The sequence below is a fragment of the Nomascus leucogenys genome, chromosome 5 (genome assembly GCF_006542625.1).
Source record: "Nomascus leucogenys isolate Asia chromosome 5, Asia_NLE_v1, whole genome shotgun sequence".
NCBI lineage: Eukaryota > Metazoa > Chordata > Mammalia > Primates > Hylobatidae > Nomascus > Nomascus leucogenys.
In genome coordinates this window covers 67066487-67354844 of record NC_044385.1, presented here as the reverse complement: position 1 = coordinate 67354844, position 288358 = coordinate 67066487, and the positions used below count along the sequence as shown (strand labels likewise).

Genomic DNA, 288358 nt, shown 5'->3' with positions numbered 1-288358 from the left:
TTGTAATTTAGAAATATATAAATTCTTGGAGTAAAAAGTTATAATATACTTTTAAATTTTAGCCATGATTAGGATTTTTTTATTTTGTTTTATTTATTTATTTATTTTGAGACGGACTCTTGCCTGTCACCCAGGCTGGAGTGCAGTGGCACGATCTCTGCTCACTGCAACCTCCGCCTCCAAGGTTCAAGCGATTCTCCTGCTTCAGGCTCCCAAGTAGCTGGAATTATAGGCACTCGCCACTACGCCCACCTAATTTTTTGTATTTTTTTTTTTTTTTTAGTAGAGAGGGGGTTTCACCATGTTGGCCAGGCTGGTCTTGAACCCCTGACCTCATGATTCACCCACCTCAGCCTCCCAAAGTGCTGGGATTACAGGCATGAGCCACTGCCCCCTGCCAATTAGGATTATTTTCATGTATAGTAGGAAAATACTCAAAGATAATAAAGCTTTATCTATCAAAGCAAAATGTTCTTTCATATAAACAAATATCTAGTAAACAAACATTTATACTATAGAATCTTATGCTGCCATTAAAAAGAATGAGATGGATCTGTGTGTATTTATATAAAAAGATGTTCCCACAAAATTTGTTGTTATATGGACCATGTGGCATCTGAAATCCCTCTGTATGCTTGGACAACCTTATATTGGGCATGTCTCCTTGTGACCAGGGATTATCTGCAGAAGGAAAAGCAGGCACTCCTGGCAGGGAGGCTGTGGAAATGAGTTGTGAACACGTGTGGTCTTTTCTAGGATTTTGAATCTCAACAAGTGATACAAAGAAGCAAGGTATTTAAAATTCATTCTGGTGGTGGCAGCAGTAGCAACATCCATGTTCTGGAGCTGCATTAGAAGTGTATTAACAAATTAACAATAATTTTTTTTTTTTTTTTTGGAGACAGTCTCACTCTGTTGCCCAGGCTAGAGTGCAGTGGCGCAATCTCAGCTCACTACAACCTACGCCTCCCAGGTTCAAGCGATTCTCCTGCCTCAGCGCCCCCAGTAGCTGAGATTACAGGCATGCGCCACCACACCCAGCTAGATTTTTTATTTTTAGTACAGATGGGGTTTCACCATGTTGGCCAGGCTGGTCTCAAACCCCTGACCTCAAGTGATCATCCGCTCACCTTGGCCTCCCAAAGTGCTGGGATTATAGGCGTGAACCACCATGCCCAGCCAATTAACAAGTATCTTTAATGTGACTTTTTACTGACATTTTGAATTGGTATTACATATAGTTGGTTCAAAATCCAAAGCATATAAAGAATATACAGTAAAAGGTTTCTCCTGTCCATCTTATCCCTGTTTTTCCTTTTTTTTTTTTTTTAGATGGAGTCTCACTCTGTTGCCCAGGCTGGAGTACAGTGGTGTGATCTCGGCTCACTGCAACCTCTGCCTCCCTGGTTCAAGCAACTTTTCTGCCTCAGCCTCCTGAGTAGCTGGGACTACAGGCACACACCATCACACCCAGCTAATTTTCTATTTTTAGTAGAGATGGGGTTTCTGGCCAGGCTGGTCTCGAACTCCCGACCTCATGATCCACCTGTCTCAGCCTCCCAAAGTGCTGGGATTACAGGTGTGAGCCACTGTGCCTGGCCCCCCGTTTCTTAAACACCTTGTGATGGTTAATATTAGGCATCAGCTTAATTGAATTAAGGAATACCTAGAGTACTGGTAAAGCATTATTTCTGGGTGTTTCCAGAGGAGATTGGCAGGTAAATCTGATTGAATTGGAAGATCTCCCCTCAATGTGGGCAGGCACAGTCCAATTAGCCAGAAGGAAAAAAAAGGCAGAAGAAGGGTAATTTCCGCTCTCTGCTAAAGCTGGGATGCTCTGCTCCGGTCCTTGGACATCAGAACTCCAGGCTCTTGGGCTCCGGGACTGATGCACGCAGCCCCCTGCCTTCTCAGGCTGAGAGTTGAGTTACACCATCAGCTCCCCTGGTTTGAGACATTCAGACTTGGACTGAGCCACATATCCAGGATCCTGGACTTTCCAGCTGCAGTGGGACTTCACAGCCTCCATAATCTCAGGAGCCAGTTCCCCTAGTTCCACTTTATCTATCATCTATCTATCTATCTATCTATCATCTATCTATCTATCTATCTATCTATCTATCTATCTATCTATCATCATCTATCTATCATCTATCATCTTTGTGTCTATCTATCCATCTATCCAGCCATCCTATTGGTTCTGTCTCTCTGGAAGTCCTTGATGAATATACTCCTAGTTTTCTTTTCCAGTGTTATCAATTTTGTGTGTATCCTTTCAGGCTTATTTTATGCATATACATGACGGTATGCATATCTTTTCCCCCCATGTTTTGTTTTACTAAAATTGCAGCATACTATATGTCAACAGAAAAAACCACTGGGTGCAGTGGCTCACACATGTAATCCCAGCAATTTGGGAGGCTGAGGTGGGCGAATTGCTTGAGCTCATGAGTTCAAGACCAGCCTGGGCAACATGCAGAAACCCCATCTCTATAAAAAAATACTAAAATTAGCCTGGCATGGTGGCACGTGCCTGTAGTCCCAGCTACTTGGGAGGCTGAGGTGGAAGGATGGCCTGCGCCTAGGAGGCAGAGGTTGCAGTGAGCCAAGATGGCACCACTGCACTCCAGCCTGGGGTATAGAGCAAGACCTAAAATCAAACAAACTGTAAAATATTGTATTTTATTTTTGAGAGTCAGAATCTCACTCTGTCACCCAGGCTGGAGTGCAGTGGCATGAAGCTGGAGTGCAGTGGCATGATTATGGCTCACTGCAGCCTCAGACTCTCAGACTCCTGGGCTCACATGACCCTCCCACCTCAGCCTCCTGTAGCTGGGACTACTGACACACCAGCATACCAGCCTAATTTTTAATTTTAATTTTTTTTTTTTTAGACAGAGTCTCACTCTGTCACCCAGGCTGGAGTACAGTGGTGTGATCTTGGCTCACTGCAACCTCCGCCTCCTGGGTTCAAGTGATTCTTCTGCCTCGGCCTCCCAAGTAGCTGGGACTACAGGCGTGTGCCACCACACCCAGCTAATTTTTGTATTTTTAGTAGAGACGGGGTTTCACCATATTGGCCAGGCTGGTCTTGAACTCTGACCTTGTGATCTGCCCACTTCAGTCTCCCAAAGTGCTGGGATTACAGGCATGAGCCACCATGCCTGGCTTGTGTGTGTGTGTGTGTGTGTGTGTGTATATATATGTGTATATATATATATATATATATGTGTATATATATATATATGTGTGTATATATATATATATATATATATATTTTTTTTTTTTTTTTAAGAGATGGAGTCTCACTATGTTGCCTAGGCTGGTCTCAAATTCCTGGGCTCAAGCAGTTCTCCCACCTTGGCCTCCCAAAGTGCTGGGATTATAGGCTTGAGCCACCATGCCTGGCCCTGTGAAATATTTTAGAGGTTTATTCTGAGCCAGTATGAGTGATGGAGGCCCAGGGAAAACACAAACCCAAGAATCCTTGAGTAAGTGGTTGTGAGGCAGTCAGAATGTAACTTTGTCTATGGCTGTGAGTGGTGGCTCAAGCCTATACTCCCAGCACTATGGGAGGCCTAAGGAGGCGGATCACTTGAGATCAGCAGTTCGAGAATGTAACTTTGTTTTATACATTTTAGGGAAGCAGAAGTTACAGCCAAAACCATAAATCAATACATGGAGGTTATACACTAGTTTAGCCCCAAAACATGGGATATCTTGAAGCAGGGGCCTACAGGTCATAGTGGGTTCAGAGATTTTTTAAATTTGCAATGGGTTAAAGGACAAAGCTTTGTCTAAAAACTTGGAGTTAGCAGAAAGGAATGTTGAAATTAGGATAAGGATGCTGTGTCAGAGTCCGGTTGTGAGAGCAAGCTTCAATATACTGGGTCAAAATGACCTACTTATCAAGACAGATGGCCTGCAGGTGTGACATAACTCTTGCCTTGCATGGCTTTAGGTCCTGTTTATAATTTGGTATTTTATTGCCACAGAGTTTGTTCTGTCAGTCTTTTGATCTCTATTGTAACATTATTGCTAGTCAGTTGTGTCTAAATTCCAAAAGGGAGGGGATGTCATGAGGCCTGTCTGACCTCCTTTCCTGTCATGGCCAGGAACTCATTTTTAAGGTTTCTCTGGTGTCTTCTTGGCTAAGAGGGGGTCCATTTAGTCATTTGAGGGCTTATAATTTTATTTTTCATTTACATGTATGTATTTTTGTATATATATAAAATACATATATATTTTACATATATAAACTGCTTCTAATGCTATGTAGCATGTCCCATATCAGTACATCAAGGACCTGCTCACTCTTTTTTTTTTATCTCCAGAGTAGACATTGTAAAAATGTATCATAATCCACTAAGTTTCCATTGGTGGACATTTAAGTGACTTACAATCTTTTGCCATTACAAACAGTGCTGTTGTGAATACTCTTCTACTTATATTATTTCACATCTATGCCAAAATATTTTTAGAAGCAATTTCTCAAAAGGTGTGTACATTTGGCATTTGGAATTTTGGCAAGGTATTACAAAAGTGCCTTCTGGAGAAGTTATGCCCATTTATGCTACCACCAGCAATATATAATGGTGCCATTTCACCCAGCCCTCCTAGAAATGTGTTATCAGACATTGATATTTGCACTGACTTGAGTTTTGCTTTAGTTCTGGCTGCCAGAGAAATATTTGCTCTTTCACATTTTCTGAGCTGGTTGTTTGCCCTTCCAATCAATTTTGCATGTGGCGTCTTTTCAACAAATTCTTTTTTTTTTTTTTTTTAGAAATAGGGTCTCTCACAGACAAACACACATACGAACTAATGTGTAAATGTTTTTGTTCCTCCTCATTGATGACAAAATGATGGAATAATGCTTAAAGATCATGAGTTCTACAGTCAGGCAACCTGAGCTGGAGGCTCATCTTCACTTCTTGCTGTGTAACCCTGGGCCAGTGACTTAACTTCTCTATGCCATTTTCTTATCTGCAAAAGGAGGATAATACTAGTATCTGTCTCATAGGGTTGTAGTAAATTGCTTATTAATTGCTATATGAATATTCATGGAAAACTTATAAATAGTTCATATTTCTTTTAGCAGACAGTTTTTGACATGGACATATGTTTTTGACATGGACATATGTTCTCATGATTCTCATATTGTGTACATATAATGTAGTCTTGTGAATTAAGTAGATGTTTCTCAAGGGACACCATAACACTTAGAGGCTCTGTTATTTGAATAAATTTGAGCCCACCAATGTAAAACATGCAGAAAATGTTGAGTCATATGTTCAGTCTCTGTTCTGTATCTTGCCAGCTTTTTGACCTCATGCAAGTTGCCTACTATTTCAATCTCAAATTTTTAATCTGTAAAATGAGTTACTTATATTTATGTAACTTCCAGAATTTTTCAGTGCTCAAATAAAATATTACAAAATATGAAGCCAAAAAAAGACAGAAAGAAACAGGGTCTAATTCTGTCTCTGAGGCTGAAGTGCAGTGGCACGATCATAGCTCACTGCAGTCTCCTACACCTAGGGTCAAGCAATCCTCCTGCCTCAGCCTTCCGGTAGCCAGGACCACAAGCACACACTGCCACATCTAGCTAATTTTTTTTTGTAGTGACAAGCTATCAATATTTTGCCCAGGGTGGCCTCAAACTCCTGGCCTCAAGCAGTCCTCCTATTAGGGAAGCAGGAGCCTAGGAGAGCCAGTGACAACATTTAAAAATCAACCCCATCTTAAAACTAGCAAGGCACATTCCTTGCTAGTGATGACCCATGGTCCTGAGATGTTTACAATTAAGAAAGCAGCTTGATAATGCCTGTAAGGACAAACTCCTACAACAACAGAAAGTCCAGATGTCCTGATCCCCATAACAATATATCCTTTTACATAATGATAGTTATGCTTTAATGTACTTACACACTAAAAGGTCAAGCATAGTTTTCATTAAATCAGTAAAATAATAAATTTTGTCATGCTGTCTGCCCGTCTGCACATAGATACAACTGAGCTTAGTCTTTACATTGACAAGAACCTTCTATATAAGGAAAACGTGGCTGGATGGCCAGGCGCGGTGGCTCATGATTGTAATCCCAGCACTTTGGGAGGCCAACGCGGGTGGATCACTAGAGGTCAGGGGTTCCAGGCCACCCTGGCCAACATGGTGAAACCTCTTCTCTACTAAAAATATACAAAAACGGCCACGCACGGTGGCTCACGCCTGTAATCCCAGCACTTTGGGAGGCTGAGGCGGGCAGATCACGAGGTCAGGAGATCGAGACCATCCTGGCTAACACGATGAAACCCCACCTCTACTAAAAATACAAAAAAAAAAAAAATTAGCCGGGTGTAGTGGCGGGTGCCTGTAGTACTACCCAGCTACTCTGGAGGCTGAGACAGGAGAATGGCGTGAACCCGGGAAGCAGAGCTGGTAGTGAGCCGAGATTGCACCACTGCACTCCAGCCTGGGCGACAGAGTGAGACTCCGTCTCAAAAAAAAAAACAACAACTATATATATATATTTGTGTATATATATATGTATATATACACACAAAAAAATTAGCTGGGCGTTGTGGTGCACTCCTATAGTCCCAGCTCCTCATGAGGCAGAGGCAAGAGAATTGCTTGAGCTTGGGAGGCGGAGTTTGCAGTGAGCCAAGATCGTGCCACTGCACTCCAGCCTGGGCGTCAGGGCAAGACTCTGTGTAAAAAAAAACAAAAACAAAACAAACAAACAAAAAAACTTGTGACTCTGTGTAAAAAAAAAAACAAAAAAAACAAAAACAAAAACTTGTGATTCCAGCACTTTGGTAGGCCCCCACCCACCTAATAATTGTTTGGGACACCCAATAGTTCTGGATTAACTTCATTTATCCAAATTGCACTAATTCCATTAGCATGTTATGGCAATAGCATTCCTGGATACATCAAAATTGGCCACCCAAAAGACTAGAATGCAACCTCACTGGAAAAATTGAAGCTGCACTAGGTATATTGGGGCAAGGTGAGTTTATAGCTAATGTAATGTAGGAATGTAGAGAGGCATTCCTTCGAGAAAAATTCCATGTAAAAAATAGGCCACATAAAAGGAATGCTATTCCAAGACAAGGGAAAAGGATAGGAAGCTGCCTTAAAAGATAATCTAGTACTCATCAAATGGATAGAAGAAACCAGACCAAACATGAAAACTTACTCCCAAATGCGAAGGTGGGAACAATCATGTACTCTAACCCAAAAGGGCTCATGTCTATGTTTTTACAAGTGGAATCTTAGGTAGCTATGAAGCAGTGACCTGCAATCCTCAGTGCTAAGGCACAATCCAAACACCTATAGAGAGTATGTGGTCCCTCAAATGTATGGAAATTTTTGGATGGTAAATGTGACCTCAAATACTGCATTCTCAGAGTACAGGCACCAAAGTTGAATGAGGCTCAAGAGTATTGTGTTGTCTAAGTGGCAGGCATTGGGACTGTTGTAAATAATGCAAGAATACTCCTCATGGGAAAGAGGTGGACTATTTTAGCTAATGACAGTGTTACTGGTTGAGTTATCAGCAGTAAATCCCTATGCGGCTACAGCAACCTCAATTTTGCCTCCTCAGAAGAAAGCATTCAACTGAGGGGCATAAGGTAGAAAAAGAGACTGAGGCAAGTTTCAGAGCAGGAGTGGAAGTTTATTTTAAAAGGCTTTAGAAGGTGAAAGCATTCCCTTTGAAAACCAGCACAAGACAAGGATGCCCTCTCTTACCACTCCTATTCAACATAGTATTAGAAGTCATGGCCAGGGTAATCACGCAAGAGGAACAAATAAAGGGTATTCAAATAGGAAGAGAGGAAGCCAAATTATCTTTGTTTGCAGATGACATGATCTTATATCTAGAAAGCCCCATAGTCTCAGCCCAAAAGCTTCTTAAGCGGATAAACAACTTCAACAAAGTCTCAGGATATAAAATTAATGTACAAAAATCACTAGCATTCCTATACGCCAACAACAGGCAAGCAGAGAGCCAAATCATGAAAGAACTCCCATTCGCAATTGCTACAAAAAGAATAAAATACCTAGGAATACAGCTAACAAGGAAGTGAAGAACCTCTTCGAGGAGAACTACAAACCACTGCTCAGATAAATCAGAGGGGATAAAAACAAATGGAGAAAAATTCCATGCTTATGGATAGGAAGAATCAATATGCAAATGGCCATATGCTCAAAGTAATTTATAGATTCAGTGCTATTCCCATTGAACTACCATTGACATTCTTCACAGAATTAGAAAAAACTATTTTAAAATTCATATGGAACCAAAAAAAAAAAAAAAAAGCCTGAATAACCAAGCCAATCCTAAGCAAAAAGAACAAAGCTGGAGCATTATGCTACCTGATTTCAAACTATACTACAAGGCTACAGTAACCAAAGCAGCATGGTACTGGTACAAGAACAGACAGGTCAATGGAACAGAATAGAGAACCCAGAAATAAGACCGCACACCTACAACAATCTGATCTTCAACAAACCTGACCAAAACAAGCAATGGGAAAGGATTCCCTGTTTAATAAATGGTGCTGGGAGAACTGGCTAGTCATATGCAGAAAATTGTAACTGGAACCCTTCCTTACACTGTATACAAAAATTAACTCAAGATGGATTAAAGACTTAAATGTAAAACCCGAAACTATAAAAACCCTAGAAAAAAATCTAGGTAACATCATTCAGGATATAGGCATGGGCAAAGATTTCATTACAAAAACACCAAAAATTATTGTAACAAAAGGAAAAAATGACAAATGAGATCTAGTTAAACTAAAGAGCTTCTGCATAGCAAAAGAAAGGATCACCAGAGTGAACAGACAACCTACAGAATGAGAGAAAATTTTTTGCAATCTATCCATCTAATAAAGGTCTAATATCCAGAGTCTACAAGGGACTTAAACAAATTTACAAGAAAAAAAAATCCCATTAAAAAGTGGACAAAGGGCCAGGTGCGGTGGCTCATGCCCGTAATCCCAACACTTTGGGAGGCCGAGGTGGGTAGATCACCTGAGGTCAGTAGTTTGAGACCACCCTGGCCAACATGACGAAACCCCATCCCTATTAAAAATGCAAAAATTAGCTGGGCATGGTGGCGCATGCCTGTAATACCAGCTACTTGGGAGGCTGAGGCAGGAGAATTGCTTGAATCCAGGAGGTAGAGGTTGCAGTGAGCCAAGATCACACCACTGCACTCCAGCCTGGTAACAGATTGAGACTCCATCTCAAGAAAAAGAAAGGGAAGGAAGGAAGGAAGGAAGGAAGGAAGGAAGGAAAAGAAAGAGAAAGAAAGAAAGAAAGAAAGAAAAAAAAGGACGGCTGGATGTGGTGGCTCACGCCTGTGATCCCAGCACTTTGGGAGGCTGAGGCAGGCGGATCACGAGGGCAGAAGATGGAGACCATCCTGGCTAACACGGTGAAACCCCGTCTCTGCTAAAAATACAAAAAATTAGCTGGGTGTGGTGGCGGGTGCCTGTAGTCCCAGCTACTCGGGAGGCTGAGGCAGGAGAATGGTGTGAACCCAGAAGGCAGAGCTTGCAGTGAGCCGAGATCATGCCACTGCATTCCAGGCTGGGCAACAGAGCAAGACTCAGTCTAAAAAAAAAAAAAAGTGGGGGGGGGCAAAGGACATGAAATGACACCTCTTAAAAGAAGATATCCATGCAGCCAACAAACCTGAAGAAAAGCTCACCGTCACTGATCATTAGAGAAATGCAAATCAAAACCACAATGAGATACCATCTCACACCAGTCAGAATGGTTATTATTAAAAAGTCAAGAAACAACACATGCTGGCAAGGCTGTAGAGAAGTAGGAACACTTTTACACTGGTGGTGGGAATATAAATTAAGTCAACTATTGTGGAAGACAGTGTGGCGATTCCTCAAAGACCTAGAGGCAGAAATACCATTTGACCCAGCAACCCTATTACTGGGTATATACCCAAAGGAATATATATCATTCTATTACAAAGATACATGCACACTTATGTTCATTGCAGCACTATTTACAATAGCAAAGTCATGGAATCGACCCAAATGCCCATCAATGATAGACTGGCTAAAGAAAATGTGGTACATATACACCATGGAATACTATGCAGCCATAAAAAGGAATGAGATCATGTTCTTTGCAGGGACATGGATGGAGTTGGAAGCCATTATTCTCAGCAAACTAACACAGGAACAGAAAACCAAACACCACATATTCTCACTTGTAAGTGGGAGCTGATTGATGAGAACACACAGACACATGGGGGAAACAACACACACTGGGCACCTGTTGGGGAGGATTGTGGGGAGGGAGATCATCAGGAAGAACAGCTAATGGATGTTGGGCTTAATACCTGGGTTACGGTGGCCGGGTGCAGTGGCTCACGCCTGGAATCCCAGCACTTTAGGAGGCCAAGGCGGGCAGATCATGAGGTCAGGACATCAAGACCATTCTGGCCAATATGGTGAAACTCCATCTCTACTAAAAATACAAAAATTAGCTGGGCATGGTAGCGCATGCCTGTAATCCCAGCTACTCGGGAGGCTGAGGCAGGAGAATCGCTTGAACCAGGGACTCGGAGGTTGCAGTGAGCCGAGATTGTGCCACTGCACTCCGGCCTGGCAACAGAGCGAGACTCCATCTCAAAAACAAAAACAAAAACAAAAAACCCTGGGTTATGGGATGATATGTGCGGTAAATCACCATGGCACATGTTTACCTAAGTAACCTTCACATCCTGCACATGTACTCCTGAAGTTAAAATAAAAGTTGAAAGAAAAAAAAAGAGAGAGAAAAGAGAAAGGCTTTAGAACAGGAAAGAAAGTACACATAGAAGAGACCCAAGCAGGCAACTTGAAGGACAAGTGTGGCGTTTAACCGTGATCCTAGGACTTTATAGCGTGGCCCACTTCCCATGATTCTTCCCTTAGGATGGGCTGCACACATGCGCAGTGCCCTCTTTACCCTTGGGAAGTGAGCACATGTAGTGTATTTAGGAAGTTGTATGTATGCCCATCTGAGGCTTTCTTCCGTTTTCCGGTGGAGGGTCCCTAAAGGTCATACTCCGCTATTTTGCCTCCTAATGTGCATGACTGGGAAGCTGCCTCTCCCTGGCACCTGCATTCAATTAACACTTTACCGTGGCAGCTGTGGAACATCAGAAGATTGTCTCTTCCTGGTGCCAGCTGCCAAATTATCATTTTAGAGAGGGAATGTGATAATTTTCAAGCCATCACTGATGATCGCCTGACATTCCTGCTGAGTGGAGGAGATCCCTTTCCTGCCCCACTCATGCCTGTCTCTAACTACCTGTAACAGTAACACATGGCATCACAGCTCCCTCTCAGATCGTGAGAACAGAAAAAAAGAGTGCCTTCAAACCACTTGAAACCTTGATTTTTCACAAACTTCACCACTAATATCCATCTCCATGGGACATAACATTTGGTATATGGAAAGAGCCATTTTTGTCGAGAGGAACAACAAAATGACACCATAGAATTATATGACTTCTCCTGTAACAAAACCTCCTTTTGTCTCCCAAATACCAATGGGGCAATACAAAAGTGGTGGGAGAAACCGATTTGTCTATTAACAAGTCTTATGACAATTTAGACATTAAGGACCAGATGTTTCTCAAATTTGATTTATACTCTCCTCAGGATGTTATACCTATGGAGACTGTATTAGTCCACTCTCACACTGCTATAAAGAAATACCTGGCTGGGCATGGTGGCTCACACCTGTAGTCCCAGAACTTTGGGAGGCCAAGGCAGGTGGATCATTTGAGCTCAGGAGTTCGAGGCCAGCCTGGCCAATAAGGTGAAACCCCATCTCTACTAAAAATACAAAAATTAGCTGGGCATGGTGGTGGGTGCCTGTAATCCCAGCTACTCGGGAGGCTGAGGCAGGCGAATCGCTTGAACCCAGGAGGCAGAGATTTCAGTGAGCCAAGATCGTGCCATTGCATTCCAGCCTGGGCAACAAAGCAAGACTCTGTCTCAAAAAATAAATAAATACATACCTGAGACTGGGTAATTTATAAAAAAAAAAAAAAAAAAAAAAAGAGGTTTAGGCCAGGCGCAGTGGCTCACACCTGTAATCCCAGCACTTTGGGAGGCTGAGGTGGGTGGATCACCAGAGGTCAGGAATTCGATACCAGCCTGGCCAACATAGTGAAACCCCATCTCTACTAAAAATACAAAAATTAGCCAAGCATGGTGGAGTGCACCTGAAATCTCAACTACTCAGGAGGCTGAGGCAGGAGAATCGCTTGAACCCAGGAGACAGAGGTTGCAGTGAGCCGAGATCGTGCCACTGCACTTCAGCCTGGGCAACAAGAGCGAAACTCTGTCTCTAAATAAATAAATAAATACAATTAAAAAAATAAAGAAAGGAGGTTTAATTGGCTCACTGTTCCACAGGCTGTACAGGAAGCATGGCTGGGGAAGCCTCAGGAAATTTACAATCATTGTGGAAGGCAAAAGGGAAGCAGGCACATCTTACATGGCTAGAGCAGGAGGAAGAGATAGAAGAGGAGGTGCTACATACTTTTAAACAAGCAGATCTTATGGCAACTCACTCACTAGCACAAGAACAACAATAAAGGGGAAATCCACCCCCATTACCCAATCAACTTTCAGCATGCCCCAACTCCCACACTGGGGATCACAATTTGACATGAGATTTGGGTGGAGACACATACCTAAACTATATCAGAGACCAGTTGGCTAGAAGAGAAATTAAATCTATTGGGTTACGATTTGATGTTGGTCCTATGACCCTCAAATAAGATTTATCATAAAGTTTAAGTGGCCCATGATAAGAAGGGTAAAGACATTGTCAGTCTGATCAAAAAGCATGATGATGCATGCAGGAGACTTTTTGGCTGGTTAGGTTGTTTACAGCCCTATGATTCTACCTATAACTCTCTTGGATGACTAATCTTCACCATTTTTATGATGCTTGTTGCTATATTATCTTTTTTTTTTTTTTGAGACGGAGTCTTGCTCTGTCGTCCAGGCTGGAGTGCAGTGGTGCGATCTCGGCTCACTGCCAGCTCCGCCTCCCGGGTTCACGCCATTCTCCTGCCTCAGCCTCTCTGAGTAGCTGGGACTACAGGTGCCTGCCACCACGCCCGGCTAATTTTTTTTTTTTTTTTTTTTTTGTATTTTTAGTAGAGATGGGGTTTCACCGTGTTAGCCAGGATGGTCTCTATTTCCTGACCTCATGATCCGCCCGCCTCAGCCTCCCAAAGTGCTGGGATTACAGGCGTGAACGAGAGCCTCCGGCCATCTTCACGATTCTTAACCCTGACAGTCCCTTCTATTGGTTCTAGGTCTTTAGGCAATAACTTAACTCTTTCAACCGATTGCTAATCAGAACATTCTTAAATCCACATATGACCTGGAAGCTCCACGTATGACCTGGGAGGCGGAGGCTGCAGTGAGCAGAGATTGTGCCACTGCACTCCAGCAGGGATGGAGCAGGACTCTGTCTCAAAAAAAAAAAAAGTTAAGTATCTCCACAGATAGTTATTCTATGTTCACCTTATCTCATGTAGAGTGCCGATTTACTGAGCGTGTGATGAATAATACATAATTGACTATTCCCCTACCTGCTCCTTTTCTCTTGCAACATGTGGATTCAGTAATGTGATCACACTCTCCCTCTTTCCCCTCCAGCCTGCTTTTCCCCTTTAAATATTGAAGTCCTCAATATCATCTTTGCAGAAAGGCACAGACCACAGACTGTTTCTGTGGTTCCATGTTTGTTTCTTCCGGGCACATTCTTAAACTTGGCAAAATAAACTTCTAAACTAATTGAGACCTGTCTCAGATACTTTTTGGTTTACAGTGTCTTGCAGAATTATCCTTCAAAAGTGAAGGAGAGGCCAGGCATGGTGGCTTATTCCTGTAATCCCAGCATTTTGGGAGGCCAAGGTGGGGGGATCACTTGAACCCTGGAGTTCGAGACCTTGTCTCTACTGAAAATAAAAAAAAATTAGCTGGGCATTGTGGCATGGACCTGTAGTGCCAACTACTTGGGAAGCTGAGGTGGGAGGATCGCTTGAGCCCTGGAGGTCCAGGCTGCAGTGAGCCATGATGGCACCACTGCACTCCAGCCTTGGTGACAGAGTGACCTTGTCTCTAAAATAAATAAAATGAAGTATTTTCTTAGACAAACACTGAGGGAATTTCTCACAGCAGACCTGCCTTACAAGAAATGTTTAAAAGAAGTTCTTCAGAGAGAGGAAAAATGGCCGGGCGCAGTGGCTCACGCCTGTAATCCCAGCACTTTGGGAGGCCGAGGCGGGCGGATCACGAGGTCAGGAGATCGAGACCATCCTGGCTAACACGGTGAAACCCCGTCTCTACTAAAAATACAAATACAAAAATTAGCCGGGTGTGGTGGCGGGCGCCTGTAGTCCCAGCTACTCGGGAGGCTGAGGCAGGAGAATGGCGTGAACCTGGGAGGTGGAGATTGCAGTGAGCCGAGATTGTGCCACTGCACTCCAGCCTGGGTGACGAGCAAGACTCTATCTCAAAAAAAAAAAAAAAAAGAAATTTAAAAATGAGGCATAATTGATATGCTAAGAGAGGAGAGCAAATGGACTCACATAAAATGCACTTCAATACCCTCTAATCAGTAATTGACAGATCCAACAGGCAAAAAATCATAAGAACATAAACTGAATAGCACCATCAGTTAACTGGACCTAATTGATACTTTAAAGTACTTCATCTAACAACAGCAGAATACACATTCTTCTCAGATTTACAAAATTGGACATTTATCAAAATATGCTACATTCTGGGCTATGAAACACACCTTAACAAATTTAAAAGAATAGAAATCATATAAAGCATGCTTTCAGATCACAATGGAATTACATTAGAAATCCTAACAGAAAGCTGAAAATTCCCAAATATTTGGGAACTTCTAAATAACACATGGGTAAAAAAAGAAGTCTCAAGAAATTTTAAAATGTTCTGGATCAAACAAAAATGAAAATACAACTTAAGACTCGTGGGATGCAGTGAAAGCAGTCCTTAAAGGGAAATTTAAAGCGTTGAATGAATGTGCTAGAAAAAAAGGAAAGACCTAAAATCAATCATTTAACTTCTAACTTAGGAACTAGAGCAACAATAGAAACCTAAAACAAGCAGAATAGAAAAAAATTAGAGCAGAAATCAACGAAATTAAAAATAGGAAATCAAGAGCATGTCTACAAAACCAAAGCTTGTTCTTTGTAAAGTTCAATCAAATTGATAAACCTCATGCAAGCTAACCATAAAAAAGAAACAAATTACTAATATTAGCAATAAAAGAGAGGTCGTCAGTACTACCTACGGACGTTAAAAGGACAATAAAGGAGTATTATAAACAACTCTATGCACACAAACTTGATAACTTAGATGAAATGGACCAATTCTTTGAGGCACCAATTACCAAAACTTATACGTGAAATAGATCCTCTGAATAGGCCTATGTCTATTAATGAAATTGAATCAATAATTAGTAATCTTCCAAGAAAAAAAGCACCAGACCATATGCTCCCTTGATGAATTTTACCAGTTAATGGGGATATATGATTCCCATTTATGTCATCCTTCTTTTAAAAACATATTTTCGTCATCCTTCTTTTAAAAAAATATTTTCTAAAGTTTGCTATAATTAGAATGTAACGTTTTCAGAGGTCAGGAGTTTGAGAACAGCCTGGCCAACATCGTGAAACCCTGTCTCTAATAAAAATACAAAAATTAGCCAAGCATGATGGTGCGTGCCTGTAGTCCCAGCTACTTGGGAGGCTGGGGCAGCAGAATTGCGCGAACCCGGGAGGCTGAGGTTGCAGTGAGTTGAGATCATGCCACTGCACTCCAGCCTGGGGAACAGAGTGAGACTTTCTCTCAAAAAACAAACAAACAAAAAAGAATGTAATGTTTTCAACGTAGAAATAACCAATTAAAAGACAGATAAGTAGCCTGTTTTGAGAAATGAGATGGAAGTCTTAAATGCTAATAGATTTGATATATTGAGATTAGTGGAGAAGGGAAATTTGCAGAAGTTTACCATGGAAGATTATTCTGTTGGTTCTGTGAAGGATGAGCTAGAATAGCAAAAATTGGGAGTGCAGTAGTATTCGAGGCTTGAAGTGAAGATGGCTTAAACTAGGCTAGTCAGTTTACCATTAAAAAAAAAACAAGTACCAGGCTGGGAGCAGTGGCTCATGCATATAATCCCAGCATTTTTGGAGGCTGAGGCAGGAGGATCGCTTTAGCTCAGAAGTTCGAGACCAGCCTGGGCAACATAATGAGACACTCGTCTCTACAGAAAAAAAAAAAAAAAAAAAAAAGAACCAGCCAGGTGTGGCATGCCTGTTTGCTTGTAGTCCCAGTTACTTGGGAGGTGGAGGTAGGAAAATCACTTGAGCCCAGCAGGTCGAGTTGCAGGGAGCTCTGATCACGCCACTATACTCTGGCCTGGCGCTATACTCTGGCCTGGGTGAGAGTAAGATCCTGTCTCAAAAACAAAAAATATTGAATAAATACAGGAGGTTGGCAGAAATAAGTTTCTACAAACTCTTTTACGATTTAGTAAGGCAGAGATGATGTTTGCGATACAATGTGCAAATTGAATGCTGGTTTTTTTTTGGTGGTAAAATATACATCAAATTAACTACTTTATATATATATGCATACACATACATGCATATAAATATATATGTATGTGTATATAAAATATATAAATATATTTAATATTAATATATCAACTATCAATTTAATAGTATTAATTTTAACATTTTTAAATTATTAATTTTAATATTATCAATTTGAGATATATTTATATATTTACATAAAATATAAAAATATAAATTATATATAATATATATTCATATATTTATGTATTAAAACTATATATATATGTATTTTTTTTGATAGAGACAGGGTCTTGCTATGTTGCTGAGGCTGGTCGTGAACTCCCAAGCTAAAGTGATCCTCCCACCTCAGCCTTCCCAAATGCTGGGATTACAGGCATGAGCCACTGTGCCTGGCCTTAACAATTTTTAAGTGTATTGTCGAGTGACATTAAGTACATTCACACTGTTGTATAACCATCACATCATCCATCTCCAATGAATTAATTTTATGCTATTTTAGCCTGAGAATCAAAAATCAAGAGCTTTGTTTGATTTACAAAAGAGACCACACAGAATATATCAAGCTATTTAGAGAATATCTAAATTGCAATAATTGGCCTTTGGAGTTGTAAGATGAGAGTATTGGGAAGAGAAAAAGGAATGAGTCATGGTGCTAATGGCTAGAAAGTAGATGCTGTTTGGTGTTTTTATTTTACATTTTGTCTATTTTTTTTTGTACATAAATGATACCAAGATTGAGTTGTTGCTATGTTACAATGCCTGTTACATAGCAACAACTCAAAATCTTAGCTAGTATCATTATAAACCAGTGCTTTAAATACACATTAAGTCATTCACTCCTTAAAACAAAGCTGGGAGGTAGGTACACTTACTGTTTTACAAATAAGAAAAGGAAGACATACAGAGATGGAATAACTTGCCTAATCTTACAGGCTATTAGGTAGCAAAAGAGGGAATGGCAATGATTGGTAGGTACTAGAACTTCTGTTTTAACCAATGCACAATTTTTCCTTTTCTGGATTTTGCTTCTTTGACCTAACAATGTATCCTGCAGATCAATCCATGTAAGTACATATAAAGTTCCTTTAACAGCTGTACACCATCGCACTGACTAGATGTAGCATAATTAATTTAACCAATTTTGCACTGATAGCCCTTAAGGTTGTTTCCAATTTGATTTAGAAATAATGTCACATTTTAGTCTTACATATCCTCTCTTACATGTGTGAGAGTATCTATAGGAAATATTTCTCCAAGTGGTATTGCAAGGTCAACAGATCTATTGAAAAATTGCTCTCTAAAGAGGTTATATCAATTTATACTGCTCTAAGAATGTAAATGTTGGATATGGTATGGTAAAAAGTCAGTTCAGCCACTGAAGGAGATGATGTTGAGGCTTGGAAAGAAGTTTATTATACTCACAGGTCCTAAAGAAGGGGTCGTCATGTGCCATGCAAGGCCTCAGAGGAAGCACCAGGTTTAGAGGGGAAAAGTCTAGCCCAGAGCCTTCATCGTGGTTTCCATGGGAAAGTCAAAGCAGGGCAAAGTAAACTGTTTAGGATTGGCTAATATAATTCTGGCAGGCTTTGGTCTGGCTATAGGAGTGGTTTCTAGTTGCCTGGTATCTGGCCCTGGGATGATTTAGGGCAGAAGAAATACTGGCCTGTAGTGTGAATTAGACCAGGTGGGTGTGGCTACAGATTAGGGATTAGTTGGTTTGCATAAGAAAGAGTGCTCTAGGGAGCTCTCAGTTATCTCTAAGAAGGGGCTAGCCCCGGGAGAGGCATCCACTTCCTGGCCAACAAGCTTTTTAAGATGTGAAAACATCAAAGTACAGGAAATTAAGTGAACAAAACAAAGCTCTTGCCCTCAGGGAGCTTTTTTTTTTTTTTTTTTTTTTTTTTTTAAGATGGAGTCTGGCTCCGTCACCCAGGTCAGTCAGTGGCATGATCTCGGCTCACTGCAACTTCCGCCTCCTGGGTTCAAGTGATTTTCCTGCTTCAGCCTCCTAAGTAGTTGGGACTACAGGCATGCGCCACCCTGCCTGGCTAATTTTTGTATTTTTAGTAGAGATCGGGTTTCACCATATTGGCCAGGCTGGTCTCGAACTCCTGACTTCGTGATCCACCACCTCAGCCTCCCAAAGTGTTGGGATTACAGGCGTGAGCCACTGCGCCTGGCCCTGGGAGCTTACATTTCAAGTAATGTGCAGGGCCCATGTGGAGAAAACTACGTAACTTCAGAAAGACATGAAAGAACTGACTAAATGAAAAGACACACATGCTGATAGATAAGAAGAATGAATATCAGAAAGATGGCAATTATTATCAACTCAGTAAGTGTAGCACAAAATCACAAGGAGTTCTTTTGAGGGGAGTAGGGAAGACAACTTGACAAAAAGTTATTTGATATAACGAGTGGCTATTTCTATGAATATCTTGGAAAAGTAGTTCAAAGTATGAAGTAACATAAGGATATGTGCTGTACCAGAAGTTAAAACAGACTATAAAAACACAGTAATTAAATCAGTGTGGTACTGGCACAATAAAAGAAATCCAGAAACAAACTCATTTATATATAATGTACGTAAATGTGGCAAGTATTTTAAGACAAGAGTCTCCCTCTTGCTGCCCAGGCTGGAATGCAGTGGCATGTTCATGACTTACTGTAGCCTTGACTTCCTGGGACCAGGTGATTCTTCCTCAGTCTCCTGAGTAGCTGGGACCACAAGTGCATGCCACCATGTCCAGCTAACTTTTTCTATTTTTCATAGTAGAGATGGGGTTTTGCTCTATTGCCCAGGCTTGTCTCCAACCCCTGGACTCAAGCAATCTGCCTGCCTTGGTCTTCCAAAGTTCTGGGATTACAGGCACGAGCCACCATTCCCGCCCTTTACTGTATCTTATAGATTTTTAATACATAAATATCTGGTAGGGTTGATTCCCCTAGTACAGTTCTTGGAATGTATTAAAAACTGCATTAAAAAACCAAAAACTACTTTTGGTTGTTTGGATCATGTTTCTTTGAATATGGTTTCATTTAGATAGTGGACCTCATAGGTCCAGATGTCATAAGGGTTACCCATATATACCCAGTGTTAACATGTTGAGAAAAATGGAAAACCCCATAGTGGTCATGGAGAGGGGATGAGAGATTACTGAGACTTTCTAAAAACTTATTTCTCTATTATTTGGATTTTTATATTTATTAAAAAATTTATCTATCTATCTATCTATCTATCTATCTATCATCTATCGAAAGGTAATAGTGGAAATGATATCAGATACTTATGAAAATATCCAAGTAAGTTAAAAGCTGTTATGTTCTCTATTTCTCCAAAGCAGATGGAATATTACTATTTTTCATGACTTGATTTACTAAAATATTGGTGTTTGTTAATTATCAAGTCTTTTCTGAGCAATCCTTAAAACCATACTGTTTACGGAGATTTACCTTGCTTTCAGTTTTTGAGAATACTACTTTCAAAAGTAAAGGAGACTGTTTTAAAAGTCATCAAAGAGAAACTTTACACGAGGTCTAATCTTAAAAATGCCTTCAATTTTGTATTTCTTAAGAGCTAAATATGGGTAAAGTATAGGACCACTGCATTTACAGTCCATTATTTTTTCCACCTGAGAAGAGTGAAGCCCCAGAATGCACTGCTCAGCTAGATGACGAATGGGCTATCAAGAATTATAAAGTATCTCTTCCTAATGAAAGGGAAAGTTTAGGCTTTCACATTCATAAAATACCCAAAAAGTAGACTGAAAAAATGCAAAGACAAATCTCCAAATACTATCTCACCAATGCTAAGGTGATTCTGACTGGAGTCAGAATAATAACAATATTTAACTTATTCTTTGATAAAGTTTTTAATAAGCTATTTTTTTACATGTACACTAGTAATCTTAAAAAGACAAATATTAACTATTAAAAGTTAAATACTATACAATTTATGAGAACTATAATTTTGTGAATTTGAAAAGTAAAAGGGAGGTAACTACTAAATGGATTAAAGAAGAAAATTCTACTTTTTAAGACATTTTAACCAGACAGAAAGTGAGAAATTACTAATTTAAGTAAACACTAAAAACTTTTACTGAAGCTGGAGACCTTATACTATTTCAGATCAAGCCTTCATCTACACAGCTTTAAATAAACTTAAAAAAATCTTTTCTAGTACATATAAGGCTGCTAAAAAGAGTGCATGACTGGGGGGAAAAAAGGCATATGCTAGAATGTGAACTCCTGAAGAACAGAAATACATTTCATTCATCTTTATCCCTGGATTCCTAACACAATGCCTGGTTCAAACTAAAATGCTTAAACAACGTTTGCTGCTTTGAAGTGAACTGGGGCAAATACACCTTTCCACCTCTGGTCCAGTTTTCACTCCGTATTAAGCACATCTGAAGTACCTGAGCTGCTCCTGGCTGTTGGCTTTTGACTTTAAATTGAGTAAGGTAAGCCAATATGCATACATTTTTTTACATCAGCCTTCTCACATCAGCCTCAGAACCAAATCATCACTGGGCTGTGAATATTCTCATGTACTCCAATACTTATTTGTTGGACAACAGTGAACATCAATGTGCAAAAGTAATGCATTTTCGATGCAGGATAAATATGTTCATATGAATACGAATGGAATAAAGGCCCTGTTTCTCCATGTTTTAAATAACAGATACATAGCATCTTAAATTATAACTTAATTAGCAGTTTTTAGACACTGAACATAATACACTGTATTACAATGCAATGTGGTAGGCTTCCATTTTAGGAACCAAAATAAATTTCACATGAAAAATATTTATTTTAATTCACATCAAATACATTTAGAATAAATCTAAATTTTTAGCATCAAAATACTTACAAACACAGATAAACTTTGGACGTATAAGTCTCCATTCTGTCCTAAAAGCATATACAAAAAGCTCTCCTGCAACTATTGATCATCACCTCGTTGCCTTAAATTTCTAGATTTTCCATTTTCAGTTCTTCTCTTTTTGAAGACTGGGGCCACTCCATCTGCCATAACTCCAAGAGAAGTGACTGTTTTTTCTTTAAATACCACTTTGGGTTCTCCACCACCGTCAGCTTCTGAAGTTGATACATCCTCATTTTCAGTGCTTGGAAGTTCCAAATCTACCTCCTTACTGGAAATAGAGTTAAAATAAAACTCTATTTGACAGGGTAAGACAAATGTTTTCATATAACCAATGCCCCAAGATCAGCTTTCTAATGACAATACATTAGAAGTTGCTTATTTTGGAGTAGGAACTACTTTAAAATACTGACTTTACAACATTATTTAAGATACTGAGCACTTATTCAGGTGGATAAATGCTGGGAGAAGTTCTATGTATTAATTTATTCCTGTTGCACAAAGGATGCATTATCTAAGAAAACGCTTGGGCTTATATATAAGCAGTACAAGTAAAGGGATAAGGGGGTTGGGTGCGGTGGCTCAAGCTTGTAATCCCAGCACTTTGAGAGGCCGAGGCAGGAGGATCACTTGAGCTCAGGAGTTTCGAGATGCGCCTGGGTAACATGGCGAAACCCCATTGCTACAAAAAATACAAAAATTATCTGGGCATGGTGTCATGTGCCTACAGTCCCAGCTACTCGAGAGGTTGATGTGAGAGGATCACTTCAGCCTGGGAGGCAGAGGTTGCAGCGAGTCGAGATCTCATTTTCCTTGTGTAGAAGACTGAATGGAGCTGTATGCCTAGCACTCCTTTTCTAAGAACTAGCCCTTCAACCATCCACATGATTAATTATAAATAATCAGTTGAGTGGTCCTGATATCAGTACCTGATTAAAAACAGCCTATCACAGTACCGTACTCCCTAGATAGTCAACTGGTCTGTGAAAGAGCAAATTAGTCACATCACACCCATCAGTCCCATCTATGAGATTCTGGAACATGGACCAGAAAGATCGTTATGTTTAACTCTAAGTAGCTGAGAGCATAAAACCTGTTGAAAAACACACATCATCCTATTTGGAGAATGGAGCTGTGCAGAAGGCAGTCTATTCTGAGGATTTTTTCTTTTTAGGACAGAGTCTTGCTCTGTCTCCCAGGCTGGAGTGAAGTGGTGCCATCATAGCTCACAGCGGCCTCCAACTCCTGGGCTCAAGTGAACCTCCTGCCTTAGCCTCCCAAGGTACTGGGATTATAGGCGTGGGCCACTGCACCTGCCTGGCCAGCAAGGACCTTCTTTGCTATCAGTTTATCATAGGCTGCTTTAAGTTATAAAACTAAATAGCAACACTGAATCCTAAAGAAATGTACTTTGTTGAGTAATACTTGAGTTGCTGCAATATTTGCTTATCTATTTAGTTTTTACATTTTTTTTTTTTTTTTTTTTTTTTTTTGAGACAAGGTCCTACTCTGTTGCCCAGGCTGGAGTGTAGTGGTGTGAACATGGCTCACTGCAGTCTCAACCTCCTGGGCTCAAGTGATCCCCCCACCTCAACCTCTCAAGTAGCTGGCAACATGATGTGTGCCACTATTTCCTGCTAAGTTTTGCCATGTTGGCCAGGCTGGTCTCGAACTCCTGACCTCAGCTGATCTGCCTGCCTTGGCCTCCTGAAGTGCTGGGATTACAGGTGTGAGCCACCTCACCCGGCCAAGCTATACTTTTTTTTTTTTCTTTTTTGAGATGGAGTCTTGCTCTGCTGCCAGGCTGGAGTCCAGTGGCGCAATCTCAGCTCACTGCAACCTCCACCTCCTGGGTTCAAGCGATTCTCCTGCCCCCACCTCCTGAGTAGCTGGGATCACAGCTACGTGCCACCACACCCAGCTAATTTTTGTATTTTTAGTAGAGATGGGGTTTCACCATGTTGGCCAGGATGGTCTCATTTCTTCACCTCATGATCCACCCACCTCAGCCTCCCAAAGTGCTGGGATTACAGGGGTGAGCCACTGCACCTGGCCTCAAGCTATATTTTTAATAAGCACAGCATCCTTGAAATTACTTACTGCAATTTAGGAAGTAATGGGATGTAAAATCACTTGTAGTAACAGTGGGATTAAAGCTCCAGGTACTTACTGAGACTCAACCTCTTGTTTAATTTCTTGCCATTCTCCATATGGGTTTGATTTCTTAAGAGTTTTCGATTTTTCTTCATTTGAACCTAATGAATTCTGTTTCTGAATACTTTTTTCTTTCTGTGTTTCTGGGTCATTTCCTCCATCATTATTTTTAATTTTTTCCTGAAATGTAAAAGCCAAGAAATAATACCGTTCAAGCAAAACTACCAAGACAAAAATAAAATTTCTTTAAGGCTTTTAAAGGTATTGTTATAGATTTATAAACAATTCACTAACTCAAATTTGCACGTAACACAATAAATATACATAGAAGAACTTTACTGCTTGATTAGGTTTTCCATGTCTGAAATGTTGATATACCATGACAAAGGCTTCCTAAATCATCACCTTAATGTCTTAAGTTCTACAATTAAGGACATATAAACAGGGCTCTCTTAACTTCTCTTTTCTGCTTTCTTGCTTTACTTGCATATCCAACAGTGACTCCCTTTATAATTGTGACTGTTGAATTTTTCTGGGAGGTGGCAAGATTATAGGGAGTTTGTCCTTGTTTACCTGTATTTTGTAATTTTTTTCCTTTTCCTATAATTTATCTTTTAAAAAATAACTTAGAGGGCACAAATGCATATTTCTTACATGTATATATTATGTCACGGTGAAGTCTGGGCTTTTAGTGTACCTATCACCTGAACAGTGAACAAACCCAACAGATACATTTTCAACTTACCTCCCTCCCACCCTCCCACCTTTTATGGTCTCCACTCTCTATTAGTCCATTCTGTATGTCCATGTGTGCCCATTGTTTAGCTCCTACTTATAAGTGAGAACATGTAGTATGTGACTTTGAGTTATTTCACTTAGGTTAATGGCCTCCAGTTCCATTCACATAGCTGCAAAAGCTATCATTTCATTTTTTATGGCTGAGTAGTATTCCATGGGGTGTGTGTGTGTGTGTGTGTATACCGCATTTTTTTATCCAATCCTGATGGACACTTAGGTTGATTTACTTTTTGCTATTGTGAACAATGCTGCTACAAACATATGAGTGCAAGTATCTTTTTTGTTTAATGATTTCTTTTCCTTTGGGTAGATACTCACAAGTGGGACTGCTGGATTGAATAACAGTTCTGCTTTTAGTTCTCTGAGAAATGTTTTCTATAAAGGTTATACTAACATACATTCTCAGTAACAGTGTGTAAGTGTTTCCCTTTCTCTGCATCCTTGCTAGTATCTGTTTTTTTTTTTTTTTTTTTTGAGACAGAGTCTTGCTCTGTCACCCAGGCTGGAGGGCAGTGGCATGATCTTGGCTTACTGCAACCTCCACCTCCCAGGTTCAAGCAATTCTCCTGGCATGCGCCACCATGCCCAGCTAATTTCTTTTGCATTTTTAGTAGAGATGGGGTTTCACCATGTTGGTTAGGCTGGTCTTGAACTCCTGACCTCAAATGATCTGCCAGCCTCAGTTTCCCAAAGTGTTGGGATTACAGGTGTGAGCCACTGCATCCAGCCATTTTCTGACTTTTTAATTACAGCCTTCTGACTGGTATAAGATGGTATCTCCTTGTGAATTTCATTTGCATTTCTCTGACGATCAGTGATGTTGAGCATTATTCATGTGTTTTGGCCACCTGTGTGTCTTTTGAAAAATGCCTGTTCATGTCCTTTTCCCCCTTTGCAATGGAGTTGTTTTTTTCTTGTTGAATCCCTTGCAGATTCTGGATATTAGTCCTGTGTTGAATGCATAGTTTGCAAATAGTTTTTCCCAATATGTGGGCTGTTTATTTACTCTGTTAATTGTTTCTTTTGCTGTGCATAAGCTTTTTAATTAAGTCCCTCCCATTTGTCTATTTTTGTTTTTGTGTTTACTTTTGAAGACTATGTCGTAAATTCTTTGCTTAGGTCAATGACCAGGTGAGTTTTTCCTATTTCCTTCTAGGATTTTTTTTTTCTTTTTTTTTTTTTCTGAGACAGAGTTTCACTCTTGTTGCCCAGGCTGGAATGCAACAGCATGATCTTAGCTCACTGCAACCTCTGCCTCCTGGGTTCAAGTGATTCTCCTGCCTCAGCCTCCTCAGTAGCTGGGATTACAGACATGCGCCAGGACGCCCAGCTAATTTTCTATTTTTAGTAGAGATGGGGTTTCTCCATGTTGGTCAGGCTGGTCTTTAACTCTCGACCTCAGGTGATCCGCCCACCTCGGCCTCCCAAAGTGCTGGGATTACAGGTGTGAGCCACCATGCCTGGCCTCCTTCTAGGGTTTTTATAGTTTCAGATCTTTAAACATTTAAGTCTTTAATCCATCTTAACTTTTGTACGTGGTTAGAGGTAGGGGTCCAGTTTCATTCTTCTGCATATAGCTGGCCAGTTTTCCCAGGATCATTTACTGAATGGGGTATCCCTTCCCCAGTGTATATTTTTGTTGATTTTGTTGAAGATCAGTTGGTTGTAGGTATGTGGCTTTATTTCTGGGTTCTCTATTCTGTTCCATCAATCTATGTGTCTATCTTTATACCAGTACTGCGCTGTTTTGGTTACAACAGTCTTGGAGTATATAGTCTGAGGCCAAGTAATGGGATGCCTCCACCTTTGTTCTTTTTGCTTAGGACTGCTATGGTTATTGAGGCTCTTTTTTGGTTCCACATAAATTTTAGAATTGGCTTTTCTAATTCTGTAAAAAATGAAGTTGGTAATTTGATAGGGATTGTGTTGAATCTGTAGATTGGTTTGGCCAGTATGTCATTTTAGTGATATTGATTCTTCCAATCCATAAGCATGTTTTTTCATTTGTGTGTATCATCTATGATTTCTTTAATCAGTGTTTTGTAGTTCACTTTGTAGGGATCTTTCACTTCCTTGGTTAAATGTATTCCTAGATTCCTAGATTTTTTTTTTTGTAGTTATCACAAATGGGATTGAGTTTTTTATTTGGTTCTCAGTTTTATCATTATTATATAGATATAGGTATACAGAAATGCTGATTTTTGTACAGTGATTTTGTATCCTGAAACATGACTGAAGTCACTTATCAAATCCAGGTGTTTTGGAGGGGTCTTTAGGGTTTTCTAGATAGTAAGATCATTTAATCAGCAAACAGGGATAGCTTGACTTCCTCTTTTCCAATTTGGATGCCTTTTATTTCTTTCTCTTGCCTGACTGCTCAGGCTAGGACTTCCAATATTATGTTGAAAAGGAGTGGTTAAAGTGAGCATCCTTACCTTGTTTGATTTCTTAGGGAGAATACTTTCAATGCTTCCCCATTCGGTATAACATTGGCTGTGTGTTTATCATATATGGCTCTTTTTTTTTTTTTTTTGAGACAGAGTCTCGGTCTGTCACCCAGCATGGAGTGCAGTGGCACTATCTCAGCTCACTGCAAACTCTGCCTCCCAGGTTCAATCGATTCTCCTGCCTCAGCCTCTCAAAGTGCTGAGATTACAGGCATGAGGCACTGCACTCGGCCTCATATATGGCTTTTATTATTTTATTATTATGAGGTATGTTCCTTCTGTGCCTAGTTTGCTGAAGGTTTTTATCATGAAAGGATGCTGAATTTTAACAAATGCTTTTTATCTATTGAGCTGATTATATGGTTGTTTTTAATTCTGTTTATGTGGTGAATCACATTTATTGATTTGTACACTTTGAACCATCCTTTCATCCCTGGAATAAAGCATCCCTTTATCATGGTGTATTAATCTTTCTGATGTACTGCTGGATTCAGTTTGCCAGTATTTTCTTGAAGGTTTTTGCATCTATGTTCAGCAGGGTTATTGGCCTGTATTTTTTTGTTGTTGTTGTTGGAACACATTCCTTTTGATGGAAGAAATTAATCATTTCTATCCTAAGTTGGATACTGGATTACCTAAATCTGGCTGGCTATAATCATTGTGATGGCAACTACAACGAAGGCTTTGCTGCTGCTCCTCTGTAAACTGGACATAACCCTCACTCTAAGTTCCATCAGAGAAACTGCAGGCAATAACAAGATCCTAGCTGTAGCCTTAGGTGGGAATTGAACAATGAGAACACACGGACACAGGAAGGGGAACATCACACTCCAGGGACTGTTGTGGGGTAGGGGGAGGAGGGAGGGACAGCATTAGGAGATATACCTAATGCTAAATGACGAGTTAATGGGTGCAGCACACCAATGTGGCACATGTACACATATGTAACAAACCTGCACATTGTGCACATGCACCCTAAAACTTAAAGTATAATAATAAAATAAAAAAAAGTTTCTTCCTATTGCTCCAAAAAAAAAAAAAGATCCTAGCTGTAGCCTAGGTATGTAGGAACTCTGATTTTCCTACATTTCTCAGGCCAACAATCGCAACCATTGCTCAATGCTAATAATGTGTCTTCTCTGCTTTGACTCATGGGCTCCTGAGTGTTCCCGGTTTTATTTATCCAGTTGCCAAAATATGTCTTAATTTCTACGTTCTATCAGAAGACTTAAGGTCTGTAGAGCTTTTCAAAAATTGATGTCAGCTGGGCGTGGTGGCTCACATCTGTAATCCTAGCACTTTGGGAGGCCGAGGCAAGTAGATCATGAGGTCAGATCAAGACCATCTGGTTATTAACATGGTGAAACCCTGTCTCTACTAACAATGCAAAGAATTAGCCGGGTGTGGTGGCACACGCCTGTAGTCCCAGCTACTCGGGAGGCTGAGGCAGGAGAATCGCTTGAACCTGGGAGGTGGAGGTTGCAGTGAGACAGTGCCACTGTACTCTAGCCTGAGCAACAGAGCAAGACTCCATCTCAAAAAAAAAAAAAAAAAAAAAAAAAAAATTGATGTGAAGAGTAAAATTTAAAAACCTACCTTAAACTTTATTTTTGGCTTTTTTGTCTCTGTAGAGACCTCTCCTTCTTCTGCTTCCTGTTCCCCATCAGAATCACTATGAGAATCTGATGATTTGGATTCATCTAGGGTGCCAAGTGAATTTTCATTGACCTTACTAGAAGGCAGATCATTAGTGTGTGGAATGAAATCATCAGGTTTCTCCCATCTGGATTCTGCTCAACACATTTTAAAGTCATGTTATTTAGTTATTAATTCTATTCAGATGTAATTTCAACATAACATTTATCACTTACAATTATTAAATGACAATACTGTATGTATTTCATACTATCTCTTGATCAAGAAGATAAAGAGTTCCCAAACCTCTTGCTCTTGTATCTTTCAGAAGTTGCTTTCAAACAGCCTGGATTTACTAGATGTATAAACTATAACTCCAATGGAATGAGAGACCTAAGAACTGGGTGATATTTCTAATGGTTCACAATTTATCTGACACCAATTTCAGGAAACATATTGATAATGAGCAAACAAGAGATTTCCTGAAACTTACTTATCACAGAGATTTCCTTTCCTGGCCCCAGTGTGGTGGCTTATGCTTGTAATTCCAACACTTTGAAAAGGCGAGGTAGGAGGATTGCTTTAACTCAGGAGTTTGAGACCAGCCTGGGCAACATAGTGAGACCCTGTCTCTACAAAAAATTAAAAAGTTAGCAGGCATCATGCCATGTTCCTGCAGTCCCCACTAGTCAGGAGGCTGAGGTGGGAAGACTGCTTGAGTCCAGGAAATAGAGGCTGCAGTGAGTCATGATTGTGCCACTGCACTCCAGACTGGGCGACAGAGCAAGACCTTGTCTCAACTTAAAAAAAGAAAAAATTCCTAAGATTTTCATGGAGTGAAATTACACTGTGAAGCACTAAGTGAATATTAAATTCTCATTTTTATATGGTGTTTTGGTGGGGGGGGCAGCAGTGGGAATCTCAACTGACTGAACTCTACTGCCATCCAGTGGTTCATTGGGCTTTTAGTAAAACAATAATATTTCTAATTACCTTGTAATTAATTCCCTATTTTCAACTGGGAGAGTTTTAAGAGTGAAAGGGGCTGCCGTTAATAATTATTCTGGTCCAGGAATAAACCAAAATCATTCAAGGCAAATCAATATATACAGCACCTTAATTAATTCAGAGTTCTTGGCAGGATTAATGAAAAACATTACTTATCCACATTTCACACAACAATAGAACTTTCAAGAATTTATTTTATTTTTATTTTTATTTATTTATTTTTTTTTTTTGAGACGGAGTCTCGCTGTCGCCCAGGCTGGAGTGCAGTGGTGCGATCTCCACTCACTGCAAGCTCCGCCTCCCGGGTTCACGCCATTCTCCTGCCTCAGCCTGTCCGAGTAGCTGGGACTACAGGCGCCCGCCACCGCGCCCAGCTAATTTTTTGTATTTTTAGTAGAGACGGGGTTTCACCGTGGTCTCGATCTCCTGACCTCATGATCCACCCGCCTCGGCCTCCCAAAGTGCTGAGATTACAGGCGTGAGCCACCGCGTCCGGCCTTTATTTTTATTTATTTGGCGTGATTTCAGCTCACTGTAACCTCCACCTCCCCAGTTCAAGCGATTCTCCTGCTTCAGCCTCCCAAGTAGCTGGGACCACAGGCAAGCGCCACCACGCCCAGCTAATTTTTGTATTTTTAGTAGAGACGGGATTTCACCATGTTGCCCAGGCTGGTCATGAGCTCCTGACCTCAAGTGATCCGCCTGCCTCAACTTCCCAAAGTTCTGGGAATACAGGTGTGAGCCACCATGCCAGTTCAGGAAGTAATTTATTTAGCACCTACTACATGCCAAGCACTGTTATTGTAACTTCATGACATATGACATTCACGACCTTACAGAGCAAGTATGTTTATTCTATTTCACCGAAGAGTGACTATAGGCTCAGTAACTTGCCCACAGTCACATCACTGGTAAGTAAAGAAGCTGTGCATTGAACTCAGATCTGTCTAACTCTAAAGCTGTATTATATCACTGTACTATTTTATATGTATAAAAATCCCAACCTTCAATTGTACTGGAATATCAACATTGCTATGACTGGGCAGGCTAAATGTCTACTTGGAGGTTAAAAGGGCCTTTTCATCATCAAAGATTTAATGCTATGCAATGAGCTAATGATCACAGCAATTAAAAAAAAAAAAAAAAAGCCTCTCCTGAAGTTACATTAATGTTATAGCTGTTCTGATAAATTCAACTGCAGTTTATGATGTTAAATTAGATGAAACATTAATTTGAAAGTTTTAGATAACAATTAGTATTTATGCATGCTTCATAAGTATGCAACTGAAACATTGTTAAATTTTCACTTTTACTAATTCGTTAGACACTACTAAATAGCTTCAGTTTTATTTTTTATTTTAATTTGAGACAGTCTTGCTCTGTCACCCAGACTGGAGTGCAGTGGTGTGATCTTGGCTCACTGCAACCTCTGTCTCCTGGGTTCAAGCGACTCTGCCTCAGCCTCCTGAGTAGCTGGGACTACAGGTGCCCACCACCAAGCCCGGGTAATTTTTTAGTAGAGAAGGGGTTTCACCATATTGATCAGGCTGGTCTCGAACTCCTGACCTCAGATGATCCGCCCGCCTTGGCCTTCCAAAGTGCTGGGATTACAGGCGTGAGCCACTGCGCCTGGCCTATTTTTTTTTTTTTTTTTTGAGACAGAGTTTTGCTCTTGTTGCCCAGGCTGGAGTGCAATGGCATGATCTCCGGTCACTGCAACCTCCGCCTCCCAGGTACAAGATTCTCCTGTCTCAGCCTCTCAAGTAGCTTGGATTATAGGCATGCACCACCACACCCGGCTAATTTGTTTGTATTTAACAGAGACAGGGTTTCACCACGTTAGTCAGGCTGGTCGCTTAACTCCTGACCTCAGGTGATCCACCTGTCTTGGCCTCCCAAAGTGCTGGGATTACAGGCGTGTGCCACTGTGCCCGGCCACAGTTTTATTTTTAAAAAGGAAAAGGCAAGTTGAGCTAGATGATCTCTAAGCTACCTTCCAAGGTAATGACTATATTTCTAAAATAATTCTAAAAATAGTAATGTCAGAGAAAGCTAAAATGATTCTATTTTTAAGTTTGTGAATGCAATATCAACTGGGAATAACACTGGTGAACAGCACAATATAATACGAATAGAAATCTTTTTGCTTTTCCACTGTATTGTTTTTAAATTACAAAAAATAATTCATGCTTACTACACAAATATGTTTATTGTATACTAAAATTTCCAAGTTCAGATGATTAATCAGCAGGCCAATAAGCAGTTCCAGGTACAATTTTAAACAGTTAAGATAATCAAAGGTAATACTTACCTCCTGTTTCTGTATTATAATAATAGGTAAAACCATCTTCACTTAAACCTTCTACCCAAACAGTCTTCACTGCTGTCTAATAAGAGGAAAAAAACCCAGCATAAACTGAGGATAACCATGATTTTCTATTGAATAACTCAGAGTCAGCCACCCTTGCCTCTCCTCCTGACACCTGGTGATATCATCTCGATCTGCATCCCCACCCAAATCTCATGTAGAATTGTAATCCTCCAAGTTGGAGATGGGGCCTAGTGGGAGGTGACTGTATCACAGGGGTGGTTTCTCATGGTTTCAACACCATCCACCTTTGGTGCTGTTGTCGAAATAGTGAGCAAGCTACCCTGAGATCTGGTCATTGAAAAGTGTGGCACCTCCCCGCTAACCCCCTGCTCCTGGTCTGGCCATGTAAGATGTGACTGTTTTCCCTTGGCCTTCTGCTATGATTGTCCTGAAGCCTCTCCAGAAGAGCTTATGCCACCATGCTTCCTGTATAGCCTGCGTTAACTGTGAGTCAATTAAACCTCTTTTCTTGATAAATTACCTAGTTTCAGAAGTATTTCTTTATAGCAATGCAAGAACTGACTAATACACCTGGGTATTAGGGGTGGTAGTACTAATCATGGCCAGGAAGCTTGGTTTTTGCTAATAAAGAACCAACTTTCAAAGAGTGAATGTCTCACCTTTGAAAGCCAGGAACAATTCTTTCCAAATGGACAGGAACATGTGAATGGCAACTGACTGCAAACCAACTAATATTTGCCCTGAATGTATTTTTTGGATAGATATCAGTACTTTTTTTTTTTTTTTTGAGATGGAGTCTTACTTTGTTATCCAGGCTGGAGTGCAGTGCGATCTCGGCTCACTGTAACCTCTGTCGCCCCAGGTCCCAGTGATTCCCCTGACTCAGCCTCCTGAGTAGCTGGGATTACAGGCACCTGCCACTGCGCCTGGCTAATTTTTTTGCAGTTTTTAGTAGAGATGAGGTTTCACCATCTTGGCCAGGCTGGTCTTTAACTCCTGACCTCGTGATCCACCTGCCTCAGCCTCCCAAAGTGCTGGGATTATAGGCATGAGACACTGCGCCCGGCCAGATATCACTATTTCATCTCCATCCAGCCTCCTAACAAAAGCATTATGGGAAAAAAAAGGACACAGTTTGGGGATGGAGGGAGTGGAGTATTTGTAAGTAAAGTTGCTTAACGAAACTCTACAAAAACCCAAGAAACGAATCACTTCAAAGAATAAAACAAGAACACTATTAATATGCTTCAGTTACCTTTTTTAAGTTTCCTTGAAATCCTTCAGGTTTCTCCCACTGAGATGCTTAAAGCAAAATATATTGCATTTATAAAATCTTTTTGCTTTAAAAAAATACTTTCCAAAAAATTTGGACAAAATTTACAGTCATTATGTACAAAACACTACAGGTCTACAGTTTAAAACATATTTGAAAAATAAAACAGAACATACATTCCAGTACTGTGCAGAGAATATATCTGAATGCTATGTAACCAAGAAGAAAGAACAGAACGAGGGATTAGAAGTTACTGGAACTTCCACAGGAATTTTAGAGCCAGGCAGGGCTTCTCGTAAAGGTTTCACAGAATTCAGGTTTGATAAGTTTCAAAGGCCTTTTGATATCTTGGGGCAAGGGAGAGTGAGAGATAAACTGAATAAGGACTCAGAAGAGGAACAACTAGTATGCAGAAATTAAAAACATGTAACATGGAGAGGAAGAGTATATAAAGTAGGATGCTGAAAAAAAGAAGCAAGCAATAAGCATTGGAAGGGAGAAAAGAAATAATAGTTTGTAAGTAAATTTGAGAAAGACTTCTAATTGCTAGTACATAATCATTTATGGTATCTTCATTGCTAAACTACAATATGCATGTCACTTAAAGCTCAGTGCAAACTCTAATAGATTAATATTTCTACATAGTCCAAAGGTAATTATGATCCTAACGATAATAGTCATTACAGTAAGATTGTTAGCCTGAGGATTTCTTCATGATTAACTCTCTGATCTTATTTCCCACCTTCCTAGCATTCTTAACCTTCTTTTGCTGGCTTTTCTTCTAACCATTCCTTTAATATATGTAACACTCACCTTCTTAACTTCTTGCTCTGTTCTCTCTGCTTGTGATCTCATATACATTATCTACATCCCCAGACTCAATTTTGCTCAACTCTACACTGTAACCATCAATTAGCTACCAAAAGTTGTCATAGGAATATTCTTTAGGTACCTCAAATTCAACATATCTAATTCATTATTGTCCCCATTAAACTTATTTTCAGTTCCTTATCTCATATCTAAGTAAATGGCACCATCATTCTCTCAGCCCTCCATAAGACGGCCCCAATCTACCTTCCAGTCTAACTCTACTAAGATGTCTTCAAAGAACTGCATGTTTTACCTCGACCACTATTTCCCAATACTTTCAAACCTTTTTTGGGGTTCATATTGTTCTGTCTGGATTCTGTACCTCTTAATAATCCACGGAAGTCTTCTTTAATCAAAACACTTACAGACTGTCTGCACTGTGCTAGGCACTATGTTGGGCGCTAGGGATACAATGGTGAGTAAGGCATCATTCCTGATGTCCGTATCTTAATTTAGAGATCAGCTCAAAAGTAATTCCTATGATAATCTCTCAAAGCTACATAATCACAATGAATTCAACATTATTATGAGTTCCCATATAATCTTAATTACACTTCCATTACAGCACTTTAAAATTCCTCCTTTTATCAAGCTTATTTATTTGGTGCTAAATTTTTTGACTCTGGAGAGTAAAATGCTACATCAATGTAGAATAAGTGTATTAATTTATTCCAAAATGTATACAGAGTAAAAACCCCAAATACGTTTAGTTTTTAGGAAAAACAAAAAGATGTTTTTGATATTGTTACTGTAAAACGACACTGTGTATTTATTTTTCTTTTTTTTTTTTTGAGATAGACTTTTGCTCTTGTTGCCCAGGCAGGAGTGAAATGGCACGATCTCAGCTCACTGCAAACTCCATCTCCCGGGTTCAATCGATTCTCCTGCCTCAGCCTCCCAGGTAGCTGGGATTACAGGCATGAGCCACCTCGCTTGGCTATTTTTTTTTTTTTTTTTTTTTTTTGAGGCAGAGTTTCACTCTGTCGCCCAAGCTGGAGTACAGTGGCCCAATCAACACTCACCGCGAGCTCCGCCTCCTGGGTTCAGTGGCCCAATCTTGGCTCACTGCAAGCTCCGCCTCCCGGGTTCACGCCATTCTCCTGCCTCAGCCTCCCACGTAGCTGGGACTACAGGTGCCCACCACCACGCCCAGCTAATTTTTTGTTTTTTTTTTTAGTAGAGATGGGGTTTCACAATGTTAGCCAGGATGGTTTTGATCTCCTGACTTCGTGATCCACCCATCTCAGCCTTCCAAAGTGCTGGGATTACAGGTGTGGGCCACTGTGCCCGGCCTAATTTTGTACTTTTAGTAGAGATGGGGTTTCACCATGTTGGTCAGGCTGGTCTTGAACTCCTGACCTCAAGTGATCTACCCACCTAGGCCCCTCAAAGTGCTGGGATTACAGGCATGAGCCACCGCATCTGGCCATGGCACTGTGTATTTTTCTGTTGGGTATCAGTTTACAGTAAAATACACAATGCCATTTTTCAGTAACGATATCAAATCAATCAAGGCAGCTACAGAAAAAAGAAATCAGTTACCAGCTCCCAGAAGAAAATCTCTCCTGTAAAATATTTTATTTCAAGTACCCTTACAATTTGTGAAGTGGATTTGAAATTCCTTATTTCTATGCAAAATTCTTTATTTCCATGTAGTTTATATTTACAGAAGTTTCTACTGAGAAAATATAAAGCTATAGTTTATTTGTAAGAAAGTCATTATTAAAGGCTTTGACTAAGTATGACACTTAGTCACTATGAGAAGGGTACCTTTTTAAAGGGCACATAGTTTTCTTACCTTTGCGGCAAAAATGAAAAACTGGTCTTTCATTATTTAAAATGCTCCAATATTACATAAAAATCCTAACATAAAATAAATTGTTCTATTCTACTAGTGACACTGTTCTTTACCAGTTTTATGCCTAAATGACTTACCTCCTGAGATAAGATCATAATAGTAATGGTAACCCTCAGAGGTTATGCCTTCTACCCATCTGCCCTTTGAAGGATCTTTTTTTTTCTTCTTTTCTTTCTTTTCTTTCTGTTGATTTGACGTCGAGGTAGGTGGGATAGTGCTGGTTACTGGTGTTATGCTTGGCTCCAAAATTTCTAAAGAGATGAGAGAAGGGTAAAGCAGCTATAGTAACTACTATTTTTTATTGTTGCTGGCATAAAACATTAATGTTATTCCAATCAAAAACCTGATAAGATTCTTTTGAGAACTTAACACATTATTATAAAGTTCATTTGGAAAAATAAACATGTAAGGGCAGGAAAACCGTAATAAAAAGAAAAAGGAGAATTTAGTTCTAACAGGTATTAAAACTTATTCTAAAACTGTGGGTTAAAAAAACAGCCAGCAGTGTGGAACGGACATAGAAATAGGCAAGCATATAATTGAAACAAAATAGTCCAGATACAGAGCCAACTTCAGGTTGGCTGGTATTTCATATCAGAGGATAAAAGATCATTAAAAAAAGAGGTTTTCAAATTACCTATTGGGTACAATGTTCACTATTCGGGCAATGGTTATACTAAAAGTCCAGATTCCATCACTATGCAATATATGCATATGAGAAATCTACATTTGTACCCCCTAAATCTATAAAAATAAAAAATAAAAATAAAAATGGAAATAAAGAAAGCATGCTTAAAAAGAAAGTTTTTAGATTAACTGGTTAATTATTTAGGAAAAAAGTAAAGCTGTTCCCCACACCCTGCTCCCTTCCCCCTTTTTTATTAAATACTAGGTCAAAGATAGTTACAAAAAGAACACAAAGTAAAATAATGTTAAATTTGACTACATAAAAATTAAGATATTCTGTATGACAAAAATAAAAAGAAAAAACATATATAAGACAAATGAAAAAATATTTACAATAAATATGGCAAAGGGTTAATATTCCTAACAAAGATCCTTTACAAATCAAACACTCTAATAGAAAAATGGACAACAATTACAAAGACAATTCAGATAATTAACATTTACTTTTTTTTTCTTATGTCGTCCAGGCTAGAGTGCAGTGGCGCAATCATAGCCCACAGTAGTAGCCTTGAACTCCTCAGCTCAAGCAATCCTCCCACTTTAGCATCCCAAGTAGCTGGGACTACAGGTGCGCACCACCAAGCCCAGTTAATTTTTTATTTTTATATTGTAGTAGAGGTGGGGTCTCACCATCTTGCTAGGTTGGTCTTGAACTCCTGGGCTCAAGCAATCCTCCCACTCCGGCCTCCTAAACTGCTGGGATTACAGGCATGCACCACGGCACCTGGCCAATTAACATTAACTTTTGCTAATATTCAAAGAAATGTTTTGTTGTTGTTTTGCAGAAGATCAATAAGTAGTGAAAAGAATGACCAAATCCAGTATTAGTTTGATAGATCAGGTGTTTACATTGATTTGAAAAAATGGGTAGTTTTGGTGGGGGACAGTGGCTCACGCTTGTAATCCCAGCACTTTGGGAAGTCCAGGCAGGTGGATTGCTTGAGGCCAGGAGTTCCAGATCAGCCTAGGCAACATGGCAAGACCCCACCTCTACCAAAAAATAGCTGGCACTGGTGGTGAGCTGAGGTGGGAGGACCACTGGAGCCCGGGAGGTCGAGGCTACAGTGAGCCATGATTTTGCCACTGCACTCCAACCAGGTGACAGAGCGAGACCTGTCTTCAAAAAAAAGAGAGAAAAATAGTTTTTATGGCTTTACTTTCCAATGGATTGGCTAGTTACTCCTAAAATGGGTTAATAAACTTATTTTTGTTCTAATGAAAATGTAAATCAGTCCATTTCTGGAGACAATGTGGTATTAGCTATCAATATAAAATATATTCATACTTTGATACTGTAATGAACTTCCAGAAACTGAACCTTCAGAGAAAAATAAGCGTGAAAAGATACATGCATAAAGATGCTTAATACCATTCAATTAGGAAAAGAGGAAGTCAAATTGTCCCTGTTTGCAGATGACATGATTGTATATCTAGAAAACCCCATCGTCTCAGCCCAAAATCTCCTTAAGCTGATAAGCAACTTCAGCAAAGTCTCAGGATACAAAATCAATGTACAAAAATCACAAGCATTCTTATACACCAATAACAGACAAACGGAGAGCCAAATCATGAGTGAACTACCATTCACAATTGCTTCAAAGAGAATAAAATACCTAGGAATCCAACTTACAAGGGACGTGAAACACCTCTTCAAGGAGAACTACAAACCACTGCTCAATGAAATAAAAGAAGATACAAACAAATGGAAGAACATTCCATGCTCATGGGTTGGAAGAATCAATATCGTAAAAATGGCCATACTGCCCAAGGTAATTTATAGATTCAATGCCATCCCCATTAAGCTACCAATGACTTTCTTCACAGAATTTGAAAAAACCACTTTAAAGTTCATATGGAACCAAAAAAGAGCCCGCATCACCAAGTCAATCCTAACCCAAAAGAAGAAAGTTGGAGGCATCACACTACCTGACTTCAAACTATACTACAAGGCTACAGTAACCAAAACAGCATGGCACTGCTACCAAAATAGAGATATAGATCAATGGAACAGAACAGAGCCCTCAGAAATAACGCCGCATATCTACAACTATCTGATCTTTGACAAACCTGACAGAAACAAGCAACGGGGAAAGGATTCCCTATTTAATAAATGGTGCTGGGAAAACTGGCTAGCCATATGTAGAAAGCTGAAACTGGATCCCTTCCTTACGCCTTATAGAAAAATTAATTCAAGATGGATTAAAGACTTACATGTTAAACCTAAAACCATAAAAACTCTAGAAAAAAACCTAGGCATTACCATTCAGGACATAGGCTTGGGCAAGGACTTCATGTCTAAAACACCAAAAGCAATGGCAACAAAAGCCAAAATTGACAAATGGGATCTAATTAAACTAAAGAACTTCTGCACAGCAAAAGAAACTACCATCAGAGTGAACAGGCAACCTACAAAATGGGAGAAAATTTTCGCAACCTACTCATCTGACAAAGGGCTAATATCCAGAATCTACAATGAACTCCAACAAATTTACAAGAAAAAAACAAACAACCCCATCAAAAAGTGGGCAAAGGACATGAACAGACACTTCTCAAAAGAAGACATTTATGCAGCCAAAAAACGTATGCAAAAATGCTCATCATCACTGGCCATCAGAGAAATGCAAATCAAAACCACAATGAGATACCACCTCACACCAGTTAGAATGGCCATCATTAAAAAGTCAGGAAACAACAGGTGCTGGAGAGAATGTGGAGAAACAGGAACACTTTTACACTGTTGGAGGGACTGTAAACTAGTTCAACCATTGTGGAAGTCAGTGTGGCGATTCCTCAGGGATCTACAACTAGAAATACCATTTGACCCAGCCATCCCATTACTGGGTATATACCCAAAGGACTATAAATCATGCTGCTATAAAGAAACATGCACACGTTATTGCAGCACTATTCACAATAGCAAAGACTTGGAACCAACCCAAATGTCCAACAATGATAGACTGGATTAAGAAAATGTGGCACATACACACCATGGAATACTATGCAGCCATAAAAAAAGATGAGTTCATGTCCTTTGTAGGGACATGGATGAAGCTGGAAATCATCATTCTCAGCAAACTATCGCAAGGACAAAAAACCAAACACCGCATGTTCTCACTCATAGGTGGGAATTGAACAATGAGAACACATGGACACAGGAAGGGGAACATCACACTCCGGGGACTGTTGTGGGGTAGGGGGAGGGGGGAGGGATAGCATCAGGAGATACACCTAATGCTAAATGACGAGTTAATGGGTGCAGCACACCAGCATGGCACATGGATACATATTTAACAAACCTGCACATTGTCCACATGTACCCTAAAACTTAAAGTACGATAATAAAAACAAACAAACAAACAAACAAAAAGATGCTTAATGCCGCACTCTTTATGACAGAGAAAAACGCTAAGCAACCTAAACGTTAACCAGGAAAAGATTAAATAAATTATAGTACAGAGACAAAACAACAGTGGCTACCATTTATTCACCATTTGTTACGTGTGGTCACATAATAAGCAATTTATACCATAATGTTACTTAGTTTTAATAAAAATCTAAAATCATAACTAGCAAGAGGAAATTCTGTTTGACTCCAAAGTCTGCTTCTACCATATAAAAATGATATATTTCCCTAATTATTTAAAAGAAAAGATACATTTGATATATCACTGAGGGAAAAAATAAAATAACCGGCAAATAGACCACAGCACAAAATATGTAATTTAAAAAAAGATCTAAAGAAGAGGTCTGCAAAAAATCTTAACAGTGGGTTTTTAAAAACTCTTTTCTTTGTATTGCACTGTTGTATGTTTAAAGGAATATATATATCCTATTTGGAAAAACAAGGCTATGGTAATATTTAATAGGAAAAATCCATTTAAATATAAAATGGTAAAATTTATTTGCTCAAAGGGCAGCATAATGGAATGTCTCAATGCATATAATTGATAATAGTTGGACTCTCATCTACTCCTAATTCTCCAGGAATGCCTAAATCCTTTTTCCTTTCAAAATGAACATATGGCTTTATCCTCAAGGAACCAAACAACTTTCCCACCTTTTAATTACCAATGTCCAGGATAACAAAGTCTGGCTACAACTGTTCTTATTTAATGAACACAATGCCAATGAACTTCACTGGTACTTCTGCTTAAAACTTTAATTGAAAGCTGTTTTTATTAGAGGAATACCATCACATGTTGATGACTGCAACCACTACGTAAAATCAACAACTGAGATCTGCTATATGCCTGGCTTAAGGAAAATGGATTTGATATGGGAGAATTATTCACAAAACCTTCCCAGTTTAAAGCCTAAATTCAATGACAAGATAGATGCAGTCTAGTTAAATAAGGTCTTTCATCTGGAACTTCCTTCTAGTAGTAAATATCTGCCTTCTAATAGTAAAATCTGCTAATTGTCCACAAAAGGCTAATTCACTACATATTCACCCATATAAATATACAAAACTCATAATTTTAACCATATGGACACAGTGAATTGCAATTATAATGCAAGGCCTATTTTCAAATGCATAGTGTCTTTTAGCTAAATAACTACAATACCTAAAAAACTCAAAGTGTCTCTGAAATGAACCACTTACCTAGGATAGAGCTAGGATTAGGTGACCACAAAAGTAGTATGGCTGCTATGAATGAAGGTGTTAAAAGATAAAACATTAAAAGTCCAACAAAAGGGCATGAGCAAACTTCCATAGTCAAAACAGGGCTATGATGGATGCATAATAAAAGCACTGAGTATACTGAGTTTATAACCTCTTTATGGAAACAATCAAAGCTTACTTAGCATGACCTCTGATGTTACTTTTAAAACATGCTGGCTGCTTTTTTTTTTTTTTTTTACCTGACTCTAAGCCAAGCCTTTTCAAATCCTCTTGGTATGCTTTCAGGGCAGCTGCCTCCATTGCAGCAAACTCCTTTGATGCCTTTTCTTCTTCCTTTGCCTTATCCAGGCTTTTCTGTTTTATCTATGTAAGACATACATAACAGTGAAAGTGAGATAAAGGACTGACATTTGCATAGAAAAATTAGCAAATAAACAATCTAAGTTACCTCACTGATCCTTTTTGCCACATTTTCCTTATGATTCTTTCCTCTTTCATGAAATTCAACACTCTTGAAAATGAAAAGAGAAAATACAAAAGAAAACTACATAAACATCATAAAATTCATAGTAAACAAACAATTTTCTCATAAACATGAGAAAATTAAAATTAAAATGAATGGCAGAAAAGATGAAAACATTAATTTAATGCAAATTGGCCCTTTTAATCAAATGATGCTAGGGAACTACATTGTTTATTATGTCCTCTGACTAGGTTTCCTTTGGTTCTTAAAATAAATCATGATGACCTTATTAATGGAGAAAAATACAAGGTACCCTTGATGACTAATCTACTGACTATGATTGTAATGAGGACTCAAACATGACATGAAGCCACAAGACTGGGGAAAAAAATCTTAAACAACTTTCAACATCAAAAGCCTTTAGAATTTTATTGCTCTATTTGTCACAAGGAGGGACATAGAGAACAATGATTTTATTGCTTTATTCCTCAAAATTAGGAGAAAAGTATATATTTTAAGATTCTTTGTAAATTATAAGCAAACACTTTTATAAAATGTGGTAATGGTTCAAAATGTACAACTTCTATGGAGGATAATTTGGCAATATCTATCAAGACTACAAATACATTTACCTTTTGACACAGCAATTTCATTTCTGGTAATTTATTCTATAGATATACCTGCACATGTACAAAATCATGATATATACAAGCTTACTGGCTGCAGCACTGTTTGCAATAACAATACGGTATCCATCTCTAAGGGACTGACTGGTTAAACTATGGTACATTCTCACAGGCTACTGTAACAGAGAAAAAGAAGCTCTTTATGTATGGATACAAAGGGAGCTCCAGTTACATACTGTTCAGTTTTTTAAAACTATAGTGCAGAATAATATATACATGGAATAAGAACTTGTATCTACATGCATGTAGAAACAATGGAAGGATAGGCAAGAAAATGAAAAAAAAAATGATAGCCTATGGGGAGTGATGGCAACTGGATGACTGGGGACAGGGGCGGGTGAGTGAGGGCAATTATCTATTTAAACAATCAGAAATGCTCCCTAAATTACAAGTTTCTAGTTAAATGCAGTAAGAAATTCCTGGCAAGCTCTGCAAAATAAGTTCTGTCAATCAAATCTTATATGATGCATTAACTGAGCTATTCTAAAATACTACCATGAATTCATCTTTAAAGTGTGACTTTGTAAAGCAGATAATCCTCCTGTTTTTCATATATTGCGTTTCCTAAAGTTGATTACACTACACAAAGAATACAATATTAAAGGATCACTCAAAATTAAATTAATTTTGTTTCTAATTAAAGGTTAAGTCAATGTGTTATTACCAATTCAAGAAGACGAAGACAGACTACACTGGAAGGGATTACTTACTCTAGATAACTCACAAAATTCATTTTACAGCCTAGGTACCTCCAAGGAAGAGACTTTAAGTGATCTGTGTGGTTTTAAAAATTCATGGTATTTATTTATAAGGATAGCCTAGGTAAAATAGTGAAGAACTTTAGCAACTATCCAAAAAGACCAAAACATCAAAAAAAAAATCCAAATTCTAAATACTTTGCAGGTAACAAGAAATAAATGTCTACAGAAGAAATCCACAGCATTGTTAAAATACAAGACTACTATTCTTTGTGCATCCAACTTTGCCAAGTAAAAAGGATATCAACATAAAATATATTTAACAGATACCCTAGTGTTTATGTGGTATGTACATAGTATTTCGACATGCAAGAGGGGAGAAAAATCAGTGGTGTGCTTTTTGCTTTACATCTTCAACACTGGATCTCAACTATGAGATAGACTAACAACATACCTAACAGAGTTGTTACTTTGTTTCATGAGAAAGGAAATAATGGTGTTCTTTCAAATTTAAGAATCTAAAGATACACAGCTCTGCATTAAATACACTTGATTATTTCTAGAGCAGAAAATATACAAGAAAGACTAAAAATATTGCTTTTATTTTTTAAGGGCTTTCCACAATTCTTTGTGTATGACAGTATTATGAACACCACCATTATAATATAGGTGCTTCATAACATGAATGAGATGACCTACTCATTGCCCATTTCCCACAAGGCCACAGAGAAATAATTTCACTTAATATTATAATCAAAGTTAGGCTGATGAAGGCTCACAGCTTTCATAGGGGACTGAGAAGACAGAAATCTTCTGATGTTTTGAAAATGCAAGAGCAATGTACATAAAAGTGCTTTGTAAACTGAGTTTACATCAAAAAGGAGCACTTCATTCAACACAATTATTATTAGAATCTCTAATAGCGGAATTATCATACAGGCCTATTGTCTGCTATCCAGCACTTGCAGTAATCACAGAATTTCTTTGGCTGTGACTTCCAGTAGTCCGCCCTGAGAAAGAGAGAAAACAAGGCTAAGCTCATGTAAAACTTAAAAAAGGTTAAATTCTGCATGCTTTACATTTTTTAAAGTTTGAAATATATGCCCCTGCTACTGAATCTTGTCTTGTTATATACAGTCGTTTTATTATTTATCTGGTTGGAGCAGTCAATTGAAATTCTGTTGCCAGCAGAGTAGGAAAAGTCTGTATCTGATTCATTACAAAACTCCCTTCAATAAAATGGCTTTCAAAAATTCCTCACTCGTTATCGTCATCGTTATGAAAAACTAAGGAACATCTTAGAGAACATTTATCCTTTCTGGCTTTGGGGGAGGTTGGTGTAATGGAGACCTGAGGAAACTCATAAAGTTTGCCTTAAATCAAGTTATTCCCACCAAAAGAACAACGTACAAGACTACTGCGGGGGAAAACTGTAGTTCCTCCGAGACTATCAGTTAAAACAAACTGTTCTTGAGCCTCAAGGCAAGAGAGAACTGGAAAAGCCGAAGGACTTCACAGACGGCCGATCAAAAAAAAAACCATTACGCTATCCAGGGCTGGCCGCTTCCAGTGGGCGGGGGAGGCCGCAGCCCAGCCCTAGTTTCACAATACCCTAGGGTTCAGGGGCTTCGGAGCCCAAAGGGGCGCGTGCGACCCCCGACAGCGTCGTGGAGAGAGCACTGCGTCGCTTCACCCGCGGTCGTCCAACCCGCCCCCTGAACCGGACGCCGGCCTCCCGCTAGACCCCGTGCCCCATAGCCCAGGGCGTTCGGCGAGGTAACATTTCTACCCCGCCTTGAGAACCGGCCCTGCAGGTCTGGGGCCGGTCCCGAGTGAGTTAAGAACGCGTCCGTCACGCCCCCGGCCGAAGGGCGGGAGGAGAGGAGGGGAAGACCTGGGCGAGAAAGGGCCGCCCAGAGAAACAACACCTTGTTGTTCAGCGCCTGAGACCCAACTCACATGACTGCGCCAGCCGCTCTGCAAGTCGTCCAGGGTTCCACTCAGACTCGTGCTTTCCCAGCGGGACGAGTCGGGCTCTTCCTGCCGCCCAAGGCCCACCCGAACCTCCCTCCGACCCGGACGCCTTACTCAGTCCCGGAGAGCAGCGTTCCGCTGTTCCCAACTACGGGTGCCCAGACGACCCAATCCGCGTTCGAAATCGCCTCCTTTCCCCTCCCCCTACAGGGGCGGTACTCCTGGCTCCAAAGAGGTGGGGTCGGTATAAAGGGGTTGAGGTCACCGGGAAAGGGTAAAAGCGCGACGGGACCTGAGCCGAAGGACGAGATCTCAAGCTTCAAGTCCCTGCGCCATCCCGCCGTCTCTGTGTCCTCCCCTGGGGCCCAGAACCTCCATCCTCCTTCTAGGCTCGCTGGCTCGAGGCCAAGGAGCTCGCGCGCCGCCTCCGCCCCGAACGCAAACAGCTGTTCCCAGAGACGTCGCCGCTCTCAACTTTGCCAACTAGTCCGCCCGCACTTTGACCAGCGGAGCAACCAGGACCTGTGGGTCGGGGTCCTCTGGCGGAGTTAAAAAAAAAAAAAAAGAGGTGAAACTGCGGAACCGGGGCAGCGAGTCGCTAGGCTTGGCCTCAAACTTTGCTGTTGCAGCAGAGCGGCCCCGCCCCGCCCCTCCTCTCCCCTACGACATCCGCGCGCTCGGAGGCGGCTTGTTCCCTAGCTCGGGAGCGCGTGGGCAGCAGCGGTGGCGGTGGCAGCTCCAGTAGCACAGAGGCGGCAGTGGTGAGAGGCGCGGCAAAGGAAGCAGAGGCGCTTATGCTTGTCAGGTGGGTCACGGCAGTTTTTTGTAGCAGCACTTCCCATATGGTCTAGCGGTTAGGATTCCTGGTTTTCACCCAGGCGGCCCGGGTTCGACTCCCGGTATGGGAACGCTGCCTTCGTTTTCTTTTTCCAACTATCGGTTTGGAGGGCTGACTTTTCAAATCTTGTGTTCTGGCTCCTTTCTTGTCCCCCTGTCTGGGTGAGTTTGTAGAAAATGAGCATTACTGTAGTTAGTGGCGCCAGGAGCTGCGCTGCGGCTTTTGGAGCCTCGAGTGCCGCGCCTTGCCTGCTGGAGAAGCGAATGCGCTCCGGATCCTTCTCCCTCCCGCCTTCGGCTCGCGGGGCTGGTGGGCCCCGAGGGAGTTTCACTTTCCCCCGGGCTGTTCCCCCGCCCCTCCGGCCCGTAGTTTTCCAGACGCCCAGGAGGTGATGATTAACTCTGGCCTTGCGTTATCTCCTCCCAGCGCCCTGCTCCGGCCCACACCCTCTTCGGCCGCTCTTGAGAGTCTTCCGATGCTGGACGGGCTGACCCCCTGCCCTGGGCGCCCCGGAGCCCGCGCCCGGGCCGGTAGTGGTTCTCTGGCCACAGGGTATTTACGAGGCTCCACGGAACACAGTGTGCCTTCCGCGCCCTGCCGGGGGGGGGGGGGGCGCGCTTTCGCGGCCGCGCAACCGCCCGGCGCCCTTTTCCGCCGCGTGTGCGCTCGCGTCTCCACCCGCGGCGCCTGAGCAAGCGCGAGGCCGGCCCGCGAGGTCTTCCCAACTTGACATTAGGGGCGCTGGTCGCAGTCACGGAAAGTACCCACGAAAAAAGGCCTTTGGGAACGAGAATCTTTTTTCTTTCCCTTTAAAAACACACACCACGAGCTATGGAGAAGAAAAATACCATTCTGATGAGATGGCTTTAAATAAGTAAATCGACTTTCCAAAGGGTCTAACATTTTGAGCGCCGTTGATTTAAAAAAATTGATTAAAACAACAACAAAACATTCTGGGGTGGAGGTGGGGCTTGGGAAAGAGAAAATTGGCTGGAGACTGGGGAGGGGACGTTAAAACAAAGTTTCACTGTATTTTTAAATATAGAAGCCCTGTGTTTATTACAAAGAAGGGGCAGCTGTGTCAGCAGCATGTGAGCTGTAAATGAAACAAAAGCGTTATCTTAAATGCAAGCTGAAATTAGAAAATAGGGTCGGCTATAATGTTTATTAGGCCTCTGGGAACAAACGAAGAAGGAAAAAGTGACTCTTGTAGATGGGTTTCTGGTCAGTGCCGTTACTGAGAGCAGATGTTTTGGTTGTTAGTATGTGTGTTTCCAGACTATTTTGTAGCTTTAACTGCACAGTAAATTTGTTAATGTGATCTGCGTGATTAAGGATTAATTAGGCTTACCTTGTTAAACGAGAAAAAGCCTAAGTATTTTAAATCATCTTCATTAATTCAAATATTTGTGTGTTTGCTACACACGAAGCACCACCAGGATGCTTTTGAAGTTACTGATGTTTGTATTCTTTATGTTAGCTAGTGGATAGAATACTGAATGGGATAATATTTTGGTCTCTGATTAGCTGTGTGATGAGACTTTTAACCTTCTCTGTTCTCTGGCTTTAGAGCCATACATTTTTGATAACACGTATCACTCACAAATTTTAAATAGAGTTACAAAAATTGTTGAGCAATTCTTGAATAGATAATGAAAGTGGAAGTTTCATTTAAATAAGTAATAGTGTGTCATTATTAAGAAGCAGTTACTAAAGAATTGCAGTAGTTGAAAATTTGGAAAGAAGGAAAGATAACTCGCATAACTCTGCGTTAATTGTCCCCAGAGAGGGCTTAACTTTTGACTTTTGTTGTTGTTGTTGTTGTTGTTGTTGTTGTTGTTGTTGAGACGGAGTCTCGCTCTGAAACCCAGGCTGGAGTGCATTGGCGCGATCTCAGCTCACAGCAACCTCCGCCTCCCGGATTCAAGCTATTCTCGTGCCTCAGCCTCCCAAGTAGCTGGGACTATAGGCACCCGCCACCACGCGTGGCCAATTTTTGTATTTTGAGTAGAGACAGTGTTTCACCATGTTGGCCAGGCTGGTCTTGAACCCCTGACCTCAGGTGATCCACCCACCTCGGCCTCCTAAAGTGCTAGGATTATAGGCGTGAGCCACCATGCCAGGCCTTGTATTTTGTAATGAGTTTACAACATTGTACCAAATGGTGCTAAAATGGATGTTATTTTCAACTGTGCACTGAGTAATTTCAAATAGTTGTATTATATACCTGGGGGTGAACACGAAGTAGTTGCATCATCTCTGTATAAAACATAGATTTATCTTTCGTGTAGTTGTGTATTACGTAGAATATGGTAAGGCAACATCTTGAGTTGTAGAAGTGCTACTGGAGTAACAGAGATGAGGAATTGGTTCTGCTCAAAGGAGAGGACTGGAGAAGAGACCTAGAGGGGAGAGTGGACCTTCAAGAACTGATTGGATTTGTCCTGGTGGGGAATGTGAATCATAAAGCTGAGGTAGGGGGAACAAGTATGAGGCTGGCAAGTAGTCGGTTTGGCAGGAGCACAGAGTGCCTGCAGGGAGGGCCATGGGAGATCAAGCTGGGAATGTAGAAAGGAATTTTAACTTGATAAATTTTGACTAGGTAACAGGTTCTTTTATCAAAGAGTGACATTTTATGTCACAAAAATTTTTAAACCATTTCTGTCTCTTGGAAAACCCAAAGATAGCAGTGGCATGTGAAAAATTCTTGTTTTAAAAGATTCAAACAATAAAGAAACATGTAGAATGTTTTGTGTCCGTAGATTTTATGTTTAGGAGTTGAATATTAATTTGTAATTAATAGAATGGAGAAAAGCAATCAGTTAATTAGAATTCACTTTATAGGAATGAAATCTAGGCTTAAAGTGTGAGAATGATCTGTCTTGCTTTGTTGAAAGTGACCTTGGTATTCGAAGACAGAGCTGCTCATTACTGTCTGTAAGACATATATCTTAAATTGATTAAGGCTAGGTAATCAATTGGTGAGGATTCATTCTTACACTTGTGCCATTGGCAGGCATATTTTAGGTGCTCTCTCTTGGGCCATAAATTAGTGACACTGAGTGCTGTGGATTTACCCAAATAACCTCTTTAATATTTGCTACTGTTAGGTGTAATTAGAAGATACGTGAAAGAGACAGGGTGTGGTGGCTCATGCCTATAATCCTAGCACTTTGGGAGGCTGAGGCAGGTGGATCAACATGGCAAAATCCCATCTCTACCAAAAATACAAAAAATTAGCCAGGCGTGGTGGCACCCGCTGCACCTGTATCAGCTATTCAGGAGGCCAAGGTGGGAGGATCGCGTGAGCCCTGGAGGCAGAGATTGCAGTAAGCCAGGATCTCAGGATCGTGTCACTGCACTCCAGCCTTGGAGACAGGGGGAGACTCCACCTCAGGGGGAAAAAAAAAAAAAAAAAAGAAAGTGAGAGAGCCTGGACAACATAACAAGAGCCTGTCTCTACAAAAATAAAATTTAAAAAAAATTAGCCAGGTGTGATGCCACATGCCTGTAGTCCTAGCTACTTGCAAGCCTAAGGTGGGAGGATCCATTGAGCCCAGGAGTTCAAGGCTGCAGTGAGCTGTGATGGCACCACTACACTGCATGTGACAGAGCAAGACCCTAAGACCTTGTCTCTTAAAAAAAAAAAAAAAAAGATGTGAAAGTTCAGTAAATGTTTGCAGAGATGAACGCTGGTATTTAAAAAAGTAGAAGGGATTTTAAAGCAATTACTGCATTTCAGCTAAAATCCAAAGACCTTATCATGGTCTTGTAGGTCCAACATTATCTAGACCTTACCCTCCTAACCTCAGGTCCTACCTTATCTACCACTTCATTGTATCTTGGCTACGTAGGCTTCCTTTTTGCCATGCCAAACTTATCCTTGTCTCGGAGTTTTGTTACTTGCCTTTTTCCTTTGCCTGGAATATTCCCTCTGCACATCTCAGGTCAACATTACCTTCTCAGAGAGATCTTTTCTGACCACTTTAGCTTGAGACTTCCTCTTCCTTGGTTACTTTCTGGTTACTTTATGACATTTTTTTTCATTTTCTTAGTATCTGAAATTAACCTGTTTATTTGTTTCTGTTTATTTCTTGTCTTATTCTGTCAATATAAGTTCTCTGAAGGCAAGGATATAATGAGATCGTTCTTGTTCTGTATGTAGTAAAGATTCAAACAATAGTAAACAAGTTGGAACCCTCATACAGTGCTGCTGGAAATGTATAATGGTGCAGTTGCTTTGGAAAACAGTTTGGCAGTTCCTCTAAATGTTAAAACAGTTACCATATGATCCAGTATTTCCACTCCTAGGTATGTACCCAGTAGAAATGAAAACATGCCCACCCCAAACCTTGTACACAAATGTTTATAGCAGCATTATTCATAAGCAAAAAGTAGAAACAACCTGAATGTCCCTCAACTGATGAGTGAATAGGTAAAATGTAGTGTATCCACACAGTGGAATATTTGGGAATAAAAAGGGATGAGGTACTCAATCACAAGAACATTACACTAAGGAGCCAGGCATGAAAGACCACATTTTTATTCCATTTATATGAAATATCCAAAATAGGCAAATCTATAGAGAAAGAGGGTAGATTAGTGGTTGCCTTGGATCAGAGGGGATAGGGAGGTTTGGGGTGAGGTGACTGCTAATGTGGATAGTAAATTTAGGGTGATTGAAAATCCTAAAATAGATTACAGTGATAGTTCTATAACTCTATAAATGCACTAAATAATGTCGAATTGTACACTTTAAGTAGATAAACTTCATGATATGTAAGTTTTATCTCGATCAAACTCTTAAAAAGGATTGAAGCAATAAAAAGCATATAGAATATTTTATCTCTTGATTTTACATTTATCATTTGGATATTATCTGTTTAAAAATAATAGCAGCCTGGGCAACATGGTGAAACTTCATCTCTACCAAAGGCAAAAAAAACACAAAAATTAGCTGGTGTGGTGGTGCATGCCTGTAGTCCCAGCTTCTCAGGAGGCTGAGGTGGTAGGATTGCTTGAACCTGGGGGGTTGAGGCTGCAGTGAGCTGTGATCGCACCACTGAACTCCAGCCTGGGCAACAGGGTGAGACCCTCTCTCTAGAAAATAAAAATTAAAATAATAATGGAATAATTTAATGGGGAAAGTTCAGCTCCTAGTTAGTTCCACAAATGTGGCAAGTGCTCATTAAATAACTGATGGAGGAGGTTAGGTAAGTATACAGATAATTATGATACAATACATAGTTTGATAAATGCTCAGAGGGGACTAAGCCAGGGGTCATAAGTGTTTGATAGTGTTCAAAATCCATATCTGAGTTTGTGTGAGGGGAATGAGGAAAGGCCTCTTGTAGGAGGCAGCATTCGAGATAAGCTTTGAAGGCTGGTTAGGCTTTTGCTGGTAAAGACAGGGACGGGGACAAGGCATTGAAAGGAAGCAAGCAGGAGCAGAGGCACGCCAACAGTTACTAGCACATTTTAATGGAGCTGAGGGTGCAGGTAGGATAGGAATGGGAAATAAGGCTGCGAAAATAGATTAGGGTCTGTAGTGGACAATGTGTTTTTACTATCCTCCTGATGCCTAGTGTTACTCCAATGGCTCATACTTAGGAAGAACGATACCTCTTACCTGCAGAGAGCTGGAAGTGTCTGGGGACGTATCCTCCTCTCGCTCACAGAATGTACTGTCAGGAGTGTAACTTTGAAGTCGGGGCTTTGACTTGTTTCCCTCTGTATCATCAGACTTGAAGCAGGGCTTGGCACCTGGTAAACATTCAGAAAACATTTGAATGAATGAATGAAAATCAAGAAGTGGCAAGGTCTATTTAAAGCAAAGCAAAGTTTATTTTACGAAGCCCCTTGACGAGATTTTTTGGAAGCCTTTTGGATTTGGAGCTAAGGAGTTTAGTTAGGAAAAGAGATTTCTGGTAATACGAGGAATGTTTTAATGAAACGAATTTGGTAGTAACGTGCAAGTTGAACTGGAGGATAGAAGGATTATGTCTGTGCTCTCCATCTCCATTGTCCCTTTCCTGTTCCCACTCCATTAGGTCTTGACAAGGGTCAAGGACTTCCCGCAGTCCATTAATAATCTCCTAACATCTCTCCTTGCTTCTACTCTCTCCCCGAATAGGTTGGTGGCAGCAGAATAGAAAGGATCAGATACAAGAGATAACACTGAAGGAAAAATCTACGACTTCAGAAAGTAAATATTTCTAAAAGAAATAGAGAAGTTATGAAGCACAGATTTTATTGCAGGGGACTGGCAGTTTTTACTCTTAGGGTTGGCCAGCTAGTAAATTTATTGCATACCTGCATATGTCTGTGGCTTTCGAACTGTGAAATTGTGCGTTGACTCCATGAACAAGTTAATACTGTGAGACTGCCACCCTGTGGACAAAATATCAGGACTAAAACCATCAAGAATTAAAGTTTCATTCATTTGTGATTTACTGTTTTAGAACTGGCTTTGGTTCTTCCACGTTGGTGCATGCAGTGATGCTCATTAAATAGAAGGCTTGAAATTAATTTTTCTCTGAACATTTTCTGAGGCTTTTAAATAAAGGGAATCAAAAATGGAACCAGTAGTTTTAAAAAGCTGCAATGATTCAAGAATGCTTTTTAGATGGTACTTCTTTGCTCCAGAAATTTCATATGAAAGGGTTGGTTTTTTAAAATATTGTGGCATGTAGGCCTGTTGTGAAATGGTCTTTTATCCCTTTTGTTGTACTGATTTTTTTCATCCCATTTTATAAGACATATGGTATTATCCTGAGAGTTATATTTTTTGAGAAATATATCAAACATCCCCCCACACCCTTTTTTGGCTAAGTGAAAGTGGCCTTCTTGCCTCGTTTTTTTGTGGCTTTGGTTTCAGTTGTTAAAAGTTCTCTGTGTTTTGGATGGATTGCCTTAATTGTATTTATACAAATGAGTTTGGTTTATATTATGCTACTTATTTAGAAGGACACTCTGCTCACAAATTATACTAGTTTTGTAGTTTCATAAACTAACTTGAATCAAAATAAAATGGTGATTGTGAAATACTTATTTGCTCACTGCAACTCAGGAAATGTTTCAGTTTTGGACTCGTGACCAAATAAAACTTTCCCAAGAGATGAGCTGTTTACAGCCAATAATGTTATAAATGTCTTACACACTTGAATTCCCAGAGGTGTCAGAAGGGGTGGGGTAGCCATTTAGGGCTTGAAATTTGTGTCACCAGTAAAGCAGAAGTGGGCTGAAGCAGCCATCTGAGGTCAGCAATTGTGCCTTAAGAAGGTGATATCCACGCTGAGGAGAATGGATGAATCATTGACCCCCTTGCCACTGATACTTCACCATAGGGACCTGGTACTTTACTGTAAGGACCTTATGTTTTGGTAATGTACTAATGGTCAACTATAATGTTAATGATCTTAATTATTATTATTTTTTTTTTTTGAGATGGAGTCTTAGTCTGTCATCCAGGCTGGAGTACAGTAGCATGATCTCGGCTCACTGCAAGCTCTGCCTCCCGGGTTCAAGCAATTCTCATGCCTCAGCCTCATAAGTAGCTGGGATTCCAGGCGTGCACCACCATGCCTGGCTGATTTTTGTATTTTTAGCAGAGATGGAATTTCACTGTGTTGGCCAGGCTGGTCTGGAACTCTTGACCTCAAGTGATCCTCCTGCCTCAGCCTCCCAAAGTGCTGAGATTACAGGCGTGAGCCACCTTGCCTGGTGATTTTAATTATTTAAATATTTCTCTGAGTCAGTTCTGAAAATGTAGTGTGACAAACGCAATAAACTTTAAGTGTTTGGTTTTATTTAACTTTTTCAAAGTAAATATATGGAGTTGTGGGTAACTTTTCAAAATTATTTTTTGCTAACACATATATCTTATATTCTACAAACAGTACTGTGTAATTGTAAGTGAAGTAGACTATGATGAAAGTGCACGTTTATGTAGGTCTACAAGGTAAATTGCCATATAACGTAGATTATTTAGATTAGGTTAGTATTATTTAGATACAGTTTAAGAAAAGTAACTTTCTTAAATTTATTTTTAAGTATTTACTCATTTATTTATTTATTGAGACAGGGAGTCTGTCTGTCTCCCAGGCTGGCTGGAGTGCTGTGTCATGATCATGGCTCACTGCAACCTCTAAATGCTGAGTTCAGGTGATCCTCCCGCCTTGGTCTTCTAAAGTGCTGGGATTACAGGCGTGAGCGACTGTGCCCGGCCAAGGAAAGTAACTTTCAAAATACTTGGTGATCTATTTACTCTTCACCTAGGTATTGAATGAAGAGTCAGTAAACTTAAAGACATATTTGTTTTCTAGCCTTCTTTAATGGTTTTGCTATGATACCCTTTTTAAAATTGTAAATGACAATGAACTTACATAAATAAATTTTTAGTTTAACATTTAACCAACACTTAAGAACCTTTATCACACAATATCTTTCTACATTTTTACGCTATAATGGTTACTATTTCAGGATTAATGGAAGTGTTCACTCCTGAGTTCATTTCACAAATGTAAATACTAAAACATTTTGTTCTTTGAAAAGTAATTCTGGCCAGGTGCGGTGTCTCACGCCTATAATCCCAGCACTTGGGGAGGCTGAGGTGGGCAGATCACTTGAGGTCAGGAGTTCGAGACCAGCCTGGCCAACATGATGAAACCTCGTCTCTACTAAAAATACAAAAATTAACTGGCCATGGTGGTGCACACCTGTAATCTCAGCTACTTGGAGGGTGTATCAGGAGAATCACTTGAACCTGGGAAGTGGAGGTTGCAGTGAGTTGATATCATGCCATTGCACTCTAGCCTGGGCGACAGACTGAGACTCTCTCCCAAAAAAAAAAAAAAAAAAAAAAAAAAAAAAAAAAAAAGAAAGAAAAGTAATTCTGATACAGATGACTTGAACTTTGAAAAAGCAATAACTGTTCTATAAATTTTGTGTGTATGCAAACTTTAAAACATCTTTTAATTTTGAATGCACGCTAATCACTATTGAATACATACCTTTGATTTAAAACATTTTTGTGCTTTATTTTAAATTTGTGGGAAGGTGCCTAGCCTAGTGACTTTTTGATCCAGAGAGTCATTCTAGATTGTTGTAAATCTTTATTTGCAGTTTAATCTTAAAGTTTTTTGAATTTAGAGTCCAGAGACCAAGATACATTTCTGATTTAGAATGTGTTGATACATTGCTCTATATGAAGCTTTTTTATCCGTTTTCAGGGTGTGTGTGTGTGTTTTTTTCATTTTCAGTTTTAATCAAACATTTAATTCAACTTTTCAAGGTTGTAATGGGATTCATTTTACCTCAGCTGTTCAAACATCTGTGTTAATCATCTATACCCTCTAATGCCAAGGTGCACAGAGCTGAAATAGAAAGGAATGGTACAGCCACAGGCAAAGAGAATGGGGTAAGGTGTCCCAGCGCATGAATCGGGGGCAGTAGTGAAGGAGGAGTATCCTGAAGGGAGACAAAACATAAGCTTAAGGAATTCGGAGCTCCAAGCAGGCAGGTGGCATCAGAGAATTTCAGATATGAGTGGGAATGCCTTTCATTTGTTTTTTTTTTTTTTCCTTCGTTTTTATGCCATTTCACGTGAACTACAATATTACTGTTCCTTAAAATGCTACTTTTAAAAACTTTTTTCTTTTGCGTTGCCATTACCTTCTAGAAGGTTGTTTATGGAACATATTTTTAGATGGCTTTTTGCCACAAATTTGTAGGAAATGAAGGCACATAAAGTTTATATGAAAGCAGTCACAACCTGATACTCATTAGGATGGGTCCTATTAAAACAAAACAGAATGTAACAGGTATTGGCAAGGATGTGAAGAAATTGAAACTCTTGTACCAAGAATTCCTGCGTTGGTGGGGATGTAAAATGGTCTGGCCACAATGGAAAACAGGATGGCACTTTCTAAAAAATCTGAGAGGCCGGGCATGGTGGCTCATGCCTGTAATCCCAGCACTTTGGGAGGCTTAGGTAAGTGGATCATGAGGTCAGGAGTTCGAGACCAGCCTGGCCAATATGGTGAAATCCTGTCTCTAAAAATTCAACAATTAGCTGGGCGTGGTGGCAGGTGCCTGTAGTCCCAGCTACTCGGGAGGCTGAAGCAGAAGAATTGCTTGAACCTGGGAGATTGCAGTGAGCAGAGACTGTGCCACTGCACTCCAGACTGGGCGACAGAGCGAGACAAAATCTCAAAAAAAAATTTTTTTTGAAAGAGAATTATCATAATCCAGCAATTCTGCTTCTTGATATATACTCAAAATAATTGAGAGAAAGGTCTCAGAGATACTTGTACGCCCTTATTCTTAGAAACGTTACAATAATAAATATTTATTATGTTACCAAAAGGTGGAAGCAACCCAAAGATCAATCAGTGGATGAATGGTTAAATAAAGTGTGGCGTGTACATACAGTGAAATGTCATTCAGCCTTAAAAAGGAAGGAAATTCTGACACATGCTACATAACCTTGAGGACATTATGCTAAGTGAAATAAGCCAGTCACAAAGAAGATATACTGCATGATTCACCTTATATGAGGTACCTAGAATAGTCTCATAGAGACTTAAGTAGAATGGTGGTTGCCAGGAACTGGGGGTAAGGGAGAATGGGGGGTTATTGTTTAATGGATATAGACTTTCAGCTTTGAAAGATGAAAAGAGTTTTGTTGCACCACAGTGTGAATGTACTAAAGGTATTGTACTGTATACTTAAAAAGGATTAAGATGATACATTTTGTTCTACTTTACCCCAATTAAATAATTTTAAAAAGCAAATTTCAGTTTGTATTTGGATACTGTATGCACATTATTTATGAATGTAAAAAGCATCTGTAATGATGAAGTTTCTTATTTCACCAATATGTGAGTGTTAGATGCTGGGATAAAACAATGATAAAAGCTGACAAGATCTTCATGAAGCATACAGTTTAGTGGGAGAGACAGACATCGAACAAGTAAAAAGTGTGCTTAGGTGTACATGCATGGCAGGGAGACCCCTAACATAGTGTGGGGAAGGGCTGGATTGAGAAGGCTTCCTTAAGGAGAAGATGTTTCTGTAGAGACCCAAAGGATGACTAAGCCTTATGTAAGAGAAAGGGAGAAAAGGGAAGAGAGAGTAGATTGAGGGAGTAGCATTTTGCAAATGGTCTGCAAGGAAGAAAGGGTGTACTTTGGGAAATGAAAGGCCTGGCGGGCTGTAATGTAGAAAGTGAGATGTGATGGGAGATGAGGCTGCAAGGTATTAAATCATATAAGACATTCTAGGCCATGTTAAATATTTTGAATTTTATTTTCAGCAGAATGGGCAGATATTGATGGGTTTTAAATGAGGGATTATGGAGGTGGAATGGCATAGGAGCAAGAAAAATGATGTGCTTTTTTGTACACTTGGTCTTTAACTGTAAACTACCTGTTTAGTATGGTGCTTGAATGTTGGAGGGGATTGTATATTGGCCACCATTGTGGGCTGTTCATATGGTAAAGTGTACTTAAAGGGCGAACTTAAGAGAATTGTCAAGGGTAATTTGAGGATAAGTGATTTTCACCTTGATACTGTGACTTGGTAGTTTGAAGCCCTAGAAATTGATGTTTGCCTTGGGAGAGTCTGGAGTAAGAAGAAGACCTTGAGCTTTTAGGACCTCTAGTGGTAAGTGGTGAGGAGGTGGGGCAGGGAAAACTGAGAAAGAGTAGTCGAGAACTGGGGCAAAATCAGGAGAGTGTTATCAGAGAAGCCAAAGAAGTCTTAAAAGTGATAGGCCTAACACAACAAATTCTGAAAGTGTTCATTGGATTTAGCCCGGGGAGGTCATTGACTTTAGTTAGATTTAGTGGCATAATAGAGGCAGAATTAAGTTAGATTAGGCTGGGTTGAAGAATGAGTGGGAGATGAAGAAATGAGTAGGTGAGGACAGTATATACACATCTTTTGAGGAAGTTTGGCTGTGAAAAGCAGGGAGTGAGAATGAATAGTAGTTGTAGTTGGGGTTGCAGTGTGTGACAGGCTGCCAATTCGGGTTCTTTTTCTTTTTCTTTTTTTTTTTTTTTTGAAGGAAAAACTTGAATTAAAATACCTTCAGCTAGGCGTGATAGCTCACGCCTGTAATCCCAGCACTTTAGCAGGCTGAGGTGGGCGGATTGCTTGAGCCCAGAATTTTAGACTAGCTGGGGTAACAAACATACTGGTATCCTGTCACTACAAAATATTAAGAAATTAGCTGAGTGTGGTGGTGTGCCCATAATCCCAGCTACTTGGGAGGCTGAGGTGAGATCACTTGAGCCTTGGAGGTCAAGGCTGCAGTAAGCTGTATTTGCACCACTGCCCTCCAGCCTGGGTGACAGATGGAGACCTTGTCTCAAAGAAAAGGCTATAGGCAGTTCCAAGATGGCCGAATAGGAACAGCTCCAGTCTGCAGCTCCCAGCGTGAGCGACGCAGAAGACGGGTGATTTCTGCATTTCCAACTGAGGTACCGGGTTCATCTCACTGGGGCTTGTCGGACAGTGGGTGCAGGCCACCGAGCGTGAGCCGAAGCAGGGCGAGGCATCGCCTCACCCGGAAGCAGAAGGGGTCAGGGAATTCCCTTTCCTAGCCAAGGGAAGCTGTGACAGACGGCACCTAGAAAATGGGGTCACTCCCACCCTAATACTGTGCTTTTCCCACGGTCTTAGCAAATGGCACAGCAGGAGATTATATCCCACGCCTGGCTTGGAGGCCTCACGCCCACGGAGCCTCGCTCATTGCTAACACAGCAGTCTGAGATCAAACTGCAAGGTGGCAGCGAGGCTGGGGGAGGGGCGCCTGCCATTGCTGAGGCTTGAGTAGGTAAACAAAGCTGCTGGGAAGCTTGAACTGGTTGGAGCCCACCGCAGCTCAAGGAGGCCTGCCTGCCTGCCTCTGTAGACTCCACCTTTGGGGGCAGGGCATAGCCAAACAAAAGGCAGCAGAAACCTCTTCAGACTTAAATGTCCCTGTCTGACAGCTTTGAAGAGAGTAGTGATTTTCCCAGCACGGAGTTTGAGATCTGAGAATGGTCAGACTGCCTCCTCAAGTGGGTCCCTGACCCCCGAGTAGCCTAACTGGGAGGCATCCCCCAGTAGGGGGCAGACTGACACCTCACAGGGCCAGGTACCCCTCTGAGATGAAGCTTCCAGGGGAATGATCAGGCAGCAACATTTGCTGTTCAGCAATATTCGCTGTTCTGCAGCATCTGCTACTGATACCCAGGCACACATGGTCTGGAGTGGACCTCCAGCAAACTCCAACAGACCTGCAGCTGAGGGTCCTGACTCTTAGAAGGAAAACTAACAAACAGAAAGGACATCCACAGCAAAACCCCATCTGTACGTTACCATTATCAAAGACCAAAGGTAGATGAAACTACAAAGATAGGGAAAAAACAGAGCAGAAAAACTGAAAATTCTAAAAATCAGAGCACTTCTCCCCTTCCAAAGGAACACAGCTCCTCGCCAGCAACGGAACAAAGCTGGATGGAGAATGACTTTGACGAATTGAGAGAAGAAGGCTTCAGATGACCAAACTTCTCTGACCTAAGGGAGGAAGTTCGAACCCATGGCAAAGAAGCTAAAAACCTTGAAAAAAGATGAGACGAATGGCTACCTAGAATAACCAGTGTAGAGAAGTCCTTAAATGACCTGATGGAGCTGTAAACCATGGCACGAGAACTATGTGACGAATGCACAAGCTTCAGTAGCCGATTTCATCAACTGGAAGAAAGGGTATCAGTGATTGAAGATCAAATGAATGAAATGAAGCGAGAGAAGTTTAGAGAAAAAAGAGTAAAAAGAAATGAACAAAGCCTCCAAGAAATATGGGACTATGTGAAAAGACCAAATCTACATCTGATTGGTGTACCTGAAAGTGATGGGGAGAATGGAACCAAGCTGGAAAACACTCTTCAGGATATAATACAGGAGAACTTCCCCAACCTAGCAAGGCAGGCCAACATTCAAATTCAGGAAATACAGAGAATGCTGCAAAGATACTCCTTGAGAAGAGCAACTCCAAGACACATAATTGTCAGATTCACCAAAGTTGAAATGAAGGAAAAACTGTTAAGGGCAGCCAGAGAAAAAGGCTGGGTTACCCACAAAGGGAAGCCCATCAGACTGACAGCGGATCTCTTGGCAGAAACTTTACAAGCCAGAAGAGAGTGGGGGCCGATATTCAACATTCTTAAAGAAAAGAATTTTCAACCCAGAATTTCATATCCAGCCAAACTAAGCTTCACAAGTGAAGGAGAAATAAAATCCTTCACAGATCACAGACAAGCAAATGCTGAGAGATTTTGTCACCACCAGGCCTGCCCTACAAGAGCTCCTGAAGGAAGCACTAAAAATGGAAAGGAACAACAGGTACCAGCCACTGCAAAAACATGCCAAATTGTAAAGATCATCGAGGCTAGGAAGAAACTGCATCAACTAACGAGCAAAATAACCAGCTAACATCATAATGACAGGATCAAATTCACACATAACAATATTAACCTTAAATGTAAATGGGCTAAATGCTCCAACTAAAAGACACAGATTGGCAAATTGGATAAAGAGTCAAGACCCATCAGTGTGCTATATTCAGGAGACCCATCTCACATGCAGAGACACACATAGGCTCAAAATAAAGGGATAGAGGAAGACCTACCAAGCAAATGGAAAACAAAAAAAGGCAGGGGTTGCAATCCTAGTCTCTGATAAAACAGACTTTAAACCAACAAAGATCAAAAGAGATAAGGCTATTACATAATGGTAAAGGGATCAATTCAACAAGAAGAGCTAACTATTCTAAATATATATGCATCCAATACAGGAGCACCCAGATTCATAAAGCAAGTCCTTAGAGACCTACAAAGAGACTTAGACTCCCACACAATAATAATGGGAGACTTTAACACCCCACTGTCAACATTAGATAGATCAACGAGACAGAAAGTTAATAAGGAAGGATATCCAGGACTTGAACTCAGCTCTGCACCAAGCGGACCTAATAGACATCTACAGGACTCTCCACCCCAAATCAACAGAATGTACATTCTTCTCAGCACCATATCGCACTTATTCCAAAATTGACCACATAGTTGGAAGTCAAGCACTCCTCAGCAAATGTAAAAGAACAGAAATTAAAACAAACTGTCTCTCAGACTACAGTGCAATCAAACTAGAACTCGGGTTTAAGAAACTCACTCAAAACTACATGGAAACTGAACAACCAGCTTCTGAATGACTACTGGGTACATAATAAAATGAAGGCAAAAATAAAGATGTTCTTTGAAACCAATGAGAACAAAGACACCACATACTAGAATCTCTGGGACACATTTAAAGCAGTGTGTAGAGGGAAATTTATAGCACTAAATGCCCACAAGAGAAAGCAGGAAAGATCTAAAATTGACACCCTAACATCACAATTAAAAGAACTAAAGAAGCAAGAGCAAACACATTCAAAAGCTAGCAGAAGGCAAGAAATAACTAAGATCAGAGCAGAACTGAAGGAGATAGAAACACAAAAACCCTTCAAAAAATCAGTGAATCCAGGAGCTGGTTTTTTTTAAAAGATAAAATTGATAGACCACTAGCAAGACTAATAAAGAATAAAAGAAGAATCAAATAGATGCAATAAAAAATGATAAAGGGGATATCACAGCCGATCCCACAGAAATACAAACTACCATCAGAGAATACTATAAACAACTCTATGCAAATAAACTAGAAAATCTAGAAGAAATGGATAAATTGCTGGACACATACACCCTCCCAAGACTAAACCAGGAAGAAGTTGAATCCCTGAATAGACCAATAACAGGCTCTGAAATTGAGGAAATAATTAATAGCCTACCAACGAAAAAAAGTCCAGGACCAGATGGATTCACAGCCAAATTCTACCAGAGGTACAAGGAGGAGCTGGTACCGTTCCTTCTGAAACTATTCCAATCAATAGAAAAAGAGGGAATCCTCCCTAACTCATTTTATGAGGCCAGCATCATCCTGATACCAAAGCCTGGCAGAGACACAACAAAAAAAGAGAATTTTAGGCCAATATCCCTGATGAACATCAATGCAAAAATCCTCAATAAAATACTGGCAAACTGAATCCAGCAGTATATCAAAAAGCTTATCCACCATGATCAAGTGGGCTTCGTCCTGGGAATGCAAGGCTGGTTCAACATATGCAAATCAATAAACATAATCCATCATATAAAGAGAACCAATGACAAAAAACACGTGATTATCTCAATAGATGCAGAAAAGGCCTTTGACAAAATTCAACAGCCCTTCATGCTAAAAACTCAATAAATTCTGTATTGATGGGACGTATCTCAAAATAATAAGAGCTATTTATGACAAACCCACAGCCAATATCATACTAAATGGGCAAAAACTGAAAGCGTTCCCTTTGAAAACTGGCATAAGACAGGGATGCCCTCTCTCATCACTCCTATTCAACATAGTGTTGGAAGTTCTGGCCAGGGCAATCAGGCAGGAGAAAGAAATAAAGGGTATTCAATTAGGAAAAGAGGAAATCAAATTGGCCCCCTTTGCAGATGACATGATTGTATATCTAGAAAACCCCATCATCTCAGCCCCAAATCTCCTTAAGCTGATAAGCACCTTTAGCAAAGTCTCAGGATACAAAATCAATGTGCAAAAATCACAAGCATTCTTATACACCAATAACAGACAGAGAACCAAATCATGAGTGAACTCCCATTCACAATTGCTTCAAAGAGAATAAAATACCTAGGAATCCAACTTAAGGCATGTGAAGGACTTCTTCAAGGAGAATTACAAACCACTGCTCAATGAAATAAAAGAGGATACAAACAAATGGAAGAACATTCCATGCTCATAGATAGGCAGAATCAGTATCGTGAAAATGGCCATACTGCCCAAGGTAATTTATAGATTCAGTGCCATCCCCATCAAGCTACCAATGACTTTCTTCACAGAATTGGAAAAAACTACTTTAAAGTTCATATGGAACCAAAAAAGAGCCCGCATCGCCAAGTCAATCCTAAGCCAAAAGAACAAAGCTGGAGGCATCATGCTATCTGACTTCAAACTATACTACAAGGCTATAGTAACCAAAACAGCATGGTACTGATACCAAAACAGAGATATAGACCAATGGAACAGAATAGAGCCCTCAGAGATAACACCACACATCTACCACCATCTGATCTTTGACAAACCTGACAAAAACAAGAAATGGGGAAAGGATTCCCTATTTAATAAATGGTGCTGGGAAAACTGGCTAGCCATATGTAGAAAGCTGAAACTGGATCCCTTCCTTACACCTTATACAAAAATTAATTCAAGATGGATTAAAGACTTAAATGTTAGACCTAAAACCATAAAACCCTAGAAGAAAACCTAGGCATTACCATTCAGGACATAGGCATGGGCAAGGACTTCATGTCTAAAACACCAAAAGCAATGGCAACAAAAGCCAAAATTGACAAGTGGGATTTAATTAAACTAAAGAGCTTCTGCACAGCAAAAGAAACTACCATCAGAGTGAACAGGCAACCTATAGAATGGGAGAATATTTTTGCAATCTACTCACCTGACAAAGGGCTAATATCCAGAATCTACAAAGAGCTCAAACAAATTTACAAGAAAAAAACAAACAACCCCATCAAAAATTGGGCAAAGGATATGAACCTGGGCGACAGAGCCAGACTCCGTCTCAAAAAAAAAAAAAAAAAAAAAGGATATGAAGGCCGGGCGCGGTGGCTCACGCTTGTAATCCCAGCACTTTGGGAGGCCGAGGCGGGTGGATCACAAGGTCAGGAGATCGAGACCACGGTGAAACCCCGTCTCTACTAAAAATACAAAAAAAAAAAAAGCCGGGCGTGGTGGCGGGCGCCTGTAGTCCCAGCTACTCGGAGAGGCTGAGGCAGGAGAATGGCGTGAACCCGGGAGGCGGAGCTTGCAGTGAGCCGAGATTGCGCCACTGCACTCCAGCCTGGGCGACAGAGCGAGACTCCGTCTCAAAAAAAAAAAAAACAAAAAACAAACAAACAAACAAAAAGGATATGAACAGACACTTCTCAAAAGAAGACATTTATGCAGCCAAGAGACACATGAAAAAATGCTCATCATTACTGGCCATCAGAGAAATGCAAATCAAAACCACAATGAGATACCATCTCACACCAGTTAGAATGGCGATCATTAAAAAGTCAGGAAACAACAGGCTGGAGAGGATGTGGAGAAATAGGAACACTTTTACACTGTTGGTGGGACTGTAAACTAGTTCAACCATCGTGGAAGACAGTGTGGCGATTCCTCAATGATCTAGAACTAGAAATGCCATTTGACCCAGCCATCCCATTACTGGGTATATACCCAAAGGATTATAAATCATGCTGCTATGAAGACACATGCACACGTATGTTTATTGCGGCACTATTCACAATAGCAAAGACTTGGAACCAACCCACATGTCCAACAATGATAGACTGGATTAAGAAAATATGGCACATATACACCATGGAATACTATGCAGCCATAAAAAAGGATGAGTTCATGTCCTTTGTAGGGACATGGATGAAACTGGAAACCATCATTCTCAGCAAACTGTCGCAAAGACAAAAAACCAAACAGTGCATGTTCTCACTCATAGGTAGGAATTGAACAATGAGAACACTTGGACACAGGAAGGGCAACATCACACACCAGGGCCTGTTGTGGGGTGGGGTGAGTGGGGAGGGATAGCATTAGGACATATACCGAATGTAAATGACGAGTTAATGGGTGCAGCACACCAACATGGCACATGTATACATATGTGACAAATCTGCACGTTGTGCACATGTACCCTAGAACTTAAAGTATAAGAATAATAAAAAAAAAAAAGAAAAAGAAAAGAAAAAGCTGTAACCCCAGCACTTTGGAGGCCCAGGCAGGCGAATTACTTGAGGTCAGGAGTTAAAACTGGGCAAAGTGAAACTTGTCTTTACTAAAAATACAAAAATTAGCTGGGTGTGGTGGCATGCAGCTGTAATCCCAGGTACTCAGGAGGCTGAGGTAGGAGGATCCCTTGAACCTGGGTAGGCAGAGGTTGCAGTGAGCCTAGATTGTGCCACTGCACTGCAGCCTGTGTGACAGAACAAGACTCTGTCTGAAAAAATATAGATAAATAAATAAATAATATCTCCTATAGAGTCTAGGAAATATTTGAAAAATATACACTTTGCTTAAACAGGACCTACTGAATACAAATGTGACCTTCCCACTGACTTAGTCTAAATATGGTATTCCGGGATTGTGTACACACAGGTATTGAGATGTGAAGGTCTGTATGTTACTATACTAACTTCTGATCATCTGGAAAGTAAAAAATAGAGAATCTTAGGTCCACCTAAGACCTACAGTTGAATCTTTAGGTGTAGGACTCAGGAGTGTGTGCATCTTTAGATGATTCTGGTGCATCTGATCTATGGCCTGGCTTTTTGAAGTCTTCTGGATGCCCTTTTTTTTCCCCCTGGAGACAGGGTCTCACTCTGTTGTTGCTCAGGCTGGAGTGCAGTGGCGCAACAATGGCTCACTGCACCCTCTGCCTCCTTAGCTCAAGTGATTCTCCCTTCTTAACCTCCCAAGTAGATGGGACTACGGGTAGGCGTCACCACACCCAGCTAATCTTTTTGTATCGTTTGTAGAGACAAGGTTTCTCCATGTTGCCCAGGCTGGTCTCCTGAGCTCCAGTGATTTTCCTGCCTCAGCCTCCCATAGTGCTGGGGTTATAGTCATGAACCACTGCACCCGGCCCTGGGTGCTTTTTAATAGTTCTGTCTTGAGGATTAAATGAGATGTGTATGTCAAGGACTTAGCAAAGAAAGACTTTGAAAATGTCTGCTTATACAATTAGGAGGATAGTGTAATAGGTTTTTTTTTTGGATGAAACCAGCTTGATCCTTTTTTTTTTTCGTACTGTAAAAGTGCTGCATGCTCTGTATAGGTTCTTCTCTAGCTGCTTTTCGTACTTCTTCCCTTTCCTCTTTGCATTCTAGCCATGGTGCTTCCTCCTACCCCACTGCCTTTGTTTGTGCCTATAATTTTCTCTCCTGATATGGTATGCTTCCTCAGCCTCTTTGCATGACTGGCTGCTTAACATTCAGGTTTCATATCCACGGTCACCTTTTCAGAAAGGCTATCCCTAATCACTCTATCTAAAATAGGTTTTCCTGGTCATTCTTTGTCACTTTGTTGATTTCCTTCAAATGGGGACAGGGACCGTGTTTGAATTGTTTACCTTAGTCTGCAGAACAGTGCTTGGCTCATAGTAACTACTTAAATACCAAGTAACAAATACGAGTCATAGAAATCTTACTAGCCAGCGTAAGTACTGTTAACTTTTTGTGCAGGGATCCCCAGCCCCCTCAGGCCTGCAGACCTGTACCCATCTGTGGCCTGTTAGGAACCAGGCGGCACAGCAAGAGATGAGCAGCAGATGAGTGAGCATTACTGTCTGAGCTCCACCTCCTGTCAGATCAGCAGCAGCATTAGATTTTCATAGGAGTATGAACCCTATTGTGAACTGTGCATGTGAGGGATCTAGGTTGCCTGCTTCTTAAGAGAATCTAATGCCTGATGATCTGAGGAGGAACAGTTTCGTCCCAAAACCATCCTCCCCAACCCCTGCCCCCCATCCGTGAAAAAATTGTCTTCCACAAAACTGGTCCCTGGTACCCGAAATTGTTGGGGACTGCTGTTTTAGTTGACCATCATTGCATATACTGAAATGTAGATCATGCATATATAAGTATTATGTGATCACATACTGTTTTGTAACTTTTATATTTCACTTAAATATATCCTGGAGATTTTTCCATATCTGTACCATTTTATTTAGACAATAGCAGTATGGTACATTCCATATAATGGGATATAGTTTCTGTGACATTTCCTGATTTACATAATAGTTTGTTTCTAGTTTCTTACTACTTTGAACAATATTGTGCTGAATATATATCTACATCTTTGCATATGTATTTATTTTATTAGAATAAATCCCAAGGACTGAAACTGCTAGATAAAAAGATAGAGGCATTAAAGTCTTTTGGTTGTGAAGTTGCCTTCTGGAATGATACTCTTTGAACTTTCATAAATAAAATATGAAAACATTTTTTTCCATGTACCCTCTCTAATCATTTGAATCTTTGCTAATTTAATTTAGTAGGTGAAAAACGGCATTGTTTTTCTGCTCTGAGGTTGTGAGAATGAACATCTTTTCCTGTATTTGACTACATTTCTTTTGTGAAGTGCCTATTCATGCCTTATGCCTGTTTTTCTATTAGGATATTTGTTTCAATTAACAATAGCTTTTTCCCTCCATATTTTATTATGAAAGTTTTAAAACACACGGCACAGTTGAAATTTTCTAATGAGTACTCATATGCCCACTACCTAGATTTTTATTAAATTGCAGATATCAGTACATTTTCACTTAAATATTTTAGCATGCATGTCATTGAACAGTGTTTCAGTATTTTAGTTTTTTTCTTTGGAGGTAAAAAAACTTACTTAGAACTAAATACATGTATCTCTTTACCTTAAACACTTTATTTTAACTTAAAACATAGAATTGGGTGTTAATTGATCAATCTTTTGATGAAGGGTCCAAGACCATTTTCTTTGAGAATGAGCCCACTGTCACAGTTCTGTATTGTATCATCTTTCCTGCACATCCACAATATATTGCCTAAGATTTCTAGTTTTCATTTTTTAAGTGAAGCAAGAGATTTATTTTGGAAAGCATTTGCTGAGTTTTGACAAATGTATTTGCCTGTGTAAGCTAAACTTAAGAATAGGTTTTTTTTTTTTTTAAAGGACTTTTTGTCATATTTTTCCCTAGTTTGTTCTTAGCCTTAGCTTTGGTTATGGTAATTTTAAAAATTATTTATTTACTTACTTACTTATTTTTTAAGATGGGGTATTGCTGTGTTACCCAGGCTGGTCTCAACCTCTTGGGCTCAAGCGATCCACCCACCTTGGCCTTCCAAAGTGCTGGGATTACAGACGTGAGCCACCGTACCTGGCCTAGGTTATAGTGCATTTACATTTTTATGTAGTAAAATGTCATCCTTTTCCTTTACTTTTTTTTCTGCCTTTTTGTCATACATAGAAAGTCTTTTTTTTTGGCAGTCTCTGTCACCCAGACTGGAGTGCAGTGGTGCAATCTGGGCTCACTGCAACCTCCGCCTCCTAGGTTCAGGCGATTCTCCTGCCTCAGCCTCCCAAGTAGCTGGGATTACAGGTGTCTACCACCATGTCTAGCTTATTTTTGTATTTTTAGTAGAGACAGGGTTTCACCATGTTGGCCAGGCTGGTTTTGAACTCCTGACCACAAGTGATCCACCGCCTCGGCCTCCCAAATTGCTGGGATTACAGGTGTGAGCCACTGCGCCCGGCCAGAAAGTCATTCTTTATCAATTAGTGTATAAATGTTTATCCATATTTTATTCCATACTTCTTTTACATTTAAATGTCTAATTGGAATAGTGTGATATAGGGACTTAAAAATTTTTGGCAGTGCTTTTAAATTGTTAGCTAATGCCATTTGATGAACGAACTTCCTTTCTGTGAATTTTTTCAGACAAGATAGAATCTAATGTTTTTATAGATACCTTTTCTTTGAGACAGGGTCTCACTGTCACCCAGGCTGGAGAGCAGTGGTGCCATCTCAGCTCACTGCAACCTCGATCTCCTGGGCTCAAGCACTCTTCCTGCCTCAGCCTCCCCAGTAGCTGGGACCATAGGCATCAGCCACCATGCATGGCTAATTTTTGTATTTTTTGTAGAGATGGGGTTTCAACATGTTGCCAGGTTGGTCTCTAACTCCTGGGCTCATGTTGCCTGTCCACCTTGGTGGCCTGATACCATTTTTATTATCATCACTGCCCAAAGTGCTGGGATTACAGGCATGAGCCACCTCACCTGGCCTGATTCCATTTTTATTATCTAAGTTTGTATATAATATCAGATCTTTTTATTTTACATCCTGTCCTATTTATTCCTATACTTTGCTGCTTGAGGTAATTTGTGGCATATTCCTCCTCACTATTCCTTTTTTTTTTTTTTTTAAGGTTTCTTCACTTTGCTAACATAGTCTTTCTTTGGGTGAACTTTAGCAGAGCCTTGAGGGATGGGGAGAAAAAATATAGTGGGGAGACAGTAGCAAGAGCGAAAGCAGGAGGTTGGTAAACTCTGGAGATTTACCTCAATAACTTGTAATTGAATTCTTAGTCTGTGTAGCACATTATACATGCATATTTTTGTATCCTTAAATTTGGGAAATGTCTGTTGAGGATGTTCAAACTAATTTGTTTTTTCTTTTTTTTTTTTTTTGAGACGGAGTCTCGCTTAGTCGCCCAGGCTGGAGTGCAGTGGTGTGATCTCGGCTCACTGCAACCTCCACCTCCCAGGTTCCAGCAATTCTCCTGCCTCAGCCTCCCGAGTAGCTGGGACTACAGGCGTGCGCCACCATGCCCGGCTAATTTTTGTGTTTTTTAGTAGAGATGGGGTTTCACCATATTGGCCAGGCTGGTCTCAAACTCCTGCCCTCGTGATCCATCCGCCTCCGTCTCCCAAAGTGCTGAGATTACAGGCATGAGCCACTGTGCCCAGCCTCAAACTAATTTCTAAAGTTCAAAATATTTTTGAGATTCGAGGTTTGGGATGTTATAGAAAGGACATAGGATTCTGGAGTGAAAATGGATTTAAATGTTGGCTTTAAGTTTACTAACCATGTGGCCATGGGCAAGTCATAATTTTTGACCAAATGTATGTATCACAGATATTATTTCTCATTATTCTGTTACTTGACTGGGTGATTCTTGAGATCTAGGCTGACCCATCTTGGCCTAAAGGCTTAATCGCCTTCAGGAAAGAGACTTGGAGATAGAAACTCGAGAACATTAAAAATGCTTAGCACACTGTATATGATACTTAGCACATTGTATGTGCCCAAGAAACATTTCCTAAAATGAATGTAAGTCTAAAATACTTTAAAGTTTTTTTAATACATATATTTTTATTATACTTTAAGTTCTAGGGTACATGTGCACAACGTTCAGGTTTGTTACATATGTATACATGTGCCATGTTGGTGTGCTGCACCCATTAACTCGTCATTTACATTCGGTATATGTCCTAATGCTATCCCTCCCCACTCACCCCACCCCACAACAGGCCCCAGTGTGTGATGTTGCCCTTCCTGTGTCCAGGTGTTCTCGTTATTCAATTCCTACCTATGAATGAGAACATGTGGCGTTTGGTTTCTTGTCCTTGCGATAGTTTGATGAGATTGGTGGTTTCCAGCTTCATCCATGTCCCTACAAAGGACATGAACTCATCCTTTTTTATGGCTGCATAGTATTCCATGGTGTATATGTGCCATATTTTCTTAATTCAGCCTATCACTGTTGGACTTTTGGGTTGGTTCCAAGTCTTCGCTATTGTGAATAGTGCTGCAGTAAACATACGTGTGCATGTGTCTTTATAGCAGCATGATTTATAATCCTTTGGGTATATACCCAGTAATGGGATGGCTAGGTCAAATGGTATTTCTAGTTCTAGATCCCTGAGGAATTGCCACACTGTCTTCCACGATGGTTGAACCAGTTTACAGTCCCACCAACAGTGTAAAAGTGTTCCTATTTCTCTACTTTTAAGTTTTAAAGTGTCATTTGTGTCAGTGATTTGACTTCAAGTATGGAGGGAGAGAAGCAGAGCAGTTTAGCTATAGCTAAAATGTTTTATTTGTCATGATAGTAAAACATGAGTTCAAAGAAAGTATTAATTGTTCATCTATATGGCATTAAGAAATATGAATAAATAAAGCCAGAGTCTAAAATCTTATTTGAACATTCCTTTTTACTGAAACTTAGCTGCTTGCTTCTAATTAGAAAAAAAATTTTTTTTTTGGCCGGCCGTGGTGGCTCACGCCTGTAATCCCAGCAGTTTGGGAGGCCGAGACGGGTGGATCACGGGGTCAGGAGTTCAAAACCATCCTGGCTAACATGGTGAAACCCTGTCTCTACTAAAAATACCAAAAAAAAAAAAAAATTAGCTGGGCGTGGTGGCGGGCACCTGTGGTTCCAGCTACTTGGGAGGCTGAGGCAGGAGAATGGTGTGAACCTGGAAAGTGGAGCTTGCAGTGAGCCGAGATTGCACCGCTGCACTTCAGCCTGGGCGACAGAGCAAGACTCTGTCTCAAAAAAAAAAAAGAAAACGAAAAAGAAAAGTTTTTTTGTTGTCGTCAATTTTTGTTGTTGTTGTTTTTAAACAAGAAGTTGTGTAAGTAAAGGCCTGAAAGGGACAGAAGTCAAAAAGTCAAAGGGAAGGGCCACTTTACCCTAATCTTTTGGGAGTTTTCCTTTTTTTTTTTCTTTTTGTTCTTTTCCTCATCTCTGTATCTCTTTGTCTCTAAAGTATTATGTTTTCACCTATTAATGTATGAGGGTGTTGAGGTATAGACCCTGGGTCAAATCCAGAAGCTATTCTCTCTTTACAGATGCAGAGCTTTACTGCTGTAGACTTGATTCCCAAACAGGGCTACCAGACCCATCCTAACCCAGCTGTTCATAGAATTTGGATTAAGTCAGGAAAGTGAGAAAGTGGCCTTGGCTTTTCGTGTACTTTAGACCTATACAGTAGTCTAAATGACCAATGGCTCAACTGGGTAGGAAAGGAAAAAAAAAAAAGGTTTATCATTGAGCCAATAATTAGTTCAATTTCTGAATGTTTCATTTAGCAGATATTTATTAAATAACTACTGTGGGACAGGCATGATATCATGCTGAAATAAATGACCAATGAGGCATGTAAACAAGTGATACAGAATATAATGTTCTTTACCAGGTATTCCAGCAGAGTAGGAAGAGTATTCCAGTAGGAAGAGTTCTGAAGGAAATCTATTCATCCTTGAGTGCTCAAAATGCAGAGAGTGCTTTGCGCATAGCAGTAACCATAAGTGTGTGTACTAATGAATAAACATGATTCAAACAATGTGATTAGATCATTTACAAAATACTGTGAGAGCACAAAGGAGGAAGTGACCAGTTCTTCCTTTTAATGACACAGTGAGGAGAAAAAGGCTCTTGGGAGATTCAGTAGGTGGAGAAGGCCTGAAAAGGTAGAGTGAAAAAGCTTTGAACTAACAAGTTCAGATGTAGAGTATATGCGGGGGTGGGGGGGCGGTGGTGGAATGCCCAGAAGTAAGGCATAATAAGGTAGAGTGAAGTCAAGATGGATAAATGTTTTGTATTGGAATTTATTCTGTGGGTGCTGATAGGCCAGTGAAGGTTGTTTTTTTTTTTTTTAATAGGAATGTTAAGGGGTAGAATTTGAGACATTCCTTTAAAAATAAATTATTCTCGAATTGGGAAGTCAAATGATAGAATTGTAAAAGTTATAAGCATATATGTTGGCAATGAGTATGGCTAAGAAGTTGTATAATATATGGTGGAATCTGTTTTATCCCTTTCAGATAACATATAATCTTAGTGTAGGTAAAACCATTTTAATCAAAATATGCATGATGGCATCAGTTTGTTTTTGAAAGAAATGTATTTTTGCTTTATGAAATTATTACAGACTTTATTCTTTCTTAAAGATTCTGGCATTTTTTAAAAACTTATTTTGAAATGATTTTAAGTTTAGAAAAGAGTTTCTTAAATAGCACAAAGAGGTCCTGTATATTTTTTATCCAGTGTCCACTGATGTTAACGTCTTATGCAGTCATAGTATAGTGATGAAAACTAAGAAACTAACATTGGTACAGTGCTATTAACTGTAGACTTTATTAGGATTTTCCCAGCTTTTCCACTAATGTCCTTTTTCTGTTCCAGGATCTAGTCCAAGATATACCACACTGCACTTAATTGTTATCTCTCTTATCCCCCCAAATCTCTTTTGACTTTGACCCTTTGGAAGAGTACCAGTCAGGTATTTTGTAGAATGTCCCTCAATTTGATTGTGTCTCTTGTTTTCTTGTGATTATGGCCTGAAGTAATGAGTTTTGGGGCTATTGGAGGTTTTTTAAAATTTCATTTTATTTTTCAAATTATCATAAAGTTGACTTTTTTGTGTACAGCTCTGTGAATTTTGACACATGTCTAGGTTTGTGTAACCATCACCATAATCAGGATACAGAACAATTCATCACTTCCCAAAATCCTCATGCTCTGTCAGTAGTCACACCCTCCCCAAAATCTATATCCCTGGCAACCACTGATCTGTTCTCCATCAGTGTTGTTTTGTCTCTTCAAGAAATGTTATATAAATGGAATCATACAGTATTCAGTGGTCCCTAACCTTTTTGGCACCAGTGACCAGTTTCATGGAAGACAATTTTTCCACAGAAGTTGGTGGGATGGTTTCAGGATGAAACTGTTCCATCCCAAATCACTGGGCATTAGAGTCTCATAAGGAGCACATAAACCTTGATCGTTTGCATGCACAGTTCACAATAGGGTTTCCTCTCCTATGAGAATCTAATTCTCTGGCTGCTCTGACAGGAGGCGGAGCTCAGGTGGTGATGCTCACCTGCCTTGGGGTTGAGGACCCGTGCAGTATGTAACCCTTTGACACTGGCTTCTTTCACTCAGGATAATGCTTTTGATTGTCATCTAAGTTGTATTTACAATAGTTAGCTCCATTTTATTGCTAAGTATGGATGTTCTGCAGCTTGTTTATCTGCCTCTTTTTGTTATGTATTTGAGCACATACTATGTGTCCCGGTACTATAACAAGTAATTTAAGTGAATTATTTTGTGAAATAAGGATTATAACTGTCCCTTTCACAGATGTGAAAGCAGAGGCTTAGGGAGTTTAAGTAGCTCTAAGTTATACAACTAGTCAATAGTAGAATTAGGACTCAGCCTGGGTCACCCACTCCAAACCCCATGTTCTTAATCATGAGGCTACACGGCTAGTTGCTAATGTTAGTTTCCTCATTTCTCTGTTTTGACCAGAAGTGTAACTAAGAGAAGTTAAAGTTCACATTTCTTTAACGTGTCCTAAAATAACCTTTCTTTTCTCTTTATATTTGTTTTCTCTTTTACCAAAGAGCAAAAATAATAATAGCAGGGGTAATTTTTTTTAAAAATCATTTTGGGGGCTAAGGGTTCTGTGATTCAGGCCTAAAGCAAAAGGTTAAGCCAAGTCAGTCATCAGTCCGTAGGACATTATGACTTAACATTTAACACTGAGTGCTTCTGTTCATGAGCATTGTAACCATAGTACTAAGTTTTTCTTTTCTTTGTTTTTTTTTTTTTTAGAAACAAGGTCTTGCTCTGTCACCCAGGGTGGGTGCAGTGGTACAACTGTAGCTCACTGTGGCCTCAAACTCCTGGGCTCAGGAGAATCTTCTGCCTTGGTCTCCTAAGTAGCTGGGACTACAGGCTTGCACCACCATACCAAGCTAATTGTTTTATTTTTTGTAGAGACAAGGTCTCACTGTGTTGCCCAGGCTGGTCTTGAACTCCTGGCCTCAAGTGATCCTCTCACCTCAGTGCTGGGATTATAGGCATGAGACACTGTGCCTGGCCCTGTTTTTTCTTAATCTCTTTATAAATAGAATCTTTGTTTTACAGATAATTAATAAATATCGCTGGGTGTGGTGGCTCACGCCTGTGATCCCAGCACTTTGGGAGGCTGAGGCAGGCGGATCACCTGAGCTCAGGAGTTCAAGACCAGCCTGGCCAACGTGCTAAAACCCTGTCTCTACTAAAAATACAAAAATTAGGTGGGCCTGGTGGTGCATGCCTGTAATCCCAGCTACTCGGGAGGCTGAGGCAGGAGAATCACTTGAACCCGGGAGGCAGAGGTTGCAGTGAGCCGAGATCGCGCCATTGCACTCCAGCCTGGGCAATGAGAGCAAAACTCTGTCTCAAAAAAAAAAAAAAAAAAAGTAAATAAATAAATATTAAATAAAAATAGAGAGACACTCTAAATCAGCCTAGTTTAAAATAAGAGGGTTGCCTTCTATGATATTGCTTTAAATTTTACTAATGGCACAGGTAGTTGTCTTTTTTTTTTTAAGAACTGAAATTTTGGTGTATTTAAGATGACCCTTTTTGAACTTGTGTGCTAACAGCCCATTTGCTGAAATATTCTATTGCTGTAAGATAAAAAGAATGTTTCTAGAATGTTAGTGTAGTATATCTACATTTTATTAGTGAAGTAATATGTATAATTACATTTTCGTGGATTTTATAAAACTTCTATGTTATTGTGGGTATCTGGTAACTTTATGTGTTTCCTTAGCAAATTATATAACAATTCGATGAGGAGACTTTTTTTTTTTTTTTTTTTTTGAGACGGAGCCTTGCTCTGTTGCCCAGGCTGGAGTGCAGTGGCATGATCTCGGCTCACTGCAACCTCTGCCTCCTGGGTTTCATGCAGTTCTCTGCCTCAGCCTCCCTAGTAGCTGAGATTACAGGCGCCCACCACCACCCCTGGCTAATTTTTTTGTATTTTTAGTAGAGACAGGTTTCACGATCTTGGCCGGGCTGGTTTTGAGCTCCCGACCTTGTGATCCACCCACCTCAGCCTCCCAAAGTGCTGGGATTACAGGCGTGAGCCACTGCGCCTGGCCGAGGAGACTTGTTTCAAGTGTAACCTCAGTTTGATTTTTTGTTCTCAGTTCTGTAGATACTATTCTGAGAACTTGGAGAGGCTATAAAATCAAATATCAGAACTGGAATGGATCTTCAAAATTATCAACTCTCTAGATTGTCCCAGTATTTTACAAAAAAGGAAACTGAAATCCCATAGTAGTGTGAAATAACTTGTCCACACTTACAGTTAGTTGTAGAAGCTGCATGATACAGTTCCTGCTCTCAGGTACATTACTGGTTTATCAGTGTAGAAACAGACTTGTACAAAATTGACAGTAATACAAAATGGAATGTTCTAGATAGTAAAGGTACTGCTTTTCTTCTTTTTTTTTTTTTTTTTAATTTAAATAGGGTCTCACTCTTTCACCCAGGCTGTAGAGCAGTGATGCCATTATAGCTTACTGCAGCCTCAACGTCTTGGCTTCAAGTGATCCTCCCACCTTAGCCACTTCAGTAGCTGGGACCCCAGGCACGCACCATGCCTGGCTCATTTCTTTTATTTATTTGTTTTTTTTGTAGAATGGGGTTTCATCATGTTGCCGAGGCTACTGTTGAACTCCTAGGCTCAAGTGATTGACCTGCCCTCAGCTCCCCAAAGTGCTAGGATTATAGGCATAAGCCACCATGCCTGGCCAGATACTTTTCTTAAACAGTCTCGTCACCTCCCCACTGCCGCCCCCCCCAAAATAAAAAACAACCCAAATCAAAAAAGCTTTCTCTTGACCCTTTCACAACAAAATTACTTTCTTTTTATGTGCGTCAGACAGAGTCTCACTCCTACCCAGGCTGGAGTGAAGAGGCATGATCACGGTTCAGTGCAGCCTCAATCTCCTGGGCTCAAGCAATCTTCCCACCTCAGCCTCCCCAGTAGCTGGGACCACAGGCACACACCACCAAGTCTGGCTAATTTTTATTTATTTTTATTTTTTGTAGAGACAGGTTCTCACTGTGTTGCCCAGGTTGGTCTTAAACTTCTGGGCTCAAGTGATCCTCTTACCTTAGTCTCCCAAAATGTTGGGTTTACAGATGTGAGCCACCACACCTGACTTTCTATTTTCAGTTTTTCATCTCTTATTCTCTCTTAAACTTTACCTAATCAGGTTTTTTTTTGTTTGTTTTTACCTTTGCTGTACCATGAAAGCTTTCCTTTCAAAACCAACAGTGACCTCCATGTTGCCAAATTCAACCATCATTTTTTTCTCAGACCTTATCTAACTTGATCTGCCATCAGCATTTGGCAAAGTTGCTCATTCCTTATTCTTGGAAACACACATGCTGCGTTGTTTTCTTCCTACATTTCTGAGTACTCCTTTTAGCCTTCTTTGTTGTTATGCCTCATCTTTTCTACTTCTAAATGATGGAGTGTCCCAAGAGTCTGTCATTGTTACTTTTCTAACCTATAGCTTTAATATTATATACATGTTAATGTAATATAAATATATATATGGTAATTATTCCCAAGTTTATGATCTCTAGCCCATACCTCTAACCTGGGCTTTAGGACTGTATATTCAACTCCAGGACTGCATATCTAATTTTTTGTCTCTAGTCTGATAACTAATGAGCATCTGAAGCTTAATGTGTTCAGAACTGAACTCTGATATTCCTCTACCTCAAACCGTTGCCATTTGTCCTCTTTCCTGTCTCAGTTTTGGTAACTGCAGTCTTTCCAGTTGCTGGAGAAGGAGGGTGCCCCAGCTCCAAGAAAGAGAGAATTCGCCTTTCTATCCAGGTCCTTAGCCAATTGATGGTGCCCACCCACATTGGATGAGGGCAGATCTTCCTTACGGAGTCCACTTGATTGAAATGCTAATCTCCCTGGGCACTTTGGCTCATGCCTGTAATCCTTGCACTTTGGGAGGCTGAGATGGGTGGATCACTTGAGCCCAGGAGTTCAAGACCAGCCTGGGCAACATGGTAAAACCTCGTCTCTCCAGAAAATATAAAAATTAGCCGGGCATGGTGGCACGTGCCTGTAGTCCCAGCTACTCGGGAGGCTGAGGTGAGAGGATCACCTGAACCTGGGAGGTTGAGGCTGTGATCAGGCCACTGCAGTCAGGCCTGGGCAACAGAACAGGACTGTTTCAAAAAAATAAAAAAGAAATGCCAATCTCTCTGGAAACACCCTCATCCTCACAGATATACCCCAAAATAATACTATACCAGTTGTCTGGGTATCTCTTAATTCAGTTAAGTTGACACCTGAAATTAACCATCACAGTTCCACCCCTTGTCAATTTGGCACCCATGTGGCACCCATGTGCACCTACTTAACATATTTAATCTCCAAATAGAGACAATTGCGAAATCGTAGTTCTGCCTAAAATGATACAACTACCCTGCATACAACTGAAAATGCACTGATTTCTCCTCAGAAGAGGAGGTAAAGCTCTTGAATGTTGTTCTCTTATATCCCACAATTTAATTATATGATGTAAAATTAACAATACTTGGCGGGGCATGGTGGCTCACACCTGTAATCCCAGCACTTTGGGAGGCCGAGGCAGGCAGATCACGAGGTCAGGAATTTGAGACCAGCCCAGCCCAGCCAATATGGTGAAACCCCGTCTCTAAAAATACAATAATAAAAATAGAAAAATAAGCTGGGTGTGGTGGTGCGCACTTGTAGTCCCAGCTACTTGGGAGGCTGAGGCATAAGAATCACTTGAACCTGGGAGCCAGAGGTTGCAGTGAACCAAGATCACACCACTTCACTCCAGCCTGGCAACAGACTGAGACTCCGTCTCAAAAAGATAAAAAATAAATTAACAATACTTAAATACTGATGTAAATACATCTTATGTTACATAGTAAAGGAATAAGAGGAAAGAACACAAAGATACTTGCTTTGTTATATCTGTGTATATATACACAGAAATGTATTCTGAACAAAATAGGGAGAACATAGTCATGACAGTTAAAATCCTCATTTCCCTAACTGGTCAGGTGGTTATAGCTGGCATTGATAACTACCTTCTTGTACTACACATTCTGTATTCTGTTTGCCTTCAGCAAACGCCTTAGCTGGTCATGGTTCTTTATTTGGTGGGGTGACCCAAAGCTTCATTCTTAAAGGGTCTGGGCTATTAGTAGACCTTCCTGGATTGGGTTGTTGTAGTTTCCCGTTGAGTTATTTAAAGGGCATGATGATACTAAGAGGTGCCCCAAGGGATCTCCTGTATTCCAGACATACTCTTCTTTACCTGCACTGTGAGTTAGTAGTCCAGCTTCCCATTCCTAGTTTAGATTAATCACCCCCAGCTATGTTGACTCAGAGGCATGAGGAGCCCAAAGTGGCTGGATGGTAGTTTTGACTCCAGTTCCATGGAATCATTGTTGTGTTTCCTGGTGGAATTATTCCTCTCTCTCTGTAACTAAGACTTCTAGGCCAAAAGAGCATAAAGTTACGGGAACAGGAAGCAAAAATTTTGCTAGTGGGTAATGGTGAGTAGTGTCATTCCTATTTGTATTCCTTGGTTCAGGAAACAAGGAATATTGAATCCTGGCTGTAGGAAAAACAGTACCATATAGTGGATGCTAACTCAGAATGTATACAGCCTTCTGGAGAACCTAGTGCTAGACCCGCAAGGTATTATCACCTAGCTGGCACTGTAACAATCTTCTAAGGGCCATTTCACCGTCCTGTCAAGCTAGCTGCTTCAGGATGGCAGGGAACATGGTAAAACCAATGAATTCCATGAGCTTGAGCCCATTACCCCACTTTTGTGACTGAGATAAGTTCCATGGTCAGAAGCAATGCTGTGTAGAATGCCATGATAGTAGATAAGGCGTTCTGTGAGTCCATGGATGGTAGTTTTGGGAGAGGCATTGCATGCAGGAAAGGCAAATTTGTATCTAGAGTGTCTATTGCATTAAAAACAAACTGCTGCCCCTTCTGTGATGGAAGCAGCCACCAGGTAGCTGATGGATCACCCCAGGGAATGGTGCCATACTGGGGCCTCATTGCTGGTCTCTGCTGCTAGCAGATTGGGTACTCGGCAGTGGCCATACCCAGGTGAGCTGTAGTGAGTGGAAATCCATGTTGCTGAGCCCGTGAATAACCTCCATCCCTGCCACCACGTCCAGGATGAGCCCCCTGGGCAATGACAGGTGGCTGGGGAAAATGGCTGACTGGTATCCATAAAACAGGTCATGCTATCCACTTGATTATTAAAGCCCTCCTCTGCTGAGGTCACCCTTTTGTGAGCATTCACATGAGACAAATATCTTCACATCCTTTGCCCAGTTAGGAGAGATCTGTTCTGCCCCAAATTTCTGTCACCAATTTTCTAGTTATGTTCCTTCGAAGTCCCTGAGCATCCCGCAAAACCATTGTCTATTGCCCATGCATTGATGTATAATCAACATCTGGCCATTTCTCCTTCACAGCAAAGTGCGTAACTGGGTATGCTGCCCTAAGTTCTGCCTACTGGGAAGATTTCATGACTGGATGTTCCAGAAAAAGGGCTGTAGCACTGCAGCTGTCTGCTTTTGGGTGGTGCTCGCATGTCGTGCAGAACCATCTGTAAACAAGGCTCTGTCAGCTGATTGTAGAATATTCCTCAAGAGGCCAGAGGTACAATCTGGGTGAGAAAAGACAGTGTAGCACCAGGAATCATGGGCATTTGGGCCATTTCATGTAACTTGTGCCTTTAGGACCTATGCAGGCCCATTCACATGTATGTTACCTCCATTTGATGATTTTAATGGTGCTATGCACGCCCAGCCTTGTGGCTTGGAGTGGGTCAGGTAACACCCACTTCATGATAGGCAAGTAGATTGCATGATAACTTGGTGGCCCGTGGTGAATGTTCAGTTTCTACTAAGGTCCAGTAGCAGGTCAAGAGCTGTCTCTCAAAAGGGAAGTATTATCTGCAGTTGATGGCAATGTCTTGCTCCAAAATCCTACAGGCCTGTGCTGTGATTCACCTATAGAGAGAAGCCTGCCAACTGCTGATACCTCAAGTACCATTGGATCTGCTGGGTCATATGGCCTAAGTGGCAGAGCAGCTTGCAGAGCAGATATGTTACAGATTTGTTACAGAGCCTTCTATTCTGGGCCCCCCTCAAAACTAGCAGCTTTTCTGGTCACTTGGTAATTGGGCCGGAGTAACACTCAAATGAGGAATGTGTTGCCTCCAAAATCTAAATAAAGGAGTTAAGTGTTGTGCCTTTTTTTGGTAGTAGGAGGGGCCAGATGCAACAATTTATCCTTTACCCTAGAAGAGATATCATGACATGCCTCACACCAATAGATCCCTAGACATTACACTGAAGTAGAAGGCCCTTGAATTTTAGTCGGATTTATTTCCCAACCTCTGACATGCTATGTGTTATCATTAAGCCTAGAATAGTTGCTACTCGTTGCTCATTAGGTCCAACGAACATAATGTCATTGATATAATAGACTAATATGTTACCTCGAGGGGAAAGGTGATCAAGATCCCTGTGAACATAGGTCTAGGGGATTGATATATCCCTGAGTTAGGACAGTGGAGGTATTTTTGGCCTTGCCATTTGGAAGGAAACTGCTTCTGGTAGGCCTCATGGACAGGTATGGGGGAAAAAGGCATTTGCCAGATTGATAGCTGTATATAACAGATACCAGGAGATCTGTTGAGGCTAAAGAATGAGCTCACATCTGGTACAGCAGCTGCAATCGGAGTTACCACTTGGTTAAGCTTATGATAATCCACTGTGATTCTCCTAGATTCATCTGTCTTCTGCACAGGCCGAATAGTGTTTACTTATCAGCAGTATGTCTCTTTTGTTTGCTGTATAGCAAGGGGCTAGAACAGTACCTGGCACATAGTAAGTGCTGAGTAAATATTTGTTAAATGAATGACAAAGAGTCCCTCAAATCAGTCACTAACTTGACATTGGGAAGTCACTTTGTACAGACCTCTTATCTCTATTTTTAAAATGAGATTGGATTGGATTCGTGTTTTAAGCTGTCCTACAGTGAAGACTTAAATGTATGGAGGGTCAAGGTTCCTTGAAGCCTTTGTAAGAATCCAGCTGCTTAAGTAAAAAGTTTAGAAACTGCTGGACTGGATAAAGTATCTCTAAGGTCTCTTTCAATTCTGCGATAATCAGTTCTCACAGTAATTGTAAGTGGGGCTGTTGAGGAAATCCTTCTGCAGAGGAGGCATTGAAATTGAGACTTGATGGATGGATGTTCATTAGGCAGAGGTCGGGCATAGGATGGGAAATAAGGTAAGTGCTTTTCAGGCCGCCCAGGGAACAGTGATAAGGAAGTGAGACAAATAGGAATGGAGCAATTCAGGAAATTTCCGTACAGCTGTCAGGGGCTGGGGAGTGAGGGGGAGTCAGGAAGATAGGGCTGGAAAAGTTAGGGAAATTAAAGTCAGATTGTGAAAGCCTTGAACGCCATAATAGTCTGGCTTTTAATTTTGCCTCTAAGAAATCAGTTATTTTATTTCTTTTTGTTTTTCGGGCCATAAGTGATAATCATTTCACTCTCAGAGTTGTTCTTTAGGAAGACTTCTCTAATAGCAGAGTGATAGGTGAATTTAAAGTAGGCAGTTGGTGGTAGAGAAAGATTCTGTCAGTTAGGAGGAGACTGATATTACTTTTCCTGTGATATGATGAGTACTCTTTTACCTGAAGTGTAGCAAAGGAGGAGCTTAAGTTTCACTCTAAACTCAATATAAAAATTAGATTCCCTCTCTGCAACATTTAGAGATTATTGAATAGTAGGTTAACAAATATCTTTGAGTGGCTGCTCTGTGAAGAGCAGTTAACGACAGTAGATGCTAGGGCTACATAGAAACAGAGGAGTGGTGGCTGTGTGTGGTTGTTCACACCTGTAATCCCAGCATATTGGGAGGCCGAGGCGGGCGGATCGCTTGAGCTCAGGAGTTTGAGACCAGCCTTGGCAACATGGCAAAACCCTGCCTCTACAAAAAAATACAAAAATTAGCCAGACATTGTGGTGCATGCCTGTAGTCCCAGCTACTCAGGAGACTGAGGTGGGAGGATCGCCTGGGAGGCAGAAATTGCCATAAGCTGAGGTGCCAAGGTCCTGCCACTGCACTCCAGCCTGGGTGACACAGCAAAACTCTGTCTCAAAAAACAAAAACAGCTGCACCCCCAAAAAACAAACAAACAAACCCAGCAGTGGTTCTCATAAGCCTGACCTCCACCTGCACTACTGAATCCATTTCCAAGAGTTGGCATGTGTCTTCATAAAGCTCCTTCAGGGGTGCATTCCTGGTTATAGGCTACTGAAGTAAAAGATAGATTATTTTTAATAATGAATTTAAAATTTAATTATGGGAGATAAAATATGTCTATATAAACAATGTGAGATTGCAGTCAGCATATTACTTGGGAGCTTTATAAAGAATATAATCATACCATCAATTCTTGGTTATTTTTAATATCAGAGGAAACAGTAACACCCAAAATAGTACCTGCAATAGAACCTTGAATTTATCTATATCAAGTCACAGGGGCCAAGTCATGTCTTTAAAGATATTTCAGTGTTTACTAAAATCCTGATAATGCTACATTTTTCCCCTCAGTGAGCAGTTTTAGGAAAGTCACTCATTCATGTCTCTGAGTTTCTGCTGAGTTTTGGGCCCTGTCCTAGGTGATGAGAATATAGTGCAGACAAAAGCCATGGCCCCTTTTGCCTTTGATAAGCCCCTGAAAATACATAGACTGTTGCCTAAGAGGCCTGCTTTTTGTGGGTGGTAAAAAGTACCACCTAGTTACCTGTCTGTGCAGAAGTGGGAAAGAGGATTTGGTTTAACAAAGCTCTAGTGATAGAGCATATAAAATTAACTATGTTTTACGTTTAAGCTCACATGTAGAAATTCTACACAATTCTTGGAACCTGCGATTATATTTTTGAGAGGCATTAACATCAACAAAATAAATTATGCATGATTCATAACACTCAATCTCAGTCTTTTGAATTTTATTTTTCTATTTAATTAGTGGGGAACATTGATTTTGGTCATTTGCCATTTTAATGGTGTGATCTTTTCTTTTTCCATCTCTGATAGTCATAGCGTGTTAGCTCCCGACCTATAGGGTGGATTCAAACAAAGTTTTTTTTAGCCCAAGTTTCCTAGATATGGAAATTAGAGTATTCTATATTTTTGTACTAGAAGTTTTCAGATTTGAGTTCAAAGAGAAGAGGTAACAATAAAAAGGAAAAATGAGCCCTAGCACAATAAATTCTTTTTATAAATTCTGTTTCGGTGGAGGAAATAAGTAGTATCTGAAATTTAGTTGGCATTTAAATTCATTCAGTTGACTCAATCTCTCTCAGCTAATAGTTCAAATATACATGTTGACAATTCCATGAGCAGCCATGAAAGCTTTATATAAGGTATATACTGACTTGATACATATCTAATTTTATAAATAAACATACCCACAGTATGTATATTTCATATACCTAAACTAGATTTATTTCTTCCTTCCTCCCTTCCTCTCTTTCTTTCTTTCTTTCTTTCTTTCTTTCTTTCTTTCTTTCTTTCTGTTCTGGGGTACATGTGCAGAACTTGATATTTGTTACAAAATGTGGAGGTCTGACACAGAGTCTTGCTTGGTCACCCAGGCTGGAGTGCAGTGGTGCAATCTTGGCTCACTGCAACCTCCACCTCCCAGGTTCAAGCGATTCTCCTGCCTCAGCCTCCCGAGTAGCTGAGATTACAGGTGTCTGCCACCACACCTGGCTAATATCCGTATTTTTGGTAGAGATGGTTTCACCATGTTGGCCAGCCTGGTCTCGAACTCCTGAACTTCAGTAATCCGCCTGCCTTGGCCTCGCAAAGTGCTGGGATTACAGGCGTGAGCCAACGTGCCTGGCCTAGATTTCTTTTTTTAAAGTCAGTTTTATTGAGGTATGGTTTATATGCAGTACAGTTTGCCCTATTTAGTTTTATAGCTCTATGAATTTTGACAATGTACATAAGTCATATACCGGTACCACAATCAAGATACAGAATATTTCCGTCACCCTAAACAGTTCCTTGTCTTCCTTTGTAGTCAACCCCCTCCTCTTATTTCCAGCCCCTAGCACTGATAGGATTTCTGTGCCTTCTGTTTTGCCTTTTCCATTATGTCACATATAAATGGAATCATATAGAGTCATAGAGTCAGTCTTATTTTGTTTAGCCTAATGCTTTTAGGTTCATCCATGTTGTCACATATATCAGAAATTCAGATCTTTTTTGTTGCCGAGTAGCATTACATTATATGAATATACTATACCATTCCATTACATGGATTTATCCATTCATCTATTGATGGACATTATTTGGGTTTTCAATATTTGGTGAATGATAAAACTGCTATATATATTTGCATAGAAGTTTTAAAATAGACATGTATCTTCATTTCTCTTGGGTAAATGCCTAGGAATGGGATTACTGGATCATGTGATAAGTGTATGTTTATAGAAACTGCTAAACTATCTTCCAAAGTGGCTAAACTTTTGCATTCCCACCAGCAATATATGAGAGTTGTAGTTGCTCCATGTTCTCATCAACACTTGGTATTATCGGTGGTTTTTGTTTTGTTTTGTTGTGGTATTGTCACATTAATTTGCATTTCCCTATTGAGTATTGATGTTGAGATATTTTCATGTACTTTTTTGCCATCTGTATCACTTCTTTGGTGAAGTGTCTATTCAGATTTGACCATTTAAAAAACTGGATTGTTTTCCTATTTTTGAGTTGCAAAAGCGCTTTATATAGTCTGGATAGCAGTATGTGGACTTATTTTAATCCTCATAATCTGTGTGGTAGATACCATAGGCTAAATGATAGATAAATAAGTTGTGATGCAGGATTGTTAAGTAATTGCCCAAGATTACATAGCTAATAGGTAGCAGAGCTGGGATTCAAACCCAAGTAGATTGACTAGAACCTGTGTCAAACTGTTTGCGTTTTTTTTTTCTTTGATCCTCTCATATGCAGAGATTGACTTATTGGGGCTGTAAATAGAACAAGGATCCAGTTCCTGTAGGTGATAGAATAATGCTAATGGGGACACCGCTGGGCAGAGGGATAATATATTGTAATGGCAGCTCTGGAGTCATCTCCTTAGGAACAGCTAAGATAATTGTTTCTGTTGAAGAGGTGTAATTATTTTCCGTTTAATTCTCTTCACATTACTGGTGGCCAGAGTAATTCCTTTAAATTATGTTTGGAATATTTGCCATTATTAAGTAATGAGGTGCTTTATATAAATGGATTTTCTCAATAGCAGAAGCTTATCCTTTTAGATATCTGTTATTCATAAAACATCTCACACACTTGATGTTACACACTTTGGCTTTCGAAGGCCTGTCTTAAACTAATGCTGACTTGGAGACACTTAGTGTATGGTAATTAGGGAATATTACAGCTTACTGACCTTATATAATGGCTTCATATCTGAATACTTTTAAAGTTATATTTATTTTTAGTTTTATAAGGTGGGGGTTTTTTTATGTCATTATCAGCTCTTTCACTTTTTCTGACATCCTTTTATAATACTGTTGCCCTCTTTTACCTGTTACATTTTTTATTTCTAATTAGCCAAAAGAAGCTAATCAGATTGTTAGGTTTACATTCATATTATCTAAAATAAATTTCAGATATGGAAAATTACTTGGGGGGAACTTTCCAGGGAACAAGTGAATCTCCTGTGACTGCTCAGTGGACCTTGTTTCTTGGTGCATGGGCTCTGAATAGTCATTTTGTGTAAGTGAACTAAAGTAAGCTAAATATGACATTTGACAGGAGAAAACATGGTCTATATTTTTTTTAACAAATTTTTAATTAACAGTTTGTAAAACCATGGAGATTATTTTTCAGTAAAAGGATAAACCAAGCAATCTTCAGTGTAAGGAATAAATAGACAATAGGCAGAAAGTTGGTTCACAATCATTGCTGTTTTGCAGCATTTTGTAAAGTTCCTAAGTCAGTGACAGCTTGTGCTCTCATCTATGCCTCTGGTAAGCCAGAATAAACTCCCAACTAATTAACTAAAGGGAGAAAACCTTGCTAAATCCTATTTACTTTTTGTAAGATACCAGGACGAAGGCTATCTATTGAGTTGCATTTATCATGTCAAGTGCTTTGGAAGTACTTAGTGCTTTCAAGCCATTTTGATTAATTTAAACTCTTAGAATAAATTAATAAGTATTCACCCAGAGGCCAGGATAAGTAGGTGTAGTAATATTTCAGTGGCTTGGGCACTTTGTCAGATGTATTCTGACTTGGAAGGCAGAGCTTCACTGGCCACAGTTGTGCCCTTAGGCTGGCCTTGCCACAATTGCAGTGGAGCTGTAGCAGGGTGCCTGGCACAAGAGGCTTGAAATACATGTAGAAAATTTTGCTTGAAAGGTAAATCAAACTGTGGCTATCATTTGGAAGTAGTAGAGTTGTGAACTATGATCGTACCAATACTTTTTTAAAAGAGTTTTATCAAGCTTGCAGTTTAGTTAAAATCATTTTGCTTTGTTGGACTTTAAATTCCTAACATTGGGGTGTGGGTTTTTTAAAATTCTGTAAACCAGTTTAATTCACACTTATTTTTCCACTGAACTTTGAATTTTCTAGTGGATTTTATTTGTTTAGTGAACTTACAGATCTGCATCTGGCTTTGTAGTTTGCTAGCCTTTCCAGACTACATAGCAATATATCTCTTTCACATGAGGGTTAATGAGTAGCCAGATTACACTCACCAGTCCATTGTTACATTAAGAGCCACAGAGTTTGCTATCTCCCTTCCATCCCCTTTCATACTTTTTTCCTTTCACAGTTTTACTTGATATAGTAAACTAACTTTTAAAAATTGAGATTTTTATATTTTAAAACAATATATAGTTTTTAATTTTGCTCCCTTGTAGATTCTTACTCTATTGTTAATTTTAAATTATGGCAATTAATATGAGCTTAGTAATGGTCTAATCAAGGTAGATCTTGCTCCTTGCCTCTTCTTCCCCACTTTCCTATACCATTTTTACCTGTAGATTTGCATGTTTGACCTAGCAGAATAATTGGGTCCACAGCAACATGGGCGTGCCTCCCTTAGAAACACTTGGTTTCATGTATGACTCATAAGCTGAAGCACAGACACCACTTCCCCAATCTACAGGAGCCATTTTAACAGCTAAAACTTGTCGGATTGCTTTTTATTTTCAAGCTCAAAAGACGATAGAGAAAGAATACTTGAAGGTAACTTGTTACGATTTTGTATGTTTGCTTCTGGCTTTTTCTTGAGCTGATAAACAGAGGGTGGTTCTTACCTGTCGAAGAACATGGCTGAATGTGTTCTTTAACCCTCTGATAAAATGTGTGTGGTCAGTCACATGCCTGATTGAACTTAATTGCTAGGGGGAAACAAAGCACTGAAATTCTGGAAAGTTTTAGATGTTCTTGTTAAAGCATTTTGTATGTCTTTGTGATTTTTTTTCTATGTAATTTAAGAATAAAATAGGTTTTTTGTTTGTTTATTTGTTTTTAAGCACCACAAAGCAAACTAAGGTCAAATTTTAATTTAAAAAATCTAATTGTATTTTTTGGGGTAGTTGAAGTTACAGTTAAGTAAACCGTATTATTCCTGTGTGATATGGATGTTAAAAATCCAGGGGCAGTGGCTTTGTTTTGGCATTTTAGCTAAGGGTGAAGTTTTGGGATAACTCAGTCATAGGTGTTGCTCATTGACTGTTATTTATATATTTTTTCTCCCTCTCTGTTTTTTAAAGTTAATGAAATTATATTAAATGTTTCATTTTGGAAACCCAATAGAAATTTAAGTGAATTGTTATTAAGATAATAAGTAAAAATGAATATTAGATTATTTAGATAACAAGTAAAAGTGAATATTAAATAAAGAGGAAGAAAGACTAGAATGATTCATTTACTATTAGAAAAAAATGAAGTTTTATAATTCACACTGAAAACTTGTTCTGAGTAACAACCTTAGAAGTAAAGCTGTCTTCTAAGGAAATGTAGTTATTTCAATTTTATGTAAAAAGAAAAAGTGATGAGTATTGGCCTTCCTTTTGTATTACTGTTCTTAAAATTTGCCTGCCTTGAATTAAAAACCTTCTATAAATGAAAAGATAGCTCAGTCTTGTCCTGAAGTACTTGTCATTGTAGTTATGAGATTTTGGCTGGCGAGTATACATCCTGCTGTGCCTTAAAGTTCTAGGTGCTCTGTAAAGAGGAGTGCAATCGTATTTTATTTCTGAAACATATTTATGAAAATAAAATTGGAATATGCAGTGATTCCAAAAAATAAAGTTTTTGGATATAAAACTTGCCAAATCATTTCTTATTGACCAAAATGATATTTAGCTAGTTCTTTGAGAATTTGCTATGCACTTTCTAAGTGCTTAAAAGGCCTGTCAGATTAAAGGGAAGAAAGAAAGGCAATCAGTTATTATTTCTAACTCTTTTGTAAGGTTTGTTGATATTAACAGATCTCAATTTTGCGGTCTTACAAGAAAGACACAGCGGACATTTTACCAATTCAGCTGAGCCATTTGCTATCATCTTTGCATATTGCTGGTTTAGTCGGCCTTTGAGTAAGCAAAAGCTGTATTTACTTCTAGTCTGGTCTGTGTGAAAAATCTAATGAAGACTTTTCTATTTTTTTTTTTTTTAACTTTTTTAAGGTGGTGATCCATAAGAGAAAAATCAAGAGGCACACAAATAAGCGGCATAATTAAGATCTTATTTATTAAAGAGAAGTAGAGGAATTTGGTTTCTTAAATTTAAGAAGCTGGTACAGTTTAAGTAAAATAGATATTGTTTATATATTTTCTTACGTGATAAAGACTGAAGTGGAGCTTCAAGGAGAAGGGAGAAGGGGGGGAAAAAGAAGAGAACAAAGAAAAGACCAGAACAATTTATCAAGTAGTTCCCTCTCCACGTTTTTCCTTCCATAAGACTGAATGTAAGTTTGAACTGACCTATCAGAATTAAATTTAGAATTACTGATTTATAGAAGTTTAGTGCTGAAAGTGACTGAAGATTGTCCAACTGCCTCACTTTTATAGATGAAGAAACAGTGGCCCACAGAGGTCCCGTGATTTGCTTGAGGTCATGCAGTACCTAATGGCAGGGCTTCGCAGTCTGGAACTGCTCGTGCCAGTCACTACAAGTGATGCTTTGAAATGCTCTATATTTCCTTAAGATTAAATAAAACCTTAATTAAGATGTTTGGGGATAATCTTGGTGGTAAGTTGCAACCAAATGGATCAACCAATGATTTTGAAAATGTAGTTTTCTTTTTCATCAGAAAGATGATGCATTCATTTTATTTCTACAACTTTTTATTTTTCACTGTTAGAATTTTTTTGTTCATGACATTGCTTCTTTCAAGATGGCTTTAGATGGAAATATAAAGAGGTGGGAATTTAATTTGAGCTTCTAGATACAAAGACAGTTTTATTTCTGCTTTAGTTTTACCTCATATTCTTTTTTTTTTTTTTTTTTTTGAGAAGGAGTTTCACTCTTGTTGCCCAGGCTGGAGTGCAATGGCGCAATCTCAGCTCACCGCAACTTCCACCTCCCAGGTTCGAGCGATTCTCCTGCCTCAGCCTCCTAAGTAGCTGGGATTACGGGCATGCACCACCACGCCCAGCTAATTTTGTATTTTTAGTAGAGACAGGGTTTCTCCATGTTGGTTAGGCTGGTCCTGAACTCCCGACCTTGGGTGATCCACTCGCCTCAGCCTCCCAAAGTCCTGCAGACACAAGCCACTGTGCCCGTCCTTACCTCATATTCTTTTAGGAGGGCAAATATTGTTTAATGTGATACCTTGTTATACTAAAGTATGTGTACGTGTAAAACTTTGCATGTGAATTTACAAAATCCAGAGGTGTCTAAGCTTTAACATTACACTTATCTTAAATTTGACCTTATTATAAGATAGTAATCTCATTTTATTTATCTTTGTCACATCTTCTCCTCCTTCTTTGAAATAAGAGAATTGTTTGGTATATATAAAATCTTTTGTCTCTTAATTTTTTGGTGTGTTTTATTGGGGTGGTTGGAAATTCTGTAGGTCTGAAATTTAGATTTTTAATAGTTTATGCATAACTGCTGAATCTCCTAAATTTCTGAGTGCCCTAACTCAATTCAGTGTGAAATCATCCACAGTGTGGCCATCATTGTCCTAAACCCCAAAAAGCACAAAAGGCTAGGAACATGGGCTTTATCTTCATAAACTTAAATTCTTGTTGGGAAAACAGGGCTTGTTAACAAGTGAAGTAAAGAATAGAACCAACCACTGACTACATAAATTCAGGTTCAGATTGCCTAGAGATAAACGATGACTGAAAGAATGCTCAGGAGAGTTTATCTTGAAGGAATGATGAATGTTGAAGGTTGAATAGCATTTACCTATGTTAAGAAGAGTGTCTTCGTCAATAATAAGAATGAGAATATATGCTGTTTGAGAGGAAAAAGGTTTTATTCTGTTTTTCTGTCTTTTTCAACCTTTGACGAAGTACCAAGCACATATGAGTAGACAGGTATTATTTGTTGTGTTAAACCTTTGGCTACTCTTTTTTGCCATCTTATGTGACAAATTCAGTTGGCCATCTTGCTGAAGTTAAAGATGGCACATCTTTAAAAAGCATGTGGCCCTCAGCTTAATCTCTGACTAGTGTCTGCATGTTGTAGGTAATACTGTCTGATAGTATTACCTTTAAAGCTGTAATTATCAACCTTTGGTGTAACAAAGAATCACCCAGTTTTAACTCAGAAATTCTGATTCATTAGGCCTAGGATTTGTTTAAACAATCAGCGTTTTTTACTGTGTACCCTAAATGATTATGATGTAGGTGCTTATATGCCACATTTTCAGAAAGAGAGTTTACAGGTTTAAGGCTATGAAGAGGAATTAGCTGTTTTGCATTTAAATATTTGAAGTTTTAGGCAGCAATGCTATTTTGAAGCCCATAGCCTTTAGTAAGGAAGGAAAGCAACTAGGGTATTTTATTATCAGTATTAGAACCCGTTTAGGCTCCATTCCCATCCCAGTTATCCCTTTCTCCAGTCCATTTTTTTTTGCTGTGCTATATGTTGTTCAACTATGTGGCTATCCCTCTTTCCTTTTCTTTGATCCACCCCCGAAACCTACTGCCATATTGGCCATAATAAATAATCTTTGTTTTTTAATGTAATTAACCTATTTTTTATTTCTCAGTGAACTCTTCCAGTGTTAGTTGTTTTGGTTCCAGTTGTTGCTTCTTGGTTTCCCTCTCCATACTCTTACTCCTGGGGCTTCAGGAAAAACACCCCCTTACTGATTTAGGGTGGCATTTACAGCCTTTTGAAAGCTCTTCTCTCTTGAGAAATACACTATTATTATTTGTAATATTTTTGTTTTCTTTCTTTTTTTGTGGAGGGGGCAGGGGCGACTTAAAGACTAGTGCAATAGTATGTACTTGTTTGTGTCTGGGAGGAAGTAACTTTTTTTTAACCCTGTAATGCTTGGATATGAGTTTTGAAGCTTCTTCAGATATTTAACTGCATATTTGATTGCATATTTGTAGATTTTGCCTAATATTACATCTCATCTAATGGGACATTGGTAGGTATTCACTGACTTGGATAAATGAGAAGAAAATTCCCCTCATTTGAATTGTTTGAAGATAATCATTGCTTCCATAAATTAGCCAGAATATTTTGCTCCTTTGCTTAGGAGCTCCTTCATATAAATGGTTGAAATTAAGTTAATAACGTTATTGAGTCAACTCCAATGATTAGGGCAGTTTCCAACTATCTGAACAATCTTTCTTCCATTAGTATGGAGAACCTACAAGAGTTTTTTGTGTCTTGTCAAATGAGCTGTATACTATAATAAAAGTGGCTGTTGAGCAGTACTACAAATGTCTTTTCTGGTCATGGTTCTAAGCACCTTAAGTCATTATATGAGAAAAATAACTCATTGTGTGCTCTTTGCTTTGTTGACAGAGAGGGAGAAATTATGCAGCTGAGCTTTGGATATACAAATTTCTATGTAGAAACGTTTTGATTCCTTTTCTTCCAGGTATTAGCATCATCCTCATCGTCAGAGCCCTCTTGCCTTCTATAGTTTGTATGAAGATTGGTTTAACAATTTTTATATTAAAAGCTATCAAAGTGATATATATGCACACCATTCAAAATTTAATTCATAGATCTATAATGAAAAGGAGCCTCCCTCCTCTGCCCCTTCTCACTCTGAGTCCTGCTGTCCAAAGGTAACCACTTAGAGAAGTTGTTTTATTTTTTAAGTTTGTATTTTCATGTGATTTGTCCTCGTCCTGTGTTCTAGTCTATATATTAGAAGCTCTTCAAAGTAGCAGGCATCAGTATGACTTTACATGCTGCAGTATCTACATGATAGATGCCCAGTCATATAGTGATCATTATGTCTGTGCTGTTACATGGTGCAATTTTAAAAATCTAAATACAATTAAAGAAAATTAGTTTCTGGGTTTAGGAAACAATCCTATAAATAGTAAAACTATAAAATATTATAATAAAACTATTAAAATGAAGTGTAACAATTTATATATATGTTATTTTTTATATCAAAATACTAAATGGAAGTTTAGTATTGTAATGGGGCAATTCATTATTTTTTCTTCTTTAAAAATGAAATGTGCATGTAGGAGAATATATATAAAACATAGAGTTTAAATAAAATTATAAAGTGTTACAACATGGGTAAACATTTTGTAATTTTATTTAAGCAGTTTTGCCCCATATTTATAAGCATCTTGAGAAGCAACCCATGTTAAGAAATATAGAGTATGTCTATTACCCTAGAAGGCCCCCACTCCTATTCATGTTTGTTTCCTTTAAAAAATAACTACTATGCTGACTTTTGCAATAATCTTTTCTTTATAGTTTTACCTCTTTGAACTTTATACACATGAATCACACCATATATTCTGTAGTGACTTTGCTTCTTTCATTCAGCTTTGTGACTTAAGTTACTTTTCATTACAGTATAGTATTCCATTGTTTGTCTGTACCACAGTGTATTTATTCTCTCTTGTTGATGGCCTTAGATTATTTGCAGCTTGGGAACACTTGTACATGGTTCCCTGGAACATAAATGTAGAAGTTCTCTAGAGCAGTATCTTCACATTGAGGGATGTGAAGGCTTTGCAGAGTATAGATAGTTTAATGTAATTTATAGTTCTTCAATATCTTTCCTAGGATCAGATACCTGCCAATGGTGACTTCTAACCTATTCAGAATCTTTCCATGGTGTATTGCCCTGGGGTGTAAAATCCTCCAGGACCCTAAACAGTTGGGCAGTTGATGCATTTCAGAAGAAGCTGTAGACAACAATATATTTGACCCCAAAACGATTCAATATGCTTGTCATTTGTTAACTAGAGTTATTTCAAAAATAATTTTGAATAAAAAATAAATTTTAATAAATACATGTTCCCAATTATGCATATAAAAGCAATCCTACTATACTGATATATATGTAGTAAAGTTATAAAAATATATAACAGGGAAGATATCAATTTTAGAATAGTTGACGAGTGGGCACTGTAGCTTATGCCTATAATTTGAGCACTTTGGAAAGCCTAAGTGGGAGGATCACTTGAGGCCAGGAATTTGAGACCAGCCTGGGCAACATAGCAAGACCCTGTCTCTACAAGTAGAAAAAAAATTTCGTTTTTTTAATTAGCCAGGCGTGGTGTCACACTCCTATAGCTCCAGCTACTTGAGAAGCTGAGGCAGGAGGATTGCTTGAGCCCAGGAGTTAATGCTGCAGTGAAATATGATTGCACCACTGCACTTCAGCCTGGGTGACAAAACAAGAATCTGTCTCTAAAAAAAAAAAAGAGAGAAAAGAAAAAAACATAAAACTTAAAATAGTCGAAGGAGGGATAAAATGAGACTGGAGAGGGATATTAGAGGAGGCTTTAACTGTGATGACCTTTTTTTTCTTAAAAACAAAACAAAAACAAAAGCAGAAAGAAGCTATGGTAAAACATAAAGCTAGGTGGTAGATAGATGAATCCTCTTTGGTTTAACTGTTTCATAATAGTCTTTTTTTTTTTTTTTTTTTTGAGACGGAGTCTTGCTCTGTCGCCCAGGTTGGAGTGCAGTGGCACAATCTCGACTCTCTGCAGCCTCCGGCTCCTGGGTTCAAGTGATTCTCCTGCCTCAGCCTCCCAAGTAGCTGAGATTACAGGTGCCCACCATGGCGCCCAGCTAATTTATCTTTGAATTTTTTTAGTAGAGATGAGGTTTTGCTATGTTGGCCAGGCTGGTCTTGAATTCCTGACCTCAAGTGATCCGCCTACCTTAGCCTCCCAAAGTGCTGGGATTACAGGTGGGAGCTACCACACCTGGCCTCATAATACATTTTTATCTGTAAGCTATAGTTTATTTTTGCCCTACATTTATAAGTATCTTGAGGAATAATGTTTAATTTGACTGGTAGTAAAAGTTGACTTAAAAAAAAGTGGCAATAAACTTTGCATCAGAGCCAGGGGCACTGAGATGCACCTGTAGTTCCAGCTACTTGGGAACTTGAGGTTGAAGAAATGCATGACCCCAGGAGTTTGAGACCTGGGCAACATAGTGAGACCCTCCTATTTCAAAAAAATGAAAACTCTGCATCAGTTAAAAATGGGATCAGGCACGGTGGCTCAAGCCTGTAATCCCAGCACTTTGGGAGGCCAAGGCAGGTGGATCACTTGGGCCCAGGAGTTTGAGACCAGCCTGCAAAATATGATGAAACCCCATCTCTACTAAAAATACAAAAATAAGCCAGGCATGGTGGTGAGTGACTGTAGTCCCAGCTACTTGGGGAGCTGAGGTGGGAGGATCACTTGAGCCCAGGAGGTCAAGGCTTCAGTGAGGCATGTTCGTGCCACTATACTCCAACCTGGGCAACAAAGTAAGACCTTGTCTCAAAAAAAAAGTTAGCTGCCGATTTCAGTGAAAGGGATTGGGTAGATTCAGATGTAAGTGTTATAAGACTGTGTGTCTGTCTCAAATAACTAAGAAGATCTAAGCATACTTCTGGATGGATAAATAGTAATTTCCAGTTGAGATCCATTAACAAATTGGAACTTTAGTTACCTAGCAGTAATTTAGTTAGGTTTCATCTTCAGAATTATCCCATATTGAAGTATTTCTCAAAAACACATTTCAAAACAAAAACATTCATAAAATAATTAGTATAGTATTAACATCCGTGAACTTTTAAGTAGCTAATAGATTGTTGCATCTAACCAGATTTACTGGCATATTCACTGTTTCATCTTGCTTCCTGATCAGTGTTTCATGTAGCTACCTTAGAATTCTTACTGTAATGGTAGCAATTTCTGAATCTTCAGTGATTTTTGTTGTTGTAGTTATAAACTAGATATACACTCTTCAGGTAAAGCTTTCAAAATTTAACAATGTAAATGTGGGAACTGCTATAGAAAGTGAAAACATAGATCTTGACCCAGGTTTTTACTTTCATCATCCCTTGGCTCTCTTTCCTGTAATACTTCGCACAGTGTATGTATAAGCAGTGGCATGGACAAAGAACAAATGGAAATAGAAGTCATAAGATTTCATTGTCTGAGGGTTCCTATAAAGTCATATAGTTCAGAGGTCTCTTAAATTTTCATTATATACCTTTTGATCTATATTATTATTGATTCATTCAACAATTACTGCCTGTTACATATTATTCTTGATGTTGGGATATAGCAATGAACAAAATATAAAAACTATTCATAAATTATATGCATATATTGTACTAATTAACCTCCATTTAAAATGTATTATAATGTATATAAAGATTAGAGAAAATTATAGATAAACTAGATTAGTTTTCGATGTGCTACATGTGATCTAAGGGAAGGAAAGTGTGCACACACACCACACACACACACCTCATACCTATATGTATGTTTTTGGGGGGTGAGGGGGAGATAGTGGTGTAGCCCTCTCGCCTAGGCTGGAGTACAGTGGTACAATCATAGCTTGCTACAGCCTCAAACTCCTGGGCTCAAGCAATCCTCCACCTAGCCTCCCATGTAGAACTACAAGTGCATACCACTATGCCATGCAAATTTCTTTCTGTTTTTTTTTCTTTCTTTTTTTTTTTTTTTTTTATTGGTAGATACGTGGTCTGGCTATGTTGTCCGGGCTGGTCTCAAACTCCTGGGCTCAATCGATCCTCTTATCTTGGCCTCCCAAAATATTGGGATTACAGGCATGAGCCACCATGCTTGGCCCAAAGCATGTATATTTAACAGCATTATTTTTAATCAAGGAAAAAAATTACCCCAGAGAGATTTTTTTTTCAATATGCTGTTCTGAGAAAAGACTCCTTTAAAGGGCATATAATAAATAATAATATCCTATAAGTAAAAAACATATATTGATAAATATGACCTAGGAAAACAAAAGCTCTTTGTGGTCCTCAATAAATTTTAAGAATATAAAGGGATCTTGACACCAAAAAGTTTGAGAACTGCTGCACTATTGCAACTAGTAATTTAAATATCATTCTTAGAGTTTTACATTATTAAATTGAAGTTAAAAAAAAACACAAGCTTTCTAAACCAGAACAACTAGAGTAAAAACATTAATTTGAAGTTTTTTTCCCAATGAGAAAAATCATAGACTGTCACCTTTACCATTTATTTACTTGTGTCTCCTAGCCTTTCCACAAAGAATAACCAATTCTTTAAAATTGGGAAGTATATTAAATTATTACATTTAAAATTAAAATACATTAAACTTTCTAGCAAAGGAATGCAAATTAAAGTCAAATAACCCCCCTGTGTTTTTATCCATCATAATGACAATAGTTCAAGTATTGTGGGTTGTTGCAAATGACGTTGAATGTCCATGCAGGTATTCTGTTGCTAACAGTATAAACTGAAAAAATCTTCTGCAGGGCAGTTGGCATTATGATATCAAATGCTTTGAAAGTCTATGTGCCTTTTGATAGAATTCAATTCTTGGTAGGTATCCTAAAGAAAATTTAAGGATGGGACCAAAGATTTAGTTGTAAGGATATTTGAATCGGCTCACTGCAAGCTCTGCCTCCCGGGTTCACGCCATTCTCCTGCCTCAGCCTCTGGAACTGTAGCTGGAACTACAGGCGCCCGCCACCACGCCCGGCTAATTTTTTGTATTTTTTTAGTAGAGACAGGGTTTCACCGTGGTCTCGATCTCCTGACCTTGTGATCTGCCCGCCTCGGCCTCCCAAAGTGCTGGGATTACAAGCGTGAGCCACCGCGCCTGGCCAGGACCCTGTTTTTTTTTAAAAAACACACTGCAAAAAAAAAGACAAATATGTTTTCCAAAACAAAAGCTGTACCGAGAAGTGTGTAAATCTTTTATCTTTGACTTCACAGAAGACAGCTATATTCTCATATCTGCTTTTGCATGAAATCTGTTGGGATATGTTGCTTTTGTTGAAGAATATGAAGAAAATTCAGCCTCACACAGATGTCTAGTCACAAAAAGTAGATGTATTTTAATGACCACTTCAGATAATTGTGGATATTCTTTGATACTACACCAAAGCTCATCAACAAATGCTAGTTTTTTAAAGGTTAGAACAATGAGATTCTGAAAACCTATGAATGAACTTTTTGTCCCCTGTAACATTAAAATCCATCGGTCTGTCTTGTACTTTGAATGGATTGATTTTTTTTTTAACCTAAGCAAGATTTTGTAACATCATGCGTGAGTCATTTGGGTATTGCAAATGTTGACATAATATCAAAATCACACCAGTCTCATCAGAAAAGCTTTTTAAGTGTATTGAGAAGCCAACAGAGTCGAAGTGGTAGATACATACAAGTTTTCCAAAATTCTGATTTTCAGTTGAAAGCTTGCATTTTATAATTGGTGACAATTGCTGTTGTTTTCCTTGAAGTGATAGACATGCTTTATTCATTTTAGGAAAAACTTCTGCCAGATATCCAATTCTGAATAATAATTAGTTCTTTTAAGTAAAAATTACATTTCACGAAAGCAGCAGCTAGTTTGGCTCACAGATTGAAGAATAATAGCATAAATGGTTTTTCTCAAGACAACAATGCTATTTCTGTTTATGCCAGAAGTAGTGCTTTATTTGTACCTCCCATTTTATCACTCAGAATATTAAAAACATATGTATTTAATGGTTGAGATTCAAGAAAATAGTTTTTACTCTTCTTCAAAGACATTCTTAAGTGAAGTCGCCTTTTTAAAATGTGAGTGCCCAGTGGTAAGGAGTAGACTCGTGGCTTGAGGGTGCAGCCTTGGTCAGGGCAGAGGCACTCGCAGTTTCATCCTGCTTTGCTTTTGCATCATCAGGGCAAGTATCAACACAGTGGAAAAGCCAAATAATACCTTGCCATTATTATGAAGAGTTGTGATCTCAGGAGCCCCCTGAAAGGGTCTCTGGATCCTTTGTGGGTCTGAGGATTGCATTTTGTGAATCACTGTGAATAGTGCAACATTAGAAATAATACAAATGTCTAAAAATTAGGGGTTGATTAAATAAATGTTATATGGAAGAAATATAATTTTATTAAAGTTTATGTTAAATATAAGCTTATAACACAGTATTTTTCTGTTTTTGGCACCTCTCTAATGAGGAAATCGACATTCGTCAAAGAAAGTGAAGTCGTTGGTTCTGAGCCTCAGTGCTTCCATTTGTGATTAAGAAAAGGGAAGTTGAAAGGCAGAGAAGGCGGCAGTTACTAGCTTCTCCAGTAGGCTAAGGGATGTTTGTACAGCAACTTTATTTTTACAGTGAAAGGAATTGGCAGTGGTATCAATCATTTTTAGATACTTAATAATAATATGTGGAATGTGCCTTCAAAAGAAGTTCCTCCAGTAGACTCAATTTATCTTTAGGCATTTTCTGATTTACATTTTCCCGTTGTGTTCTTCTTAATTGAAAGAGCTTTCAGTTGCTGCATATTATTTAACTTCAGACTGAATTAAAGAAATGAGTTATAAGCAGGTTAAAGGATACAGTTGAGTTGAGCCCCTTGGGCTTCCTGCTAAGACCTCCACACAGGGCGTTCCTGAGGTGTATTATCTGTACTCTGCAGCAGGGAGGAACACTTTTTGTGAGCGGCATCATTGAAGATAGGCTGCTTTGTGCATCTGAGATATTTCTCTTTGTTATAATGGAAGCCTAATAATAATCATGACTTGTCTTGAGTAAGGTTTAATATTTTCCTAAGCACCAAGTTCTAAGGAGGGTTTGATGTTTAAAATTCCTTTCCAAATAGCCATTGTGTTTATTCAAAATTTTATGTCTTAGATAAACTTGGTAAAGTATGCTGGAAGAATATATACAGCATGCTATGTACATAAAGTTTTAAAATATACTATACAAAATGTACATATATACTAAATTATAAGGAAAAATAACATTAAGATTTTAGACTTAAGTTTGAATAGTTAATTCGAATTAATGTTACATGTGTTTTAGTTTGAAGGGCAACCTAAAAAGTTTGTATTTAGACATAAGGTATATTGAGTAAATTATTTTATCCAAAATGTTTTCATGGTATGAACGTTGCAAACTAGACATCGTGCCTGATCCTTTGATCTGTAGATCAGAGAAAAACTTGCATATTGTTATAGGATAATTTACAACCTGTTAGTCTTAAGAATAAACTGAAAGGAAGATGTAATACTTATCTGCCCTTGGTAGAACAGAACAGTTACACATCGTCAACTGTGTTTGATTGTTGGGTAGGTGGTGGACACTAGGTTCTCTGCAGCTGCTCTGAGACTCCCCCACTCAATCCCCGTCCTGCCCCCAAGTTAGGGTTATTTCACTAAGCATCAGAGCCAGAGGATAGGGGAGGGAAGCTAATGTGTAAGGAAATGGGTGATGTTCTTCTTCCTTAATGGTTCGGGGAACACTTACTCCTTATTCCCTAGATATTGGGGACAATTTAGCTAATACATTTACAAGTGAGAGCAGAGATATACTAAAGATATGCTAGGAAGGCACTAATAATTCTTAGACTCCTATAAAGAATGAGCAAGATCCTTCTGGTTGAAAAATACTGGGTAAAAATGAAATCGTTTTTCAAAGCCACTCATTTAAGAAATGTTACTTCAGGAGCCTACTACCATGCTTACAGCTGATTATTAGGTATATGTTAAGTTCTGTTTAGGAAAGAGAGGTCACAGGAAGCTGAAGATGGACTTCTGTGCAGTAAAATACGAAGAGTGGTTTTGGACACTGACCTAGAATGGAATAGCACTAAACCCTGGGGGAATTGTAATTGTGGCAACTTATGCTTATTATAGCATAGGTAAATACTGACCAATGTGAATGGATAAGCTAGCTGCATTTTGCCCAAGTTTATGATACAGAATATGAATCATTTGAGTAATGAATTGAATTCATTCTTAAGGATTATTAGTTTGGGAGGCAGCTTGGCATGATGAAAAGTGAGCACCCCTTAGTTATAATTAACTGGAAGTTTGGTTAACATCACTTGAAGCAGGCAGGATTCACCTGTGGAGAACAGAGTTCTATCTGGTTGCATATAGTTGAATATATATGAGTAAATAACATGAGCAAAGTTTGGGATATACAGGAAGTGAGAAGGGAGTAGAGATAGTTTGATTGGGGGATATAAATTGTAGTACAAGAGAGTTCTGATAAGAAGCCATGGTAAAAATGACCAAAGATCAAAGATGCAAGTTATCAGTCCTGCTTTGTTGATAGTCAGTTGCTTAAAGGTTTTTTTTTTGTTTTTTTTTTTTGTGGTTGTTTTTTTTTTTTTTTTTTTTTTTGATAGGTATAGCAGAGGTTTGGGGGAGTCATATATCAAGGTGGTCAAGTGTTACTTATGTAAACAGTTGGGTAAAATAGTTTGAGGGCCTGTTCTGTTGTTTAGACACTTGGTTTTTTACTCAGTCATTGTGGTTTTCAAATCTTAATTTGTGTGGTGTTTGCTCCTAAGAATACTTCTTCAAAAGACTATAAATGAGTCTTTGCGTGCATATTGAATCTTAGATCCCAAGACCAAAATACTTTTTTATTGGCTCTGTTTGCGTAAACACTCTTCACCATTTATATGTTTGTGCTACTGTACTTTCATATATTTTCACACAAACTATTGGACTATTTATAAAACAAGACATAAAGATGTAACAGAGAAGGCAGGAAATACTTGACATTTGTGTGCCATATCTTACTCTGTGCTTCCTGTCAGTTAAACCACGATGAGAGGAACAGAGACACAGATGTACAATTGCTGCTTTAATTTGCCACTGGGGAGACCAGTTATGCATAAAGCTAGTTTTATTAAACTTTTGTCGCTTGTTGATGCGAGGGACTTTGTAGGCTTGTTTGGTATTATATGGATTGTATGCATCATGTGGTGGCAATTAGATGTTTGCTACAGCACCTAATAGGAACATATATCTTATACATATTTAAAAGGTATTTACTTTTGTGACATTTTTTAGGCCATAAAAAATTGGCACTTGAATTCGTATATTTGATATAAATTCACTGTGAAATATTAGGTTAATATTTTGATCTTGAAATTTTAGTATCTAATTATTAACTTTTATGTATTAGTATATCAGGATTCTGTAAAACTTTCAAAGCATTTTGTAGTTTACAGAGTAAATTCTTACTTGGTACAACTTCAAGATGAAAGATGAAATGGAAAGTTAGAGAGGTTGACTTATCTAAGAAAATACAGTTAGTAAATGATGTTCAACTACAACTTGAATGCAGGTGTTCTGATGGTAGATCCTGTATCCCTAATGTTAGGGAAAAGGTTTGTTTTTATTAAATTCCTATTCTACCTATTTCTCAGTGATTTTAACTTTTAGGGTCACCTTTGCTTATTCTTCCTAGAATATCCCCCACCCCCTTTCCTCTCATGTTCTCTCTCTTTGGAAAAAAATGGATGTGGGCTATTTCTTTAGAAATAAGTAACATGTTACTTCCTTATGAAGTTTTTTCAGGTTCTCACAGGTATTTACCCCTCTCTATTCTGTCATCTTTTGGTTGACTTGTTTATTTACATTGTTTTGTAATTATCTGTTTACATTTTTTCTTTTTAGATGTTGAACCACTTTGGGAGAAGGATCATATCTTATTTATCGTTATTTTTGTATACCCAGTAAATAGCATATAGTAGATTTCATGAATACTTGTTGGGGGAATAAATACATGCCTGATATTTATTTTCTTTTTTCTAGAATCATAAACTGGTTAAAGAACTATAATGTGAATCTTTTCTACAAGTTGCCTTTATGGTTTATTTCTAAGAAATAATTTTATTGTAGAAGTTATTTCCTACTTCAGCTCCACCCACCCCTGGTTCATTTTTGCTGTTTATGGAAATGAGATATCTTAGTGAAATTATTAGTGTTTTCATCCTAGTTAAAAGTGGAGATAACATATTGGTCCATTAAAAAATGTAGCTGAAGAGCTTAATTATTTTAGCTTGCTAAGCATCAAAAATCTCTTACTTTTGGCTTTAATCTGGAAAAAATGTCTGGCCCTTCATTGTGGTCCACTGAATAAATGGAAATAATAATCCTCTTTATTACTTTTTGCTTCTCCCTGTATTGTTTTCTGTTGTCACCAAGTTTTTTGTGCCTCAGTGATTGGAGGGTTATAAATTGCAGTCATCTTGTCAACAGAGCAATAATTTTCACAAATAGGACTTTAGCTTAGATCTGGCCATTCTAGGAATGTCTTATAAAGTTTACATATTAACAGTTTTTCCAGCCCAAAATTGATAGAAGTTACTATGTCTTTTTAAACAATAAATGTAAATGATCGAAGTCAAATTTAAGGATTTAATTTTTAAGATTGAAGGAAAAATTATGAAGCTATATGAGTTTAATTTTTAAGGAGTTTTAGAAGAATCAAATAGTTATTTTGTTTATTAAAACTTAGGTAGACATGTGGAAAATAGTTTATAGGGTTTTTGAGTGTCCTTTTACATGTCAGACCTCCCTTTTTTGTGCTCTTTGTTGGGAGGTGTTGATGTATTTCTGAGTTTGGATCAGAAAAATACATGTATGTATGTCACTTTGACAATAGTCAGTGAAGCTTAGCTTACCACCAGTTGGTTCTGGGAAGCAAGTACATGCATCATGTGAAATTCTATAGAATGCTAAAACAAACATATGAAAACACTAATCTTTTACTGTCTTAATGAAGAATTTTAATAAGTAAATATTAAGAAAATAAAATGTCCTTTGATCTTGACCTAGTTTGACTTTTTAACATACACTTAATATTCTTTTAAACTGTGTTTATTAATAACATATAGAAAAATTTATTATATGTCTTTTGTTTTCAAGCAGCTTATAATCTTAAGAGATAGGACATAGTAAATAATTACTGAATTACATGGGAGAATGAACTTTGCTCACTTCTGCTATAGCATACATATTACTATGATTTGCATTTGCCTTAGTTGATAGATTGTAATCGCCTATAGGGAAAGTCTTCTTAGCTACTTGTTGCTTTCCTACCCTTCTCCCTTACCCACAAGTGTCTGGCAGATAGGTCCCTAAAGAGTGCTTGTCCAAAAGAATATAGACGACACTGATTGATTTTTTTGAGATGGGACTTGCCTTTTTTTTTTTTTTTTAAGATAAGGTCTTGCTCTGTGGAGTGCAGTGGCGGCATCATGGCTCTCACCTCAGCCTCCGAAGTAGCTGGGACCACCAGCTCATGCCACCATGCCCATCTAATTTTTAATTTGTGTTGAGATGGGTTCTCGCCATGTTGCTCAGGCTGATCTCGAATTCTTGGCCTCAAATGATCCACCCACCTTGGCCTCCCAAAGTGCTGGGATTACAGGCATGAGCCACTGCACCTCGCCCTGATAGGATTTCTGCAGGCCTATATATTATACTATTAATATATAGGAAAAGACAATATAGAAAGAATTATTTCTTCTTCTCCAAGGTATTTCTATTTATAAAGGGGATGTTTTTAAAAATCCCAGTACACAGTGTCACATTTCAGTTGGCTCAAAGTCAAATTAAATCAAAATGAAGGCTTTGAGGTTACCCCTAAGTAAATCAGCTTTACCTGGAACAGTCTCCTTTTGGATTTATCCGTACCTATTTCCCCCCCCCAGATTTTCCCTTCCCCTCACCTTATATACTCGCAGATCATCTCTGAAAGGTAAAAAAACTTCTCCCCACAACTCTTATTCCCCCACTTAGTGTAGGAGACATCACATTTTCTGTGTCCAGTTGTCAGGGGTTGGATTGTAACTAGGAGTTAGCTATTGAACGAGAGAGACAGAAGTTTCTTTCATGGGTTTTAAGATAACAGCCTGTATTGCCTGACAATCCCCCCCTTTTTTTCTCTTTGAAACAAGGTCTTGCTGTTTTTCCCTGCCTGGAGTAAGTGGGTGTCTATAGGTGTGATCACAGTGCACGGCAACCTTGAACTGTCGGGCTGGAGTGATCTTCCTGCTTCAGCCCCCTGCTATGGGAGCGTGCCACTGCATCTGGCTTTACATTTTTAAAGCAGGATATTTTGAGAGGGAACAGAATGTTGTGATTAAGATCACTAGATTCTAAGCCCTATAAGGGCACAAATTTTGGTCGGTTTGTTCACTGCTGTATTCCCAGCACTTAGAACAGGGTCTTGCACATTGTATGTCTATTCTTATGCCAACCACGCCATTTTGGTTATTATAGCTTTATATTCTATTTTGAAGACTTGTAATGTGGTGCTTCCAGCTTTGTTATTTGCTATTTGAGATCTGTTGTGGTTCCACAAAAGATGAATGTGGTTCTCTTTTTAAAAAAAAGATAGACGGGGTCTTGCTATGTTGCCTGGGTTGGTCTCAAACTCCTGGGCTCAAGTGATCTTCCCGTCTTGGCATCTCAAGGTGCTGGGATTATAGGCATGAGCCACCATGCCCAGCCTCCATATAAATAATAATTAAAAAAAAATGTCGGCCAGGCACAGTGGCTCACGCCTGTAATCCCAGCACTTCAGGAGGCCGAGGCAGGTGGATCATGAGGTATGAGTTGAAGACCAGCCTGGCCAACGTGGTGAAACCCCATCTCTACTAAAAATACAAGAATTAGCCAGGCGTGGTGGTGGGCACCTGTAATCCCAGCTACTTGGGAGGCTGAGGCAGGAGAATCGCTTGAACCTGGGAGGTGAGGTTGCAGTGAGCCGAGACTACGCCATTGCACTCCAGCCTAGGTGACAGAGTGAGACTCTTGTCAGAAAAAAAAAGTGTTTTTCCTAATTCTGTGAAGAATGTAATTGGTATGTTGATACAGATTGCATTGAATCTGTAGATTTCTTTGAGTTGTATCTAATTATTTTATGATTTATTTTTATCATCTCTTTCCTAATCTCCTTGAGGATGTGTCAGATTTTTGTATCTATGCAGAGATATCAGTAGTTATTAGAGATGTTTAAGGATTAAATAAAAAGCAGTATACTGTATATGTTTTACTTTGTAAACCGTAAAGAACTTATTAGACATTAGGTATTGCTAGCAAATAATCACATAAATAAACCTTATTGTGATATTGTACAATTCCTGGATGTGTCTTTATAGTAAAGTATTTTTTTAAATCCAGTAAGTGCCCATTACATCTACTGAGACAACTTTGAATTCTTGAACTTTCCAAGAGTACAACAAAGCGGTAAAGCAGAAAACACCTCTGATAAAGACCCAGGTTCGGCCCAGCATGGTGGCTCACGCCTGTAATCCCAGCACTTTGGGAGGACGAGGCAAGCAGATCATTTAAGGTCAGGAGTTCAAGACCAGCCTGACCAATGTGGCGAAACCCTGTCTCTGTTAAAAATACAAAAATCAGCCAGGTGTGGTGGCGTGCCTGTAGTTCCAGCTACTCCAGAGGCTTAGGCAGCAGGAGAATTGCTGGAGATAATGACACTGTGCTTTAGCCTGGCAAACAGAGTGAGACTCTGTCTTAAAAAAAAAAAATAAAAAAAGCCAGGTTCAATGCAGCCTCATTTGTCAACTAATTATTTTTACAAAAGCATCTTCTGAATGTCACCTTGTAAGAAAATGAAGATTTTGTGAATGCTGGTGATAGCCTGTATTTCAGTGACGAAGAAAGGTGGATCTGTTATTTATATCACATGTTTCTTCATTGGGTAACTAAGTCAGCATCATCTATTCAAAATATTTAATACTGACAAGATATAGTCATCCGAAGATGCAACAGTTCATATATTTCAAAATTACACTGGTGTTCAAGTGAATGATGGGTAGTTTTGATGTTCAGTTGAATAATAAGAAGGATTATGTGGTAATTAGTCATACGTTTTTGAAAATCTTATTTTCCCATTTCTCCCCTCTTCCAATTCTTAGGTGAAGAACAAAAACATGGAGTAAATTAAGTGATTTAAAGAGTTTTGCCACACCCTGAGCAGAATAAAAAGCACTGTTGAGAATCTCTATTTTAAGTAATTAATGAAGAATTTAAGGAGGGCAGTATACACACTGGTGATGGGAAGTTTTCAATGTAGCAGTCAAGCTGTGGAATGTCTGTTTAAACTGTCCTCATCGTTTTTGGATGGTGGTTGCCACATCCCACTTACGTGACTTGCATTGGGCTTTGTAGTCATCGACCACCCTCTATTGTTGCAACCCAGTTTGATAACCTCCAGCAACTTTTTTACTTCTTCTCAAATCATGCCTAAATTCTACTGCCTGACTTTCTATTTCCCATTGTGAACTCTTAGCTCTTATCAGGCTGTTAACTATCTCTAAACTTTGGTCATTTTTGAGTCTCTGCGTTCTTTTGTGTCGGCATTCACGTACGCATGCACGCACACACACAATATATTTTACTATCTTTTCCTTTCCCCTTTAGTCTCTCCAACTCCTACCTTCCTTCTGAGGTTCAGTTTAGTTACACATTATCTGTGAAGTGTTTTCTTTACCTGTTTGACCATCTCCTCTTCTAAAATACTGCATTTATGCATTTAGTTGCTTCTCTCGGTCTTGTTGCAAAAAACAAGTTTCATGGGAACAAGGGCCATGCATTATCTTTATATTTTACACAGTGCTGAGCCTAAGGGAAATTCAATAAATACTTAACAACATTTTACCACGAACTCCATCAATAATAGCACAGGTGCCTCTAAAATTAGATACTTGGGATCTTTTGATTAGTTCTGGATGCATCAAATAAGCATAACTAAACTATTCCTTTTTTTGTTTGTTTTTGAGACGGAGTCTTGCTCTGTCGCCTGGGCTGAAGTGCCTCAGCTTTCTGAGTACCTGGGACTACATGTGTGCATCACCATGCCCGGCTAATTTTTGTATTTTTTAGTAGAGATGGGATTTCACCATGTTGGCCAGGCTGGTCTTGAACTCCTGGCCTCAAGTGATCTGCCTGCCTTGGCCTCCATAAAACAGTTTCCTATTAGAGAAAACCTAATGCCAGGATATTTGATGCACTTTAGTTAACAGTAACTGAAATGGATTCAACTGATTTAAAAATTGATTGAGAAATTATATTTTGAAAGATGAAGGTCTAAATCTTTATTCTGTATATGCTTTACTTATTAATGGTATTTAAAGTTTGCTTCTATCTAAGATTTGTACAATAGTAAAATGCAAAGTTAATGTATAATTTATAAATACCAAATACAGGCATACATCAGTTAATGACTGGGATACATTCTGAGAAATGGATCATTAGGTGATTTCATCCTTTTGCAAAAAATCACAGAATGTACCTACACAAACCTAGATGGTATAGCCTACTACACACCTAGGCTATATGATATAGCCTGTTGTTCCTAGGCCACAAACCTGTACAGCATGTTACTATACTGAATAATATAGGTAATTTTAACACAGTGGCAAGTATTTGTGTATTTAAACAAACATAGAAAAGGTGCAGTAAAAACACAGGGACTACTGTTGTATATCTGCTCCATTGTTCACCAGAATGTTATGTGGCAAATGACTGTATATATCTTACAGTACTAAGCCCATAGCCTTCCATATTTTCATTTCTCATCTTGTGGTTTTGCTGCTTCTTCTTTTGTTTTGTTTTTTTGAGACAAGGTCTCTCTCTCTTCCAGGCTGGAGTACAGTGATGCTGTCTCAGCTCACTGCAACCTCCACCTCCTGGGCTGAAGTGATCCTCCCACCTGAACCTCACTAGTAAGCTGAGACTGCAGGCTCACACCACCACACCCAGCTAATTTTTTTATTTTTGTAGAGATGAGGTTTCACCTTTTTGCCCAGGCTGGTCTCAAACTCCTGGCTTCAAGTGATCTGACCACCTCGGCCTCCCAAAGTCCTGGGATTATGTGCATGAGCCACTGTGCCTGGCCTGCTTCTTGTTTTTTGGGTTCATTTGAGTTTAGAAGCTTAGGTGATTGCCAGACAGTTACAAAGATGATTGTAGGAAGAATCTCATTTTAAAGATCCTGACATGAAACATCAGAACTCTTTGATGATATCCAAGCTGACTTAAAATCGTTCTATGTAATTTAAAGAAGAAAAAAGGATATTGAGCGTGGTGGCTCACACTTGTAATCCCAGCACTTTGGGAGGCCAAGGTGGGAGGAACGCTTGAGCCTGGGAGTTTGAGACCAGCCTGGGTAACCTATCAAGACTCCATCTCTTAAAAAAAAAGAAAAGAAAAAAGATAGCCGGGCGCAGTGGCTCACACCTGTAATTCTAGCACTTTGGGAGGCCGAGGTGGGTGGATCACAAGGTCAGGAGTTTGAGACCAGCCTGGCCAATATTGTGAAACCCTGTCTCTACTAAAAATACAAAAATTAGCCTGGCGTGGTGGCGGGTGCCTGTAGTCCCAGCTACTCGGGAGGCAGAGGCAGAAGAATCGTTTGAACCTGGGAGGCGGAGGTTGCAGTGAGCCAAGATCGCGCCACTGCACTCCAGCCTGGGCAACAAGAGTGAGACTCCGTCTCAAAAGAAAAAGAAAAGATTAAAATAATAAATGAAGAAGAAAAGAGGTAGACTGTGAAAACAGATAATTCAGGGTTTTTTTCACACACACTGGGAGCGGGAAGTTTTGTGCACAGGGAATCTTAAAGTCTTTCAAATGTGTTAGTAACTTGGGAAAAGATGGAAATGTTTATTTCCCTGGAGATCATGTCCTTAAACCTGGTTGCACTGTGACTTGAAAGAGGATCCTAAAATGTCACAGGAACAAAAGGTTGTGATTGTCAGAGAGTACTTGGAAAGGTCTGGATTCGGTGGCAGACAGAAAGCCTGGAAAGAGGTAGTATATATTGGGTTCTTGGTGGGATTAAGGCAGGGCTGACTTCGGCTGCTTTAATAGTGGGATGGGGAAGTTGGGGAACTATAAAATGCAGAAATGCTGGAATGTTGTTTTTGAGATGATTTAGTGAAGAGTATTAAGGTTGTGTTGGAGCTATACTTTTAAAAAAAAGACTATTTTTTTGAGCCGTTTTAGATTCACACTAAAATTGAGAGGAAAGTACAGATTTCCCATATACCTCCTGCCCCTGCACATGCATAGCCTCCCCATTATCAGCCTCTCACTAATCAGCACCTGCACCAGAGCAGTGCACTTGTTACAGTTGATGAACCTACACTGACACTTTGTCACTTGAAGTTCATAGTTTACATTAGGGTTCACTTATGATGGTGTACATTTTATGGGTTTGGGCAAATGTCACTTAGTAATAAGCATTTAAGTTTCCACATGTCTTTTTGTGGCTTGATAGCTTATTTCTCTTTAGTGCTGAATAATATTTCATTATGTGGATGCACTACAGTTTATTAATTCACCTACTGAAGGACATCTTGGTTGCTTACAAGTTTTGGCAGTTGTGAATAAAACTGCTATAAACATCCATGTGCAGGTTTTGTGTGGACATAAGTTTTTACTTCCTTTGGGTAAATACCAAGGAGCACAGCTCTATGGTGTAAGAGTATGTTTAGTTTTGTAAGAAACTGCCAAACTGTCTTCCAAAGTGTACCATTTTGCATTCCTACCAGCAGTGAATGAGAACTCCTATTGTTCCACATCCTTGCTAGCTTTTGGTGTTGTCAGTGTTCTGGATTTTGGCCATTCTAATAGGTTTGTAGTGGCACCTCATTGTCATTTTAGTTTGCATTTCCCCAGTGACATATGGCTTGGGGATTCTTTTCATATGCCAATCTGTATATCTTCTTTGCTGAGGTGTCTGTTAAGGTCTTTGGCCCATTTTAAAATCATGCTATTTTCTCTGAGTTTTGAGAGATCCATGCATATTTTAGATAACAGTCCTTTAATCTGTGGTTTATCTTTTCATTCTCTTGACATTGTCTTTCACAGAGCAAAAATTTTTAATTTTAATGAAGTCCAGCTTATCAATTCTTTCTTTGATAAATCCTGCATTTGGTATCTATTAAAAGTCATCACCAAACCCACATTCATCTGGATTTTTCTCCTATGCTATGTTCTAGGAGTTTTATTGTTTCCCATTTTCCATTTAGGTTTGCGATCCATTTTGAGTTAATATTTGGGAAGGGTATAAGGTCTGTGTCTAGATTCTTTTTTTTTTTTTATATGTGGTTTTTCTACCACTGTTGGTTGAAAAAACTCTTTTCTTTATTGCATTGCCTTTGTCCTTTGACAAAGATGGTTGACTATATTTATGTGGTGCCATTAACCGTGCTCTGTATTCTGTTCCATCGATCTATTTTGTTTTTTCACCAGTACCTCACTGTCTTGATTACTATAGGTTATAGGTGTACTTTTAAGCTCAATCCATAGAATATTTCCGTTCACTTCTCCAGTCCAGGTATTCAGACATCCTGTCTTACAAATCTGACTACCATTTCCTCACACCTTCCATATCATGAGGAGCTATTTTAGCCTTGTTAATACATTTGGAGTTTTGCCTGTAGGTGATGGAAGCCATTAATTGTCAGAGAAGTAAGTTGATCCTATTTTCACTTTTGGTAAATGACTCCTACTCCAGGCTGAAGAGCCACTGGAGTGGGGCTAGAATAGAGGTAGTAAGGGCTGATCAAATAAATATATGAAAGAGCATTTCACCTAATAATGAGCATGAAGTGATTTAGATGACCTTTAAATCTTGCTTTCAGTTGTTGGTGTGCCTCCCTCTAAGAGTGAAACTTCTTATAACAGAATACAGTTTCTACCAGAAGAGAGTTATGCTGTGTGGGAATTGGAGGTGGGGGAGGCGTGTCATGTAGCAAAATCTCCTGGGGAACTTTGAAACAACATATCCCTGGCTTTTCACCCCCATTCAGTGCCAGCATGAAACAGTTACTAATGGGAATCTGCTGTATTCTCAGATGGGGGAACCATTGCGCTAGGGCATGTCTTTTCTAAGAAAATGGAAATACTAACTGGGAGAATAAAGGGTCACAGAAATGAAACGGTTTACTTGCAAGTTAAATCTTGTTTGTTGGAGAGATAAATTTTTTTAACTGCCTGAACAGGTTTTGCTGATAAAGATGTTTTAGCATGTTTATGTTTTCTTTTTAATGAACAGAATTAAAACAGTATCTCATAACTGTTAGATATTTCTCTTGTTTATTTATTTCTTTTTGAGACTGAGTCTTGCTCTATTGCCCAGGCTGGAGGGCAGTGGTGCGATCTCAGCTCACTGCAATCTCCACCTCCTGGGTTCAAGTGATTCTCGTGCCTCAGCCTCCAAGTACCTGAGATTACAGGCACCCCCCAACCACGCCTGGGTAATTTTTGTATTTTTAGTAGAGACGAGGTTTCACCATGTAGGCCAGGCTGGTCTTGAACTCCTGACCTCAAATGATCTGCCTTCCTGGGCTTCCCAAAGTCCTGGGATTATAGGCATGAGCCACTGCACCTGGCTGATATTTCTCTTTTGATTTTGAATTCTCTTTGTTTTCAGAACATGCTCAAAAAAAGAGTTAAACTTGAGACCACAGGTATGGACAGGTCTAGGTATTCAGTCTGTTTGGCTGTTTTGCAGGGTGCTATAAATGCTGCCCTGGTATCAGTGTATTCTGATACCAGGTTAGCCCAAGTGGCCAATGATGGGAAGTGAAGAACTATGTGAAAGAACTGGAATTTCAGGTTTGGGTAGTGAGTAATTGTGGCCCTGCCTTCAGAGTCCTGGAACTTTTCACCTGGTTGTCAGCAAAAAGGCAAACACATAGAGAAGTCAGTCTGTTTAGTTTGATCATGCTGATTTTTTTTTTTTTTATTATTAGCATGGTTGAAGCTAAGGTGACCTTGATCAAGTTGCCAAAGCCTGTTTCAGGTTTGCTTAAGTCACCAGAAGTTTGATTGAGACATCCTATACAAAAAAAAAACATTGATTTGTGCTTTATTTACATAAAAATAAAACTATACTTTTGATAACGTCCTGGACACTTCCCTCTGCTTACTCCCCCTCAATTAAAAAAATGCCTAATTTAAATTAAAGAACCCGGCCAGGTGCAGTGTTTCGTGCCTATAATCCCAGCACTTTAGGAGGCCTAGACGGGAGGATTGCTTGAGCTCAGAAGTTTGAGATCAGCCTTGACAAGATGGTGAGACCCCTTCTCTACAAAAGAAATTATAAAAAATTAGCCAGGTGTGGTAGTACACACACCCATAGCCCCAGCTACTCAGGAGGCTGAAGCGGGAGGATCACTTGAGGCCAGGAGTTTGAGGCCATAGTGAGCAAGGATCATGCCACTGCACTCCAGCCTGGGCAACAACGAGACCGTCTCTAAAAAATAAATAAAAATTAGTTCTTCGTCCGCTGGGTGCTTAAATTGGGCTGATAGTAGCAAACCGGCTCCGCTAGAGGACAGAGCCGCCCAGCCCCGCTCCCCTCGGACCCATCAGTGCGCTGCCCACACCTCCAGGCACCTGGCCAGTTGGGTCCTGAAGTAGCTGAAATGTGAAAAAGGCAGCAGTCCCAAAGTGAAGGAACACCTGCTGCGTCTCAAGCGCCTGGAAACCAGAGGCCCAACAACATCTGTTGCTTTTGTTGGTGCTGTTGTTGCAGCTGCTCCTGCCTCACTGTTAGAAATGAAGAAAGAGGGGAAAATGCAGGAAGAACCACACACAGTACAAAAATGGAGAATATCCAGGTCCTAGAGGAATGCCAAAACTCCACTGCAGAGGAAGTATTGCCCTGGTCTCAAAATTTTGACAAGATGATAAAGGCGGCCCCAGCAGGAAGAAACCTTTTCAGAGAGTTCCTCTGAACAGAATACAACGAAGAGAACCTACTTTTCTGGCTTGCCTGTGAAGACTTAAAGAAAGAACAGAACAAAAAGTAATCAAAGAAAAGAGAAAAGGCTAGAATGATATATAAGATTACATTTCTATACTATCACCAAAAGAGGTCAGTCTTGATTCTCGAGCTAGAGAATTCTTGAGTTAGAGAGGTGATCAATAGAAATTTGTTGGATCCTAATCCTCACATGTATAGTTCTCTCCAGCCCCAAGTAACATCTTTTCAGATGAATTCAAGGGGATGTTCAAGACTGACTGTAATGAAAACACTACAAAAGGCAAAATGTTGCCCTAACTGATAGAAGGTCCCAGTTTGGGAATTGATTTTATTCCTATGACGAAAGCTCTAAGATGAGTAGGGAAAAGGAACACTATCAAGCATTGATGACAATAACCAAATGTAATATTTTTAAATATGTCATGTGCAACGTGAAATTCATTCTTCCTTCATTATTTCTCATATTAAATCTCATTTAAGAAATTTTAGAATTTTAAAACTGTTGACTTATACCTAACTGCTATCACTGCATAACAGCTTTTAAACAGTTAGAAACAAACATTTTAGAATAAAAAACAGATTGTGTTTCTGTCCTAAGCTTGGATACGTTTCCTTTCTAAAGATCTAGCTCTTATTGCTGTATTAAAAGAATGCCACCACAATGCTTACTAATGGAAATGTGTGTCCACAGATGCACGTAGGGAGCATAGTGTAAAAACATCAGGAACTTAAAATTACAAATTTGATTTCAAGTTACATTTCTGTCTCATGTGACTTTGGGCAAATCGTTTATCTTCTCTGAGTTCATTTTCTCATCTGCAAGTGACAAATAAAATACTTAATTATCAAGATGGCTATGAGCATTAAATAAAACAAACATGGAAAGAATAAAATGTGACATTTTATCAGAGTTCTTCAACTCAATAATTGTTATTTTGTGCTTGTATTAAATGTCATTTTAATGCGCTTTCCCCTATTTTTTTTCCAAAACATACATTAAACATCTGATTTAGCTATTCATCAAAACATATAATCATATTTTAAGATGGAACACTTTATCAGTGTTAATTGCTTTGCTCAATAATGTGATCCCAAATCACTACTTTCAGTTCACCACCACCTCAAATCTATAGAAATGTTTCTTTCAATGACATAGTTACATAGATAGATAGATATACAATTGTAGGTTAAAATTGAAGTTTAAACAAGAGAAGTCATTTGAAAATTTTATTTCCAAAGGAAATAACGTCCCAAGGACAGAAATAATATCAAGTTATTTGCTAAATATATAAATTAGTTATAGGCCTAAGACTAAGATATAAGAGATTGACAATTAGAAAACACTTTTTAATATTAAGGTAGTATGATTTCCTTTAACAATTTTACAATAAAAATAAAAACTTACTAAAAGGTGGTAACAGGCCGGGCATGGTGGCTCACGCCTATAACCCCAGCACTTTGGGAGGCTAAGGCGAGAGGATCACTTGAGCCCAGGAGTTCCAGATCTGTCTGTGCAACAAAGTGAGACCCTGACTCTAAGAAAAAATAAAAATGTTTACAATAAAAATAAAATTTAAAATAGTAATGTGTCCATGAAACCTTCAATTTTAGAGTAGTTTTATATTTACAGAAAAACTAAATAGAAAGTTCCCCTTACAGACCTATGGGACATCTGTCAAAATTAATAAACCAGTATTGGTCATTAAGTTCATACTTTATTCAGATTTCCTTAGTTTTAACCTGAGGTCCCTTTTCTGTCCCAGGATCCCATTCAGGATACCACATTACATTTAGTTGTCATGTTTCCTTAGGCTTCTCTTACTTGTGGCAGTTCTGAAACCTTCCTTGTTTTTGATGACAGTTTTGAGAAATAAACTGGTATTTCGTGGAATGTCCCTCTGTGGAGATTTGTCTGATGTTTTTCTCATGACTAGACATGGGTTTTTGGTTTTTGGAAGAACACAAAGGTAAAGTGCCATGCTTATCACATGATATCAAAGGTACATGCCATCATCAGGACTCCTCTTAGCTGTGACAGTCTCTCAAACTTTAGGCTACTCTTAGCTGTTGATGTTAACCTTGATCACTTAGCTGAGTTAGCATCTATTATGTTTTTCCACTGTAAAGTAACACTTTTTTTTTTTTTGAGACAGAGTCTCGCTCTATCACCAGGCTGGAGTGCAGTGGCGTGATCTCAGCTCACTGCAACCTCTGTCTCCCGGGTTCAAGCGATTCTCCTGCCCCAGCCTCCCGAGTAGCTGGGACTACAGGCACATGCCACCAAGCCCGGCTAATTTTTGTATTTTTAGTAGAGACGGGATTTCACTGTGTTGCCCAGGCTGGTCTCGAACTCCTGAGCTCAGGCATTCCACCTACCTCAGCCTCCAAAGTGCTGGGATTACAGGTGTGAGCCACTGCACCTGGCCAAAATAATACATTTTTAAAGAGATTATATTGAAGGTAAAATTTCTGGACATTTACACTGAGCTAAACAAATTCTGAGCAGATTCTTCAACCCTGATACTAGTTTCCATTAAGTGATTACTAATACATGCTATAAAGAAAATACAGTAAAGTAGAAAAATAAAAGTCCAAAAGTCTTAGCCTGAATATTCACCTCATAGAGGTGAAAGTGAATTTTTCCCTTGAACTATCTGTGTAAATAATTACAATAATCCTCCATATACTTTCAATATTAAATATCTTAGTCTTACTAATTGTCATAAGAGGTAACGTAACTTTAAACTGGCAGTTTTGCTTAGTGCATTTCTCTATTGCCCTCCACTAGTCAGTGAACACTGAATATTGAAATAATGTGAAAGACCTAATGTATTTCCCGCCAGCTTTAACCTATTTGTCATAAATATGTTTCTTGTATATGATTTTTAAATGTTTGCTAAATAATGTGTTTGGTTTTGTAAAATTATATGTCAAATGTGTATAAATTTTTACTACCATGTTCATCATACTTAATCTATAACCATATATTGTATTCCACCAATATTTATTAGTGGACAATAAAGAAGTTTTAAATGCATGAATACAACTTAAGAGACACCACACTTGGTTATTTTGCAATGCCAGAATAACAGTGGGTACTCAATAAATTGAATAGTTAATCCAGATTGTGTTTCCTCCAATTTAAGCTTTTCTGGTTTTTTTAATTCCTCCTTCCTAGAATCAATTTTATCATTTTACCTATGTACAATAATATACTTCTGGCAAATGCTAGAATTTTCACCATGTAGTAGAATTTGAGCATGACAATAATGTAAAAAAATTCAGAAGTCTCAAACTAGGTAGCTTTCTTTGAGTTTTCAAAGTAAATCAAAATAGAGCTGTTTTCATTTTACTATATTGTGGAAATCTATGGATGTTAGTGTAAAATGCGTGTGTGCATTACACTGACTTAAAATGTTTTGAATAAAGAATTCAACAATGAAAAAATTAGTTAAAAAAAAAGAATGCTTAATTTTAAGTAGCTATCTTGCATACCTACCTAAAATATATTCATAGTAAATACATGATACCTGTTTAGATTGCAAAAACATAGTTTTAAACTTTCTCTCAACTTTCTTAAATTCACTGAATATTTGAAAAAATTTAAATGAAAAGTTGGGGTATAGAAACATTTTCAATTATGAGAACACTGAGTGCAGTGAAATGATTTGTTTGCCTTGTGACATTAACTTGTGTTTTTTCCCTTCAATTTTGTGTGTAGAGTACCTGGTTTAGAGAAAGCAGGAACTGAGAAAGTATGACTATTCTTTTTTGGGAAAGTTCAACTCTGGTTTCTTAACTATACCTACATTTTGGGGTGTTTCTTTATTGTTTTTTCCATATTTGCATATTTTAATGTAAATTCTAGCAATAATACTGTATTTAAAATAGCTAGAAAGGCTAGGTGTAGTGGCTTATGACTGTAATCCCAGCACTTTGGGAGGCTGAGGTGGGCAGATCATTTGAGCTCAGGAGTTCAAGACCACCTTGGGCAACATAGTGAGACACTGCCTCTACTGAAATTACAAAAATTAGCCAGACGTGGTGGTGCACACCTGTAGTCCCAGCTACGTGGGAGGCTGAGGCATGAGAATCACTTGAACCCGGGCGGAGGTTGCAGTGAGCCGAGATCGTGCCACTGCACTCCAGCCTAAGCGATAGAGCAACACTCTGTCTCAAAAAGAAAAAAAAGAACTAGAGAGAAAAATATCAGTACAAATCTATTTTGAAGTATTTTAATGAGTTACTAAATTGTGGTAGCCTTCTAAAAAGGCTTATACATGTTTCCTTTTTACTTTTTAGGCTGAGTGAAAATGTAAGGCAAGATGATATGACATAGTAAACTTGGGAGATAATAGTAAAACTCTAAGATTTAAAGTAGTAAATAGGGAAATCTACAAACTCTGAGCCAGTTGTTTCAGTTAAAAATATGATTGAAAATGATTTATCCCAAATATCAAGAGATAGCATAATATATAAAAGCATTTTAATTGACAGTTGTACTGGGGTATGGTAAGGTACTTTTGCTAGGTATTTGTCTAGGGGATTTCTTATTTTTCCAGATATTCTGCTAAGGGAAAAATATTAATGAAGTTCTATTAATATACATACAAAGGTACCAGTAGGAAATCTGAGCTTTTCTTGCTTTCTTTGCCACTAACTGGCTGTGTGTCCTTGGACACATCAGAATGCTCTAGGCCTAAATTCTTTATCTTTTTGGTGAATATGTTGTCCTAGGTAATCCTTAGATCTTTTTCAGCTCTAATATCCTGTGATTTCACACTTTTTAGATTGAGAATTGGCAACCTTTGGAAGACTGTGTGCAATTTATCTTCATACCACTGACTTCATTTCTGCTGGGAGCTAATATAGAGCCTTCTACCATATTATAATAGAAAACAGATTTTTTAAAAGGCCAAACTATGGTCCATCACACAGGAATTCAGTCATTACAGATTATGGGTTTATTGCTTGCTTCTCATTTCTACTTTGTATAACTTCACTTCTTTTCTCTCACTTTCTTACTCTGTTTTCTTTCATTTCTGTTAATATTTTTTCAATGGTTTTTCCAAGTATTGCATTTCTTATCATGACTATATATATGACTGTATATATTGAAAAGAGCCCTTTATTAGGTTACCACATCTTGTGAAAGTTCTTTCTGTTCAGTTACTTGGTGTCTAGAGTTACTATAGCATTCCAGTTTTTTAGTTACTGCCAACCTACAAATATGCCATATGTACATAAACAGACACAGTCTGAATTACATACTTTATTAGAGAAGTCATTCAACCATGTCATTGCTTTAAGCTGGTATATTTCACCTTCTTTATCCCAGAATTGTCTGATCTAAAACCTTTTTGCTTGTTTGATTCTCTTTATATATTAATTTTCTTTCTGTTTTTTTTTTTGAGACGGAGTCTTGCTCTGTTGCCCAGGCTAGAGTACGGTGGTGCGCCTCGGCTCACCACAGCTTCCACCTCCTGGATTCAAGCAATTCTCCTGCCTCAGTCTCCCAAGTAGTTGGGATTACAGGCGCTCACCACTATGCCTGGCTAATTTTTTTGTATTTTTGGTAGGGATGGGGTTTCACCATGTTGTTCAGGCTGGTCTCGAACTCCTGACCTCAGGTAATTACCCGCCTCGGCCTCCCAAAGTGCTGGGATACAGGCGTGAGTCACGGCACCGAACTATTTATTAATTTTCACCATAAACGGTACCATAGTAACTTAAAAGGAGAGCAGTGATTTTCGGCTGGGTGCTGTGGCTCACGCCTGTAATCCCTCCTTTGGGAGGCCGAGGCGGGTGGATCACGAGGTCAGGAGATCGAGACCATCCTGGCTAACACAGTGAAACCCCGTCTCTACTAAAAAATACAAAAAATTAGCCGGGCGTGGTGGCGGGCGCCTGTAGTCCCAGCTACTCAGGAGGCTGAGGCAGAAGAATGGCGTGAACCCAGGAGGCGGAGCTTGCAGTGAGCCGAGATGGCGCCACTGCACTCCAGCCTGGGCAACAGAGCAAGACTCCGTCTCAAAAAAAAAAAAAAAAAAAAGGAGAGCAATGATTTTCTAAAAATATATTTATGAATTCATGGGTTTAATATCCTTGTGTCTAAAAACCTTTCTGAAGGAATCTTAAATTTACATTCAATCAGTGATCAGTTTTGACTATCATGTTTTTTTAGTACCTGAAATCTTCTATAATAAATTAAACAAGTAACCATTTGAATTGTTTATAGTAGCTAGTAGTGTGGCTGAGGGTTTTGTGTTTACCATCAGTGAAGTCATTTTGTTTGGAATGAGGCATAATGGGACTGTGTTAGGGAAGCTTGCCAGACAGAGTGAAGTCCTAGCCTTGAAGCAACAGGATTTGTTAAAAAGACGCCAAACTTTTAAGCACTGGAATAGAATTACAGTTTTGTTGATAATGGGCTATAATGTTCTTTTTCTGGAGTCTAGCAAATAGCTATGGTAATGGAGACTTCCAGGGAGTACAGAAATGAGACTTAAGGAATTATTAGTTACCTAGCATGCACCTGTTACATATTTCTTGCATATACTTAACAGCGCTAAAGAAGCTAATGTTAATTCAGTGCATGTTATGTGCCAAGTATTCTGCACATGCATTTTTGCATCTACATAACAACTCTAGGTTTTGGTATTACTTACTTTACCCGTTTTACAGAAGGAGGAAACTTGAGACTGATACCTGTTTTATGGAAAGAGGAGACAGAGACACCAAGCAAGTAACTTGTCCAAGGTCACACTGCGGAAGATTGGCACCCAGTCGGTCTGACTCCAGAGCCTGTTCTCTGAACTTTGTGTTACTATTTTACTTTAACTCCAAAGCTTATTTTGGGGATGAGAGGTTAGGAACCTTGTTGCTGAGTATTCCTGTGGCATGTCTCCTTGGACAATAAGAATATGGTCCTCACCCAATTAAGAGACATCTGAGCCAGCCTAAGATTTTTTATTATCTGGTAGATGTCTGCCTGAATGCCCTCTGAAAACTGCAAATAAGTTGACTGCTTATGTCTGTGTGATGAAGAAATAGTTTCACTTATGTTTTTTCTTGTTACTTTATAAAGACTGACACTTTGAAAAAAACATGTTTGAGAACTATTAATACAGCAGAGTGCTTCCTGACTATAATAGATAATTAAGGATGGGTAAATTTAAACAAGTTTTAAATTTACTGAGGACCTTTCAATTTGTTAGGTTAGAACAGAAGCCTTTTTTCTAATCTGAGTGCCCATATTTTTTTTCCATCTAAGAGCGTATTTGAAGAATTAGATGATGCATTTAGTTTTGGACATGTTTTTTACACACTGACTTCAAGGGGCACTGATGTAGACTTGTCTGATAGTTTAGTGACTGGATTTGGAGCTCAGAAGCTGAACCTAGAGATGGAGATTTAAAAAAATTTTGACATATGCATTTACTTAATCTGTGTTATAAACTGTTATAGCAGAAAGGACTTCGGTGGATTTTAGAGGCCTAGCTGTATATTACAGTTTTAGAGAGAGTCCTTATTCAGGAAACAAGAATTCTAGTTTTAGTTCTGTTTTGCTTGTGGACTGTAAGAATTTGACCACCCCAATTTACTAATTAAGAATGGAATCATTGATTTAGATCTTCAGTCTTGTCTATTACTGAAAAAATTGTAAGATACCTGGGCTTTGTAATCAAAGCTTATAAGAATCTTTGATATCTACAGGTGCTCCCTCTGGATCAGGTATCAGAAAATGTATTCTCAAGAATCACCTTGATGCGGAAGGGTATATAAGTACACAGGGGAGAGGAAGAGGAGCAGGAAAGATTCTTGACAGAGAATCAAAGGCATGATTAAGCCAGTAAAATGCTTTTCTTTACTTACACATTTTCAGTTTATGGACTTCTTATAGAAATAAGCAAAAGCTACATGCCAGAGCAAAAGTGTCTTTTTCTGCCGCAATAAGTGGCTTAGTGATTGTGGGGAGCCATTTCAGTTTTGATTTATTACTATTAGTTGTTAGTATGTACATAAGGTGTGGGTATGTTGATTGCTTATCCTGATTTTTTAGATTTCTGAAAGACAACTGTTAAAGCACAGTAGCAGTGTGGAAGTGCTGGTACGAAAAGGTACATGATAGCAGTGGAAAAGAAAGTGAAACTTAAATTTACCTAGACGTATTCACACTGGCCATTGGCACAATGTCATTTTGCATTTATGAACAAATGGGTTTTGAAATAGCCTTCTGGAACCTAATCTTTCACAGAGAAACTTCTGTATCAGCAAACATCCTTGATTCTGGTTATATTTTCTTACTCTGGTTTTTCAAACTTATGATAATAGTTTCCTCTTTATCAGGAGTACGTCAGTTATTCTTTTTTAAATAAAGGATATTTGTAGAAATAGCTTAAATATCTAATGATATTTATTTATTGAACACAGAGTCTCATTCTGTAATGCAAGCTGGAGTACAGTGGCAGTCATGGCTCACTATGGCCTTGAACTCCTGGGCTCAAGTGATCCTCCTGCCTCAGCCTCCTGAGTAGCTAGGATCACAAATGCACACACACCAACACAGCCAGCTAATTTTTTATTTTTTGTAAAGACGAGGTCTTGCTATGTTGCCCCAGCTGGTCTTGAACTTGCAGTCTCAAGTGACTCCTTCCCCACTAGCCTCCTAAAATGCTGGTGTTACAGGTGTAAGCCACCGTGCCTGGCCTGATAAGATATTTAAAACAGTTATTTGTCATCAGTATAATCCTTTTTGTCATCACTGTGGGCACACAGGTTTGGGAGGTACAGAAGAAATTTTAGACAATGGTTATTTCCCCAGAAGAGGTTTTGCTTCAGTTGTCTTGGTGCCTGGCACATTGCCTTGCAAATAATTGGTACTCAAACATGTATTCAGTTGAATTAAGGGGACACAGTTTTCAAATGTAAGACAATGTACTACAATTCATGGTAAATTGGTTCTACAGGCAGTAATTGCTGTGTTTTTGAAGGGAGCAGTCCTTGTAGTTTGAGGCATAGATGTTGGGAGGCTTTGTGAAATAAATGGGGCTTGAGCATTGAATGGAAAAGATGGGATTGAATGCTGGCAAGTAGAAGATGGGTGTGTTGCAGGCATGGGAAATAACAGAAGTTGAGAAAAGAGGCAAGATTGAATAGTTTGTGTGGAGGAACATAAGGCAGGTCTACTATAGAGGAATTGGGTTGGATAATAATTTAAGGAAAAAGGTATTATAAATAATAATAAGTACAAGGCCAAATGTATCTATCTGTGATCAATTTATATCAAAACACTTTTTTTTCCCTCTTCTAGGTATGGTACATTGCTCAAAAACCACCTGAATGTGCTAAAAATACTTTCCCAGTGTTAGAGTTAAACTTCCTGTTAAAAGGGAGTGGATGAGAATGGGAAATTTGCTGGGTTGGAATTTAGTGTAGTGAGTAGAAATATTGTCTGAATTGGATTCTTAATTCTTATTTTATTTTGAGTTCTTGCTAGGAAAATCACAGTCATCCATGATGACCCCTAACGCCCAGAACACATAGGGGCTTGGCTTTACAGAAATTAGGAAACCGATTAAGTGATTTGGCTGGCACATACTAGCTGGATTTACGTTTTCAGGGAAACTGATTCACTAGGTCAGCTTCATCCCCAGACTTGTCTCTTTAAAATTATTAGGAAATTACTGGCCATCCTTTCCTTGGAGTCAACTTCTTTTTTAAAGTGTTTGTATTAAAACTGTAAATGCTAATTCAAAGAACTAGACGTTATTTAATGTGATTATTTTTGTATCTTTCTTTTCAGGCCACATTTATGATCATAATCATTTGATGAAAATGTAGTAAGATTGTGATAAACACCTAAAGAATTTTTTCCTTTTGTTAGTATTGATAACTTTTTTTTTAAATAGGCAAACATCTTTGGCAGACATTTTAAAAGCCTTTGTCCCTACCCTGTGAAATTGTTTTCACTACTAAGTTGCGTTTCTGTTTTTCTACTATTGTAAAGTGCAGTTCTTTGCATGTTCTAATTTGCCATGACGTGGTCAAGCGCTGTTTCCTTCCTGTTGCTTGCAAGCCTATGCTAGAGATAAGGATACATTTCAGTGCATTAAAAAAGAAGCCACTGAAGACAGGCTTAAGCATGGTAATTTTTAAAACATTTTACTTATCAGAAGACTTTTTAAAGAACAGAAAGAGCGGGCTTTAATTTCTGCTTATTTTTAAAAGATTTAAAAATAGTTCTTACTAAACTTTAAATGTATTTGATTTTAAATCCTTATATAAATCCTCTTAAAGGTGAAAATATATACGTTATGAAATTACTCATTGGGTAGCAGTTTCTATGTATGTGCTTTGCTGAGTTGGTGAAAAGAAGGAAATTGTTTATATATCCTTTACTGCGATTACAACCCTCATTATTGCTGGGATTTTTTGACCTTTTTTTTTTTAATATTGAGTACTTAAACAGTAGTTTAACTGGAGAGTGGGGGAGAGAGGCATAATTTTCAGTAGTGACAGATGATCTTAGCAGGAGCAAACTCTTCAAAGAAAATATGTAACTTTTTAAAAAGAGCGTATGTTCATTAGTCGTGTCGATTTTATTTAAAAACATTAATAATAAAAAAATGCTTTGGCGATACTGCCCTCTGTATCAGTTATTATATCCTAAGTGAGTGATTGCTTTTTCATAACTAATCTAAGCTTTTGTTTTTTAGGCCAAGAAGCTTGAGAGAAGAAAAATTTCAGAAAAAATTGTCTCAATTTGACTAGAATATCAATGAACCAGGAAAACTGAAGCACCCTCCCTAAAGAAAACTTGGGTATATAATTACTCCACAGACAGAGCTGAGGGTTTTTTACCCAAATCAGTCACTGGATTTTGCTGCCTGATACATGAATCTGTTTGGAGTTTTTCTCATGTGGATCTAAGGGGAATGCTTTATTATGGCTGCTGTTGTCCAACAGAACGACCTAGTATTTGAATTTGCTAGTAACGTCATGGAGGATGAACGACAGGTATGAGATCCAGAGAAAATTTCATTTTAATGACTTTATTATGGTTTTTCTATTCATATCAGAAAATTATTTCCTTTAAAAGACAATGAGAGAAACTTTATTAAAAGTAAAAATTTATAATGAAATATTTGGAGGAATCATGATACTATGTTTTAAGCACCAGTTAAGAATAAGTCTTATGCTTAGCTTTGATATGGTAACAAGGAAGTAATACCTTTGGGATTCACCTTGTTTTTTGGTAAAATGAGACAACACTAAATGCCTTAAGTAATTATTTTTAAGTACTTTGAAAAGTTCTAGAGAATATACTGCCTTTTAATGTATGTGGTTAATTAATGTTTGTAATTGTGGGCTACTTCTTCAAGTAGATGAGACAACGTTAGCAGTCCCATAATCATACATCATTTCAGTCCAAAGCATGTGACTCTGAGGAAGTTACTTAACTTCTCTAGATCTAGATTTCATCATCTGCAGAATGAGGGGATTGAACTGAAGAATTTCTAAATCGGCTTTCAGTGAATTTATATAAGATGTGCAAATTACTGTTTTCAGTATATAAAAAAGATCTAGGAGATACTGAGTAAAGGATCTAAGATTAATTTTAGTCTCCTTCCCCCCTCCCCACAACACACACACACACAAAAGAACTGGAACGAGGCTAGAGTTTCTTGGGACTTTACAATTAACTTCATTTTAAACAAGTTACATAGGGAATGTAAGACATGATATGGGAGAAATAGTGTACGTGTTGGAGAGACTCAGACAGGGTACTAAGAAAAATATTTTGAGAACCAACCTAAAGTTGATTTATTACTGAAATAAGCCTAATGCTAAACACCTAATTTTAATAGGCCAATTATAATATGTAATGCCTTTATTCTGGAAACATAGTTACTACAAATAATAAAATTCTTACTTTTGGTAGAGTGAATTTAATGATTTTTATAAAATTAAAATTTTTTTAGCTGTGTTGTCCATTGAAGTGGCAGAACAAGAAGTTTATAAATAAACCTACAAAAGGTGAGGATTTGGATTAAGTTGCCTTAATATCAGGATGAGCTTTGACTAGGGAGGATAAAAGGTTCAGAGGGAATTGCTTGGTCTTGATTAAAAATATATTAATAGTGATATGGATTTAATCTAGAGACAATAGAAAAGATATTTTAGGAAGAAAGGTGTTTTGAATTTGGTTTAAGACAGGATGTTTGTGTGTATATTAAGGTTTGAAACAGTGTGTTTACTATGCAGCGCTTTTAAATGAAAGATGCTGTTACAGATGCTAGGCTTGATGTGGTGAGGTTTGATCTTGGGATGTAGCAGCAGAGGACAAAGCCCTAAGCCACTGACTAATATGCTCTAGTTATAGTGGATTTGACACTCTTTGGAACATGAGAGAAGTGAATTTTACATTTTATGGTACCATATTCATACATGTGTCTACATAGCCTAAAAAAAGGTTTTGCAAAACAACAATTATACACTTACTATGTATGATATACTTAGTTTGTTTTGCAGAGGTTATTTATGTTTTTGGAAAGGGAGATGGTACTGTTAGCTTAACATCAGCATGTACATATATGTATTTTCTTAAGTTATTTATTTTTGTCTAACAAAATGAATCTATATTTTGTACAGGTATTATAAGGATTTTATAAGTATTAACCATGTAAGGTAAATACTAATACCCATTTTATAATGAGGAAATTGAGATATCAAGAGGTTAAGTCACTTTCCTGGAATCACACAGCCAGTAAATAGTAGAGCCACAATTTGAACTCAGCCGGTTTGATTCTCATTAATGATGTTTTATATATTCTTGCAATAATGTGTGCCAGTCTTACTGTGTTACAATCAGCATCAAAATGTTTACAACTCTTGGTGAGTTTTGGTGTCTTCAGTCTGTGGCCATCAGCTTAGCAAATGTAACTGCTTTGCAGGAGGGTAGATCCAGTGCTGTTGGTGATATTAGCATCTTACCTAACCTGGGGCTCTACCTCCCTGTTTGCTTATTAGGTTAATTTGTTTTTAATGGAAAAGCAATAACGTGCCATTTGTATTAATAAAAGAAGTCACCTAATACAAAGATACATAAAATAACTAGTGAAAAATCTCTCTTCACCCTTACTCCTAATCTTATTTTCCTTCCAAGAAGAAACTAGTATTAAGTATTAATATTTTGTGTGTAATTTTTTAGAAAAATGTCTGAACAAATGAACATATATATATACAAAACTGCATACAGAGGTTGCTTTTAAGACACAAATGAAGTTATGCTAAATCTTTTTTGTGTCTCATTTGTTTTCACTTAATGTATTATAAATACTTGTGTGTATGTTGATTCTACATCATTTACTATTTTACATCATGAGCAGCCCATTATTTATTTTACAGTTCCTGATCATGGCTGTTATCAGCGTTTTGCTATGATGTACAATATTGCAGTGAACATCATTGTTTGGAAGGCAGTAGATCTACCTAGTAGTGGTGGTGGTTAAGAGCTCAGGTACTCAAGTTGAAATGCCTGGGTTGAATCTTGGCTCTGCTGCTTATTATCTCTGTGACTTTGGGCAAGTTACTCAATCTTTCTGTGCCTTGGTTTCCTCATCTGCAAAATAGGGATGAAAATAATAGAACCTAAATTATAGGATTCCTGTGAGAATTAAATGAGTTGATGTTTCTAAAGCTTTTAGAACTATGTCTGGCTCATAGGTAATATTTACTGAGCACTATAATTTTGTCATTACGTGTGTGTGTGTGTGTGTGTGTAGTGTATCTTTGTACACTTATGTGATTATATCTGTAGGGTTATTAAAAACAGAATTACTGAGCTTACTAAAAATATAAATACAAATAATTCTTTTAAAAGGCTGTGTTACGTGGACGTAAAGATGGAAATAGACACTGGGGACTACTAGATGGGGGAAGGAAGGAAGCAGGCAAGGGTTGAAAAACTATTGGGTGCTGTGCTCACTGCCTGGGTGATAGGATCAATCATACCTCAAATCTCAGCCTCACCCATGTAACAAGCAATATACTCATGTAACAAACCTGCACATATACCCCCTGAATCTAAAATGAAAGTTGCGGGGGTGAAGAGGAGCTGTGTTAATTTCTACTACTACTAATAGTGTATTTCCCAAACCATTATCAATAGAAGTCCTTTTTTTTTTTTTTTTGGCCAGTCTTTAGGGTGGAAGTGACATTTTACTATTTTAATTTGCGTTTCCTTGACTACTAGTGGTGAAGTGGTTTACTTGTAAATTTTATTTATTGTCAGAGTTTTCTTTGATTTACTTAATATATCCTTTTGCCCAGTGGGAATTCTTTAAATATTATAGTCATTACATTAGAATCATTGGTATTTTCTCCCAGTCTAGTATTGTCTTTTAACAATGTGATATCTTGTGAGCTAAAGAAATTTTAAATGTTTTTAATAAAATACATCAGTATTACAAATTAATAATATTAGTTTTGGGGCTTTTCTTGCCTTCTGCTTAGGAAAGCTTTCTTCACTCCTGTCACTCCTAAAATTAGTATATACTCTCTTTACATTTTCTTTTCTTTCTTTCTTTTTTTTTTTTTTTTGAGACTGAGTCTCGCCTCTTCACCCAGGCTGGAGTGCCGTGGCATGATCTCGACTCACTGCAACCTCCGCCTCCCAGGTTCAAGCAATTCTCCTGCCTCAGCTTCCCAAGTAGCTGGGACTACAGACACGCGCCACCACACCCAGCTAATTTTTGTATTTTTAGTAAAGACAGGCTTTCACCATGTTGCCCAGGATGGTCTCCATCTCTTGACCTCGGGATCTGCCTGCCTCGGCCTCCCAAAGTGCTGGGATTTCAGGCATGAGCCACTGCCCCTGGCCTATATTTTCTTCTAGTATCTTTCACAGGTTTGGCTCCTCAGTCCATCTGCAGTTTATTTTTGTATGATGTGAGGTATTCATGATTTGAAGATTCTTCCCCCACTCCCACAAATAGTGGTGTTAGTAGCCCTTCACGGAACATTGATTGAATGTTTTATGTTTTTCACACTTAAACTGCCACCTTTGTTAATACTAAATTACCATATGTACAGGCTTCAGTTTTGAACTTCCTAGTGTATTCTACTTCATTGAACTGTGTTTATATTGTGCCAGTATCACATTGTTTTCATTAGAATCATTTTATAGATTTGATATCCGATAGGATATCCTCCTCCCCCCAAATTGGAATAGGATTTTGAATGAATTTTAGAGTTAGCTTGTTAAGCTACATTAAAACACCATTGGGATTTTAACTTTTTAAAGTTAAAAAGTATTTATGACTTTTAAAATAATGTATTCCGTTTTGGCTGTTTATAAAATCACTGAAGACACCAGATTAGAATATATTTTTTGTTTTCCGTTATGGTCTAGGTTATAAATATATATTAGTCTAAAGAAACTGACACTATTAATAGAGTTGCCAGCATTTTGATTATCTTCCCTTATTCAGTTCATATTTTACAGAATTGCTTGGCACTCTTGAGTGGAGATGGCAGGGGTCATGGCGGGGGTGTTGGAAAGGAAATATTAATGCTGTTGATGCTGACAATTTAAAACTCTGTTCTTGCTGTCTGTTCTAAACTGGGAATATTTGTAGCTGAGAATGAAGCACTTCTGTGGGAGAGCAACCCCATCAGTATTGAGTGCAATATCCCTTTATGCAATCGTGCTTTGGTTTGATCTTAACAAGCGTGTTAGCATGGTGAATGTTATGAGAAGAAGAAGCAAGCAGAAGTCTATGGATACAAGTTTCTAAAGAGAAGGAAACCTATTTACTTGATGTTCCAGGAGTTAATTTAATGAAGAACAGCCAGTATAGTTTAATGCTTTATAATTTTGACATATTATATGAAAAAAACACTGTATTTTTTTTTCAGTCATTGGTTTTAAAAGTAGAATTTCTGGCAAATCATATTTATGTTTAATAGACTTAAGTCACTAGAGAGAAGTTTGGTGACATGGAAAAAATGAACATGTGGAACAACAAATTTTTATAGAATCTCATTGCAATATAAGAAGGTAGTCTTAGCACTTTCCTCTCTAGGGTGTAAATTGGCTTCCTCCGACTGCTAATTCTTGGAGGTTAAAGAGTAACAGTGCTGGGCGCGGTGGCTCATGCCTGTAATCCCAGCACTTTGGGAGGCCAAGGCTGGTGGTGTATCACATGAGAGTGGGAGTTCGAGACCAGCCTGACCAACATGGAGAAACCCCGTCTCTACTAAAAATACGAAATTAGCAGGCGTGGTAGCACATGCCTGTAATCCTAGCTATTCAGGAGGCTGAGGCAGGAGAATTGCTTGAACCCAGGAGGCGGAGGTTGCAGTGAGCTGAGATCACACCATTGCACTCCAGCCTGGGCAACAAGAGTACAAGAGTGAAACTCCGTCTAAAAAAAAAAAAAAAAGAATAACAGTGCCTTGCTGTCTTTTATGCAAGCTGCCCAGTGATTTTTTTCATGTAGTGTTTGGGAAACACTATTCAATGTAACACAGATAAATGCAAAGTGCTGTGGATACTGAGAATGGAGCCATTGACTGCACTGCAACTTTGGGAATGCTTCACCATGGAAGTTGAACTGGATCTCAAAGGAGGATCTAGTTTATCTGACAGATGAAGAAGAGGAGGTGTTCTAGAGCAGCAGAGTGTACCAAAACTTTTAACGGATTCTCTTGACTTCATTATCAGTCCAAACATCTTAACTTACGGTTAGAAGCTTTTCACAGTGTGCCTGACTGTTTCACACTATATAATTTTCCAAAATGCTTTCCTACTTCCCCACTGTTTGCTCAGAAATGATCTCCAACATTCATACCTGTTGCATATTTAAGTCTAATAATCTTTCAAGATTTTAGAATAAAGCATACTTTTTCCAGGAACTCATCCTAAAATAATTCCTTCAATAATTAACAACTTTATTCTGTTATTTCTGTGTTGCTTATTATCAGTCTCACATTTGCCATATTAAATTTTCATATACACATTACTAATTTTTTCAAATAAGTGTTAAATTATTAGAAGTGAGACATTCTCTTTTTTCCTCTTAATCTTACCAAAGCCTTTAATATCATTGAGTCCTCTTAAAGATTTTTTTTCTTTTTAAAATCTGTTGAATAAGTGATCTCTTCTATAAAATAGGTAAAACTTACCTGTTGCTAGATGATCTGGGATATATATATATATATGTTCGGTTATGGTTCTTATCATATCAGAGGATCTCTGAATGATGAGAGGGTGATACCTTGCCCACAGCTTTCTTGATCACAGAATACATTTTCCCGGGACCTATTGTCCACATTCTCATTTGGTGCAGGGACAATGTAGCCATGTCACTACAGTTCTAAGACCAGAAACAGATGCTCATGGAATCTTTTTTCTGAAGTAGTTGGAACTGTTCTGTTATACATTTAGTGGAAAACACTTCAAATAACTTTTAAAGATTGTCACCGAAATTGTAAATAAATAAAATGTGTTAAATGACGGTTGTTCACATTTATTAAATCTGGTTGTGGGCATGTGGATGCTTTTGTTTTTCCCTCTACTCTGTTGTATATTAAAATTGTTTTTCAAAAAAAAAAAATCAGAGAAACTAACATTCATATAGAGCTTTCTTGTTTCCTTATATACTATTTCCTATATGTAAGAGGATAAGTCACACCAACCTGCCATTTTTCAACTGGAATGGCAAGATTCTGTTAGGTCAGAGATAAGGTGTACCTCATAAAGTAAGGTAGAAGGAATGAGTTGATAGTGTTTAATGTGTAACTTACTCAGCACCAGTGATGTGAAGGGCAGGAAGCTGGAGTGTTGCTACGGATCTGTACGTGGACTTAGTGGATCCTCTGTTATTTACCTAAAATTCCAGGTTCTATCTGCTTTGGTTGCCTTCTTTTTAAATCTTGTCATATCAATCTTAAGAAATCCATTAAAAGCTTGGCCATTCGTGAAACTAATATACAGAGGTTGCTTGTTTCTTTTCGGCACACTTGGAAAAGTCTTTATCAAAGGAGTTATGTCTTAGAGCCCCCAGGTACAAGCCTGATTGCCTTCTGGGGGAGATTTGACTTTGCATAAGGGCTGAGGCCCTCTTCAGGTTAAGTGAAGGAACAACCCTGCCTGTGGTCTAACATTTGGCTTATCTCTTTGCCCATTCTTGGCAGCAAGGAAGCTGATAGTTGTTATGAAAGAGGAGTCAGTGTGGAGAGTAGGAACTTATTACTCTTTTTTTGCAAAATCTTCCTTTAACTGCCCCCTAGCCATCCCACAGAGGCCCAGGGATAACGCCCTGAAATGAGTAAGATGAGATCATTGTATAGGGTAGAACATGGACTAGATGGACTCCAGAAACTTTCAGTGGTGAATTTTAGTAGCTAGTGTTTAGTGAGCATCTTGCCCCATGCACTGTGCTTTATAGGGATTATCCTATTTAATTCTTACAACAATCCTAAGAAATAGGTGCTCCTAATTCTCACTACAAAAGAGTCAAGTGAGGCTCAGCGAAGGGAAGCAACTTGCCTGTAATTTCATGGTTACTAAGTGATAAAGCTAAGAACTGTAACCCAGCCTTTAACCACTAATTGAATAATGCTAGCCACTGCAACGTGTAAGTGGTGAAAAGTAGTTTAAAATATGGAAGAATTGTTATATTCTGCATTTATGGTTTTAGCAAAAAAGTGTTACTAATTCTAGCCAATTAGTTAGTATAATTACAGGTAGATGGTTCTTATGCCTGGCATACCTGTATATGTACCTTTAAAAAAAAAAACACCTTTATTGCGATGTAATTCACATACCATATAATCCATCTACTTAAAGTGTACAAATGAATGGTTTTAAGTTTATACAGAATTGTATGTCTATCTCCATAATCAATTTTAGGACGTGTTTCTCACCCCAAAGGGAAATCTGTACCTGTTAGCAGTCATGACCTATTCTTCCCCACTCTTCCTAGCTCCTGGGAACTACTAATCTACTTTCTGTCTCTGTATGTTTGCCTATTCTGGACAATTCAGTTATAGTAATTGGAGTCATAGAATATGTGCTGTCTTGCGACCAGCTTCTTTTACTTTGGCATCCTGTCATCAAGGTTCATCTATGTTGTGCCATGTATCATTACTCCATTCTTTTTATTACTGAATAATATTATATCATATGGATATACCACATTTTATTTATCCATTCTGTACATGTTTTCAAAGAACACTTTTTCAAATGAGGTTTGTGTTGGTCAGTTTCTTGTCAGAAATAGAGTTGGCAACTTCTTCTCCCAGAAAATACTCAATCACCTAGAATAGCCTTCCTGGGTAAAAAAAAGGGAAATTAGCACCTCTGTTGCTTCTAAAAATAACTTAAAAAAAATTTCCCTAACATTTGACACCTTTGATGTGTCTTAGTTTTGCTATGTGATCTTGAAAATTTTTGTCTCCTTTCCATTTCAGTGAACACATAGCACATAAAAGATAGGCAGTTATATAAACAGATAGTGTAACTGGCCTTTTTTAAAAAAGAGGGTCATTTTCAACATATTTAGAGAGTACTGATGAAAATAATTGTGTGTGTATGTTTTAGAAATAGTAACCAAAATTCTCAATATTAGAGCAATTCTTCTTTTGGAAAATTGCTAAGGAATTGTTGTTAGAAATGCTACATTATAATATTTTGACTGGTAAAACATTTGTAAGCTGACCCGTTTAACCTGTTCCCACTAAATGTGATGTTGAAAGTACTGAAGATACGAGACCAGGAAACTTATCAGCAGGATGATGCGAAGATTAAAGTTAGGAAAGAAGCTTCCCTCCTAAAAGGTGATCTTCTAGGTGACAGTTTAATGATTTATTATATTTTATGGTTTTACATGATTTCTGCATTTGCCCCATTCTACTTTATTTTGTGGCATATGCAAAATAAAAACAAGAACATTTAGAACAAACTTCCATTGTTATGTTGGAAAGGAGCTACTGGGAAGCCCAGCTATCTGTAATCTCCTCCCTCCCCTTTCCTACCTCAATGCACACATTCGGAAATAATGTATTATTTAAAGACTTAGGTGGGAGATGATTTTTTAAACAGTGATTGATTAGTGTGTGTTCAGTCCACTGCCTACAACTTTGACATAACATTTAATCATGAAAACTGATGTTTGTCAATCAAGAGTCTGTGTGATATGGCATTAAAAAAACATCAATTTGGGAGCCTGGCTCTAGCTGTGTAACTTCAGACAAGTTTTTACATATCATTGAGCTTTATTTCTTTCACAAAAAATAACAGAATTACCTCCCAAGGTTATGAGCATTAAATGTTTATGCAATGCATTTACCTATAGCATGGCACATGGAAGCTGTCAATAAATGTAGCAATTGCTGTTGGTCCCACAGTCCTCATATTAATGACCTGAGATAAATCAAGAAAAAGCTTTAATAGCTCTTGTCTTACACTGGATAATCTCTGTTATCCAACTGGGTAAGTGAGGTGATGAAAGTGATTTTTGTGACTTGCATACCAGTTACACAAATTCATTCAGGTTGTTTTGTTTTGTTCTGTTGTCACATTTTTCCTTTGATAATCCAGAATGGCTGGCTTGATTCTAGAATAAGCCAATAAACTTGTGACTCGGGATTTTAAAAATCTGGTAGACTTACGCTGTAAGGGAGCATTTTCCTTTAACATTTGTTTCGACATAGTTTGCCCTGGCGTTGTTCAGTTTTTTTGGAGTACCACTAATTTCTCCCATACCTATGAGCAGGTAGCATGAATTTTCCATTCTGGGAGAGGCTCTATTGTAGCTAAACTGCCTATATTCAAGGATGCCTTACCTCATTTTATTCTTTGCTGTGTACATATTGTATAAGATTCTTGTCAAAGTCCATCTTTTCGTAGCAGAAATTGCCCCTTTATGATTTTTTTAAAATTCTTTTGAGTTATATGGAATCTGTATGTTTAAAACACTTACCAGTCTGGTAGTGACTACTCTGATGTTTATTAATCTACTTAGTTTGTAAGTAAAGTAAACATTTAAATCTGGTTAAAATTTACTATGTCCCCCCCCCAAAAAAAAATCTACCTGTTTGTTTACCTCATAACTGATTCTGTTTACATATACCCACACATACACAACCCACCAACACTACTAAGCTTTTAATATGGGCATTCCAATAAGAAAACAGATCATTCTCATTGACTCTTACTTTTTGAGATGTATGGCCAAATTGTAATTTATCCTGGCTACAAAAAGAAAAATCTAGGAAAAGACTAAAGAAAGCCAATTGTCATGACACAGTTACACTAGGATTAGACTTTGTTAAAAAACAACTCCACAAGGATTTGCAATGGAATTTCAAACGTTATCTTGGGGAATTCTGGAGAAAAGACCATTTTACGTAGACCTTTATGTTTTTGATGGTGCTGTGCAAGAGAGAAGCCAGGATTTTTTCAGAAACCCTCAAATACTGGCCAGACGCAGTGGCTCATCCTGTAATCACAACACTCTGGGAAGCCAAGGCGGAAAGATCGCTTGAGCCTAGGAGTTTGAGACTAGCCTGGGCAACATAGGGAGACCCCATTTCTGTTAAAAGAAAAAAAATAGCTGGGTGTTGTGGCGCCTGCCTGTGGTCCTATCTACTCAGGAGGCTGAGGTGGGAAGATCACTTGAGCCTAGGAGGTGGGGGCTGCAGTGAGTTGTGATCTTGCCCCTGCACTGTAGCCTGGGTGACAGAGTGAGACCCTGTCTCAAAAAAAAGAAAAATAAAACAAACTTGTTTCAGCTGTAGGTCTAATACAGTGATCATTTAGAAGATAACTATCAATCTATATATAATATACATTTTTTCTCCAAGCATTAATTGAGATGAGACTTTCATTATGACTTAGTAATAAATTCTAAGTAGTTTATCTATAGGATCCTGTACTGGTAGTGGTTAAACTTGTGGACTCTAGAGTCAGATTGCCTGGGTTCAGATTTCAGCTTTTCCTGGCTGGTTGACTAAGTGTCAATAATGTATAGCCTGGTGTTGTTGTGGGGATTAAGTGGATAAAGCCATATGACGTCCTTAACATAGTAGCTGCTTCCATCATCACTACGTTAGGGGTACCACTGTATTCTATTTTATAGTTTATTATATTGAAAGACTCCCAAAGACAGAGGCTGGAGAACACTTTTTACACAGCGCTGTAGTGAGTTTTTTTAGTTGAAAGTAAAATGACCAGACACCTGAATTCTTTTTTCCCCTTAATCAAACCACATGTTTATCTATGTGACATTTATAGCAGGTACATAATCGATAAAAATAAGGATATTAGAGAACAAACGCCATTGGGAAGTGTGAGGAGGCTAATAGAGACAAGTATGTTTTCTTGGCACGGAGGTTAACATCCAAACATACTTGGCACGAAGATTAACATCCAAAGCAGCATCTTTGGATGTTAACCTCCGTGCCAAGAAAACATTACTTGCCTTAGTCTTGAATACAATGTAAAGATAACACTGCCTAACATCTTGTACAGCTCTTTGTAGTTTACAGTCTTTTCTGTTTACACTTGGATTCTTACAAGTCACTGTATGATAGAGATCGTATTCTTCCCATTTTCTATAGTATAATGTTATCTTGAATTTATTACTAAGTAACTAGGAGACCTGTATTAGAATCTTTCACCTATGATAGATTTGTAGGGTAGGGTTACAAAGGCATTCAGGGTAATTACTGTTCAAAGTAACCTAGCTGAATTACTAAATAAGTAGCCAGTTCTGATTTACTAACACTCTTTCAGAGTATCAACTAGAGGATAATTTGTCTTTTAGCTGTTCGTTAATTTCCTCATTAATCTTGACGATACTTGATTTGCTTGTTTATATTTTAAGGGATGATGGGATAATGCAGAACAGTATAAGGATTTGATATATCATTTGAGCTAATGCATTGAAATATTTTAAGTTTTTGGAATGGTAATAATGTAGATGTTTTTTTCTTTGAAAATGTGCCAGTAACAATGAAAGAAACTGAGGAAATTGCCAGGGAACAATCCCCACATGCACAAAACCAATAGGCCCAGATAGTTTCGTGAGTGAGTTATTTTCAACTTTACCAGCCCGGGCAACATAATAAGACTCTATCTCTACAAAAAAATTTAAAAATTAGCATGATGTGGCAGCCTGTACCTCTGATCTCAGCTGCTTGGGAAGCGGAAGTGGGAGGATCTCAAGCCTAGGAGGTAGAGGCTACAGTGAGCCATGATTGTGCACTCTAGCCGGGAGTCTCACTGACAGAGACCCTGTCTTGAAAATTTAATGAACTAATTTAAACAGTTTCAGTTCAGAGAGAGTTTCCTAATTCATTTTTACAAAACTGATGTAACACTGATACCAAATCCTGGCAGAATGTGCATACACACATATAAAACACTAGGCTAATCTAAAAATTGATGTGTTTAATAATTAATGAACATTTATTGTCTCTTACCCTTGCCAGGCCCTGCATGTGATATGCATTTTATGTTGCATCTTTAAAAGGCTGTATGGTGTGACAACCCTTGTTATCCCCATTTTACAAGTAAGGAAAACATGTATAATGAGGAATCTCAAAGAAGTTGAAGGAATGCATGTTACCCAGAAACACACAACTGTAAAGTGCCACTTGTATTGAAATTGACTGACCCGAGAGAGCCCAAACTCTTAACCATTATGCTAGGGTATAAGAGAGAAAAAGAACCATAACGGAAAAAGAGAATATGGAAGACTATTAAGTAAATTGTGTTTTATACTGATTATATCTAGGATTAGTGTGATTTTTAACTTTTTCCCAAATACATTTATGTATTACATTTTTAAGAACTAGACTCATGTACTATACCTGTAGTCAGTAAAACTATGATGTTCTTATAATTTAGACCAATGTGTTGAGCAGTGGATACTACAACTACATAAACTTTTCTGCCTGGTTGCTAAAACTACTTTTTATTTTACAATAAAGAATAGGACCCTGGGCGCAGTGGCTCATGTTTGTAATCCCAGCACTTTGGGAGGCTGAGGCGGATGGATTGCTTAAGCCCAGGAGTTTGAGACCAGCTTGGGCAACATGACGAAACCCCATCTCTACAAAAAACACAAAAATTAGCTGGGTGTGGTGGCACATGCCTGTTCTCCCAGCTATTCATGTCACTGAGGTGGAAAGATTGCTTGAGCCCCGGAGGTCAAGGCTGCAATGAGCTGTGATTGTGCCACTGTACTCCAGCCTGGGCAACAGAGCAAGACCCTGTCTGAAAAAAAAAAGAATATAGAAAGTGTTTACAGGGAGCTTGAGTTAATCAACAGAAATATTTGGAGCTGTTTTAGTGACATATTTTTTTAAAGTATGTGGAGAATTTGGCTATGAAGAATTCTTCACAGAAAACTTTGTACTGGGCTTTGGAGATCTATTGCACAATCCTAGCTTGCTTTGTGTAATACATCAGTTCCTGAAATCTTTTAAAATATACTTTGGAATTTAGAAATAGTGGAAGCCATTGAGGAGGGGCACTATATGGAAAGGAAGCAATGATGTTTCATACTCTCGGAATATAAATATGTTCTGTATTATTTATTCCCAAAGATAATTATTAAAAATGTGCCATGGGGATTTGTTGAAAGGATTTCAACTTTTCACTTTGTTCACCAGTCACCCCAATTTTTTGTGTGTGTTTATCCATGTAGATGTACTGTGTGTAGAGATTTCCTTTAATTTTATCATGGTTTATATGAGGTAATGAAGGAATACCATCATAGTATTTTGAAGATGTTTTGAAGTTTTGTTTCTCCCATCAGATGGACCTCTGCTTTTTAAACTTCTTATTGAAGTGTAGCATTAATACAAAAATGTACATCAGTAATAAGCATGCAGTTTATGAATTTTCACAAAGTGAACACACGTATGTATCAACATTTGCTTTTAGTTGAAGCTAAATGTTGATAAGTGTGGATGGTTAAGGTTTGTTCACCTATGTTTTGAAAAGACTATTCTCATTAAAAATAAAACAAAATCAAATCCCAACAAAGCTTAAAGGTTAAAGAAAGCAAAAGAAATAATAAATAAAGCAAAAAATAATTAATAAACGAAAAGGACAAGGCATGGTGGCTCACACCTATAATCCCAGCACTTTGGGAGGCCGAGGCAGAAGAGGATTGCTTGAGCCTAGGAGTTTGTGACCAGCCTGGGCAACATAGAGAGACCTCATCTACAAAAAAAAAAATTAGCCAGACATGGTGGCACACACCTATAGTCCCAGCTACTTGGGAGGCTGAGGCAGGAGGATTACATGAGCCCAGGAGTTCACAGATGCAGTGAGCTCTGATCACGCCACTGCACTCCAGCGAGGCGACAGAGCAAGACCCTGTCTCAAAAAAATAAAAACAAAGCCATGCCTGTCCATGTGAGATTGTAGTAAGTCAGTTTTTGAGAGAGTTTATTTCTGTCCATATCAAATGTTGAAGGGTTTTAATCATCAAAACATTTTATTTATTGCTTACTGTGTGCCATGCATTATCACAAATGATTTATTTACACATTATTCTTACAACAATTCTAGAAGATACTATTATTCTTATTTTGGATAGACGTAGAAACTAAAGCTTAGAGAGGCTGGATAACTTGCATGAGTTCAAATACCCAGGCCATGGTGGAGTCCTACCTAAATAAGAACCTGAGTTTTTACTGTTACACCCTGTTCACCATGTGTGTATGTAGTGCATTTGCTGCATGGTAAAGTATTGTCAGATCGTGTTGTAATAGAGTGAGGTGCTGGGTTTTTGTTTTTTAAATCAAATGTAAAAGGAAGTGATTTCAAGAATAATTCAGAAGTCCTCAAAGCAGTGTCTTCATAGGATAAGGCTTTGGGGCCTCAGTCTGATTTGAAGGCTGGGCACAGGGATTTGTCTCAAAGATGTGTTTTCATAGCAAGTGCAGTGTTTAATTTGTGTGCTTATTGGAGAGGCTTTGGAGTCAGGGGGGCTATTGAAGACTGTGGGAGGGGTAAGGCACCAGACCCCTCTAGGTGTTTTCTTGCCTTGATGCAAAGACATTGTGTGTACTACTCGAAGGTGTGTTCGTTTTGCACCTGTCTTTAAAAAGTAGTGTCTGCTTTGGAAAAATGCTAAAGACTAAATTTAACTTGCTTTTCGTTTTGGGAAAATATTTCGTAGGTATTTCATTTTAAGCTATTTTAGAGAGGATTTTGACGGGATGTTTCATAATCACCATATACCAGATTGAGTTCTGCTATTAGAGAAACTTGGTAAACAAGTTATATGAAAGTTCTTGTGCATTTTGATACCCAAAAACCTGATGAACAAAATTATTAATAAAGTTGGAATAATGATTCATGGTTTCTGAAATATCCACATAGGACCTTGGATTGTGGTATGTGGAACAAGCAAGCCTAGTTAGGGGAGTCACATATTGTCCTGCTTACATTGGTCACTTTCCTTCTCTTTTTAACTTGATGGTATTGCCACATACGTGATCAACCACAAGTGGAAACTATATTGTGGACAATGTTGAAATTTGGGGAACTGTGACTCTCTTCTGCTAAAACTTGGTTTGAATTTTATTATTGCTGCAAAAATGTTTGCTGAAAATTTGCCTTCAACATATATCCTAAATTTATCTATAATTAATAGAAAGGGGAAATCTCTTTGGAGCTGTTAAGACCTTCAAGAAAGTTATGAAACAATTGAAAATTACTTTATCACTGCAGTAATTTGCTTCTAGATATTGAAGCTTTGGAAACTCTAATTCCAGGAGATCTTCCCTTTCTTGTCCCCCTGGTTTGTGGTTTATTTTGGTTCTGTTGAAAAACCAAAGGGGAAAATAATCTGCAAGTGATAAATAGCAAAAGATCTAATAATATAAAAATGTAATTGTTTGAATTACTAATATCCCAGATCTTGGCAAGAATAATTAGAGCTGACTCAACTTAGGGAATGCAGTTTTGAATGTTGTCATTCTTCAGAGCAGTGGTCCTGAAGCCTGGATGCAAATTGGACCCACCTGGGGAGCTTTAATATTAGGCTCTGGTCACACCCCCAGATAGTCTGATTTATTTTATCCCATGCGGGGTCAAATATTGATATTCTTAAATGTTTCCCACTGTACAGCGAAAATTGATAAGCACCAGTAGAATTTAATTAGATTTCATGATGCAAATAAAAGATAGAAAAGATGCTTAATCTAATTATTTAAATGATGAGAGTTTTTAGAAGTGTTTGGAAGGTTTGGAAGGTCATTTTTTAAAGTAGCAGCCAGTCAAGTGGAATGTAATATTTTTGTTAAGGCATCAAAGAAGCATTGAAACCTTCATTTCTTTTTTTTTTTCTTTGAGATGAAGTCTTGTTCTATCACCCAGGCTGGAGTGCAGTGGCATAATCTCGCCTCATTGCAGCCTCTGCCTACCAGGTTCAAGCTTCTCATGCCTCAGGCTCCTGAGTAGCTAGGGTTACAGGTGCACACCACCACACCCAGCTAATTTTTTTTATTTTTTAGTAGAGATGGGGTTTCTTCATGTTGGCCAGGCTGGTCTCGAACTCCTGACCTCAGGTGATCCACCCGCTTCGGCCTCCCAAAGTGCTGGGATTACAGGCATGAGCCACTGCGCCCGGCCAACACCTTCATTTCTTAAAAGTAGGTAACATCTTATTGCTTACTATTAGGAGTGTGGCTATTTTATGAATATCTGCTATCTTCCTGAAGCCCATCTTTTAAATAAATCTTGGGAAAGGGTCTGTTTGAAATGGTATGGAAAAAACTGAGGTGGGTAAGATTTGTTGATCTTTAGCAAAGAAACCTGAAGAGTAATATCCAATCTCAACTTAGAAACAATGAAAAGACTAGTTTATACAAGTTATTTCGGGCAGAGGGAACAAATTGTTAAATGATAGACTTAAAACTAAATTAAATTAAGTCCTATTATTGGTTGAATTGTGCCTGTTTGCACACCCACACACCAATTCATATATCGAAGTTCCAACCTCTAGTACCTCAGAGTGTAACCTTATTTGGTTGTTGGAAATAGGGTCATGGCAGATGTAATTAGTAAACAAGTTACACTACAGTAGAGAGGAGCCCTTACTCCACTACCTGGTGTGTGGAAGAGGAAATTTGGGCTGGGTGCAGTGGCTCACACCTGTCATCCCAACACTTTGGGAGGCCGAGTTGGGAGGATCCCTTGAGCTCAGGACAAGACCAGCCTGGGGAACGTGGAGAAACCCCATCTGTGCAAAAGATCCAAAAATGAGCTAGGCGTGATGGTGCATGCCTGTAGTCGCAGCTACTTGGGAGGCTGAGGTGAGAGGATCGCTTGAGCCCGGGAGGCAGAGGTTATGGTGAGCTGAGATTGCACCACTGCATTCCAGCCTAGGCGACAGAGGGAGAGCTGAGATCACGCCACTGCACTCCATCCTGTCCCAATTAAAAAAAAGTCGGGGGGGAGGGGGGGTTGAGTGGAGTTGGATTTGGACACAGAGCCCATGTAAACATGAAGACCAGCCATCTATAAGTCAAAGAGAGAGGCCTGGAACAGATCCTTCCCCCACAGTCTGCAAAAGGAACCAGCCCTGCCAACACCTTGATTTCAGACTTTTAGCCTCCAGAACTGTGAGAGAATAAATTTCTGCTAAGGGACCCAGTTTGTAGTACTTTGTTGCAGCAGCCGTAGCAAACTAATATAAGTCCCAATATTTTATTTGTTTTGAAAATCTAAACCTAGGAAAATTCAGCGTTTGAAATTTTACTATTTCTTTAAAAGGTAGGGAACCAGTTCTCTAGAAGGAATTGTAGAATGTGTGGTTCTAGAGTTCTTAGGTTCTTGATGACTCATACTTTAGCCAGTTACTAGTCAATCCAGTTTACAAAGCAGTTTATCATGAGTCCAGATCAGCAGCTGGAGTTTCAGGAGCATTTTTTTTCTATTTATGGTAGTAGAGTGGGAAGAGTCTTTCTAGTCACCTGAGAGGTGTTTCCTAAATGTATTTTGTATATACATATTCAAGCCTCTTACCTGACTATTCATATTCTTTCTTTTTTTTTTCTTTTTGAGATGGAGTCTCGCTCTGTCACCCAAACTGGAATGCAGTGGTGGGATCTTGGCTCACTGCAACCTCCGCCTCCTGGGTTAAGTGATTCTCCTGCCTCATCCTCCTGAGTAGCTGGGACTATAGGCTCATGCCACCACGCCCAGCTAATTTTTGTATTTTTAGTAGAGGCAGGGTTTTACCATGTTGGCCAGGATGGTCTCGATCTCTTGACCTTGTGATCCGCCCGCCTTGGCCTCCCAAAGTGCTGGGATTACAGGCGTGAGCCACTGTGCCCGGCACCTAACTATTCATATTCTTATGAAAATCTGAAGTTGGTCTCTTTCTTATATATGGATTAATAGCATCCCGGGGAAACTAGAGATGAACAACTTTGAATATACATCCCATGTCAGTGGACTAGAAAAGAATGGACCATGCCTTTCATGATAAAAGCAAGTACCTCAGAAGGAGAAGGCTGTAGGACTAAATTAGGAGTGATCCTGGGAAGTGCCCTGCTGAACAAGAGGAACTGGCTATTCCCATGAGAAATTTTGTTAGAGACTGTGATTGGTGAAGCCTTGGAAATAATATCGAAACTCATACCTCCACCTCAAAACACAGCGCCTTAATTATTCTGGTTTTCTAAACAGAGCTAAGTAAGTATGCCAGCAGAACAAATCTACCATGTGTAAAGCTGACTACAATAGTGTATAAGTAAAGGACATGGACCTTGGAGTCAGTTCAAGTTAGGTTTATGACTTGGAGTAGATTATTTCCCTTGCCTCTGTTTTCTCATGTGTAAAATGGATAGTCCAGTGTGTCTCCATCATAGCATTTTGTGATGATTAAATAGAGTGATAATTCGCATAAAGCAACGTGCAAAATGTCTCGTGCATATTAAGTACTAAAAAATGTTGGTTAATAGCAATGGCAGCAGCTATGTGGCCACAGTGCATGCTATTCCTCTCCCATTTTAATGTGTAAGAGCGAATAATCTCTTCTCGTGAAATGTTATAAGCTCAGACCGTAGAATCCATGAATTCAAAATATTAACAAAGCAAAACCTGGAAGGGCCTGTAGGATCAACTGGTGCTCTTCATTCATTTAAAGGTTCAGAAAATAAGGTCATGAAATCAGGGTTGGAGAAGGTCCTAGGTCTCCTGGTTCCCAGTTTTTCTTTTCTGCTACATGTTGCTGCCTTCTAAATCACAGAACCGTGGGTCTCTTTTCATTCTTCTTTTTTTTTTTGAGACAGAGTCTTCTTCACCCAGGCCAGAGTGCAGTGGTGCGACCTTGGTTCACTGCAACCTCCACCTCCAGGTTCAAGCCATTCCCCTGCCTCACCCTTCTAAGTAGCTGGGATTGCAGGTGCCCGTCACCATGACTGGCTCATTTTTTGTATTTTTTCCCCCGTGTTGGCCAGGCTGGTCTGAAACTCCTGACCTCAAGTGATCCACTCGCCTCGCCCTCCCAAAGTGCTGGGATTGCAGACATGAGCCACCACGCCTGGCCACTCTCTTTTTTTAATCCCAAAGACTTCAAAACTACTTTTCATTCTTAATAAACCTTTTGCTTCAAAGGAAACATTTTTTTCTCTTGACGTTTGTATAGTGTTTGAAATTTTTCTTATTAGTTTAAAAATTGTTAAATTTAAACTGAATTTAATTATGATTATTTAAAGCAATTTAGAGTATGCCTGACTGTACATTTACTGTCTGTTATGGAACAAAGAAATTGGTAGCAGTGATTGCCTCTGGGAAGGGCACTGTGGTAGAAGTGACATTGATTATAATGGAGAATTCTGGAGAATAGAGTAACTACTGGTTAGTAGAACAGGGCAAGGAATAAAGTAGTAACAAGTATCTGTGGTTAACCAAAACTCAAGAACTGTGTAGATTCAAAAATTTGGAAGTATCCATTGTTATGTACACATTAGCACACTCTACCCAAGCTACAGGAGCCAAATAGATTTGGATAGGGAGGAATACTTTGGTTTCATTTGGGTGAGAACTGCTTCTGTGAATTGCATTTTACATGCCTGTCACTGACTTATCAGTGGATGAAGTGAAGAGCTCTGTTTCTACCTTGTACATGGGGTTTTTGCAGCATAAAAGTGCTTAACTCTGGACTAAGCCTTGTTAGAAGACCAGGAGCTTAATTGAGCTTTTAGAAGAGAAGAAAAGGAAAAGTGTTTTAACAAGTCCATGTTCATGCTAGGTGGGATTGCATGTCTACAATTTACCTGTCAAAAAAGGAAAAGGGAAGGCTAGCTACACTTTGCTTTGGACATTTTTTATATTTTCTTTAAGGTGTGTGAAGTGTATTTGTGTGAGTTACAGTATAATTTTTTTTCTTTCTTTTTTTTTTTTTTTTTTCAGTGACAGGGTTTTGCTATGTTGCCCAGGCTAAAGTACAGTAGGTATTCACAGATGGGATTGTAGCACAGTACAGCCTTGAATTCCTGGGCTCAAGCCATCCTCCTGTTTCAGCCTTCCAGGTAGCTGGGACTACAGGCACATGCCACCATGCCTGGCTTCTATAGTATAATTTTTGAGCCTCCTAGTTTCTGTTTTAAAATTTGTTTTACTATTTGAAGAGCTGGTTACCTTTCTAGCTACCTTCCTCTTTTCTGAAACAGGAAGAAACATTTTGAAATAAAACGATCCAAATGTGTTTTAGGATTATTAACCATAAATTTCAGAGAACATAGCATTCTTGAAGGCAAGGATATTATCTGTTTAGCACCTATGATACATATTTAATTAGGTAATTAAATTATTATGACAGAATTAATGTCTAACCTCAGTGTGTAGTTCTGTAAACATTAATTTTAAAAGATTGAGGCTGCTTAGTTGTAATGAAACCATAAATCATATTTTGAATATAGCAGACTTAACTTAAGGAAAATAGCAAGGTGCCTGGCATTATTATCTATGAGCAGGAACTTTTTCTTACATTTAAGAAGATAGCTTGAACCTGGGAGGCAGAGGTTGCAGTGAGCCAAGATCGCCCCACGGCACTCTAGCTTGGGCGGCAAAGCGAGACTCCATCTCAAAAAAAAAAAAAAAAGAGAAGGTTCTTTATAGAGAAGTGTTTAGTTAAGAAACATAAAATTTACATAGTTTTGAGTTATCTTCCCACAAGATACTTATTGGTAACTTGATAATAGAGAAACCTGGTAGATACTACCTTAACTAAGTAATCAAAATTAATCCAGGCATGGAGGCATGCACTTGTAGTCCCAGCTATTTGGGAGGCAGAGGTGGGAGGATCACTTGAACCCAGGAGTTTGAGTCCAGCCTGGGCAACAGAGCAAGACCCTGTCTCAATAATATGAACATAAATATATATTGAAAATTAGTATCCCCAGCAATGGGGGGAGAAATAGGTATTTTGGACCCCCTGACATGATATATTTGAAAGAACATAACATTATTTCTTTGGTATTCCTACCAAAAATGCAAACTGAATCTAATCATAAGGAAATATACAAATCCAAATTGGTAGACATTCTATAAAACAGATGACCTGTACTCTTCAAAAGTGTCAAGATTGTGAAAGACAAAGATCAAAGAACTTCTGAGATTAAAGGAAAAGAAATTGTTCCAGGTTAAAGGAATTATTAAGAAACATGATATTTACTAAAGGAAACCTATAGCCAAAACAGATTTTTTTTTAACTTTTTAAAAGGACATTAGTGAGACAATTAGAAATTTGGATAATGTCTAAAGATTAGATAATAGTACTGTATTAATGTTATTTTCCTAGTTTTGATAATTATGCTGTCTTTATATTAGATAGTATTTTTATATTTAGGAAATTAACACAAAGTAGAGTTAAGAAGCAGTATGTCTAACACTTTCAAACACATCAGAAAGCAATATAGGTAGAGAATGATAAATAGATGTGGTTAAATGTTAGAACTGAGGGAATATGGGTGAAGGTTGTATGGGAATTATTTGTGCTGTTTTTGCAACTTTTATAAGTCTGTGGTTATCTCAAAATGATAAAGGAAGTAGTAGCTTAATGAGCTTTGCCACTAATTAACTGAGTTTTTAGTAGGTTGTTAAAAACCCTCTCTGGGTCAGTTTCCTCATCTATAAAATGAGGTAGCTGACTTACATTAAATTGTATGGGTCCTTTCCATTCTAAAATTCTGTGATATTATAACTAGACATTAGGAGTAATAATTTATACTCTTAATATAGCCATACTTGAACAGAACAATAATAGAAAATGAGGGTTAATTTTCCCACTTAAGTCAAAAGCTGTTGTTAAAACATGGCCTTTGTGCCAAGCCACAGTGTAATATTAAGCTCACAGATTTTTTTGTTTTGCCAAAAAAACTTTTGAGATTTTATTTAATTAACATTTTATTTGTATGTCACTTCTTGGTTCATGCTTATGCATTAATGATCTCTTATTATTTATTTATTTTTTTTTTTTTTTGAGATGGAGCCTCACTCTGTCACCCAGGCTGGAGTGCAGTGGTGCAATCTCGGCTCACTGCAACCTCCACCTCCCAGGTTCAAGTGATTCTCCTGCCTCAGCCTCCCTAGTAGCTGGGACTACAGGTGCGTGCCACCGTGCCCAGCTAATTTTTGTATTTTTAGTAGAGATGGGGTTTCACCGTGTTAGCCAGGATGGTCTTGATCTCCTGACCCTCGTGATCTGCCCGCCTCGGCCTCCCAGAGTGCTGAGATTACAGGCGTGAGTCACTGCACCCGGCCTTCATTTTTAAATTTTAATGCCATTATTCAGTTTTAATAGATACAAATTCCCTAATGCCTAGAAAGATTATAGAGACACAGCCTGATGATCTAAAAATTAAATTGATGGCTAGTATAAAATAGTTTTGAGCAGTATTTAACAAAAGTAAAACTGTGTTAATCCTTTGTTTTCATTTTCCTCTCCCTAACCCTTCCCAGCTTGGTGATCCAGCTATTTTTCCTGCCGTAATTGTGGAACATGTTCCTGGTGCTGATATTCTCAATAGTTATGCCGGTCTAGCCTGTGTGGAAGAGCCCAATGACATGATTACTGAGAGTTCACTGGATGTTGCTGAAGAAGAAATCATAGACGATGATGATGATGACATCACCCTTACAGGTGCGTGTGTCTCCATCCCACAGGACCTTACTGCAGCACAGCTTTAGGCAGTGTCCTAATCCTGAGGATATAGGGCATAAAACGCCCCTAACTTGGTTTTAAACTGTATTACCTTCAGAAGCTAGAGCCCTACATGGAGAAGAAAATTATATTTTCTGTTTCATCTGCTGGATTTAGTACTGTTTTGTCATCTCCCATTTCTCCTTTCCTAAATATATTGAGATGAATGTGACAAAATAAGAGGCATGTAAAAAGAACCAAACCTACTCAATTCATCAAGTCTTCACTGAGCAGTTTTTTTTTAAAAGAGTTGGGGTCTTACTGTATTGCCCAGCCTAGACTTGGACTCCTGGGCTCAAGTGATCCTCCTGCCTTGGCCTCCTGAGTAACTGGGACAACAGTCATGCACCACCCCACCCAGCTCACTGAGTACTTTCTTATATGCCTTTCTCCATACTCCTGTGAACAAAATGAGTTGTTTTGTAGGGAAAGAGAGAGGAATGTTGTTTTCTTACCACTGCCACAGGAAGCAAAATGACCCAAATGTACGATAAGGTCCTGGGATTTATAGATTTCTTTTCTGGTTCAGTCAGAACTAGTAAGGTATTTTAAACTTGAAGATTAGGCTACATAAATGTGAGATTGTAGTAATAATACTTTCATCACTTAGAAATTGGTATATGCTTTCTCTTTTTGTTCATTTACATTCATATATCTTGGCCAGGGATGTTGTGGATATTTGAGAAAACTGTTTGGAAGCAAATATTTGCATCTTTATTCATAAAAGAAAGTTTATCAGAAATAGGCATGATGAGGTATATCTGTAGATTTCATAGTGGCAAGTACTGGGGCTGTCTTGTTCTCAGCTTTACCTTAGCATGTAGCACAATGCCTTAGAACTGAATAGTAAGTCTAAAGGCGGGTTCTGATTATTTAGGAAGTTAACATATGATACAATAACGTTTTAAATCAGGGGAAAGGTAGAATGACTGTATCCATCTGGTAGGGGAGAGACCCCACTGTTAACATTGGTTGTCAGTACCTCATCTTTGTGTTGTCCTCTGTTTTATTCACTTCTCACATTGCTATAAAGAACTACCTGAGACTGGGTAATACTTACAAAGAAAAGAAGTTTAATTGGCTCATGGTTCTGCAGGCTGTACAGGAAGCATGGCTGGGGAGACCTCAGGAAACTTACAATCATGGTGGAAGACGAAGGGGAAGCAGGCACATCCTACGTGGCTGGAGCAGGAGGAACAGAAGGCAGGGTGGTAGGGGGTGCTGCACACTTTCAAACCACCAGATCTCATGAGAACTCATTCACTGTCACATGAACAGCAAGGGGAAAATCCATCTCCACGATCCAGTCACCTCCCACCAGGCCCCTTCTCCAACGTTGGGGTTTACAATTCAACATGAGATTTGGGCGGGGACAAATCATATCACTCCCTTTTTTTTCACAAAGCATTTTTTGCATGTATTCACATTTTTTTGTTCAGAACAAACCAATAAAAGTTTTTTGTTGAATCTAGAGTTACTTTTCCCTTACCAGTAAGGGAATTGGACTAATCACGTTAGAAGTTTCTATTCATTGCTGTCTGATCTGTTTGTGTAACAGAATAAACACCACTATGCATGTATCTGGGCTTGTAGTTAGTGGGGGTTTAGCAGTGTATTCTGATGTAACTTTTAAAGCCTTAGGGTAAGGCTACAGTCTTTTTAAGTTGAGGACCAATGTCTTTCCAGAAGGAGTGTTTCTTCCTAGTTCTAGTCATCAGGGAAGGCATTAGTCCTCAGAGAGGAAATTGAATCTAGGAAAGCAGGTATTGGATCGTTAGGAGAAGGAACTGCTTCTTTCCTTCAGTGCGTCACTCCCTTGCATTTAGACCTGAAGACAGCAGATGACAAGATGTAGACAGGCTGTTTCCTAGAAAATAGAACTGATGTGGAATGGGTCTAGAAGGCAAGCCAGATCTTGAAAACCAGATTCTCTGTTTGTGTTTTTTCTTCCCTTTCCCTTACCTCCCAACTTACCAAAGCTTTGTTTAACTCGTCCATCCTTTTCTGAGCAATGTCATGAAAAAGGGAAGAACCTTGTAATCTTCGTTATTCCACAGTGGGGATGACAGGGAGCCTTTGAGAAGCTCTGGGGAAGAAAGAGATAAGGATAGGACATTTTTGTTCTTACAAGTGTTAGGTAGCACTTCAGATGATGTGTTAGTTTGCTAAGACTGCCATAAGAAAGTACCACAGGCTGGGTGGCTCAAATGAGAAATTTATTTTCTCACAGTTCTGGAAACTAGAAGTCTGAGATCAAGGTATTGGTAGGGTTAATTCCTTCAGAGGCTTCTTTCTGGACTTGTAGGTGACTGTCTTCCAGTGTCTTCACATGGTCTTCCGTTTTGTACCTGCCTGTATTCATAGTTCATCTTAGAGGGACACTAACCATATTGGATTAGGGCCTACACTAATAACCTCATTTTAACTCAGTTATCTCTTTAAAGACATTCTGAGGTACTGGGGGTTAGCATGTCAACATAGAACTTTGGGGGATACCATTCAGCCTATAATAGATGATATTAAAGAATTACTGTGGGCCGGGTGCGGTGGCTGACACCTGTAATCCCAGCACTTTGGGAGGCTGAGGCGGGCAGATCACCTGAGGTCGGGAGTTCAAGACCAGCCTGACCAACATGGAGAAATCCCGTCTCTACTGAAAATACAGAATTAGTTGGGCATGGTGGCACATGTCTGTAATCCCAGCTACTCGAGAGGCTGAGGCAGGAGAATCGCTTGAATCTGGGAGGCAGAGGTTGCGGTGAGCCAAGATCACACCATTGCACTCCAGCCTGGCAATAAGATTGAAACTTTGTCTCAAAAAAAAACAAGAATTATTGTTAGTATATTTAAGATATGATAGTAGTATTGTGTTAGACATCTTTCAGATATACATGCTAAAGTATTTAGAGATAAAATATGGTATCTTAGATTCCTTCAAAATAATCCTGTACAGAGAGGGTAAAGACTTGAGGGCAGTGAGTGGGGTATGGATGAAAGAAGATTGGCCATTTGGTGATAATAGTTGAAGCTGGGAATGGGCACATGGGGATTCATTATATATACTATACTCCACAATTTTTATTTTGTTTAAAATTTTCATAATGAAAATATTTGAACAGATGCAGCGGCTCACACCTGTAATCCCAGAACTTTGGGAGGCCAAGGAGGGAGGATCACTTGAGCCCAGGAATTCAAGGCCAGTGAGCAACATAGCGGGACCCTGTCTCTACAAAAAATTTTAAAAATTAGCTGGGCATGGTGGCCTGAGCCTGTAGTAGTCCTGTCTACTCGGGAGGCTGAGGTGGTAGGATTGCTTGAGCCTAAGAGTTTATGGTTGCAGTGAGCTATAATTGAGCCACTGCACTCTAGCCTGGGAGACAGGGTAAGACCTTGTCTCAAAAAAAAATAAATAAATAAAAGCAAAACCAAAAAGATTTAATGATTTTATGAAATTTGAGGCTTAGATTAGATTAGATTTTGAGCTGTCATCAAAATACATAAGTTTTTTTTAGTTTTGCCAAAAAAAATTAAAGTTGAATTTCATCAAGCCTCCAGATATGACTACTCAGAGGGGGCATAGAAAAACATGTTAAGCTACACAATAGGAATATAGTTGGCAAAATCCAAACTATGGGAAATTCTACATGAATAAACAGCCTGATATCTTCGACAAATAAATTGCAAAGTAAAAAAAGCTAGACAGATGAATGGCAACTCAGAAATGTTAAGAAAGTTAAGAAATGTATCAGTCAATTGCAATATGCAGACTTAATTTGATTTAAGCAAAAAACTGTCTTGTCTTTCCTTGCACCGCCACCATTTATGATTTTTTAACACAATTGAACATTTGAATGCTGGTTGGCTATTTAATATTAAGGAAATATTGATTTTTTTAATGTAATAGTTTTTGGTTTTTTTTCAAGATGGAGTCTCACTCTGTCACCCAGGCTGGAGTGCAGTGGTTTAGTCTCAGCTCACTGAAACCTCCACCTTCTAGGTTCAAGCAATTCTCCTGTCTCACTCTCCTGAGTAGCTGGGACTATAGGTGCGTGCCACCACGCCCAGCTAATTTTTTGTATTTTTAGTAGAAACGGGGTTTCTCCGTGTTGGCCAGTCTCAGACTCCTGACCTCAAGCAATCTGCTTGCCTCGGCCTCCCAAAGTGCGGGATTACAGGAATAAGCCACTGCGCCGGCCAGGTTTGGTATGATTTTATGTGTTTATAGTTTATATGTATATAAACTAAAATATTAAATGATGTATTCTGGTTCTAGAAATAAGTGGTGTATGACTTTCAGAGTAACAGATGTCTTATAGCTAATTTAATTTTCTCTTTAAATGTGTTGCAGTTGAAGCTTCTTGTCATGACGGGGATGAAACAATTGAAACTATTGAGGCTGCTGAGGCACTCCTCAATATGGATTCTCCTGGCTCTATGCTGGATGAAAAACGAATAAGTGAGTGGTTATGATTGTTTATGTAACTTTGTTGAATTACTCTTGCCATCTTTCTTTATTAGTAAAATCAAGAGATTAGAAATGATGTTATATATTTTTTGTTACAATCACATTTTAAGGTATAGTAGGAACTGAGGCTCCTTTGCAAAAATGTAGAGTTAAAGGTGACATTTTAATTTGAGAATGAAGCCTTTGGGAACAAAAAAATGTAATTTATTACTCACCAAATAGAAGATCATGCAGAATTTCTTCTCTTAACATATTGATGAGAGTATTAGGGTATCAAGGGCCCAAATGATTATAATTTAGTCATCTCTGTAGTTATTTATCAGCAAATAGGCAACAATCTATTGAAAATTTTACTGACACATCATGGCATAAAATTCACTGCCACATTATTGATCTGCTTTAAAATTCATGTTCTCCTTTGGGATTTTCTGACAAGCAATCAAATTCATAAAGTAAATTATTACTAAATCAGTCCAAAATATTTATTGAATATTTGCTATATTCACAGCAGCAATAATTAGGCAATAACATGAGATACAAATGAGCAGATATTGTTCCTTTCCTCAAGCTTACAGTTTAATTTTGAAGACAGTTACTTATGTAAATAACTACAAAGCCAAGAATAAAGACCACAAGAGTGATAGCAAATTGCTCTAGTAGCAGTGGGTATTCTAGCTGAGAATATCAGAGACTGGCTTCATTGAAGGAGTATTCTGACCTGGGCTGTAAATGACAAGCTTTTAATAGGTAGAAGAGACATGAAAGGTCATTCAAGCTGGAGGGAATGGAGTTACAGATACAAGACACAGATCTGTTAAAAAAAAAAAAAAAAATGAATGAAATCTTTGAGATCAAGATGTTTTGGTGTGGTTGAAGTGTAAGCTTCATGGTGGGTGGGAAATGAGATTGGAAAGGTAGGTTTGGAACTAGATTACAGAAGCTTTGTAAGGCATGCTATAGAGATGGGTTGTGATTTTTTTTTTTTGTTTTCCTATGAACTACGGAAAGATAGGTCAGTTTTGTTTTTTATTCCCCTAATTTTATGGTCAGGTCAGACTTAGGTTTCAGAAAATAACTCTCACAGCAATGTGAATAATCAAGAGGAGAGATGAGACAGACTGATGATAGAAGTCAAGTAAGAAAGACATTGAAATAGCTCGCCGTGCCTGGACTGGTTTAGGGGTATTTGATTTTGGGAAGGGGAAATTAAAAGCAGGAATAGATTTCAAGATTTTATTTCTACTTTAATCTTCTAGTCATAATAGAAACAAGAAATCTTATCTATCTTTTTTTTAACTTATAATACACAGTGGACTATAATTAGTTGATTTTATTTTCATTAGATAATAATATATTTAGTTCACCTGAAGATGACATGGTTGTTGCCCCAGTCACCCATGTGTCCGTCACATTAGATGGGATTCCTGAAGTGATGGAAACACAGCAGGTGCAAGAAAAATACACAGACTCACCGGGAGCCTCATCACCAGAACAGCCTAAGAGGAAAAAAGGTAGGTGGGTTACTTTGTTTAGGGCACATAGTCAAGTCTTGATGTGAAATCTAGATATCATTTTTATTCTACATAGTTCTTTCCTACTGCAGTTAAAACTTATGTAAGAAAAACATTGAAGGCACAAAATAGAAATTGCGAGGTATTTCTTGGCCAGGCACGGAGATTCATGCCTGTAATCCCAGCACTTTAGGAGGCCGAAGCAGGAAGATTGCTTGAGGCCAGGAGTTTGAGACCAGCCTGGGCAACAAAGCAAGACCTCATCTCTACAAAAAATTTTAAAGAATTAGCTGGGCACAGTAGGCACCTGTAGTCCTAGATACTTGGGAGGCCAAGGTGGAGGATCCCTTGAGCTCAGGAGTTACAGGTGTCAGCAAGCTAAGATCATGCCACTGCACTCCAGCCTGGGCAACACAGTGAGACCCTATCTCTAAGAAATAAAATAAAATAAAAATAAACAAATAAGAAAAAGAGGTATTTCTTCATAGTAGAATCATTTCTTTTAAAAAATTAAAGTATTGGGCCAGGTGCGGTGGCTCATGCCTTTAATCCCAGCACTTCGGGAGGTGGAGGTGGGTGGATAACCTGAGGTCAGGAGTTTGAGACCAGCCTGGCCAATAAGGTGAAGCCCCATCTCTACTAAAAATATGAAAATTAGCCAGGCATGATGACAGGTGCCTGTAATCCCAGCTACTTGGGAAGCTGAGGCAGGAGAATCACTTGAACCCAGGAGGTGGAGGTTGCAGTGAGCTGAGACCACAACATTGCACTCTAGCCTGGGCAACAAGAGTGAAACTCCATCTCAAAAAAATAATGATAATAATTAAATTATTTTATACTTTTAAAATGTTTGGTCTATCTTGCAGAAAAGGGATTTTCCAACTTTTTAAAGCCTCAAATTTTTATCTAAAGCCTTTTATCCTTGGGTAAGGGCTAGTCAGCTTCCTTCCCAGGGGTTATTGTTTTAAAGCCTCCAGTCTGTACCGGTGATTCCAGTATAAGACTCCAGTTGGAAAAATACAGTGGGTTGGAAATCAGCAGGTAAGTAACTGAAGAGAAGTATGTTAGGATGTGTTGAATGGGAATTTTTAACTTTTTGCCAATTAGGACCACACTTGCTTCTAAAATCAGACACCTTTTCCATTTTATTGCCTTCTGATTCTATTCATGCTTGCTTAGTATTTTAGTATAATGTCTTGATTAATAGCATCACCACCCACCCAGTAACCTAAGTTCATGTGAAAGTCAGGGAAATTCCAAGAGCCAAAAATGAAGAGGAAAATAAAAATAGTAAACATGAGCTGACACTGCAGCAGCTCAGAAGGCTGAGAAGGATATGCCAAGGGGCTCTGGTTTTATTGCCCATGTTGAGGCGGAAGCTTAGGTCTTGGGCTACGCAAGATGGGGTATCGGACAGAGACCTCAGCATGTAACTGGGACCCTTGAAGGGATATACCTTCTTGGGGGAAAGAAATCCACCCACTAGCACAGACGGATGTCAAGGAAGCTTGGGTCCCATTCAGCCAGGCCTCTGAGTGGAGAAATTCTGGTTTAATATCTTTTGGGTAAATACTTTGTAGTGGAATGGCTGGATCACATGTTAAGTGTACATTAAATATTTTTCAGAAACACAAACTGCTTTCCAAAAAATTTTTTCTCCACGTGTTAAGGTGGGGCAATCATAGGCCTTGCTTCATTTATTTCCTGTCTCTCAGGTATCACTGGCTTTTGTTGACCGATGTCCAATTTCTTCAGTACCATTGTTTCATACCTTTTTTTCTGTGCTTTTAATTGTTTCAGGTGGGAAGATAAATCCATGTTCTGTTATTCCATCTTGACTAGAAGAGGAAGTTCCCACCTAGTCTTTTTTAATAGCCTTATTCTTTGACCATGTTTTTTGTTCTTTTGCTTTAAAAACTCTAATCATACTATGTAAAGTTTCTATTTAATAATTCTGTTATGTGTGATTCTTAGAGAACTAATCCTAGGGTTTCCTAGTCTGCTGCTTCTCACTCAGAAAGTGTCTTCCTCATGTATTCTGTGATACCAAAATGTGAGTTCACCTTCAACAGGGCTTTATCTGAGGAAATCTCGTATGGCCTAGGTTGAATGTATAACCCACCTGAGCAATTCTATAAGAGCTTCTGCCTGGTGCCACATAGTTATTACAGTCCTGGGGCTACATCTGTGTTAATTACTTGGCTGGCAATTCCTAATGTTAGTGGTAGTTTAAAATCTAGTTGTAAACCCAGGTTATTACAGGCCCGGGATTAACTATGTTTATAGAAAAATTTGTACATAAATGGCTGATCTCAACTCACTGCATCCTCCACCTCTTGGGTTCAGGTGATTCTCCTGCCTCTGCCTGCCAGGTAGCTGGGATTAAAGGCATGTGCCACCACACCTGGCTAATTTTTGTATTTTTAGTAGAGACGAGGTTTCACCATGTTGGCCAGGCTGGTCTTGAACTCCTGACCTCAAGTGATCCACCACCTCGACCTCCCAAGTGCTGGGATTACATGGATGAGCCACCCCGCCTGGCCATTTATGTACAAATTTTTCTTAAATATGTAGTATTTGTTTACCCAGTCAGCGGTTAATGGGATTTGGGTTGTTTCCAGTTTGGGGCAACTGCAAATAATGCTGCTAAGAACATTTGTGTATCTTTTTTTTTTTTAAAAAAAAAAAAAACATAGACTAGTCACTGCTTAAGAAAGAATTAGTAAACTCCAGTAGATTTAGTGTGGATTAAAAAATATGAAAGAGTTACAGACATGGAGAATTAAATGAAAAGGTCTACATGTTTAATCAAAGTTCCAGAAACAGAGAATATAAAAAGTGAGGAAGAGACAATATTCAAGAGATAGTGACTAAGAATTTTCCAGAATCACATTAATCCTCAGCATTGTGAATCCTAAGTAGTTCAGCTACAATAAATCTAGGCCTAAATGCATTGTTGGTAAAAATGCAGAACACCAAAGACCTCTCTTCAAGCTCTCTCCCCTCCAAAAAAAAAAAAGAAGCCAACCGGGAAGAAACTACATTACTTCAAGAGGATTGATTTTTTTTTAGATTGGCAGTTTAGAAGCTCTCAGGAGAGGCTGGAAGAATTAGACATTTTCAAAGGGCTGAGAAGAAATCACTGTCAAACAAAAATTCTATATCTAACCAAGCTGTAATTCACCTGAAGCTTTGTACATTGCCACCTTGAATGATTAGGAAGATGCTGGAGAGGATGGATACTGGGTTGGGAATTTTTCCTGGCAGCATCTGTTGTGACTAAAGCTAGTGGAGGAAAGTAGTGGAAATAAAGACGATATCTATTTTTTTAAGCTGGTATATATTAATAGCATAAAATAAGGTGGAGGTTACTGAAGTCTTGGCTTCTAATACTTGTTGTCATGAACATAGCCAGAAAAATCTGTCTCATGAAGGGTTCTCTGCAGATGTCTGCAGTGATGAAAGTCGAGATACCTGGCTGACTAGCACACATTGGCAGTCTTAGAGACTGAAGAGTGGGCTTTTTGACACTTTTCTCCCTTCCTCTCATTCACCCAAATGACTTCAGAAACGGTTTCCTATTCCATTTCTGGGGATAAATTGTCACTGACCTTGTGATTTTTTTTTTTTTTTAGCTGTAAAAGTCTGCTTTTCTAAGTTATTGCCCTGCCCTATGTTATATTTACTTAGAATTCACCACAGTAATCTAAACCAGAGTGGCAGCCTCAAGAATGTTGGGGCAGGAGGTAGTAACTCATCATTGTTTCTCACATATAGAATGGTAGTATGTTCAGACAGCATGATCATGATCTCAACCTAAATACAAGGCAGTGGTGCTACTAGGCCATGGTTCTAGGTACTTGGCAAAAGAAGATCACAAATACGGCTTTAGAATAGTTTATCGACCCCACTCTGAGGCTATTGGGATGGACTTATTTAGACATTGATGGTGGGTAAGGTAACTATGAAGTTTGTTATGAATTGAAAGGTACAGAAAAACGAGATGTTTTTAGAAATACACAGGAGGATAGCATTTAACTATGTGGTTCACCAAAATTTTGCCTCACATATTTTCTATATTTTCTAGAGTTTGGGAAGTTGCTTATACTTGAGAACTAACTGCATACAGAAATTATTTAATAGAGAAAAAAGCTAAAAATCCACTTCTACCTTAAAAAAGCTTGTATAATCAATAGACAGACAAACCTGTATGGCTTATTTTTGGAGCCCACATTCTACCAATGTCAAGAGCATTCTCCAAAAGTTTAAGAAAGCACTACCAGTATGGGTACTTCAAAGGCAAGCTGTAGTATTTTAAATTAACTTCATTTTTACAGATATAAACTGAGGTGTCAGAGGTATCATTTCTTACATAAGTGTGTTTATGGTTTAACCTGCATTAATGTCCAAGTTTTATTAAAGCTGTTTTCCTTTTAGTAAACGGCATTTTAAGAGACCATATGTGACCCATGTATAAAAACATTTGGCACTTGAAATTTAGGATAAATGACAAAATAGCTGAATTGTCCATTTTCTCTCACTTTTGAAGGCAAATATTTATGCAGAGCTGTTTTTATTTCAGGAAGAAAAACTAAACCACCACGACCAGATTCCCCAGCCACTACGCCAAATATATCTGTGAAGAAGAAAAACAAAGATGGAAAGGGTACTACTGTAATTTCCGTGTAATACTTATAGGTCAAATAACACTCAGATTGCTTTATAGTGCCTACCTATTATAACTAGAAACTACCAGCTTTCCTGATATACTGCAATGGATCTTATTGCTGCCACATGCTTATTAGATACATTTGCCAAATTCTTAAAACTGATAGTAAGGTAGACCAAGAAACTCGTTTGAGTGATTTTCACTTACCTGTCAAAATAATCTATTCTTTTTATTTAATAATGAGACTCTTGGAAGAATTTAACCAGGTTAGATTTTCAGTTCATAGACCCTTTAATATGTTGTCTTGAAATTCAAGCATTTGTATAACTGTTGCCCAAATTTGAAGAAAACTGTTATGGCTGACCTGCTGGCTCTAATCTAAAGAGAACTACTGCTGAGAGAGTTCACAAAGAGACAGAAAAAAATTATCTCAAAGTACTTTCTCCTGAATCATCACAAATCTTATGACAAGATTGCTTTGTTCACATATTTTATATGAGACTAATTAGAAGATCTTTATTATGACCATGACTAAAAATTATGACCATTGTATCACCCATACTAACTAAATTATGTCACCAATACTAACTAAATTATGTAATATTTTTGTATAAATATAAATGGCACTTCTAAGACTTTTAGTTGTCTTTTATGAGGTTCTTTTAAATGAAATTTTGGTCATTTAGAAAGAAATTGTTTTTGTTTCAGGAAACACAATTTATCTTTGGGAGTTTTTACTGGCACTGCTCCAGGACAAGGCTACTTGTCCTAAATACATCAAGTGGACCCAGCGAGAGAAAGGCATTTTTAAATTGGTGGATTCTAAAGCAGTGTCCAGGTTGTGGGGGAAGCACAAAAACAAACCTGATATGAATTATGAGACCATGGGAAGAGCACTCAGGTATGCAAAGTTTTGGTATTTTATTGTGTTAAGAATATCATTTTCTAAATCCTAAAAAAAAATTTAAGCTTAAGTTCAGCAAAGCACCAACAGTGGTAATGCAAATACATAATAAGAGAGTACATTTTCAGTCAGGTGTGGTGGCTCATGCCTGTAATCCCAGCACTTTGGGAGGCTGAGGCCGGTGGATTGCTTGAGTCCAGGAGTTTAAGACCAGCCTGGGCAACATGGCAAAACCCTGTCTCTACTAAAAATACAAAAAATTAGCCAGGCGTGGTGGTGTGCACCTGTGGTCCCAGCTACTCTGCAGGCTGAGGTGGGAGAGTCACCTGAGCCTGGGAGGTTGAGGCTGCAGTGATCCAGATTGCACCACTGAACTCCAGCTTGGGCAACCGGAGTGAGGCCCTGTCTCAAAAAAAAAAAGAGGGCACATTCTCAAACATGAATTGCAAGTATGATATGTTAGTTATTATGGTAGAATAAATTAGTGCTTCAGGAGTACTACTAGACGTCATGAGAATTTTGAACAAGAGTAACATTCTTAAGCTCACTTTTAGTTTGTTTTTCGGTGACTCTGTCATTTATTCTTCAAGATATGCATGTATTTGAGAAAGATGTATTGGAAATAAGAACGATCTGAATGACTTTTAGGGGATAGACAGATATAGATATAAAATTTAGCAATCTTAAACTAAAACTCTTTAATTACATTTTTTGGGTTTTTTTAACATACATTTTTTAAGTTCTTGATTTTGTTAAAATAGATGACAAAAGTTGGATCACTTCTATTGCATATCATTAAATTTTATATACAAAAGTCAATTAAATTTACTGAATCAAATTTAAACTGATACATTTGCCAATTTAAATTTATTGAATCAAATTTAAACTGATACAATTTGCCTAGTAGTAACATTTCTAGAAAGCTATGGAGGAGAAACAATTTCTTGAGGCTTTTCGTAGTTTTGATTATCCTGGCAAGTTGGCAGAAAGGGGCTGAGTGTGGTGGCTCGCTTCTATAATCCCAGCATTTTGGGAGCCTGAGAAGGAAGGATCGTTTCAGCCTGAGAGTTCCAGATCAGCCTGGGCAACATGGCAAAACCCAGTCTCTGCCAAAAAATGCAAAAATTAGCCGCGTGTGGTAGCATGCGCCTATGGTCCCAGCTACTTGGGAGGCTGACGTGGAAAGATTGCTTAAGGCCAGGAGTTCAAGGCTGCAGTGAGCTATGATCATGCCACTGCACTCCAGCCTGGGCAACAGAGCAAGACTCTCTTTAAATAAATAAGTAAATAAGTTAGCAGAAAGATAGAGGAAGAAAAGTGAAAGACCAGAAGATTCTACATGCTTTATCAACAGTCCCCCAATCAGCATTAGTTTTAGATTTAGCTGGTAATAAGAACTTATCTCTATCTGTGCATAAATGTATGTTTATCTTATATAAAATAACAGCCCTTTATTTAGAAATTCTTTTCTCATTAGTTTGATTCCAACTTTAAAGTTTTGTTTATGATTAGGGAAATTTGATTTTGTTGAATATTTTAATTGATGTTTGATTGATTGATGAAATTGTCTGCTTTGAATAGGTACTATTACCAAAGGGGTATTCTGGCAAAAGTGGAAGGTCAGCGCTTGGTGTATCAGTTTAAAGAAATGCCAAAAGATCTTATATATATAAATGATGAGGATCCAAGTTCCAGCATAGAGTCTTCAGATCCATCACTATCTTCATCAGCCACTTCAAATAGGAATCAAACCAGCCGGTCGAGAGTATCTTCAAGTCCAGGGGTAAAAGGAGGAGCCACTACAGTTCTAAAACCAGGGAATTCTAAAGCTGCAAAACCCAAAGATCCTGTGGAAGTTGCACAACCATCAGAAGTTTTGAGGACAGTGCAGCCCACGCAGTCTCCATATCCTACCCAGCTCTTCCGGACTGTTCATGTAGTACAGCCAGTACAGGCTGTCCCAGAAGGAGAAGCAGCTAGAACCAGTGCCGTGCAGGATGAAACATTAAATTCTTCTGTTCAGAGTATTAGGTGAGAAAACCAAACTACTGATGCTTATCACTTCAATATGTTTCTGACCAGAGACATTATTTGTTAAGTGGATCAAGATTCAGAAATGAAAATAAAAGTATATAGGTTTCAAGCTAGAACTCTTGGTTACCAGATTTTTCAGGAGCAGTATATATTACATCAGTCTTCTGATTATGCCACTGGTCCCTTTATTTACATTTTGACATTATTGGCATTATTCTGTCAATTTAAGTATAGTTCACTATATCTTTGTATAACTGGATTGATCCATATAAGAAGTTATCTAGATGTGAGAAAATCCAGGGTTTCAAATCTTTTTTCAGGCCAAGTCAGAAGCTTCAAAAATTCAACATAAATTGACATATTAGGACATTGAGAGTGCATAGAGTTCCAAGCAATAAATGTTCTTCTTTGGAAGATCCTATCTTCGAACAATTCTAAAGTTCAAATAGGAGGGGAGGCCAAGAATCTAAGGTCCTCTTTTAGAGTGGCAGAAGTTGAAAAAGTAGGTGTTTTTTGTTTTGTTTTGTTTTGTTTTTTGTTTTTCAGTTAAATCAGATTTGCCTCAGAGCCCCAGGAAAAGATGCTAAACAACAAATTGGCTGAGAAGAACCTGTCTGCCTTAGACTGATCTTCTGCAGAAATTTGGGACTAGTCTCAGCTGATTTAGAATGGGAGTATGGGAGGAAGGCAGAAAATTATATGGATATTTGTAGCATTTTCTGTTTATACTGTCATGAATTCCTAGAACATGAATTATAATAAAATCTAGCAGCCCTTTCAAAGCCAATAAAAATTATTATTTGATTACTTTTATTAGCAAACTTCAGTCTTACATTTTTATATTCCAGAATATAAATGTGGAGGTTTTGCTCAATTGATCTTGAAGTAAGGTAACATTACCTAGAATCAAGGCAGACTTAGATGATTCAGTCTTCTTTGTATAGACAATTTAAAATGTTTGACCTTGTGAAAATATTCTCTTAAATCTTTAGTTGATTTGCAAGGAGTACAAAGATGACCTTTACATTTTTAATTGGACGCTAGCTACATCTTTAACTGTTATTAAAGGAGTATATCTTGAGTAGCCCTTATCTGAAATGCCTGGGACCAGGAATATTTTGGATTTAGAATTGTTTCAGGTTTTAAATCGTTGCATTATACTTACCCGGTACAGCATCCCAAATCCAAAAATCTGAGATCCAAAATGCTCTCATGAGCATTTCCTTTGAGCATCATATTGGCGCTCAAAAAGTTTCATATTTTGGATTTCAGAATTTCGGATTTGGGATGCCCAGTGGGTGCTTATTTAACTCTTACTGTCTGTATTCTCCCCTTAATGTTTTATATTTCCCTAGGCCCTGTGGGTTACAGGCGATGACTGGGTGGTTGGGAGTGTGTGGTTCCTCCCATTGGTTTCTAGGCTGTTTGTTGTTTGTATTTGTGTTGGTAGGAGACCTACAGTGGCCACAGCTGATTCCATGGAATTTTTTTAGCATCTGTATTCAAAATATTCTTTTTAGACCGTGAGAATAAAACCAAAACAAAAAACTCTAGCTTTGAAAGATACTGAATTGTAGATATTGTAGAGTAGGTTTTTGTTTTGTTTTTTGTTTTTCGAGACAAAAGTCTAGCTAACTTTGTTGCCCAGGCTGGAGTATAATGACACCATCATAGCTCACTGCATCCTACTTCCAGGACTCAAGCAATCCTCCCACCTCAGCCTTCCTCATAGCTGGGACTACAGGCATGTCCAGCTAATTTTTTAATTTTTTGTAGAAATGGGGTTTTACTTTGTTGTCCAGGTTGGTCTCGAACCAAGACCAACCAAGCGATCCTACCACCTCGGCCTCCTGAAGTGCTGGGATTATAAGTGTGAGCCACTGCACCTGGCCTAGAATGGTTTTTTATTAGGACAAGTTCTGGTTTTGTTATTTCTTATATTTTTTGTTTGCATTTTTGTAATTACCCAACCTTTTACTATGAAAAATTTCAAAGTATGGAAAAATTCAGCTGGTACTATGAACACTTACTTACTATCCACCTAAATTCACAAATTGATAGTATTTTGCATTATTTGTTTTCTCTATTTATACCCTTTTTTCTCTTTGACTATATCTTTCTTGATTTTTGATGACTTATTAATAAAATCAGAGGCTTTTAACTTTTTTCCCTGTGGTTGAGAGAAGATGGAATGTATTTGATTATATATATAATTAGATAAATTATTAATATAACAACAAGAGCTGACACTTATAGAGCACTCTTTGTATTTCATACATTTTACACATAGTGAGGCATAGAATCCTCATAGCTCAATGAAGAATGGATAACATCCCCGTTTCATAGATGTGGAAACTGAAGCAAGGAAAGACCAGGGAACTTGGTCACATGTAGCAGATGGTGGAGATAGTATTTTAATGCCAGCTGTTTAGCTGCAAGCAGTGAAGTTAATGACTTGCTACCCTGCCTGCTGATTTACATAAATCACAGGAATTGTCAGTTATTTACAGTAAAGCAGCAACATCTTAATTTTGTCCACTCATTTTTTTTAATTTCATGTGATTGCATGTATCTATGTTGATTCAGTTAAGCTTTTCTTAATTGGTGTACAGTATATATGCTCAGTTTTTACAAATTTACAAAAAGAAGCCAGTTTGATTCTGGCTTCATGGTAGTCAAAGAAACAACAGAAATAAACCGCTGGTAAACTATTTTCTGAGAACTGCCCCTTGGTAAACATGGGAGACCATTTTACCTAGCATAACTTTTATTTATCCAAGCATTAATAATTTTTCTTACGATCTTTTAAATAAATTATCCTGGCCAGGTGCAGTGCCTCACACCTCTAATCCCAATACTTTGGGAGGCCGAGGCGGGTGGATCACCTGAGGTCAGGAGTTTGAGACCAGCCTGGCCAATATGGCAAAACCCCGTCTCTACTAAAAATACAAAAATTAGCTGGGCATGGTGGCAGGCACCCGTAATCCTAGCTACTCAGGAGGCTGAGGCAGGGGAATAACTTGAACCCAGGAAGCAGAGGTTGCAGTAAGCCAAGATTGCATCACTGCACTCCAGCCTGGGCAATAGAGTGAGACCCTGTCTCAAATAAGTAAATAAATAAATACGTAAATAAACCTGTGAAAATGTATAATGTGTAGGTTATCTTAAAAGCATATAGAAGCTGGGCACGGTGGCTTATGCCTGTAATCCCGGCACTTTGGGAGGTCGAGGCGGGCAAATCACGAGGTCAGGAGTTCGAGACCAGCCTGGCCAATGTGGTGAAAACCCGTCTCTACTAAAAATACAAAAAATTAGATAGGCATAATGGTGGGCACCTGTAATCCCAGCTACTCAGGAGGCTGAGGCAGAAGAATCGCTTGAACCTGGGAGGCAGAGGTTGCAGTGAGCTGAAATCGCGCCACTGCACTCCAGCCCAAGTGACAGGGTGAGACTCATCTCAAAAGAAAAAAAAAGTCTTTTCAGCTCTTCGGCCTTACCAATTATTAGATGTGAAATTGAATCGCGTTAATTATTTTGAGTCTGTTTCCTTATCTGTAAAGCACAGATGATAATATTTAACCTTCCACGTGGCTGTGAGAATTAAGCGACACTTGACAGCTGAGTAGATCCTCAACAAAAGCTAAATGTTATATGGTCTGTGTTAGTTTCAGAAATTTTGATAAATTGTAAATTGCCAATATTTTTCCAGTTGTTTACAGGCAGCTTAGGAGATTTTTAAAAAGTAGTCAGCTGTAATAGAATCTGTATTACATAATACAACCAGACACAACTGACAGTTTAATCATTAACTAAGAAAAAAGTAATTTTAAAATTCTGTGGTTGACAGAGACTTCATAATATTTAATCTCTGAATTTGTATTATTGAAAATTGTTTTAGAATTTGTTCCAATAAGCCAATATATTTGCATTGTAGATGGTATAGATAAGTATACGTATTTTCTGACAGATGGCAGTCAGATGTCTCAAGAAAAGGACTTTTTTTTTTTTGAGACTGAGTCTCACTCTGTAGCCCAGGCTGGAGTGCAGTGGCACGATCTCGCTCACTGCTACCTTCGCCTCCCAGCTCCCGGTTCAAGCAATTTTCCTGCCTCAGCCTCCCGAGTAGCTGGGATTGTAGACACGCACCACCATGCCGAGCTAATTTTTGTATTTTTAATAGAGATGGGGTTTCACCATGTTGGCCAGGCTGGTCTTGAACTCCGGACCTCGTGATCCACCCACCTTGGACTCCCAAAGTGCTGCGATTACAGGCATGAGCCACTGCGCCCGGCCAAGAAAAGGACATCTTTTTCTAATTTAAACAGAAGCATCGAAGTCCTAGTGGTAGCCCTGATTTTAGCAATATGGAAAATTTCCAAGTACATTATTGCTTGTGTCATACCTTACAGAAGGAAAGAAGAATGAGAGGGGCATATATTGAAGAGTTGTAACTGCCTATTGTTTAAGGATATAATAGTAAATACTCATCTTTAGTATTTACTAAAGATGAAGTTGCTCAGGACTTAAGTGGTGGCAGTCTGCTGTAATGGTTAGGCGGCACATCGGCTCTGCAGTCAGATGGCCTCTCTTCTTCTCTAACTGGTCACGTTATGCAAGCTGTTACAACCTGTTTGTGCATCAATGTTTTCACGTGTAAGATGGGGATAATATTTGTAGGGTGGCAAGGTTATACATATTATAAGGTTATGCATATTGATGTAATCTGTGTGCTAACTATATGCCAAGTACTATTTTGTCTATGTGTATGTTATATAAACTCTTGTCATGGGAAGCCCTCGGGCCTTTTTTATTTAAAAATGGTATCTGGGCTGGGCACAGTGGCTCACGTGATGCCCATGATGTCAGGAGTTCAAGACCAGCCTGGCCAATGTGAGGAAACCCTGTTCCTACTAAAAATACAAAAAAATTAGCCGGGCATGGTGGCGGGTGCCTGTAATCCCAGCTACTCGGGAGGCTGAGGCAGAGAATTGCTTGAACCTGGGAGGTGGAGGTTTCAGTGAGCTAAGATCACACCACTGCACTCCAGCCTGGGCAACAGAGCGAGACTCCATCTCAAAAAAAAAAAAAAAATGGTATCTGTCTCTAGCGTCAGGTACTATACCCAGGCTCCCATCTCACCCCAGATTTCCCTGAATCAAATGGGCACGAGAGCTTGGGTGGCCATCTAAGTTTGGTAATCTGTATCCTGCATGAATGGGCAGGCTCTAGTCATCCTGTGTCTTTATTCCCACTTCTTTTGAACCTGTCCTGAATTGCTCTGTCTCTTTGTTTCATCTTTCCACCAAGCCAATTTGTTTTTCTCCTCCACTATTTTATTTCTCATATGTGAGAAACAGACTGCATAACTAACTTTCAAAATGTAGCTTTAATAATCTAGTAGTAATATTTAATTTAACGCTTGGTTTATGGAGGCTAATCTAGCTGTCAGCTGTTTGAAATAGCAAGTATCTTTCATTAAATAACTTTACAGAATTCAGAGGAAACAGTTGACATCCAGATGCTGAGATTTTTCAATGGCATTTGTTTTATACTATATTAACAATAGCCATAACTATAAATTTCAGAGCTGTGAACTTTTTAAATTAGATTGACTCATATCATTTATGTAACTTTCTCGTCAATGAGTGGGATTAACAACCTACATAAATTAGATTTTGCATTAAAGGATTTTATGTTAAACTGTAGCTTTATGACCAAAATTTGTGAAAATTATTTGAACCTGGAAAACTGCTAAAACATGCTTCTATGTATTTTTCCAAAGCTTAGCCATATTTTCTCTGCCAGTCCAAGAGCCCTGACAGGTTAATTATAATCATGGCTTGTTTCATCTAAATATGACATGAAATGTGAGCTATTAAAATTCTGAGAATTCTGTCATATGGTTAAGACTGAGGTAGGTTTTTTGTTTAGGTTAAGCACTTCTCCCTTTATATGTAAAAACAGGTTGAATACAATTATATGAATTTTGGTAATTATTGTGGATGAGCACGTTGATAACATTCTCTCTCAAATATTAAAATAGCAGGCCGGGCACAGTGGCTCATGCCTATAATCCCAGCACTTTGGGAGGCCGAGGTGGGTGGATCACCTGAGGTCAGGACTTTGAGACCAGCCTGACCAACATAGAAAACCCCGTCTCAATTAAAAATACAAAAATTAGCCGGGTGTGGTGGCGCATGACTATAATCCCAGCTACTCAGGAGGCTGACAGGAGAATGGCTTGAACCCAGGAGGCAGAGGTTACAGTGAGCCAAGATCATGCCACTGTACTCCAGCCTGGGCAACAAAAAAAAAAGAAAAAAGCAGGAATGAATCAAACAGATTTGCTTTTAAATTCCTAATTTTAAGAAGCTCATGCAAACTTCTTGCTAAGCATTTTAACATCCTCCTCCTTCCCCAACAAAATTAGCTCCTCATTTGTGTTAATGTGGCCCTATGTACAGACCTTTCTTCCATAGCACTCAGCAGATGGTATCATAGTTAATGGCCTGAGAGTTTTGTTTTAGGCATCTCTGTATGTAGTGTTTAATACAAAGTCTGGTATGATATTGGTCATGCTGTGTTGAAAATTTGGGAAGCAGCATTTTGAAACATATAACTGGTATTTTGTAAAATGACTTGTCAAGTGTTAAAGTTTTAAATGATGTAGAATATGCTAATTGTCTCACTTTAATTTCATCATCTCAATAGGACTATACAGGCTCCAACCCAAGTTCCAGTGGTTGTGTCTCCTAGGAATCAGCAGTTGCATACAGTAACACTCCAAACAGTGCCACTCACAACAGTTATAGCCAGCACAGATCCATCAGCAGGTACTGGATCTCAGAAGTTTATTTTACAAGCCATTCCATCATCACAGCCCATGACAGTACTGAAAGAAAATGTCATGCTGCAGTCACAAAAGGCGGGCTCTCCTCCTTCAATTGTCTTGGGTCCTGCCCAGGTTCAGCAGGTCCTTACTAGCAATGTTCAGACCATTTGCAATGGAACCGTCAGTGTGGCTTCCTCTCCATCCTTCAGTGCTACTGCACCTATGGTGACCTTTTCTCCTCGCAGTTCACAGCTGGTTGCTCACCCACCTGGCACTGTAATCACTTCAGTTATCAAAACTCAAGAAACAAAAACTCTTACACAGGAAGTAGAGAAAAAGGAATCTGAAGATCATTTGAAAGAGAACACTGAGAAAACGGAGCAGCAGCCACAGCCTTATGTGATGGTAGTGTCCAGTTCCAATGGATTTACTTCTCAGGTAGCTATGAAACAAAACGAACTGCTGGAACCCAACTCTTTTTAGTTAATATACCAAAGCTTATGAATAATTGTTTGTTAATTGAACATTTTCAATTATATGCAAACTGATTGATTCTAAGGTAAATTCTAAGGAGGTTTCTAATTTTGTAATTGTTAAAAATAGAGTTAATTTTGACTTTGTTAGATGAGGGAGGAAAACTCAACTCTTTCTCTTTGTTATCTAAATGTTTCAGAATTCAATCGTGAAGGAACAGGCATTTTACACTATGAAGACATTCTTTTGAGATTTTTTTTTTTCAGTTGCTATATCATAAGCATTTTTAAAGTTTCTTTTCTAATTTTACATTGTATTAGATTTTCTGATTCTTTTGTAAATACAGAACTTAAATAGAAGGCAACAGGAAATTTATATAGGAACGATTTTCATTCCACTTGTATAAGTTAAGTCTTGACTCTTTCAAATGCAAAAAACCTATTTTATGCTTTGTTAAAATTATGGTGTCACTTAGATTGACTTTAGTTGGCTGCACTATATAATACAGAACTATGAATATGTAGAATAACATGAAAAATTTGAGGTGCTGGTGGTATGGCTGACCCTGTTTCAGAAGCAGGATAGTATAAAAGCATCGGCCTAAGAATGGCACTCCCACTAACTAGCTATGTAATCTTGACCTCTTTGGGCTTTAGTTCTTATAAAAGGAAGAGATGTATTGGACTAGACTAGATGATCACCACTTTCTTTTCTAGTTCTAATTTTTTAAATTCTAATATGTATATTTTCAAGTTATGTTAATCAAATCATTATCAGGTTATTTCCTAATGTAAGAATAGCTAAAATGTTGCAGAGAAATAAGTGACCCAGCAAAATTTATTCATCTATTATGGGCCATAAATTCTTCCTAAATAATTTGTTTACTAACTCTTTAGGCCACTGTGCTTTGCGGTCCGTTAGTAAACTTGTGTTGCTAAGTGCTAAACAGAATACTGCTATTTTGAGAGTCAAGACTCTTTCTTAAGGGCCAAGAAAGCAACTTGAGCCTTGGGCTAATCTGGCTGAGTAGTCAGTTATAAAAGCATAATTGCTTTATATTTTGGATCTTTTTTATTGGGGGTGGACTTGGGAGGGTTGCATACAAAGATAACATATATATCCAAGTTTCTGAAATGAAATGTTTTTAGATTACTTTTTCAACTGTAAATAATGTACATTTAATGTCACAAGAAAAAATGTCTTCTGCAAATTTTCTAGTATAACAGAAATTTTTGTAGATGAAAAAAATCATTATGTTTAGAGGTCTAATGTTATGTTTTCATATTACAGAGTGAATTTGTATTTAAACAAAAATTTAAATTTTGGAATCCTCTAAACATTTTTGTATCTTTAATTGGTTTATTATTAAATAAATCATATAAAAATTCTGTGTTTCTGTTTTCAGGCAAAAGTTTCTTAAAGAATAAATGTACAGAGAATATTACTAGAACATTAGCATTACTTAATGTTTATAAATAAACTCCATTAGTCAGAATTGCAGAATATCATCCTTTCACTTTTCCTTTCTAGCAGGCCAAATGGCAATTTCTAAACATCACACGATGGATTACCAAGTTGTAAAAATTAGACAACAGTAAAATATTCCTAGCAATAATGTTAAACACACTTTTGTTTTGTTTTCTTTTGTTTTGTTTTTGAGACAGAGTCTCAGCTCTGTCACCCAGGCTGGAGTATAGTGGCGTGACCTCGGCTCACTGCAACCTCCGTCTCCCAGGTTCAAGCTATTCTCCTGCCTCAGCCTCTCAAGTGGCTGGGATTACAGGTGCCCACCACCACACCCAGCTAATTTTTTGTATTTTTAGTAGAGATGGGGTTTCACCATGTTGGCCAGGCTGGTCTCGAACTCCTGATCTCAGGTGATCCACTCACCTTGGACTCCCAGAGTGCTGGGATTACAGGCGTAAGCCACCGTGCCCCACCTAAGCACACTTTTGAAAACAAGTTTTCTAGTTAGAAACTAGGTCAGTTAATAAACTTAGAAAACATAGAAAAATTTTCTTAGGAAAATTAAAATCTCTGTAATCCAATACCACATATCCAGAAGTAACTTTCACTTACTCATTTTCTCGTGTTTGTGAATATTCTTTCAAAATGTGATTTTAAAGGCCGTGTAATATTATTATATTAGTATACCAAAATCCAGTTAAATAAAACCTTTTTAACTAGATAAGTTAGTTTTATGGTTTTTCACCACATAGATAGTGAATATCAGTGTCTTAGTTCATTTTTGTCGTTGCTGCTATAACAGAATACCTAAGACTGGGTAATTTATAATGAACAGAAATTTACTTGTCCACAGTTCTGGAGTCTGGGAAGTCCAATATCAGTGCACCAGCAGGTTTGGTGGTTCTCATTCCAACCAGTGCCTGAACACTGTGTCCTCTGGAGGGAAAGAAGGCTTCATCTTCAAATGGCAAAGACAGAAAAGCAAAGAGAGTCCACTTCCACTTCCAAAAGACATTTATCTATTTATTTATTTATTTATTTATTTATTTGGAGACAGTTTTGCTCTTGATGCCCAGGCTGGAGTGCAATGGCGTGATCTCGGCTCACCTCAGCTTCCATCTCCTGGGTTCAAGTGATTCTCCTACTTCAGCCTCCCAAGTAGCTGGGATTACACGCATGCACCACCATGCCTGGCTAATTTTCTATTTTTAGTAGAGGAGGGGTTTCTCCATGTTGGTCAGGCTGGTCTCGAACTCCCAACCTCAGGTGATCTGTACGCCTCAGCCTCCCAAAGTGCTGGGATTACAGGCGTGAGCCACTGTGCCCAGCCAAGCCTTTTTATGAAGGCATTAAACTCATCCATGAAGGTGGAGCCCTCCTGGTCTAATCACTGCTTAAAGGCCCTACCTCCCGATACCTTTCCTTTGGCAGTTAAATTTCAACGTGAGTTTTGGAGGGAACAAACATTCAAGCCATAGCATGTAGTACATAATGGTTTTTTTAAAAATTAAGGATCTTGCATTATTTTTGAGTCAGTTATCCTTATAGGAGATACCAGATAAACTCTATTTATAATAGTAACACCATTTAAATTGTGTATAGTTTTTCTTTACTTTAAAAGATATAGTGTAAGAATTTTTAGAGACACTATTATTTAAAGTTATTGGAATAGTATACAATTACCATGAACACTGAAATTTTAAAGATGGGAAAAGAAGTCCAGGTGCAGTGTCTGTCGCCTGTCATCTCAGCACTTTGGGAGGCCAAGCTGGGAGGATCACTTGAGCCCAGGAGTTTAAGACCAGCCTGGACAACATAGTGAGATGTTATCTTTACAAAAATTCAAAAAATTAGCCAGGTGTAGTGATGTACTCCTGTGGTGCCAGCTACTTGGGAGGCCAAGGCAGGAGGATCACTTGAGGCAGGGAGATGGAGGCTGCAGTGAGCCATGATCCTGCCACCACACTCCAGCCTAGGTGACAGAGGGAGACCCTGTGTTCCAAAAAAAAAAAAAGAAAGTCATGTAGTAAGAACCTTAAAACTTCAAAAGCTTAGTCTTTCGGTTTCAACTAAGTACCGGCTACTAAGGAACCTGTTTTTCCCCCATTAGAATGGCTTAGGTATCCATATATTCCTTTTTTATATCTTATAGCTACCATCCTAGTTGTAGTCTTTTCTATGTTATTCTTGCCACAGTTTATTCACTTAATATATGAGTGTGTATTTTGTGGCAGGCAGTATTCTCTATGCTGGAGATAGGTCAGTGAACAAAACAGACAGTAGCCTCCCAAGTGACTTCCTGCTTGTGAACTCTTAGTTTATCAATCTGAACTGTTTTTACTCACACTTCTGACACCAAAAGCTTGGGATTTTTTTCACACCCACACCCAGTTCTGACACCAACTGGGTGTCTGTCCTACAGTTCAGTTCAATTCTGAACCTAACCACTTGGAGTTAGCACAGACCCCACAGGTTAAGGGGCTTAGTCTCTCAAAACTGCCCCTCCTTCAGATGCCCATTCCAAGTCCCAGGTTTCCACTTGTACTTCTGATCAGTTGGCTATATAAATCAGGCATTCCCATGACCCCCACCCAGTTAGGTTGGATAATTTGCTAAAAGAGCACACAAAACTCAGGGAACCAATTTACTGGTTTACATTTATGTCAGTTTATTATAAAGAATACAACTCATGAACAGCCAAATGAAAGAGATGCATAAAGCAATGAATGGGAGGAAGTGAACAGAGCTGCTCTCCCATCTCACGATGTGCCACCCACCTACCACCTCACAGTGTTTACTAACCTAGATGTTCTCCAGACACCATCATTTTAAGAGTTTTTAAATGAAGCTTTTATTACATAGGCATGCCTGATTAAATCATTGGCCATTGGTGATTGAACTCAATCTCTACACCCTCTCCCCTCCCTGGGGATGGGACTGAAAGTTCCAACTCTAATTACATGGCCAGCTCCTCTGGAAATCATTTCCCATCCTGAAACTATCTGGGGACCCATGAAGTGTCCACCTTATTAGCATAAACTCAGGTATAGTTGAAAGGAGCTTGTTATGAATAACAAAAGATGCTCTTATCCCTTCTAAATGCCAAAGGTTTCAGAAGCTAGGGTGTCAGGAACCTAGGGCTAAAAGCCAAATAAAATGTTTTTATTGTATCACAATTGTGCACCTACTTACAGAATAGTCTTTCTAAAATATCCCTTGGCAGTTTGGGCAACATAGTGAGACCCCATCTCCAGAAAAAGTAAAAATATTCACAGTGCATGGTGGAAAGAGCCTGTAGTCCCAGCTATTCAGGAGGCTGAAGTGGGAGATCTCTTGAGCCTGGGAGGTTGAGGCTGCAGTGAGCTGTGATTGCAGCACTGCACTCCAGCCTGGGTGACAGAATGAGACCCTGTCTCAAAAAAATCAAATAAAAATATTCCTTGGGAATACATAATGTTCATATATGGAAACCCTCAATACCTTTCTACTTGTAGGATAAAGTCCAAAATCCTTAGCTTAACATTCAAATTCCATCAAACTGGGTTCCTAGGCCAACTATTTCAGTGTTATCCTTTTTTTTTTTCTTTGAGACAGTGTCTCGCTCTGTTACTAAGTCTGGAGTGCAGTGGCACAATCTTGGCTTACTGCAACCACCACCTCCTGGGGATCAAGCATTCCTCAGCCTCCTGAGTAGCTGGGACCACAGGTGTGTACCATGCCTGGCTAATCTTTTTTGTATTTTTGTAGAAAGGGATTTTTGCCATGTTGCCTAGGCTGGTCTCCAACTCCTGGGCTCAAGGGATCCACCCCCCACTTAGTCTCCCAAAGTGCTGAGATTACAGGAGTGAGCCCTTGTACCCTGCCGATGTTTTTCTTAAAATGCAAATTTTTTGGTTCCACCCCATACTTACTGAATGTGCATCTCATGGGAAAGCTGTACAATTTGCTTTTTTTTTTTTTTTTTTTCTCCTGAGACAGAGTCTCATTCTGTCGCCCAGGCTGGAGTGTAGTGGCATGATCTCGGCTCACTGCAACCTCCGCCTCCCAGGTTCAAGCAATTTTCCTGTCTCCACCTCCCAAGTAGCTAGGATTACAGGCGCCCGCCACCACACCCGGCTAATTTTGGTATTTTTAGTAGAGACGGGGTTTTGCCATGTTGCCTAGGCTGGTCTTGAACTCCTGACCTCAGGTGATGCGCCCACGTCGGCCTCTCAAAATGCTGGGATTACAGGCATCAGCCATCGTGCCTGGCCTCTATTTGAATTTTACAATCAGTTTGTCAACTTCTAAAAGGGAAAAGCCTCTGAGATTTTTAGTTTTATTTTATTTCAGAGACGGGGTCTTGTTATATTGCCTAGGCTGGTCTTGGACTCCTGGCCTCCTATCTCAGCCCCCAGTAGCTGAGATTACAGGCATGACCCCCCACTTGAGATTTTGATTGGGATCATGTTGAGTCTATAGGTCAGTCTGGAAAGATCTCAACAATATTGAGTCTTTGCCTCATCAATTTGGAAGAGCTCTCCATTTTTCAGTCTTCTTTAATTTTTTTTTTTTTTTTTTTTTTTTGAGATGGAGTCTCGCTCTCTCGCCCAGGCTGGAGTGCAGTGGTGCAATCTTGGCTCACTGCAAGCTCCGCCTCCCGGGTTCGCCCATTCTCCTGCCTCAGCCTCCCTATTAGCTGGGACTACAGGCGCCCGCCACCACGCCTGGCTAATTTTTTTGTATTTTTTTTAGTAGAGACTGGGTTTCACCGTGTTAGCCAGGATGGTCTTGATCTCCTGACCTCATGATCTGCCCACCTTGGCCTCCCAAAGTGCTGGGATTACAGGCATGAACCACCGTGCCCGACCAATTTCATTTCTTTTCTTTTTTCTTTTTCTTTTTTTTTTTTTTTGAGACGGAGTTTCACTCTTGTTGCCCAGGCTGGAGTGCAATGGCGCAATCTTGGCTCACCACAACCTCTGCCTACCGGGTTCAAGCGATTCTCCTGCCTCAGCCTCCCACGGAGCTGGGATTACAGGCATGTGCCACCACGACCGACTAATTTTGTATTTTTAGTAGAGACAGGGTTTCTCCATGTTATTCAGGCTGGTCTTGGACTTCCGACCTCAGGTTCATTTCTTTCAGCAATGTTTTATAGTTTCCAGTGCACATGTCTTGCATATCTCTTGTCAGATTTACTTTTTAGTATTTAATATTTTTATGTTACTGTAAATGTCATGGCTCTTTACATTTTAAATTTTGATTATTAGTGATTTTGCTTTAAATCTTTTTTCTATTTTATTAAAGTATAACTTTGTAAAGTGCACAAATCCATATATAAAACTTTGTAAAGTGCACAAATCCATAAACCTCTTTTTGGGAAAGCTTTATTGTGAAAAAGATACAAATAAGATAGTCTTGTTAGATTCAGTTGGAAAGGAAATTATCAAGTGTAATACACTTACTTAAGGACGGCCTCAACATTAGATTGGGAAGATTTTCTCTTTCAAATGAATGAACATGATCCCTTTCATAGGAAGATGTTAGGTAACACAGTATAAGTGACTAAATATTTTCACTCTTCGAGTTGAAGACCAATTATCCTTCAAGAAATGTCCCCTAATCCAGCATGGTTATTCTTTGCCTTGTTTAAATTATCCAAGTGAAGTACATTGGCATATTTAGTTGTGTCATTTGCATATGAAAACATATTTTATCAATGACTTCTTAAGTATTTGTCTCTTCCTCCCAAGGTTTCAATAAACGATGCCAAGAATTTATGGAGAAAATTATAAAAGTTTACTAAAAGATATGAGAAACTGAATGAATGAAGCAAGCAATTGTGTTCATGGACAGGAAAAGGCAATACAAGGGAAAGATACTATTTCTCCCCAAACTAGTCTGCAAAATAAATAAAGTGAACAATTTTTGTTGTTGTTGTTGCTGTTGTTTTTTTTTAAGAGAAAGAGGCTCACACTGTTGCCCAGGCTGGAGTGCAGTGGCACGATCATAGCCTCAACCTCCTGGGCTCAAGCGATCCTCCTGCCTCAGCCTCCCAAATAGCTGAGGCACATGCCACTATGCTTGGCTAGTGCTTTCTATTTATTTATTTTTTGTACAGACAAGTTCTCCCCATCTTGCCCAGGCTAGTCTTGAACTCCTGGGCTCAAGCAATTTTTCTGCCTTGGCCTCCCAAAGTGCTGAGATTACAGGCATGAGCTACTGCACCCAGGCTGCACAAATCTTGTGTATAACTTGATACAATTTTATGTCTCAATACACTTCTGTGATTACCAGCCAGATCAAGATATGTAACATTTCCTGCATCCAAGAAGGTTTCTTCATGCCCCTGCTCCCCACCCTCCCTGAAAACCAGGAGATTCCCTTATGATACCTCTCACTATAGTTTTTAATCTTCATATAAATGAATCAATCATGATGTACTCTGGCTTCTTCACCTCAACTTATGTATATAAGATTCATCCATATTGTTTGGTATAGTAGTAGTACATTCTTATTCATTGCTATGTAATTTTTTTATCCAATTTGAGGACATTCAGATTATTTCCAGTTTTTGCTACTGTGGATAATGCTGCGATGATTATTCTTGTATATGATCATAAATAGTCGGGTATATACCCAGTGGTAGAATTATTGGATAGTATGGTATGTGTATACCTAGCTTTAGTAGATAGTGTCTGATATAGTTTGGGTATGTGTCCTCACCTAAACCTCATGTCAAATTATAATCCCGTGTTGAAGGTTAGGCCTGATGGGAGGTAACTGGATCATGGCAGTGGGTTTCTTATGAATGATTAAGTACCATCCCCCTTGGTACTGTCCTCACAACAGTGAGTGAGTTCTTGGGAAAGCTGGTTGTTTAAAAGCGTGTGGCACCTCCCCCCACCCTAGTTGCTCTTGCTCCTGCCATGTAAGATGCCGGCTCTACCTTTGCCTTCTGCTATGATTGGAAGCTTCCTGAGGGCTCCCCAAAAGCAGAAGCTGCTCTCCTTCTTGTGCAGTCTGCAGAACCATGAGCCAATGAAACATTTTTTCTTTATAAATTACCCAGTCTCAGGTATTTCTTTATAGCAATGCAAGAACAGACTAAAACAGTGTCACACAGTTTTCCAAAACGATTAACCAATTTAAACTCTCATCAACAATATATGAAACATATAGTTGCTCCATATTCTTGTCAATGCTTGGTATTGGAAGTCCTTTTAATTTAAGCCATTCTGGTGGTAGTTTTGGAACCTCATTATAATTTCAATGTCCACGATATAGCTATTTTTTTTTTTTGAGACAGAGTCTGACTCTATTGCCCAGGCTGAAGTGCAGTGGTGCCGTCTTGCTCACTGCAACCTCTGCCTCCCAGGTTCGAGCAATTTTGTGCCTCAGCCTCCCTAGTAGCTGGGATTACAGGTGCTCACCACCACGCCCAGTTAATTTTTGTATTTTTAGTAGAGATGGGGTTTTGTCATGTTGCCCAGGCTGGTCTCCAACTCCTGGCCTCAAGGGATCCACCCACCTCAACCTCCCAAAATGTTGGAATTACAGGCATGAGCCACTGCACCTGGCCATGACATAGCTATTAATATAGAACTTTTCATGTTGGACCTATAGGTCAATCTTGGAATTCGCCCTTTTAGAGGCTATTCATATTTATATGCATATTGGTGCATGGCAGGGGCTGGTGTACACACCTTGGTGTATGGCTGAGCCAAAGCGAGAGCATACCTGAGAATAACACTATTCTAAGTGTGTTTGGAGTCCTAGGCTAAGGAATCCAGGAGTAGCCAACACTAAGATTCACTCCTTATCTATGAAGGATATCCACACCCCTGCCCCATCTCTCGGAACACAGGCTGTACAGTGGAGCAAGGCCCTTTGTTTTGGGTTAAATGGAGATTGCTAGAAGGAGAGTGCTAAGTGAAAATGCTATATAGACTACATGCTTTTTTTAATGAACAGTAGCGGTTCTCCAGGCCAGCCCACCACCACTGGACCACCCCTGTATGTAAGTCCTGAATAAACCTTGTATCTCCTTAGCTGGCTCTGCCTCTCCTATAGTACCATCCCAATCGGAATCAATGGGGATCCGGAAGGACAATTGGCCATTTAGATAACATGTGAAAATTAACCATTGTAATTGGTTACATTGTAACATTATTATTAAAAATATTTTTTAAATTATTACTATATAACTAATATATTATTATTAAAAAATACATATGAACATTTCGATAAAGGCAGAAAAGGCACTTGACATTGAATGCTTTCCTCTTGATGTTACAACCAAGACAAGGAAGTCCATTATCACTATTTCTATTCAATAGTGGACATACTAGCCAGCAACAAAACTAAAAGGTATAAAGATTACAGAGAAGTTAAACCACCTTTATTCACAGATTGCAAGATTGCGATCACATAAATTCCAAAACACTCTACACAGTATTACAAATAACAAGGGAACTTAGCAAGATGCTTGAATGTAACATCAATATGTAAAAATCAATAGCGTTTCTATGGTCTTACAACAAACGAGAATATTTTAAAAATGCTATTTAACGTCGCATTCAAAACACTATTCAAGAAGAAATCTAATGAAAGATATGTTTGATTTCTATACTGCAATCTATCCAAGCACAGCTGCATTAAAGTATAAATATGTGTACAATCTACAAAACATTGCCAGGAGAAATTAGAGGCCACTTAAACGGCCACTTAAATGGATTGAAGGACATAATGTTGTTAATATACTAGTTATCCCCAAACAGATCTATAGATCCAACGCAAGCCCAGTACAAATTCCAGCAGTTTTGTTTTTTTTAAAACTGACAAGCTAATTCCAAAATCACCTAGAAATACAATGGCCTTAGAATAAGCCAAAGCAATCTTGGGAGAATAAAGGACTTCAAGACTTATTATAAAGCTATGTTAATTAACACAGTTTGGTAGTGGTATAAAGTTAGATAAAGACCACTTTCTCCAGCTCCCCAATCTGACCCCACCCCTGGAACGCGCTGGCAGCTTTCGCCATCCGATGTGCATGGGTCAAAGGGCGCTGAGGGAGGGCCTGACCGACTGGGTTGGGAAACAAAGCGGCCCTGAGATCACTTCAGGCCACCTTCCGCCCCTCAGTGCTTTCGGATAGAAAAGGTTTTCCTTCTTGATCTGGGAAGCCCACTAAGAAGAAAGCCTGGGCTGTGGAGTTATGAGGAAGGGAATGAATAGTACGCGGGCGCCGGGCGCGTCTCCCTGGGAACCAGAAGGCTTTTAGCCGCTACTGGGTCAGAACGACTTCCAGCGAGTCCCAGCCCTTTTCCATTCCCAGCGCAATGATCGCGGGAATCCAGGCGCCAACCAGGCCCCTCTGTTCACTGAAAAGACCACGCAGCCGCCAGTGACATCACGGACACGAAAGCCATGATAAAACGCAGGGAAAACGGAGCTCGAAGTAGCTTGTTTTATATATATATATATATATGTATAATTTTTTTTTTTTTTTTTTTTTTGAGACGGAGTCTTGCTCTGTCGCCCAGGCTGGAGTACAGTGGTGCGATCTCGGCTCACTGCAACTTCTGCCGCTCGGGTTCAAGGGACTCTCCTGCCTCATCCTCCCGAGTAGTTGGGATTACAGGCGCATGCCACCACGCCCGGCTAGTTTTTATATTTTTAGTAGACGGGGTTTCAGCATCTTGGCCAGGCTGGTCTTGAATTCCTGACCTCGTGATCCACCCGTCTCGGCCTCCCAAAGTGCTGGGATTACAGGCGTGAGCTACCACGCTCGGCGTGTAGCTCGTGTTATTAACGGACAAGCAAACGCCCCTGCCCGTACACGTTCCTGAGGGATAACAGTAAGTTACAAAAGTGCTTCTGCTCTACTCCTGGAAGCAAGGTCGGAGTGCCCGCGGGCGTGGGCGCGGTGGAAAAGAGGGAGAACCCAGGCCTCCGTAACCATGGCTGCGAGGGGCGGGGACTGGGAGCGCGGGTCCCGGGCCGGGGTGCGGGCTGGGAGGACTCGGTCCTCCACTGTCCCAGCGGGCCACGCGCCCGCGTGTCGCCTCCCGTCCCGCTAGCAGCACGCTGCGTGGCTGCTTGTTGGCTGCTTAAGACGGAAGCTCGGTTGATGTTTCTGCAGAAGTTTCCCCCTTGGGCGGTGGCGGAGCTGAAGAGCGCGATAGAAGCAGCTCCGGCCGCAGCAACAGTGACTACGAGGGATGGCGGCGGCTGCCGCAGGACCTGCAGCATCCCAGAGGTGCGTGTTTTTCCTTCCCTTTGCTATTTATTTTATACCCCTTTCCTTGGCTAGTGGGCCCTGCTGAAGTCGTTGTTTTCCTGACAGGTTTTTCCAGAGCTTCTCAGATGCTCTAATCGACCAGGACCCCCAGGCGGCGTTAGAGGTGAGAGAGCCTTTTCTGCTTCCTCCACTCCCTGCTGACCCGCCTCCTCCCAGCACCACCTGATTGGGACCCAGGCTCTAGTGTTGCTGCGTCTCAGCCCCAGTATTGAGATTCTCGGTCTCCTTTCTCTGTCTCAGGGTAGCCGAGTTACCTCAGACTCCTGTCTTGCCCTTTCTACTTCCAGACTCTTGCATTCCTGAAGCTTCTGAGAAAAACCTCCTCTATTATTGGGAGCATGGTTGGCATCTGTAGTTGGGCTGAAAGGATTTTTTTTTTTTTATGACTAGAAGAGAAAAATGGACTCTGGGCTCGATGGAAATTAATTTTTTCGTTTGACAATCATTGTTGCCATTCTTATGTAAAAGTGTCTGTATGAAGTCAGTCTACTGGAACAAAAACCTTTTCTCTCACGTCCCTGAAACTTTCCAGATGTCTTCTCATAGTTCATTATTCACTCATTTGTTTATTTATCAAAAATTTTTTTAGGAGTTGCTGTGTGCAAAGGCGCTGATTGCTATGGGTTAGTCTTAGTTATATACTTAGCTAACCTAGAAATCACTGCTTGTAGGTGTGTGGTGAAGACAAACTATAAAGCTGTAAAGGAATGTAAAAGAGCAAGAGTTAATAAGAGTTAAAGAAGAGCCTAAGCTAAAGATAAATAATGCCGTGGGTCACAGAATTTTAACAGGAGATCTTTTTTGTTTTTTTGTTTTGTTTGTTTCTTTTTGCTTTAAAGGACAGAAAAAAAGGAAACCCTGTTTTGTTGTTATGATCTAACATAAGTAAGGTTAACAATTTGAGGCAAGACAGCATCTTTTCTAGCTATGGCTTTTATAAGAAATGTGCCACAGGGTACTAGAGGCTCTGTTAAGGTGATATTTGAGCAGAGACCTGAAGGACAAGAGAATTAGCTTGGAAGCTCTGGGGAAAGAGCATTCCAGGCAGGACCAAGAGCCAGTGCAGAGATCCTGAAGCAGGAATGAAGTGGGCCTGCATATGGAGCAGCAAAAAGGCCCTTTTTTATTAGAGGGCCCATTTGATTAGGAGATAAGGTTGGACAGGAAACTAGGAGCCGGGTCCTTAAGGCCTTTTAGGGTCCAGGTATGTTTTTTGAATCTAAATATATAGACCTTTAGATACCAGCAATAAGGCTTCTGGGATCAGTTTTGGGATAATGTCACAGGAAGCAGTGAGAATTTTTCTCCGTAATTCCTTATATTAGATAATTATTACTTTGAATTTACATTTCTTAATTGTCATGTTAGGCCTAGTGCTTCCTTTGGAAATCCAGTTTATATAAAAGTTGCTTTTAGGCTGGGCGCAGTGGCTCGTGTCTGTAATCCCAGCACTTTGGGAGGCCGAGGAAGGTGGATCCCTTGAGGTTAGGAGTTGGAGAGCAGCCTGGCCAACATGGTGAAACACTGTTCGTACTAAAAATACAAAAAAAGAATTAGCCGGGTGTAGTGGTGTATACCTGTTGTCCCAGCTACTCGGGAAGCTGAGGCAGGAGAATCGCTTGAACCTGGGAAGCAGAGGTTGCAGTGAGCTGAGATCATGACACTGCACTCCAGCCTGGAGCAAGACTGTCTCAAAAAAAAAAAACAAACTTGCTTTTAAAGAATATTAATATAATGAACTTCATTGTCACTTTCTATCTTATTTTACTTATTATTATTATTATTTTTTGAGACGGAGTCTCATTCTGTTGCCCAGGCTGGAGTGCAATGGCACAGTCTCGGCTCACTGCAACCTCCCAGGTTCAAGTGATTCTCCTGCCTCAGCCTCCCAAGTAGCTGGGATTACAGGCGCACACCACCACACCTGGCTAATTTTGTACTTTTTAGTAGAGATGGGGTTTCGCTATGTTGGCCGGGCTGGTCTCAAACTCCTGATCTCAGGTGATCCGCCCGCCTCAGCCTCCCAAAGTGCTGGGATTACAGGTATGACGGCACCCAGCCTTAAATTTTTTATTGAGGCATATATGATATATGTAAATAACACAGATTTTAAGTCTACAGTTTGATGCGTTTTTACGTATATGTACACCACCCAGATCAAGATATAGAGCGTCTCCATTCATAAAGTTCCTTCATGCTCCTTCCCACCCAGCAATTCTTCTTACTGTCCTGCTGACTCCTGTTTTCATCTCCATCACCATCAGTTCGTTTTGCTTGTTCTTGACTCATAAACAGAATCATAGAATAGGTGCTTTGTTCAATGTAGGCAGTCTGTTTTTGCTTTAATCATTACATGAGTATACATCCATATTGTGTGAAGCAGTAGTTCTTTTGCATTGCTGTGTAGTATTCCATTGTATAATTGTATAAATATATGTTGTATAAATTTTAATTGGACACATTTTATTTTATTTTAATTGGACATCTGGTTTATTTTATTTGGACACAATTTATTTTAATTGGACATCTGGTTTATTTCTAGTTATTAGCTAGCATAAATAAAGCTTCTGTGAGTACTCTTGTGTGTATTTTGGTGAACACATGCATTTCTTTCGTTTGATTGTATATACCTAGGAGTAGAATTGCATAGAATAGTCATGTGGATAGCACTAGTGCCTTGGTTTTTAATGTGTGGCTCTTGGACCAGCAGTATCAGGATCACCTGGCAATTCATCAGAAGTGCAAATTCTTATTGAAAGTCCTTATGGACCAGGCATGGTAGCTTATGCCTGTAATCCCAGCACTTTGGGAGGCTGAGGTGGGTGGATCACCTGAGGTCAGGAGTTTGAGACCAGCCTGGCCAACATAGTGAAACCCCATCTCTATTAAAAATACAAAAAATTAGCTGGGCCATGGGGGCAGGCACCTGAAATCCCAGCTACTTGGGAGGCTGAGGCAGGAGAATCGCTTGAACCTGGGAGGCGGAGGTTGCAGTGAGCCGAGATTGCACCACTGCACTCCAGCCTAGGTGAGAGAGCGAGATTCCGTCTCAAAAAAAAAAAAAAAAAAAGTCCTTATAACTCATGTAGTCCAGTACTTCTTACTCTTCCTTTCCACAGTATACATAAGAAAGCAGACCTGGCTGAGTGTGGTGGCTCACGCCTGTAATCCTGCCACTTTGGGAGGCTGAAGTGGGAGGATCACATGAGACTAGGAGTTCGAGATCAGGAGTTCAAGACCAGCCTAGGCAACTTAAAGAGACTCCATTTCTTAAAAAGAGAACTGAGACCCATGTAAATCCAAATGATCTGTCATAGAGACACACCAGTTACAGGCAGAAGGGGGACCTCAGGACACAGGTTTCCCAAACTTTAGTCTAGTGCTATAGAACAGTGGTCCTCAAAGGTTTGGGCTCCAGATGAGCTGCAGCATCAACATATTAGATATGCAAATTATTATTTATTTATTTATTTATTTGAGACAGTCTCGCTCTGTCACCCAGGCTGGAATGCAGTGGCGCAATCTCAGCTCACTGCAACCTCCGCCTCCCAGGTTCAAGCAATTCTCCTGCCTCTGCCTCCCAGTTAGCTGGGATTACAGGGGTGTGTCACCATGCCCAGCTGATTTTCGTATTTTTAGTAGAGATGGGGTTTCACCATGTTGGCCAGGCTGGTCTCAAACTCTTGGCCTCAAATGATCCACTCCCCTCAGCCTCCCAAAGTGCTGGGATTACAGGCGTGAGCCACTGTGCCTGACCCTAGAAATGCAAATTCTCAGGACCTACCACAGACCCCTAATCAGAAACCTTGGGATGGGGAGGATGATCATGATAAGAACCAGCTGTGTTAAGAAGAAATGTTCTTTTTAAACTGTGAGATGACCTGACAAAGATGAACAGATCAATGTAAATTATTAAATAATTGGTAATGATAAGTAGGGCTGAAACCTTGATGATGAATGTGAGGGTATTTCTCCTGGATTTTCCCAAGGGCTACTTTAACACCCATTTGGGATTCAGGTCACTTGGAATCATGTGAGTTAAAATGTGTATATTTTATATAAAGTCATCCAATTAGGAATAAAGGGGAAATGTTCTTATCACATAGGCTGTTTCACATTTTTTAATTCATTCAACAAAGAATGAACATTAAGTGGTGAATGTTGTACTGGAAATCAGGAATCTAAGGATGAAAAAACTTCAGTGAGTTTTCAGTCTAGTGGAAAGACAAACAAGTCAACAGATCATTAAAATATAAGGTAACTACTGTAATGGGGCTGTGTATAAAAGAGCATAGCAGAATAGAATCTGACTGAGGGAGTTAAAAACTTTACAGAAGAGGTTGCAAAATTCAGTAGGGAGAGAAAACATGTGAATTTTGAGAATTGTTCAAGGTCCAGTGTGTGTGGAGGTTAAGAGTCCAGGCTCTGAGGTCAGAGACTCTTGGGTCAAAATTCTGGTTTCATGATAACTGTGTAACTTCAGTAAGGTTCCTGTCATCACTCCAGAGCAGATTTCTCATATGTCAAATGGGAACAAATAGGACCTACTTGAAAGGGTTATTATGAGGATAAGTGAGGTACCCTGTATTATATGCTTAGTACAGTGCCGGGCGCATGGTAAAGACTACATAACTGTTCTGTTTTGAGAATAATACAAGTTGTTCAGTAGTATTAGAACAAAATGTGAGGAGGCAAGTGCTAGGACATAAAGGCTAAACAAGTGGAGAGAGGCCAGGCCATCAAAGGCATTAAATCTCAGCAGATGGTTTTCAATTTTATCATATGATCATGGAGATCTGTGGAGAATTTGGAGGAAGAAAGTGAAATTTTCTGAATTACAAAACCTACTTTAAAAGCAGAGTAGATAATGAATTGGAGGAGGCACAAGGGATAGTGGATCGCAGGAAGATGGTGGTGCAGACCAGGTCAAAGATGAATATCTGCATGTAGGGCAGTGATTGAGGGCATGGAGGGGAGTTGTTTTTTTTTTTTGTTTTTTTTTTTTTTTTTGAGACAGAGTCTCGCTGTCGCCCAGGCTGGAGTGCAGTGGCGTGATCTCGGCTCACTGCAGGCTCCGCCCCCCGGGGTTCACGCCATTCTCCTGCTTCAGCCTCCCGAGTAGCTGGGACTACAGGCGTCCGCCACCTCGCCCGGCTAATTTTTTGTATTTTTAGTAGAGACGGGGTTTCACTGTGTTAGCCACAGTGGTCTCGATCTCCTGACCTCCTGATCCGCCTGCCTCGGCCTCCCAAAGTGCTGGGATTACAGTCGTGAGCCACCGCGCCCGGCCTAGGGTAGTTGTTTTATGTAAAATGCACTGGACTTGATGACTGGAATATAAGGGATGACTCCTGAGTTTCTGGCTGGGGGAATGTAGTAGGAATTGGTGCCTTTCACTTAAGTAGCACCTAGGATGATAGCACTTAGAAGATTGCATTCAGCATGGGGGAATAGGTTTGAAGAGAGGAAGTAGTTTTAGATTTTGAATATTTGTATATGAATTGCCTCTGGGACATTTCGGGTGAAGTCTGGAGAAAACTATGCTGATATTGCACAGGAGCACTGTCTAGGCCCTCAAGATAGACTTGAGTCATCAGGATGATTCAAGACATATGTGAAGCCACGACACCACTTAAAGAGTCGAAGAATGTTTCTAAAGGGGAGGAAGTCTAAGTACTGAGCCCAAGGAAAACATTAGTTTTTTTATTTTTATTTATTTATTTATTTATTTATTTATTTATTTATTTATTTTATTTTTTGAGACAGAGTTTTGCTCTTGTCACCCAGGCTGGAGTGCAATGGCATGATCTCAGCTCACTGCAACCTCCGCCTCCTCGGTTCAAGCGATTCTCCTGCCTCAGCCTCCCAAGTAGCTGGGATTATAGGCATGCACTACCATGCCTGGCTAATTTTTGTATTTTTAGTAGAGATGGGGTGTCGCTATGTTGGCCAGGCTGGTCTCAAACTTCTGAGACCTCAGGTGATCCACCAGCCTCGGCCTCCCAAAGTGCTGGGATTACAGGTGTGAGCCATCACGCCCAGCCCGGAAAACATTAGTTTTTAACAAGCAACAGAATGGTAAGCTGAAAGGCCTTACCTTTCAGCTTGTTGGATTTGATAAGGGGTTACTAGTGGCTTTGAGAAGATTAAGACTAGAGAGGCAAACATTTTTATATTTTGTGGCAAAGGAGATGCGGTCAAATTAGAGATTGGGGAAAAGGCGGAAAAATGTCTGCAAGGAGAGAAATCAATACTTTTCATTGAGTGCTTACTGGGTGCCAGGTATAGATCTAAGTAAGCTCAAAACCCTGGAGTGATCTTCAATTTATCTTATCCCACATTGGCAAGTCTTGCTGGTTCTAATACATTCCAGCTGATTGTATTTCTCATCACCTCTGTGGCTAACATCCTTTTCTAGCCTAGACTTAACGTAGAAGTTTCCTAAGAAGTCTCTGTTTCCAGTCCTGATTTGTTATAATGTATTCACCATACAGCAACCAGAATGACATTTAAAAAGGATAAATTGGACCATGTCTCTCTCCTACTAACAATGAACTTTCCATGGTTTTCCATCACATGTAAGGTCCAAATTTCTTATAACAGCCTGCAAGGACAAAGTGAGGCCCTTGAAGTAGCATCTTATAGCTTCTTTGCTGTCTTAGTTTGAGCCATACTTTCTTTCTGTTGATTGAATATAACCCCAGGTGAGTTGAGGGGCATCTGTATTCATTGCTTTGTGAGAATTATGCTACTAGGTTAAAGCAAAGTCAGTGACACATGTGGCTATTGAAATAATTTTACCATTTAAGAAAACTACCAAATCCCTAGAGTTTGTAGGCAGTTGGCAGAAAATAAAAGTGTTCCTGTGTTCCTGCACTTGTCCTTGATCTCCCTAATTGTGTAATCTCTTACATCATTATTTTTCCAGCCACCACACCTATATGTTGTGACTGCACAGGGTGAAAAAGTTTTAATCTGTCTAATGTTAACTCTTGATCAGTTGCTATAGCCATCTATTAGATTGTATCTGGGCTTTGAACAGAATGTTTAATTGCATTTTATTAGAGTTGTGTGTTATTGATAGAGGATAAGAGGGCCAGGTAAGCTTGATGGTGTATGTATTGATTGTCTTAACCTCCCTGAGCTCTAGATTTAACTTTTAGTCTTTTTTTTATTGGACAGCTTCACATTTTCTAGGAATCTCAAATTCTATATGATGTTTGAATCTTCTCCAAATTAGAAGGAGAAAATCTGTAATGGTCAATATATATCAATTAAACTCTTCAGAATATGTGAGGTGATAATAATTACCATTTATTGAGTTCTATAGGCCGGAACTAAATGCTGTTTTTGTTGTTGTTTTTTTGAGACAGAGTTTCACTCTTGTCACCCAGGCTGGAGTGCAGTGGCGTGTTCTCGGCTCACTGCAACCTCCGCCTCCCAGGTTCAAGTGATTCTCCTGCCTCAGCCTCCCAAGTAGCTGGGATTGCAGGCGTGTGCCACCACACCTGGCTAATTTTGTATTTTTAGTAGAGACAGGGTTTCACCATGTTGGCCAGGCTGGTCTTGAACTCCTGACCTCAGATGATCCACCTGCCTCAGCCTCCCAAAGTGCTGAGATTACAGGCATGAGCCACCATGCCCAGCCCCTAAATGCTTTACAGTACAGAAATACTATATTAGATTGTCCACTTTTGGGAGGAGGGGCAGGAGAAGGGGAGATCCTCTTATGAGGAAACACTCCAAGATTACATCCCTGTTATCTTTCCTCCAAATAGTTTCTGATTAAGTTATTTGTTTAAAAATTATGTTTTGATTAGAATTTGATGGCTTTTTAAAAACTTTTACTGACACTCAACATGTTTGTTTTTGTAGGAGCTGACTAAGGCTTTGGAACAGAAACCAGATGATGAACAATATTATTGTCAAAGAGCTTATTGTCACATTCTTCTTGGGAATTACTGTGGTAGTTTTTCTTATAAAGTATATTGTCCCTTTTTAGTAAGCTACTTACACATTTTACCCATGACCAATTGATCAAATAAAATAAAGGTTGTCTTTGAGGATTTTTAAATTGGTCTTTCATACAAGGTAAAGTAGTTCAAGTGTGACAGACATGTTGAACAACACCTATTTAAATTTTATGGATGTCTCTTTTTCCTCAGTGGGTGGATAATGTATATAGATTTCATTCATAGTTATTGGGTAGGCTGATAAAGAATTAGTATCATATTTACTATTTGACAGAGTATTAAAATGAAATGCTCTAATTTGTATTTTTTTTTTTATAAAAAAGAATGTGGCCAGGCATGGTAGCTCACTCCTGTAATCCCAGCACTTTGGGAGGCCAAAGCAGGAGGATCATATGAACCCAGGAGTTCGAGTCCAGCCTGGACAACATAGCAAGACTCTATCTATATTTAAAAAAATGTATTTTTGTATTGTGTAACTTTAAAAATTATTCTGATGAAGAATCTGGATAGGGAAAAACTGAATATCTTTTTTTTTTTTTAGACGCATTTTTGCTCGTTGCCTAGGCTGGAGTGCAGTGGCACGATCTCAGGTCACTGCAGCCTCTGCCTCCCAGGTTCAAGCAATTCTCCTGCCTCAGCCTCCCAGGTAGCTGGGACTACAAGCGCATGCCACCATGCCCGGCTAATTCTGTATTTTTAGCAGAGATGGGGTTTCACCATGTTGGCCAGGCTGGTCTTGAACTCCTGACCACAGGTGATCCACCCACCTTGGCCTCCCAGAGTGCTGGGATTACAGGTGTGAGCCACTGCACCCAGCCAAATTACATAGATGATGCTAATGAGAAAAGGAGATGAATTTTGTGACACAGTTTTATTCATTGACTGCAGAGCTTTAAGAAGGAAGCTAAATGTTAAGCCAAAAGGAAGGTATAAGAGTAATATTTATTTGAATTCTGTCTTGGATTAGGTTTTCCAAATTTAAAACCATCTGGTGTTTCTACCAACTTGAAAACTTAGAAATCTGAAACTGATCTATATTCTGTTTGTATTTGCTAGAATCTGTAAATAACTGACGAAAATCCCATCTTTTTCTTTCTTTTCATTTTTTTTTTTTTTTTTTTTTTTGAGACGGAGTCTTGCTCTGGCACCCAGGCTGGAGTGCAGTGGTGCAATCTTGGCTCACTGCAACCTCCGCCTCCCAGGTTCAAGTAATTCTCCTGCCTCAGCCTCCTGAGTAGCTGGGACTACAGGCGTGTGCCACCATGCCCGGCTAATTTTTTGTGTTTTTTTTTTTTTTAGTAGAGACAGGGACTCACCGTGTTAGCCAGGCTAGTTTCGATCTCCTGACCTCATGATCCACCTGCCTTGGCCTCCCAAATTGCTGGGATTACAGGCATAGCCACTGTGCCTGGCCAAAAACCCATCTTTTTCTACATAGTTGCTGTTGCGATGTAAAGAAGTCTCGCGAACTCAATCCAAATAATTCCACTGCTATGCTGAGAAAAGGGTATGCAATAACTACTCTTTTTGTTGAGCTTGGACTGTAAATAGTAAATGTTTAATTTGTTGAATGAGTTCATTGTAAGCTTTATAAGTAGTAAAATTCTGTATTTATTTTACAGCAGGGATGATTCAATTTTAAATATAAAGTTATAGTTCTATTATTTTCATAACCATAGTATGTGATAGGAGATCTATACTTAATATATTTTAAAATAGTGATGATTGAAATAACTACAGGGTATAGATGAAACTGATGGATTTCACATCCCTTTTTTGTTTATCATTTGGAATTTACTCTATTTAACTGACTAGTGAACATCCTATTATTCAACCAAGCTGAATAGGCTGCATTTAATGCTATGAAAGCTCTGTATCTATGTGCTTTATATCCCATCTTGTTTCTGTTGGTAAGTGTAACTTTATTCTTTAAGTAAGAAACTGCTTTAATTCCTTCGTATAATTATATTTTGGAATAAGCAAGTATGTATAATTAAAGTGAAATTCCTTCTGAAGTAAGTTCTAAAATTGAATTTTACTGGAAATCGTACTAGATGTTAACAGTATTTTAGAAAGTCTCTTGGCTTACTAACATATACTTAAAATAAATTTTTTCTTTCAACAATAGAAAATACTAAGATGTTTTTATTTAGAAAGAAGGCTATTTTCCAGATCTTGTGTGTTAATTTGTTTTAAATATGTTCATGCAGGATATGTGAATACCATTAAAAAAAAACTATGCTGCTGCTCTAGAAACTTATATAGAAGGACAAAAATTAGATAGTAAGAATTATAGTTTTATAAACTTATCCATTTCTGTCTTCAATACCAAAGCTGAATTTTGTTAATGTTAATCTCAAGTTAATTACAGAAACCCAATACCTGTTTTTCTCATCTTAATTACACTTCATATTGATTGCAGATATGAGATCACTTAAAATTGGTTAAATTAGCCTTTTAGCATTTAAACCACAGATAAACTTACCATTAGAAGTAAAAAGTCATATGGAAACACTTAACGTGCTCTCTCTATTTAGTCTGGCTTCGTTTTTTTCTAATGGAGAAATGAAAATTTAATTTGCTTTCTTGGTCAGAAGTCTGTTCATTTTAAGTTATTCAGAATGCTGAGATGGGAAATCTTAACACTTATAGAGAAGTGAAGTGTATATTTTGATAAATTATGAGAGGGTACAGAAGAAACACGAGTTTTGAGAGTATTGTGAGTTTTTAATGTTATATTTTTTAGGGGAATATATGAAAATTATCACAGCAGTGTAGATATCTAGGCATATATAGAAATTATGAGAGCAAGAATTTTAAAATTGGAAAAATACTAAGACAGAAGTTGTGAGTAATCCCAGAAAATTGTAGACTACATAATCCTACTTGTACTATTATTTTATCTTTATGATAGAATTTTATCACAATTCTCTAAAGCAGTGGTTCTTAACTGGAAACAATTTTCTTTTCCAGGAAACTTTAGGCAATGTTTGAAGAGATTTTTGGTTATCATGAATGTTGGATAGGGGATGAGCTACTGACATGTAATGAATATAAACCAGGGGTGCTACTAAATATCCTATAATGCCCAGGACCGTCCTGCCCAACAGAGAAGTATCTAGTTCAAAATGTCGGTAGTGCTGAGTTAAGAAGCTCTGCTCTTACATATTATATGTTAAATTCTTACTCTGTACTGCTTTAAAGGTTTGCTTTTCTGCTGTATACCTGTTCAAAAAAGGATTTTAGGCCTCATTACACAAATAGAAGCTACAAATTAGGAAAGGAAAGGTCTGGGTGATAGGACTTATTCTCAAATTTGCTTATCCCAGTTTCAGTTTTGGCATGTGCATAATAGGGCTATTCAGTCAGCAAGACAGCATATCTACACTCTTAGTAAATTCTAGAGTCAAGTTATCTAGTGCCTTGATACATATTTGAAAACCCTGAAAAAACATGAGTCATACCATCCTCTACATTTTCTTTTTTCTTTTTCTTTTTTTTGAGACAAGGTCTCACTCTGTTGCCCAGGCCAGAGTACAATGGTGCGATCTTGGGTCATTGCAACCTCCTCCTCCTGGGCTCAAGTGATCCACCCACCCCAGCCTCCCAAGTAACTGGGGCTATAGGCACGTGCCACCACATCCAATTAATTTTTGCTTTTTTTTTTTTTTTTTTTTTTTTGCAGAGACAGGGTTTTGCCATGTTGCAAAGGCTGGTCTTGAACTCCTGGGCTCAAGTGATCCGCCTGCCTAGGCCTCCCAAAGTGTTGGGGTTACAGGCATGAACCATTGTGCCCGCCTCATCCTCTACATTTGTAGGCCTTACTACTTTTAAGAGCAATAGAAAAGTTTCCTGCCTAAATTCCTTTCTTTTTTTTTCTTTTTTTGGGGGCTGGGGGCACAGAGTCTTGCTCTGTCACCCAGGCTCGAGTGCAATGGCACCATCATAGTTCACTGCAGCCTTGAATTCCAGGGCTCAAGCCATCCTTCTGCCTCTGCCTCCTGAGTAGCTGGGACTACAGGCATGTGTCACCACACTGAGCTAATTCGTTGAATATTTTTTTGTAGAGACGAGGTCTTGCTACATTGCCCAGACTGGTCTCTGAACTCCTGGCCTCAAGTGATCCTACTGCCTTGGCCTCCCAAAAGGCTGGCATTACAGACATGAGCCACTGCACCTGGCCCCTAAATGCTTTTCTTGAATGAATAATTTCTTTTTCTTTCTTTCTTTTTCTTTCTCTTTCTTTCCTTTTCTTTTCTTTCTTTCTCTTTCTTTCTTTCTTTCTCTTTCTTTCTCTCTCTTTCTTTTCTTTCCCTCTTTTCTTTCTTTCTTTCTTTTCTTTCTCTTTCTTTTCTGTCTCTTTCTTTCCACGGAGTCTCGCCAAGGCTGGAGTGCAATGGTGCGATCTCGGCTCACTGCAACCTCTGCCTCCTGGGTTCAAGTGATTCTCCTGCCTCAGCCTCCCGAGTAGCTGAGATTACAGGCGCATGCCACCACACCCGGCTAATTTTTTGTATCTTTAGTAGAGATGGGGTTTCACCATGTTGGCCAGGCTGGTCTTGAACTCCTGACCTCATGATCCGCCTGCCTCAGCCTCCCAAAATGCTGAGATTACAGACAGCCACTATGCCCAGCCGGATAATATCTTAATATCATGCCATTGACATTTATTCTCTGATTATTTCAGAGGTGGCCTTCAGAAGAAGGCCTCCTTGATAAAATTGCTATTAAGGATATTTCACTGAAATTTATCTATAAATTTAAATCCAGGAAAAATTTAAGTTAAACTTTTATGCTTCTATTTTTATCAGACAGGATAAAACATTTATAACTCAGAATATTACCTTTTCCCCGCTCTGTGTGATAGATTGTTTGGTTTTAGTTACTGATTATTTAAAATAATAAGTTATTCAAAGCTAGGATTTTGATGTAATAGTTCTTCTCTAGAATATAGTTTGTGTGAGAGTGTATTTAAAATTTTTATTAAGGCCCATGTAGTTGTATTTCTTTTATAAATTAGTAAATTAGAAAATTTTGTTTTAAGAAATTTTTAATTTAAAATTTCCAGATTGCTCTTGCCTGCAGTTACATATTTTACTATGCACTGTGTTTAAATGTAATCATTGTTCTGTGTCCCCAGAAATGAAAAATTTGTTTATGGATACATTTACACTATTATCTGTAAGTATAAAATTTATCACCTGTAGCCTCTCGACTGCCGTGTAACTTGGAGATATGACAAAACTTCACAGAATTTAAAGATGCTTCTTGGTGTTGGTAGAAAAGGCATGGTAACAGATAAAGCCACTGAGAGAATAGTAGACTGAATAGGTAGCTGCGTTGAAGAGCAAGCTGGGGTTGGGAAAGGCTTATGGACCTCAACTCAGCTCTCAGTTACCAAGCCTCCTCCTCAACCTAACTAATGGCATATAGGGAGTCTGATTTAGTTCTGACTTTGTTGTGTGTATGAGGAAGCTTCTCTAAGGGCAGAGGGGTTAAGGGAAATGTATATTATTTATATCTGTGAAATTAGTAAGGTTGACTATAGTTAAAATTAATTTAAAAAAATCAGAATGTTTCAGGATGAACAACTAAATGTTAAATTATTGGTATATTTATAGCTATAACAGAGTTTGCCATTAAGTTCTGTTAAGACAGGTTTTATTCACTGCTGACTACCCACTGCCAAGACAGTGCTTGGGATGCAGTAGGTATTTAATAATTATTTGTTGATTAATAGGTTGTGCAGATGAGTGATGTGATAGTTTTTTTCTTTCTTGGTGCAGATTTTAATTTCAACGACTGAATTAAAAGGTGTCAAGAAGCTCAGAATGGTAAGTAGGTCTCCCATGCTATTTCAATTTAAAAAGAAGTAAACATTTGAAATTTTTTGGTTTAAACAAATTTGTTTTTACCTTTATAATTTATTTTAAATAATACATGTTTCCTTAAATATAGACTTCCAAAAATACGCTGGTTTTGCCTAGCTTCTTAAGTTGAAAAGGAGATTTGGGTGGATTTGCTTGTATGGCATATCAGTAAGAAATTACTAAGGAGCCTAGGCCAGGCACAGTGGCTCACACCTGTAATCCCAGCACTTTGGGAGGCTGAGGCGGGTGGATCACGAGGTCAGGAACTCAAGACCATCCTGGCCAACATGGTGAAACCTGGTCTCTACTAAAAAAATACAAAAATTAGCTGGGCGTGGTGGTGCATGCCTGTAGTCCCAGGTACACGGGAGGCTGAGGCAGGAGAATGGCTTGAACCAGGGAGGTGGAGGTTGCAGTGAGCCAAGATCATGCCACTGCAGTCCAGCCTGGGTGACAGAACGAGACTCCGGCTCAAAAAAAGAAGTTACTAAGGAGTCTAAAATGAATTCAGGAGGCAAAATGAAACCACTTTTCTTTAGTTGAAAGGTATGGAGAATTGGCTTGCTGAATCAGTATGTTTGTGCAATAAAAATCATGTAAATAACTTTGCCTATAAATGTACTGTTACCTGAAAATGCTTCCTTTTTGTGATTTAATAGGCCCAGAATCTGAGATGTTAAGTCCAGAGTTTTCATTCTTCATGTTTTTATTTACTTATGTTAAATTTCAAGTACCAAATCAGGACTCACGATGAGCTTTCAGTTAAATATTAAGCAATTCCATTTAAGTACTGGTTCCTCTAGGAAGTGAAATAAAATCATTTTTTGATAAATATAGAAGTTTCTAGTCATGAAATTTATTGGGCTATTTCGATGAATTTATTGTGTGGTTAAAATTGATTTGGTATGTTTTAGTATGAACAAAATGATTATTTATCTGTTCCTTGCTAAAACCTAAATAAATTACATTTATTTAGGTCCAACAGTTTGAATCACTTGTAGGCTTTTTATGATAGGCTAAGACAAAAGTTAAGGAAAATCGGAAATGTTTATCCCTAATTTAGTGTAATGTTTATTGTTTTCGACATGAAGACCTTCAAGTCTGTTCAATTATTAACAATTATGGTGGAATTGAATAAAAGTAACTTTTAATTTTTTTTTTTAAGACATGGTCTTGCTCTGTTACGCAGGCTAGAGTGCAGTGGTGCCATCATAGCTCACTGCAGCCTCAAACTCCTGGGCACAAGCAGTCTTCCTACCTCAGCCTCCCAAGTAGCTGAGACTACAGGTGCATGTCACCCCACCAAGCCCGCTAATATATATTCTATTTCTTTAAAACGCTTTTTAGGCTGGGTGCAGTGACTTACACCTGTAATCCCAACACTTTGGGAGGCTGAAGCAGGTGGATCAGTTGAGATCAGGAGTTCAAGACCGTCCTGGCCAACATAGTGAAACCCTGTCTCTACTAAAAATACAAAAATTAGCCAGGTGTGGTGGTGGGTGCCTATAATCCCAGCTACTCAGGAAGCTGAAGCGGGAGAATCCCTGGAGCCTGGGAGGTGGAGGTTGCAGTGACCCAAAATCATGCCACTGCACTCTAGTCTGGGCAACAAAGTGAGACTCCATCTCAAAAAAAAAAAAAAAAAAGTACAAACTACTATAAAGATGAATCTGCTTTTTTGTTTTGTTTTTTAATTAAGCTGAATTTTATGTTACTTTATTATGAGGGAACAATGAATAATTTAAATTACAGTTTAAGTAACTAAGTTTTAGATTCCTTTATATTTTTAAAAAGAAATAAAAGATATACAATAGAATTAATATTAAGATAATATTTAACTATCACTCAAAATCTGTAGATAATAGCCAGGCACAGTGGCTCATGCCTGTAATCCCAGCACTTTGGGAGGCCGAGTTGGGTGGATCACCTGAGGTCAGGAGTTAGAGACCAGCCTGCCCAACATGGTGAAACCCCATCTCTACTAAAAATACAAGAATGAGCTGGGCGCAGTGGTGCGTACCTGTAATCCCAGCTACTCGGGAGGCTGAAGCAGAAGAATCACTTGAGCCCAGGAGACAGAGGTTGCAGTGAGCCGAGATCATGCCAGTGCACTCCAGCCTGGGTAACAGAGTGAGACTCTGCCTCAATTAAAAAAAAAAAAAAAGTAGATAATAGTGTAGTTTAGTAAGAAAAGTAGTGAACTGCAAACCAAGAAATCTGACTCTGGATCTTTGCTTGCCCTGCAAATTTCGTCTAGGCACAAAATGACTATGACTAAATTTTCAGTACCTTTGAAAGGAAGTCCGTGGACCAAAAGAGCTCTGGAGTATTTTCAGCTGTAAAATTATATGAAGGTATAATGATAAATGAGTTAATGCCAATCAATGGTATAGGTAGGCTTTTTCCATTACTACTCCTTTTTTATGTTTTATTTATTTATTTATTTATTTATTTATTTATTTTTGAGACAGAGTCTCGCTCTGTTGTCCAGGCTGGAGTACAGTGGTGCAACCCCAGTTCACTGCAACCTCTACCTCCTGGGTTCAAGTGATTCTCCTGCCTCAGCCTTCTGAGTAGCTGGGACTACAGAATCCCACCACCATGCCCAGCTGATTTATATATTTTTAGCAGAGATGGAATTTCACCATTGTTGGCCAGGCTGGTCTCAAACTCCTGACCTAAAGTGATCCACTTGCCTTGGCCTCCCAAAGCGCTGGGATTACAGGTGTGGACCACAGCGATTAGCCAATACTCCTTTTTTATACAGTCATGTAGCATACTGTGTTACTATTTATTAACTTGAAGTTCTAAGGACATATGAAGTTTCCTATTGTGGAATAGGATCAGGTTGGCCTGTGTCATGGAGAATGGTAACTGGGCCTTCAGAATGGAGACAGGTTCACTGGGAAGTGAGGAGCGCCTCTGCCCGGCCGCCCCGTCTGGGAAGTGAGGAGCGCCTCTGCCCGGCCGCCCCATCCGGGAAGTGAGGAGCGCCTCTGCCCGGCCGCCCCATCCGGGAAGTGAGGGCGCCTCTGCCCGGCCGCCCCATCCGGGAAGTGAGGGGCGCCTCTGCCCGGCCGCCCCATCCGGGAAGTGAGGGGCGCCTCTGCCCGGCCGCCCCATCCGGGAAGTGAGGGGCGCCTCTGCCCGGCCGCCCCATCCGGGAAGTGAGGGGCGCCTCTGCCCGGCCGCCCCTTCTGGGATGTGAGGGGCGCCTCTGCCCGGCCGCCCCTTCTGGGATGTGAGGGGCGCCTCTGCCCGGCCGCCCCGTCTGGGAAGTGAGGGGCGCCTCTGCCCGGCCGCCCCTTCTGGGATGTGAGGGGCGCCTCTGCCCGGCCGCCCCATCTGGGAAGTGAGGAGCGCCTCTGCCCGGCCGCCCCATCTGGGAAGTGAGGAGCCCCTCTGCCCGGCCGCCACCCCGTCTAGGAAGTGAGGAGCGTCTCTGCCTGGCTGCCCCGTCTGGGAAGTGAGGAGCACCTCTGCCTGGCCGCCCCGTCTGGGATGTTGGGAGTGCCTCTGCCCGGCCACCCCGTCTGGGAGGTCTACCACAGAGGCCAGAAGCAATGTGGGGGCTGGATGTGGTGGCTCACGCCTGTGGTCCCAGTACTCTGGGAGGCTGAGGCCGGTTGATCACTTGAGGCTAGGAGCTCGAGACCAGCCTGGCTAACATGGCGAAACATATGAAAAATACAACTGTCAAACCAACCAACGAACCAAGCGACAACAAAACAGGTCTACCCTGGAGTCATACTCTAATTTTTTCTATTTTCCTCCCTTTCTGATCCTTTATCCCACTTTCTTTTTCTTCCTCTTCCGTCTCCTTCTTCTTTGTCAAATAGAGGATTGAGTTATTATCATTGATCCATACAAAGCCCCTCTCTCATTTATTTTCTTTAATTCCCACCCCCCATTTCTTTTTTTTTTTTTTTTTTTTTGAGACGGAGTCTTGCTCTGTCACCCAGGCTGGAGTGCAATGGCGCAATCTCGGCTCACTGCAAGCTCCGCCTCCCGGGTTCACGCCATTCTCCTGCCTCAGCCTCTCCGAGTAGCTGGGACTACAGGCGCCCGCCACCACGCCCAGCTAATTTTTTGTATTTTTAGTAGAGACGGCGTTTCACCATGGTCTCGATCTCCTGACCTCGTGATCCGCCCGCCTCGGCCTCCCAAAGTGCTGGGATTACAAGCGTGAGCCACCGCGCCCAGCCCCCCATTTCTATTCCCCGTCTTCCCATGTGCAACCTTCCTAATATGTTTGATATGCATCTTTTTGTTCGTATGTACTTTAGAAAATGTTTATTGTTTTGTGTGCAAAAAAAAAAAAAAAAGGAGACAGGTTCAGAGGGTTGGAGCAGGAAGTGCAAAGTGAAGTAGTTTTTTGCATCTAGCTAAACAGGATCTGCCTGTTTACTTATTTAAACATTGTCAAGAACAGAGCTGGTTAATTATGGGGCAGATTTATGAAATAGCTCTTAGGACAATAGAAAGTGAGAAAAGGGATGAAATCTTATGAAGTTTTTTTTTTTTTTTTTTGAGACAGAGTTTTGTTCTTGTTGCCCAGGCTGGAGTGCAGTGGCACAATCTCAGCTCACTGCAACCTCCACCTCCCGGGTTCAAGCAATTCTCCTGTCTCAGCCTCCTGAGTAGCTGGGGTTACAGGCACATGCCACCGCACCTGGCTAATTTTTGTATTTTTAGTAGAGACGGGGTTTCACCATGTTGGCCAGGCTGGTCTCAAACTCCTGACCTTAGGTGATCCACCCACCTTGGCCTCCCAAAGTGCTGAGATTATAGGCATGAGCCACCATGCCCAGCCCTTGTCAGGATTTTGGTCTGTCTCTGGTCCTATCCACATAGTGTAGAATTTGCTTAATAAAATAATTTTGAGTAATCAAGCACAAAATTCTAGGTAGATTTGAAAGGGATATAGTTCCGAAAGTTATGAATTTGATTTTTTTGGTATATGTCTATCAAGAGATTGCTAATGCAGGTCCATTTGAAGTAATTTACATTGTGAATAAATGATAAATGACTTAAGAACTTGTATTACTGAGCCATCTCATATACTGGTGGAAGAATAGCATGTGTGGTAAATACATAGATCTGTGTCGCTAGAGTTGAGGATGTAATTAAGTACTCTCATCTCTCATTCTTTTTTCTGTTTTGAATCTTGCATTTGTTGATTTTAACCATTCTTCAATCCTATTTACTATGTTCTCAATTTCCTTTTTCTTCCCCTTTCCTCTTTAATGCTAAGTAACTACTTTTCTTCCTTTTATAGTAGCTTGTTTATGTATACATTTCATATCCCTCGTGCCTATGTAAGTCTTTGAGGATAAGAAGTGTGTCTTATTTGTATTTTTGTATGTGCCCCAGTCAGGGTTCCCAGATAAAGTACAACATGTTCAATTAAGTTTGTATTTCTGATAAACAATGAATTTTTTATTTTTTTTTTTTTTTGAGACAGAGTCTCACTCTGTTGCCCAGGCTGGAGTGCAGTGGCCCAATCTCGGCTCACTGCAACCTCTGCCTGTCTGGTTCAAGTGATTCTCCTGTCTCAGACTCCTGAGTAGCTGGGATTACAGGCATGCACTACCACACCCGGCTAATTTTTGTATTTTTAGTAGAGACAGGGATTTCACTATGTTGGCCAGGCTGGACTCGAACTCCTGACCTGAAGTGATCTGCCGGCTTTGGCCTCCCAAAGTGTTGGGATTATGGGCGTGAGCCATTGCACCTGGCCTAATTTTTATTATATAAGTATGTTCTGTATTGTATTTTTGTTTGCTAAACTCGGCAGCCCTTGCTGTGTGTATTGTGCAGTGGGTGCTTAATTCAGTGAATTAATCAAAACTGGGTTCTAGTTTTAGTCCTGTGACATTGGCAGAGTATTTTTAGTCTTAGTTTTGCAGGTGGAAAAAATCTGAAGTTAATGGACTCTAAATCTTTCCCCAAGTTTACCTAGTTAACTAAATTGCTCAGCCTGGCCCAGGAGACATACATACATTTCTGACTCCCAACCAAGCTAGTGCGTCTTTGCTTATTTTTTTCTAAATTTTGAATTGAAGAACTTAGATTCTAAGGATTTGTTCTAAAGGATGATTATTTTTCTTGTCCTGACCCTGGAATCTCCATAATTTATGTATTTATATATATATATATATACACACACACACACACACACAAATATATTCTTGTTAGATTACTAACTCTAAAAACTATTTGGGGGAAAACAAATTGAAAGAAGTTTTCTTAATTATGTCTTAAGGGAAATAAATGATAAAAATCTTTCAATTTCCTTTTTATACAGTAGAAGGAGACAGTATTAGAATACTGAAAATAAAATCTGTGAGTTACTGAGGCTTACTTTGTGGACCCTAAGAACGGTACTAAAATAATTTGCTTTTCATGTATTCAGATATCTTGATTGTATTTCACTGTTCAGATATCTTGAACCTTTGTAAATTGAGAAAAGATGCATTTTGCTGGGGAGAATCTGCTTAGTATTAGAGATTCTGTGAAATTTGCAGCTTTTAAGATGCAAGGGTGATTAAGGGTGATTTCTATGCTTTTGAGAATCTCTTTTCTTTCCCACCTTCAAGGCTGAATGAATGTTGCATATCCATGCATAGTCCGTGGTTAAATGTTATTAATTTGAGTGATATATAATTTGCAATGAAAGTAGGAAGAGAAAGAGGTAAAACCCTGAAATTAATGAAATAGCATTTCTTAACTATTTTACAATATAATATTTAATATGTATTTTCCAAGCCAGGATTCATATTTTTTCAGTATCTCTGATAATTATTTCTACCTTTTACTGAATATCACCTTTCATGTTAGCCTATTAATTTTTTAGAAATTAAGAAACTATAATTTTTTATTTCATTTTGTTTATTTAATGACACTATTCTCTGGTCACAGTCTCAGAATTGTGACTTTAGTGTCACCTATATTGTGAAATATTCATTTTAAAAATTAATTTTTTTTTGAGACAGAGTCTCACTCTGTTTCCCAGGCTGGAGTGCAGTGGCATGATCTCGACTCACTGCAAGCTCCACCTGCCAGGTTCAAGCAATTCTCCTGCCTCAGCCTCCTGAGTAGCTGGGACTACAGGCGCACACCACCATGCTCAGCTAATTTTTTATATTTTTATTAGAGATGGGGTTTCACTATGCTGGCCAGGCTGGTCTCGAACTCCTGACCTCATGATCCACCTGCCTCAGCCACCCAAAGTTTTGGGATTACAGGCGTGAGCCACCGCTCCTGGCATTAATTTTTATTCCTTTTAAGAATTAGAATTCTCAGTCTTTTGGGGTGAATTTGCCCTTGTGGAAATGTTGTTGTATTCCTGTTTTTAGTCAGAATAATTTTTCTGTATGAAACAATACAAAATGTGAAAGCCTGGAATTGTGGGAAATAAAAAAGTATGTCTTAGAAACAAAATAGCCTCCTTTTCTCTTCACTTTGAAGTTTGAAAGTGAATCCCTTTTTTTAATGTTCAGAGAAGAATATATATATGTTAGAGAATCCTGGTGATAATGGAATGGAATGGGGTATCTGGGCATGATGCTCCTGCTTGTCTGAATACATAGATACGGAAATTTAAATTTTTTTTTTTTTTTTTGAGATGGACTCTCGCTGTCTTGCCCAGGCTGGAGTGCAGTGGCGCGATCTCGGCTCACTGCAAGCTCCGCCTCCTATGTTCACGCCATTCTCCTGCCTCAGCCTCCCGAGTAGCTGGGACTATCCAGGCGCCCGCCACCACGCACGGCTAATTTTTTGTATTTTTAGTAGAGATGGGGTTTCACCGTGTTAGCCAGGATGGTCTCGATCTCCTGACCTCGTGATCCGCCCGCCTTGGCCTCCCAAAGTGCTGGGATTACAAGCGTAAGCCACTGCGCCCAGCCAAAATTGTTGTTTTAATGTCTTGCTTCATACAGTGGTGGTGATAACAGTGAGAATTGTTTAATTTTTTTTAACTGGGTTAGTTAAAAAAAAAAAGATCCACAAATTGTAGATCTTGGAATGTATTGTTACTTTTCATATATTTTGTAATGTATATTCATATATTTTTAAAAGAGGAATTTTACTCTACATAATTTTTAAACAGCTATACATTGTCGATATTTTTATCGTGTCCTTACATATTCAATAGCAAAGTATTCCATCAGATGCATGTACTGTACCTTATTTAGCCAGCCCCATTTTGTTTGGCTTGTGGAGAATTACAATAGCTGTTTTGACTGTTTTATCACATGCCAGGCACTGTACTGTGTATTATCTCATGTAATTCTCATAGTTACTGCATGGTGTAGGTATTTTTATCCCCAGTTTACAGGTAGAGAGACTGAATCCAGAGATGTTAAATAATTCGCCCAGGTTTTTTGGCTGATTATACTGGTGAAGATACTGATACTAGCATTCTGTTGTCAGTTATTTGCCAGACAGGGTTCTTTATTTTTTTATGCATAATATCATTTATTCTTGAGAACCCTAAATGAGTTAGGGCCTACTAAATCATTTACAATACAATACAGTAGAAGAAACTTAGGCTCGATGAGATTAAGTTGCTTGCTTATGGTTATACATCCAACAAATGGCACCTATTTCCAACTCTTTCTGTTTACACAACTGATTGTTTTTATCTCAACCCCTGCTTATTTCTAAGGAAATAAGTAAAAATTCCTAGCTGAAAAGACATTTCCAGCGAATTATTTCATATTTTGGCTCCCTCCTCTCTAAAATATGGATAACAGTCTTTTGTTAAATAGGGTGATTCTATTAAGTGAGATAATGTATGTGAAGTGTGTAGCATACAGGGTATATAATAAAAGTCAATAAATGTTACTAGTACTATTCCTATTATTTTATTTTGGTTATTTAGATTTTTATTCAGGCTATAGAAGCAGTAAATGCATATTATAACATATCATAGAAAATCTGGAAAAGATAAAGGAGCTTTGGAAGTAATCAGACTCACCACTGGTGACATTTTAGCATGTTTCCCTCAGGATAACTCATTATTTCCTGATACACAGGTCAATCACTACACATGACACATACTGGAATCTTTTTACTTATGGGAATGTCTCTTCTGATTAATTACTTTAAGAAGAACAGAGGCTGTGTCCTTATGTACCAGCACTGTTTCTGGCTCAGAGTAGGTACTCAGCAAATATTTGAAATGAGCTGTTAGAAGCTTGGGAGAAGACCTTTGAGGTCTTCTCCATTCATTGCCATTTTTTGCATTTAAAAATGATTATAAAAAGATTTTAGTTTAAAAACAAAGAAGGTAGATGTATTCGTTTGAGCTCAGGAAGACTGAGCTATTATCAGACAAAGGAATTTGATGTAACAATTAAATGTGCAAAGAGCTCAGTAAGAGTATGTTGGGAAGGTTGCATTCTGAAGATCAGGGAAGCAATTATTTAATGAGTACAGTCTTGAAGTGTATGGTTCTCAAAAGTTTGCCAATAAATTGCCCCGGCACTTTAGTCTCTGGGAACGATCCCTTCATGTTAGCCTGTGGTGGTAAGTGGGATCTTACTAACCACTTAAGATGGTGGTGTCTGGATATCATGATTGCTTAAGAGTAATGACATCTCTTTAATTTTGAAGTTTCTTTCATTGGAAAAAAGTAAACTCTGTGCTATGCAGAGGAGACTTTAGAGGTGGATGGTAATACATATAATGTTGAGAACTAATGATCCAGCACAGTAGGGATTCTTATTGATAACCTGTGAATACTCTTTTGGGATATTAACACCTTGAGAGCCTTCCCGGTACATATGAGAACAACATTCAAGCAAATGACCAAAGTTTTAAGTTAACTTTTAAAGTATTTTTGACTTAAATTAAAATAGAATGGTTTCTTAATGGTTGCAATAAAAACCTCTGAAATTGGACTAGTGCTAATTCTAGAACTATCTGCCAGAATCAAGACTTAAAACTTCATTTTTAAAAACATTGAAACATTTGAAAGTACAAGCATTGAAAGTGAATTAAGTGTAAAAGGGAATTCATAGAAAATTAGCCCCTCCCTTCTCTCCCCCACCTTTTTTTTTTTTTTTTTTTTTTTTGCTGGGGGAGACAGGGTCTTACTCTGTTGCCAATGCTGGAGTGCAGTGGCACTGTCATGGCTCACTGCCATCTCAACTACCTGAGCTCAAGTGATCCTTCCACTTCAGCCTCCCAAAGTGCCAGGATTACAGGTGTGAGCCACTGCACGCGACCCCCTTTACCTTTTTTAAAAAAGCTGCTTTAAGTGGTTTATTACATGCAGCTATTTTGGTGAATGATTAAGTATAATTTCAAAAGTGGAGGTCAGCTTGTCTCAGCTGAAACAGGTTGTTACTAAGAGCTTTGCCTTTGGCTTTATAAAGGCCTCTTTGTTCATAATGCACAATTACATAGGTCATGATGGCTTTCAGTAGATGTGAATGCTAGTCTGTGCTGCTTTTCAGGTGAAACAAGGGACTTTTTACAGACAATGTGTACATAGTTACAGGAACATGAAGTTTGAATATAGGGTGCCCTGTGGCCAGGTTTAGTGTGGTGATGAACACAGTACTTTTCAGGCCCTCATTTTTAAGATGAGTTGAAAATTAAAGGAGCAAGATGCAATTTTAATCTTTCAGATAATATTAACAGTTCTTTTCAGTAACTGTTGCTGTGTCATTGCAAGCTATTGGATTTCTGTCTCCTTTTGATAAATATACCAGAAGTGACACCTTAAAGTAATCAGAGTACTATCACTTAATACCGTGTATGAGAAAATATTGGTGGTATATTATTTTATAAAAAATTAGCTGGGCACAGTGGCTCATGCCTGTAATCCGAGCTACTCAGGAGGCTGGCAGGAGAATCACTTGAACCCGGAGGGCAGAGGTTGCAGTGAGCCGAGATCACACCACTGCACTCCAGCCTGGGTGACAGACTCTGTCTCAAAAAAAAAAAATCATAGTTTACTTTAGGGAATTCTAGAGATTCTTATGAAATATTTGTTTTTATGTACATAGAGTTTAAACATGTAAATTACATGAAAGATACTATACTCCACCCTTATCCCAGTGACATGGTTTCATATTTTTCTTATTATGAAAACAATTGTTTATTACATTTCTTTGCTCCTAAAGAAAATAAACACTTGAGACCACATACCCCACATACGTATACCATCACTTGATGTCTAATTAAAAATGTTGGCAGTTTTCCCTATGTTAGCACTTTGTTAGAGTATTTTAAGGTGCAAATTTGGAAGGTTTTTTTGATAAAGGCAGATGGTATAATCATCTGATAAAAAGAAGTCAAAGAACCTAGGGGTGAATGGGCTTCTCTTTTTGTTAAGTCTGCCTTTTGATTTTTAAATTCTTTTTGCAAAACTAATGATTCTTTTCATAGAAAAAATTAGAATATAACATTCTAATTCAATTCTTCATTTAAACTATTTTATATAATGTTATAGTGCTTACTTTAATATTTGCATTAAAAATGCTGATTTTAGCCACGTAAAAACAGAGGTGGGAGCATTATTTGAATAAAGAAAACAAAAGGTAGATATAAATGCTATGTGATTGTGTGTTTAGGGGTAAGGATAGACTCGGGACTAGCCTTGATTAGAGAGTAAAAGATGCTATTAGGATGCTATTAATTTTTAATTTTAATAAGTAAACTTAGTCTAGCATTCAGAAGTTCTTAACTTCTGTTTCTTTTTTTTTTTTTTTTTTTTGAGACAGTGTTTTGCTCTTGTTGCCCCAGGCTGGAGTGCAATGGCATGATCTTGGCTCACCACAACCTCCGCCTCCCGGGTTCAAGCGATTCTCCTGCTTCAACCTCCTGAGTAGCTGGGATTACAGGCATGCGCCACCACGCCCAGTTGATTTTGTATTTTTAGTAGATATGGGGTTTCTCCATGTTGGTCAGGCTGGTCTCGAACTCCCAATCTCAGGTGATCAGCCTGCCTCAGCCTCCCGAAGTGTTGGGATTACAGGCGTGAGCCACCGTGCACAGCTCTGCGTCTTTTTTATCTGTATTTTTCACTGCTCTGATTTTTTTTAAAAGTCAAGTCCTGGACTTGAGGCAAATTGGGCTTCTCCATACCCCTCTATGCAGTGTCTTTTCATACCCAAGTGCTCCAGTTAGGCCATTCCCTGTGCCTCTGGAGACCCACCCCTTCACTCTTGCAAATGCTTCTACCCTCCAAAGCTCTTACGGGTGTATAAAGCCTTTCCTCTTCATAGTCAGGTGTGGCCTCTCCTGAGCTTTTAGCAAATTTATTTATTTAGAACTTTGGTAACTTTCTTAAAGTATCTCACAGACTTCCAAATGGCCGAAGATCTGTCTTTAATGTTTTAAAAATCCAGCCGGGTATGGTGGCTCATGCCTGTAATCCTAGCACTTTGGGAGGCCAAGGTAGGAGAATGGCTTGAGGCGAGGAGTTTCAGACCAGCCTGGGCAACATAGTGAGACCCTGTCTCTACAAAAAATAGAAAAATTAGCTGAGAGTGGTGGCATATGTCTACAGTCCCAGCTACTTGGGAAGCTGAGACCGGAGGATCACTTGGGCCTAGAAGTTCAAGGCTTCAGTGAGCTATGATCCTTCCACTGCATTCCAGCCTGGGAGACAGAGCAAGCCCCTTTTCTCTACAAATAAAATAAAAATCCCCCACAGTCTTGAGGACTATACTATCTTATATTAGGTGTTTAGTAATTATTTGTTGAATGAATGAATACGAAAATGTTAGCATTCATTGTATTATGTTTATACAGTGAAATGTTTCTCCACTGCAAAACAGATGAATGCACATGTAAACGCAGTAATTATTTTAGAATCGGATTTTTTTTTATTATTATACTTTAAGTTCTAGGGTACATGTGCACAACATGCAGGTTTCTTACATGTGTATACATGTGCCATGTTGGTGTGCTGCACCCATTAACTCGTCATTTACATTAGGTGTATCTCCTAATGCTATCCCTCCCCCCTCCCCCCACCCCATGACAGGCCCCGGTGTGTGGTGTTCCCCACCCTGTGTCCAAGTGTTCTCATTGTTCAATTCCCACCTATGCATGAGAGCATGCAGTGTTTGGTTTTCTGTCCTTGCAATAGTTTGCTCAGAATGATGGTTTCCAGGTTCATCCACGTCCCTACAAAGGACATGAACTCATCATTCTTTATGGCTGCATAGTATTCCATGGTGTATATGTGCCACATTTTCTTAATCCAGTCTATCATTGATGGACATTTTGGTTGGTTCCAAGTCTTTGCTATTGTGAATAGTGCTGCAATAAACATACATGTGCATGTGTCTTTATAGCAGCATGATTTATAATCCTTTGGGTATATACCCAGTAATGGCATGGCTGGGTCAAATGGTATTTCTAGTTCTAGATCCCTGAGGAATCGCCACACTGTCTTCCACAATGGTTGAACTAGTTTACAGTCCCACCAACAGTGTAAAAGTGTTCCTATTTCTCCACATCCTCTCCAGCACCTGTTGTTTCCTGACTTTTTAATGATCGCCATTCTAACTGGTGTGAGATGGTATCTCATTGTGGTTTTGATTTGCATTTCTCTGATGGCCAGTGGTGATGAGCATTTTTTCATGTGTCTGTTGGCTGCATAAATGTCTTCTTTTGAGAAGTGTCTGTTCATTTCCTTTGCCCACTTTTTGATGGTGTTGTTTGATTTTTTTCTTGTAAATTCGTTTAAGTTCTTTGTAGATTCTGGATATTAGCCCATTGTCAGATGGATAGATTGCAAAAATTTTCTCCCATTCTGTAGCTTGCCTGTTCACTATGATGGTAATTTCTTTTGCCGTGCAGAAGCTCTTTAGTTTAATTAGATCCTATTTGTCAATTTTGGCTTTTGTTGCCATTGCTTTTGGTGTTTTAGACATGAAGTCCTTGCCCATGCCTATGTCCTGAATGGTATTGCCTAGGTTTTCTTCTAGGGATTATATGGTTTTAGGTTTAACATTTAAATCTTTAATCCATCTTGAATTAATTTTTGTATAAGGTGTAAGGAAGGGATCCAGTTTCAGCTTTCTACATATGGCTAGCCAGTTTTCCCAGCACCATTTCTAAAATAGGGAATCCTTTCCCCATTTCTTGTTTTTGTCAGGTTTGTCAAAGATCAGATGGTTGTAGATGTGTGGTTTTATTTCTGAGGGCTCTGTTCTGTTCCATTGGTCGATATCTCTGTTTTGGTAGCATCCTATTTTGGTTACTGTAGCCTTGTTGTACAGTTTGAAGTCATGTAGTGTGGTGCCTCCTGCTTTGTTCTTTTGGCTTAGGATTGACTTGGCAATGCGGGCTCTTTTTTGGTTCCACATGAACTTTAAAGTAGTTTTTTCCAATTCTGTGAAGAAAGTCGTTGGTAGCTTGATGGGGATGGCATTGAATCTATAAATTACCTTGGGCAGTATGGCCATTTTCACGATATTGATTCTTCCTATCCATGAGCATGGAATGTTCTTCCATTTGTTTGTGTCCTCTTTTATTTCATTGAGCAGTAGTTTGTAATTCTCCTTGAAGAGGTCCTTCACATCCCTTAAGTTGGATTCCTAGGTATTTTATTCCCTTTGAAGCAATTGTGAATGGGAGTTCACTCATGATTTGGTTCTCTGTTTGTCTGTTATTGGTGAATAAGAATGCTTGTGATTTTTGCATATTGATTTTGTATCCTGAGACTTTGCTGAAGTTGCTTATCAGCTTAAGGAGATTTTGGGCTGAGACGATGGGGTTTTCTAAATATACAATCATGTCATCTGCAAACAGGGACAATTTGACTTCCTCTTTTCCTAATTGCATACCCTTTATTTCTTTCTCCTGCCTGATTGCCCTGGCCAGAACTTCCAACACTATGTTGAATAGGAGTGGTGAGAGAGGGCATCCCTGTCTTGTGCCAGTTTTCAAAGGGAATGCTTCCAGTTTTTGCCCATTCAGTATGATATTGGCTGTGGGTTTGTCATAAATAGCTCTTATTATTTTGAGATACATCCCATCAATACCTAATTTATTGAGAGTTTTTAGCATGAAGGGCTGTTGAATTTTGTCAAAGGCCTTTTCTGCATCTATTGAGATCATCATGTGGTTTTTGTCTTTGGTTCTGTTTATATGCTGTATTACGTTTATTGATTTGCGTATGTTGAACCAGCCTTGCATCCCAGGGATGACGCCCATTTGATCATGGTGAATAAGCTTCTTGATGTGCTGCTGGATTCAGTTTGACAGTATTTTATTGAGGGTTTTTGCATCCATGTTCATCAAGGATATTGGTCTAAAATTCTCTTTTTCTGTTGTGTCTCTGCCAGGCTTTGGTACCAGGATGATGCTGGCTTCATAAAATGAGTTAGGGAGGATTCCCCCTTTTTCTATCGATTGGAATAGTTTCAGAAGGAATGGTACCAGCTCCTCTTTGTACCTCTGGTAGAATTCGGCTGTGAATCCATCTGGTCCTGGACTTTTTTTGATTGGTAGGCTATTAATTATTGCCTCAATTTCAGAGCCTGTTATTGGTCTATTTAGGGATTCGATGTCTTCCTGGTTTAGTCTTGGGAGGGTGTATGTGTCCAGGAATTTATCCATTTCTTCTAGATTTTCTAGTTTATTTGCATAGTGGTGTTTATAGTATTCTCTGATGGTAGTTTGTATTTCTGTGGGATCAGTGTTGATATCCCCTTCATCATTTTTTATTGCATCTATTTGATTCTTCTCTCTTATTAGTCTTGCTAGCGGTCTATCAATTTTGTTGATCTTTTCAAAAAACCAGTTCCTGGATTAATTGATTTTTTGAAGGATTTTTTATGTCTCTATCTCCCTCAGTTGTGCTCTGATCTTAGTTATTTCTTGCCTTCTGCTAGCTTTTGAATTTGGTTGCTTTTGCTTCTCTAGTTCTTTTCATTGTGATGTTAGGGTGTCGATTTTAGATCTTTCCTGATTTCTCTTGTGGGCATTTAGTGCTATGCATTTCCCTCTACACACTGCTTTAAATGTGTCCCAGAGATTCTGGTATGTTGTGTCTTTGTTCTCATTGGTTTCAAAGAACATCTGTATTTCTGCCTTCATTTCGTTATGTACCCAGTAGTCATTCAGGAGCAGGTTGCTCAGTTTCCATGTAGTTGTGCAGTTTTGAGTGAGTTTCTTAATCCTGAATTCTAATTTGATTGCACTGTGGTCTGAGAGACAGTGTTTTATAATTTCTCTTCTTTTACATTTGCGGAGGAGTGCTTTACTTGCAGCTATGTAGTCAATTTTGGAATAAGTGTGATGTGGTGCTGAGAAGAATGTATATTCTGTTGATTTGGGATGGAGAATTCTGTAGATGTCTATTAAGTCTGCTGGTGCAGAGCTGAGTTCAAGTCCTGGATATCCTTGTTAACCTTCTGTCTCATTAATCTGTCTAATATTGACAGTGGGGTGTTAAGGTCTCCCATTATTATTGTGTGGGAGTCTAAGTTTCTTTGTAGGTCTCTAAGGACTTGCTTTATGAATCTGGGTACTCCTGTATTGGCTGCATATATATTTAGGATAGTTAGCTCTTCTTGTTGAATTGATCCCTTTACCATTATGTAATGGCCTTCTTTGTCTCTTTTGATCTTTGTTGGTTTAAAGTCTGTTTTATCAAAGACTAGGAATGCAACCCCTGCTTTTTTTTTGCTTTCCATTTGCTTGGTAGATCTTCCTCCACCCCTTTATTTTGAGCCTATGTGTGTCTCTGAACATGAGATGGGTCTCCTGAATACAGCAAACTGATGGGTCTTGACTCTTTATCCAATTTGCCAATCTGTGTCTTTTAATTGGGGCATTTAGCCCATTTACATTTAAGGTTAATATTGTTAGGTGTGAATCTGATCCTGTCATTATGATGTTAGCTGGTTATTTTGCCCGTTAGTTGATGCAGTTTCTTCCTAGTATCGATGGTCTTTACAATTTGGCATGTTTTTGCAGTGGCTGGTACTCATTGTTCCTTTCCATGTTCAGTGCTTCCTTCAGGAGCTCTTGTAAGGCAGGCCTGGTGGTGACAAAATCTCTCAGCATTTGCTTGTCTGTAAAGGATTTTATCTCTCCTTGACTTATGAAGCTTAGTTTGACTGGATATGAAATTCTGGGTTGAAAATTCTTTTCTTTAAGAATGTTGAATATTGGCCCCCACTCTCTTCTGGCTTGTAGAGTTTCTGCCAAGAGATCCGCTGTTAGTCTGATAGGCTTCTCTTTGTGGGTAACCCGATCTTTCTCTCTGGCTGCCCTTAACATTTGTTCCTTCATTTCAATGTTGGTGAGTCTGACAATTATGTGTCTTGGGGTTGCTCTTCTCGAGGAGTATCTTTGTGGTGTTCTCTGTATTTCCTGAGTTTGAATGTTGGCCTGCCTTGCTAGGTTGGGGAAGTTCTCCTGGACAATATCCTGAAGAGTATTTTCCAGCTTGGTTCCATTCTCCCTGTCACTTTCACTTTCAGGTACACCAATCAGAGGTAGATTTGGTCTTTTCACATAGTCCCATATTTCTTGGAGGCTTTGTTTATTTATTTTTACTCTTTTTTCTCTAAACTTCTCTTCATTAATTTGATCTCTAATCGCTGATACCCTTTCTTCCACTTGATTGAATTGGCTACTGAAGCTTGTGCATGTATCACATAGTTCTCGTGCCATGATTTTCAGTTCCATCAGGTCATTTAAGATCTTCTCTATGCTGTTTATTCTAGTTAGCCATTCATCTAGTCTTTTTTTAAGGTTTTTAGCTTCCTTGTGATGGGTTTGAACATCCTCCTTCAGCTCAGAGAACTTTTTTATTACCAACTTTCTGAAGCCTACTTCTGTCAACTCGTCAAAGTCATTTTCTATCCAGCTTTGTTCCATTGCTGGTGAGGAGCTGCAATCCTTTGGAGAAGGGACACTCTGGTTTTTAGAATTTTCAGCTTTTCTGCTCTGCTTTCTCCCCATCTTTGTGGTTTTATCTACCTTTGGTCTTTGATGATGGTGACCTACAGATGGGGTTTTGGTGTGAATGTCCTTTTTGTTTTTTTTTTGTTGTTGTTTTTTGTTTTTTTTGCCTTCTGTTTTTTTGTTTTTTGTTTTTCATTATACTTTAGGTTTCAGGGTACATGTGCACAATGTGCAGGTTTGTTACATATGTATCCATGTGCCATGTTGATTTCCTGCACCCATTAACTCGTCATTTAGCATTAGGTATATCTCCTAATGCTGTCCCTCCCCCCCTCCCCCACCCCACAACAGTCCCTGGAATGTGATGTTCCCCTTCCTGTGTCCATGAGTTCTCATTGTTCAATTCCCACCTATGAGTGAGAACATGTGGTGTTTGGTTTTTTGTCCTTGCGATAGTTTACTGAGAATGATGTTTTCCAGTTTCATCCATGTCCCTACAAAGGACACGAACTCATCATTTTTTATGGCTGCATAGTATTCCATGGTATATATGTGCCACATTTTCTTAATCCAGTCTATCGTTGTTGGACATTTGGGTTGGTTCCAACTCTTTGCTATTGTGAATAGTGCCGCAATAAACATACGTGTGCATGTGTCTTTATAGCAGCATGATTTATAGTCCTTTGGGTATATACCCAGTAATGGGATGGCTGAGTCAAATGGTATTTCTAGTTCTAGATCCCTGAGGAATCGCCACACTGACTTCCACAATGGTTGAACTAGTTTACAGTCCCACCAACAGTGTAAAAGTATTCCTATTTCTCCACATCCTCTCCAGCACCTGTTGTTTCCTGTTTTTTTAATGATGGCCATTCTAACTGGTGTGAGATGGTATCTCACTGTGGTTTTGATTTGCATTTCTCTGATGGCCAGCGATGATGAGCATTTCTTCATGTGTTTTTTGGCTGCATAAATGTCTTCTTTTGAGAAGTGTCTGTTCATGTCCTTTGCCCACCTTTTGATGGGGTTGTTTGTTTTTTTCTTGTAAATTTGTTTGAGTTCATTGTAGATTCTGGCTATTAGCCCTTTGTCAGATGAGTAGGTTGCAAAAATTTTCTCCCATTCTGCAGGAAAGATCCAAAATTGGCACCCTAACATCACAATTAAAAGAACTAGAAAAGCAAGAGCAAACACATTCAAAAGCTAGCAGAAGGCTAGAAATCACTAAAATCAGAGCAGAACTGAAGGAAATAGAGACACAAAAAACCCTTCAAAAAATTAATGAATCCAGGAGCTGGTTTTTTGAGAAGATCAACAAAATTGATAGACCGCTAGCAAGACTAATAAAGAAGAAAAGAGAGAAGAATCAAATAGATGCAATAAAAAATGAAAAAGGGGATATCACCACCAATCCCACAGAAATACAATCTACCATCAGAGAATACTACAAACACCTCTATGCAAATAAACTAGAAAATCTAGAAGAGATAGATAAATTCCTCGACAAATACACCCTCCCAAGACTAAATCAGGAAGAAGTCGAATCTCTGAATAGACCAATAACAGGTTCTGAAATTGTGGCAATAATCAATAGCTTACCAACCAAAAAGAGTCCAGGACCTGTTGGATTCACAGCTGAATTCTACCAGAGGTACAAGGAGGAACTGGTACCATTCCCTCTGAAACTATTCCAATCGATAGAAAAAGAGGGAATCCTCCCTAACACATTTTATGAAGCCAGCATCATCCTGATACCAAAGCCAGGCAGAGACACAACCAAAAAAGAGAATTTTAGACCAATATCCTTGATGAACATGGATGCAAAAATCCTCAATAAAATACTGGCAAACCAAATCCAGCAGCACATCAAAAAGCTTATACACCATGATCAAGTGGGCTTCATCCCTGGGATGCAAGGCTGGTTCAACATACGCAAATCAATAAATGTAATCCAGCATATAAACAGAACCAAAGACAAAAACCACATGATTATCTCAATAGATGCAGAAAAGGCCTTTGATAAAATTCAACAACCCTTCATGCTAAAAACTCTCAATAAATTAGGTATTGATGGGACGTATCTCAAAATAATAAGAGCTATATACGACAAACCCACAGCCAATATCATACTGAATGGGCAAAAACTGGAAGCATTCCCTCTGAAAACTGGCACAAGACAGGGATGCCCTCTCTCACTGCTCCTATTCAACATAGCGCTGGAAGTTCTGGCCAGAGCAATCAGGCAGGAGAAGGAAATAAAGGGTATTCAATTAGGAAAAGAGGAAGTCAAACTGTCCCTGTTTGCAGATGACATGATTGTATATCTAGAAAATCCCACTGTCTCAGCCCAAAATCTCCTTAAGCTGATTAGCAACTTCAGCAAAAGTCTCAGCATACAAAATCAATGTACAAAAATCACAAGCATTCTTGTACACCAATCACAGACAAACAGAGAGCCAAATCATGAGTGAACTCCCATTCACAATTGCTTCAAAGAGAATAAAATACCTAGGAATCCAACTTACAAGGGATGTGAAGGACCTCTTCAAGGAGAACTACAAACCACTGCTCAATGAAATAAAAGAGGATACAAACAAATGGAAGAACATTCCATGCTCATGGGTTGGAAGAATCAATATCGTGAAAATGGCCATACTGCCCAAAGTAATTTATAGATTCAATGCCATCCCCATCAAGCTACCAATGACTTTCTTCACAGAATTGGAAAAAACTACTTTAAAGTTCATATGGAACCAAAAAAGAGCCCGCATCGCCAAGTCAATCCTAAGCCAAAAGAACAAAGCTGGAGGCATCACGCTACCTAACTTCAAACTATACTACAAGGCTACAGTAACCAAAACAGCATGGTACTGGTACCACAATAGAGATATAGATCAATGGAACAGAACAGAGCCCTCAGAAATGATGCCGCATATCTACAACTATCTGATCTTTGACAAACCTGACAGAAACAAGCAATGGGGAAAGGATTCCCTATTTAATAAATGGTGCTGGGAAAACTGGCTAGCCATATGTAGAAAGCTGAAACTGGATCCCTTCCTTACACCTTATACAAAAATTAATTCAAGATGGATTAAAGACTTAAATGTTAGACCTAAAACCATTAAAATCCTACAAGAAAACCTAGGCAATACCATTCAGGACATAGGCGTGGGCAAGGACTTCATGTCTAAAACACCAAAAGCAATGGCAACAAAAGCCAAAATTGACAAATGGGATCTAATTAAACTAAAGAGCTTCTGCACAGCAAAAGAAACTACCATCAGAGTGAATGTCCTTTTTGTTGATGTTGATGCTATTCCTTTCTGTTTGTTACTTTTCCTTCTAACAGTCAGGTCCCTCAGCTGCAGGTCTGTTGGAGTTTGCTGGAGGTCCATTCCAGACGCTGTTTCCTGGGTATCACCAGCAGAGGCTGCAGAATAGCAAATATTGCAGAACAGCAAATATTGCTGCCTGATCCTTCCTCTGGAAACTTCGTCTCAGAGGAGCACCCGGCTCTATGAGGTGTCAGTCAGCTCCTACTGGGAGGTGTCTCCAAGTTAGGCTACACGGGGGTCAGGGACCCACTTGAGGAGGCAAACTGTTGGTTCTCAGAGCTCAAACACTGTGCTGGGAGAACCACTGCTCTCTTCAGAGCTGTCAGACTGGGACGTTTATGTCTGCAGAAGTTTCTGCTGCCTTTTGTTCAGCTATGCCCTGCCCCCAGAGGTGAGGTCTACAGAAGCAGGTGGGCCACCTTGAGCTGCAGTGGGCTCCACCCAGTTCAAGCTTCCGCACCTCTTTGTTTACCTACTCAAGCCTCAGCAATGGCAGATGCTCCTCCCCTAGCCAGGCTTGCCACCTCACAGTTTGATCTCAGACTGCTGTGCTAGTAGTGAGCAAGGCTCCATGGACGTGGGACCCACTGAGCCAAGCACGGGATATAATCTCCTGGTGTGCTGTTTGCTAAGACCATTGGAAAAGCACAGTATTTAGGTGTCAGTGTCCCAATTTTCCCGGTACAGTCTGTCACAGCTTCCCTTGGCTAGGAAAGGGAAATATTCTGACTCCTTGCACTTCCCAGGTGAGGCAATGCCCCGCCCTGCTTTGGCTCAGCCTCTGTGGGTAGCACCCACTGTGACAAGTCCCAGTGAGATGAACCACGTACCTCAGTTGGAAATGCAGAATTCACCCATCTTGCGTCGGTCACGCTGGGAGCTATTCCTATTCGGCCATCTTGGAACCAACCTCCTCAAATAATTTTTTTATTTCTGCCTTAATTTTATCGTTTACCCAAGAGTCATTCAGGAGCAAGTTGCTTAATTTCCATGTAGTTGTGTGGTTTTCAGAGATCTTCTTGGTGTTGGTTTCTATTTTTATTCAACTGTGGTCCAAAAGAATGGTTGGTATGATTTCAATTTTTTTTTTAATTTATTGAGGCCTCCTTCATGGTGGAACATGTGGTTGATCTTGAAATTTGTTCGGCATGCAAATGAGAAGAATGTATATTCTGTGGTTGATGGTTGAATTGTTCTTTAGATTTCTATTAGGTGCAATTGGTCAAGTATTGAATTTAAGTCCAAAGTTAATTTCTTTTTTCGTTTTCTGTCTTAATGATCTGTGTAACGTTATCAGTGGGTGTTGAAGTCCCCTGACTATTGTTGTGTGGCTGTTTTCACAGGTCTTGAAGTATCCGTTTTATTAACTTGGGTGAGCCAATGTTAGGTGCATATATATTTAGGATAGTTAAGGCTTCTTGTTGAATTGAACTCCTTATCATTATGTAATGCTCTTCTTTGTCCTTTTTTACTATTGTTGGCTTAAAGCCTGTTTTATCTGTTTTAGGAATAGTGACCCCTGCTCTTTTTTGTGTTTTGTTTGTGTGATAGATCTTTCTTCAGTCCTTTACTTTGAATCTATTGGTGTTGTTACATGTGAAATGGGTCTCTTGAAGACAGCAAACAGAAGGGTTTTGTTTTTTTTTAAATCCAACTTGTCACTGTGTGACTTTTAAGTTGGGTGTTCAAACCATTTACCATTCAAGGTTAATATTGACCTGTGAGCTTTTTACCCTATCATGAAATTGTTAGTTGGTTGCTTTGTACTTTCTGTTGTGTGGTTGTTGTATAGGGTCTGTGAGCTATGTACTTAGGTGTGTTTTTATGATAGCAGGTATCATTCTTTCATTTCCATGTTTAGAACTCCCTTAGGTATCTCTTGTAAGACTGGTCTAGTGGTAATGAATTCTCTTGGCACTTGCTTCTCTGGAAAAATGTTTTTTATTTCTCCTTCATTCATGAAGCTCAGTTTGGCAGGATATGAATCTTTTGATTATAATTTATTTTCTTTAAGAATTCTGAAAATAGACCCCGCAATCTCTCCTGGCTTGTAAGGTTTCTGCTGAACAGTCTGCTCTTATCCTGATGGGGCTCCCTTTGTATGTGATCTGGCCTTTTTCTCTAGTGCCTTTAGAATTTTTTCTTTAACGACAACCTTGGACAGTCTGGTGAGTATATGCCTTGGTAATGTTCATTTTTTATAGTATCTCACAGGTGCTCTCTGGCTTTATTGTATCTAGCTGTCTACCTTTCTAGCAAGATTCAAGAAATTTTCTTGAATTATTCCATCAAATATGTTTTCCAGGTTGTTTTCTTTTTCTCCTTCTCTCTAGGGAATGCCAGTAATTCGTAGGTTTGGTCACTTTACATAATCTCATATTTCTGAAAGCCTTTCTTCACTTTTTAAAAATCTTTTTTCTTTATTTTTGTCAGACTGGATTAGTTCAAAAGACCAGTTTTCAAGCTCTGAATTTATGTTTTCTACTTGGTCCAGTCTATTGATAAAGCTTTCAATTGTATTTTGAAATTCCTTAAGTGAGTTTTTTAATTCCAGAAGTTCTGATTAATTTCTTATTAAGATGTTTATCTCTTCCTTCATTTCCTGGGTTGATTTAGAAGTTTCTTTTTGTTGATTTCAACCTTGAATCTCATTGAGCTTCCTTGCAACCCATGCTTTGAATTCTTTGTCATTTCTGAGTTTTCATTTTGGTAGAAAGCATTGCCAAAGAGCTAGTGTGATCCTTTGGTGGTGTCACTACATTCAGATTTCTCATGGTGCCAGAATTCTTGCACTGGTCTTTCTCATCTGGAGATGCTAGCACTTCTGATTTTTGTAATTATTTTTGTTTGGGGAGGATTTTTTTCTTTCCTTTCCTATGATATGATTTTTTTCTTCTCCTTCTTCTTCTTCTTTCCCTTTCCCTCCTCCCTAGGGGTGTGACTGTAAAGCATGCTAGGTGGGGTGTTTTGGCTTTACTTCTGTAGCCCTATGCACTTCCATCCGAAAGTTTTATATTGGGTGTGTAGTTTGACCTACAAGCCAGTAGAAGGTGCCATGGGTAAGAGCTGGCTGTGGCCAGTGCTGCTGGCTATATACTTGATCCTTGTTTATTGGGAGGAGCTTTCTGTTGCCTCAGGCAATGGGCTGATTCCCAGAGTATACATTAATCTGAGCTCCCTCCTCAGGCTTAGGGGTAGGGGCATTGGGGGTACAAGATGGGTGGAGCTCTGGCTTCTCCTCAGAGCATCCTGCATTCTATTCTATACTGGTTATTGTTTACAGAGCTCAGGAGTTGATTATTTTCCCAAAGTAGGAAGCTCCAATACCTAAGGCTCCAGGACCCTGAAGTTTATCTAAAATCACCAGCCTTTGATTTCAATATAAAAAAGATCCAAGTCTTTCACAAACCCTTTCTAGGGCAATTCAACCCTTGCAGAACATCACAAAGACTGTTTTTGGGTGACTTTGTGTGTGTGTGTGTGTGTGTGTGTGTGTATCTTTTCTGTGTGTTGTGGGGGAGGTGTATTTTAAAAGAAAAAGTAAAGGGGAAATAAACTTTTCAAAAACTCTTTATATACCAGAGAGTATTGCACTTTTAAATATCTCATTTAATACCCATAACACCTATATGAAATATACACTGTTACTCTATTTTTTTCTTTTTTTTTTTTTTTTTTGAGACGGAGTCTCGCTCTGTCACCCAGGCTGGAGTGCAGTGGCGCGATCTCTGCTCACTGCTAGCTCCGCCTCCCGGGTTCATGCCATTCTCCTGCCTCAGCCTCTCTGAGTAGCTGGGACTACAGGCACCCGCCACCACGCCCGGCTAATTTTTTGTATTTTTAGTAGAGATGGGGTTTCACCGTGGTCTCGATCTCCTGACCTCGTGATCCGCCTGCCTCGGCCTCCCAAAGTGCTGGGATTCTATTTTTGTCTTTTAAAAACATTTGTTGGCTGGGCATGGTGGCTCACACCTGTAATCCCAACACTTTGGAAGGCCGAGGTGGGCGAATCACGAGGTCAGGAGTTTGAGTCTGGCCTGGCCAACGTGGTGAAACCCCATCTCTACTAAAAATACAAAAAATCAGTTGGTCATAGTGGCGGGTGCCTGTAATCCCAGCTACTCAGGAGGCTGAAGCAGGAGAATCACTTGAACCCAGGAGGCAGAGGTTGCAGTGAGCTAAGATAGCGCCACTGCACTCCAACCCAGGCGACAGAGTGAGACTCCATCTGAAAAAAAAAAAAGAAAAACATTTGTTATGGAAAAGTTTAATCATATACAAAAGTCCAGAGAATCATACAGTATATCGCCATATAGTCATCACATTGCTGCAACACTCATTTCAGCCTGCAACCAGCCACATTTCATCCATTCTTTTTCCACTCTACTCACACCCCTAAGCCCACTCTCCACTCTTGCTTTCCCTAAACCTGGGTTATTTTAAAGGAAATTTCAGTCCTCAGATCATTTTGTCCCACAGGTATTTTAGTATGACATTTAAGGACTCTTAACAACAACAACAAAAAAACCTGAAAAAAACCTGAATACTCTTTATCATATCTAAAAATATTACATCTTAAAAATCCTTAATCTCAAATTTGTAATCCATGTTTGTTTCCAAAATTGTCTTAAAATCTTTAAAAATTTAGTTCGTTTCGGCCGGGCGTGGTGGCTCAAGCCTGTAATCCCAGCACTTTGGGAGGCCGAGGCGGGCGGATCACGAGGTCAGGAGATCGAGAGCATCCTGGCTAACACGGTGAAACCCCGTCTCTACTAAAAATACAAAAAATTAGCCGGGCGTGTTGGCGGGCGCCTGTAGTCCCAGCTACTCAGGAGGCTGAGGCAGGAGAATGGCGTGAACCCGGGAGGCAGAGCTTGCAGTGAGCCGAGATTGCGCCACTGCACTCCAGCCTGGGGGACAGAGCAAGACTCCGTCTCAAAAAAAAAAAAAAAAAAAAAAAAAAAAAAAAAAAAATTTAGTTCGTTTCAATCAGAATTCAAACAAAGTCCATACATTTCATTTGGTTGCTGTGTCTCCTAAGTCTCTTTTAAGAATCTAAGTTCATGGATTTCTCACCATTTTTTATTACTTGTAATTTGTTTATTGCAGAAACCAGGATGTTTATCCTATAGCATTTACAACATTCTAGACTTTGCTGAGAGTTATATATTCTAAGAGTTATATATTCACTATCTCATTTAATATTCTCAGTAACTCTATGAGTAGGCACTATTATGATTCTCATCTTATAAATTAGAAAACTGAGGTTCGGAGAAAGTAACTTTTGAACCAAGGACTGAAATCTAGATGTCAGACTCTGAAGCCATTGCTGTGCACAGCTTCTCATTTATATTGCCTTTTCTATATTGCCCCTGAAACTGAAGTAAGAGTGGGTTGGGAATTCTTAAATAGATTTGGATGTGGCTGTGAGTTTTTCTTTAAGTGGTGGGAGCTGAGTAAGTACTCTTGGCCCTGTTAGAAGAACACTATTATAGCATTAAATGCCCACATGAGAAAGCAGGAAAAATTGACACCTTAACATCACAATTAAAAGAACTAGAAAAGCAAGAGCAAACACATTCAAAAGCTAGCAGAAGGCAAGAAATAACTAAAATCAGAGCAGAACTGAAGGAAATAGAGACACAAAATCCCTTCAAAAAATTAATGAATCCAGGAGCTGGTTTTTGAAAAGATCAACAAAATTGATAGACCGCTAGCAAGACTAATAAAGAAGAAAAGAGAGAAGAATCAAACAAACCCAATAAAAAATGAGAAAGGGGATATCACCACCGATCCCACAGAAATACAATCTACCATCAGAGAATACTACAAACACCTCTACGCAAATAAACTAGAAAATCTAGAAGAAATGGATAAATTCCTCGACACATACACCCTCCCAAGACTAAACCAAGAAGAAGTTGAATCTCTGAATAGACCAATAACAGGCTCTGAAATTGTGGCAATAATCAATAGCTTACCAACCAAAAAGAGTCCAGGACCAGATGGATTCACAGCCAAATTCTACCAGAGGTACAAGGAGGAGGTGGTACCATTCCTTCTGAAACTATTCCAATCAATAGAAAAAGAGGAAATCCTCCCTAACTCATTTATGAGACCAGCATCATCCTGATACCAAAGCCTGGCAGAGACACAACAAAAAAAGAGAATTTTAGACCAATATCCTTGATGAACATTTATGCAAAAATCCTCAATAAAATACTGGCAAACCAAATCCAGCAGCACATCAAAAAGCTTATCCACCATGATCAAGTGGGCTTCATCCCTGGGATGCAAGGCTGGTTCAACATATGCAAATCAATAAATGTCATCCAGCATATAAACAGAACCAAAGACAAAAACCACATGATTATCTCAATAGATGCAGAAAAGGCCTTTGACAAAATTCAACAGCCCTTCATGCTAAAAACTCTCAATAAATTAGGTATTGATGGGACGTATCTCAAAATAGTAAGAGCGATCTATGACAAACCCACAGCCAATATCATACTGAATGGGCAAAAACTGGAAGCATTCCCTTTGAAAACTGGCACAAGACAGGGATGCCCTCTCTCACCACTCCTATTCAACATAGTGTTGGAAGTTCTGGCCAGGGCAATCAGGCAGGAGAAGGAAATAAAGGGTATTCAATTAGGAAAAGAGGAAGTCAAATTGTCCCTGTTTGCAGATGACATGACTGTATATTTAGAAAACCCCATCGTCTCAGCCCAAAATCTCCTTAAGCTGATAAGCAACTTCAGCAAAGTCTCAGGATACAAAATCAATGTACAAAAATCACAAGCATTCTTATACACCAATAACAGACAAACAGAGCCAAATCATAAGTGAACTCCCATTCATAATTGCTTCAAAGAGAATAAAATACCTAGGAATCCAACTTACAAGAGATGTGAAGGACCTCTTCAAGGAGAACAACAAACCATTGCTCAATGAAATAAAAGAGGATACAAACAAATGGAAGAACATTCCATGCTCATGGGTTGGAAGAATCAATATCGTGAAAATGGCCATACTGCCCAAGATAATTTATAGATTCAATGCCATCCCCATCAAGCTACCAATGACTTTCTTCGCAGAATTGGAAAAAAACCACTTTAAAGTTCATATGGAACCAAAAAAGAGCCCGCATCGCCAAGTCAATCCTAAGCCAAAAGAACAAAGCTGAAGGCATCACGCTACCTGACTTCAAACTATACTACAAGGCTACAGTAACCAAAACAGCATGGTACTGTTACCACAACAGAGATATAGATCAATGGAACAGAACAGAGCCCCGAGAAATAATGCCGCATATCTACGACTATCTGATCTTTGACAAACCTGACAAAAACAAGCAATGGGGAAAGGATTCCCTATTTAATAAATGGTGCTGGGAAAACTGGCTAGCCATATGTAGAAAGCTGAAACTGGATCCCTTCCTTACACCTTATACAAAAATTAATTCAAGATGGATTAAAGACTTACATGTTAGACCTAAAACCATAAAATTCCTAGAAGAAAACCTAGGCAATACCATTCAGGACATAGGCATGGGCAAGGACTTCATGTCTAAAACACCAAAAGCAATGGCAACAAAAGCCAAAATTGACAAATGGGATCTAATTAAACTAAAGAGCTTCTGCACAGCAAAAGAAACTACCATCAGAGTGAACAGGCAACCTACAAAATGGGAGAAAATTTTCGCAACCTACTCATCTGACAAAGGCCTAATATCCAGAATCTACAATGAACTCAAACAAATTTACAAGAAAAAAACAACCCCATCAAAAAGTGGGCAAAGGATATGAACAGACACTTCTCAAAAGAAGACATTTATGCAGCCAACAGACACATGAAAAAATGCTCATCATCACTGGCCATCAGAGAAATGCAAATCAAAACCACAATGAGATACCATCTCACACCAGTTAGAATGACGATCATTAAAAAGTCAGGAAACAACAGGTGCTGGAGAGGATGTGGAGAAATAGGAATACTTTTACACTGTTGGTGGGACTGTAAACTAGTTCAACCATTGTGGAAGTCAGTGTGGCGATTCCTCAGGGATCTAGAACTAGAAATACCATTTGACCCAGCCATCCCATTACTGGGTATATACCCAAAGGACTATAAATCATGCTGCTATAAAGACGCATGCACACGTATGTTTATTGCGGCACTATTCACAATAGCAAAGACTTGGAACGAACCCAAATGTCCAACAACGAAAGACTGGATTAAGAAAATGTGGCACATATACACCATGGAAGACTATGCAGCCATAAAAAATGATGAGTTCATGTCCTTTGTAGGGACATGGATGAAACTGGAAAACATCATTCTCAGCAAACTATCGCAAGGACAAAAAACCAAACACCGCATGTTCTCATTCATAGGTGGGAATTGAACAACGAGAACACATGGACACAGGAAGGAGAACATCACACTCTGGGGACTGTTGTGGGGTAGGGGGAGGGGGGAGGGATAGCATTAGGAGGTATACCTAATGCTAAATGACGAGTTAATGGGTACAGTACACCAACATGGCACATGTATACATATGTAACAAACCTGCACATTGTGCACATGTACCCTAAAACTTTAAAGTATAATAATAATAAAATTAAATTTAAAAAAAGAAGAACACTATAACTACTGGCCCTAAACCCTTAGTTTGGGCCAGAAGAACTCAGCCTTATCCACTGATACTCTTCTCCCACACCCCGGCCAAAAACAAAACAAAGATAGTCATAGACCCTAAGCTAAAAGTAATAGGTGAATTTACTGAAGTGCAGCCCTAATCATGCCACTTCCATGCTCAAAATCCATACTATGTCCCCACTGCCAATGACAATAAACTAAATGTTTCAACCTGGCACTCAAGAGCCACAGTTGGACTTTTCCAACATTTTCTTCTGCTATGTGCATGCACACATCCCACACTCTAACACATTTAGGCTGTGTGCTGTTTCCCAGCCTGTGGACACTTGATTCCCTTGTGCCATTGCTCATGCCCCTTTTCCTGGAGTCTCTTTCCCTTCTCAGCCTGAAGTAGTCTCTTGCTTTTTCAATTCTTTAAGCCCTTTGTGTTTCTCTTAGGGACGATGTTACTTTTCATTATTCTCTAGCTATTTGAAGTGGTGACTTCTGTATCCCTTTTAAAGGCAAAGCCCATGGCCTACCCATCTTTCCACCTTTTTCTCATAATATCTTCTTTATTTGTAGTGAGTGGCTCCTATGTGTTGATTGTATTAATTTCTACTACAAGTCCATGTTGTTTTAAGTTGTAGGAGAAGGAAGCATGGGAGCACAAGCAGCTTGAGGGCCCTGGTAGGTTGCAGCCTTTAGGGGAAGGTGGAGAATCTGGTGGCAGGAGCTAAGGGGATGCTAGATGGAGCTCCTTCAACTCTCCCCACACATCTCCCCATCCCCATTTCTCCTGCAGTCATGCATGGTTTCCCGAACTTTAGTCCAGAACTAGCACACCAAAGGCTGCAACTGAATCTCTTCTGAATCACTAAGAAAGCAACACAGGGACTCAGCTGCATGTTTGAGAGCTGTGTTGGCAAGACCTCAGGACAGAGTGCCCTCTGTGTCTGCTGGTGATTCTCAGACACCATCACATTCTGATCCTGCATTGGGGGCCATTCTACTGACTACATCTACTCTTAAGAACTTTCATGAGCCTTCCTCGTGACTGGCCCTTTCTAAAGTAAGTATGGCAGTTAGTTACTTTAATGAACATTTCCCAATGGGTAAGGAACAGTCTGTGAACTTATGAGTTCTTTTTTTTTTTTTTTGAGACAGTCTTGCTCTATCGCCCAGACCGGAGTGCAGCGGTGCAATCTCAGCTCACTGCAACCTCGACCTCCTGGGTTCAAGCAATTTTCCTGCCTCAGTCTCCTGAGTGATTGGGATTACAGGTGCCCATCACCATGCACAGCTAATTTTTGTATTTTTAGTATAGGCAGTGTTTCACCTTGTTGGCCAGGTTGGTCTCAAACTCCTAACCTCAAGTGATCCACCCACCTTGGCCTCCCAAAGTGTTGGAATTACAGGTGTGAGCCACAGCACCCGGCCAACTTTTGAATTCTGAACCAGTTGATTCAGTACGAGAGCTCTTCAACACCTTGAAGAAAGATTCAAGGAGAGCAGTTGTGAACAGCTTGCCCCAGGGAAAGGACAAGGCTAAGAGAATTCTAGGGCTTACTTGTGAAAACAGAATTGGGGAAATGCAAAGTGAAGAAATTGTAGCTGTCAGGAACAAGAGAAGAATGACATGAAATCTGCTACTGAGATATGGAGGTATTCCTCTTGAGTTTTCACATATACCATTCTCTCATGACCAGCAAGCTGCTCTTCACCAAACCACAAACCTTCCTCTAACTCAGTCACAACTAAGCTTCTATCTGCACACTGCTAACGCTGTAACTGTTTTGTTGTTGGTTCTGATTAGTTGCCCTCTCAACCGTAAGCAGCCTATAAACAAGACCTGGCTCCACCCTTGTTACTTCCCCATAGCACTTAATTCAGTATTTTTCCCCCAAGGTAGATAGTTGTGAGGCAGCATCCCTCAAAATGTCTAGTTATATAATGGCATCCAGTAAATGTTTCCTTAATTACTTACTACCCTTAACAAGCATTATGCAAAAAAAAAAAAAAATAGGAATGCTGACTTTAGACTTTTCATCTCCACTTAAAGTGAGGCTTCTGTTGCTTTTCAGAATAGATATGTTGGATATTTTGCACAAGTGAAACATCTCTACAACTGGAATCTCCCTCCAAGAAGGATACTCTTTATAAAAGGATTCATTATTTATTCGATTCATGGTAAGTGCTTTATGTATAATTGGAGAATTGGGCAGGAGGGCCAATGTTCCCGCTCTGGGAGGGTTTTGCTCATAGTTACATATACAGATGATCCTAACTCATATCTGTCCTTTTACATATCCTCACGCATGAACTCCTCCTTACGTATGCCCCTCCTCCTGCAATTGTCCATCGATTGCCAGCCCTTAGATGTTCTTCACTACTTCTTCTGGGGGACTTCATCCCCTTCCCATCTCTCCTGTTCTCATTGCTCCTCTGGTCTCAACCCAGGGTGGAATTTTCAGGGCAGAGTGAGCCTCTGATGAGGGAGGAGGAGGACCCATGTGCCCTCAAGACTAGTTATTTCTCAGAACCACCTCCAGTTCAGAGTTTGTCTTGGTGGAGGTGTCTCCATATCATATCATTGTCTCACCTTCTTTTAGAGGCACATTTTTTTCTCATCACCCCGGGCTCTCCCTTTCCCCTCTCTCCTCCATCTGCGACCCTCTCACTCCCAGCTTACACTCAGGGGAGGTGGGAAAGCAGGATGTGTCTGTGTGGAAGGGATGGAGTCTCACCACTCCCACTGCCAGAGAGGTAGCAGGGAGGCGATGCTTCTGAACCCCTAAAGCAAACCTCTTAGAGCAGCCAGCTTGTGGACCTGAGGTGGTGCCAGTGCTGAGTGTTATAGGTGCCATGGTGCCAGGATTCTGGTTTCCACACAGACAGCCTAGTATTTTTAGCTTTCTGAGTTTAGTTCTGTATTTCACTGATTTCTGGTAGACATCAATAGAAAGCAGTTCTGCACCTGGTATGGGAAAGAGGGAACTGAGGCAAGAAACTGTGATTTCTAATGACAAATGAATATCATGGTGTTAGGGAAAACAAAATTAAATGAAAAGAAAAACAGCATACGAGATGAACAATCAAGAATAATTAATACACTATTTTATTAAAATATTTGTTTTAATTCTCTACCTTTAATTTTGTGCATATTTAAATTAAAATTAATGTAGAGTTGAGAGAAAAGCAATAAAAAATTAATTGGCTGAGAAACCAAGTCTTTGAGGAAATGCCAAAGGAAGTGAGTCATTTGAATTGAAAAAAAAAAGGGGCAAAAGAGCCTTTGTCAGTAAATATATGCTGAACACCACGGGAATTTTTGGATATAACTATCCTATATTTTTATAGGGATTGCATCAGGAAATAGACTTGAAGCAGGGCCAAAGTAGTTTAGACTACAGTATTTATTTTTAAGAATCATTATGATTAGAAGTCTGAAGAAAGCAACATATTAGCAAGAAAGGTTGCAAGTCACCTTGTCTAAATTTTTCTTTCTTTTTTTTTTTTTTTCGGAGACAGAATCTTGTTCTGTTACCCAGGCTGGAGTGCAGTGGTGCGGTCTTGGTTCACTACAACCTCCGCCTCCTGGGTTCAAGCGATTCTCCTATCTCAGCTTCCTGAGTAGCTGGGATTACAGGCATGTGCCACCATGCCCAGCTAATTTTTGTATTTTTAGTAGAGATGGGGTTTCCCCATGTTGACCAGGCTGGTCTCGAACTCCTGACCTCAACTAATCCATCCACCTCGGCCTCCCAAAGTGCTGGGATTTTGGTGGTGTGAGCCACTGTACCTGGCCTACCTTCCCTAAATATTTTTTCTGGAAAGATAAAGTGATGGGATTCTAAGTCTTCAAAGCTGAACTATATGTGACTTTTTTTCTCCTCTCTAGCCTTATAAAATTTGCTTTAGGAGATAGAACCAGGCTTGAAGACTTGTCTTTCAAGGACAAAATCCATGCAAGACCAAATAAGTAACTATTGATGCATTGTTAGCTTGGATAACTTTTTCTCTTTTTCATCCATGATGTTAATTGGTGAGACATTTTGATCTTTGTGCTAACCAACCTAACTTTTTAATTTCATTTAGGTGTTGGAGCAGGTGATGGATCTGATCTAAAAGTCAAAATAGTAATAGAGAAAAAGGTTGTCTTTTCCTGTACTTATTTGAGAAATTGTTAGGTAAGAGAAAACATGTGAATTGAAAAAAATCTGATGTTTGTTTTAAGGCTGAATGTCAAGCAGCAATGTTTACCTCCCTAAACGATCACTCACCATAAAGAGAGTCCATAACACTTTCTGGTTACCATCCAACTTGGTGTCACTGGGTTTGGATGCAAACCAGAGATAAATTAACCTGTTTGTTCAAAACAGTTTTTTCAGGGTCCTTTCCAGAATTTATTTCTGTTCAGTGTTGCTTTGCCTTTCACTTTTCCACAAATGCTGAGCATGTTCCCAGGAATGTATTAAGGATTTTAATTTACATATCTGGTCATTTTTAGCCATATTCTCTTGTTGTTCATTTTATCTTTTATTATATAGTACTGATTCTAAAATTTTAGTGTGCATGAAAACCACCGAGGAGCTTGTAAAGATTTACATTCTTAGGTTGTACCCCCAAAGTATGATTCAGGAAATCTGGAATGGGGGCCAGGAATCTACAGACTTAGCAATGTCCCAAGTGATTCTAAGTCAGACATTCTGTGGGATGACCCTATGAGAAATAACGCAAGAGTGAATCAACTGGGGAGGAATCTCTTTATCCAAAGCAAAAGGGACTTGGTAGTCAATGTTTTGCTGCAGTGAAGAAATGCCTAAAACTATATACCTTTTCTGAAACAATAAGAAAGCTTCCTTCATGGGTCTAATAACCATAAACTTTTCCTACCCAGGCCTTTGTCTCAGATTCTCTTGTTACTAACCCTATTCCTTCCTTCTCTGCATTGCCCCCCACTCCCCCACCCCTCTTTTTTGGCCTCTCTCAACTGAGGGCATTCACCCAGGCCTGACCCTTGGCTTTCTGTTCTTAGCAAATGCTTTATTCTTGGTTGCAGAATGACTCATTCCCCTTACTTAGACTATTTGTTCATTTACTGGACAGAAGTTTATGAGAACCCACTGAGTTGTAGGTGCAGGAGCTACAACTTGCACAGTTTCCACTCCAACTCAAATGCATTAGCCAGTCTGAATTATCAATGAGCTTTCTCTGCTTCTGCAAATGGCACCAGCATTCTCTGACTCAGGCCCTGTGTTTTGATTCTCTTTGCCTTGGCTCCCTAAATTCAGTTAGTTATCAATCCCTGTTGATTATGCCTTTGAAATTTTTCTGTGTTCTCCTTCCTTTCTGTTCTCACTGCCACTAACTGTCCAGAACCTCATTTGCTCATGCTCAGATTTCTACAATGGTCTCCTTACCTTTTCTTTCTCCTTATATAATGCAATGTATAGAATCCTGAAATATTGCTCTCATTGTGAAAGTTGTAGGTAGAGCAGAAGACACACTGTGTGCCCATGGTCAGAGCCAGTTAATACCTTTGGCTCAACATCCTTATCTGTAAAATAAATATCACATCTCAAGTGTTATGGGAATTAAATTAGATAATATATATAAAGTTTCTTTGTAAACTATAAATCACTAAATAAGTGTTATATGTGATAATTATCAGGCATCTTTGTCACATAGGAAATGCCCCACCATATTCTTCAACAACTTCACTCTTATTTCTTTGGCTCTTGGGCTCTTAAGATGTAATAGCCCTAATGTAGTATCTGAGCTTATCTCCATCAGTAGCTTGACCAACAGACTTCATTCCAGATAAACTGGGTCACCCCCTTTGGCTCTTGGAACACAACTCTAATTTATTTAGTTACTTGGTTATTTCTTTCTTTCCTTCCTTTCTTCCTTTCCTTTTTCTTTTCTTGAGTCAGGGTCTCATTCTGTCACCCAAGGCTGTAGCACAGTGGCGTGATCATGGCTTACTGCAGCCTTGACCTCCTGAGCTCAAGCAATCCCCCAATTTTTTTTATTTTTTGTAGAGACTGGATCTTGCTATGTTGCCCAGGCTGGTCTCAAACTCCTGGGCTCCAGCTCGAGCAACCTTTCCACCTCAGCCTCACAACATGCCGGGATTATAGGCATGAGCCACACTGCCTGACCTTCTTTGTGGTTGTTTTTTCTAATTTCTTTTTTTCTTCTTTTTTTTTTTTTTTTTTTTTTTTTTTTTTTTTTTTTTTTTTTTGAGATGAAGTTTCACTGTCATTGCCCAGGCTGGAGTGCAATGATGCGATCTTGGCTCACTGCAACCTCCGCCTCCCAGGTTCAAGTGATTCTCCTGCCTCAGCCTCCCAAGTAGCTGGGATTACAGGCATGCGCCACCACGCCCGGCTAATTTTTGTATTTTTAGTAGAGACAGGGTTTCTCCATGTTGGTCAGGCTGATCACGCCTGTAATCCCAACACTTTGGGAGGCCAAGACGGGCAGATCACCTGATCTGCCCGTCTTGGCCTCCCAAAGTGTTGGGATTACAGGCATGAGCCACCATGCCCGGCCTATTTTTCTAATTTCTACTTTGCATTATTGCTGGTCTTTTTCCCTCTGTATGGACTAGATTCTATTTTCAGAGCCCTTCTTCCTTTATCTAAACTGTTTCATGTCCAATTCAATTTTTACCTCCTCAATGAAATTTTTGCATTCTGCACCTCCTGTTAACTAGCCCCCAATAGTGTATAATAGCACACCCAGTCTTCATTATACAGATTGAGTTATATACCATTCTACTATTGTTTCTTATGCGTACATCTCCCTGAAGGGGCCTACTGAGTCTGTACCTCCTTTTGTGTTTTTCGCAGGACCTAGACCTTTCTTATTGTGGGTGCCATTATTTATAGGAGAGTGAGTCAAAGAAATAGTATAGCTTCAAAGTCATTCATTCCAAAACTTGACCTATCTTTGGTCACTTCATCCACCAGCCTGCAATGGTCAAGTCCAAAGATCCCATTGACAAACACAAGAGTTCTGATAAAACATGATGAGCTGGGGGACCCCGCTCTCCCCCTCCCTTGGGAGGAGCAGGTGGGCCCACCGCCCAAGTGTTACAGGCCCCCGTTATTTTTTAAATTTAGAAAATAAAAAACCTTGGTGAGTTACACATTGCTTTTTGAATGTCAGTGCTAGCTTTAAAATTGCGCTTCTTAATGTATTCTCAAAAGAGGCCCTAACGCATGAAAATCAAATGACACACATTAAATAATAATATTTAATGGATTAAAGTCTAATAGAAAATTCAATACTTTTTAAAAGTGAGGCATTTTTTTAAAGTGCCTCATGGCCAAGCACGGTGGCTCATGCCTCTAATCCCAGCATTTTGGGAGGCCGAGACGGGCAGATCACAAGGTCAAGAGATCGAGACCATGCTGGCCAACATGGTGAAACCTGGTCTCTACTAAAAATACAAAAATTAGTTGGGTGTAGTGCTGCACACCTGTAGTCCCAGCTACTCGGGAGGCGGAGGCAGGAGAATCGCTTGAACCCAGGAGGTGGAGGTTGCAGTGAGCCGAGATGCCACCAGTGCACTTCAGCCTGGTGATAGAGCGAGACTCCATCTCAAAAAAAAAAAAAAAAAAAAGAAAGAAAAGTGCCTCATGATAACCCTCAAACATGTTGGCCTTTAAAAAATGTGAACAACAGGCCCAGTGCTGTGGCTCACGCCTGTAATTTCAACACTTTGGGAGGCCCCGGTGGGCAAATCACTTGAGGCCAGGAGTTCGAGACCAGCCTAGCCAATATAGTGAAACCCCACGTCTACTAAAAATACAAAAAGTAGCCGGGTGTGGTGGCATGTGCCTATAGTCCCAGCTACTCAGGAGGCTGAGGCACAGGAATCACTCCAACCTGGGAGGCAGAGGTTGCAGTGAGCTGAGATCACGCCCCTGCACTTCAGCCTGGGTGACAGTGAGACTCTATCTCAAAAACGCACACACACACACATACATATAAACAACAGTATTGCAAATAGAAAAGGTTATTAATAATTATTTATAAATGTAGTGATTGGGCTGTGAGACCAAAAGTACTTGATAAATATTGGAAGTCATGGTAAATGAAAAGGAACTTCATTGTTATCATTAGTTAGGTTTATAAATTCCATGTGTTCATTCACAGGTATTTCATGACACTGAAATAGTGCAATAATTGATGTATTCAACAGTCCACCTCTTTATGATGATGTGAAAGTGCAATTTTTCTCTTTGGTGAGTAATCAAGAAACAGCCTCTGCCATTGTTCTTGTCTGGTCTTTTGAATGATTTTATTTAAGATTTGCTTTACTACACTTCCCAACAAGGGAGATGATAGATGTCATCCCACAGAGGGAGGGGATGAAAAACAATAAATCAGATTTATAACAAATTTTTTAAAAGAACATATGTAATTTGAATAATTTTTGTTCATTTGTTTTTTTCTAAATTGTAAATTTTCTAATTTTTTCTAAATTTACATATATTAATTATCAAATACAAAAAAATACAAAATAAACAAAAAAATAAAAGCCAAGATGCTAAAAAAACCAAAGTTATGTTTTACTGCATAGCAATGATTACATTTTGTTTTGCATCTTTTTTTAAAATTAAAAAATTAATCATGCCTATAATCCCAGCACTTTGGGAGGCCAAGGCGGGTGGATCACATGAGGTCGGGGGTTCAAGACCAGCCTGACCAACATGGAGAAACCCCATCTCTAATAAAGGTACAAAATTAGCTGGGCGTGGTGGCGGGCACCTGTAATCCCAGCTACTCGGGAGGCAGAGGCAGGAGAATCGCTTGAACCCGAGAGGCAGAGGTTGCAGTGAGCCAAGATTGTACCACTGCACTCCCACCTGGGCGACAAGAGCGAGACCCTGTCAAAAAAAAAAAAATTGAGACAGGGTCTCACTCTATCACCCAGGCTGGAGTGCAGTGGCGTGATCATAGCTAACTGCAGCTTCAACCTCCTGGGCTCAAGCAATCCTCCCACTTCAGCCTCCCAAGTAGCTGGGAGCACTGACTGGAAAGAGAGTTAGGTTTGGGTGACTCAGTTGGGTGAAACACAGAGAAGGCAGCACAGTACAACACATAAAATAACCGAAGCAGTTTTTTTTATTAATTCCAGAGAGAAGAGGGCAGCACACTTTGCAGGGCTAACTGAAAGGGAAAGCCATCCAGAAGACCTGTGCTTGACTGATGGTTGGGGAGCAATAGTGAGAGAGAGAGAGAGGGACCTGGGAGTGGAAGCCTTTATTGGGATGTAAGGTGCTATCTGAGCAGGTTTCCTACAGGGAGGTCCACTTTGGTTTAATGCAAGCAGCCGTGAGTCTCTGCTGTGACTGAGAGGTGGTCACTGATACATCCACATGGTTTATGCGGAGTATGGGGGTCTGTGGGGTGAGTCAAGTAGGTTATATCTAGCTGTCCCATAATGAAGTGGTCCCCAGGAGAAGGCTGAATAAGGTAGACACCAGGATCAGTCACATTGAGAAACTGGGAGGAGGTGAACTGGAAACTGCTGAGGGTGACTGAACCCCACTTCTAATATCAGAAAGTCCAATTTATATTTAAAAGGGATGCTGAGACAACAAAAAAACTGTAAGAATTCACTATAATATACTTGGGTATATATAGGCATAGGTCCTTAGTAGATTTTGTCTAGCACTATCTAAACCAGATTCAAATATCAGCATTCAAATTAAATATCTAGCATGGAAAAAATACTATTCCTTGAAAATTTTGATAGAAACAGCAAGAGAATGCAATGGCATTTTCTTAAGCCTCCTCCTTTGTGTCTTGAGTTTATTGTTATAGACTGCAGGGTGCTATGTATTTAATGGTTATAATTGTTTGATAAATATATAAAGGAATAAAGGAATGAACTTTAATTTCTTTGGAATGATTAGTTCTTGATATCAGTTTTATTTTGAAAAAATTTTTTTCTTTTTAGGATCTTCCTAAATACTATGACAACTGTCCTTTTTTCTTCTAGTTTAACACATCTTTTATGCAAAATAACAGATATGGACATAATATAAACCTATAGAAACAGCCTAATCTTCAGTGTCTATGTATAAGATATAATGGCAAGTCTTTTCCTGGTTGTCATGAACTTTATAGAAAGCAAAAAATCCTCGAGCCACCATTGACCATTGCTGTACTCCTCTTAATTTGGTTATTTTAAAAATACAGTTGTTCTTGAGACCCACTGTTGCAGTATCCTCAAGGTCCACGCCGTAGGACTGTGTTACGAGTTCAAAAGTATTATAACCACATCTTAAGTGTGGTAGTAAATTCTTCCCAGAGAAGTTCAATATGAGTCTGCTCAGTACCTTCAATATGTCAGGTCCTCAGTAGGCACTGATTTACCAACGACAAACCACCACCAAATTTTGTGCTAAAGTAAGGCAGGACCTAGGGAGGCTTCAGCTAGCTGAAAAGCTGACACACTTATATCTAGGAGAAGTTATAAGACACAGTAAGTATTAAGGAGTACAGCTAAAAAATATCATTAAGTAATAGCCTCCCATTTAAATGTGGCTTTCTAATAACTGAATTGGGAAAACTTTCTGAAAAATTATTAATTGGATTTGAAGATTATTGTTCCAAAAAAACCTTCTGCCATATTTGGAAACTCATTTTTCAGTCTAGAAGTTCTCCACTATAAGTAGCATTTGTTCTGTGGTGGTGAAAAATTGAGACTTTTTCTAATCAAACATACTCTTCAATACAAAAGGAGAAAATATTTTTTAAATGATTTAGGTGAGAGTTGGAGAAGTGGCTATGATTATATGTAGCATGAATTGATAGTTACTGTTACATCCAGTCCTAATCTTTTCTTCAGATGTGGACTGGATCTAATAACTCCTTAAGTCCAGCAAGGCAACGGTAAATTAAACCTGTGGTCTACACACTTGTAATGCATATACATTTAATGGATTTTGATAGAGTCAACTTTGGATTTGATGGAAATTTTTACAATTTTTTTTTCTTGGATGCATACAAACAATAAGCTTTTTCTTCTAACATGAGCAAAGTCCCTCAAATAGTGAGAGCTGGGTGGAGCTTCATTTGATGCTGTTCCTCAAAAGTGGTTCTTGCTAAAGGATACAGTTTTTTCCTTTAAAACACTGTATTCATTTTGAAGAAGCAATAAGTTAGATCACTTTTATTCTCAGTTTTATATAAATTTCTAAAGATTTCTGTAACATTTAAATTTATATACTTTGTATAGCTGTTTTTGTTATGTGATTGTTGTTTAGCCAAAAATGCCAACTTCTATCATTTAGAACATTAGGCATAAATGGGTTAACAAATTTATGCCTAGTGTTCCATTATTGGAACGCTAAGCATGTGGGAGTTATATGCTACTGCTCAAGGTCCTCTCCAAGGTCTGATTGTAAAAATTCAAAAAATTGCAACCTCACACATAAATTTAAAGGGATATGGTATTTTATTACTGGGTTTTCATTCATGCCTAGCCTGACTGATTTCTGAAATTTAGATATTTTATTAAACCTGAATGTCATTAATTCCATAAAAAGCAGTGTTAAAAGACTCAGCGGCTGGGCGGCTGAACGTGGTGGCTCACCCCTGTAATCCCAGCACTTTGGGAGGCCAAGGTGGGCGGATCACGAGGGCAGGAGATCGAGACCATCCTGGCTAACACGGTGAAACCCCGTCTCTACTAAAAATACAAATACAAAAATTAGCCGGGCATGGTGGTGGGCACCTGTAGTCCCAGCTCTCAGGAGGCTGAGGCAGGAGAATGGTGTGAACCTGGGAGGTGGAGCTTGCAGTGAGCCGTGATCGCACCACTACACTCCAGCCTGGGCGACAGAGCAAGGCTCCATCTCAAAAAAAAAAAAAAAAATTCAGCAGCTGGGCATGGTGGCTCACGCCTGTAATCCCAGCACTGTGGGAGGCCGAGGCAGGCAGAACATGAGGTCAGGAGATGGAAACCATCCTGGCCAACATGGTGAAATCCCGTCTCTGCTAAAAATACAAAAATTAGCCGGGCGTGGTGGCGAGTGCCTGTAATCCCAGCTACTCAGGAGGCTGAGGCAGGAGAATCGCTTGAACCAGGGAGTTGGAGGTTGCAGTGAGCCGAGATCACTGCACTCCAGCCTGGCAAGAGAGCAAGACTCTGTCTCAAAAAAAAAAAAAAAAAAAAAAAAAAAGAATCAGTATGAGTTACTGATGTGTTGCTGGAGCCAACTGAGACAACAAAAAAGGGGCTGAGGTTCTATTCATGGTAAGATTCTTTTTTTGTTTCTTCAAGCTCTAACAAGGGCACCCAACTGCATGGCTTTTCAGTTAGCCCCAATATAAAAATGTAATAATTTTTTTTTCTGTTCTTAGGCTTAAACCACAAAGAAATGAATCGGATAATCTACATAAACAAAAGACATGGAAAATTTACCCACCAGAATTTGCAGTAGAGATTTTTTTTTTATTAGAAATGACTTACAGTTACACTGTGGCTGGTATCTGATTAAGTATAGTTCCCCCTTCCCCTTCTGGGAAAGAATTATGTTCTTTCCAACCCCTGCCACATAGTTATATGTTCTAAATCTTCCTTGATGATATATCTATATTTATATATGTTTACATATGTTCTTGATAAATCTATTAAATAGATATAGATAAAATGTCAGTTTTTTTTTTCTTTTTTGAAGGCATATACTTCATAGTTTCCATCTTGTATTTATATAAATTTGGAACACAGCACACAGGAACATTAGGCATCATTTTGAAGAACTTTGAAATAGAACTTTCATATCAAAATAATTGAGATATTTAAAAATTGTGATTCCCCAACACCCACTTACTTACATACTTTTGGTCAAGTATTTATTCTCTGCTTTGTTTCACATACATAATTTCAGATTTATTAGAAAGCTAATTTATATTTTTTTCTTCTACTTCATTTACAAACTGTTAACAGATTGGCAGCAAAGACTAGGTTTTAAATCCAGAAGAGAGAAATGTTTCACACAAGCAGTCCTCCAATTCCCAACGCACACTCTTCTCTCATTCCAAGCACTAAATGGGTAGCTTACTTAACAAGCTTCCTTTAATTACACACAGACATGGGAGTTGGGGTAAGAAGATCGTGGTAAATATAGAGGATAAATAATCTTCAGTAACTTCTGCTTTTGTATAAAATTGTAAGTGAATCAAAAGAAATATTTGTTCTTAGAGTAATCTAGGTGTATTATTTTGAAATCCGCTACTCCTGCTCACAACCAACTTCACCTAAGCCTGGGGGAACTCTGAAGGGAGGTAATCTTTTCATTATAAACACTGGTTAGCCTTACGTCTACGGGAAATCATTATTATTTCCTCTTTGGTGCTGGGTGCTACTTTTTTAAAACAAATTTTTTATTTTTATTTTTTATTTTTGAGACAGGGTCTCACTCTGGTTGTCGAGACTGGAGTGCAGTGGTGTGATCTTGGTTCACTGCAGCCTCGGACCTCCCAGGCTCAGGTGATTCTCCCACCTCCAGCCTCCAGAGTAGCTGGGACTATAGGCGCATGCCACCACACTCGGCTAATTTTTTTGTATTTTTAGTAGAGATGAAGTTTTGTCATGTTGCCCAGGTTGGTCTCGAATTCCTGAACTCAAGCAATCTGCCTGCCTCAGCCTCCCAAAGTGTTGGGATTACAGGCATGAACCACCATGCCCAGCCCGTGGGTGTTACTTTATTCAAAGTACCTTCATTGCCACAGTATCTTCAGGCCATGATTGTCCTTGAAAAAAGTTCTATTTTGGCTTTGTAGAAATTATTCTTATTCGAATGATTTTCCTTTTATTGGCAAGGCTCTCAACAATCTAAACCAGGTGAATTCATCAGGAAATGAAAGGTAGCAACTAATAAGACAAGGGTCACTGCTAAAACACGATATACTCATTCCTGAAAAACCTTGCACTCTACAGAAAGCACTAAAAAAAGAAGCAGTTCATGAAAATATAGGCTTTGAGAGTTCAAGGCAAACCACTCCAGCATAACAACTTTGTAACCAACACACTAACCACTCGGACCACCCACATCAGCAGCTCAATGTCTGGAGTTTGCCATAGGAGCTTTTTTATTTTTGAGTGGAAATAGAATATATACGGGCTGCGGGTACCAGAGTGGCACAGATGAGAGTAGAGCCCCGAGCCATGGTGGGCATGGAAGGCAGCAACCTGCCAGGAGCCAAGAGCTCCACGAGGCTGGTGAGCAGCCTAGCTGCAGGTGATTTTTTCTCCTCTAAATATTCCAAAAAAGGTTCCAACTGCCAGTGCAGCAGCCCAACTAAAGGCTTTTGTTCTTTACTCCCGCTAATCTGGTTCCCCCTTTGAAGAAAAGATCACACAACATGCTTTCAAATTCCCTTCATGTTATGATTATTAATATTAAACCCTGCCATCCATATTACAGAAACATGTATAGGCACAACATAGGACTATTTCATTTAAAATTCACACAGCAGTAATCTACAGAGGGCAGATTATGTCCTGGGTTTAGGTGAATAGGGAGGAAAATACTTAGCTGGCTCAGGGAAGAGTAGGATCTGTCTTTTTCAATACTAGCAATACAGGAAGGAAGGAAACCCCCTTTTTTATTTTAAGAATTTCACTTTTTGAAATAAGGAGGTTACCATTAAGGTTTCTCTTCCCCAAACCTCCAAGACCCACCAAAATTTCTGGAAATTATGAGTTGTTACACTATTCTGCTTTTGCTTATTCAAAGAAAACTTGTTTAAGACCTCTTTGGGTATTGCTTTCTTAGAATGCAAATGAATGATTATTTGAACAACTCAAGAAACTTATATGATACTCATGTTTTAAAACTTTAATTTTAAATATGGGGGTATTATGTATGCAAGTTTGTCACATCAGTATATTGCACCCTGGTAGTAAGCATAGTACCCAATAGGTAGTTTTTCAACCTGCACCCCTCTCCCTCCATCCCCCTCTAGTAGTCCACAATGTCTGTTGTTCCCATCTTTATGTCCAAGAGTACCTGTTGTTTAGCTCTCATAAGTGAGAACATGTGGTATTTGGTTTTCTGTCCCTTTATTAATTTGCTTAGGATAATGGCCTCCAGCTCCATCTATGTTGCTGCAAAAGACATGATTTCACACATATTTATGGCTGCATAGAATTCCATCGTGTATATGTACCATTTTCTCTATCCAGCCCACCACTGATGGGCACCTAGGTTGATTCCATGTCTTTGCTATTGTGAATAGCACAGCTCCCATATCTTTGCTATTGTAAACAGCACAGCAATGAACATATCAGTGTGTGTGTCTTTTGGTAGAATGATCTTTTTTCCATTGGGTATATACCCAATAATGGGATTACTGGGTGAAATAGTAGCTCTGTTTTAAGTTCTCTGAGAAATCTCCAGACTGCTTTCCACAGTGGCTGAACTAATTTACATGCCCACCAACAGTGTATAAACATTCCCTTTTCTCTGCAGTCTTGCCAGCATCTGTTGTTTTTGACTTTTTATTAATAGCCATTCTGACTAGCGTGAGAGGGTATCTCACTGTGGTTTTGATTTGCACTTCTCTGATGATTAGTGATGTGAAGCATTTTTTCATATGTTCATTGGTCACTTGCATGTCTTATTTTGGGAAGTATGTGTTCATGTACTTTCCCCATTTTTTAATGGGGTTATTTGGTTTCTGCGTGTTGATTTTCTGTAAGTTTCTTATAGATTCTGGATATTAGAACTTTGTTGGATGCATAGTTTGCAAATGTTTTCTCCTGTTCTGTAGGTTGTCTGTTTACTCTGTTAATCATTTCTCTTGCTGTGCAGAAACTCTTTAGTTTTTTTAGGTCCCACTTGTCAATCTTTGTTTTTATTGCAATTGCTTTTGGGGACTTAGTTTTAACTTTTTAATTCTTTGCCAAGGCCAATGTCAAGAAGGGTATTTTTGAGGTTTTCTTCTAGGATTTTTATCATTTGAGGTCTCACATTTAAATCTTTAATCTATCTCCACTTAATTTTTGTATATGATGAAAGGTATGGCTCCAGTATCATTATTCTGCATCTAGCTAGCCAGTTACCCCAGCACCATTTATTGAATAGGGAGTCCTTCCCCCATTGCTTGTTTTTGTCAGCCTTGTCAAAGTTCATACGGTTTTAAGTGTAAGGCTTTATTCTGGGTTTTCTATTCTGTTCCATTGGTCTGTGTGTCTGCTTTTGTACCAGTACCATGCTGTTTTGGCTACTATAGCATTATAGTTTGAAGCCTCTGGCTTTGCCCTTTTTGCTCAGATTTGCTTTGGCTATTCAGGCTCTCTTTTGGTTTCATATGAATTTTAGAATACATTTTTCTAATTCTGTGAAGAATGATATTGGTAGTTTGATAGAAATAGCACTGAATCTGTAAACTGCTTTGGGCAGTATGGCCATTTGAATGATACTGATTCTTCCAATCCATGAGCATGGAATGTTTTTCTATTTAATTGTGTTATCTCTGATTTCTTTCAGCAGTGTTTTGTGGTTCTTGTAGAGATCTTTCACATCCTTTGTTAGCTGTACTCCTAGGTATTTCATTTTCTTTATGGCTATTGTAAATGGGATTCTGTTCTTGATTTGACTTTCAACCTGGACATTATTGGTGTATAGAAATGCTGTTTTTGTACATTGATTTTTTATCCTGAAACTTTGCTAAAGTTGTTTATCAGTTCTAGTAGCCTTTTGGCAGAGTCTTCAGGGTTTTCTGGACATAGAATCATATCATCAGCAAAGAGAGAGAGTTAGACTTTTTCTTTTTCCTATTTGGATGCCTTTCTTTCCTTCTCCTGCCTGAGTGCTCTGGGTAGGACTTTCAGTACTATGCTGAATAGGACTGGGGAGAGCGGGCATGATTGCCTTGTTCCATGTCTCATGGGGATTGGTTCCAGCTTTTGCCCATGCAGTAGTTTGGTGGCTGTGGGTTTGTCATAGATGGCTCTTATTATTTTGAGGTATGTTCCTTTGATACCTAATCTGTTGAGGTGTTTAATGTGAAGCGTTGTTGGATTTTATCAAAAGCTGTTTCTGCATCTATCGAGATGATCATACGGTTTTTGCTTTTAGTTCTGTTTATGTGGTGAATCACATTTATTGATTTGCTTCTTGATTGTGGTGTATTAACTTATTGATGTGCTGCTGGATTCTGTTTCCTAGTTTTTTTTTTTTTTTTTTTTTTGAGATGGAGTCTTGCTCTGTCGCCCAGGCTGGAGTGCAGTGGCACAATCTTGGCTCGCTGCAAGCTCCGCCTCCCGGGTTCACGCCATTCTCCTGCCTCTGCCTCTCCGAGTAGCTGGGACTACAGGTGCCCGCCACCACGCCCAGCTAATTTTTTTTGTATTTTTAGTAGAGACGGGGTTTCACCGTTGTCTCAATCTCCTGACCTCGTGATCCACCTGCCTCAGCCTCCCAAAGTGCTGGGATTACAAGCGTGAGCCACCGCGCCCGGCCGGCTCCTAGTATTTTATATAGAATTTTTGTGTCTATGTTCATTAGAATAATTGGCCTGAAGTTTTCTTTTTGTATGTGTCTCTGCCAGATTTTGGTATTAGGCTGACGATGGCTTCATAGAATAAGGGAGGCGCCCCTCATCTTCAATTCTTTGGAATAGTTTCACTAGAACCAGTACCAGTTCTTTGTACATCTGGTAGAATTCAGCTGTGGCTCCATCTGGTCCAGGGCTTTTCCTTGTTGGTAGATTTTTTATTAATGATTTGATTTCAGAAATCAATATTTGTCTATTCAAAGTTTCAATCTCTTTCTGATTCAATCTCAGGAGATTTTATGTTTCCAGGAATTTATCCATTTACTTTTTTTTTTTTTCGAGATGGAGTCTCGCACTGTCGCCCAGGCTGGAGTGCAGTGGTGTGATCTTGGCTCACTGCAACCTCTGCCTCCCGGGTACAAGTGGTTCTCCTGCCTCAGCCTCCCAAGTAGCTGGTATTACAGGTGCCCGCCACCATGCCCAGCTAATTTTTTGTGAGACGGGGTTTCACTATGTTGGCCAGGCGGGTCTTGAACCCCTGACCTCGTGATCCACCCACCTCAGCCTCCCAAAGTGCTAGAATTACAGGCGTGAGCCACCATGCCTGGCCTATCCATTTCCTCTAGATGATCTAATCTGTGTGCATAGAGTTGTTTATACTGTTCTCAGGATCTTTTGTATTTCTGTGGGATTGATTATAATGTCATATTTGTTATTTATGATTGTACTTATTTGGCTCTTTATTTCTTTGTTTAGCTATCAGCCTATCAATCTTGTTTATTTTTTGAAAAACTAATTATTGGTTTCATTGATCTTTTGTGTAGATTTTTGCATCTAGTCTCAAAAAAAAAAAACAGCACCTCAAAAAGCACTTCATTTAGTGGTTCTCTAATTTCTCTTCTGCCAGCTTTGGGGTTCATTTATTCTTTTCTTTCTTTTTTTTTTTTTTTTGAGAAGGAGTCTCGCTCTGTCACCCAGGCTGGAGTGCAGTGGCGCAATCTCGGCTCACTGCAAGCTCTGCCTCCTGGGTTCACGCCATTCTCCTGCCTCAGCCTCTCCAAGTAGCTGGGATTACAGGCGCCCACCACTACGCCCGGTTAATTTTTTTTTTGTATTTTTAGTAGAGACAGGGTTTCACCATGGTCTCGATCTCCTGACCTCGTGATCCGCCCGCCTCGGCCTCCCAAAGTGCTGGGATTACAAGCGTGAGCCACCACGCCCGGCCTCTTTTTTTTCTAGTTCCCTTAAGTGCAAAGGAGGGATGTTAATTTGAGATATTTCTAACTTCTTGATGAAGGCATTTTAGTGCTATAAACTTTCCTCTTAACACTGCTTTAGCTGCATCCCAGAGATTTTGATATGTTGTGTCCCTACTTTCATTAATTTGAAAGAATTTTTTAATTTCTGCCTTAATTTAAATGTTCACCCCAGGAGTTATTCAGGAGCAAATTATTTAATTTCCATGTATTTATGTATTTTTGAAAGATCTTCTTGATACTGATTTCTATTTTTGTCGCACTGTGGTCAGAGTGTGTGGTTGGTGTGATTTCAAACTTTTTGAATTTAATGAGGGTTGCTTTATGGCCAAGCATGTGGTTGATCTTAGAATATGTTCTGTGTGCACATGAGAATGTATCTTCTGTGTTTATTGGATAAAGTGTTCTGTAGATGTCTATCAAGTCCAATTGGTCAACTGTCAAGTGTAAGAACAGAGTTTGTTAGTTTTCTACCTCAGTGATCTGTCTATTGCTGTCAGTGGGGTGTTGAAGTCTCCTGCTATTATTGTGTGGTTGTCTAAATCTTTTTGTAGGCCAAGAAAAACTTGTTTTATGAATTTGGGTGCTCCAATATTGGGTGTGTACATATTTAGGCTAGGTCTTCTGATTGGACTGTGCCCTTTAACATTCTATAATGCCCTTCTCTGTCCTTAATTTTTATTGGTTAAAAATGTTTCATCTAACATAAGAATAGTGACTCCTGCTCTTTTTTGTTTTCCATTTGCATGATAGATCTTTCTTTATCCCTTTACTTTCAGCCTGTGGATGTCATTAGGAGTGAGGTGGGTTTCTTGAAGACAGCAGATAATTGAGTCTTGTCTTTTGATCCAGCCTGTCACTTTTTGCCTTTTAAGTGGGGAGTTTAGCCCATTTACATTCAGGGTTAGTACTGACATGTGATTTTCATCCTGTCATCATGTTGTTAGCTGGTTGTTGTATCGACTTGTTTGTGTGGTTGCTCTGTATTGCCTATGAGCTATGTGCTTAAATGTGTTTTTGTGGTAGCAGGTTCTTTCAATTCCATGTTTAGCACTTTCTAAAGGATCTCTTATAAGGCTGGTCTACTTGAAATGAATTCCCTCAGTGTTTGTTTCTCTGAGCATTTTATTTCTCTATCACTTATGAAGCTTTTTGGTGGGATATGAAATTCTTAATTGGAATTTATTTTAAGGAGACTGAAAGCAGATTCCCCAATCTCTTCTGACTTGTAAGGTTTCTGCTGAAAAGTCTGCTGCTAGCCTGATGGGCTTCCCCCATGTACATAACCTGGCCCTTCTCTTCTGCGTCAAGATTTTTTCCTTTTCCATGGACCTTGGTGAATCTGATGACTATGTGCCTTGAAGATGACCATCTTATATAGTATCTATCTTGGGTTCTCTGTATTTCTTGGATTTGCATGTCAACCTTTCTAACAAGATTAGAGAAAGTTACATAAACTGTATCCTCAAATATATTTTCCAAGTTGTTTACTCTCTCTTCTCTCAGGAATGCCAATGAGTCATAGACTTGGTCTCTTTACATAATCCGACATTTCTCAGAAGTTTTGCTCATTTTTTAAATTTTTTTTTTTATTTTTGTCTGAGTTGGTTAGAAGAACGCTGAGATTCTTTCCTCAGCTTGGTCTGTTCTGCTGTTAATACTTCCAATTGCATTACAAAATTCTTATAGTGAATTTTTCAGCTATGGAAGTTGTTTGGTTCTTTCTTATTTTATTTTATTTTTTATTTTTTTGAGACGGAGTCTCGCTCTTTCACCCAGGCTGGAGTGCAGTGGTGCAATCTCGGCTCACTGCAGGCTCCACCCCCCCAGGGTTCACGCCATTCTCCTGCCTCAGCCTCCCGCGTAGCTGGGACTACAGGCGCCCGCCACCTCGCCCAGCTAATTTTTTGTATTTTTAGTAGAGACGGGGTTTCACTGTGTTAGCCAGGATGGTCTCGATCTCCTGATCTTGTGATCCACCCGCCTCAGCCTCCCAAAGTGCTGGGATTACAGGCATGAGCCACCATGCCCAGACGGTTCTTTCTTAAAATGGCTATTTCATCTTTCAGCTCTTGGATCATTTTACTGGAATCCTTGGATTAGTTTTCAACTTTCTTCTGAATATTGATGAGCCTCCCTGGCATCCAGATCCTGTATTCTACATCTGTCATTTCAGCCATTTCCAACTGGTTAAGAACCACTGCTAGGGAGCTAGTGGACTCACCTGGAGGTAAGGGGACACTCTGGCTCTTTGAATTGCCAGAGTTCTTGTGCTGATTCTTTCTCATCTGAGGGTTGGTATTCCTTTAACCATGGTGTAAGTTGAGCACAGTCAGTTGGCTGAATTTCTTCATGTTTTCCGAGGGCCAAGGCTCTGTGCATTTGTGGCTGAATTCTTACCTTGGTTTTATAGGAAGGTGTATTAGCAAACTATTTTTGTAGTTTTGGCTGAATTCCAGTAGATGGTGCTTAGGAGTAATGGTTGGTAGATAGAACTTAGCCACTTTGTATTTCCTTTGTATTTCCTGGTGTTTCCGGCTGTGCTCTGTGGTGCAGTGGGAAGAGAGGTGACCACCTCATCAGGTCTGCTCCTGGGCCCTGAGGGAGCCCCTTCCAACCAATGGCACTGTGCCCGTGTTTCTTTTGTCAGGTGCACTCCCTCAGGCAGAGGCTGAGGTAGGGAGATAGGCCATCCCTTTTCCAGCCAGCTGGCCCTGCATAGGGAGGCATGCCCACTGCTGTGGTAGCCCACAGGTTCATGTAACTCAGCACTCTCAGTACTCTGAGAGTGTGGGCTCCTCTCCTGCTCTAGTGCCTGCTACAGATCTCGCCTTGGCACTTCCAAGCTGCCACACTGCAGCCCCAGTGCAAGCTCAGGCTTTTTGTTCCCTCCTCAGCTTAGGGACAGCAGGAGTGGAGACCCAGGCAGTGGCAATGGCAGAGAGCCTATCAGTTGCCTCTGGGGACTCTACCCCAGACAAATGCAAAACCACAGCCAATTGTTATCAGCCAGGGTTGGAGCAGCTGAGCTGCTGGGCCCAAGCTGGGGACCCTGCCTGACAGTCTGGCCTCCTCTCTGTAGGATGCTGAGAAAGTAATCAGGCCCTTTGTTCCCTCCCTAGCCTGGGGGAAGCAAGGGCAGGTACTGTGGTGGCAGCAATGGCGGAAGCCTGTCAGTTGTCTCTGGGAGCTCCATCCCAGAGAAACACAGAGCCACCACCAACTGATCAGGCAGGAGCTGTGCTGGGGGCCCAAGCCAGGAGGCACCCTGCCCAGTGAGCAGCAGGGCCAGGGACTCGTGGAAAACAGTTTGGGCTGCCTTTCCCTATGTCAGCTGTAGCAGGCTGGAGGCCCATGACAGCTGTTGGGCTTTTTGCTCCCTCTCCAGCCTGAGGGCAGCAGGGGCACAGGCTACGGCAGGGCAGAGGGCCTGTTGGTTACTTCTGGGAGCTCCATCCCAGAGAAATGAGGGCTGTGACCAGCTGGAGTGCTCAGGTAGTGGGTAGGATAGCTGCGATGGAGGCCCAGGCCAGTGGGCCTTGCCTGGCAAGGTGCAGTGGAGGTGAGGCCTGCAATCTGTCCACTCCTCAGCACCATGGATGGTGCCCCTATCCTAGGGGCACACGAGAGAGCCTGGCCTACCTTGTTGGCCAGACTATGGCAGCCGGGGCCACAGCAGCTCAGGGATCCACGTTGGCTTGAGCAGTGGCTCTGCCCAGACTCCAAGCAGCTCTCTGTGTCAGTCTAGAGCCACAGGGTGTGTGTGGGGGGGCGGGGAGGGCAGGTGGAGTCATGGAGGATCTCCTGTGCCTGGGGATTGCCAAGGTCCATGGCAGAAGTGTGAGTCCACAGAAGCCTTCACTCACTCACACTTTCCCTGCTGTAGGGAGCCTCCCCTTGCTCTGCACCAATCCCAGGTGGACGGCTGTCCTTCCTTACTCCCCTATGCTCTCCATGACTCACCACTGCTTCCTTGATGAATCCCAACACAGCCTGCTGGATGATCAACCTGAAGAGCTCGTTTTCACTCACCACTCTGTCTCCTCTTGTGAGAGCTGCGCACATTAGCTGCTTCTAGTCAGCCATCTTGGCACTTCAGATACTTGTTTTCTTAAGTAGAATTTAGTAACTTGGAATGGAATCATCCAAAATTTAAGAGCAGACAGTTTAACTGTTTTTTAAAATAGAGGGAAAGAGGTGGAGGGAGAAAGTAATTCTAGTAAGCCAAGTTCCGTAACTTCAGAGCATAGAAATGTTTTTGTCACCTTACCTATAAAGAAATTATTTTACATCAGGTGTCTTGCTGACAGAAAACAATGCTTGTTGCAATAAAACCACTGCCTTGAAACACTACTATACATAACTCTTTAACATTCCTGACAGTTGTTTCCCAACAGGGATGTAAAGAACTTCAATGAAATTCATCAGACTCAAATATTAAGTAAATAATTTAATGATAGAACACTGAAATTTCTTTAGACACAGAATTTTCAAGTTATATTTCTGCCTGGAGTACAGATATGAAATAGCACAAACTACTCTGAATTAAGCAAACAGAATGAATAAAAAAAAAATTCTCCAAATCTAAGCTTCCATTCCTCACTCCCACTTGCCTCAGACTCTTTCTATTGAAGATATCTAGTTAAATCTCTAATGGACGGCCTGTGGGAAGATTTACTGCCAACAGGGACGACTGACTTGTTTCCGGGCACTGAGCAGGGGACTGTGGGCTCTGAAGCAGTTTACTTCCTGTGGAAAGCCAGTCCCGTTTCTATTTTACTTCAATCCAGGCCTATTCAGATAAAGCACCACTCAGTAGCTACTGACCATTTAAGTACGGAGAGAAAAGCAAAGTAGAAAAATGGTTTTCACTTAAAGAAAAAGCAAATGGAAGACCAGCCATAAAAGCTCCACGGCACAAGAGACATGACAGGGATCTCCTCCCCAGATGTCCCCTGCTGTTTGTCAGCCTCTCATATCCCTGGCCCTCTGGCTTCTGGCTCTATGACTACAGTTGCCACAGAGGATTCATGGACAGCAAAAAGCTTAAGGAACCTGGAGGTTTTGTACAACATGTACATTCTGCTGACAGAAACACATACATGGTATGGACTATTATTAAAATTGTTAGCCTGCTTGCACTCAGTATACAGGCTGCTTAGGAACACTTTATTGGGAGATACCCTGCTGGTTTTGGAGCAGCACAAAATGATGAGGATAACTTTAGTAGTGACAAGAATGACCCTCTTATACCATATGGCCAAAGAACAGCTGTCCATCCCCAAGTCTATGGGGGATCAGATGAAGTGTGGAGTTTGGTTGGTTGGTCAGTGAATTTTTGGTCAGTGAATACATACATATGGCATAGTTAAGTACAATTGCTTTTCTTTTTTCTTTTTTTTTTATTTTGAGACTAAGTCTCGCTGTGTCACCCAGGCTGGAGTGCAGTGGCGCAATCTCAGTTCACTGCAACCTCTGCCTCCCGGGTTCAAGCGATTCTCCTGCCTCAGCCTCCTGAGTAGCTGGGATTACAGGCGTGTGCCACCACGCCCAGCTAACTTTTTTATTTTTAGTAGAGATGGGGTTTCGCCATGTTGGTCAGGCTGTTCTCGAACTCCTGACCTTGTGATCCGCCTGCCTCAGCCTCCCAAAGTGCTGGGATTATAGGCATGAGCCACCGCGCCTGGCCTACAATTGCTTTTCTTATGTTCCATTGCTTTATAAGCTCATATCCCATATGCAGTCATCATTAAGACTTACTGACTGCCAGTACCAAATGTAGAAGCCTCCAACACTGTAAAAGCATGGCAAGACAGGCTTCAGGATGGGCCAGACCTGACATTACTCACTGTGGAGTACAAGCACTGAGTTCTTTCTAGTTCTCTCTGAGAGAGGATTTCGCCCACTGTCACATAATCACCAAACAGGGAAGAAGGCTTCTCTTGGCTTTGGCTCTCACTGTTCCTTGGAAGGGTTTCTGATTGGTGGAGGCAGAGCAGACAGTGAGTGGTCCAAAGTGGATTGATGGCCCCAAATGAGCCAACAGAACACCCAGGAATCCTACCCAGGCCAGGACCCACAGACAAAAGGTAAGAGCTGTTGCCAGCCACATGGGTCTTCATCAAAGCACAGCAGCACTGCCTACCACTCAGCCCCTTCCTCAATCTAAAGCTCAAGAAGGGAAGTTCTTTGGGAGAGAAGGGAAGCTGGTAAAGGCCATGCTATTTCCCAAAGGCCTGACCCTCTGGGCCACCCCTAGCAATATAGTCAGTGTGGAATATGATCCCACCTAGAAAATGAATGGCACTATTTTAAGAGTAGAGCATCTTGGGGAAATCTAGGATGCCTACTCTGAAGCTTTTACTCAAGTGTGGAAGCCACACCAGTATGCAGGTATACTGTCTTACAAATCTAGAAGGATATTTTAGTTTTCCAGCACCCATGAACACTTTTTTAAAAATTCAACCACTGGCTGGGCATGGTGGCTCATACCAGTAATCCCAGCACTTTGGGAGGCCGAGGTGGGCGGATCACTTGAGGTCAGGAGATCGAGACCAGCCTGGACAACATGATGAAACCTCGTCTCTACAAAAAATACCAAGAAAAATTAGCTGGGCATGGTGACGCGTACCTGTAATCCCAGCTACTCGGGAGGCTGAGGTGAGAGAATTGCTTGAACCCAGGAGGCGGAGGTTCCAGTGAGCCGAGATTGTGCCACTGCACTCCAGTCTGGGTGACGGAGTGAGACTCTGTATCAAAGAAATAAAAAATAATCAACCACTTAGAAAAGTACACACATTAAGCAGACCCTACATCTAGAATGAGTTAAGCAACCATTTATAAGCATCTTCATGAGAAATGATCACCTCTGGGTTTTTCTGATATTTGAAGTAAACATCGAAACAAACTGTATTTCCCTCAACACATAACTGTCCAAATTGCATGTACAAGTGGAGGTTTAAGTAAAATCCCTGACAGAACTATAGTCCACCTTTTGAATTAGGTGCATAAGGCTACTGACCACTTTATATTTTACCAAGAGCAAAAGCAGTGACTTTTCTATTTCAGTACAATTATGGACAGAAATGATATGATGCAAAATAGAGGTTCTTCCATGAAGTTTAAGATGTAGGGTAGAAGGGAAGACAGAAAGCAAAATTCCCAAGAAATCAGAATAACTTCACACTGGTCTTGTACTCCAAGAAACCCTGAGATGAACTGTAGTCCTCAAACACCTGTGCTTGGTTCACGCCCACCAAGACACTTCAGTATGCTTCCAACTGGTTCATCATCAATTTCCTGCTATATTCGTAGGCCAAAAAGAGTGCTCCATTGGCAGGGAATGCTCGAATCATAGTAGGTTTCAGTCCAGAATATAAGGCCGTTATTCCTAGCAAATAAAAGGGCGATCAAAGCCTGCAACAATCCCTCCTTTGGGGATACCCACGCAGCTGCATAGCACAGGTATATTTACACATGCAAACCCAGACAACAGTGCTAAAAACCAACAAGTCATAGAAGGATGCATTCCCAGCTTTTCCTAAATAGACTAACAGAAACAAGGACAAGTATCAGGTCTCCTGGCAAAACTGACTGATGCTCAGGTAACATACCCCAGTTCCATGCTTGGTTAACTCTTAGTATATGGATAGGGCAGAGCTGAGGCCTGAGATGGCCAGACAGAGATAGAGGTGGCAGCAGCTTTGCAGCTTCACCTGGGCAGTGGCAGGAACACCAACCTTGAAGTTGGAGACCTGTTTATAGTATTAGTACTGCCTAGGGTGGTTATGAAGATTGAATTAGATAAGGGAGGTGTAAGTACTTTGTAAAACTTTACATGTTATACAAATTTAAGGGAGAATTACTATGAGTAATAGACAAGGTATCTGTCCTCTATTTGGGACACAAAGTTTCTGTGTTACTGTCCTCTTTCTTTTTAAAATCAAAACAGATTTCATATCTCAGATTTTTTTTTTTTTTTTTTTTTTTTTTTGAGACAGAGTCTTGCTCTGTTGCCCAGGCTGGAGTGTAGTGGTGCAATCTCGGCTCACTGCAAGCTCCACCTCCCGGGTTGACGCCATTCTCCTGCCCCAGCCTCCTGAGTAGCTGGGACTACAGGTGCCCGCCACCACACCCGGCTAATTTTTTTCGTATTTTTAGTAGAGATGGGGTTTCACCGTGTTAGCCAGGATGGTCTCAATCTCCTGACCTCGTGATCCGCCTGCCTCGGCCTCCCAAAGTGCTGGGATCACAGGCGTGAGCCACCATGCCTGGCCCGTATCTCAGATTTTAAGATGTATATAGATGCTTGAAAAACAGGTATTTACTCACCTTCATTTTTCACAACATTTATAAAGGTTCTGATAAATCCTGCCTGTTTTCCAGACATGGAAAGAACTTGAATTCTGGATTTGATACAATCCACTGGGTATACTGCAAGCCAGAGGCAAATCCCACCAACTCCACCACTTAACATCAAAGGCACAGGGCCTAGAGAAAAAAAAAAAGATAGCAAATGGTATTTTGTCTCAAGAACAGCTGATGTGACATTTCCAGATGTCAATGTAGTAATGGCTGCAGGCAGATTAAAATAAAAATGGTAATGCTGCAGAATACAATTTTTTGAGGAAAACTGTCAAAGCTCTTGTTCCCAAGCTCTAAGAACACAAGGTTTTTTTGGTAGCCCAGGTCTACCCCTGGGTCTTGCCAAGTGCAAGAAGCCCTAGTGAGGGTTATATTTCGTTTGGTCACTGAGGTGTTGAGGGCTGGCCCACACGAACCAGCAGGCCTCCAGCTGAGTGGCAACCCCCTACAGTGGGGAAAAGACAGGCCAAACACAATCTACGTCTTTTTTCAACTTTCTCACTCTTAAGTATTTTAATAGCCCTGATTCTTCCTTTATCATTAAAAGCCAAAATTGTTTTTATTAAACATAGCAGTTAAGTCTGGGAGCTTGACTAACCACAGAATAGATTCAACACACACTGAGGGAGATGGTAAGAAAAACTCACTCACTTATGTGAGCCAAACATCGCATGTAGTAGTACCAACCAGCTAAACATGATAAGCTACAAAGAACTATGGTTTTCACTGCTCTCAAAACACTATTAAGATTTCCAAGTTTTAAGCTTATTTCAAGATTATTTACAGGTGACTCCCCAATTGGGAAAGTAATTTCTGGATTTCTTCTCCCCTAAAATAGATCCAGAAAAATTAAAAAACTTTATTCTAGTAAGAAAGTTTGGGATGTACTGCTTCCCTGTTTGCATGTACCCTGTCCTAAGGAAATTATCAGGCCTGGAGGGTGGGTGCTATCAACTGCCTGCCACCATGTTACCTTCAGGCATCCAGAAGCTTCCCTGTGCCAGATGGAGCCACCAATGTGGGGAGGAGAGCACAAAGGGCAGAGAATCCACAGAAACCATACCTGCAGGGAGCAAACACTATCACATCCCACTGCTGTCAATGCAAACACATTTACCTAATTCATCTTTTGATCTCCCTGATGCAAAAAAGGATCGGCTCAGTTCATAGCCACCGAAGAAGAAGAAATAGCCTGGTACTTCTCGAAGTAAAGTGCTTGAGAGTCCATGGTAGAACCCCAAGGGGCCATCTTTCCTAAGAATACTTTTGATGACAGACCACACTGTACTGGGAGGAGACACAGAGAGACAGCACGGTTATGGCAGGTGGGAAGGAAGAAAAGACAAGGGCATTTGCAACCAATTAACAGATCTGATCAAGCACTAGTAAGGAAGAAGCTGATTTTGTAAATGAAGAGCCAGGAATTGAGACTAAAAGGCATCCTTCTGTGGGAAGGAAATTTATTTACAGTAAGGAATTATCTAAACTCAGCAAGCATAACATGGCGTTGTATTGCCCAGTCCCTTATCGCCGTGATTCCTATTTACTCAATCTTTCCGGTGTGTTTTTGGGAAATTTGTTCAGGTGTTTATAAGATCTGTTTTGTTTTAGTGCAGAGAAATGAGTGAAGGAGTAAATGTTGTTTGAAGGCAAGACAAATTCTGAGAACAAGTTATAGCTCCTGTTATGCAGAAGCACCAAGAATTTATTTCTCAGAGCACCAGGGATGCAGGAGAATTTCTTCTAAGCAGCCCTGCTCCTGTAGCAGCCAGAACACAGGACACTCTTTGTCTGACTCCCCTTCATGATGGGGGGCTACCAGGGCAGGTTTATCCCCGCTAAGAACAGGCCAAGAAATCACATACTCAGTGCAACTTAGTGAATCCCTGTCTCCTCACTTTGTTCTCAGCAAGAAGGAGACTTGGCTTGGACAGATGAAGGATCAAGTCCCAAGGTAATAAAGGCCACAGACGTTTAAAAACTATTTTCCTTATGAGAACTTCAGAAGACACTGTCAGGTATTCCCCATCAGCCAGCCCTTCCTGCAGCACTGCTACATGGAATGTAACAAAGTAATCCAGCTCAACACAATTAACCTCCCTTCCAATCCGAGTCTTAGCTCCAAGCTGCCATACCATGCCTTGTGTGAACACTGCTAGACCTCAAATACAAAGTCAATTGGTAATTCAAGGTGTCTATCTGCCTAAGTCCTTTGGCTGTAACTATTACTATCTTTTAATTACCTTGAATTACTTCCAAGAGACATGAGGGCAGCTTTCTGGGTGTTGTTAATGTTCTATTTGTTAATCTGGACACAGGTTACAAAGGCACATAAATTGTGTCACTATTTATAGAACCGCATACTGTGACTTAAATGTGCATTCATGATACTATGTGTATATTTCAATAAAAAGTTTTAAAGACTTACACTCTTGGACTTCTAGGCAATGAATATTAGATTCAAGTTGGTTGTAATGAATCTCAAGGGTGCAGAAAACAGGGCACTTTTCCAAACCCCATTCTCACTGAGTGGGGACTGATCCCTGAAAATGGTCAATTTATCTACTGCTTTTTCCCAGCAGATTTATAGGCTTTGAGTTAACCACAGCAATATCCTTGGTCAGAACTCGGCCAGATGTCAAGATACGTAAGCAAGTTTTGTAACTAATAAGGATAATAAATTGCTTTCCAATTCAAGTAAATCAAATTGTGTATCACACAGCACTCTCAAAGGACAATGAGAATGTGTTTTCAAGAGTGAGCTAGAGAGTGATTTAATCATTGAAGAGTAGCTATGCTTACAAAAGTATTGATTAATGTTCTCAGAACTTGGGCCATTTGCAGGTACACTTGAAGGACTGGGGATAAGTGGGGTAAAAATAGTTACCTCTAGGATCTGGGTCAATCAGCCTGAATACCCATATGAAAACTGGAAGTGGGCATCAAATATTCATCTCAGAATCCAAATTGGCACTTATGAAGGCTCAGGTCTAAGGCAAAGTTCAAAAGCCACCCACTATGTACCTCCAAAAATGGCTGAAGATCAGGCCTTATGTTTCCAAGAGGCCAAAAAGGGTGTTAAGCTCCTGGCTTCTCCGGTTCTGGGGTATTAAATATCTGTCTAAGACTTTCTATGCAGCGGGTGGTGGGTCTCATCACAGCCAATCCTTTCAGAAAATCTCTGTTAGGGGAAAGCATTCTAGAAACAATATTTTGGAGTAGATAAATCGGCTTCCACATCTGCCACTTTAGTACAATATAAAATGAAAAATCATCCAATACACTATGGCAATAGAGACCTGACGTTTGTGCCCAAGTGGTGCTTACTTCTGGCTTTTGGCTATCTTTCCTGATGTCTCCATCTCATACATGGTCTGCAGCCGGCACTTCACGAGCTCCGTGGGGCAGAGCACCAGTGCAGCAAAGGCAGAGGCGAAGGAACCGGCAGCTGCATTCTGCAGATCACTGAAAGCACACAAGCAGACAGTTACCCCTCAGTTTCTTCATTCCTTCGGCACTCACCACATAGATAGCACTTTGATGATAAAGCAGGGTAAGGAGCCGGGCGTGAGGGCATGAACCTGTGATTACAGCTACTCAGGAGACTGAGATGGGAGGATCACTTGAGCCCATGTGTTCTAGGCTGCAGTGTTATGACTGCATCTGTGAATAGCCACTGCATTCCAGCTTGGGAAACAAAGAGAGACCTCCATGTCTAAAAATATGATGAAAGGGCCGGGCACGGTGGCTCACGCCTGTAATCCCAGCACTTTGGGAGGCCAAGGCAGGCGGATCACGAGGTCAGGAGATCGAGGCCATCCTGGCTAACACGGTGAAACCCCGTCTCTACTAAAAATACAAAAAAAAAAAAAAAAAAAAATTAGCCAGGCATGGTGGCGGGCGCCTGTAGTCCCAGCTACTCGGGAGGTTGAGGCAGGAGAATGGCATGAACCCGGGAGGCAGAGCTTGCAGTGAGCCGAGATTGCGCCATTGCACTCCAGCCTGGGCAACAGAGTGAGACTCTGTCTCAAAAAAAAAAAAAAAAAAAAAAGATGAAAGGAAGGAAACTTGCATGTGCTGTTTCATCTAAGGATCCCACAACCCTGTGAAGCAGACAGCAGCACTCCAGTTCCCCATGGGAAGTAACACTTAGAGATGACATAATGTGGCCAGTCACACAGCTACTAAGTGGCAGCGCTAGGATGTGAACCCAGGTCTTCCTGACAGCAACACCTATATTCTTTTGATTACACACAGCGCTATGGACTGAATTTTGTCCCCTCAAGGTGATGGTGTTAGGAGATGGGGCCTTTGGGAGTAATCAGGTATAGATGAGGTCATGAGGATAGGGCCATAGTGATGGGATTAGTCCCTTAAAAGAAGAGACCAGAGAGCTCGCTCACTCTCTGCCATATGAGGACACAGTGAGAAGACGGCTATGTTCAAATTAAGAACAAGCCCTCATCAGACACCAGATCTGCTGGAACCTTGATATTAGACTTTTCAGCCCATAGGACTGTGAGAAATGTTTGTTTAAGCCACTCAATCTGTAGCATTCTGTTACAGAGGCCAAAGCCAAGATACATTGTGACATGACAAAATAAAACTCCACAAAAAAACCTAAAGGAGGAAAATATTACCCATAGTCCCACACTGAAAAACATGCACTATTAATACTGCAGTGTGTCTGCCCTAAGTTTTAAATAAATCTAGGTTCTAAGCCTATCCCCACATGCCCACAATCCAACCTGGAGCAACCAGATGTGCAATGTAACTGCCACAGATGAAAACCCAGAAAAAACGTTTAACCAAAAGTTGCTGCATCACAGAAAGATTTTCCAGTTCAGCTGATGACCTACCACCTCAGCAACACAGACAAGGGTAAAATGGTGCCACAGGAGTGGGTGAAGCCAGTACAAGTCTGCAAGCTCAATGGTATTAGGTGAAATGGCTAAACTGGAAATCTAAACTAGGCAGAGGGATGAATGCACAAATACAAAACAGAAGCATTCACCTCATATATGGATTTAGTACCAGCAGCCAAAGGTCACCAGCAGGGTTGTGAAACTGGAATCCAGTAAGAGTTCAGGTGTGGTGACTCATACCTGTAATTCCAGCACTTTGGGAGGCCAAGGCAGGCAGATCAGTTGAGGCCTGGCCAACGTGGCAAAACCCCGTCTCTACTAAAAATTAGCCATGCCTGGTGGTGCACGCCTGTAATCCCAGCTACTCCGGTGGCTGAGGCACAAGAAGCACTTGAAACAGGGAGGCAGAGGTTGCAGTGAGCCGAGATCATGCCACTGCACTCCAGCCTGGGCGACACAGTGAGACTCTTTCAAAATAAAAAAAATGAATATGGGGAAAAGTCTGAGAAGTGTTTCAGGAGAAAGGCTTCTCTGAGAGTTCCTGGTTCATGGGAGTCGGGATAGAAGATCCCTTCCAGCCCCAGAAGAGTGTTGTGTCATAGGATCATGACTGGCATTTGGGGCAGGACAATCCTTCATTGAGCAGGAAGGACTGAACTGGTTCCCTGACACCCATTCAATGCCAGCATCATGCTCTCACTGGACAGCCAAGATCACCCTCACAGATTTCCAAAAACCCCCAAGGGTGGGTGGTAATGTCCTCAGCTAATTACTCAGGTAGAGATATAATCCCCTAACAATTTTTCTCCAAACTGTGAGCAAAAGCACAGATGGGGCAGGGCACGGTGGCTCACACCTGTAATCCCAGCACTTTGGGAGGCTGAGGTGGGCAGATCGCAAGGTCAAGAGATCAAGACCATCCTGGCCAACATGGTGAAACCCCGTCTCTACTAAAATACAAAAATTAGCTGGGCATGGTGGCGGGTGCCTGTAGTCCCAGCTACTCGGGAGGCTGAGGCAGGAGAATTGCTCGAACACGGGAGGCAGAGGTTGCAGTGAGTTGAGATTGCGTGACTGCACTCCAGCCTGGGTGACAGAGTGAGACTCCGTCTCAAAAAAAAAAAAAAAAAAAAAGCACAGATGGACCTACCATATTCAGGGGTACTCAAGTTTTTCCACTGTTAAAGATTAGTATAAAATCAAGGTGGCACCAGTCTTGGCCCTGGTTTGCTAGTCCCTGGTGGTCTAGCTTCTGTGCCATGGCCAGATGCAAGTCTTCCAGAAGACTTGGCTTACAGTGGGGCTTTCTTTCATTAGGAAGACACTGTTTGCAGTATGGACTTCCTTTTGATGTTAGAGAATTAAGCCTAAAACCATTAACAAAGGAGAACCAGGTACACAAATGTACTTGCACATGCTTTTATGGGGTGGGGAAACCATCCAATGCTGTTCAGTCCACTCCTTTCCCCCCCTTCACTCCTTAGCAGCTTGTTAGAACCGAAACTTAAAATGGTTTCTGCTGTCTTGCAGCCAGCCTGCAGATCCACAGTTGGCCTCCCTCAGGGACTCTCTGTTAACCTGTTGACAGGCAATAGTCAATTAGGAGCATTAACCAGGGTCTGCCGAGTTTGCCAGGACAAAGGTGGCAGTCAATAAATGTAGAAGTCGATTGAGTTTAAGATATAATAATGGCTCGGACATCTGAACGAACACCAAGCACATTATTATAGTGCAAGGACACAGTCAAATCAGATATGCAGTGGACTTTGGGTTTCCAATAAATACTTTCATTGACCAGTGCACAGAAGGAAGTACATGGGCCCCTGGTTCTGCATGTAGTATGAATGCGTAGAACTGGAATTGAAATAGTAATAGGTATAGGATGGGATTTTGTAAGAATCATCCATTTGTCATATATTCAACAAACATGTACCTGAGCACTCCTGCTATGTAAGACCCTGTCCAGCCAAACATCAAAGTAGAACAACATTCTGGGTCATGCTGAAACTGGGAACAGACAAATATTTACAATGTGATTGCAGAAATTCACCACAGGCTCTCACAAGCAGTTCTTTCCCTTCACGGCTCCTGATTAATCTTCTCTCTAGAACTGACCCTTATAAAATATTCCAGACCCCAAACTGTGGTCTGATGGAAAGGAGACTGGGCAGGAGCTCAGAGGACACAAGTTCAAGTCTTTAGCGGGGTGACCTTGAGCAGGTCAATATCGGCACCTCAGTTTTCCATCCCTAAGAGAGGAAACATCTGCCTTGCTCTTCTCACAGGATCACGGTGAGGGCTATAGAGACACGATATACATGTCAGAGCTTTGCAGACTCTAAGAGAGCATTTCCCCAACAGGTAAGAGACAAACACTGTTCCTCAGGATGGAAAAAAAAAAAGGGCCCAAGCTCAAAAAAGATGAGTGCTGGATTAGACAAGGTTAATCAGGATGGTTTCTTTACTGCAAAACAGCTAAGCATATATATATTTTTTTGAGAGACAGGGTCTTGCTCTGTTGCCCAGGCTGGAGTGCAGTGGCGTCATCTCACTGCAACCTCTGCCTCCTGAGCTCAAGCAATCCTCCCACCTCAGCCTCCCCGGTAGCTAGGACCCCAGACATGTGCTACCATGCTCAGCTAAGTTTTGTACTTTTTGTAGTGACAGGGTTTTGCCATGTTGCTCAGGTTGGTCTCAAACTCCTGGGCTCAAGTAATCTGCCCACCTCAGCCTCTCAAAGTGCTGGGACTACAGGCGTGAGCCACTGTGCCCAGCCTTACGCATCTTTAATGAACTAAATAACACATACACTATATGAAATAAATGTACCAAGAGTGATTCTTCATGAGAGAGACACTGTGACGTAATTTCCCAACCCTTTCTTAAGGACACCCAGCAATTCAATGTTCTGAAAGTAGTGTGGGAAAATGCAGCTGTAAGGTATTAGATTGTTCTCGGCAGAAAAGCAATATGCTCTTACCTGTCCTTCACTTTGTTCACAGGCTAAGGAAGCAAGAAAGTGGAGGGGCGGGCAGAGCCAGATCCCCAGTGGTTTCACTCATGCAAGACAGAAGTCACTGTTTATCCTATGGCTGGAGGGGCTGCTTTGCTCAGAAGACACAGGTCTTCCCCAGAATCTCACGTGGCTGCTTACTGTTTCCCTGTCTTCTCTCCCCATTTTGTTCTTTGCTAAGGAAACTGAACTGAACTGAAGTCCAGGTCTTCTCTAACAGAGTGTCTCTCCTTCAACAGGGAACAAAACTACAGTTGCCTGTGGTTTTTGCTTCTGTTCAGTCTCCATCATGGCATGCCACACTCTCCTGGTTTGTGCCCTGCTTGTTTCTTTAATGCCTTCCTGCCTGCCCTTTCTGTGCTAGAGGCTCATCCCATTCATGCTCAGCCCTCCTCGCTGTCTACACTGTCTTCTTAGGCAATCGTATCCAATCCCAAGCCTTTATAAAGAACAAGCTCTACCCATCATGGTGGAATTCCTGTCTGTAAAAGGGCACACCTTCAGACCTCCAGGCACCACCAGAGAACACTGCTGTGCACAAGGAACTGAATTCAGTTGTGTGGGACCTGCAGCTGCAATCGGGTTTCAAACTCCTACTGAAATAACTAAGACTGCCCTTTGCAATCTTGAAGCTTATATAATAATTTTAAGTGGTATAAAATAAATCAACATTCAAAGCAGGGATAACTAAACATCCCAGTGGTTTCCAAATTCTCTTTAGTCTCTATATAATAAATACCCAAGGCAAGACCAAGAACGAGGCAAAGTCTGGTGTTCTGGGAAGATCTGGACAGAGAAAGGTGGGTTCCCTTGCATCTTCACAGACATTTCCGACCCTTCCTAAAACTCCTCAGATTCATCTGGCTCAGACAACCTCTTCCAATACTCTGCTTTTTGCTAATGAAAGAAAAGCTAAAACTTGGATCATAAGCGGCATCTACAGCTTCAGTGCAGCATGTCTGCTGACGAGAGGTAGCACCGCCAGCTGCATTTGAACAGCATTCTCCTGGAGAAAACTGAAACAGAAGGGCAGTTCGTTCTCAGTGGTGGATGATGAGCAGGTCTCCTCTGTGGCATGCATATGTGGTTTCCAAGTTTTATATGATGACAATGTATAACTTCATAAATAAAAGGAAAGCAGTTATTTTTTAAAAGGAAATGTTCTTCCACATAAGGCATCAAAAATTGTGACCATACAGCAGATTTTTTTTAATTTTTATTTTTTGTAGATATAGGGATCTTGCTATGTTACCCAGGCTGGTTTTGAACTCTCAGCCTCAAGCCATTCTCCTGCCTTTGCCTCCCAAAGTGCTGGGATTACAAGCATAAGCCACCATGCCTTGCCAGTTTTGTGGGGTTTTTTTAAACAAATAAAAAAAGTGTGTGTCCTTGACTCACCTCAGCTTTGCCCGCTTGTCCAATCCAGCCACTTTCTGGACCACCTGCTGGCAGAAGCCATAGCACATGAAGAGGACTGAGTTCTCAGCGATGTTGGCGATTAGAGCTGGGCTGGTCCCCTTGTAGAAGCCACGGAAGCCCACCTGGGAGTAAGTCTTCAGGCAGCAGTCGGTGAGTCCCCGGTATAGGTCAGGGAACGTCTGCATCTTTACTTTCATCGTGTCAAAGGGCTGCCCAGTCAGTACACACGCTGTGCCCCCTGGAATCAGGACAGATGACTGCTCTAGTATGAGGCTACAGTTCTATTATCCATGGAAGGAAGGCCCAGGCAGCCTACCCCAGAACTTACCCCTGCTTCAGTTCATTTCAACCTCTTTTCCTCCAAAACCTTCCAGCCATGTCCAGTAAACAATTTAGAGCAGATCCTTGATGTGCCTGGCATCTAAGTCCCACCCTGAAGGAGCCCATGCCAGGCAGGAGAGAGAGACAGACATGTGTTCAACAGTGGCAGGCATAGGATGCAACAGTGCAGTGAGTATGTAGGAGCCTGGGCAATAGGGTCAGAGGGACTACAGCTTTGCTGTGAGATCCTGGACAAGCCATGTAACTTCTGAGCCTCAGCTCCTCATCCCTGCCACCTCACAGGGCTAACCCTGTGAGCGTGAGGATTAAATAAAAATGGAGGAGACAGGCTTAGCACAGCACCGGCTACGTAAGTGGTTAGTAACCAGTGGCTAGTATGTGTGCAAGAAACAGAAACCACAGAAAGGGGGGGGAAACCTGGGAAGACTTCATCACTCACTTTGCCTAATGCCCAGTGGGACTGATCAGGCCCGGCACCACGGAAAGGAAACAAGGAGTCTGGCTAATTAATCCCCAAAGAGCTAAATATTTCATTCTATAGAAAAACCTCTTTAATTTGAGCTCTACTGATTAATAATGTGTATTTAGATAGAGAATGGACTGAAATTTATTTATGCTTAGCTTAAATCCTTTATTTATATACTTTTATAAGATCAAATACAGCAAAGTCTACATCGCACAAAATATATATATATATATATATTTTTTTTGAGATGGTGTCTTGCTCTGTCACCCAGGCTGGAGTGTAGTGGTGCAATCTCAGCTCACTGCGACCTCCACCTCCCAGGTTCAAGGAATTCCTGTGCCTCAGCTTCCTGAGTAGCTGGGATTACAGGCACCCGCCACCATGCCTGGCTAATTTTTGTACTTTTCATAGAGATGGGGTTTCACCATGTTGGCCAGGCTGGTCTCTAACTCCTGGCCTCAAATGATCCTCCTGCCTCAGCCTCCCAAAATGCTGGGAGGCATAAGCCACCACGCCCAGCCACGTGAAATCATTTTAGTAAAAATTCTAAACAGAAGAAAAGGAATGAACTGTAACCACCCTACAACATCCTCACACCCTGTAGTAGGGTTAGCGTCATGGGAACTGCCAGTGGTTAGTGTTTACCATCTCCTTCTGGACCTGAGAGGAGCTCTTAAAGCTTCATCAAAATGCAAAAGAAGGCTTACAGAAAATATTTGAGAAATGCAACTTCCTGACTTTGATGTTATACATGGTTATTCCATCTAAACTCTGGAAAGTGGAGTTGGGGGAAGGGACATTAAGAATAATTCTCAATTATTTATTGGCAAATAAGCCAACACTTCCAAAGAGTCTGAGAACTGCTTGATCTCTTTTTTAAGCAACAAGCAATGTGATCTCTGTGAGCCCATCATTACTGTTCATTTCTTCCAGGAGAGGAATGACACGCTTCCGCCTTTAATTGCCAAATTATCCTCAATTCTGAATTAGTGGAATATAATTTAATATGATTTTATTATGAGTAATCCTGAGTCATTCTCTCCCAGGTACTGCTGGGCTAGGATAAAAAGAGATCTGAATTACATTAAAATAATTTAATTATTCCAAGAGAAGAAGTGACAGAATGTTATAAGTGGGTGCGTAATTCAGAGAGCCTAGATGCAGATAAGCTGAATAAAGCATTTAATTCAGCACGTTCATATTTTAACTTGATCATCTTGAACAGTTCAGGCATCACAGGTTACTAGAATACACATTTGCTGTATATCTGGGACAGTTACATTTCCAACAGGGAGAAGGGGGAGGCTAATGAATGTACAAATGCTAGCAACAACTGTCTCCCGTCCTCCGCAAGGGTAAGCTAACTTCCCGTGTAATTTACCACAAACGATATGGTCATGGCGCTCACTGGGCCCTCAAGTGAGAGGAGACTGTTCTGAACACCAGTACCAACCACGGAGCCTGACACCTAGTAGGTTCTCAAAGATCTATCAAGTCCATAAAGCCATGAATAAATATTATATTTCTCCACTTGCCTAGAAGTCAGACTTCTTATTCTCCTTAAACGACAAATAACAACATTCTTTTGGCGATATGGTGGCCAGCCAAGCATCTTATTCCGCAGGAAAGGCACTCGGACTATGTCATACCTAACACTTTACCAGCGGTGGTGGTTTAGATCTTCTGTCCTTGACATAGAGTCCGTAAATCACGAGATACAGAGGAAATCTATCAGGGCAGGGACAGTGTCTCAGGGAAGGCACAGCTCTGAAGAAGGCAGAGAGATGAGAAGAAGCAGACTCACACCACAGGACCAGGCCCACCAAGCAGAGGTGAGACCCTCAAACCCCTCTGGAGGCCATCGTAAAGGTTTAACAGGACAGGGAAGTACATCATTTTCAAGAAACTCCAATCAAAAAAGGTTTGGGGTTGTTTTTAATTTTTGCATTTGAGAAGATAAACTTCAATGATCTGAAATGCCACATTCTCCAACTACACTAAACAAGGTACACTGCAACACTAGTCAAAGTAGTGACTGCATTGTTTTAGAGTTGCTGAATGACTATTAAAGTGGTACCAAGTTTCTCTTTAGGGCTATTTAACTTTCGGGATCCACGCACCCCCATTTCAGTAATTATCTAATCACCTAACTAGTTCTTGAAATCCTCCTTTATCCTAGCTGTTTAGGGATCTAGATCTCTTATAGCCACTGCAGATAGGGAAATGAGAATTTCCCAGCACTTTAGAGTAGACGAGCTGGCTGAAAACCTGTGTGGTGGGGAAAACTTTGTATAAAAGGAAAAGAAGAGACACACACAACAACACATTTAAGCTCCATCCACATCACCTCGGGCTGCAGCTGGCTCTGTGCTTACAGTTGGATCGCTTCCATAGGTGACCTCTGCCACAAAACACAACGGGTCCTCTGCTCCTATCAATGGCTGGCAGAAAATTCCCAAAGCCTAGCAAATTCCACATCCAGAAAGTCAGGGCCCAAAGCCTCCAAACTAACCCTCCCCTCCAGTGCGCTGCAGACACATTATGGAGTACTAAAGCAGAGACAGCACCAGCACCAGACAACGGACCCAGGGACCACAGTCCTGCCCTGTCTTCACACCATCTTGCTGTGTAACCTTGGACAAATCTACTGCTCCTCTGTGGGCCTTTTTCTACATATCCAGCGAGCACTGGAGCCAACAATGTCTAAAGGTCTCTCTAGCTCCAGCATTCAAAGACTCCAAGATCCTCGAAAGTGGGAATCTACTTTCCATTTGCATTCCATAGGCCTCACAACAGAATGGAGGTTTTTGTGTCACTCCTAGGCACCTCCTCTGCCCAGCCCCCAACCTATAGACCACGTCTCGCTCCCCGTCCCCATCCCATCCCCTCAGGAATGGGCTTCGTTGTCCTCAGAAGTTAGACTACCCACAGCAGCTCTGCCTCGGTGAGGGGAGTCCCTGTGTCACCAGCACAGGGAGAAATACCTGTCCAACAGTGATGGGGACAGTGTGTCAGTACACATAAGGGACCAATACATGTTCAAAACATGCCCCCGAGCAAATGCCTTACATACTAGGCTCCCAACCATACTGTTGCAATTTCTATCTTTCAAACTAACTGTAAATTATAAATGTGGTACCCAAATACCTGTATGCACATAAATAGGAAAAGGTAAACTTTTAAATTCTATCACCATAGGTTCTAGATCTTTGACAGACTGACTGAAAGAGATAAAATGTCAAAAGCTGAGACTACATGTGGCTAAACACCCTCCTACTGCAGAGACAGAACTGAGCCCAAGGGCATTCACTCACTGGTGAGAGGCGACCTGGGGCAGGCAGATGTTTGCACCATTTTCAGGGTCAGTGTCCTCCCCAGTGTGGCATGGGGGAGGGCAGGGGGCACAAGGCCTGGGACGCTGTAGCCTAAAGGCACGCAGTGGGCAAGAGACTACTGGGCAGACCCCCACCGGCCTTCAGTTCCTTGAGCATCTGGGGCTGGGACGCTCCTTGTGGGTTCTGCCCTGGGAGAAGTGCCCTTGCCCAGTGCTCCTCATTAGGGTTGGTGACAGCTCTCTCCAGTCCTCCTCATTAGCATACCTTGGCTGACCTTTGGCTCATGGAAAAACACTTTGCTGTTCTCTGAACAATTTCTTCTTCACAATTGAGCAAATGACTGATGAGGTGACCACACTCATGACCATACTCATCTGTTGGTGGTAGGGGTGGGGGTGGGGGTGGGGGGTGCGCTGGATAAGGACAGCATTGGGCAACACCCTCTCTGGCCTCCCCACTCCAGGGAGAATCCTGTGGGAGGCCAGGGTAGTCCAGGGTTTCCCTTTGGGCAATCAGCATTCCAGCCGCTCCTCCTACTTCTGGACTCTGGAGAACCAAATCACCACCATGCACTTCCCATTCCACCCTGTGCCTCAGCCTGAGGGTCCTGCTCTTCCTGCATGTTCAAGCTGATCTTTCTAAGGAGTAGCCTGCACGGTGCCAGCACTACCCCCTTATCACAGGCAGCACCTCCCTGTGCCGGGGGAGCCTCAGGCTCTTGGGCTCAGGCCCCTAGGCTCAGGTTAGCTGACATTCCCAGCAAATCGTACAACTTCTTTCCTTTCACAGCTCTAAGACACGGTCCATTATCAGTCTCATTTTCAAAGACATGTCTTTTTTTTTTTTTTTTTCTTTTTTTTGAGACAGAGTTTCCCTCTTGTTGCCCAGGCTAGAGTGCAATGGTGAGATCTTGGCTCACCACAACCTCCGCCTCCTAGGTTCAAGCAATTCTCCTGCCTCAGCCTCCCAAGTAGCTGAGATTACAGGCATGCACCACCATGCCTGGCTAATTCTGTATTTTTAAAAGAGATGGCGTTTCTCCATGTTGGTCAAGCTGGTCTTGAACTCCTGACCTCAGGTGATCTGCCTGCCTCGGCCTCCTAAAGTGCTGGGATTACAGGCGTGAGCCACCATGCCCAGCCTTTTAAAGACATTTCTAAGAGTGTCCTCCTTTCTTTCCCAACACTAGCAGGGACAGTAAGTGGTGTTTCCCAGGAGATGCTATGGTGTTATTTTTGCACTACAAGGGCTCTGAAGACTGCCAGGCTTGAAGTGAAGAACCACGTCACCTGCATATCCCAGCCAGGTGACAATGGACAAGGGGCTTCACCTCTGGGCTGTTTTCCAGCTGTACTGGGCACATTCCACCCCTCACCCTGACTCACAAGGTGTTAACAATAATGGACACTCCTCTACCTTCTGCCACGCTCTGAACAATACTATACTTCCATCAAATGGATTCATCCCAAAGGTAAAGCACATTGCTTCTGGAGGGAGAAAGGTAATATTTTCATACCACTTTCATTTGATCTCATTTAGAGGGTAGTTGAGGAACTGGGTTTTCAGAGAGAACTGGGTTTTCTCTGGGATTATAGTTAGGCATTGCTTAATGACCGGGACATGTTCTGAAATACGTGTCATTACACAATTTCATCATTGTGCTATCATAGAGCATACACACCTGACCCTAGATGGCATAGCCTACTCCACACCTAGGCTATACGGTATATATGTTGCTCCTAGGCTACACACCTGTACAGTATGTTACTGTACTGGATGCTGTAGGCAACTATAACACAGTGGTATTTGTGTATCTAAATGTATCTAAACACAGAAAAGGTATAGTAAAAATATGGTAGTATAGGCTGGGCGCGGTGGCTCACGCCTGTAATCCCAGCACTTTGGGAGGCTGAGGCGGGCGGATCACGAGGTCAGAAGATCGAGACCATCCTGGCTAGTATGGTGAAACCCCGTCTCTACTAAAAATACAAAAAATTAGCCGGGTGCGGTGGCAGGCGCCTGTAGTCCCAGCTACTCGGGAGGCTGAGGCAGGAGAATGGCATGAACCTGGGAGGCAGAGCTTGCAGTGAGCCGAGATTGCGCCACTGCAGTCTGGCCTGGGCGAAAGAGCGAGACTCCATCTCAAAAAAAAAAAAACGGTAGTATAATCTCATGGGACCACCATCAGATGTGCCGTCCATCACTGACAGAAACATGGTGATAAGGCACATGACTGTACCTGCAGCCCCCGCCGTAAGGTCAATGGCAGCCTGGATAGCGGGATTGGACTTCATGTTTGCCCACTCTTCTGCTGGTCTCGTGGAAGGCAGCTCTCTGCACCTTATGACAGGCACCACATATCCCTAAGGGGAGGCAAGAGTTTACCATTAGTCCAAGTCTGCAGCATCCTGTTCTCTAGGTCTGCAGCCAAATTATGGAACCTAAACTTCTGGGAGCCATGAACTGGGCTCCACATTGTTCCAAAGGAAAGAGGCTCAAGGTATCAGTGCAGGTTGGCAACTGCCCCCTAGAAAGCTCACAGATCAAAAACCTCCCCTGCGTATCAAGGCTACAGCCACCAGCAGCACTTCAACTGACCTTTCTGAAAACTGAAAAAATGAACACCAAATAAGTAAGCCGACCACAGGTGTACCAAACCGCATCACACTTGTTTTTTTTAGAGGCCTACGTTGAGCCATCAATTGAAGAGGCTCAGTTCTAAATTCAGACAGCAGCCTGTAATGGGTGCCTAAGGGGATCTCACAAGACAGTAGGTCTGGAAAGGAGCACCCAGGCAGCCAAGGGTGGGAGCTGCACCCTGGGATCACACACGCCTTGGCGAATGCCTGCTCTACCTGCAGCGTGGCTCCTTCAGCCTCTACAGCTGGGAGTCCTCATCTGTACAAGGTGAATAATAAAAATATTATAAAACAAAGGCAGTCACAAATAGCCACATCGGACTGATGAGACGCCACACCGTGCACAAGCATCATGTGCTTGTTCTTAGAACAAGGCCCTGCGCAAGCATCTTCCTGTCACACACATCTTCCTGTCACCACAGTCCACTAGCCCTTCAAATGTAAATGTGTGCAGGAGTCGCCTGGGGGCCTTGCTAAATAAAATGCAGCTTCTGATTCAGTAGCCTCGGACAGGACCAGAGATTCTGCCTATTTTGATGAGTTCCCAAGTGAGGCGGACAATGCCAGTCCACAGACTCACACTTTGAGATACAACGCCTGGGCCGTTGTGTCCAAATCCACTTGATAACCTGGAGCACTTATTAAATATGCAAATTGCCAGGACTTTCTTCTGGAAATCTTGATTCAGTATGTTTCGGTTGGAGCCTTGGGCATTTGGGAAAACTAGAATTTCTTTCTCTCTCTTTAGACAAAAGTCAACTACTGTTGAGGCGTGGGCTTAATAAATGTTGACTAAAATATCCAACTCAACAACCAATCCTGTATAATTTTCAAACGGTGTCAGTAACTTCTTTGCAAATAATAAGGAACAACTTATTCCTCATCACACTGAGGAGCCGTGTGACCCATCGTGCTGGATCAGAGATGAACACCAAGCGCCCTCCTAACACCAATGTCACCCTGAACGTCAACAGGAAACATTGGCCGTGGAGAAGTTGTTTAAACCTCTTGAAGCATTTTGCCAATGACCAGACTTCAACAATCCTCCGTTATTTACAAAAAATTTAAAACCAGTGGCAACAACGGCACATTACTTAATAAAGCAACTAAGTTAGAAGTGCAAGACACTGATTTATATGCTGTTGATAGATCTGGAGAGACAGGACCATTTACTAGGCTGAAAAGGTGGTGGTCATCTAGTATCTTCCTAAAAAAGTTTATCGGGGTCCTGGCCAGATGCAGTGGCTCACGCCTGTAATCCCAGCACTTTGGGCCGGCCGAGGTGGGAGGATCACGAGGTCAGGAGTTTGAGACCAGCCTGACGAATATGGTGTAACCCTGTCTCTACTTAAAATACAAAAATGACCCCAGCGTGGTGATGCACACCTGTAGTCCCAGCTACTCGGGAGGCTGAGGGAGAAGAATAGCTTGAACCCAGGAGGCAGAGGTTGTGGTGGGCCGAGATCGCCCCATTGCACTCCAGCCTGGGCAATAAGAGCGAAACTCCGTCTCAAAAAAATAAACAAACAAATAAATTCTACAAATAGCCACTAGAATTATTAGGATAGAAAACGATGATGGGTACTAACAGATTCACTCAGGAGTGGGCAACTAATTCACATTATGTGTAGCTCTGGCTTGGAGAAGACACAGGGCTTGGAGGAGGCAAGACTGTTCACCATGAATTAAAATTGATTTATGAGCTTGCCGTAGCACTTGGAATAGAAAAAAGAATCTTTTCAGCGCCTTTGACTCCTCTCTCAAATTACACCAGGGTGCGACTGAGGAACAACAGTGCCGACCACCCACTTTGCTCGACCCTTGGGGAAATTAACTTTTTTTTTGGATGGGAATGTCAGTAGAAGAGGCTGCATTTTCCACCAGGAAACACGAACTGCTGCGGGAAGATCCAGCTTCTGGCTAAAGCTGGGGCGGCAGGAGCCGCCGGCCAGCTCGCAATCCAGTCCCCAGAGCCCGGGCTTTAGGTAAAGCGTGGAGATGCAAATCAGTTTTGCCGCCAAGGACCCGGCCAGGCGCGTCTCCTCCCGGGCCTCGCAAGGAACAGGTCAGGGAGACGACTTCCAACTTTCTCTGCCCGGCCCTAAACGTTCGCCGCCCCTGCCCAGCCGCCCACTCCTGGGAAGCCTGCAAGTCTCCATTCACAAGCGGCTCCGTGCTGCCCAGCACTAGCGCCCCAGGGGCGCGGATCCCCGCAGCCAAATGACACGACTTGCGGGCAAAGAAGGACAAAAGTTCCCATCAGGTGGGCACTGCGGGAAGGAGGCCAACGACCCCGAGATTCTCCGGGTCCCGCGGCACGTGCGCGGCGACGCTGGCCGCTTCCCCCGCCACCCGGGAAGGTCACGCCGCCCGGACACCCAGGCCCGCCCCGCGCCCCGCTCCCTCCGCCTGGCGCGCTCCCCGCAGCTGCAGGCGCCAGGCCGGGCTGCGCTCACCGCCGCGCCGGCGTGGCCGCGTCCAGCTTAGGCTTCGCCGCCCGCTTTCGGCTCCGGGTCGCGGCTGGGGCGGCCACTTAACACCCACGTCGGCAACGGCCAGCCCTTCGCCCCGCCCTCCGCGCAGGCATCCCGGGAGGCGGCCCCGCGAAGCTCAGGAGCGCCCCTGCGGCCGGGGGCGGGCTGCGCAGGGCCGCGCCCGGGCCGAGACCCGGAGCCGCCACGGCCCACCGGCCCTGCCACCGCCCCCAGCACGGGAAGCGGAAGTGGGCGTGGGGCCGCGGCGCGCACAGCCCAGCCCGCGACCCGGCGTTGTGCTGCCGCCGACCCTGGTGAAACTGGAGATCGGGGTCTGCGCCTCCTGAGACTTTCCCGCCTCTGGGCTCCCCGAGACCCTCTCTGAGGCCGGACCCTAGTTAGCCCGCTGGGCTGGGACTGGGGGCTGGGGTCTGGGAATGTCAGTGTTTGGGAGGACTTAATTTTTAGCTACTTTGACCTTGTTGGGAGGCTAAGGCCTTATTTATAAATTATATTTGAGTACAAAATTATACTCGGGATTCAAGGCCCTAATAGGAAATACAACTAAGTATGAAAATACAGGAATTAGCTGGGCATGGTGGCTCACGCCTGTAATCCCAGCACTGTGGGAGGCCGAGGTGGGCGGATCGCCTGAGGTCAGGAGTTCAAGACCAGCCTGGCCAACATGGTGAAACCCCGTCTACTAAAATCACAAAAATTAGCCCAGCGTGGTAGTGCGTGTCTGTAACCCCAGCTACTAGGGAGGCTGAGACAGGAGAATCGCTTGAATCTGGGAGGTGAAGGTTGCAGTGAGCCAAGATCGCACCACTGCACTCCAGCCTGGGCTACACAGCCAGACTCTGTCTCATAAAAACAAATAAACAACAACAACAAAAAAACAAGGTGTGGTGACACGTGCCTCTAGTCTCAGCTATTTGGGAGGCCAAGGCAGGAGGATCGCTTGAGGCCAGGAATTGGAGGCCGCAGTGAGCTATGATGGCACTGTTGCACTCCAGCCTGGATGACAAGAGACCTCATCTCTAACACACACACACCCACACACACACCCTCCACACAGTGTAATTTTACAACTTTCAGCCTTGTTTGGATGTGCTGTTGGATTTTTTTTTCTCTTTTTTTCTTTTTTTTGAGACAGAGTCTCACTCTGTCACCTGAGCTGGAGTGCAATGGCACAATCTCAGCTCACTGCAACCTCCCTGTCCCGGGTTCAAGCGATTCTCCTGCTTTAGCCTCTTAAGTAGCTGGGATTACAGGCATGCGCCACCACATCCAGCTAATTTTGTATTTTTTAGTAGAGACAGGGTTTCACCACCTTGGCCAGGCTGGTCTCGAACTCCTGACCTCAGGTGATCCGCCTGCCTTGGCCTCTCAAAGTGTTGGGATCACACGTGTGAGCCACCACGTCTGGACGTGCTATTGGATTATTACCTACGTTATTTAAGTGATTTGATTGGTGTTAGTGCTTAACATGAATGCACACTTGAGTAGACTTCCCAGGCTGTAGTAGATGCTATGATGGGATCAGAGTGCCTGGTAAATGGGCACTCATCAGAATCAGCACTTTAGAACTTGGGCTTCTGGACAATAATCGAGTTATAGAAACAAGCCAGGCAGTTGGGATGACTTGTCCAAAGTGATGGGGAACATAACTAACTGAAAGCAGATCCAGGAGCTGAAACTAGTTACAGCAGCTTAAAGGGGTTGGCAATATCACCTGGTCCAATAGCTTTTGCAGCTTAAGAAAATGAGACCCAAAAGAACCCTGATTAAGGACAGACTTGGCTGGGTGTGGTGGCTCATGCCTGTAATCCCAACATGTTGGGAGGCTGAGGCAGGAGGATTGCTTGAGCCCAGGAGTTCGAGTTGAACCTGGGCAACACAGTGATGTAACTGCCCAATGGGTTCTTCTTGCCCACTGCCTCAACTGAGCCAATTTGTCAAGATGGGGGAATTGCAATAGAGAAACAGTTTAATTCATGCAGAACCAGCTGTACAGGAGACCAGAGTTTTATTATTACTCAAATCAATCTCCCCAAGAATTCGGGGTTTGGAGTTTTTAGGGGTAATTTGGTGGGTAGGGGGCCAGTGAGTGGGAGTACTGATGGGTCATGTTGGAGATGAAATCATAGGGAGTCTAAACTATCCTCTTAGGCTGAGTGAGTTCCTGGGTGGGGGCCGCAAAACCAGATGAGGCAGTTTATCAATCTGGGTAGTGCCAGCTGATCAATCCATCAAGTACAGAGTCTGCAAAAATATCTCAATCTTATCTGTGATCTTAGGTTTTACAATAGTGATGTCATCCTGAGGAGCTATTGGGGGAGGTTTAGAATCTTGCAGCCTCCAGCTGCATGACTGCTAAACCATAATTTGTAAACTTGTGGCTAATTTGTTAGTCCTACAAGGTGGCCTAGTCCCCAGGCAGGAAGGGGTTTGTTTTGGGAAAGGGCTGTTACCATCTTTGTTTCAACGCTAAACTATAAGCTCCTTCCAAAGTTAGTTGGGCCTACACCCAGAACGGGGACAGTTTGGAGATTAGAAGCAAGATGGAGTCAGATCAGATCTCTTTCACCATCATGATTTTCTCGGTTATAATTGTTGCAAAGACAGTATCAGTGAGCCCCTGTCTCTACTAAAAATCAAAACAAAAAAAAATTTTTTTAAACCTGGTGTGGTGGCGCATGCCTGTAGTCCCAGCTACTGGGGAAGCTGTGGCAGCATGTCTTGAGCCTGGGAGGTTGAAGCAGCAGTGAGCCGTGTTCATGCCACTGCAGTCCAGGCTGGGCGACTGAGCAAGACCCTGTCAAAGAAAAAAAAAAAAAAAAGGAAAGACCCTGTTATAGATTAGAAAGAGCACTGGACTTGGGGCCAGGATATTTGTGTAAATGTCCTTGTGTGACCTTTAGTGAGTCACTTACCCTTTTGTAAACCCCAGCCACAGCATGACTGCATCACTGGTTCCTTTGAACCCCCTGTGCTCCATCAGCCTGCTGGAACAGTCCACCATGCAGGGCGCCTGGTACTCTTCTTGAGCCATTGGCCCCTAGCCTAGTGCTTCGTCTAGTCTTCCTTGAGCCCCTTCCTCTCCTATCCTGACAAGGGCTGTTCCAAACTCTCATCACTCCCAAGCCTTCCACATTTCTCCTCTCCATGCCTCCCAATTTGTTCTATAAGAAACTATCGGAATTTTGCTCAGATTTTTAATCCATAGTCTACAAAGTTATCTTTTTTTTTTTTTTTTTTTTTTTTTGCACAAACTCTCATTCATTTGTCTTCTGTCCAACTTAGTTGCTGGGTCCCCTTGCCTAGCCCAATGGCTGGTGAGAATGAGGTTGGAGAAGAAACCAAGGCATTGAGAGGCCACATTACACAGGCGCTAAGAGAAAAGCAGGGACTCAGCAAAGTTCTGTCCAACTCCAAAAGTCAGGCGCTCAGCTGGTATACTGTGCAGTGCTCCCTCCCAGAGGTTTTTTTTTTTCTTGCTCTGTCGCCCAGGCTGGAGTGCAATAGCACGATCTCGGCTCACTGCAACCTCTGCCTCCTGGGTTCATGCAGTTATCCTGCCTCAGCCTCCCAAGTAGCTGGGATTACAGGCGCCCGCCACCATGCCTGGCTAATTTTTTTTGTATTTTTAGTAGAGACGGCGTTTCACCATGTTTGCCAGGCTAGTCTCGAACTCCTGACCTCAAGCGATCCACCTGCCTCGGCCTCCCAAAGTGCTGGGATTACAGGCGTGAGCCACTGAGCCCAGCCGAGGCTTCTTCTTAAAAGCAAGAGGCGCCAGACGCGGTGGCTCATGCCTGTAATCCCAGCGCTTTGGGAGGCTGAGGCGGGTGGATCATGAGGTCAGGAGTTCAAGACCAGCCTGGCCAATATGGTGAAACCACTAAAAATTCAAAAATTTAGCCAGGCATGGTGGCGGGTGCCTGTAATCCCAGCTACTTGGGAGGCTGAGGCAGAGAATTGCTTGAATCCAGAAGGCAGAGGTTACAGTGAGCCGAGATTGGGCCACTGCACTCTGGCCTGGGTGACAGAGCGAGACTCTGTCTCAAAAAAAAAGGCAAAAGGGCTACAGGAACTGGAAGTTCTTTCTTCTGAAATACATCTCCTTCTATAATATTTTATAGAAGTCACCTCTGCAGCTTAAAATCCCCCACAACAGTGGCTCTTTCTATCTTTATTTTAGGAAGAAAGAAATATATAGATGTTAAAAATGCTTCCTATCTCTCAGATGCTCAGAGAAGTGATTGTAAAATCATCTGGCTGGCACTAAATTGAGAAAGTGTCCATGCAAACTTTGTTCTGAGCGTAATTTCCTAGGAATCCTGGCCGGGCGCGGTGGCTCATGCCTGTAATCCTAGCATTTTGGGAGGCTAATGGGGGTGAATCATGAGTCAGGAGTTTGAGGCCAGCCTGACCAACATGGTAAAACCCTGTCTCTACTAAAAATACAAAAATTAGCCAGGCTTGGTGGCACGTGCCTGTAATCCCAGCTACTCGGGAGGCTGAGGCAGGAGAATCGCTCGAACCTGGGAGGCAGAGGTTGCAGTGAGCCGAGACTGTGCGACTGCACTCCAGCCTGGGTGACAGAGTGAGACTTCGTCTCAAAAAAAAAAAAAAAAAAAAAAATTCCTAGGAATCCTATGGCCTCTTGAGAACAACATTTTAGAGACATGGATCACTGCTGTCTATAGAGGTAGCTCAATTCAATAGTATTTCAGACCTAGGTTCCAAACAGGAAACACGTCAACACACTGACCTCTCTGCTCCAGGTAACCGTTTGATGCACTTGGAATTGCACCATTCAGAGATTTCAAAGCAGCTGGCTTTGTGATGGGTGGCAAGTGTGACGCAGGTCAGAGGTGAGAGGATAGACATGGAATGTCTGCATGGAAAAGCAAGCATTTGCTATTTCAACAAAATTTCACAATGCACTGGTTAATGACACTAAAAGGAGAAATAATTTCACAAAATGTATCCCTGGTTCTTATACCACATGGGGCATGTTTTAACAAAGTGAGTTAATTGGAGTTGCAAGCAGATCAACAGCATAAAACATCTCTGACTCAAATGTATTTATAGTTAATAGGAAAGAAGATGGGAGGCCGAGGCCGGCAGATCACCTGAGGTCAGGAGTTTGAGACCAGCCTGGCCAACGTGGAGAAACCCCATCTCTACTAAAAATACAGAAATTACCTGGCCATGGTGGTGGGTGCCTGTAATCCCAGCTACTCAGAAGGCTGAGGCAGGCAAATTGCTTGAACCCAGGAGGTGGAGGTTGCAGTGCAGTGAGCTGAGATCACACCATTGCACTCCAGCCTGGGTGACAGAGCGAGACTCTGTCTCAAAAAAAAAAGAAAACTTGCTTTTGATTATGCAATTTTAGTACCCATTAAATATTCTTGGCTTGCTGATGTAACTTTTATTGAAAAATCCCACAAGTCTTTTTTGGAGTCAGGTAGAATTTATATGTTATTTTATTTGTTCCTTTTATTTCTAGTTGACATATAATAATTGTACATTTTGTTGGGTACAGAGTGATATATTAATACATGTACACAATGTGTAATGGTCAAATCAGGGCAATTAGCATAGGCCTCACCTCAAACATTTCTCATTCTTTGTGTTGGGAACATTCAAAATCTCTTTTCCAGCTCTTGGAACATACACAATAAATTATTAACTATATTCATCCTACAGTGCTAGAATTTGTTCCTCTTATCTAGCTTAAATTTCATCTCTGTTGACCAATCTCTCCCTGTCTTTTCCTCCCTCTGCGTTTCCCAGCCTCTAATAACCATATGGAATTTATATTTTAAATAAATAAACATAGATTTGGATTTCTGTCAGTCTATGTAGAATAAGAGGGCGATCTGCATCCAGTAAAAGACTTGTTAGAACAATGTTTTGGGGTGGGCAATTTTTTTCATTTGTCTTTTCCTTGGCAACGTTTTAATGGTACAGGGAAAGAAATGGCGGGTGGAAGGGGGAGCGGAAGGAAGCGGGAGAGGGAGAAGGCACTGGCTGAGGCACATATTTTATGAGCCTTAAATTTGTTTTTATTTTATTTCTCTGATAGTTAGTAAGCCTTAAATTTGAATTTGTAAGACATATATTTTTTAAAGTAGAAAACATAATAGCAAATAAGGAAGAATGCTCATAATGGTTAAAATTTTATGGTTCATCAATAAGAGGAAATACTCTTCTCACATCATATGCTTTAGGACAAGTTGGCCACAATTAACAGAATGCCCAACTGTCAGTTTATTTGTTTGTTTAGAGACAGGGTTTTGCTCTGTTGCCCAGGCTGGAGTACAGTGGCGTGATCATAGCTCACTGAAGCCTTGAACTCCTGGGTTCAAGCCATCCTCCCACCTCAGCCTCCCCAGTAACTAGGACTATAGGTGTGTGCCACTATGCCCAGCTAATTTTTTTTTTTTTTGTAGAGACAGGGGTCTCACTATATTGCCCAGGCTGGTCTCAAACTGCTGGGCTCAAGTGATCTTCCCACCTCAGCTTCCCAAAGTCCTGGGACTACAGGATGAGCCAATGTGCCCAGCCTAGTATATTTATTTTGAATGTTAAAAAATCCTAGAAGTAGGAGGTTCCAGAGCTGGTTAATTTAACAGCTCAATGATATCTGGGGCAGCTTCTCTGTGAGTCTCCTAGCTTTTCCCTCATGACTACAAGATGGCTGCCACAGCGCTGCCTGTGGCATCCTCACAGGCAACATCCAAAGGCAAAAAGGAAGCACACTCACATATCTCCCTCTCATCAGGAAAACAATCTTTCCCAGCAGCCCTCTGTCAGGCTTCCTTTTGTGTTTCATTGGCCGAGAAATAGGTCTCATGCTCGTCCCAAAAATCAACACTTGGAGGAGATTGGCATTAGCGTGATTGCTTGAGAACAGGGTCAGCAAGCTTCTTCTGAAGAGAACCAGCCAGTAAATATGTCAGGCTTTGCAGGGCGTGCGGTCCCTGTCACATATATTCAGCTCTGCCATTGTATAGCCAAAGCAGCTAGAGACACCAGAAACAAATACGTATGCCTGTGTTCCAGTGTCTCTGTAGACATTGAAACTTGAATTTTATATATATTTTTACCTGTCGCAAAGAATTTTTTCTTTTTTTTTTCTCAACCATTTAAAACTATAAAAAGCATTTTGTATGGTGTGAGGCCATACAAAAACAGGTGGCAGGCCAGATTTGGCTAGCAGGCTGTAGTTGGTCAACCCCTGGTTTGGAGCAATGAGGACTCATCCCGTTGGGGCTGTGGGAGGGTCCACCTTCCTGGAGACATCACCACCCAAACCTGAAAAAAAGAAGGGCAAGGAAAGGGTTGTTGGACAACTGAGAATGTCCCATACAGCATATTAAGGATACAGGAAAATGCTGAAGGATATAATAATTTTTAAAAAGCAGATTACATGTCATATGCAGGATGATCCCCACCAATTCCGCCTGTTGAAATCCCTGCCATTCACCGAGATCTATGTTAGACGCAGTCACCTCATAGCACCTGTTTCTGATTCCTGGTTCTCGGAAAGCAAATTGGAGCATTCCTTCCTATCAGTAACAAACTTCCCTTTAGTACCTATCCTGTGTTGGATGCTGTCAACCCAAACTAACTGCTGGAAATGCAGAAGTGAAAGAGTCAGCGGCTAGCCTCAAAGAAATCATGGCCCAAGCAGAGGAGGAAGAAACAAGCAATTATAATCCAGGGGGGCATGCGGCGAGAGGCATGTGGGTAGTGAGGGCATCCCAGGGGGGCATGAATGAGGGATGGAATAGAAGGTTTCAGGGGAGGCCCACAGGAGACCTCCATGCCAACATGGATTTTGCAAAGCAAGTGGCCTTTCGTTAAGAGGATTAATGTAGGTTGGTGTATCACCTACCACAGGGGCTGGAAGACTTGCAGTTAGGCCAGGCTCTTAGTTGTAATCAAGAAAAGCACAAAAAGGATTGATTAAAAGCATTACAAGGATATAGAGTGACTCTTCTGCTTGATGGATGGGGAGGTAAAGTGCCATGAAGAGCATCCTGAAATAAGGCCCTACACCCACTGCAGACCTGGCCTGCAGTGGAAGCCACTACCACTGCCCCTCTAGAGCCCTGGATGTGATGGTTTGTGACGCTGCCCCTTCTTGTGCCAGGGTCACAGCCTGGTAACTATTGCTCCTCCGAAGCCTGGTGCCTGCGTTACCAGCATTGCCTGATACATCACTTCCACACTGCGTCCACTGCCTTGGGTTGCTCATCTCTAAGTTGGTATCTCGTGTAGACGAAGCTGATGGAGGGAGGCTGGGTCATGTGCCTGTACCCTGCTCTGCAAAGAAGCCTGGCCGAGTGTGATCTCTGGCATCTGGCAGGACTCATTCGTGTGTTAGGAAATTCCCAGAACATAGGCAAGGTTTTCAAACCCTGCTAAGCCGCCAGAAAACATGACGCGTGTCCACTCTGCATGGACTGAGCATTCCAGTCCGAGGAAACGTGCAAAGGCATAGAGGTATGAACCAGCAGAGCACGTTTGGGGAACGGTAAGCAGTTTGGTTCTGCAGGAGAGTAGAGCAGGGAGTGCTGGGAGAGTGGCTTGGAGCAGCCAGCCGGCAGGAGTCGCTGCTGAACTCATGCCCCCTGTGTCTCCAACCACAAGTGCAAGTAACTATTTTTTGTTGTTGTTGGGGGTGGCGAACAGGGCCTTGCTCTGTCACCCAGGCTGGAGTGCAGTGGCATGAGCACAGCTTACCACAGCCTTGAACTCCTGGGCTCAGGCAATCCTCCCACCTCAGTCTCTCAGTCTCCCGAGTACTACAGGTGTGCGCCGCCACCCCCAGATAATTTTTGTATTTTTCTGTAAAGATGGGGTTTTGCCATGACACCCAGGCTGGTCTTGAACTCCTGGTCTCAAGTGATCCTCCTGCCTTGGCCTCCCAAAGTACTAGGATTACAGGTGTGAGCTACTCTACCCAGGAAGGGCAAGTACTTGTATCTTAGTGTTCCCTGCTGAGGCCTAGGAGCTGTGACTTACTCCTTGTCCGGCCCAGGGCTCTGCCCCTGGTGAGTTTTAGTATCTGTCTAAAGGGATCGTCGTCATAAATCTGTTGAATTGCATCATTGTTGTGAAGTAGCAAGTGTACACAGCTTCTCTCTCTCTCTCTCTCTCTCTCTCGTGTGTAGATATCTGCAATGTACTATTTTATAATTACATTAATAATGGTTCCCCCAGTAAAAATAATCTGAATTTAGACCCTTTGTATCTAAATATTTATATGGCACCCATCACTAGATACTTAGCTGTTTATAAACATTTTTAAAGTGCTTTCATTAAATTAATTATTCTGGTCAAACATAGGCAGATACAACCATTGAAAGGACACACAAATAAAGGCCCAGCACAGTTGAGACGCCACCTTAGGACTTAGCATGCAGGCTCTGGGTCAGACACCTGAAGGGAAAATCCTAGCCTCTCTGCTTCCAGCTGGATGAGTCAGAAAAGTCTCTTGGGGTGGGAATAAGAGGAAAGATCAGGTTCTGCCAGGTGACGCTCTACGTGCTCCCTGCTCCGTGCTGCTGCTTCTCAGCTTCATGTGATTGCACCTTTGAGGACTTCCATGGGCCACATTCTAACCTTCTTATTTTATTTTATTAATTAATTTATTTCTAGAGGCAAGGTCTCGCTTTGTTGCCCAGGCTGGAGTGCAGTGGCTTGATCATAGCTCACTGCAGCCTCGAGCTCTCAGGTTCAAATGATCCTCCTGCCTCAGCCTCCTAAGTAGCTGAAACTATAGGCATGTGCCACCACACCTGGCTAATTTTTTAATTATTTTGTTGGTGTGTTTGTTTGTAGAGAAGGGGAGGGTCTCATTATGTTGACCAGGCTGGTCTCGAACTCCTGGCCTCAAATGATCCTCCCATCTCAGCCCCCCAAAGTGCTGGGATTACAGGTGTGAGCCACTGTGCCCAGCCCTAACCCTCTTATTTACAATAGTATTCCTTTCCTCACTGTGCCTTAAGTTGTAAAACATGGCCAACTCCCAAATGCACCATCATTCAAAGTATTTTGCCAACCTCTCTGTTCCAATTAAGCACTGGAAATTTGGAGATGAAAAGCCACACCTCATTCCATTCACTAAGAATCACAGAGCCAGGCACAAAGAGCTGGGAGCAGCAGTGCATGGGCACCCAGAGCACCAGGAAAGGGTCTGGAGGGGGCAAGAGCTGAGCCTTGAAGCAGGAGTAGGAGTTAGGCAGGGCAGAAGGAGGGAACACAACATAGGATTGAAGGAGGTGGGGAAGCCATGACCGTGTCTGGGAGCTACACGGGCTCTGGGCAGGGTAGGAGGAGAGGTAACGGGAAGGAGACTAGCAAAGGAGGCAGGGCTGATCTTGTGGGGTCTCACAGGCCCTGCTAAGAGAGTGTAGAGTTTCTTTAGAAGATGGTAGAGGGAGCTGCTGAGTGATGCAGACATCATGATGTGAATGTGGCTGTGTGGAGGAGGTTGACAGCGTGGACTCTGGGTCAACTGTCCAGTCCCCAAAAGCTGGCTTTCCCACCTGATGACTTCGCGATGGTGAGAAGCTCCTGTAAGCCTCAAATTTCTCATCTTAAAAAAAGAAGAATGGGCCGGGCGCAATGGCTCACACCCGTAATCCCAGCACTTTGGGAGGCTGAGGCAGGTGGATCTCTTGAGGTCAGGAGTACGAGACCAGCCTAGCCAATGTGGTGAAACCCCCGTCTCTACTAAAAATACAAAAAAAATTAGCCGGGTGTGGTGGCACACACCTGTAGTCCCAGCTACTCTGGAGGCTGAGGCAGAAGAATCGCTTGAACCCAGGAGTTCAAGGTTGCAGTGGGCCGAGATTGCGCCATTGCACTCCATCCTGGGCAAAAGAGTCAGACTCCATCTCAGAAAAAAAAAAAAAAAAAAAAAGAATGGTGTTACTTGCCTCAGAAAAATTTGTGAAGATGAGACAATACATATAAAGCACTTATTATAGCCTCTAGTACTTAGTAAGTGATCAATAAATGCTAACTATTATTGTTATTGATCATTTGAAGAACAATGATGTATATCGTTTGCCTCATTTTTTATAGTTGTGATAATGGAATGAATTAACTTTGTCAAGGCAAAAGAAGTTTAAAATGTTAGTTGTGTATCCTGATAGAAAATATAAACTTAAAAAAAATTTTTTTTTAGAGATGAGAGTCTTGCTATGTTGCTCAGGCTGTTATTGAACTCCTGGCATCAGGGTATCTTCTTGCCACAGCCATTGTGCCTGGCTAATATAAGCATTTGTTTATTCATTCCACAAATATTGATTGACCATGAAGGATGTACCAGGCACAGTTCTAGGCTCTTGGGATAAAGTAGTGAACAAGGCTGACAGAGGTACCTGCTCTCTCAGAGCTTACATTCTAGCCGGGAGGGTGATGATGAAAAAGGAAACCATGTAATTCACAAGGCCTGTAAATCCCACTAGGATAGAGAACGTGTTGTATTTGTACCCTGATCTATCTCAACTGCGTAAGACAGGGCATATGATCAGGCACTCAATGAACGTGTTGAATGAATGGAATGAGATTATTTCAGATAGTGCTGCATGCAGGAAGACAAGGAAACAGCACGACATGACAGAGTGGGAAGGTTGGCTTGGCTAGATACGGTGCACTCCTGAGAAAGCCCCGCTGAGCTAAAGTGGATGATGTGAAGGAACCAATCGTGGGACAGTCTTTGGAATGGCTATTCCAGGCCAAAGAAGATTCCGTGCCTAAGCTGAAGGCCCCGAGGCAGGGCTGTGCTAGACCTGCACAAAGAAAGATGGAAAGGAATGAATGGACCCCACAGCACAGGGACCAATCATTTGTGGGTGTTTGGCAGACCTGTCTTTTATCTAACAGGAGACTGTTTTTGCCTCCAGAGGGCACTTGAACATAACAAATGCATCTAAGGGCCAGCTTGGGTTAGCACTTAGAGAAGCAGTTTCCCGAAGGCATAACTTGAGAGGGCCAGGAATGCAAAAAGAAAATAATCTGAGATGAAGCCTTAGCTTGTTGAAATTTGAAAGCACCTCTTTTAAAAATTAAATTTTCTTGAGATAGTACAATAAGCTAGCAATGTGGGTTTTCGTACATTAGTGTTAGTTGAATAATATAGCCCTCACCCTGGTGGAGAGACAACAGAGGAGTTTGGCAGGTAGGAGAGGGGACGAAAGGCTAATTTCGAGAGGTCTTGGCAAGGGTGTCAGGCCTGGGTGAGACCCAAAGCAAGGAGGCTTTGAGAAGCTAAAAGGCAACATAGAGATGGGCCAAGGGACAGGAGAGAATGAGTACAAGAAGTCAAGAGGATGGGCGGGGGAACCAGAGTACTTTGATGTGCTTTAGAAATTGACCTGAGGACAGTTCTGCCTGGTCATATCTCTGTCATCTCCAAAAATTATGTGCTAAGCACAGTTTCAGCACAGTTCTAAGTCATATGCTGTGCAATACACATTAGTGTGGCATGATCCTGATCTTCCAAGCACTTAAAATCCAAAGCAATTTTAAACATGAATATACTAAGAATGAGTCATCTTACGTAGAGGGGAAAGACAAGTATCTAGACAATCTAATTTGAAGGGCTCGAAACCACTTCCTCTTCCGTCCCATCTCCCGTAAGTTCTGCTGCTGCGGGCCTCTCTGTGCCCCTCCCCTTTACTTTGTCCTTTGGTTTTGGGCACTAAAGACCTTGTGAAGAAGGTAATGGGCTCTAGGAGACTCATCCATCTGGGTGCAACCTCTCTGGGCCCCCACAGGCCGGGCACCTGTTGCATTACACATCTTGTTCTATTACCTGCTCCACATCTGTGATCCCTGCTGGATCAGCAGCCCCTTGAAGCAGGGAGCCAGTCATACTAATCTGTGTGTTCCAAGGGGACTAAAGCTACATTTTTCACACAATGTTATACATTTACACTAATATCATCTATCTATATATTATATAAACATGCATGCATGTTCATCCATTGCTTTTTTTTTTTTTTTTTGAGACAGGATCTTGCTCTGTCACCCAGGCCCGAGTGCAGTGATATGATCACAACTCACTGCAGCCTCCGCCTCCTGGGTGCAAGCAATCCTCCCACCTCAGCCTCCCAAGTAGTTAGGACTGCAAGTGTATGCCACCATGCCCAGCTAACTTTTTTTGGTATGTTTCGTGGAGATGGGGCTTCCCCATGTTGCCCAGCTGGTCTCTAACTCCTGGGCTCAAGCAATCCACTTGTCTCGGCCTCCTAAAGTGTTGTTTTAGGCTGTGTTTGATACTGTAGTTTGATCTGGTTTTTAAGATAGACCGGCTGGAGATATATATATATGTATTCCAGAAAGAAAGAAAAAAATTTCTTAACTTGGAAGATGCAGAGACATAAAAGCTCTTAATCCACCTAGGAAAAAGGATGGGAAATACCACATCCAGTGTAGTACCACACACATCATCCATCACCCAAATCAGGAAGCCTCATGATGAGTTACGTCCCCAGTGAGCCCATCCAGCCCCATTTTCTCCTTCTTTCTGTGACTTCAGCTAGTACACTGCCTTTGGAAAGATGTTCATAATCCTTTAATACTTTTGCTAGTGGAGCCACAAGTAAATTGAAGTAGGTAGCTGAAACTGCTGGACAACTGGGTTTATTCTGCAGGCTTATTTCACAAAGAGCAAACCTCAGAAGACTGGGGCCATTGCTGACCTGGCTAGTTGGATTTTCAAATATTGACCATTCCTGGACTCCTTGCTACAGGGTTTCATACATCTGCTGTGACACCGGACTGGTCCTGTTGGATAATTCTGATGTCAATGAGAAAATTAAATGAGATAAGAATGTAAATGGTTTAGTATGCAACGATGGCAGTTAGTGGTGTTATTATTCTCATTACCATATTGTGCATGTTTATGCTGCCTCCGGATTTTATTGGAAAAAGTCTTACATGTGTTTTTACACAGAGGCATTGAAAGTTAATTCAGAGTTGATTTTAGGGAAAAGGATTACTTTGGACATAAAATATACAGATTTATAGACATATTCATTGGGAAATGAAGTTACATATATGGGCAATTCTAGTGACTAAAAAGCAATTAATAGAATCAATTACATTGATTGCCTATCAAGTGCATAGACTAAGTATGATGGATAATGGCATAAAACAAACAGCAGAATATGATACATTTTACTGCACAAGCAAAGTAGCCACAGAGCCTGTAAACCTCACTTGTGCTATGACGTTCGTGTTCTGCCATCCTGCCACTTGGGAGAAGGGGCTTCATTGTTTTTACCCTTTTGTGATCCACCAGCATGAACTAGTGGCTAGTTTATGCAGATTGGCAGAATAGTCTAAATTGTTCTGAATCTTTCTAGATGTATTATTTATTCACTTAGATCTTTCCAAGATGTATTATTTACTAGATTTAAAGTGTTTCTAAGAATTAGTATAGTAATTAATCTTAGAAATGAATCTGGGATACATTAAATATTACGGGAAAGAAGTTCATTGCGATGAAGTGAAATTGCTTGTACCATTGACTAACCAGCTACTTTCATATCTTTGCTGTGATTTTGTAACTTTGTAAGAGTTAGCCTGCTTTAGGCTGAGCACTGTGTGGAGAGAGGCCCAGCCAGCCCCTGTTTCTTCCAGCTATTCCAGCTGAGGCATCAGATGTGTGGGTGAAGAAACCATCCTGGACATTCACTCTTATCTGATGGCAACCACATGAGGGATCAAAGTAGGGAGCACCTGGCTGAGCCCCATCCACCACAGAACCAGGATAGATAATAAATTGTTGTTTTAAGATACTAAGTGTTAGGATGGTTTGTTGTGCAGCAATGGATAACTGGAATATAGGGTGATTTTGTTTCTTCATTTTCTTGTAAGCCTTGTTGAGTTAATTTGTATAGAATTTTATGAAATAGCTAGGACAAAGTCACCACTCTATATCAGGAGCAATTTCAGTTGATTTTCTATTTCTTGCCTTGTTTCTAAAAAGTGCATTTCCAGGGGTCCCTGGGAAGAAAATGACTGGTGAATCAAATACCATAATAGAAAGTTAGAGGAGGAAAAACGTTTTCTACTTTCGGCTTTATTTTTGTCACTCTCATAAATGATTGCTCTGGAAAAAAAATTACACAAGTTATATTAGTTTTTCAAAGGACAGACTTTTGAAATTTGGGGGAATTTATTGAAATTCTCTTTATGATTTAATTTATGGCCAAGTAGAACTATCCTATTAATTCTCTTTTTTTAAAAAGTCAAATTTATTTATTTATTTAGAGAGAGGGTTTTGCCCTGTCATCTAGGTTGGAGTGCAGTGGCTCAATCACTGCTCACTGTGGCCTCCACCTTCTGGGCTCAAGCAATCCTCCCACTTCAGCCTGACAGGGGCACCATGCCCAGCTAATTTTTTTATTTTTTGGTAGAGACAGTGTCATGAGTTCAGCTAAAATTCCAGAAGAAGAGAATGGCTATAGGTGGACAACAGCAATCCATGCCAGAGTGCAACTGGATGGGGCAGGAGACTACATTAACCACGGTGGTCAAAGAAAGCCTCTTTTGTAAGAAAGTGATAGTGGGCCGGGCGCAGTGGCTCACGCTTGTAATCCCAGCACTTTGGGAGGCCGAGGCGGGTGGATCACAAGGTCAGGAGATCGAGACCACGGTGAAACCCCGTCTCTACTAAAAAATACAAAAAAATTAGCTGGGCGTGGTGGCAGGCACTTGTAGTCCCAGCTACTCCGGAGGCTGAGGCAGGAGAATGGCGTGAACCCAGGAGGCGGAGCTTGCAGTGAGCCGAGATTGCGCCACTGCACTCCAGCCTGGGCGACAGAGCAAGACTCTGTCTCAAAAAAAAAAAAAAAAAAAGAAAGTGATAGTGGAAGGAACCAAATGCTAGAGAAGACTAAATTTCAATTCTGGCTTGTGACCCTCAGCCAGGCACTTTCACATAGTCACAGCCTATCTACCCTTATGCAGCAGGGAGGTAATTTACTGTGTCTGCACTACCTTAGAGTAGTTTAAGAACAGGGTAGCTGGGACAAGATCTTCCCCCAGAGAAACTGAAATTGAGATGGAAGTTTTCATCTTCTTTGTCAAGAGATTTTAGGTTTTTCAAAAACCCATTTGAAGGATATTATAAGAAATCGAAAAAAGATGAGGTAACTATTAAATGTGATCCACATGGACTGCTTATTATACTCAAGAATGGATTTTCCACTGGGTATCAAGTGATATCAAGAAAAGTATGCCGTACTGCTAATATTCTATTTCTTGATCCAGGTGGAGGTTTATATGGGTGAATTAACTCTGTGATCATACCTTAAACACATTTTTGGTTAGGCACGGTGGCTAATGCTTGTAATCCCAGCACTTTGGGAGGCCAAGATGGGAAGATCACCTGAAATCAAGAGTTCGAGACCAGCCTGGCCAACATAGTGAAACGTTTTCTCTACTAAAAATGCCAAAATTAGCTGGGGGTGGTGCACGCCTGTACTCCCAGCTACTCGGGAGGCTAGGGCAGGAGGATTGCTTGAACCTGGGAGGTGGAGGTTGCAGTGAGCTGAAATAGCACCACTGCACTCCAGCCTGGGTGACAGAGCAAGACTCCATCTCAACAATAACAAAAATACATTTTCATCAACATATTTATAATTCATATACTTTACTGTATTGAAGTTGCTAAAGTTTATAGGAGGCCGTAGTTTTGGACAAGCTTCCTGTACTAGCCCCCAGCACACCAGAGCAAACCAGAATAGTCACTTGTGCTAAGTGCCAAGTAATCAAACTGAACTTTGAAATCAGCGCCAGTTTTCCAAAAGCAGGAGATTCACAGCACCAATCAGAGGGGGCCTAGTTTACCTGAGCCAGCATGACAAGGAAATCCCTCTGTTTTAACCCTATAAGGAAGGTAACTTTGAAATGACCAATCTGATTTTTGTTCCCTGTTTCTATTTTCTTCAACCCTTTTGTGCTTATAAAGCCAAACCCCTCTGCTCAACTCACTGGAACACTATTCTAGAATCACAAATAAAAACCAATTATACTCAATTTGCCATAATTTTGTTTTTTGACAAAGTTATGCTTCAATTTTTTTGTTTGTTTTTTTACAAATCAGACAAAGTAAGCATCCCCAAGTGTACTGTGTAGAGCATTCAGTCACAAAGGTTCTGTTAGTGTTAGTGGATCTCAGGAAGATCTGCTCAATGTAAGCTGTGTTTTAGCATCACAAAAACTCACCTCCCCAACTTGATTATTTTTTGAGAGGACAAGGAAAATGTTGATGTGAACTTTGGAATGCCTTTATGGAATTTTAGGCTAGTGGTTCCCATGTGTCCTATTAGCCAACATTTCCCACCAGATTTATTCTCACCCCCTTCCAAGTTTGAGAACCCCACATCTCTTCTGGGGTCACAGTTCCCTGTTTCATGAGGGACAGGTAAAAGCCAAGTCTCTCTCTTGCATCTTGTTATCCTTTTTTTTTTTTTTTTTTTTGGAGACAGGGTCTCACTCTGTTGCCCAGGCTGGAGTGCAGTGGCGCAATCTTGGCTCACTGCAGCCTCCGGCTCCCGGGTTCACGCCATTCTCCTGACTCAGCCTCAGGAGTGGGATTATAGGCACTCGCCACCACGCCAGGTTAATTTTTGCATTTTTAGTAGAGTCGGGGTTTCACCATGTTGACCAGGCTGGTCTTGACCCCTGGCCTCAAGTGATCCGCCCGCCTCGGCTTCCCAAAGTACTGGGATTACAGGTATGAGCCACTGCGCCCCCGGCGTAAATCTTTTTTTCTTTTCTTTTCTTTTCTTTTCTTTTTTTTTTTTGAGACAAAGAGTCTCGCTCTGTAGCCCAGGCTGGAGTGCAATGGCGCGATCTCGGCTCACTGCAGCACCCACCTCCCTAGTTCAAGCGATTCTCCTGCCTCAGCCTCCCCAGTAGCTGGGATTACAGGCGCCCGCCACCATGGCCGGCTAATTTTGTGTGTGTGTGTGTGTGTATTTTTTTTTTTTTTTTTTAGTAGAGATGGGGTTTTACCATGTTGGCCAGGCTGGTCTCACACCCCTGACCTCAAGTGATCCACCCGCCTCGGCCTCCCGAAGTGCTGGGATTACAGGCGTGAGCCACCGTGCCCGGCCATAAAGCCATTTTTGAAAAGTGAAACCTATGTCTCATTTTGACTCTACATCAAGAATAAAGACTGAAAAGAAACGCTAATTCATCGGGCAGCAGGTCTTTTAGTAATTTTTTTAAACCTCTTTGGT

The 288358-nt window shown here is 40.3% G+C and overlaps 4 protein-coding genes, 1 non-coding gene and 1 pseudogene across 18 annotated transcripts; 4 read left to right on the top strand and 2 right to left on the bottom strand.

The window, feature by feature from the left end:
• Positions 1-20541: 20541 nt before the first annotated feature.
• On the bottom strand, positions 20542-46364 carry WBP4 (WW domain binding protein 4). 2 transcript variants are annotated; one of them, XM_030813314.1, is made up of 10 exons: positions 45066-46364; positions 44044-44116; positions 41708-41770; positions 41499-41622; positions 36026-36199; positions 33203-33249; positions 31927-32002; positions 28569-28762; positions 23744-23907; positions 20542-21844 (listed from the first exon to the last, which is right to left on the bottom strand). In XM_030813314.1, coding segments are annotated over exons 1-10 (1128 nt in total). In that variant the 5' UTR covers positions 45068-46364; the 3' UTR covers positions 20542-21633. The 2 variants fall into 2 exon arrangements, with proteins under 2 accessions (XP_030669174.1, XP_030669175.1); XM_030813315.1 differs by having other exon boundaries at positions 45373-46361.
• On the top strand, positions 45917-45988 carry TRNAE-UUC. Its single transcript has one exon. It is a non-coding gene; the product is annotated as a tRNA-Glu (tRNA).
• A 41266-nt stretch (positions 46365-87630) lies between the features above and the next one.
• ELF1 (E74 like ETS transcription factor 1) lies at positions 87631-170293 on the top strand. Of its 2 annotated transcripts, none has more exons than XM_030813307.1 (9): positions 87631-87775; positions 124490-124790; positions 147775-147955; positions 152364-152471; positions 153824-153991; positions 158574-158657; positions 159369-159561; positions 161146-161595; positions 168310-170293. In XM_030813307.1, the coding sequence occupies exons 2-9, from the start codon at positions 124719-124721 to the stop codon at positions 168911-168913; spliced, it is 1860 nt and encodes a 619-aa protein (XP_030669167.1). In that variant the 5' UTR covers positions 87631-87775; positions 124490-124718; the 3' UTR covers positions 168914-170293. The 2 variants fall into 2 exon arrangements, with proteins under 2 accessions (XP_030669167.1, XP_030669168.1); XM_030813308.1 differs by lacking the exon at positions 87631-87775 and adding an exon at positions 123838-123918.
• LOC105739778 lies at positions 113416-118082 on the top strand (annotated as a pseudogene).
• Positions 170294-180085: 9792 nt separating the features above from the next.
• On the top strand, positions 180086-260542 carry LOC100595307. 12 transcript variants are annotated; one of them, XR_004030147.1, is made up of 10 exons: positions 180086-180614; positions 180702-180759; positions 193770-193810; positions 194416-194463; positions 226448-226553; positions 228462-228553; positions 232533-232621; positions 245221-245381; positions 253425-253469; positions 259383-259438. XR_004030147.1 is itself a non-coding variant. In XM_030813311.1 (6 exons), the coding sequence occupies exons 1-6, from the start codon at positions 180486-180488 to the stop codon at positions 232541-232543; spliced, it is 393 nt and encodes a 130-aa protein (XP_030669171.1). In that variant the 5' UTR covers positions 180086-180485; the 3' UTR covers positions 232544-232844. The 12 variants fall into 12 exon arrangements, 3 of the variants coding, with proteins under 3 accessions (XP_030669171.1, XP_030669170.1, XP_030669172.1); XR_004030150.1 differs by lacking the exons at positions 245221-245381; positions 253425-253469 and adding an exon at positions 254896-255068 and having other exon boundaries at positions 259383-260542; XR_004030146.1 differs by lacking the exons at positions 253425-253469; positions 259383-259438 and adding an exon at positions 247038-249641.
• SLC25A15 (solute carrier family 25 member 15) lies at positions 249968-270301 on the bottom strand. Its single transcript, XM_030813309.1, has 7 exons — positions 270051-270301; positions 267195-267318; positions 260792-261050; positions 254843-254980; positions 252633-252802; positions 251483-251641; positions 249968-250541 (listed from the first exon to the last, which is right to left on the bottom strand). Exons 2-7 carry the CDS (start codon positions 267247-267249, stop codon positions 250417-250419), a joined length of 906 nt encoding a protein of 301 aa, XP_030669169.1. The 5' UTR covers positions 267250-267318; positions 270051-270301; the 3' UTR covers positions 249968-250416.
• Between the last annotated feature and the right edge of the window lie 18057 nt (positions 270302-288358).

Coding starts and splice junctions, on each gene's coding strand:
- WBP4 (XM_030813314.1), bottom strand. Junction 33,250..36,025: donor TTATGATCTTATCTCAGGAG/GTAAGTCATTTA, acceptor TTTTGCTTTAAG/CATCTCAGTGGGAGAAACCT. Junction 28,763..31,926: donor TTATAATACAGAAACAGGAG/GTAAGTATTACC, acceptor TGTGTTGAGCAG/AATCCAGATGGGAGAAACCT.
- ELF1 (XM_030813307.1), top strand. CDS start 124,719: ATGGCTGCTGTTGTCCAACAGAACGACCTAGTATTTGAATTTGCTAGT. Junction 147,956..152,363: donor TGATGACATCACCCTTACAG/GTGCGTGTGTCT, acceptor AATGTGTTGCAG/TTGAAGCTTCTTGTCATGAC. Junction 153,992..158,573: donor ACAGCCTAAGAGGAAAAAAG/GTAGGTGGGTTA, acceptor TTTTTATTTCAG/GAAGAAAAACTAAACCACCA.
- LOC100595307 (XM_030813310.1), top strand. CDS start 180,486: ATGTTTCTGCAGAAGTTTCCCCCTTGGGCGGTGGCGGAGCTGAAGAGC. Junction 180,615..180,701: donor GGACCTGCAGCATCCCAGAG/GTGCGTGTTTTT, acceptor TTTTCCTGACAG/GTTTTTCCAGAGCTTCTCAG. Junction 193,811..194,415: donor ATACATTTACACTATTATCT/GTAAGTATAAAA, acceptor TTCTTGGTGCAG/ATTTTAATTTCAACGACTGA.
- SLC25A15 (XM_030813309.1), bottom strand. CDS start 267,249: ATGAAGTCCAATCCCGCTATCCAGGCTGCCATTGACCTTACGGCGGGG. Junction 252,803..254,842: donor AAGATAGCCAAAAGCCAGAA/GTAAGCACCACT, acceptor GTCTCCTCCCAG/TACAGTGTGGTCTGTCATCA. Junction 251,642..252,632: donor GAGATCAAAAGATGAATTAG/GTAAATGTGTTT, acceptor TTTTTTCTCTAG/GCCCTGTGCCTTTGATGTTA.